The following is a 288,358-nucleotide window of genomic DNA, read 5'->3' as shown; positions in this document are numbered from 1 at the left end:
AAAGTTTTGTCATGATATCTGAGCAATAGAAATAAATATACAATATTTTGATTCCAAATATTGTGAATCCTATCAGAAGATAAAAGTTTGCAAAATAATCCTAAATTCTTCTTAAGAAGGGAAGTACAGGGGATTACTTTGAGATTTTCCAACATCTTGTCTATGTTTTTGCCCACAATAAGATAAACAACATTGTTTTTTATCTCCATTGAGACAGTTACCACAATCTGAAATCACTTGGAGCATATTTAATTATCTATATATGTTTCCTCACCTAGAATGTTAACTGCATCAGGGTAGAAATCATGTTTGATTTGTTCCCTATTTTGTCTCTAGCACTTAGCAGAGCAACTCTCTCAGAGCTAGATAATGTGAGGTGTCCTGAGATAAATGACAGTTAACAGCAAAAAATGATAGAACGGCTCTGTTTATAATCCTTCAAAAGATGGTCCAGATAATTTAACTGAGTGACTTCAAGCAAACATTCAAGGGACTAATAAATTCTATCTCAAATAAACTCAAGAGAACAGAGAAATTTGCAAAATTTTCTAACATTTTTTTAATTGTGACTTATGTGAACGTTTACAGAGCAAATTCATTTTTCATTAGTTAATACACAAATGGTTTTGTGATATTGGGTGCCACCCCTGCAATGTGTCAACACTCTCTCCTTCTCCACCCCAGGTTCCCTGTTTCCATTGGTCTGGTTTTCCTGTTCCTTCCTGCCTTCCCGTCTTTGCTTTTGGGCTGGTGTGCCCATTAGTCTCGTATACAGGATTGAACTATGAAGCACGTCCCTCAGGTGTGTTATTGTGGGTCTATAGGCCTGCCTAATATCTGGCTGAAGGGCGAACCTCAGGAGTGACTTCTGCACTGAGTTAAAAGGGTGTCCAGGATTCATACTCTCGAGGTTTCTCCAGTCGGCCAGACCAGCAAGCCCCGTGTTTTCCTTTTTATTTATTTTTTTCTTTTGCGAACTTGAATTTTGTTCTACATTTTTCTCCTGTTCTGTCTGAGACCCTCTATTGTGATCACTGCCAGAGCAGTTGGTGGTGGAGGCCAGGTACCATCTAGTTGTTTCGCGCTCAGTCTGGTAGAGATTGTGGTAGTTGTGGTCCATTAGACCTTTGGACTAATCTTTCGCTTGTATCTTCAGCCTTCTTCATTCACCTTTTCTCCAGCCAGGATGGGACCAGTAGATCTATCTTAGATGGCTGCTTGTAGGCTTTTAAGACCCCAGTTGCTACTCACCACAGTCGGATGTAAAACATTTTCTTTATAGACAATATTACGTCAATTGAGCTAGATGTCCCCCGAGACCATGGTCCCCAGCCCTCAGCCAAGCAGCTCTGTCTCTCAGGGCATTTGGATGTGCCTGCAAAGTTTCTATGACTTTGCCCTGGTCAAATTGTGCTGACTTCCCCAGTATTGTGTACTGTCTTATCCTTCACCGAAGTTACCACTTAAGCATTTTTCCCTCCCCAGTCCTCCCATTCCTCATAACCATCAAAGATTGTTGCTTTCTGTGTGGAAACATTTTCATGTGTTTTTATAACGTGGTCTCATACAGTATTTGTCCTTTTGTGATTGACTTATTTCACTCAGCACAGTGCCCTCCAGAATCATCCATGTTGTCTAACACATTTTTTGGAGTTAACATTTACTTGCTATCAAAACTAGCAAGTATCTTATGAGTAAGAAAAATTATAGGTGCATCTCACTCATGAACAAGATGCCAAATTTTTATAAACTTAATTCATAAATGTATAAAATAAAATATTAACAATATTTTAAAACACACATAAATGTGCTGTATTTTTTTTTTTTTAAGTAAGAATGCATTACGACCATGTTAAGTTTATACCAGGATTGTAAAGGTGGTTTACTATAACTTGGTGGATTATAACAATAGTCATTTATTTTCATGTGTGTGGGGTCAGCTACAGATTGGTGACCTAAGTTAGGTAGTTCTGCTGCCACCTGTGGGTCTGGTTTAACTTGACTTCTCACTGTGAAGTAGGCTCTGGTTTGCTCCAAGTACATCAATTTGGGACTGGTCCCTGTAGAAGGTCATCATGCTTGGGAAAGTAGAGGGTCAGCTCAAAAGAGGAAGACCCTCAGTGAGATGGGCTGGCACAGTAGCTGCATCAATGGGCTCAAACATAACAATGATAATAAGGATGGCGCAGGACCAGGCAGTGTTTTGTTCTGTTGTAAATGGGGTCATTATGAGTTGGAACCGACTTGACAACACCTAACAACAACAAAGTCTTATCTGGGAAAAGCAAAGTTTTAAATATGTTTATTACCTCAGGGTTCAGAAGAATTTATTGAACTAAATTAAAAAGTATAAACCATAAAGGGAAAGATTGATACCTTATCAACATTAAAATTAGGAACTTCTTTTCTATCAAGAACTGTGAAAAGTTTGAGTTTCTATTCTACTTGCAAGCTAACAATTTTATCACTTTTATAGATGCTGGCACACAACTCTTGGTCAGAGACAAAGACTTTATTATTCGTGACAAGCAGACAGCATGAGCTGTCCACATCCCCACATGCTCACATGCCCACATGCCCACAGGGGGAATGCAGGTGAATTCTGGACACACAGTGAATCTGTGTGACAGCTGAGGAAACACCCAATGTTATAGGGGGCTACTTAGCAAACTTGACCAAACTTTACCCTGGAGGGAGACATTATCTTTACTATCCTGGTCGGGAAACAAATCTGCCCTCTGACTCGGTTGTTTGCTATGCGAACATCCTTGAAAAGATAGTGCAGGATAAAAGCTATCACAAGACATGTAGAAATGCCATGGAGAATTGATTCTAGCATTTTCATTAAAAGAAATTGCAACTAAAAACTCCAAACTGGTAAGAGATATTTGCCATATATATAACTTTAAAAAAAGGATTAGAATTCAAAATAAAGAACTTCTACAAATTAACAAGATGTAGCCCAATTTTAGCAATAGTCAGACAACGTAAGTAGGCAATTCACAGGAGAGGTAACATGGATGGCTAATATGAAAACGCAAAGATAACCAGGCTCATTAATGAATCAGGAAAATGGAAGTCAAAGCCATAAAAGGATGCCACTTTATGGACATCGGATTGGCAAACTTAAAGAGCGTGGCAACATGAAATACTTTTGGAAGATTTTGAGTCACCAGGGCTCTCAAAGAATGCCCTTGGTGTGAATTGGTACTTGCATTTTAGGAAAAAATTTAGCAGATTATTACTATAAATTTAAAGATGTGTGGTAAGTATCCCAATAGTTTCTCTCCTAAATTTGTCTCTAGAGAAACCCTTGCATACATGTACCATGAAACATGTACAAGAATGCCCATGGAAGCATTAATGGAAACAACTCTAATTTTTAAAAACAACCCAGTTTTCCAATCACAAGATAATGAATAAATAAATTTAATTTCAAAAAAGAGATTTAATAAATTAAAATCCATTAGTCAATTACTAAGGAAAATGAGAATGTTTGGGGGTGTTCACAACCATTGAGGCTCTTTGGTCTACTATCTTGTACAGAATAAGAGCTTAGGAAATTGGTAAGTTACAGGCTCGGCTGCTAACTGAAAAGTTTGTAGTTCTAGTCTACCCAGGGGTTCCTTGGAAGAAAGGCCTGGCAATCTGTTCCTGAAAAATCAGCCTTTGAAAACCATATGGAGCACAGTCCTACTCTGACACACACGAGGCCGTCATGAGTCAGAATCAACTCGACGTAACTGGTTAACTGGTAGGTGTGCTTGACCTTCCAGGCAGATCTTAACACTTACATTCCTAAACCCTGTTCTAAGCAAGGAGGCCTGGTGGTGCAGTGGTTAATAGCTCAGCTGCTAACCCAATCATCAGTAGTTCAAATCCACCAGCTGTTCCTTGGAAAATCTATGGGGCAGTCCTCCTCTGTCCTATAGGGTTGCTATGAATAGGAACAGACTCGATGGCAATGACTTTGGTTTTGGGTTTTTTTTTTTTTTTTTTAGTTCTAAGTAAAACAAGGACATGGAAAATTGTATTTTCTGAAAAGATCACAAAAATATCTCCCGTCCCACATACTCTCTTACAATGGACCTTACCTAAGCCCTTTAAGAGGGGTCATCAACGTCCCTCCCCTTGAATTTGGGTAAGTCTGTGACTATACTCTATCAATACGGTACGGCAGCAGTGCCACTGTGTGACTTTTGAGGCAAGGTCATAAAAGATGAAGCAGCTTCTGGCCCAGTGCTCTAAACCTAGGTGTCCATATTTGGACCAACAGATAAGAAGTCTGACTACCACAGGCTTCCATGCTGTGAGGAAGCCACATAGAAAGATTGCATGTAGATGTGCCTCTTGGCTTTCCAACCAAGGTCTCAGCCAACAGCCAGAACCAACATCCAAGCATGAGGGAAGAAGCCACCTTTGCAAATGGATCCCATAGCCCCCAATCATCTGAGTTTCCTCAGGTGAAGAAGGCCCAGACACCACAAAGAAAATAAATGTATTCCCACTGCACCCTTACGGAATTGCCAACCCAAAATATCCATGGGCGTGATAAAATGATTGTTATTTTATACCATTAAGTTTGGCATCTCATGTGCAGCTACCAACCGTCTATCACTGGAGGTTTGTATGTTGCTTTGATGTTGAACAGGTTTCAGAAGAGCTTGCAGACTAAGACAACTAGGAAGAAAGGACTGGTGATCAGCTTTCAAAAACCAGTCAGTGAAAACCCTATGGGTCACAACAGTCTGAACCACAATGGATCATGGGGTCTCCATGAGTTGGGGCTGATTCCACTGCAGCTAACAACAGGCAGTGTTCAGTTGTATTGTACGGTGGGTCACTATCAGTGGGAAATGACTCAATGGCACCTAATAACAATAACATATTTCCAATCAGGGCCATTAATACCTTTTCAGCTGCTTTGGACTGCAAGATCAAAGGAGACTGTGGAAAAGACTACTAGGCCTGCTGCTATCTTTAAGAAATTTACATCGCCAAACTTCAGCCTGAGCCTGATTCATTCATTTCAGCCTCATTTGTGTGTTACCTAAAAGTATGCATTGCCCTGTTCAATTGTTTTTATAATTTTGTTTCTTACCAGGGGAACTGAGGAGAAAAAAAAAAAAAAAAAGGAAGAAACAGAAGGGGCGAGAGATTAAAAATACCCATTGTGTTGAATAATTAATTGCTCCTCAAAACACAATTCAGCTGACGGAAGCTGAATTGAACTCAAACCTTCTTTTGTCTTCCATTTCTCCACAATGACTACTCCTCTTGGGGCTCCAAAGCAGCATTCCTCTGGCTTTCTTCTCTGACTGTCACAGTGGGAAAAATACCCATGAGCCTCCCTGTGAAACTTCCCTCTTTCAAAGGAATTGCTTAGAATATTACCCTAGTAAATTCCAAAGATTTTCTTTAAAGTGTTATTTCCAATGTGAGTAATTCACACAACTATAAAAGCCCAGTTCTCTGTAAAAAGATGATTATATGCTAAAAAAAAAAAAGATATTATTTGATTGTAAAAATCTGAAGTTGCTCAGTCAGTTGGGGAAGGGTGCCAAAAGAATCCTTTGGGGGGAAGCGTCTACTTGTCTTTTCATGAAATTGCTTGTTTTCACTTTGGAAAGAAGATGTAAGTGCCTCGACTTCACAGTTTGAGGGACTTTACCTCCGAGACAAGAAATTTAGCTGTCAGAGTTCAGGCTAGGAACAGTAATTCAAAGTCCTCTTGTCGGGAGACATAGACACCCCCATACAAGCTAAGCGTACACTCCCCTGTGTTGCCTGCTGACAACCAAACTTGTCCCCATCTGGAATAAGAGGTCACTCTAGGTTCTCCAAGGTCTGCTTATCCCGAAAGATCAAATCCAGGTCATTTCTTTCAGTGGAAATGTTCCAGCAGCTTACAGCTTTGCTTTCAATGACTTTCAAATCTCACCAAAGGATGTTCTGAGAGGGGAGAATTATTACAGAAGGAACTACGGTACCTGGAAATTCATGTTCTATAGAGATGGTGACTCCATGAGGTTGCTAATCTCCAAAGGTGTTTCTCAGCAATTCTGCACCTCCTTGTTCGCACAGGCCACTCCTGCTTCCAGAGGTGGGACTATGCCTCCCCCTTGAATCTGTGCTTCGCTTTCAACTGTTTTGACTGATAAAACGAGGGCAAAGTGGTGTTTTGGTTCCCTGAGAAGCATTGAACTGCCATGTAAGGAGTCCAGGTTACCCTGGGGAAAGAAGAATGAGACAACAAGTGGAGAGAAAGGTCACATGGAGGAGTATTGAGGTCCCAAACATCTGCTTGCCAGCTCTGTTACTTTTATCAAATTATAAAACTTTCCTGTACCTTGATTTCCCAGTGTGTAAAATGAAAATAATACCTGTTTCACAGTGTCGTTGTGAAAATCAAATGAGATTATTCATTTAGGTTTGCCAGCACCTAATATGTGCCAGGCACTGAAAAATAAATAATAAACCTTGACTTACATGGGAGCCCTGGTGGCACAGTGGTTAAAAGCTTGCCTGCTAACCAAAAGGTCGGCAGTTCAAATCCACTACCTGCTCCTTGGAAACCCTATGGGGTAGTTCTACTCTGGCCTATAGGGTCGTGATGAATTGGAATCAACTCAACAGCAATGGGTTTGATTTTTTGGTTTTGACTTATGTGATCCCACAGTCTAGAAGGAGATATATGTAAAACCCCTGAGCTTAGTCCCAGAGAATTCTTTGAAAAAAATTAATAATACAATGACAGAAATAACAATAATGTGATCTTACAGCTGTGCAGGACACTGAGGGGTTATAAAGAACATAACACATAACTTCTGCCCCCAAAAAGCCTTTAATCTAGTTTAAAATCTAGGACAAAAATGTGAAGCTAAGAATACTGACCACATATCATTATGTTCTAACCTCTACAAATGTGGGCCCAAGAAATTGTAAAAATGGAAAATGCCATGTGGAGTAGTCTGCCAGTGCATGGTGAAAGTGAGAGTGGGCCGAGCCTTGGTAGCACCAGTAGGTTTTGCAGGGGCAGTGCTGTAGGAAGCTGATATTCCTAGAGGGCAAACAACTTAAGGAAAGCAATAAGCAGAGCAGCATCGTCAACGTGACTTCCTGCCACAACGGAAATGTCCTATACTTGTGCTATGCAAGCACTAATCCCCAGGCAAATGTAGCTATTGAACACTAGAAATATGGCCATTATGACTAAAGGACCCAATTTTTAATTGATTTAAATTTAAATAGCCACATGTGCATTGTGGCTATTATACTGGATAGTTAGCGCATGCCCAAAAGGTTTGGGAAACACCAGCCATGCTTTTTTTCTATCGCTTTCAGACATGTCATCCAAGCTCAGCTGACATTACGAGTATTTACCTGCCAATACTCTACTCCATAGATCAGACTGCCAAAAGTACAGAACAGACTGTCAAAAATGTGACATAATTTTGGGCATCTTCATTTGTTGACAAGGTTTTCACTTGCTCACCCTGGATTTATCTGAACCAATGGCTTCTTCCTTCAAAGGAGCATTCTTTCCTATAAAATCTGAAGAAGAAGGGGGAGGGAAGACAAAAGAAGAGTTAAAAAAAAAAAAAAAAAAAAACAGCCAGCAATGAAGAAGAAAATGGAAGGTACATTTCCCAGAAAGCTTTTAGTATGTATCAGTTTCCTTGGTTACAGGTAATATAGAAAAAGGAGAGGGGCAAAAACGTTTGAAGCACAAATAGCTGGAGTAAGAGACCAGACAAAGGACTGAAAGCTCAGAGTAACATTTAGGCCACCAACAAAGCAAAGTGGAAAAATGAGGCAATTACCCTGACGGTCCACGGCAAAATGAAATCATTCACCTAGAGATGGTCTGATAATTTCAAATGAAAGGATTTTTTCCATTGTCGTTTTGTGTTGAGTCGAACCGGTAATTGCTAGGGTTTTTTCCTCAGTGTACCCTTCAGCATAGTTAAAAAAAAGTGCAGGCTGGCCTATCAAGACCTGGAGTCTGCCTACAATGAATATGATGGAACTCTCATCCTAATACCAAGGCCAAACAGGAAAACCAGAAAGGAACAGAGTGCACACGAATCCAGAAGTCCTGAGGAGGAATATGAGATGAGGTAGGATTTCTCATGAGACTTCCAACCATGCTTTACACCCAGCTGTCTACACTGGGCTAAAGAAAGTGGGAGCAAGAAGAATACAAGGGGTGCAAGAAGGGGGTGTGTAATTCCTGGAGCAGAACAGAGGAGCTGTGGTCAGCTCCCATCCACACCGACAGGATGTTCTGTCATGAGTTGTCCCATTTCTCTCACTGTAGGCCTAAGAGAAAGTCTCGTCAGGGTGTAGAAAACATGCACATGGATACCCTGATTCGGAGCAATGTCTCTGAAGAAGTGTGTTTGTTAGACTACTTGATGAGGTAGAGAAATAAACCCAACCACAAGAAATAGGCTCCAGAACCAGTTTGGATGTATCACCTTGGCTTCTCTGCCAAACCCAGCAGCTCTAGAAAATCAGAGTAGGTGCTATAGTATATTAGATGACTGGGAATTCTCAAGTGCTGGCTGAACCCAAAGTCACTGGGACCAGCGTTGCTCTCCAGCACGTTAAAAGGTAGACCACGGTGGAGCAAGGCCCTCCAAGTGCACATTAGCCACAAAAGTATCCCCCCCGCTGTTCGGCACATTGTACCCTAGCAATGGGATTTCCAGAAATAGACTCACCCTAATCTCCTTTTTCTATTTCCCAGAGCTGAACCTGAACTTTCAAGGGGCTTGACTTTGCTTTTATTTTTCACTCTTCTTTTCATAGGTGATTGAATTTCCTGGTGCTGCTTTCAGAACAGATGTTATTTTGGGCGCAACTCAAAGAAAGCCATCCATATACATTCAGAAGCCGTGGGTGGCAGAAAAGCTCAGCTCCGTTCCTGATTCAGCAAAGAGACACATCAGGGGGTTGAGGAGAAACATCAGGGAGTTGAGGAGAGGGAGGGAAAAATCACTAATTCTCCAAGGTCATTGGAAAGTAAAAGCACTTGACTGCATAGGACAATACTGGCTGATGCTCAAAGTCTACTAGGTTTTAAAGAAGGATTTGTAGTTCTTATAACACCAGACCTATTGTTCACATTTGCCACCATCACAAATAAAATCTTTAATCATTACACCTTGAGATGTAAAATTTTAACAACAGTAGCTGTATAAAGTCACTTGATGGCAAAGTATCACTTATTGTAATAAAGGAATTCCTGTGGCTGAAACCTGGGTTAGCCTTCACCCAGTAATGTAGTAACTCTTTAATTCTAGTGCTTAAAAAAAAAGAAGTCCATAACCCACCCTCAAAACCTCTTCCCTCCCTTCCCCTGCTTCCCTCCTTCACATTCCCCCCTCATCTGCCAGGAAGAAAACTGGAGATATTTGTTGAGCCCCAGACCCTGTGCAAAACCGTTTTGCTAACTGTCTCTTTAATTTTCCTAATAATAACAGAATGGAAAACTGAGGCTCAGGCAGATAAGTCACTTGCCCAAGAATAGGCAGCTTATAACCTGATTTGATTACAAAGTTTACACTCAAAAGCTCTCTGTTTGACCATAAGGAGAACCCAAAACCCAGTGCCCTTGAGTTGATTGCGACTCATAGTGAGAGAGGCAATTATTTTAAATTCAGTGTTTGCAGATTTTGATGACCTGAGGAGGGAAGTCCCAGTACTTCCAATGACTTTGCCACATGAAGACACCCCAAGTCACTATTTTTCCCTTTATTGGTTCCTAAGTGTATTGGAGAAACAATATAATTTTAATTTATTCCTCAGAAACTAAATTTAAAAAATGTGTTGGCTTTTAGGACTTTCTGAAATAGGGTTGAAATTGGTTTTTTGTCTATCATCCTTTCCTTTTTTGGAAGTCTAATTCATAAGAAGCCACCCGGAATAGCACACACACATCCCAGGACCCCATCTCAGCTGAGTCCCTCTCTTCCAAGCTCCTAACTTGGATGCTAGGCCAAGAAAAAATGTGTTTATGTTTAGGAAAAAATAACAGCTGCCAAAGGAAAAAAAAAAAAAAAAACAGCAGCCCACCCAGACATCTATAGTGTGGAGCTAAAATCAAATGAGGTACATAACTAAAAACTGGCTTAATATGTTCAGAGACCTAGAGTTTTTTGGTTGTTTGTTTTTATTTTTTACTTTTCACCCACCTCATACTTTCTAACAAAAACATCTGAGACTTCATCGAAGATGTCTTAAAACAAATCAAATATGTATTTAAGCCCCCCAAATGTACCTACTTTGTTGTCATATCCTATCTTAGCTTCCAGAGAAACTTACAGAGACAAGAAACTCACACCCTACTCTTGTCTTTGGCCTTTCTTGGTAGCAGGGTCTTACACACATGATCAAAGAAGATAATTCTTTTGTTCTGAGCCATTCATAAGAAGACGAAATATGACATCAAACCACTATTATAGGGGTGGAGGAAAGGCTTGTGGATGATTTTTATCTTTATCTCTTTTACTGATCTCTATTTCCCATTTTTTTTTAATGAGTATACCTTATATTTTTAAAAAGCTGTTTTATCAAGAAAAGAAAGTTAAATCTGTATTTGAAAAATGGTCAAACAAAAAGAAATCTGAAGCGTTCTTATGATTTCAGAAATTGCTGGAAAATTTTTTTTCAAGTTTCATTGAGTCTATAGAGTTTGTAGGCTCCATTACTTTAGGAAGTCAAAGCTCCAGGCACTAAAAGAGTATAGTGCAAATTCAGCTAGAGCAGAAAGCAGAATATCTGATCATAATTCCAGCAAGTCCATCTACCTGTGGGATGACCTTGAGCAAATCATTTAATCTCTCTAATTCTTCATCCACTTGTCAAAAAAAAGGGGAAAGAGTTACTCTGGAAACACTATAAAGACCTCTTACAGCCCTCACTATGCTCAAAATGCAATGCAATATGTCATGTTTAAACTATAATGAATGTTGCTGTTTGAGGTAATTAGTTATCCTTCGGGACTGCAAGATGGTAAATGGATGCCTGTTTCTTTCAAAGGATATTATTCCCCCATCTGCCAAGTCCCTTGAGCCAAAATAATAATCATTAGTTCTTTCCTGAATTTGTTCTTGTTTCCTTTATTACACACATAGTTTGAAAATGATGTACACTCTCCTATTCCTTGCTTATAGCAAGGCACACATCATTCTTTGTCCTCTCATCATTTCTACAGTCAAATAGACCTCACCTCTCACCTGCTGGAAAACACCACAAAACCTCAAAAGGACACAAAAATGTAGTGGCAAGATGAAACACCATAAATGTTATGATAGCAAGCACCTGGGGAAGGCCATTTCTACATAGGCTGGGCAGAAAAGGCCTCTCTAAGAGAGAGAGGTTTGAGCTAAGACATGTAGGGGAAAGAATCAGATATGACAAAGACAAGGAAAGTGCTTCCCAAGAGGAGGAATGTGCAAAAGTCCTGAGATGTGAAAAAGTTTGTCATATTCCAGGAACTCAGAGAAGGCCAGTGTGATCAACTGGGGAGAAAAGTACATGAAATGGGGTTGGAGAGTTAGGAAGGCCTGGTGCGTACCATTGTAGGACGTGCTAAAGCATGAGGAGTTTATTCTAAATACAGCAGGAACCATTGCACAGGACATGACGTGATCTGATGGAAAAGTGCACTCTACAGTTCTCTTGAGATTTAAGTTCAGATCTGTAAGTTTATATCAGACCCACAAGTTCAGACAATTGTTTCAAAAAGTTTGATTGTGAAAAGGAGTTGAGAAGGAGTTGTAGCTGTAGGAGGATATGGGAGTTAACAGAGATTTCTTGTTTAGATGGCAGATCCAAAGGTGTTGAGTGGCTAATAAGAATGATTGCATTGGAGGAAAAGAAGCACAACACAGGACAGGAAAGGCTGACTGAAAGAATAAAGTCCTTGAGAATTTCAACTTTTGTCAGGTACAATAGAAACAAAGATAATGGGGCAGATATAGATATGTTTATATAGCTGTCGTCATTGTTGTTGTAAGGAGCTATGGAGTTGGTTCCAACTCATAACATCCGTGTGTACAACAGAATGAAACACTGCCTGGTCCTGAGCCATCCTCACGATCATTGCTCTGTTTGAAGCCACTGTGTCAGTCCATCTCGTTGAGGGTCTTCCTCTTTTTCCCTGACTCTATACCGATCATGATGTCCTTCTCCAGGGACTAAACCTGTTGCTGTCGAGTCAATTCCGACTCATGGTGACCCGAAAGAACAGAGTAGAACTGTGCCATATGGTTTCCAAGAAGCACCTGGCGGTTTTGAACTGCTGGCCTTCCGGTTAGCAGCCATAGCTCTTAACCTCCACACCACCAGAGTTTCCTCTCTGGGGACTAGTCCTTCCTAAAAATGCATCCAAAGTACATCAGATGAAGTACAGCATTCTGGCTGTACTTCTCCCAAGACAGATTTTTTGGCTCTTTTGGCAGTCCATGTATTACAATCAATAATTTTTGCCAACACCATAATTCAAAGTCCTCAATTCTTCTTTGGGCTTCCTTATTCATTGTCTGGCTTTCATATTCATATGAGGCGATTGAAAACACCATGGCTTGGGTCAGGCACACCTTATTCCTCAGAGTGACATCTTTGCTTTTTAACACTCCAAAGAGGTCTTTTGCAGCAGATTTGCCCAGTGCAGTACACGTACTTTGATTTCTTGACTGCTGCTTCCATGAGCACTGATTGTGAATCAAAGTAAAATAAAATCTTTGACAACTTCAATCTTTTCTCCATTTATCATGATGTTCCCTACTGGTCCAGTTGTGAGGATTTTTGTTTTCTTTATGGTGATGTGCAATCCGTACTAAAGGTTGTAGTCTTTGATCTTCATCAGTAAGTGCTTCAAGTCCTCTTGGCTTTCAGCAAGCAAGGTTGTGTCATCTGCATATGGCAGGTTATTAATGAGTCATCCCCCAATCCTGATACCACATTCTTCTTCATATAGACTAGCTTCTCAGGTTATTCGCTCAGTATACAGATTGAATAAGCATGGTGAAAGGATGCAAGCCTGACCCACACTTTCCTGACTTTAAACCAAGCAGTATCCTCTTGCTCTGTTTGAATGACTGTATCTTGGTCTATGTTGTTGTTGTTGTCGTTAGGTGCCGTCGAGTCGGTTCCAATTCATAGCGACCCCATGCACAACAGAATGAAACACTGCCCAGTGTATGTACAAGAGCACAATTAAGTGTTCGAGAATCCCCATCCTTCTCAATGTAACCCATAACTTGTTATGAACCTCACAGTTCAAAGCCTTTGCATAGTCAATAAAACACAGGCAAACATCTTTCTGGCATTCTCTGCTTTCAGCCAAGATCCATCTGCCATCAGCAATGATATCCCTGATTCCATGTCCTCTTCTGAATCTGGCTTGAATTTTGAAAGTTCCCTGTTGATGCACTACTGCAATCATTTTTAAATTATCTTCAGTAAAATTTTACTTGTGAGTGATATTAATGATATCGTTCAATAATTTCCATATTCTTTTGGATCACCTTTCGTTGGAATGAGCACAAATATGAATTTCTTCCAGTTAGTTGACCAGGTAGCTCTGTTCCACCTTTCATGGCACAGACGAGTGAGCACTTTCGGCACTGCATCCCTTTGTGAAACATCTCAATTGGTATTCCATCAATTCTTGAAGCCTTGTTTTTCGCCATGCCTTCAGTATAGCTTGGACTTCATCCCTCAGCTCCATCAGTGCTTGATCATATGCTACTTCCTGAAATGGTTCAACATCAACCAATTTTTTTTGGCACGGTAACTCTGTATATTGCTTCCCTTGATGCTTCCTGCGTGCTTCAGTATTTTGTTCATAGAATCCTTAGATATTGCATCTTGAGGCTTAAATTTTTTCTGCAGTTCTTTCAGCTTGAGAAATACCAAGTGTGTTCTTCTCTTTTGGCTTCCTAACTCTAGGTCTTTGCACATTTCATTATAATACTTTACTTTGTCTTCCCAAGCTACCCTTTGAAATCTTCTGTTCAGCTGTTTTACTTCATCATTTCATTGGCTTTAGCTACATAACATTCAAGAGCAAGTTTTAGAGTCTCTTCTAATATCCATTTTGGTTTTTCTTTCTTTCCTGTCTTTTTAATGACCTTTTACTTTTTTCATGTATGGTATCTTTAATATCATTCCACAACTCGTTATTGGTATTCAGTGCATCAAATCTATTCTTGAGATGGTCTCTAAATTCAGGTGGGATATACTCAAGGTCGTATTTTGGTTCTCATGGACTTACTCTAATTTTCTTCAGCTTCAACTTGAACTTTCGTATGAGTAATTGATGGTAATTAATTCTGCAGTCAGCCCCTGGCCTTGTTCTGACTGATGATATTGAGCTTCTCCACTGTCTCTTCGCACAGATGTAGTCAATTTGATTCCTGTGTATTCCATCTGGTGAGATCCACGTTTATGTTGTTGAAAAAAGGTATTTCCAACGAGTAGGTTGTTGGTCTTGTGAAACTCTATCATGCAAATTCCAGTGTCACTTCTACCACCAAGGCCATATTTTCCAACTACTGATCCTTCTTCTTTGTTTCTAATTTTCCCGTTCTAAGCAATAATTATCAATGCATCTTGATGACATGTTTGATCTATTTCAAACTGCAGAAGTTGGTAAAAATCTTCAATTTCATCTTTGGCATTAGTGTTTGGTGTGTAAATTCAAATCATAATCGGATTCACTAGTCTTCCTTGTAGGCATATAGATATTACCCTATCACTAACAGTGTTGTACTTCAGAATAGATCTTCAAATGTTCTTTTTGATGATGAATGTGACACCATTCCTCTTCAATTTGTCATTTCCAGCATAGTAGACCATATGATCGTCTGATTCAAAATGGTCAACATCAGTCCATTTCAGCTCACTGATGCCTAGGATATCCATCTTTATGCACTCCATTTCACTTTTGACTACATCCACTTTTCCTAGTTTCATACTTCATACATTCTATGTTCTGATTATTCATGGATGTTTGCAGCTGTTTCTTCTTATTTTGGGTCATGCCATATCAGTAAATGAAGGTGCCAAAAGCTTTGCTGTATTCACATCATTAAGGTTGACTCTACTTTGAGGAGGTTGACTCTACTTTGTGGAGGTTGACTCTATTTTGAGCACCTTCCAACTCAAGGGGCTCATCATCTGGCACTATATCAGACAATGTTTCACTGCTATTCATAATGTTTCCACTGGCCAAATTTTTTTAGAAGTAGATCGCCAGGTCTGTCTTAGTCTGAAAACTCCGCTGAAAACTGTCCACCATGGATGACCCTGCTGGTATTTGAAATACTGGTAGCATAGCTTCCAGCATCACGGTAACACACAAGCCGCCATAGTATGGCAAACAAGTGGTGGAGAATATATATATATATATACATACACACACACACATATATATAATGACATATATGGGTTTTTGGTGGGATGTATGTATAACACATATAACAAAAAAAAAGCCAAACCTCATGGTGTCAGGTCAATTCCAACTCATAGTGACCCTATAGGACATAGGAGAACTGCCGCATAGGGTTTCCAAGGAGCAGCTGGTGGATTTGAACTGCCGACCTTTTGATTAGCCGGCGAGCTCTTAACCATTGCTGCTCAGCATATCATGCTTCCAACTGTTTCTAAAATACTACAAGAATTAGAACTGTCTGTGATGATTGCTACTAAAGGAAAGATCACAAGCTACTTTTTTTTTAATAGATATTTATCATCGAATAACATTTCTAATTTCAAGTCCAGAGAAAGTAAAGGGAGCAACTTTATTAAGAAATGGAAATAATTATAAGCTACCTAATTCACTTCTGATTCAACTTCTTTAGTTTTGAGATTCAGAGAAAGAAATGTAATCATGAGCTCCCTATTTGAGAATTTGTTAAATTGAAAATTAAGGCACATACCTATTGCTCGATTTGGGGAAAATGACATCAAATGCTATGGACACAGAATTGATTCAGGTTTGGGGTTGGAGAAGGTAGAGGAGGATATTTCCAAACCTCTCTATCAAACTATGATAAGTGACAGGGACTCTTTTTCATTCTTGCCTACAACTCGCAAGTTAGTTGGTTTCACCTTTTAAAATATTTCGAATCAGCTATGAATAAATAATTGGTGTCCTTATGGTAAAACTTTTCATGGAAAGTTTTGAAGATTCTGTGAAAATAATATAATTAAAGCATCAAAACAGAAACATATAGTTACTCATAAAATCAGCCTGATTAAACTAAGTTCAAGTGCCAAATTTATAGTCAATGAGTTTCAGGGCATTTTCCCTCCTATGTTCAATAGGTTTGTTTTGGGAATGTAGATCATTTCTGTATATGATACTTGACCTTCTAAAGGACAAGTATAAAAAAGCATATTAGCTTTCTTTTGCAGATATGTTAATACTTATTTTATACTCAGTCATACACTTGTGTAGCAGACAGACCCTACAGAGGCCTCCATGATCTCTACCTCCAAATATTCATGCCTTTGAATAATCTCCTACCCTTCAGTGAGGGAAGAACCTGTAACCTGCTTTTAGCCAATAGCTATGGAATGTCATATCCATGATCAGATTACATAGGATTGTAGCCTCCATCTTGAACGGAGACTCTCTCCCTTTTTGGCTGATGATGAAGCAAGTGGCCCATGTGACAAAGAACTGAGAGTGGCCCCTAGGAACTGAGACTGACCCCCAGCTAACACCCAGCAAGAAATTGTATCCCTCTGTATTATGTCTTCAAGGAACTGAATTCTACCTACAAACACGTGAGCTTAGAAGTAGATCCTTCCTCAGACAAATCTTCAGACGAGAGCTCAGCCCTGTCCAACAACTTGATTGCATTCTTATAGAGGAATCACTTAAGCTGTGCCCAGACTCCTGGCCCACAGAAACTGGGAGATAATAAATGTGTGTTGTTTTAAACCATAGCTTTTTGGTAATATTGTTATGCAGCAATAAACTAATACAGCTTGATTTTCATAATTGGGCCAAACTTAACTCTGCCATATTTCATAAAGTAACTTCTAGCTCCAACTGTAACAAAAATTTTTTGAACTTTTTTTAAAAAACTCAATAAAATTGTGATTTCTCTCTAAATAAGCTCTGAAGTAGATGCTAATTAGAGAAGGGTGCGTATCCTTTTTTTGTTATGCTTTAATTCTCTTTTAGTGATGACTTCCGAACTTGTAGAACTTTTATTCCTCTGATTCAGAATCACAGGATGTATTTAGAAGAAGATGGGAAAAACAAAGCCAGCATTTACTCCATACATACTATCTTCCAAACCATAGCCACACTGCAAGGTAGGCAGTAACTCCACCATTTTACAGATGAAGAAACTGAGGCTCAGAGCACTGACGTTACATTCCTAAGGTATCACAGGTAGTCAATGGCAGAGTCCAGGTCCATGTCCAAAGGGTGTGGGTCTCCCAATCTCATGCTTTTACCACTCTACCACTTCTAGAGACTTGAGTGTTATAAACATGCATCTTAATATTGCTAAAATCTCTGCAAGTAACCCCAAGTCACCTTGAGGAAAACATGATAGTTATAAACTATTCCTGGTGCCATAGGTAGTTGGCATTAATGGAAAATTGCTAAGGGGAGAGAGCTGTACAAGACAATCCTGGATCTGAAGAAGGAAAGAAAAAGTACAGTGGAGCACTGACCAACAACATCAGCGTCACCTGGGAGCTTTTTGGAAATGCAGAATCGCAGGCCCACTCCAGACCTCCCGAATCAGAATCTGCTCTAGCAAGATTCCCAGGTGGTGTGTAATAATGTTGAAGAAGCACTATGGTTGAAAGGAGGTTGAGAAATTTTTCATCTCTATGGAACTGAATCACGAAAAAACAAGGGAGATAGTTTTATTTAAGTTTTAAATGGAAAAAAATACATGAACATTGATTTTTGCAGAATCTTAGGATTTTCGCATTTAGCTTTTTAAAGTTATCATTAAAAAGATAAGGGTTGGTCAAATTTTAAAACTCTATTGCTGATAGGAGGGCCCAGATGGCTGACTAGGTAGACACTACCTCGGATCCCTCTTGCAACAAAGACTCGGAAAAACAAGTGAATCGATCATATACATGACAATCTATGAACCCTGACCAACAAACACAGATTTAAAGAGTTGACCTGAGTGACAGAGACGGAGAAAGAACAACTACGGGGAAGCAGAGACTGTTTTCGGAGCCTGGAGCCAGCGTCCCAGTCAGGTAACCTTGGCGCCAGGCTTAGGACTGGGCTCAGGGGAGCTGAACACAACATCCTGTCACGGCGCAAACACGGGGTGCAGCCCTACCCCCCTGAACTGACCTCGGGAGGGGGCCCAGCCGGTCGGTGCGGGTGGTGCGGCAACACAGCTGGCAGGAGGAGAAGTCGCTGGGAGCCAGTGACTGGTTTTGGAATCGGCAGTGCAGCGTCCCAGCCAGGGAACCTTGGCGTGGGGCTTTGGACTGGGCACAGGGGAGCTGAGCAGGACATCCTGTGAAGGTGTAAACACGGGGCACAACCCTACCCCCCTGAACTGACCCCGGGAGGGGGCCCAGCTGGTCCGTGCCGGCAACGCGGCGACGTGGCTGGCGGGAGGAGAAGTCGCTGGGAGGCAGCGACTGGTTTTGTAGCCGGGAGTGCAGCATCCCAGCCGGGGAACCTTGACGTTGAGCTTTGAACTGGCAGCGAAGGAACTGACCACGGCTTCTGCGGGCCAGACCCTCGGGGGCAATCTCTACACAGCCCGCACACATAGGCAACACGCCCCTCGGGAATCTCAGGTAAAATAGTCATCCCAAGCAAGATAAGCAACTTTGTCTATATTCCGGAGTGCTACTCTCTCCTGTTTTTCTGAACCCTCCCCTCCTCTTCCCAGGCGGCTTCATTAACATTGGAATTTCCTGAGCCAGAGGGAGAACTGCTCCGCGGTTTTTCTTTTCCTTTTTTTTGGCCTTTTCCTAACACATTCTTCCTGCCTGAGAGAAGCAACCACAAAAAATCCAGGGACCAAAAATCCTTCCCTAATTGGACTAAAAACACAGAACCAGCTCCAGCCAAGCATATGTGATCCACAGTCTCCGGCTTTCAACCCTACAGGGAACAAGGTGGCTATTATAATGCAAAGGCATTCCTGATAGGGATCTGACTGCATTTTTTTTTTAGCGGATTTACTGGAAAGACAAGTTTCCCAGGTCTGATATCTCTGTGTATTCAACAGAGCCCTCACTGACCCACAACAGGGAACTGAGGGCTGAAACTCCCCCCAGACCACCTAGCCTCCTACCTTGGGGGTCTAAGGAGGGTGACACCTACCAATCTGTAGAGGTACTTGCATTGGGGGCCTAAGGTACAGCTGCAGAGCCCACCCACTAAGGTGCTTTAGGAATAGAGACATACCTACCACACTGACACTTGGGGGAAGCCTGTCAGCATCCTGTCCCCCCCCCCCGGAGTGTGAACCCAAGCTGCTACTAGAATCTGGTGCACACAACTATCACCACTACTTCTCAAGGTGGATAGGTGATAGGGTGCATCACACACTTGATGATGACCCAAAATCAGATTCTACTCAAGAATACTGAATGGACTCAGGCATATATATCTGGTAACAGCCCAAACCAGCTGGTAATAGGTCATAAGTAAGTCAAGGGCTACAACAATCAAGACAGCACAATCTAGTAGCCCATCCACGTATATTGAAAGAAAACAAAACAAGATAAGACTCAGTGAGCAAATATAGAATAAATCACTACAATATCTTAGTGATGGCTTGGAGACAGCAGTCGATATCAAACCACATAAAGAAGGAGACCATGATTGCTTCTACAACCCCCCCCCCCAAACAAAAGAATAAAAATCTTTCCCAAATGAAGATACAATCCTGGAATTATCAGATACAGAATATAAAAAACTAATGTACAGAATGCTTCAAGACATCAGGAATGACCTTAGAAATGAAATAAGGCAATCTGGAGAAAAAGCCAAGGAACACACTGATAAAACAGTTGAAGAACTCAAAAAGATTATTCAAGAACATAGTGGAAAAATTAATAAGTTGAAAGAATCCATAGAGAGACAGCATTCAGAAATCCAAAAGATTAACACTAAAATTACAGAATTAGACAACGCAATAGGAAGTCAGAGGAGCAGACTCGAGCAATTAGAATGCAGACTGGGACATCTGGAGGACCAGGGAATTAACACCAACATAGCTGAAAAAAAAATCAGATAAAAGAATTAAAAAAAATGAAGAAACCCTAAGAATCATGTGGGACTCTATCAAGAAGGATAACTTGCGTGTGATTGGAGTCCCAGAACAGGGAGGGAGGACAGAAAACACAGAGAGAATAGTTGAAGATCTGCTGACAGAAAACTTTCCTGACATCATGAAAGACGAAAGGATATCTATCCAAGATGCTCATCGAACCCCATTTAAGATTGATCCAAAAAGAAAAACACCAAGACATATTATCATCAAGCTTGCCAAAACCAAAGATAAACAGAAAATTTTAAAAGCAGCCAGGGATAAAAGAAAGGTCTCCTACAAGGGAGAATCAATAAGAATAAATTCAGACTACTCAGCAGAAACCATGCAGGCAAGAAGGCAATGGGATGACATATAAAGAGCACTGAAGGAGAAAAACTGCCAGCCAAGGATCATATATCCAGCAAAACTCTCTCTGAAATATGAAGGCGAAATTAAGATATTTACAGATAAACACAAGCTTAGAGAATTTGCAAAAACCAAACCAAAGCTACAAGAAATACTAAAGGATATTGTTTCGTCAGAAAACCAATAATATCAGATACCAGCACAACACAAGGTCACAGAACAGAACATCCTGATATCAACTCAAATAGGGAAATCACAAAAACAAATTAAGATTAATTAAAAAAAAAATGCTCAAAACAGGGAATCATTGAAGTCAATATGTAAAAGATCACAATAATCAAAAAGAGCGACTAAATACAGGTGGCATAGAACTGCCATATGGAGAGGGATACAAGGCGATATAGGACAACACAAGTTAGGTTTTTACTTAGAAAAATAGGGGTAAATATTAAGGTAACCACAAAGAGGTATAACAACTCCATAACTCAAAATAAAAACCAAGAAAAACGTAACAACTCAGCAAACATAAAGTCAAATACTATGAAAATGAGGATCTCACAATTTACAAAGAAAAACGTCTAAGCACAAAAAAGTAAGTGGAAAAATGAAATTGTCAACAACACACATAAAAAGGCATCAAAATGACAACACTAAACACATAAAGAATACTTATCTATAATTACGCTGAATGTAAATGGACTAAATACACCAATAAAGAGACAGAGAGTCTCAAACTGCATAAAGAAACACGATCCGTCTGTATGCTGCCTACAAGAGACACACCTTAGACTTAGAGACACAAACAAACTAAAACTCAAAGGATGGAAAAAAATATATCAAGCAAACAATAAGCAAAAAAGAGCAGGAGTAGCAGTATTAATTTCTGGCAAAATAGACTTTAAACTTAAATCCACCACAAAGGATAAAGAAGGACACTACATAATGATAAAAGAGACAATTGACCAGGAAGATATAACCATATTAAATATTTGTGCACCCAATGACAGGGCTGCAAGATACATAAATCAAATTTTAACAGAACTGAAAAGTGAGATAGACACCTCCACAATTATAGTAGGAGACTTCAACACACCACTTTCGGAGAAGGACAGGACATCCAGTAAGAAGCTCAATAGAGACACGGAAGTCCTAATTACAACAATCAACCAACTCTGACCTCATTGACTTATACAGAACCCTCCACCCAACCGCTGCAAAGTATACTTTTTTTCTAGCGCACAGGTAACATTCTCTAGAATAGACCACATATTAGGTCATAAAACAAACCTTTGCAGAATCCAAAACATCGAAATATTACAAAGCATCTTCTCAGACCACAAAGCCATAAAAGTGGAAATCAATAACAGAAAAATTCGGGAAAATAAATCAAATACTTGGAAACTGAACAATACCCTCCTGAGAAAAGACTGGGTTATAGAAGACATCAAGGAGGGAATAAGGAAATTCATAGAATGCAGCGAGAATGAAAATACTTCCTATCAAAACCTCTGGGACACAGCAAAAGCAGTGCTCAGAGGCCAATTTATATCGAAAAATGCACACATACAAAAAGAAGAAAGAGCCAAAATCAGAGAACTGTCCCTACAACTTGAACAAATAGAAAGTGAGCAACAAAAGAATCCATCAGGCACCAGAAGAAAACAAATAAGAAAAATTAGAGCTGAACTAAATGAATTAGAGAACGGAAAAACAATTGAAAGAATTAACAAAGCCAAAAGCTGGTTCTTTGAAAAAATTAACAAAATTGATAAATCATTGGCCAGACTGACTGAAGAAATACAGGAAAGGAAACAAATAACCCGAATAAGAAACGAGATGGGCCACATCACAACAGACCCAAATGAAATTAAAAGAATCGTATCAGATTATTACGAAAAATTGTACTCTAACAAATTTGCAAACCTAGAAGAAATGGATGAATTCCTGGAAAAACACTACCTACCTAAACTAACACAATCAGAGGTAGAACAACTAAATAGACCCATAACAAAAAAAGAGATTGAAACGGTAATCAAAAAACTCCCAACAAAAAAAAGCCCTGGCCCGGATGGCTTTACTGCAGAGTTCTACCAAACTTTCAGAGAAGAGTTAACACCACTAGTACTAAAGGTATTTCAAAGCATAGAAAATGACAGAATACTACCTAACTCATTCTACGAAGCCACCATTTCCCTGATACCAAAACCAGGTAAAGACATCACAAAAAAAGAAAATTACAGACCTATATCCCTCATGAACATAGATGCAAAAATCCTCAACAAAATTCTAGCCAATAGAATTCAACAACATATCAAAAAATTAATCCACCATGACCAAGTGGGATTTATACCAGGTATGCAAGGCTGGTTTAATATTAGAAAAACCATTAATGTAATCCACCATATAAATAAAACAAAAGACAAAAACCACATGATCTTATCAATTGATGCAGAAAAGGCATTTGACAAAGTCCAACACCCATTTATGATAAAAACTCTTACCAAAATAGGAATTGAAGGAAAATTCCTCAACATAATAAAGGGCATCTATACAAAGCCAACAGCCAACATCACTCTAAATGGAGAGAGCCTGAAAGCATTTCCTTTGAGAAGGAGAACCAGACAAGGATGCCCTTTATCACCGCTCTTATTCAACATTATGCTAGAGGTCCTAGCCAGAGCAATTAGGCTAGACAAAGAAATAAAGGGCATCCGGATTGGCAAGGAGGAAGTAAAAGTATCTCTATTTGTAGATGACATGATCTTATACACAGAAAACACTAAGGAATCCTCCAGAAAACTACTGAAACTAATAGAAGAGTTTGGCAGAGTCTCAGGTTATGAGATAAACATACAAAAATCACTTCGATTCCTCTACATCAACAAAAAGAACATCGAAAAGGAAATCACCAAATCAATACCATTCACAGTAGCCACCAAGAAGATAAAATACTTAGGAATAAATCTTACCAAAGATATAAAAGACCTATACAAAGAAAACTACAAAATACTACTACAAGAAACTAAAAAGGACCTACTTAAGTAGAAAAACATACCCTGCTCATGGATAGGAAGACTTAACATAGTAAAAATGTCTATTCTACCAAAAGCCATCTATACATACAATGCACTTCCGATCCAAATTCCAATGTCATTTTTTAATGTGATGGAAAAACAAATCACCAACTTCATATGGAAGGGAAAGAAGCCTCGGATAAGCAAAGCATTACTGAAAAAGAAGAAGAAAGTGGGAGACCTCACTCTACCTGATTTCAGAAGCTATTATACAGCCAGAATAGTCAAAACAGCCAGGTATTGGTACAACAACAGCCACATAGACCAATGGAACAGAATTGAGAACACAGATATAAATCCATCCACATAGGAGCAGCTGATATTTGACAAAGACCCAGTGTCAGTTAATTTGGGAAAAGATAGTCTTTTTAACAAATGGTGCTGGCATAACTGGATATCCATTTGCAAAAAAATGAAACAGGACCCATACCTCACACCATGCACAAAAACTAACTCCACGTGGATCAAAGACCTAAACATAAAGACTAAAATGATAAAGATCATGGAAGAAAAAATAGGGACAACGTTAGGAGCCCTAATACAAGGCATAAACAGAATACAAAACATTACCAAAAATGATGAAGAGAAATCAGATAACTGGGAGCTCCTAAAAATCAAACACCTATGCTCATCTAAAGACTTCACCAAAAGAGTAAAAAGTCCACCTACAGACTGGGAAAAATTTTTCAGCTATGACATCTCCTACCAGCGCCTGATCTCTAAAATCTATATGATTCTGTCAAAACTCAACCACAAAAAGACAAACAACCCAATCAAGAAGTGGGCAAAGGATATGAACACACACTTCACTAAAGAAGATATTCAGGCAGCTAACAGATACATGAGAAAATGCTCTCGATCATTAGCCATTACAGAAATGCAAATTAAAACTACGATGAGATTCCATCTCACTCCAACAAGGCTGGCATTAATCCAAAAAACACAAAATAATAAATGTTGGAGAGGCTGCGGAGAGATTGGAACTCTTATACACTGCTGGTGCTAATGTAAAATGGTACAACCACTTTGGAAATCTATCTGGCGTTATCCTAAACAGTTAGAAATAGAACTACCATCCTAAACAGTTAGAAATAGAACTACCATACAATCCAGAAATCCCACTCCTCGGAATATACCCTAGAGAAATAAGAGCCTTCACACAAACAGATATATGCACACCCATGTTTATTGCAGCTCTGTTTACAATAGCAAAAAGCTGGAAGCAACCAAGGTGTCCATCAACGGATCAATGGTTAAATAAATTGTGGTATATTCACACAATGGAATACTACGCATCGATAAAGAACAGTGACGAATCTGTCAAACATTTCATAACATGGAGGAACCTGGAAGGCATTATGCTGAGCGAAATTGGTCAGAGGCAAAAGGACAAATATTGTATAAGACCACTATTATAAGATCTTGAGAAATAGTATAAACTGAGAACACATACTTTTGTGGTTATGAGGGGGGGAGGGAGAGAGGGTGGGAGAGGGTTTTTTACTGATTAGTTAGTAGATAAGAACTACTTTAGGTGAAGGGAAGGACAATACTCAATACATGGAAGGTCAGCTCAACTGGACTGGACCAAGAACAAAGAAGTTTCCAAGATAAACTGAATGCTTCAAAGGTCAGTGGAGCAAGGGTCGGGGTTTGGGGACTATGGTTTAAGGGGACTTCTAAGTCAATTGCCATAATAAACTCTATTATGAAAACATTCTGCATCCCACTTTGAAATGTGGCGTCTGGGGTCTTAAATGCTAACAAGCGGCCATCTAAGATGCATCAATTGGTCTCAACCCACCTGGATCCAAGGAGAATGAAGAACACCAAGGTCACACGATAACTAAGAGCCCAAGAGACAGAAAGGGCCACATGAACCAGAGACCTACATCATCCTGAGACCAGAAGAACTAGTTGGTGCCCGGCCACAATCGATGACTGCCCTGACAAGGAGCACAACAGAGAAACCCTGAGGGAGCAGGAGATCAGTGGGATGCAGACCCCAAATTCTCATAAAAAGACCATACTTAATGGTCTGACCGAGACTAGAGGAATCCCAGCAGTCATGGTCCCCAAACCTTCTGTTGGTCCAGGACAGGAACCATTCGCGAAGACAACTCATCAGACATGAAAGGGACTGGACAGTGGGTAGGAGAGAGATGCTGATGAAGAGTGAGCTATTTGTATCAGGCGGACACTTGAGACTGTGTTGGCATCTCCTGTCTGGAGGGGGGATGGGAGGATAGAGAAAGTTGGAAGCTGGCAAAATTGTCACGAGAGACTGGAAGGGCTGACTCATTAGGGGGAGAGCAAGTGGGAGTACGGAGTAAGGTGTATATAAACTTATATGTGACAGTTTGACTTGATTTGTAAACGTTCACTTGAAGCTCAATAAAAGTTAATAAAAAAAAAAAAAGATAAGGGTTCATGCTTGCAATTCCTTAAGCAGTTGAAAACAATGAGAGTGGCAGATTAGCTCAAGCAAGGAGCATAACACTTTCTCACCAGTTATCTCTAAATGAAATCCCCTTTCTCACACACTCATACCAAATTATATCCAGTCCTGGGGTGGTGCAAACAATTAACACTAGCCAGAAGGTTGACAGTTTGACCCACCCAGGGGTACCTCCAAACACATACCTGGCGATCTGTTTCTGAAAGGTCACAGCCTTGAAAACCCTGTGGAGCAGTTCTTCTCTGCAACACACCCTATGGAGTAATTCTGCTCTGCACAAATGGGGTCTTCATGAGTTGGAACTGACTCCATAGCAAATAACAACAATGCTTGGAAAATGTTTTCTGTATTTTATTCTTCGGATTGACAGTAATAACTGTATCACTCAGAAAGCAACTTCTATATGCCTCCTAAAGTCCGTCTTTGCTCATGGATTACTACAGCAACCTGATCAAAATATTTACAGTACACTTAAGAGATCTGAAAATATTATTTCCGAAGAACCAAGAAGCATAAGCCTGTTTGCCAGTCACCTAACCAAAAAGGCTTAAAGTTTCCCCCACTTTACCTAAATTGATAGGCAAACCCAAAGCTAAATTCTATCAAATTTGAAAGGACCCTACTGGAGGACCACATTCTTCATGAAATTTTAACCTGAAGCTCTCTCTGTTAATTCCAACCCAACTCCCCATTGCCACTGAGTCAATTGTGACTCATAGCAAACCTATAAGACAGAGTAGAACTGCCCCATGGGGTTTCCAAGGAGTGGCTGGTGGATTCGAACTGCCAACCTCTTGGTTAGCAGCCAAACACTTAACCACTGTACCACCAGGGCCCCCTATTAATTACACATCTCAAAATAGACACTTGATAGCTTGAAAAAAATTGTTCCTTACTTCATATTGTGATACTCCTGGCCCTGTGGTTTCCTGTTTCATTACCAGGGGAATTTGTTTTTATCACTATTTTCTGGCAAAGACAGTTGAGATCAAAACTTGACTTTCCAAGGATTTATTTCAAACCTTTGTACAATGTTGGTGTTTCAAAAGATTTATGTACCATACTGTCACAGTAAGAATAAAGCACGAATTCCTGAGTTCCAAAGAAATCTAATAAATCTGTTTTCGCTTCTAAGTTATTTAAGCCTCTTCAGTGTAAAAGCTCCAACGTGCACATTATCTCTAACAAATGTAATGTGATTTAAGCCCCGTACTTGTCTAACCTTCTTATTTTTTCATGAAGATTCACATTTGAGTATAAATAACATGGATGAGGTGGGCTTTTACCCTTCTTGTGTTCTCTTCTGTATACGTGCAAACCCCCACAACTGAAAATGAAAGTTGTTTTTCTTTTCTCTTCCTCTTTTAAATGAATTTTAAAACTGATAAATTTTTATTGTATTTTAAGTGGAAAACAAATCTTAAAAGATTTACTAAAAACCTATCATTCAGAGAAAGTTACTTTTTGCTATATTTCTATTTAATCTTTATATATAAAGTGTTACAAAAGTAATATATATTTATTGTACAAAATTCAAAACTTTATAGGAAAACATGAGTTTGAAAGTTGAAATCTCCCATAATTCCACCCCCAGAGACAACCACCATTAATAATTTTCTCTATTATTCCATTATTCTCTTTCATATTCCAGTCATACATTCATTCATTCCATATTTATTGGATGTCTACCATGTATCACTTATCAGTGTCTGTCAGTTTGTTGTACTGTGGGGGCTTGCATGTTGCTGTGATGCTGGAACCTATGCCACCAGTATTCAAATACCAGCAGGGTCACCCATGGCAGACAGGTTTCAACTGAGTTTCTAGACTAAGACTAGGAAGAAGGAACTGGTGGTCTGCATCTGAAAATAATTAGCCAGTAAAAATGTTATGAATAGCAGTGGAACACTGATATAGGGCTGGAAGATGAGCCTCCCAGGTATAGAAGGCATTCAAAATACAACTAGGAAAGAGCTGCCTTCTCAAAGTAAAGTTGACCTTAATAACGTAGATGGAGTTAAGCTTTCAGGACCTTCATTTCCTAATGTGGCACGACTCAAAATGAGAAGAAGCATCATCCTGAGACCAGAAGAACTAGATGATGCCTGGCTACAACCGATGACTGCCCTGACAGGGAACACAACAGACAACCCCTGAGGGAGCAGGAGAGCAGTGGGATGCAGGCCCTAAATTCTCATAAGACCAGACTTAATGGTCTGACTGAGACTAGAAGGACCCCCGTGGTCATGGCCCCTAGACCTTCTGTTGCCCCAGGACAGGAAACATTCCCGAAGCCAACTCTTCAGACAGGGATTGGACTGGCCAATGGGTTGGAGAGGGATGCTGGTGAGGAGGGAGCTTCTTGAATCAGGTGGACACTTGAGACTATGTTGGCATTTCCTGCCTGGAGGGGAGATGAGAGGGTGGAGGGGGTTAGAAGCTGGCGAAATGGACACAAAAAGAGAGAGTGGAGGGAGAAAGCACACTGTTTCATTAGGGGGAGAGTAATTGGGACTGTGTAGCAAGGTGTATATGGGTTTTTGTGTGAGAGACTGACTTGATTTGTAAACTTTCACTTAAAGCACAATAAAAATTACAAAAAAAAAAAAAGAGAAGCGGCCACAAATATCCACTGATAATCAGAACATGGGATATATGAAGTATTTTTCTAGAAAAATTGGAAATTGACAAAAATGAAATTGAATGCATAAACATCGATATCCTAGACATTACTGAGCTGAAATGGACTGGTATTGGCCATTTTGAATTGGACAATCATACGGCCTACTATGCCAGGAATGACAATTTGAAGAGGAATGGCATTGCATTCATCATCAAAAAGAACATTTCAAGATCTATCCTGAAGTACAACACCGTCGGTGATAGGATAATATATCTATACAACTACAAGGAAGACCAGTTAATACGACTATTATTCAAATTTATGCACCACTAACACCAAAGATGGAGAAGTTGAAGATTTTTACCAACTTCTGCAGTCTGAAATTGATCAAACATGCAGTAGGACGCTCTGATAATTACTGGTGATTGGACTACAAAAGTTGGAAAGAAGAAGGATCCGTAGTTAGAAAACATGGTCTTGGTGATAGAAACAATGCCAGAGACAGCATGATAGAATTTTGCAAGACCAACTACTTCTTCACTGCAAATACCATTTTTTCACCAACATAAACAGCAGCTATGCACATGGACCTCGCTAGATGGAATACACAGGAATCAAATCGACTACATTTGTAGAAAGAGACAATGGAAAAGCTCAATATCATCAGTCAGAACAAGGCCAGGGACAGACTTCAGAACAGACCATCAATTGCTCACACGCAAGTTCAAGTCGAAACTGAAGAAAATTAGAACAAGTTCATGAGAGCCAAAGTACGACCTTGAATACATACCACCTGAATTTAGAGACCATCTCAAGAATAGATCTGACACATTGAACACTAATGACTGAAGACCAGGTGAGTTGTGGAATCAAAGATATGATACATGAAGAAAGCAAGAGGTCATTAAAGCGACAGGAAAGAAAGAAAAGGCCAAAATGGATGTCAGAAGAGACTCTGAAACTTGCTCCTGAAAGTCCAGTAGCTAAAGTCAACGTAAGAAATGGTGAAGTAAAAGTGCTGAACAGAAGATTTCAAAGGGCAGCTAGAGATGACAAAGTACAGTATTACAATGAAATGTGCAAAGAGCTGGAGATAAAAAACCAAAAGGGAAAAACATGCTTAACATTTCTCAAGTTGAAAGAACTGAAGAAAAAAACTCAAGCCTTGAGTTGCAACAGTGAAGGATTCTACGAGGAAAATATTGAACAACACAGGAAGCATCAAAAGAAGATGGAAAAAATTTCAGTCTTTTCTCCATTTATCATGATGCTGCTTATTGGCCAGCTGTAAGGATTTTTGTTTCTTTATTTTGAGGTGTAAATCATACTGCAGGCTCTGGTTCTTTGATCTTCATTAGTAAGTGCCTCAAGTCCTCTTCACTTTCAGCAAACAAGGTTGTATCATCAACATAACATGGGTACCAAAAAGGACTGGTCGACCTTCAACCATTTCAGGAGTAGCATATGATCAGAAACCGACAGTATTGAAGGAAGAAGTCTAAGCTGCACTGAAGGCTTTGGTGAAAAAGAAGGCTTCAGGAATTAACAGAATATCAATTGAGATGTTTCAACAAACTGATGCAGTGCTGGAGGTGCTCACTTGTCTATGCCAAGAAATTTGGAAGACAGCTACTGGACAATTGACAGGAAGAGATCCATATTTATGCCTATTCCCAAGAAAGGTGATCCAACCAAATGTGGAAATCATCAAACAATATCATTAATATCACATGCAAGTAAAATTTTGCTGAAGATCTTTCAGAAGTGGTTGCAGCAGTATATCGATGGAACTGCCAGAAATTCAAGCCAGATTCAGAAGAGGACGTGGAACCAAGAATATCATTGCTGATGTCAGATTGATCCTGGCTGAAAGCAGAGATACCAGAAAAATGTTTACCTGGGTTTTATTGACTATGCACAGGTATTCAGCTGTGTGAATCATAATAAATTATGGGTAACATTGCAAAGAATGAAAAATTCCGGAACAGTTAATTGTGCTCATGAGGAACCTGTACATACATCAAGAGGCAGTTGTTCAAACTGAACAAGGGTACACTGTGTGATTTAAAGTCAGGAAAGATGTAGGTCAGGGTTGTATCATTTCACCATACCTATTCAATCTGTATGCTGAGCAAATAATCTGACAAACTATACTTTATGAAGAAATGGGCATAAAGATTGGAGGAAGACTCATTAACAACCTGCGTTATGCAGATGACACAACCTTGCTTGCTGAAAATGAAGAGTACTTGAAGCACCTACTAATAAAGATCAAAGAACCACAGCCTTCAGTATGAATTACGTCTCAATGTAAAGAAAACAAAAACCCTCACATCTGGACCAATAAGGAACATCATGATAAACAGAGATAAGAATGAAGTTGTCAAGAATTTCATTTTACCGGATCTGCAATTGACACCTATGGAAGCAGCAGTCAAGAAAACCAAAAGACGTATCGCGTGGGGCAAATCTGCTGCAGAAGACCTCTGTAAAGTGGTGAAAAGCAAAGATGATACCTTGAAGACTAAGGTGCACGTGATCCAAGCCATATTGTTTTCAATTGCCTTATATGCATGTGAAAGCCGGAAAATGAATAAGAAAAACTGAAGAAACGACACCTTTGAATTGTGGTGTTGGGGAAGAATATTGACTATACCATGGACTGCCAAAAGAACGAACCAATCTGTCTTGGAAGAAGTACAACCAGAGGGCTCCTTAGAAACAAAGATGGTGAGACCCTGAACAATGGGCTCAAGCATAGTACCGATTGTGAGGATGGCTCAGGACTGGGCAGTGTTTTGTTCTGTTGTATAAAGGGTCGCTGTGAGTCAGAACCAACTCAATGACACCTAACACCACCACCACCATGCATCGAGCACCGTTCTACATAAAGTAAGTACTACAGCATGGAAAACTAACAAAAATCTCTGGTCCCATGGTGCTAATAATCCAATAGAAAGAAAAAATATAATAAATAAGTAAGCAGACCATATAGCAAGTTAGATGGCATTCAGTGCTACAAAGAAAAATAACCAGGAAAAGAAGGCCTGCAATTTAAATTTTTGGTATTTTGAATTTTGCTTTGTTTCCATAATTAACATTTAATTAATATAATAATTTCCACATTATTAACATCATTTAAAGGCAAACTTCATCAGGTTGAGATATCAGAGTTTACTCAACTGTTCACCATTATTAAACATTTGCATCATTTGTGACTTTTCATAGTTTTAAACAATTTGCAATTGACTTTCATTGTTTCGTGTATAAACGTCTGGTCTCCCTGAATCGTTTTTGGGTTTTTTTCTTTCTTTCTTTTATTGTTGCAAAAATATAGGTAACACAACATTTGCCAATTCAACATTTTTCACTTATATAATTCAATGAAACAATTACATCAACCATGTTGTACAACCATCACCAACATCCATTGCCGCATTTTCCATTCCGGTAAACAGAAACTCAATGCTAGCTAAACAAAGATTCCCCTTTTTCCCCTTCCTTCCCACCCCTGGTAACCACTGTTATACTCTGCTCTCTATACATTTGCCTATTCTAAATATTTCATATTAGTGAGATCATATTTTTCTTTTTGTGATTGACTTATTTCACTGAGTATGTTTTCAAGGTTCATCCATGTTGTGTCGTGTATCAGGACTTCATTTCTCTTTATGGCAGAGTAACATTCTGATTTCCCCGCATCCTTACCACCATGTGTTATTCTCCTTTTTTTTTTAATCTTAGCCGTACTAGTGGAAGTGAAGTAGTATCTCATTGTGGTTTTTATTTACATCTCCCTAATGGCAACCCTGGCATGGCTGTTTTAATGGCAACCCTGGTATGGCTGCTAACCAAAGGGTCGGCAGTTCGAATCCACCAGGCGCTCCTTGGAAACCCTATGGGGCAGTTCTACTCTGTCCCATAAGGTTGCTATGAGTCAGAATTGACTCAATGGCAATGGGTTTTCTAATGGCTATAGGGAAACCCTGGTGGCATAGTGGTTAAGAGCTACGGCTACTAACCAAAAGGTCAGCGGTTCAAATCCACCAGGCGTTTCGTGGAAAATCTATGGGGCAGTTCTACTCTGTCCTATAGGTTCTCTATAAGTCAAATTCAACTCAGCGGCAATGGGTTTGGTTTTGGGTTTAATGGCTATAGGGTCACTATGAGATGGAATCGACTTCGATAAAATTTTTTTGGAATGGCTAATGGCATTGAGCCTCTTTTTATGTGCTCTTCGGCCAGCTACTTTTTAATCAACTCAAATATAAGAATCAAGTTACCTTCAATCTTTCTGTCCCTTGTAAAAAGCTCTCTACTCATCTACTCTCAGAGAAAGCTTTCTGAATGAACACACACCCTAATGATAAATTGGAATTATAGAATTATAAATGCTCAGGGACACAGGCAACATGGAATGCAGCCAATGGACTACAATGGAATAACAAGGCTCACTGGAATGTGACCGCACCATGCTTTCATGAAACGCAGAGATGGAAAGCTTCCTGCCTTCTAGTCATTACATCAACAGTGGAAGAAGAGAGGGAGCGTGTCTGAAACCACAAAATATAATTCATGTCCCTTAATGAGAAAATAAAGGAGCTCTGTGGCGCAGCAGTTGAGCCCATAAAAACACCATTGCTTTTAAGTCGGTTCCGACTCACAGCAACCCTGTAGGACAGGGTAGAACTACCCCATAGGGTTTCCAAGGAGTGGCTGGTGGATTCGAACTGCCAACCCTTTGGTTAGCAGCAGATCTCTTAACCACTCTGTCACCAGGGCTCTGCAGTGGTTAAGCACTTGGCCGCTAACTGAAATGTTGGCTATTCAAACCTACCAGCCACTCCTCGGGAGAAAGATGTGGCAGTCTGCTTCTGTAAAGATTACAGCCCTTGAAACAATATGGGGCAGTTCTACTCTGTCCCATAGGGTCACTATGAATTGGAGTTGACTCGCCAACACACAACAACAATAAGGAAATACATACATATACATATATACACACTCATATGTCAAGTTTATTTCATGGAAAATCCTGAAAAGGTGGAGGTGGGGGAGGACAATGTGTAGAGAAGGAAGGGATAAAAGGATCTACAGACCTTTCTACTGTCTGGAAAACTTTTAAAAGCTAGATTCTCATGTATCAGAGATGGTTTGTGTGTATTGTTACCTGAAATCAATAGAGGGACCAGGTCTTGTTGAGTATCTACTGTGTGCCAGGCACTCTAGTAGGCACTGGGGCAAACTACAGTTCTTGGTGGAATTTAGAAACTGGAGATGAAGTGGAGGAGGGAGATCAGAAAGGGAGACAGACAGCCACAAAGTAAATGAACAAGTGAGTTGTTGAAAACCATAAGTGCTATGACAGAAGCAAGCAAGGTTCTGAGAGGGTTTTTTTTGATAGGGAGAGGTTAACTACTTAGACTCATAGTGACCCTACAGGACAGAGTAGAGCTGCCCCATAGGGTTTCCAAGGCTGTAATTCTTACAGAAGCATTTACATAGGTAAACACTTAGAAGGCATTTTGATGAGAAGATGTTTGACTGTGAGACCTGGTGGTTGAGAAAGAGTCAGCCATACAAAGAAAGAGGGAAAGGTGGAGAGTGGCAGGGGAAAGAAAGTTCCAGGTAGGGACCACAGCTTGTGCTTGGCTGTAAAAAAGCCAATTTAACCTCAAAATGTTTCCCACTATCCTTTTAATTTTCACAACCCAGGTGCTCCAATCTTGGCTTCCTACATCCTCCTCCCTTCAACAGCCCATTTCTCAATTAAATGTTAACTCGTGCTTCAGTGCCTTAGCATCCTGCTCTCATTTATTTTGATTTTCTCAGACTAGATTAAGTCCCATGTTATACACACTTTCTGCACACTTTAATTTTTGTCTGTAACCCTAATCACACTATGGGGTATGTACAGGTGCATGTGTAGACTTATACACAAAATAATTGTCAGCAATATTTCCAAAGCCCAGGTAGGGGTAACACTTTTGTGTTTACATTCAGCCAAGTAATACCCACGCATTTGATGACCACACAGAAACCATATGAAATCGAAATCCACTACTGTCAAGTAGATTCTGACTCATAGCAACACTGTAAGACAGAGTAGAGCTGTCCCGTAGGGTTTCCAAGCTGCAATCTTTATGGAAACAGGCTGCTACATCTTTCTCCTGTGGAATGACTGGTGGGTTTGAACCACTGACCCTTCAAGTTAGCTGCCGAGTGCTTTAACCACTGCGCCACCAGGGCTCCTCTAACTGCATGAAAACCACGTTTTAATTTACAAATGTAATTGTTTCTCAGAAAATCAAGACTCTACATGCATTTTTAAATTACACTGTTACTTATTTGCTTGTAAAGTAGAATTCAAAAGCATGAAGGTCTTCTGATATTTTCTTGTTGTAAAGAAACATCTTCACAGTTTTTTTAATAGTTGAGTTTTCTGGGCTCATTCAAGTTTACTAAATAAGATGTTAGTTAATTACCAAAGAATTGATGAGTAAAACCAAACTCCTAAGGCAAAAGTAATTTAAAAATTTAAGTGAACCAATGCAATTTTTTTCTGCCACAAACATGATAACATTCAACCTTGGTCTACAAGTCAGTCCTTGAATTATTACATTAAAATTTTCAACTTTAGGGGCCAGAGCCAACATGGCACTATAGACAGAAGCACCATGCAAAGACCCGAAAAACTAAGTAAAACAGAGACAAATGTCAATCCTGGAACCCTAAATGTCAAATGAAGAGATAAAGAGCTCAAGCAACCACCAAATGGAATAAGAAACTGACAGAGAGCAGAGAGCGAGGAGAGATACAGAGCAGAAGCCCCTTTTCAGCTAATGCAGCACAAATTTACCATCTTGGACTCCTGTTGGTGGACAGGGAACACAGGAAAGCAGCTTCGTGGAGCTCCCAGAAGGAGACAGAGCACAAAGTAACCAGCAATACAGACTTTCCCACCCCCTACCCTTCTCCCCCCTGCTCGGCCCCCACTGCTTCCCCGTGGGTTTTGGTTGCTCAGCCAGGAGGTACTAGCTCTGTGTCACTTTAATTCACCCCGCCACACCAGCTGTCTTCTTCAGTGCCATTTATTTGTTATTGATTTTGCTTTTTCCACTTTTTTTTTTTTTTTTGGTTCTTTCTCTGTCTCTGATATCCTCCCACTCTTTTCTGTAGAACACCTGACTTTGTATGCCATCTTTGCTTCTTCTTGACAGGCTGTGGAGCATCACTTGGCTGGGGAACTGCTTCCTCAGTCTCTACCACCATGCTGGTGGTATCCCTGGGAACTCTTGTTCGTTTGTTTTCTTTTTTCCTTTTTGTTTTTCTTCATCTCTCAGCTTCTCATCTCTGTCTACTTACCTTCTTTTCCTGTATCCTGAGTACCTGAACATGTGTGCCATCTCTGCCCCTTCTAGCCAGGTTGTACTGCGCAGCTTGGAAGCCACTTGCCTGGCCAATTGCGGGATCCAAGGGGGCATTTTTTCCCCCTTTTTGTTTTTGTTCATTTCTCAATTTCTCGTCTCTCTCTACTTTCCTTCTTTTCCTATCTCCTGAATACCTGGTTTGGCGTGCTGTTTCTGCCCTTTCTAGATGGGCTGTGCTGTGAGGCCTGGGAGCCACTACCCCAGTTGCTGGTGGGATCCCTGGGGGCATTTTTTTCCTTTAGTTTTTACTTATTTATTTTACTTTCTGTTTTTCTTTTTCTTTTTGTTCATTTGTCAGTTCCTCATCTCTCTCTACTTTCCTTCTTTTCCTGTCTTCTGAATACCTGGCGCTGTGTGTCATCTCTGCCCCTTCTAGATGGGCTGTACCCCAAGGCCTGGGAGTCACTTGCCTGGTGGCTGGTGGGATCCCTGGGGCAATACTTTTTTTTCCCCTTTACTTTGTATTAATTTTTTCTCTTTTTCTTTTTTCCTTTTTGTTTTTCTTCATTTATCAGATTCTCATCTCTCCACTCCAAAGACAGGCTCCCTCAGCACTTTTTTTGGGGGGGGATGCCTGTTTCTCTCTCCTCTCTCTTCTTTCCCATACCCAACTTAGCTCCACATATCAAAACCTCCTCCCACCCTCCTGCATATCTGACCATATGCTGAATATCATACCCCTGAGCAGTACAGGCACAACCTACTGGAACCTGCCCTACACTGACCCCAACCCACCCTGTTGGCCCAAGTACATACCACAAGCAACCCATCCCAGCCCCTCCCCTTCAGCTGGGCCTGCCCTGCTGCACCATAACTGAACAATTGCCCTGCCTATTGAACAAGGAGGTGAAAAATACACTGCCCACAGACAAGCAAATAACAAAGAACCACAGCCTACCTTCTCAGACGTAACCAAATAAAGCAAAAAATCAGGAGGAAACAAACAAATTTACAATCACTAAACAAAGAAAATAACTACTGAATGTCCTGAAGACAGCAGACAATGTCAAAAAATATAAAAAACAGGACAGATGGCTCCAGTAGGTGTCCAAAATAAAATACCAGATGACTGTCCGGTAGGAGAAAAAGTACTGCAACTACCTGATAGGGAATGTAAAGCTCTAATATTCAGAGCTGTCCAAGAGTTCAAGCAAAAAGCAGACAAAAATGAGAAAAAAATAGACAAATTCATGGAAAAGGCAGACAAAATCATGGAAAATGCAGACAAAACAATGAAAGGTTTTAGGAAAATAATACAGGAAAAAAATGTCAAAATAAATTCACAACTAGAAATCATACAAAAACAACAATTAGAAATTCAAAAGACAAACAAGATATCAGAAATAGACAATGACATAGAAGGTCTGAGGTGTAGTTTTGAAGCAGTTGAAGACAGCATCAGCAAAATTGAAGACAAATGCTTGGATAACACTTTGAGAAAAAATCAGAAAACAGAATGAAGAAAAATGAAGAAACCTGAGAATGACGTGGGATACAATCAAAGGCAAAAATTTCGCAGTGATTGGAGTTCCAGAACAGGAAGAGAAAATGGAAAACACAGAGTGGATCATTGAAGATTGCTGACATAAATCTTCCCTAATATCATGAATGATGAAAAGCTGACCATCCAAGATCAATGAACCCCATATAGGATAGGCCGAAAAAGAAAATTACCAAGGCATATCATAATCACACTGGCTAAAACAAAAGACAAAGGATCCTGAGAGCAGCTTGAGATAAACAAAAAGTCACATACAGAGGGGAAACAATAAGACTAAGCTCTGATTATTCGGCAGAAACCATGCAGGCAAGAAGGCAATGGGATGACATACATAAAACCTTGAAAGAAAAAAATTGCCACCAAGAATAATATATCCTGAAAAACTCTTGCTCAAATATGATGGAGAAATTAGGATATTTCCAGAAAAACAAAAATTAAGGGAATATGTAAAAACCAAACTAAACTTACAAGAATTATTAAAGGGAGTCCTTTGGTTTGAGAACAAATATCACCAGACAACAGCCTGAATTTAGGATGTGGGATTGCACCAGCCAGATACCAGCCTTGGAAATGAACTCTCAAGGACTATCCAAAAGTAAAAGATTTACAATAGGGAACCAGAGAGGTTAATCTATACGTGACAAAAATGTCAAAAAAATAAAAGAGGGAATAAATGGTATAGACATAGAACTTTCCAATAGAGAGGAAGGTAAGGCTATATCAAGTAATAAAAGACTGGTTCAACCTAGGAAGATAAGGATAAATTTCAAGGTAATCACAAAGAAAGTGAACAAACCTACTCATCAAAATAAAGAAGAAAAACATACTCTCAGTAAAAACAAATTCTACAAGAACTAAAGAAATAAAAAAAAAATCCACAAATGAATTCACCACAAGAGAGTAAAAGGAACAAAGAAAACGTCAACACCACAAAAAAAGCACTACAAAATGACAGCAATAAATGCACACATATCAATAATTATACTGAACATAAAAGGCCTAAATGCACCCATAAAGAGACAGAGAGTGGTAGAATGGATTAAAAAGAATCCATCAATATGCTGCGTACAAGAGACATACCACAGAAACAAAGATGTAAGTTTATTAAAAAATCAAAGGATGGAAAAAAATATATCAAGCAAAAGCAACCAAAAAAGAGCAGGAGTGGAAATACTAATCTCAGGTAAAATAGACTTTAAAATACAACCTACCATAAAAGACAATGAAGAGCAGTATATAATGATTAAAGGGACAACCCATCATGAAGACATAATCATAATAAATATCTATGCACCCAATGACAAGGCTCCAAAATACATAAAACAAACTCGAACAGCCCTGAAAAGAGAAACCGACAGTTCCACAACAATAGGAGGAGACTTCAATACACCACTCTTGGTAAGGGGCAGAATATCTAGCAACAAACCCAACAAAGACACAAAAGATCTAAAGGCCACAATCGGCCAAATTGCACTCATAGACATATATAGAACACTCCACCCAACAGCTGCAAAGTATACATTCTTTCCAACACACGTGGAATGTTCTTTAGAATTGACTGCATCTTAGGCCACAGAGCAACCTTCAACAAAATCCAAAACATTGACATAATACAAAATATCTCTGATCACACAGCCATCAAAGTAGAAATTAACAACAAGAAGAGAAAGGAAAAAAAAAATTAGTTACATGGAAATTGAGTAACACCCTGCTTAAAAATCACTAGGTAATAGAAGAAATCAAAGATGGAATCAAAAATGCCTGGAATCAGAAATGCCTAGAATCAATGAGAATGAACACACATCATACCAAAATCTTTTGGACAAAGAAAGTAATAGATGCACACATCAAATTTATAGTAATAGATGCACACATCAAAAAAGAAGAAAGGGACAAAATCAAAACATTAGTTACACAACTCGAACAAATAGAAAAAGAACGCAAAAGAAGCCCACAGCCACCAGAAGAAAGGATATAATAAAGATCAGAGTAGAAAAAAATGAAATAGAGAATAGAAAATCAACAAAATCAACAGACCACTTGCCAAACTGACAAAGGAAAAACAGGAGAGGATGCAAGTAAGAAACGAAATAGGGCACATTACAACAGACCCAACTGAAATGAAAAGGATCATAACAGAGTATTATGAAAAACTATACTCCAATGAATTTGAAAACCTAGAGGAAATGGACAAATTTCTAGAAAAACACTACCAACTAACAGAAAATGATGTTGAAAATCTGAACAGACCGATAACAAGAGAAGAGATTGAAAAGGTAATTAAAAAAAAAAAAAACTCCCAACAAAAAAAAAGCCCCAGCCCAGATAGCTTCACTGGAGAATTCTGCTGAACATGCAGAGAAGAGCTTACACCAGTACTATTAAAACTATTTCAGAATCTAAAAAAGGGATACTTCCAAATTCATTCTATGAAGCCAGCATAACCCCAATACCAAAACCGGGCAAAGACACCACAAAAAAAAAGAAAATTACAGACCAATATCTCTCATGAATATAGATGTAAAAATTCTCAACAAAATTCTAGCCAATAGAATTCAGCATCATACAAAAAAACAAATGATACACCACGAACAAGTAGGATTCATACCAGGTATGAATCAACGTAATCTACCACATAAATAAAAGGAAAGAAAAGAATCCCATGATCATCTCAATCAACACAGAAAAGGCATTCAACAAAGTCCAACACCCATTCCTGATAAAAACTCTAAATAGGTAAGAAGGGAAATTCCTCAACACAACAAAAGGCATTTATACAAAACCAACAACCAGTGTCATTCTGAACGGAGAGAGGGTGAAAACACTCCCCTTGAGAACAGGAAAAAGACAAGGATGCCCTTTATCACCACTCCTATTTAACTCTGTGTTAGAAGTCCTAGGTAGAGCAATAAGGCAAGAAAAAGAAATAAATGGCATCCAGATTGGTAATGAAGAAGTTAAACTGTCCCTTTTTGTGGATGATACGCTACTATACATAGAAAACTCAAAAGACTCCATGGGAAAACTACTGAAACTAATAGATTCAGCAGAGTAACAGGATTCAAGATAAACATACAAAAATCAGTTGGATTCCTATACACCAATAAAGAGAATGAAGAAAAGGAAATCAAGGAAACAATACCATTTATAATAGCCCCTAAAAATATAAAATACTTAGGAATAAATCAAACCAGGGATGTAAAAGACCTATACAAAGAAAATTACAGAACACTATTGCAAGAAACCAAAATAGATCTATGTAAATGAAAAAACATACCATGTTCATAGATAAGTAGACTCAACATTGTGAAAATGACAATTCTACCCAAAGTGATTTACAAATACAATGCAATACTGATTCAAATACCAACAACATTCCTTAAAGAGATGGAAAACCTAATCAGTAACTTTATATGGAAAGGGAAGAAGCCCCAGATAAGTAAAGCACTACTGAAGAAGAATAAAGTAGGACTTGCACTACCTGGCCTCAGAACCTACTGTACAGCTACAGTAGTCAAAACAGCCTGCTCTTGGTGCAACAACAGATACATAGACCAACGGAACGTAACTGAGAACCCACATGCAAATCCACCCACCTATGGTCACCTGATCTTCAACAAGACCCCAAAGTTCATTAAATGCAGAAAAACAGTCTCTTTAAGAAATGATGCTGGCAAAACCGGATGCCCATCCTTAAAAAAAAATGAAATAAGACTCATACCTCACACCATATGCAAAAACTAATCAAGATGTATCAAAGGCCTAAATATAAAACCCAAAACTATGAAGACCATTGAAGAAAAAACAGGATCAGTGCTAGAGGCCCTAATTCACGGCGTTAACAAGATATAAACCATAACCAACAACAAAAACTCCAGAAGATAAGCTAGATAACTGGGATCTTCTAAAAATTAAACACTTACGCTTATCAAAACACTTCACCAAAAGAGTGAAAAGAGAACCTACAGACTGGGAAAAATTTTTGGCTGTGACAAATCTGATGAAGTTCTAATCTCTAAAATCTACAGGAAAACCCAACACCTCTACAACAAAAAGACAAATAATCCAATTAAAATGGGCAAAGGAAATGAGTAGACACTTCACCAAAGAAGACATTCAAGTGACTAACAGACACATGAGGAAATGTTCGTGATCACTAGCCTTTAGAGAAATGCAAATCAAAACCACAATGAGATACAAACTCACCCCAGCATTGCCACCACAAATCAAAAAAAAAAAACCAGAAAATAACAAATGTTGGAGAGGCTGCGGGGAGATTGGAACACTTATGCACTGCTGATGGGCATGTAAAATGATACAACCATTTTTGAAAATGATATGTCGCTTTCTTAGAAAGCTAGAAATAGAAATATCATACGGTCCAGCAATCCCACTCTTAGGAATATAGCCTAGAGAAGTAAGGGTCATTACACGAATAGACATATGCACACATGTACACTGCAGCATTGTTCACAATAGCTAAAAGATGGAAACAACCTATATGCCTATTAACAGATGAATGGATAAACAAACTATGATACATACACAATGGAGTACTGCACAATGGTAAAGAACAATATCTGCAAAGCATCTCACAACATGGATGCATCTGGAGGGCATTATGCTGAGTGAAATAAGTCAATCACAAAAGGTCAAAGATTGTATGAGACCACTACTATAAAAACTCGTGAAAATGTTTACACATAAAAGAAACAATCTTTGATGGTTACAAGGGAGGGGAGGGGTGAGGATGGAAAAACACTAAATAGACAATAGATAAGAGGTAACTTTGGTGAAGGGTAAGACAGTACACAATACTGGGGAAGCCAGCACAACTTTTACAAGGCAAGGTCATGGAAGCTCCATAGACACATCCAAACTCCCTGAGGGACCGAACTGCTTGGGCTAATGGTTGTGGGGACCATGGTTTCAGGGAACATCTAGCTCAACTGGAATAACATAGTTTATAAAGAAAATGTTCTACGTTCTACTTTGGTGAGTAGTGTCGGGGTCTTAAAAGCCTGTGAATAGCCACCTAAGATACTCCATTGGTCTCACCCCTTTGGGAACAAGGGAGAATGAAGAAAACTAAAGACACAAGGGAAAGATTAGTCCGAAGGACTAATGGACCACAACTACCACGGCCTCCGCCAGACTGAGTCCAGTACAGCTAGATGGTGCCCGGCTACCACCACTGACTGCTCTGACAGGGATCACAATAGAGGGTCCTGATTGGGGCTAGAGAAAAATCTAACTTACAAAAAAATACCAGACTTACTGGCCTGACAGAGACTGGAGAACCCCGAGAGTATAGCTCCTGAACACCCTTTTAGCTCAGTAATGAAGTTATTCCTGGATTCACCCTTCAGCCAAAGATTAGACAGGCCCATAAAACAAAATGAGACTAAAGGGGCACACCAGCCCAGGGCCAAGGACTAGAAGGCAGGAGGGTACAGGAAAGCTGGTATTAGGGAACCCAGGGTCAAGAAGGGAGAGTGATGACATGTCGTGAGATTGTTAACCAATGTCCTAAAATAATACGTGTACTAACTGTTTAATGAGAGCCTAGCTTGTTCTGTAAACCCTCATCTAAAGTACAACTTTAAAAAACTTTTTTCAATTTTATTGGAAATTTGTTTGCAACCTTCAGGAAACACGTATATACAACAAAATAAATGTTTAACTTAAACTTTATGGTAGATATTATGGAAATGTGCTGTTCTTTTGGCCAATGGATTCACAACAGTAATGCTTAATCAGATACAAATCATTAAGTGCTTTACTACTATGCGAAAGGTTAGTGGTTCAAACCCACTCAGAGGCACCTCAGGAAAATGGTCTGTCAGTCTGCTTCCGAAAGGTCGCAACCTTGAAAAGCCCTCCTGCATATATGGGGTCACCATGAGTCGAAATCGACTCAACAGATACTGGTATAAAGCTTAACCATGGCCTTTAAATTCTCCAAAGCTCTAAAATTCGTAGCTTTCTCCATGTTTCTACTGCTAAAGGTTGTAACCTCTGATCTCAGTTTAATTTTTCTATTTTAATATCTTGAGTAGATACAAAGGAATAATTATAAAATACCTGTTAGGTATAAAGAATAACAATAATAAGTGCCCACCGGTACCCAGACACTTCCGCTTAACCCCTAAAGTTCTATCATAAAAAAAAAAAAAAAAAACTAGTACAGAACATCAAATGTGTCGCCAATTCTGAAATTAAAATGCTACCTATGAAAGAATTTAGTAGAACTGTTTTTTTTCAGCATTGGTTTACTTAACCAAATAAGTTTTATGCTTCTGAAACTCTAATTGTACAGTCAATACTCAAACACTTAAATATAAAAACGACTGAGTCATTTGACAAATTGTAGAAAAAAGGGGTACAGAGCATAAATAGACTAAGAGATTACTATGACTCACTATGATAAAAAAAGATGAACAAATGAATAGGAAAATATCTGGGTCAAGAATTAATAACTTAAATACAGTAAATGTTGTTTTCATGGAAGTGAGTCACTTCAATTTTCTGAGACATCAAATCTTTTATAAGAACTGCTTTATGGGACAGACACTTAAACTACAGGAGATGTGTGTGTAAAATAACAACCAAGCTGTGGTTTTTGCATCAGATGGGCACCAAGGATCATTCAGCACCCCTATTAGTCATGGAAAACTATTTGTTGGAAACCCTGGTGGCGTAGTGGTTAAGTGCTACGGCTGCTAACCAAGAGGTCGGCAGTTCGAATCCGCCAGGCGCTCCTTGGAAACTTTGTGGGGCAGTTCTAACTCTGTTCTGTAGGGTCACTATGAGTGGGAGTTGACTCGACAGCAGTGGGGTTTAATCTTTACAGAAACAGATCACTAGATCTTTCTCCTGAGGAGCCTGTGTCTCCGAACCACTAATCTTTCAGTTAGCAGCCAAGTGCTTAACTGTTTACACCACCAGGGTTCCATCCATCATATTACAATTCATAATTTATTCCATTTTAAAACAAAGGCATGTAAATCCTAATCCGTATTTTCAATTGGCTCCAGACAACTTGTCTTATCTCCTAAAATCCTAAAATACCAGCCCAAATTAAGGAGCCATGGTATTATAACAAGCCTCTATTTCCTAATCGCCAAAGAATTTCCTTTAGGCTTTTTGAAATATCGAAAATAATTCAGGGCTGCCGAGCCAGCTCCTTCCCTCAGCTCAATTTAAATTAATCTCTTTTGCTTACATGTCTGCTACAACCTTCATAATTGCCCTCAATCCTGTTCACGCAAAAGAATTAATTCCCTTCACATTTCACAAAAGACAATGAAATAAGTACTCCGTACCGCCTTCTTCTCCCCCGTGCCTCAAGTCACATACCGATGTTTCTCAAAAAACAAAAGGAATATTTCTGTCCTCTGAGCCCAGTTAAAAGGAAAATGTTACTGGTTTTAAGAGGGTGGCCTGTCTCAATGTAAGACTATTCCAAAATTCAATTTTATCCATTCTCATGAAACATTTAACTCCATTAATTTTGTTATGTGCTTCCTGGCACTGAGTGATATTTTCCTCATGATATATTTGGTGGAGGGTACCCCAGGGTATTCAATTTTTCAGAAATCGGAACTCTTCTCAGCTCTGAAGTTAGTTTATTTACAGACTGATAGAATGACTGGCCTTTCCTAAGAAACTACCTTGAAAGAGAAACAGGGAGAGAAATTAAACACTCTCTTTTAAAAAAAGGAATTTACCATTTAAAAATATGTTGAGCCTTCTATTTACTAAAGTATTTCTACACTTGAAGAGTAAAAGACATCTACTTCTTACTCTTTCAGCATTGTTTCAGATTTGGGAAGAAATAATTGCTTGAATTGCAATATCTCCTTTCTATGAATTCTTCACTTCCATTATTCGTGTTCTTCCTGGAGTCTCCCAACCACAAGAGCTTCAGTTTACTATTTTCTAAGAATTTATTCTTCACCCAGAAATTCCAGAAGAGTTAGGGAAGTTTTCCCCAGGTTGAAAGGATAGTGGGTATCTAACTCTTTAAAGTGAGCACATGAGCACCACCTCTGATGTTTTAACTGTCAATGAATTCTGGGGGGTATTCAACTGGGTATAATTACAATTTAGGCTACAATCTTTCAGAAGGCTACAGAAAGGAGATCGATGCAACAAATATAACTGACATTGCTGACATCCTGACCCCTTGCTACTCAACGAATGGAACCAGCAGCATGGGCATCACTTGGGAACTTGTTAGAAATGCAGACTTTCAGACCCCATCCCAAACCACAAAACCAAACCCGTTGCCATCAAGTTGATTTCTACTCACAGCGACCCTACTGGACAGAGCAGAACTGCCCCACAGAGTTTCCAAGGAGCACCTGCTAACCTTTTTGGTTAGCAGCCATAGCACTTAACCACTACGCCAACAAGTTTTAAATCAGATTTACATTTAAATACAATTTCAAACCAAAAAAACTAAACACATTGCTGGCAAGTCGATTCCGACTCATAGGGACCCTATAGGGCAGAAGGGAACTGCCATGCGGGGTTTCCAAAGGGAAGCAGATTGCCACATCTTTTCTCCTAAAGAGTGGCTGCAGATTCAAACCACCGACCTTAACCACTGCCACCAGGTGCCTTAAATATGATTCCAGGTGATTCCTATTCATATTATATTTTGAGAAACTCTATCCTAACCACCACCCTTAATCCATCAGAGTCAATAGCATTTAGAAACATTTAATAAATCTGCCAACAAGCAAACACCACCTCTAACTACTAAACAAAACTCATCCTGCTTGTTCGTTAGTGTTAAAAAAACAAACCTGTTACCATCTGGTTGATTCCAACACAGAGTAGAATTGCCCCATAGGATTCCCAGGGAGCACCTAGTAGATTTGAACCACCTACCTTTTGTTCGGCAGCCACAGCTTTTAATCACTAAGTCACCAGGGTTTCCTCGTTAGTGTTAGTAAATAATTATGCATATTCTTCAGACCTAGTTTTTGCATACTGTTGTAAATATTTATAATAATCTTATTCTTAGGTAAAGAGAATATTATAAACATACTTCAGAAACTGATCTTTTATAAGCTAGTATTTCTTACATATAAAATGGAATTCTAGTTTGACCAGTAGCTGGGTAAGTATATTACTTTATCTCTCTGGCATTCATTTTTCGCATCAGCAAAATGGAAATGGCAATAGATAATCTATGGGTTGTTGCGAGGATTAAATGAGATACTATAAACAGAGCACCCTGTGTCTCAAGGCTTCTCCATTCTTGACATGTTGGTCACTTCCTCTCCTACTGGAGATGATGCTCTTCACGCAGGAAGGCAAGGATGGCAGGAGGTTCACAACTCCAGCAGTTCACAACCCCTGATACCTCCAGCCGAAAACTACTAGAAAGGATGCTGACTAGTCTGAGCCTGAGGCTGAGGGAGTATTCTGAAAAGCAAATCCTGGGCCACATTCCTAACCACAGAGTGGGAGTGGGTATAGAGCAGAAGAACATGGTCCTCCCAATCTTAAGGACATGACTGAAAGACAGGGTGGGAATGTTTTGCAGAAGAATAACAAGTTACATGCACCTAGCCACCTCTAGAATTCATTGCATAGAATGGTACACAGACAGTCCCCAGGTTATGAATGTGATCCGTTGCTGTGTCTTTAAGTCAAATAGGTAGGTAAGTCAGAACAGGTGCTTTCAGTTCTTATTTAGCCTTACATCTGCTTTCAAAGCTTCACGTGCAGCAACTGAAGGTGATTGTGATAAAGAATTTGTTCTGAGTAGGGGTTGGTTAAATCCTTTAAAAGTGAAGGCAAATTTGTTGTTGTTAGGTGCTGTCAAGTCGGTTCCTAACTCATAGCGACCATATGCACAACAGAACGAAACACTGCCTGGTCCTGCGCCATCCTTACAATCATTGTTATGCTTGAGCTCATTGTTGCAGCCACTGTGTCAATTCACCTTGTTGAGGGTCTTCCTCTTTTCCGCTGACCCTGTACTCTGCCAAGCTTGATGTCCTTTCTCCAGGGACTCATCCCTCCTGACAACATGTCCAAAGTATGTAAGATGCGGTCTCACCATCCTTGCCTCTAAGGAACATTCTGGCCGCACTTCTTCCAAGACAGATCTGTTCGTTCTTTTGGCAGTCCATGGTATATTCAATATTCTTTGCCAACACCACAATTCAAAGGTGTCAACTCTTCTTCGGTCTTCCTTATTCATTGTCCAGCTTTACATGCATATGATGTGATTGAAAACACCATGGCTTGGGTCAGGCACACCTCATTCTTCAGGGTGACATGTTTGCTCTTCAACACTTTGAAGAGGTCCTTTGCAGCAGATTTGCCCAGTGCAATGCGTCTTTTGATTTCTTGACTGCTGCTTCCATGGCTGTTGATTGTAGATCCAAGTAAAATGAAATCCTTGACAACTTCAATCTTTTCTCTGTTTATCATGATGTTCCTCATTGGTCCAGTTGTGAGGATTTTTGTTTTCTTTACATAACACTAAAGGGCAAGTATGGGTTGTCTGTAAATGTGACGTTGGTTACCCAGGAATTGCCTGTACTTGGCAAGGAAGGAAGCTGAATCCAGAAGCAAGGCAGAGCAAGGTAGGTGAAAGTGGGAATCCATCATTGGCCAGGAGGACCAGCATGTGCAATGATGCCTAGAGTGTGATGCACATAGGGTAGAGGTGTTTAGATGAGTAGCTGAGTACAACAGGGAGGTATTGAAGGTTTTTAAGTGAGGAAATGACTGATTTACACATTAAGGAATTTGCTCTCCATGCTGCATGAGAAATAGAACAGTCATTCTCAACTCTGATTGCCCATTATAACCATCTGGGGATTTAAAGCCTTCATCCCCAGGCCGTGCTCCAGACCAATGAAATAATAATCTCTAGGGCTGAGACTCAAGCATCAGTACTTTGTATATTTTTCAGGTGAATTCAATGTACTACCGAGATTGAGACCCAGAGTTATGGGTTGAATTGTGTTCCCCAAAAATATGTGTCAACTTAGCTAGGCCATGATCCCCAGTATTGTGTTGTTGTTCTCCTTTTTGTGATTTGATACGATTATCCTATGCGTGGCAAATCCTAATCTCTGTGGTAAATGAGGCAAGACTAAGTTTTGTTAAAGAGGGTTAGGGTGGTATGCAACACCCTGACTCAGGTCGCAGCCCTGATTCGACGTAAGTTGAGTTTCCCTGGGGTGTGGCCTGCATCACCTTTTATTTTACAAGAGATTAAAAGAGAGAGAAATGAGTAGCGGGGGGAGGGACCTCAATACCATCAGGAAAAAAGAACCGGTAGCTGAGTGCATCATTTGGACCCGGGGTCCCTGGGCTGAGAAACTCAGACCCAGGGGAAGATTGATGACAAAAACCTTCCCCCAGAACCAAACAGAGAGAAAAAGGCTTCCCCTGGAGCTGGTGCCCTGAATTCAGACTTACAGCCTCCTGAACTGTGAGAGAATAAATTTCTGTTTGTTAAAGCCATCCACTTGTGATATTTCTGTTACAGCAACACGATAACTGTAAGTATGTATAACTATAACTAAGATACCCACTGACCACTGGATTAGGGGAGAGAGGAAGGAATCCAATTAGGAAGATGTTGCATTAGTCCACATGATAGATCACAGAAGCTTGAGTGAGGTTGATGGCAGTCAAGGTGGACAGATTCCAGATATGTTTTGGAAAGAATCTATAAGAATTGCTAGTGAAGTGGTGGTGAGCAGGAAGAGAGAGAGGGAGGAGGATTAATCAAGAATCAAGGGTGATTTCTATATATCAACATGTATGGTGGCTGGTGACATGAAGAAGAAAATTTGGAGAGAAACAGGTTGGGTGGTATGTAAAATCAAGAATTAAAGACATCTAAGATTTGAGATGTGTGCCATCTAAGCGGAAACATCGGTGTGTGATTAGAGTCAAGCAAAAGAACTGGACTGGGGGCAAATTTGGGAACCATTAGATTATAGTCAATATCTTGAGCCATGAGAACAGATAAAATATCCCAGTGATAATGTAGGAGATAAAGAAGGCAAGTATTGCATGCAAACCCAAGAAAATGTATGAAGTGTCAATGGTTACCGAAGCCAAAAGCCCATTGCCCTCAATTCTGACTCACAGTGACATTATGGGATACAGTAGACCTGCCCTATAGGGTTTGCAAGGCTGTCATCTTTATGGAAGCAGACTGCTACACACTTTCTCCCACAGAGTGGCTGGTAGGTTGGAACCACTGACCTTTCGGTTAGCAGCCGAGCGCTTAACCATTGCACCACCAGGGCTCCTTGTCAATGGTTACAGACAATGTAAATCTGTGTATTTTTAGCCTCCCAGTGATTCTGATGATGAATCTCGCTAGAAACCACAGTTTTATGGTATTTTCTCTAATAAAATCTCTGGTGAAAGTGCTTCTCTCGTGTTTCAAATGATCCCAAGAATGCTGGGAAGGAGAATGTTTCTCAAATTATCCCATGAAAATAATTACTGGGAAAATTCATAGAAAAAAGTTGTTAAGACAATAGAGAAACATATTAATAGCAAAAAATACGGTGTGTATTGTAACTAGGTTTCTTAAAGAAGGAAAGGTAAATAATGGGATAGATATCAGCAGCCTGAATATCCTGATTTCTTGGACTGGCCATTTGAAACCAGGTAATTAAATGCTTCTTTTTTTTAAGAAGTATATATAGAGAGAGATTTTTTTTTTTTTTCAGAAGCTTTTACCAACTTCTTAGATCCTGTTAATATCTGAAGAAATCATGAATGGGCAGATGGAAGCTCTAAAATGGAAGTTAATTACAATAAAGGAACATAATTACTACTTATAATTACATGCCTCTCAAGAGTTCTTCTTTCCTTCCAGTTCTTGAGGTTTGACCTCTTCTGAGGTAGAGTAATTGTAAATACTAGAGAAGATGACAGATTTATAGGTTATCTGTCAGGGGGTGGGGCATACGTTTCATAAATTTTTGTATCTTCATGAAAGGAGACTAAAAAACACTGTTGATGTCACCTGAAGAAATAGGCACTTCAAGTCAGAATGAATAAAAATAATTTACTTAAATATTAAATTTCAGAACAGCTTCTAATGGATACTAAAGTAACATAAAATAAAACTTCATTCTAAATAATCTGCTAACATCAAGGACTATTCATTGAAAATTTTGGCAGCAAAGAAGCAAAAAAGAACATTCAGAGAGTGTAGGAGTTGTAAATGCAGCGTTTTGCCATTGTAACCTTTACCAAATATGGAGGCCATCCCATGAATGACTTCTAATTTCTCTGCCTCCTCTCCCTTGACCATCTCTTTCTCTCACAACACTCATGTGTATGTAGGTGACTGCCACAACCAGATTTCTTTCCCAATCTCTAATTTCACATTGTCAATGACCTGCTGGACATTTGTACCAAGACGATCTCACATTGGTTCTCTTCCAAATTGATTGCATCCTCTTCCTTTGAAAATCTGCCCCTCCTCTTGTGTTAACTTTTCTGGTTTTGTCATGTTCATCAACCTTGTCATCTCTTGCCTGGAAATCTCAAATCCATCTTTGTCTCCTCTTCTTTACGTGTAGCCTCCAATCAGTTGCCAAGCCCTGCACTTTCATCTCAATAGAGCCTCATGTTTGTGCTTTTTCCCATTTCCCGCTACAATTTCCATGCCAAGTCTTTGTTATTGCTTGACAAGACTACTGTCTTAGCCATCCCACTTAATACCACCCATACAGGTGAGTTTTCCAGGGGACCACTGAAGCTTAAGTTTCAGGGCTCATCACTTCCATGACTCTCCTCTATGGTCTTATACCTAACTTTAAATTCATAACATTGTATTCTTTTTCTTAAAGAGCACCCCATAATTTTGTAAGCTTTAGACCTCTGAACACCAGGTTAAATTAACTACCAAAAACGAAAAACAAAACCCAGTGCCGTCGAGTCGAATGCGACTCATAGCGACCCTATAGGACAGAGTAGAACTGCCCCATAGAGTTTCCAAGGAGCGCCTGGCAGATTTGAACTGCCAGCCCTTTGGTTAGCAGCCGTAGCACTTAACCACTATGCCACTAGTGTTTCCAAAATTAACTACATAATAAATTAATTCTCCTTTGCCCTGTTTCTTGGTCTTCCTTCACACTCTATGTTCCTATTACTCTACTTAAGGTGTTCCATTCTTAAACCAAACTGAGTTCTATTACTCATTTTTAACCAGATCTGCTGTGCTTCTGCTTACATTTATTCCCCCACCGAGAGGATCCTTCCTGCCTATCCTCACCTTTTTCCCTACCATATCCACAAACCAACATTCCAACATTAAAGTTCCAACTTAAGTATCATCACCCCCATGAAGAGCTCTTAGTTTATTGCTAACCAGATGCAAGCTCTCCCACCTCTAAATTCCCATTTACTAGAACTTTTCAAAAGAAGTTACTATTTTATACTTTTCAAGCATGAGCAAACTATGGCCATGAGACAAGCCTCACCTGTTTTTGAAAATAAAATTTTATTGGAATGTAGCCACATTCGTTCACCCACAGATTTTCTATGGTTGCTTTCACGGTACAACGGCAGAGTTGAATAGTTGTAAAATAGACCATATGGCCAAGAAAGCCTAAAACATTTACTCTTTAGCCCTTCACAGGAAAAGTACCCATCCTTTCTCTAGATCATTTATACATGCATTTTACTTCCCTTATAGACAGCAACATAAGCTGCTTGAGTAAAGAGTTATTGTCTCATTTTTATTGGTAACCCCTCACAATGTCTAGTACATTTATTGAAAAACATTTGATAAATATTTAAAGGAATGAATTAATTGATTACATATACTTCCTTAAGAATCTGCATACCTGAATTTTTTTTTGATAAAATGTTTCAGGTATACAGATTTCTATTCTTATCCCAATTAGTATTAGAATCTTAGAATATTTCACCCCCCTTTCCACCATTCAAATCTATCAGTCTCGTAACTCTCATCTAGAATACATATTTTCATCTTTTTAACATCCTAAAACTAAGGGTTTTCTTATTAGTCGCTTCTTAATTAGGTGAACTGAATTATTGTACCAATTATGATGTGTGTTCTTTCTTTCATCCCAGGTAAATGGATCAGCACGTGCGACAATACTTGGATTGCAAGGAGCACAGCATAGAGATGTTAAAATGGGTGACTGCATAAACGGGAGGACATTGCGGTGGCGGTTGTTGTTGTTAGGTGCCATCAAGTTTGTACTGACTCATAGCAATCCTATGTACAGTATAATGAAACACTGCCTGGTCCTGAGCCATCCTCACAACCGTTTCTTTGTTTGAGCCCATTTTGGCATCCATTGTGTCAATCCGTCTCGTTGAGGGTCTCTTCTTTTTCATTGACCCTCTACTTTACCAAGCATGATGTCCTTCTACAGGGAATAGTACCTCCCAATACTATGTCCAAAATACATGGGACAAAGTCTCACCAATCTTGCTTCTAAGGAGCATTCTGGCTGTACTTCTCCCAAGACAGATTTGTTTGTTCTTCTGGCAGTCCATGGTATATTCAATGTTCTTCACCAACACCATATTTCAAAGGCATCAATTCTTCTTCACTCTTCCTTATTCATGCATATGAGGCAACTCAAAACACCACGGCTTGGGTCAGGGGCACCTTAGTCCTCAAAGTGACTTCTTTGCTTTTTAACGCTTTCAAGAGGTCTGTTGCAGCAGATTTGCCCAGTGAAATATGTTGTTTGATTTCTTGACTGCTGCTTCCATGGCTGTTGATTGTGGATACAAGTAAAATGAAATCCTTGACAAACTCAATCTTTTCTCCATTTGTCATGATGTTGCTCATTGGTCCAGTTGTGAGGACTTTTGTTTTCTTTATATTGAGGTGTAATCCATACTGAAGGTTGTGGTCATTGATCTTCATTAGTAAGTGCTTCAAGTCTTCTTCACTTTCAGCAAGGAAGGTTGTGCCATCTGCTTATTGCAGGCTGTTAATGAGTCTTCCTTCAATCCTGATGCCACCTTCTTCTTCATATAGTTCAGCTTCTCAGATTATTTACTCAGCATACAGATTGAATAAGTATGGTGAAAGGATACAACCCCAACACACACCTTTCCAGGCTTTAAACAATGCAGCATCTCCTTGTTCTGTTTGAACAACTGCCTCTTGATCTATGTACAGATTGCTCATGAACACAATTAAGTGTTCTGGAATTCCCATTCTTCGCAATGTTATCCATAATCTGTTACGATCCACACAATCAAATGCCTTTGCATAGTCAGTAAAACACAGGTAAACATCTTTCTGGTATTCTCTGATTTCAGCCAAAATCCATCTGACATCAGCAATGAAAGTTGACCAATTCTTTTTGGCACAATGGCTGTGTGTATTCCTTCCATCTTCTTTTGATGCTTCCTGTGTCTTTCAATATTTTGCCCACAGAATCCTTCAGTATTGCAACCCAAGGCTTAAATTTTTTTCTTCAGTTCTTTCAGCCGGGCATGTTTCTCCGTTTTGATTTTCTATTTCCAGGTCTTTTTGCATTTTATTATTTTACTTTGTCTTCTCAAGCTTCCCTTTGAAATCTTCTGTTCAGCTCTTTTACTACATGATATCTTCTGTTCACTGCGGCTACTCTATGTTCAAGAGTAAGCTTCAGAGTCTCTTCTGATATTCATTTTGGTCTTTCTTTCTTTCCTGTCTCTTTAACTACCTTTTGCTTTCTTCATGTATTATGTCTTGGTGTCGTCCCACAACTCTGGTCTTTGGTCATTGAACATTGGAGGATATTGAAAGGTTTTAAACAAGGTATGTCCTTAAAAAAAAAAAAATGTCCTTAGGTAGTATAAATGGTTAGTGCCCTCAGCTGCTAGCCAAGTTTGGAGGTTCAAGTCCACCCAGAGAGAAGTGCCTTCGAAGAAAGGCTTGGCAATCTATTGCTGAAAAGTCAGCCATTGAAAACCCTATGAAGCATTGTTTTACTTTGACACACAAGTCAGAACTGACTCAACAACAACTGTTTGTTTTTTTTTTAAATAAAGAACTGATTTGTGCATTAAGGAAACCACTCCACATAAAGACTTGTGGATCAAAAAGTTCTATATCAAAGCTGTTTTGCTGTAGTAGACAATGAGATGCTATGCTCATATATCCTTTCAAGAAAGGACTCTTTGCCCAGTTGTGAGAATGGTTAGCTGATAACATTGCCAACACAATGCACGATCAAACTTTTTGGTCTTTGCCAATATGCTTGGCAAGAAATATCATTTCAGTGCTGTTTCAACGTATACTTTCTTTCCTATGAATGGACTTGAACATCTTTTCACGTGCTTATTTTCATATGTTTAAGAGTGCTTTCCTTTATGTTAGGTGTCTGTTCATGTTCTTTGCCTTTTTTTTTGGGGGGGGCTGTTGGTCTTTTCAATATCGATTTGTAGAAACCCTTAATATATAAGGAAGTTACCCTTTTATCTGCAAGGAAAGCTATGGTTATTATTCCTAGTTGGTCATTTGTGCTTTCACTTTGTTTATGGTGGCTATGTTTTGAGAATTAATTCCTTCAGGCTTGGAATTGGCCTGAACTGTGTTGCTGAAGTACTTGTTTTTGAACAGCACTGTCAGGATATGAAATGTACTGCACAATAGTATTGCTTTGTAACCATGGCTTCCAGGTAAGTTTTGGAATAATTTATATCAGCTTGTCACCATTATTTATCAATGACAGTGAGAGTGATGATTTCCCCTGGTCTTGTTAAGCCGCATAAAAGAGCTCTGCCGTTAGAGTTGCTTACATAGCTGTAAGATACCTACATGACGAGCAAAGTCTGAGACCCTGTTCTGAGCTCCCTGATCCTGAAGAGTTCTTTGCACATAATATGGTTCCTGATAAGAGAGATAAAGTGCGTCCTGGTATGACCCTTCAGACAGAGCACCATTGGAGTTCGTGCCCAGCCCCTCATGACCCCTTGCTGCTAGGCCACCTTAGGCTGTGATGCTGTTGTATATTATATCATTTTCCTACAATAAACTTGAAAAGCATTGTCACTTGAGTCCTGTAAGTCTCCTTTGGCAATTGAATCCTGTCTAACTACCACCATTAGTGCAGCGGCTTTTGCAATAAAAATTTCCTTTGTCTTTATAAAGTCAAAATTGTCAACCTGCTTTATGACTTTGGCTTTTGTTGTGCTATTTTTTTTTAATCTGGACAAATCTTTTCATCTGATTGTTGATTTATTTTTGTCATATTTCTTAGCTTTAAATTGCTTCATTTGTTGTAGACTTATTTTCAGAATCTTCTGGAGTGGGAGTTTTGTTCTCTCTCTCTCTCTTTCTGTCTCCATTCCAAGTCAACTACACCTGGATATTCAGTCTTATATTGATATTTAAAAGTCCTTACCCAGAGTGATTCGGGGAAATATAGCAAATCCAGACCACTAACTGAGCCAGTGGGACGTTGTTCACTTCTTCTTTGTGAGAGTTTATATCCTCCCAACTCCCTGGGCTTGCAGATTTCTGTTAGTCATACAACTATAATAGCCTCTTTCTGTCTCCTTTCAGGAGCAGGATATTAAACAGTGAGCTCCCCTACAGTCCCTGCATGTATGTCTGACCAAAGCCCATCAAATTTACACTTTAAGCCCCAATCAAACTTTTGAGATGTTCTAGTTTTTGAACCATCTATATGTTTTACATTTTATCTGTCATTACAATACGTTTAGAGCAAAGTTTACAATTCTATCTTGATCAGAGTCTATAATATACAAATATTTTACTAAATTTCTCCTTCTATATGCTGAAATAAAGCTGTTATGTATTTTATGTACATATTATCTGCAGTTAGGCTTCCAAGGAGAAATGCCTTGTAAAACTATGACCAAGAGAACAAAGCCCAGCCTTCAGAAGAACTTGATAAATATCCTCTAATCACTCTCAGTCAGGACTCCAGCCAGATTTCTAGCAGTGCTGTAGATTTTAATAATCCCAGCTACTTACTAGGCAATTTTTCCATGTAATAATAGATCACTGACACACCATTCTAACCGAAGTTCTGAGTGTGCTGTTCTGATTAAAAACTAAATTGCTACACATTGTACAATGAAAATTAGGCTACTATAATTAAATTATATGTTTAAGCAGCTGAAAGCACCTGAAAGAACAGCCTCTGATCTCTTCTTTCATTGATTGAGGCAAGAGGATTAAAGCTGAAAGACCATCCAGAGTTTTTGATGACTGAAAAATACATGGATGACATGCACAATGTAAGACACTTTATGATCCAACTGGGATCCAGTTTGAGAGTATTGGAAAGCAAATTCATTACCAGCTAGCAAAGGCTCTGAGCTTCGGCTAAATCTCTAGAGAACTATTGTTCTTCCATATTAATGAAGTGGAGAAAATTGTGTTCACAAGAGTTCTTTTCAGGGACAGTGCTAGCTTTGGAAACGATTCCTTGATAAGCTGACCTAGGGTAGGTGCTGGGGTCTCTAGGGAGCCTGAAAGTGCAGGAAAGTGACCTGGAGGGAATTCTTGGTAAGGCTAGATGGGGGGGGGGGAGCGGGGGAAAGAAGAAAAAGGAGAAGAGATGGTATAGCAAGTGAGGTGACAAGAATGTGTAGTGTGTTCTGTGATCCCTTCTTACGTCCTTTCCCAAAACATAGTATAAGTTCTCAAAATCTGTAAAGATTTGGTGAGATTTTTTTATTTTAATAGAAACAATGAAGTGATGGATTTATACATCCAGGGTGTCTTGGAGCAAATTAGAAACAGCCCACATAAATAAGGAAACACAGGAGCAGAAGGAAGCACTAGCCTCAGGGTCAGTGGATTTTTTTCTGTAAAGAGACATATAGTGAATATTTTAGGTTTTGTTGACCATATAGTCTCTACCACAACTACTCAGCATGAAAGCAGCTGAGGACAGTATGCAAAACAATGGATAAGGCTCTGTTCCAACACAACTTTATTTTTGGATACTGAAATTTGAATTTCAAGCAATTTTCATGTGACAGGAAATATTCTTCTTTTGCTTTTTTAATCAACCATTTAAAAACATAAAAACCATTCTTAACTTGTAAGCCATATAAGAACAGGCAGTGGACCAGATTTGGCCCACAGGCCCTAGTTTGCCAACATTTGACCTGAGACATAAGATATAAGAAGTCAATTAAATTATAGAAAGGCCTTCAGACTGCCCCAGGTGGTGGAAAGCAGGCTGATTCTAAGGGTAGGGTTGTACCTACTGCCAGATAGGTAACTTCTATAAAGCTCCACTCAGTCTAATAAAGAGGTAGAGAACGCTAAACAGTGCCTTAATTACTTTTAGCAAACACTTTCTCCTGACCTCCCCACTCCTCTTCCTACCCAGTCCAGGTTTACATAACACTCTTGTGTGCTCTTTAAACAAAATTAGCTTTTTTAAAGAACAGTTAAAACAAGGAAGAAAGTCTCATAAGGAGTAGAATACAGAATGATCCTGTTTGAGAAAGTAATGTTTTGGTTTTTGGGAACTCAGGATGCGGTCAGATTCTACAAGTAGGCTTTCAAAGACTTCATTATATAATTGAATTACTAGCTTAGAACCTGTTATGGATTCAATTATATCCCCCCAAAATAAGTGTTGTAAGTCTTAACCTCTATGTCTGTGGTTGTAATCCCATTTGGGAATGGGTTATCTTTGTTAAATTAATGAGGCAGGATTAGTGTAGGGTGTATTTTGAGTCCATCTCTTTTGAGATGTAGAAGAGATTGAACAAGCTAGCAGAGCAGAGATGGGGAAGAAATGTGCCAAGCCACATAAAGATGGCCCCAGAGTAGAAAATCAAAGAGACAAGGACCTTCCTCCAGAGCCGACAGAGATAGAAAGATTTCCCCTAGAGCCAGCACCCTGAATTTGGATTTCTAGCCTCCTAAACTGTGAGAAAATAAATTTCTATTTGTTAAAGCCATCCACTTGTGGTATTTTCATTACAGCAGCACTGGATAACTAAGACAGAACCCTAAAGACTAAGACCCCTCTTTCTCTGACTTCCTCTGAGCCACACACTTTCCCCCTTTACTAGGGGGAAAGTGAAGAATCTAACAATTGAAGCTTCCATGGAGTTTCAAGTCAATGGTGCAGAAGGTTTCTGAGGATGGGAGAGAAATCCCACGTGTTCATGAGTTACTCCAAAAAGAAAGCAATCTAAACCAGAAAATACATGTTGAAATTGGATTAGGAAAAAAAAGGGAGTATGAGGGGAAGAAAATAAAAGAGGTTGTGGCTATACAGATGAGTGTAAGAAAAAGAAATGAAGATTAGAAAATTGACTTCATTTTAAGCTCCTCATTCACTATTTTGTTTCTTCCCCTTGGGGTTTAGACTGTCGATTATGTTTAAGATGTGAAATTGTCTTACAGTTTTCAAAAAATATGATGCTTGAAAGTTATCACTGTTAAATTTATTAGACACTCTTCAAATTCAAAGGCTTCTGAAATATGTGACTCACATCTAAATATGCCTATAATGTACTAACATGTCCAACAGATCTCAGACCTTCCTTGCCATTCCTTAAACTGTTCCCAGTCTCAGAGAAGCTCCTCTCTGCCTTGATGAAAAATTAACATTCCTCCCTCATTCAGAAACTTTAAGAAGCAGGCACTCTTCCTGTGCTGCCGAGTGCACTAAGCAAGGGGCAAGGCTGGCAAACCCCACCTTTATTAGTAACTGTTTGTGTGGTAATACTCACCATGGATCCAATTCCCATCTGGAAATGGATCTAGCCTTCACCTTCTCACATCTCCATGATCCTTATTACCAGCCACTTCTGTGGCACTTCATCTCTGATCCTAACCACCCAGAGTAAGGTCAGACCTTCATCCCTGGCCACCCTGAGCCAGTACAAAACATACCAGCTGCCTGGGGCCAGGTCATCAGGTACCAGCTACAAGCTCAGAAATCTATAACTTCCTGCGCTTCAGACCAGCTCCCCCGCACACACACCTCTAGCCCCCTGGAACTAGGTTACAAACTAGAAGAACTCTATCCTTCTTCATCGACTGCCTATGCAGGCTTTCCCTGACCACCCTAGCGTGGGTCACTACAGATAAGGCCTCTGTCCTGCCAGCCCCTGCTGCCTCATTGTCCCGCATCCCCCATGGGTTCATTAATTCTCTAAAGCAGCTCACAAAATTTACAGAGACTTTTACCTACACCTAAAGTTACCTTTTTATCATAACCAGAAAGAAAACAAGTGAAGAAATACATCAGGCAAGGTCTGGAAGAGGTCAAGACATGAGACTTCTATTGTCCCCAGGGTCCTGCCACGCCCTCCTGTTTGTAAATATCCTCACCAATCCAGGAAGCCACAAAAGAGAAAGCTTCAGGGTCCAGGATTCCTTAAGTCACTGGGGCCTAATGCAGATGCATGACTCAATGAATATGCATGATTGACTGTATTACGCCTCCCTCCCTTCCTGAGGTTAGTTGCCAAGTGATGAGCTGGGGCTTCCAAGTCATTTGCACACATTTGTGTTGTATTTTAGAAAAACAAAGACACCTTGATTGCTAAGGAATTCCAACAGCTATTTTCAGAAACTAGAACACATCTGTCAGTTTGTCTTACTGTGATGGCTTGTTTCTTGCTATGATGCTGGAAGCTATGCCACCAGTATTCAAATACCAGCAGGGTCACCCATAGTGGACAGGTTTCAGTGGAGCTTCCATACTGAGGCAGACTAAGAAGGATCTGGCAGTCTACTAAAAAAATCGGCCAGTGAAAACCTTACGAATAGCAGCAGAACATAATCTGATTTAGTGCTTGAAGATGAGCCCCTCAGATTGGAAGGCACTCAAAATATGACTGGGGAACAGCTGCCTCCTCAAATTAGAGTCAACCTTAATGGCATAGATGGAGGCAAGCTTTTGGGACCTTCACTGGCTGATGTGGCACTACTCAAAATGAGAAGAAATAACTATAAACATCCATTAATAACTGGAATGTGGAATGTATGAAGTATGATTCTAGAAAAATTGGAAATTGTCATAAATGCAATGGAACACATAAAGATCCATATCTTAGGCATTAGTGAGCTGAAATGGACTGGTACTGGCCATTTGGAATCAGACAAACATGTGGCCTTCTGTGCAGGCAATGACAAATTGAAGAGGAATGGCATTGTATTTATTGTCAACAAGAACATTTCAAGATCTACACTGAAGTACCAGATGCATTGATAATTACTAGTGATTGGAATGCAAAAGTTGGAAACAAAGAAGAAGAATCAGTAGTTGGAAAATATGGCCTTGGTGATAGAAACAATGCCAGAGATCACATGACAGAATTTTGCAAGACCACCAACTTATTCATTGCAAATACCTTTTTTCAACAATATAAATGGCAACTGTACAAGTGGGCCTCACCAGATGAAAACACAGGAATCAAATTGGTGGTATCTGTGAAAAAATATGATGGAGAAGCTCAATATTATCTGTCATAACAAGGCCAGGTCATCAATTGCTCCTACACAAGTTCAAGTTGAAGCTGAAGAAAATTAAAACAAGTCCATGAGAACCAAAACACAGCCCTGAGTGTACCCTACCTGAATTTGGAGACCATCTCAAGAATAGATTTAATGCACTGAACGCAGATGACCGGAGACCAAACAAATTGTGGGATGACATCAAGGACATAACACATAAAGAAAGCAAGAGATCATTAAAAAGACAAGAAAGAAAAGATCAAAAGGATGTCAGAAGAGACTCTGAAACTTGCTCTTGAATGTAGAGTATCTAAAATGAACAGAAGATATGATGAAGTAAAACAGCTAAACAGAAGGTTTCCAAGGGCAGCTCGAGAAGACAACGTAAAATATTATAATGAAATGTGCAAAGACCTGGGAAAGAACGTGCTTGACGTTTCTGAAGCTAAAAGAACTGAAGAAAAAATTCAAGCTTCAAGTTGCAGTTTTGAAGGATTCTATGGGCAAAATGGAAACCCTGGTGGTGTAGTGGTTAAGTGCTACAGCTGCTAACCAAACGGTTGACAGTTCGAATCTGCCAGGCACTCCTTGCAAACTCTATGGGGGCAGTTCTACTCTGTCCTATAAGGTCGCTATGAGTCGGAATCGACTCGACTGCACTGGGTTCTGGGTTCTGGGCAAAATATTGAACAATGCAGGAATCATCAAGGGAAGATGGAAGGAATGGAGAGACACTGTATCAAAAATAATGGGTTCATGTTCAAACATTTCAGAAGGTAGTATATGATCAAGCAGTGATGGTATTAAAGGAAGAAGTCCAAGCTGCACTGAGGGCATTGTTGAAAACAAGGCTCCAGGAATTGATGGAATACCAGTTGAGATGTTTCGAAAAACAGATGCAATGCTGGAGGTGGTCACTCCTCTATGCCAAGAAATTGGGAGGCCATCAAACTGGAAGAGATCTGTACTTGTACCCATTCCAAAGAAAGGTGATCCAACAGAATGTGGAAATTATCGAAAAATATCATTACTATCACACAGAAGTAAAATTTTGCTGAAGATCATTCAAATATAGTTGCTGCAGTACATCGACAGGGAACTGCCAGAAATTCAAGCCAGATCCAGAAGAGGATATAAAAAAAAAGAAAAAACTGTTACCATCAAGTTGATTCTGACTCACGGTGACCCCATAGAAGAGGACGTGAAATCAGGGATATCATTGCTGATGTCGATTGAATCTTGGCTGAAAGCTGAGAATACCAGAAAGATGTTTACCTGTGCTTTATTGGCTGTGCAAAGGCATTCAGTTGTGTGGATCATAATAAACTGTGGATAACGTTGCAAAGAATGGGAACTTCAGAACACTTAATTGTGCTCATGCAGAACCTGTACGTAGATCAAGAGGCAGTTGTTTGGACAGAACAAGTGGATACTGTAGTGTTTAAAATCAGGAAAGCTGTGTGTCAGGGTTGTATCCTTTCACCATACTTATTAAATCTGTATGCTGAGCAAATAATCCAAGAAACTGGAGTGTATGAAGAATGCAGCATCAGGATTGGAGGAAGACTCATTAACAACCTGCGATATGCAGATGGGCACAACCTTGCTTGCTGAAAGTGAAAAGGACTTGAAGTACTTACTGATGATGAGCAAAGACTACAGCCTTCAGTATGGATTACATCTCAATGTAAAGAAAACAAAAATCTCATAACTGGACCAATAAGCAACATCATGATAAACAGAGATAATATTGAAGTTGTCAAGGATTTCGTTTGGATCCACAATCAACTCCCACGGAAACAGCAGTCCAGAAATCAGATGACCCATTGCTTTTGGGAAAATCTGCTGCAAAAGATCTCTTTAAAGTGTTAAAAAGCAAAGATGTCACTTTGAGGACTACGGTGGTCCTGACTGAAGCCATGATATTTTCAATCACTTCATATGCATGCAAAAGCTGGACAATGAATAAGGAAGACTGAAGAAGAATTGACACCTTTGAATTATGGTGTTGGGGAAGAATATTGAACATACCATGGACTGCCAAAAGAACAAACAAATTTGTCTTGGAAGAAGTACAGCTAGAACGCTTCTTAGCAGAAGAATGGTGAGACTTCATCTCACATACTTTGGACATGTTATTGGGGGGCCAGCCCTTGGAGAAGGACCACATGCTTGGTAAGGTAGAGAGTCAGCGAAAAAGAGAAAGACCCTCTACGAGATGGACTGACACAGTGGCTGCAACAATGGGCTGAAGCATAATAACAAACATGATGATGGTGTGGGACAGGGCAGTGTTTCGTTCTGTTGTACGCAGGGTTACTATGAGTTGGAACCAAATTGATGGCACCTAACAACAGTAACACTTTTCAGAAACCAGATACAAAAGGCCAAATCAAGTTCTCTGTCCCTTCCACTCCCCTTTCCCTTCTTGTCCCAAAAGTCCCCTGAAGGTATTCCTTTGAATTCAGCCTCCTGGGGTTCTTCAGTTTTATTTAATTCTTTACATCTTAAAAAGATTTTGGATTGTTTACAATAAAAACACAGGCAGAATAAGATCAAAGATAATCAACACAGGATCAAGGACAGACACAAGTAAACAAGGGAATACCAAGAAGCTGTAGAACTGTTTAGAAATTTCGCTCTGAATTTCTGACAGAGAAACAAGGGAATAAGATACTTTCTATTAGTCTCGAAAGGAAACATACCAATTTATTTTAAAAATCCAACCTTTTGCTTTATCACGAGCTCTGAAAGGAATTCTATTATTCAGCAACATGGATTTATTTATCAAGAGTGCCCTATATGCCAAGTTCTATCTTAGACAATAAAAAAAACAAAACCCGTTGCCATCGAGTCAATTCTGACTCATAGTGACCTTATAGATACAGTAAAACCCAAACCCAGTGCAGTCAAGTCGATTCCGACTCATAGTGACCCCATTAGAGCAACAAAAATAAATATAATGTATTTCCTATCCCCCAGTGGTTTATAGTGTAGTGAGGGGGACAGACAAATAAATAAATAACTACTAACATGAGTCAGGAGCCCTGGTGGCACAGTGGTTAAGAGCTCAGCTGATAACCAGGAGGTCGGCAGTTCAAATCCACCAGCTGCTCCTTAGAAACCTTATGGGGCAGTTCTACTCTGTCCCGTAGGGTCTCTATAAGTCAGAATTGACTCGATGCCAGTGGGTGTGGTTTGGGTTTTTAACATGAGTGTAGGTCCCTCCTGGAACTATATACCCAACCCAGTGCCGTGGAGTCGATTCCGACTCATAGCGACCCTGTAGAACAGAGTAGAATTGCCCCATAGAGGAGCTATATACAAGATGCTATAAGAGTTTAGAAATAAAAGGCGGTTAACTTTGCCTGTGGTTGGCTGGCAATGCTTCCTAGGGCAACTGAAATTTGAAAGACAAGCATCTTATCATCAACTGCATGAAAAGGAGCAGGTATTCCACGTAGGAGGACAGTCAAATGTGCAGGGGCAAGAATGAATGGCTTATTCAGAGAAACGCAAGGAATTCAACCTTCTATAGAAAAAGAAGCATAGGGTAAGGGGTGATGACAGCACGAGCGTCCTCAGTAGGAGATTTTTAAGAAATTCAGTGGGACCTCAATTAAAGCATATTGTTTTCAAAACATCTAGAAAGGTCTAGAAGGGCACTTCTATAAGGGGTTCTGAATGATACATGTCTTGAGTATTCAGATCTCCAGACATTCTTGAAGACCTTGGCTTCTTCTAGGAAAGCTTTAATGAGTCCATTAAAGCAGGACTCCACGCTCCGAAAATCAATAGTGAGAAATTAGATTTTACTAAAATGTTTTACAGAGATAAGGAGATATTTATATTATTTCCATACTTGAAAAATTCTCATGGAAATATGAGTTCCAAAGGAATAATGGATTAAAATAACCTCCAAACTTGGAAGTCAGTGCAACTTGTCCAAGGCGAGGTCATGGAAGCTCCATCCAAAAACCAAACTCATTGCCATGGAGTCAATTCCAACTCATAGAGAACTTACAGGACACAGTAGAAAGTTTCCAAGGAGCGCCTGGTAGATTCAAACTGTTGACCTTTTAGCACTTAACTACTACACCACCAGGGTTTCCAGAAGCTCCGTAGACACATCCAAACTCCCTGAGGGACTGAATTACTAGGCTGTGGGCTGTGGGGACCATGGTCTCAGGGAATATCTAGTTCAATTGGCATAACACCGTTTATGAAGAAAATGTTCTACATTCTGCTTTGGTGAGTAGTATCTGGGATCCTAAATCTTGTGAGTGGCCATCTTAAGACACTCTATTGGTCTCACCCCATCTGCAGCAAGGGAGAATGAAGAAAACCAAAGAAACAAGTACTATAGCCTCCACCAGACTGAGTCCAGCACAACTAGATGGTGCCCTGCTACCACCAGCTACTGCTCTGACAGGGATCACAATAGACGGTTCTGGACAGAGCTGGAGAAAAATGTGGACCAAAATTCTAACTCACACACAGACTTACTGATCTGACAGAGACTGCAGAAACCCTGAGAGTATGACCCCTGGACACCCTTGTGACTTAGTAATGAAGTCACCCCTGAGGTTCACCCTTCAGCCAAAGATTAAAAAAAAAGATTAGACAGGACCATAAAGCAAAGAAAGACTAAATGGGCATACCAGCCCAGGGGCAAGGATGAGAAGGTAGGAGGGGACAGGAAAGCTGGTAATAGGGAATCCAAGATCAAGGCAGGGAGAGTGTTGACATGTTGGTGGAGTTGGCAACCAATGTCACAAAAAAATACGTGTACAAATTGTTTAATGAGAAGCTAGTTTGGTCTGTAAACCTTCATCTAAAGTACAGTAAAAAATAAATAACCTCCAAACTTTTCCTGACCAACAAGAACATAGAAATGCTACATAAAGAATAACCATCCTTTGTTGCTTTTTGTTTTTCTCTCTCTTTTTTTCCTCCTTTTTCTATTATTCCTTCCATTCTTTCCATCTTTCTTCTTCTTCTCTGTCCCCTCTCTGTCTCTCTGTTTTTAAACTCACAGGAAAGAAAGGAAAATATCCAGATACTAGAAAGGAAGCAGCAGCTAAATATTAGAGCCATAAGGACTTGATCTGATACTGGACTTCCTGAAGGGGAGGCATGGATCTTGGTAAATTAGGAAAACTTGGATTTGTTTTTGTATTTTTCTTAAATCAGCTTCATTCATTAATAATTTAAATATAATAAAATACATCCATTTTACACGTAGATTACAGTCCCATTACGCAGTCAAGCTTCCTGAACTCCTGGCCCTACATAACCACTGATCTGCTTTATGCCACTGTAGATGAGATTTTCTAGAATTCTTTATAAATAGAATTATACAGTATGTACTTGTGATAGGTAAAATGTCTTTCACCAGCATGCTACTTTTGAGAATCATCCCTGTTGTTGCATGTAGCTATAGTTAATTCTTTTTTATGACTGAGTAGTATTCCATTATATGGATATGCCACAGTTTCTTTATCCATTCATCTGCTGAATTTACTTCCTCTCTAATTTGGTGCAAATATGCATAAAATTGTTGTGAATATTTGTGTGCAAGTCTTTGTTTGGAAATAGTTTTTCTTTCTCTTGAGTAAATACCTAGAAGTAGAATTTCTGGGTCCTATTTTTTTTATGGTTAAGTATGTGTTCAATATTATAAAAAAATACCAAACTGTTTTCCAGAGAAAGTTGTACCATTTATCCTTTCAATATACCAGTAGTGTGTGTGATCCACCTCCTCTTCAGCACTTAGTATTGACAGTCTTTCATTTTAGCCATTCTAGTAGGTATGCAAATCTAATCTTATGGTGGCTTTAATTTATATTTATGTGATAACTAATGATGTTTAGCATCTTTTCATGTGCTTATTGGGGTTTGAATATCTTCTTTGTAATGTGTTTCTTCAAATATAAGTATTTTATCCATTTTTTATTAGATTGTTTAACTTATTATTGAGTTGTAAGGGTTTTTATATATATATTGGGTGGAAGTCCTCTCTGAGATATCTGTATTGTTAATATTTTCTCCAAGCTTGTGGTTTGCATTTCCATTTTCTTCAGATTAAATTTTAGACCAGGTTAAGCTAAAAGGAGCTATGGCAATGACCCGATGGCCAATAGAGGTCCATGATGTTTCTGAAACTCTCAAGGAACAGGGGTCAAAACTGGGGTATTCTGTATATGCTATAGTAAATCGAAGGTAGATTTAGTAAAGCCCTAGAGAGAGCTAGAGAAGCAGGCTTCAAAAACTTATACGTACATAGAATCATCTGGGAATATTATTAGCATACAGATTCGGATTCAACATTTGCAGAATAGAGGTCTGAGATTCTGTATTTCCAACCAGCTTCCAAGTGATACTGATGCTGCTGGTCCAGGGACCGTAGAAATGGCTCTGGTAGAGCCAGAACTGTTTCAGAAACAAAAACAAAGAAGAATCCATTCATTTACTTATGCCCAAGTATTCCAGCACCAATCATCAATTTGTTGAGTCTGTTCTATCAACACCATTATCACCACACACTCTAAATGCCCCAGCACACATAAATTCATACATAGCATGCCATACACATGGCTTGGATAGAAAAAAAAAAAATGATTGCCTCTGAAGTTGGCATGGGAGGAGAAGCAGGGGAAAGAAATGAGGAGGAGACAAGGAGAATAAAATGTTCCCTTCAAGTTGAATTGCCAGTTTAGCTAAATAGTCAACTTTTCATATTTTTCCATCTTCAAGCTAGTGTTTTCAGTTATGGTCAAGATAATTTAGTCAAAAATATAACCTAAATATCACTTTAGAAGTACCAGAGCCCTCAAAAGCATTCTATACTATCAACTGAAATTTAAGAACATTTAACACAACAGTTGAAGGGAGTAAAACAAACAGGCAAGAACACTCAATAGTAGCTTCTGTCAAAAGGTTGATTTTGAATGAGCAACACTTAATAAATTCCTATTAAATAAACTTGCACTCTAGCCTGAATGGCTCATAAAGTCAACAGTTATGTCTGCCCTCATTATAACACTTAACAAAGCAAGACTCTGTGTCTCTGCTTAGGTATTCATATCCAACTGACCAGACACACAGGCAACAGGAAAGTACTGCAGCTACGATTAATTTGTAAAAAGAGATGGAAATTGTGTTGTGTAGCTACCTCAAATTGGAATTGAGATGGATTTTTCAGAACCAGTTAAACAAATTCTTCTCGGGAAAATAAAATGCATAAACTCTCAGTCTCCCAAAAGCAGCTTAGCCACATTAAGTCATTTACTATGAAGAACCCATACCTAAAATTTTCAAGAACCCACCTAAAAACTCATCATCTGTCCTGTCAACTCCAAACCAAACCAAAAACCCATTGCCATCATGTCAATTCTGACTCATAGCGACCCTATAAGGACAGAGTAGAATTGCCCCATAGGGTTTCCAAGGAGCAACTGGTGGATTTGAACTGCCGACCTTTTGATTAGCAGCTGAACTCTTAACCATTGTACCACAGGACTCCTGTCAACTCCAGTACTGCCACTAGTAGTTGTTGTGTTGTTGTGTGCCATCAAGTCGGTTCCACTTGTTCGACTCTATGGGACAGAGTAGAACTGCCCCATAGGGTTTCCAAGACTATAATCTTTACAGAAGCAAATGGTCACATCTTTCTCCCATGGAGCAACTGGTAGTTTTGAACTACCAACATTTTGCCACCAGGGCTCCTTCCATTAATAGTCAGGCCCCTTGCTGGTGAGTTGATTCCAATTCATAGTGGCCCTACTGGACACAGCAGAACTGCCCCATAGGATTTCCAAGGCTATAATCTTTATGAGAGCAGAGTGCCAGGTCTTTTCTCCTACTGAGCCTCTGGGTGGGTTCATATTGCCAACATTTTGGGTAGCACCCAAGTGCTTAACCACTGCACCACCAGGGCTCCTTTTCCATTAGTAGGACTTGATGGCAAAGGGTTTGGGTTTTTTATAAGTTCCACCTGTACACTAACTAATCCAATAGTCTTCTGAAGATGCTGCTCAAAACTGAGCCTTACAAAATTAATCTGATAAAGCAATTCTAAACCTTCTTAAGGAAACTCTACCAACCATCCATTCGAATTTACTGTGTGTTCAATAATAAAAGAGATATATTTATGGGCAAACTAAAGAAGATTGGAGAAGTTAGCCATTTATATCACTGTTAAATCAATGTGCTTGAAATAATAACAGAGCAATATTTAAAGGCAAAACAATTTAAAAGAGATTGGGAACGATAGCCACTTATCGCTATGAGTCATTTTTATTTCCTGTTATTCAGTAAAAGATGATGTGTGATATAAAGGGAAAAAAAATTGGTATAAATTATCAAAGCCAGCTCTCTCCAAAATCAAAGTGAAAAATGACATACCCCATCCGTACTGATACACAGCTCATGCACTGGAGAGCATTTCATAGGCACATTTCCTTAGGCAGTTTCTGCTTGCATGTTCTCCTTTTTCCAGGGCCTCATGGATTAAAAAGAACAGCACAGGTTTCGCTGTAGGATGGACCTCCATTTGAACACTGGATCTAACAATTAGCTGTTCATTCACTTATATGCAAAATAATATGTAATGTTAAGCACTAGAGATACAAAGATGGATACAATTCCATCAAGGAACTTGCAGCTCAGGGTGGGAGACAGACACCTAAATAGATTACTACGTACAGAATGAGATATGCAACAGCAGAAGAAAGCAGGTGCTTCAAGGAAGGCCAAAAGAGCATCTCATCGATTTGAGAAGGTCAGGGACCTGGTCAGTGTTCTACCAACCTTGTACCCCAGCTTCCATTTAGTACATACTGATGGAACTGAAACAAATTGAATGTAGGCCTATACTGCATCTAAAGGAAGTTTGTGACCTTAAACAAGATGGTTCTTTAAGTCATAATTTCCTCTTTAGTACAATGGGGAGACTAGTATCTCATAAAGTTGTTTTGAGGATTAAATGAAATAAAATGTATACAGTACCTAGCATACGTTAAAGATGTATATTAAAGTTCCTTTTTCTTTCCTTCCCTTTCCAGTAATTGCACCACTCCTATACTTTAGCCTTGAAGCTTGAATTGTTAATGTATGTTAGATTTATTACCAGTTTTCCCACTTTCCCTAATTTCTATAAATACTCTGTCATCTTTTTGTATTGTCAGCTTATAAATCTCTTGGGGATAATACATTCAGATACTTTTTATCTGCTATAAGTAACAATATTTCTATATAATTAAATTTGTTTTTGTCAAGTGTCAAAGAGTTTACTCTTTATTTTCTCACTGGGTGATTTATTGCGTAGTTTTGCTCATATGGCCCAGACTATGATTTCATCAGCTGAGTCCAGATGCAAACAAAACACCCTATCTTCAGTGAACAAAGATCAGAAAATCTCAACCCACCAGTCCCAAGTTGCACCATAAATAAGCCACCTACTTCAAACCATGAGTGGAGACAGTGACCGGAGACTAATTAGATCTAGTACTATGCATGTGCAAGGACACAATAAGGGCCACCCGCCCATGAAGAAACTCCAAACACGGAAACCCACATGAAAAACTAATTCAAAAAAGGTTTACCCTATAGGGTCCCAGCAGAAATGAAACTGTCCTAGAGAAAAGCCACCACAACTAAAGGCATATGTAGGACAGAAAGAAACAGAGAAAATAACTCCCTTTAAAGAACTCATAAATACTATGAATACAGAAGACATTTATGTCATTATAAAATTCAGGTGCCAAAAATATGTAAGAGACTTCACTTTATGATGAAGCAACTTTTGGCAGAATAGCCTTCCCTCTTGAATATTATACCAAACACACACATACATACACACACACTCACACACAAAAATCTATTTGAAGGCATGAGAGAGCTACTGAGGCAACTAGGACTTGAGAAGTCAAGATTTGGAGAGGTAAGCAGAGCAAGCCACATTTATCTTGCAGACATTTGTAAATTCTTTGTACGGTGTTAGAATCATGGGAGAGGGCTCCAAAAGCAGAGCTTCTAGCAAATTCACAGGGGATGAAGAGACAAAAATTGAAGTTAGGGTCTCCTAAGGCAAGCAGAAATTGAAAGACCAAGTTCCTCAGAAAGGAAATCTTGAGTAGTTTTACACATGGTACTTTTCACCCAGGCTTATTTGTTGAATACATAAATTTTATAAAAGTTAAATAGAAATTTGCTGAAAAGAAAGTAGAGAGAGTGGCAGTTACAAATGCTGAGGAGACAAGAATTGGAATTCAAAACCTAAAAAGCGTAAAACCAAAAAAAAACAAAAACCCAAACCAAACCCACTGCCGTCGAGTTGATTCCAATCCATAGTGACACTATAGGACAGGATAGAGCTGTCCCATAGAGTTTCCAAGACTGTAAATCTTTATGGAAGCAGACTGCCACATCTTTCTCCTGCAGAGTGGCTGGTGGGTTCAAACCACTGACCTTTGGACTAGCAGCCCAGTGCTTTTTAACCATTGTACCACCAGGGCTGTTTGAAAGGCATAAGGGCCCTAGTAAACACCCCATCTGGACTCTCAGTTGAGACCCTAAAATGGCTATATCATAGGAGCAGAGATAAGCCAATGTTACAGAGCCTTATAAAAAGTGCAACCTGGCTTCCAGTGAGCTCAGTTCCGAGCTGAATTAGTAAAATCTTTTTTTTTTTTTTTTCACCCATTCTGCCTATCAGACAGTGGTGTGACTCTTTTTGGTAAAAGATAGCATCATCAAGAGCTTCTGTAATTTTTCATTCTTAATGCTCATCATAACTCAAAAGTGACCAGGGATATCTAGAAGAGAAAAAAAAAAAAATAGGCCAGCTGAGGACCCAGTTGTTGGAGTTAATCTAACATAGAGTTTACAATAACTATAATTGATATATTTAAGAAAATAGATTATAAGATGGAGAATCATTAAACAAGTGGAATCTATGAAAAAGAAATGGAATTCTAGAACAGAAGAATTCAGGAACTCAAATCAAAAACTCAGTATCTACCTTTAAAAACAGACTAGATAAAGCAGAAGAAAGTATTTGTGACCTGGAAGACAGGTCAGGGTAAAGCACTGAGGATAAAAAGTATAGAAATACAGAAATGAGTGTATAAGATACATATGAAACATAGTAAAAGGTCTAAACTACAAGTGATGGAAGTTCCAAAGGACAGAAAACTGAGAACATTCCTGCAGCAATATTTGAAGAGGCGATAGCTAAAACTTTTCCAAAACAGATGAAAGATATCAAGCCACAGATTGAAGAAGCATTGTGAACCTCAAACAGTATAAATATTTAAAAACTCACACCTAGGCCCATCATAGTAAAACTGCTGAAAATCAACGGTAAAGAAAAGCAAAAGAAGTCAAGACAAAAATCCCAAATTTTGCAACATGTTCTATTGATGAAGCTGTAGGGAAACGAGTACTTTCACACATTGCTAGTGAGAATTCTAAATGGTACCATCTCAGTGAAGGAAGAATTTTGCAATATGTAGCAAAATTACTTCCAGGAATCTAACTAGGTATCTAGTTGTACTTCCAGAAATCTAACCCACAGATACACTGGCAAAAATACAAACAGACATACACTTTGGGCTAGTCATGGCAGAAAATTTTGTAATAAGAAAAGACTAGGTACGACCCAAACGTCCATCTATAATGGAGTGATATATATAGCTATATTTTTTTTTATCTTTTATATGTATTAGTGTTATACATACATAATTTTTCCAGATATTGCCAAATTCTCCTCCAACAAGATGGTACCATCTGGAATTCTCACTAGCAGTGTGTGAGAGCACTTGTTTTCTCACAGCCTCATCAACAGGACACGTTGCAAAACTTTTGGATTTTTGTCTGACTTCTTTTGCTTTTCCTTACTTTTGGTTTTCAGCAGTTTTACTATGGTGGACATAGGTGTGAGCTTTGAGGCTTGTTTCATACTAAATGCTATCAGAAAAAGATATCATAAAAGAAAATTAATGATCAGAGAACAAATGTTATAGCACATTATTATATTTTATTTTTAGATAAATCTTTTGTCTCTAACATGGTATAGTTAAAATCGTTTCTTGCTATCCTCTTACAAACTCTTCAGTGATTTTGTCACAGGTAAGCTGCTGAACAATATCGACTTCCATACATGATAAGGGCAATGAATTAAGTCTTTCTTGAATCATTGTTGTTCACAGAGGGTTTTTGACTCTCTTTAGGGACGAAAATGAGCATCCTGTTGTGCAGTTTGTGATCATTAAGGTGAGGAATACAAGTAAAAAGTTCAAAATTGGAAAACACACATGGTATTTCATCTTCTATTCTAGACTCACACGTGCCTACATGAGTAAATCTGTCTGTCCTGAATCTGTAAACTTAGTTCTCATGTGAGAATGAAATTGTTGGACTTCTCCATAAAGGTGACTTGTATTTATATCATTAAGACTGCACTAAGATCCTGGGTGCCTTCATGCCATCATCATTAGGTATATCCACATTATTTAAGAAGCAAAATCTATTCAAAAGAACTTCATACACTTTCACCTTCTTTTCATGCAAGATTCAAGTGTGTCAGTGACGTTGTAGTACGTGGTTACCAGAAATTGATCTCTGGCACTCAACACTTCCGGAGCACTTCCGTCATTGTTTCTTTCTAATACCTCTGTCATGGTGAACTGCTCGATAATCAGTATTTGGCAGTACTTGTTGTGTTTTCAAAATCCTCTCTTAAAGCCTGTAAATACTTTGTCAATGACTGGTAGCAATCTGTGCATATCTTTAAATTCACTTCTGAATTTTGGAAAGGTTGACTCACCTGATGAAAATGCTGCAACGTATTATTCCACATAACCAACGTAAATACATACTCTAGGGTTTGCATTTCATCGGCAACATTTTCAGCTTCTTTTTCCATATCTCCTTTTTGTGTCTGTTTTCAGTAACATTTTCTAAGGCATCTAGAATCTGAGTGTACAATTCCAGAATTGCACTTGCTGCTACAGCACGCGCTTCCCAACATGTATAAGAAAGATATTTTCATACTGTATCATTGCCCACTGATGAGTAGATGCAGCAAAAAATATGTGGAGTAACTGAATAGTAGGAAAAAAAAAATCAGCTGCTCCTGGACAACAACCTACCGCAATACATCCTACAAAATTAAGTGAATTCACAGCACATGGTATGAAAATGGCATATTCATTAGGTTCTAAAATTTTCTGTTGCATGCCTTTATAACATCCTGACATACTGAGAGCATTGTCATAGGACTGGTCTCCTCACTTAGCAAAATCAATTTTGCAAATTTCGCATCAGTAGCGAAGTACTTGATTTGCAATTTCTTCACCTGTATGATTTTTTAAGCTAGTAAATGTGATCAATGGCTCAACGTGTTTTCCATCTGTTGGAGATACAGATCTTACAAGAATACTTAGCCGATCTGTATGAGAAATACCAGGAGTAGAAGCTACAGAAAAACTGAAGTACTGAGCTATACTTAGTTCACTGAAAACAGTTGATCGAACTTTATCACTTATTAAGTTTACTAAGTCTTTGCACATTGCTTTAGACACATACAATGGGCTCCTCTTTCCTCTGTTGCCGTATTTGGAGATGTGACCTGCTAAAAATGGATCAAATTCAGCAAAATGTTCAAGTAATCACAAAATTTTCATTTTGAGTAGACCCAAATACTTCATTTCTGCCTCAAAAATATAGCTCATGTTTAGCAATTATGAGAGCAACAATGCGTTGAGAAACAGCTTTCCAGTAATGATGTTCTTCATTAATTTGTGTTTCCAGTTCACGAGTTAAGCCAAAACATGTCTTCAGTTTAAATATGACCATACACAATCTTTGTGAATTGAACTATTTTCATGTTTATCAGTCATATTCGAGTTGCTCCAGTCACTAAGTCCACTCATACCAAATCAAGAATTAAGTGATTTTGGACTGAAGAGTTTGCAAGCAAAACAATATACAGATCCAACTGATGGAGAATACAGTAGCCATTCACTCCTAACAATTTTCACCATTAGCTTTGCACCCTAGAAATATATTCTAGTTATAGAACCTTGTTTGTTTACTGTCCAGAAATTTTCGAGACAAATTTTCAAGTGGTCCACTGTGATAACGACAATCACTCAGCCCTCTCTTGAACCAATAATTTACATCATTAGAAGAAAAACTATTTCACAAAGCAGGATCTGTATTTCTGTTATTTATAGGGTCTGCAGATGCGACAATTTCAGATTCTAAAATAGTTTCACTTTCTACACCATTATTAACTTTTTTTACTACAGCAAGGAATGGATGCAAAATTTAGAACAAATTCTGTTACATTTGTACCACTATTGTAATTATTTCAAGACTAGCTGTACTATTACAACAATTTGCACCCATTAAACTCGAACATTCAATGGAAGAAGTTTCTTCTGATTCATTACATTTTAAAAAGGAAGTTAATTTTGGGATTGTCTTTAGGGGTTCACAAATCGTTTTCTTTTTATCTTCTGAAAGCTTTTGTTTTTGTGCTCCACTTAGTTGTTTTTTCATTTTTCCTGGATGTAAAATTATGTCACCTTCTAAATTTGGTTCTACCATAGCAAACAGATTTGAATAATTGAAATAAATGAAATTTATAAAACAAAATTTACATTTGAATTTGGACATTAACACAAAAAAATTATATTTGAAAATTAGTAAAAAAAATTGATTTGGAACATGTAATTTTGTTTGTCAAGTTCTGAGATAGTCAAAAGAAATAGTACTTACAAGGCAGTCAGAAATAATTTTGTTAGCTTGTCTTGAAATAATACTTTAAAACTTCTGCACTCACTTTTCGTCCTTTGATGTTGTGTCTTCACAGTTCATTGGACTAGTGCTGATACTCAATGGGAATAAGAGCAATCACAAAGAGCATGATACAAATACAAGGGTAAGCTCAACCTGAAGGCGTGTTTTGATTCACTTTATGCAGGACAAGACCAGATACATCACGAGTCACATGATTATAGTGCCACTGGTTCAATCTTATGTGGTCAACCAGCAAGGACTGGATGTGAGGTTATACCTAATAGGTCCAAAGCAAAAAGGAAAATATAATTGTTATCGTATTCAAAATTTATAAAATGTACCTTTTCTTTCTTTGTGGAATTATTCAACTCCCATATTCAGAGATACATATATAATTGAGGTAACAATAGCACTACTTCTTGACAAATGAGTTTGTTTTGCAAGTTATAACAATATTAATCAATTTACTAAAAGAAAGTCTGTCTGAAAGGAAGTGGAAAATAAAATACATTTATATAATTTTTATTATTTAAATATTCATTTAATTTATTTCCTCAAGGAATTGTTCAATTTCCTTACACACAGAGATATGTAAATATTCTGATAAAATATAAATGTAATATTCTGATAAATGCCTTTTGTGGCTTTCTTGGAAGACAAATTAGAAACACACTCGTTGCAAAACAGGAATATATTTTGCACAATAAATACTGAATTTTGTGTCCTAATAATGTCCTTAATACTTCATTCATTTGCATATGTAGAGTAATATGAAACACTGTGTCCCATATGACATAAAAAATGAAACTCACTTGATACGTAAATTAAAACTTTTTGTTAGATAAATATTGATATTTCCAGTATTTTTTGCATGTTTGCTATGTTAGTATTATATTAAATTACCCATGTTAGTATTATACTAAATGCACTCTAGATTGCATCTGTGTGTATGGCAAACATATTTTAAAGATAAAGTTATAAATATCGCTGTTTACAAAACTTAAGACATAACCCTGTCATAAATGCTATACGGTTAAAAAGTAACTTGATTGAATTCATTGCAATGATTGACTTACTGAGTTCCCTCTCTTTTGCATGTCATATGAAACTGGAGTTTCCACTGACATGTGCAAAAGCATACCCATGTCTTTGTATTGTAGCAAAGAGCATTGCTCGCCCTTCTGGCTGGAGTTGCTGGATCAGCAGATATAGATATACAAAACATTTTTCTCAAAATGGATCACAGACCTGTTATCTATTAATATAATCTGTCCTTGCCCAGTCACTACTCATGTTGGATCCAGTTGTATTGGGTGATATTGGGTGAATGTAGCAAGAGTTAGACTCAACAGCCCACCCCTACCTCTTGGTTATTAGAAAGAAATAGTATACTCCAAAGAGACACACCAAGAAGTTTCAATTACACAGGAGGGGACTGTAAGAGACAGATGTCAAAGAAGTTGTTCAAGTGGTTGGGGCCTCACAACTTAAACAACCTTGCACATGGAAGCTCTCATGACCTCGTGTGAACTTTATTTCCAGCTGGCACATTCTCACACACTAGAGCAGGTATATTTCATTTAGTGCCCTGCCAGTTCCCTTCCACTGCAGAGCTCACTTTTCCTTGTGTCCTGTTTGCTTGGCATCTATGGGTCTTTGCTTTGGACAACTGGTGCCCCTGTTTTGTTGATGCCCTAAGCATGTGCTTACCTTGCTTACTGGTAATCCGTCCCTGCCATATAGGGTAGTACTACTCTGTCATGTAGGGTCACTGAGTTGGAATAGACTCAACAGCAATGGGTTTGGGTTTTGGATTGGATTGACAAAGAACACTGAATATACCGTAGACTGCCAGAAGAACAAACTCGTCTTGTATGAAGCACAGCCAGAATACTTCTTAAAAGCAGGTTGGTGAGACTTTGTCTCACTTACTTTGAACATGTCATCAGAAGAGACCAATTACTGGAGAAAGGGCATCATGCTTGGTAAAGTAGAGGGTCAGCAAAAAAAAAAAAAAAAAGGTAACCCTCAATGAGATAGGTTGACACAGTGGCTGCAGCAATGGGCTTAAACATAGCAACAATTGTGAGGGTGGTGCAGGATCAGGCAACATTTTGTTCTGCTATAATTAAGGTTCAGAGCTGACTCAACTGCACCTAACAACAGCAACAATTAATTATGTAATTTCTATTCATTGAGCATCAATGGTTGTTAACATCATTAAAGACCACCAGTCATTATGTAACTCCTGATGAAAGAAACCAACTCCACCTATGGACTAATGTTACCCCAAATATAAAGATTGAATCCGCATTCAATTACCATAGTACAGGAAATACAGAGAGCAAAGAAGCTGTTAACGGAAACCCAGAAATGCACTCAGCCAGTTACAGAATATGGAAAACTCTGTAAAATAAATGATCCAGGTTCTTCAAAGAACAAATGCACAGAAAGAAAGAGAAAGAAAAAAGAGAGAGGAAGGAAGGCAGATAGAAACCTATCCGTTAAGAGACTTAAAGGTATCTCAGCCAGCTCCAATAAATATACCTTATTTGTCTCCCGATTCAAAAGAAATGTTAAATATACACACACATTAAATATAAAGAATGTTGCATGTGTACATGTGTGTTTATTTCAAATATATGTATATTTGAAATTTTGAACCAGACTAGATATTTGATAAAATTAAGGAATTGTTATTTTTTAGGCATGATAATAGTATTATGTTTATGTTAAAATGAATAGCCCTTAGATTTTAGAGATACATAAATATATACATGTTAAATGATAGGTTGATGGGAATTTGCCTCATAAAAATAAGAAGGAATGAGTGGGAGTAGGGATTCAAGAAGATTAGGCACAAAGTGATGATTGTTTAAGATAAATGACAGGAAAATGGGATTCTTTATAATATTCTGTAAAATTTTATAGTTGTTTGAAAATTTTCAAAATAAAAAAAGCTTGGGATGAAAGCAACCAGGAAAAAAAGATATACTACCTTCAAAGGAGCAAATAAGACTGAAAGCCAGAACACAATAATAAAATCTTAACTGCCAACACAGAACTCTAAATCCAGTAAAACATCCTTCAAAAGTGAAGGTATTTCCAGACATCAAAAATAGAAAATCTACTGTCAGCAGATTCATACTAGAGAGTTGTATAAACAGAAAGAAAATGCTTCCAGACAGAAACATGAAAACTGAAGAATAAATGAAAGAGGAGATATATGCATAAATATAAATGAATATTGACCTAAGAAAACAATAATGATAACCTTCTTACTGAAATTAAAACATATGCACTTTTAAAATGCATGACAAGAATAATACAAAAGGCAAGAGAGAATAAATGGAGTTACAATGTTCTTAAGTCTTAACATTGTCAGTTTAATGGTAAAAAATACTAATACATATTAGACTTTAGTAAGCAAAGGATGTATCTTGCAATTTCTAGGATATCTGCTAAAAGACTAGTAAAATGAGGTTTAACTAGAGGAGGAAAAAGTAGATTATAAAAGTAAATACTAGAATATACCAAAAGAAGAAACAAAACAGGAACAAGGGGCATATAAAATAGGAAGGACAAATAAAAAATAAAATGCAAGATGGTATATAAAAACCCAAATATATCAGTACTTACATTAAATGAAAATGGACTAAATACCTTACTTAAAGGCAAAGATTGCCAAAGTGAAAGAAACAAAAAGCCTACTTCTTGTTGTTTCAAGAGACGTATCTTAAATATAGACAGAAAAAGGTTTAAATTAAAAGAGTATAAAAACACATACACTACAAAAATACTAATGAAAACAAAGCTGGAGTGACTATAAAAATATCATTCAAAGTAGGATTCCTAACAGGAAATATTATCAGAGATGAAAAGGAACACTCTATCATGATAAAGAGGTCAGTTCGCCAAAAAAAATAAAAATTCTAAAAGTATTTCCACTTAACAACAAAGCTTCAAAATACAAAAAAAAAAAAAACTAATAGAACTGAAAAGAGAAATAGATAAATCCACAATTATATTGGAGATTTCAACACTATTGTCTCAGGAATCAACAAAACAAGAAGACAAACATCAGTGATGATTAAGAAAAATGAACAGTACTATCAACCAACTTGACTTAATTGACATTGGTTGATAGTACTAACCAAACAACAACAGAACCCAACAACAGAATATATTTTTAATCATACTTGGAACATTTAACAAGATAGATCATATTCTAGCCCGTAAGACAAATATAACCTTACAAAATATCTCTGACTATAATGGAATAAAACTAGAAATCAATCACAAAAACATATCTGGGGGAAAAAGATACCTGGAAAATCCCCCAAATATCTAGATATTAAATAACAAACACCTAATAAATCCATGGGTCAAAGAAGAAGTCACAATGGAAAGCAGTAACTATTTTTTAATTGAGTGAAAATTAGAATACAAAATATCAAAATATGGGGAGTGCTGCTAAAGCAGTGTATAGAGGGAAACTTATACCATTAAATGTTCATACTGAAAACAAAAAACGGTCTCAAATCAAATGATCTAAACTTCTACCTTAAGAAACAAGGAAAAAAAAAAAAGATCTAAACTTCTACCTTAAGAAACAAGGAAAAAAAAAAAAAGAAAATTATACCCAAACCATATCAAAGAAAAAAAATAAATAAAGAGCCCAAAATCAATAAAACTGAAAACCAATAGAAAATAATCCATGAAACCGAAAACTGGTTCTCTGAAAATCCACAAAACATTAATAAACCTCTAGCCAGTTTGATCAAGAGAGAAGACACAAAAACCAATATCAGGAATAAAAGGGGGGAACATTACTAGAGATCCCATTGAAGTTAAAAACTAACAAAGGAAAAACATGCAAAACTTTTTAACCAATAAACTCAACTTCTTAGGTTAAATGGACAAATTTCTTGAATGACACAAACTAGCACTCAATCTTTATGCTGACACTGTGCAGAAGAGAGACAGAATTTTCCCATTGAGTTTTGCCCAAATTACAGATATAAGCACAAAGTAAATTGTAGTTTTAAGCCACTGAGGTTTTTGGTAATTTGTTTCACAGCAATAGTAATCAGAACAAATGCTGTATTCAAACATGAGATAAATATTTAAGTGAAATGGAATATTAATCCAAATGAACTATAGGTTATGTCATAAAACGAGTCAAGAAATATGAAAGAAGCAACATCATTTACGGTATATTCTATAAAATTAAGTTTAAATCCATAACAAAGATAAAAAAAGATACTAGAAAATTCTCAAAATATTTTCAAATTAAGCATTATTCTTCTAAATAACGCATGGGTAAAAGAAAATCCAAAGGAAATTATAAGATATGTTTAACTAAATGATAATGAAAATATGACACATCAAAGCATATGGAATGCAGCCAAAGCTGCGCTTAGAGGAATCGCTATAGTTTCAAATGTATGGCTTAGAAAAGAAGAAAAGCTAAAAATTGATTACCTAAGGATGCTTCTCAAGAAGTTAAAAAAAAAAAAAAAGAACAGCAAATTAAAATGAAAGTAAAGAAAATGATGAACAGAAATCAAGGAAATAGAAGGCATATATATAACAGAGAAAATAAAGCCAAAAGTTTGTTCTTTTAAAAGATTAATAAAATTGATCAACCTCTGGAAAGACTGATGAAGAAAAAACAGAAAAGTCACAAATTGCCATTGTCAGGAACGGAAAAGCAGACATCCCAGAGACTTTAAAATTTTAAGAGGCTATGTGGTTTTATTATGCATAAATTCAAGCAAATACATTTGAAATTTCATGAAAATGATTAAATTTCTACAAAAGTGTAATATCGAAATTGACATAGGAAGAAACAGGAAATCTGGTTAGGGTATATGTATTGTAGAAATTGAATCTATTAATAAAATTATTCCACAAAGAAATCTTCAGACCCAAGTGGCTTCACTGGTGAGTTCTTCTACACATTTAAGAAAGTAATGACAACAGTTTTATAAAACTCTCCATAGTCTAGGAAAAGGAAGAATATTTTCCAAATCATATTTTGAGGTCAGTATAACATTGATTAAAAAAAAAACTTGCCAAAGAAATTTTAAGGAAGGAAGATTACTGGCTTCCTCTCATGTAAAAATCCTAAATATTTGCAAATCAAACCCAATAATATAAAATGAATAATATATCACATCAAATTTTGCTTTATTTCAGGAATGCAAGACAGATTTAATATTTGAACATCAATCAATGTAATTAACATTAACAGAATAAAGGGGAAAATCATCTGATCATCTTACAGATGCAAAAGTCAGTGCCCATCTGGTAGACAGAATAACATCCCTGAAAGATGTTCACGCCCTAATCCTCAGACCCTATTAACATATGACTTTACGTGACAAAAGGAAGTTCGCAGGCATGATTGAATTATGAAGGGAGAGTACCCTAGAATACATAGGTGGATCCAACGTAATCACAAATGTCATTAAAATCAGAGAATCTTCCCCTGACTGTAGTCAGAGAATGGTCAGAGAGATGCAACTTTGCTGTCTTTGAAGACAGAAAAAGGGAGACCTGAAATAAGGAACGTGGATGACCTCTAGAAGCTATAAAGGGCAAGGCAATCTTGCTGACACCTTGATTTTAGTCCAGTGGGATCCATGTCTAAGTTCTAACCTACAGAACTTTAAGTTAATAAATTTGCATTGTTTTAAACCACTAAATTTGTAGTACAGGTAGTTTCTGACTTATGACAGGGTTTTGCTCTGACAACTCCATCATAAGTTGGTTCTAACGTTAAATTGGATCCCTTTTTTTTTTTTTTAGTTTTCATTATTATTGCCTTTTATTATCAGCATCTTTATAAATCCAGTATTTGAACATCTACAAGTGAATATCTCAGAATGATAGCATCATCAAATTTCAAGCTGCAACTTTGTATGTAGTATGTAGTACATATTAATAACAATAAGATATACAAAAAAAATGAAGATGTTCATGTGTTTAGTCACAACTTGAATACACTGTAAATTGGAGACTACCTGCAATTTATTACATCAATAGAAATCTAATATAACCAGTTAATGATAAGTAGAAACGAAATTCATTAATCTGAGAGACAATATTCAAAAAAAACTTTAAAAACCACAGATTTAAGGCTGAAATGCTGAGACGTTGAAAGATGGCTCCTTTAGTTTGGGAATGAGACAAGGATGCCTGCTATCATTACTTCTATCCAATGCTGTACTGGAAACCCTACTCAGTGCAATGAGGTAGAGGAAATGTATTAGAATCGAAAAGGAGGAAATAAAACTTGCCTTTTTTTTTTAAAGCAATGATATGCTGTGATTTGAAATCTGAAAAGTGATTTGAGATCAAGGGGTGGATTGTTATTTATGCTTTTGTAACATTCTCAAATACATATGACTCTATAATGCTCTTAAATCATATATGACTCTGTAATATATATAATTACATATGTTGTGATCAATATGTTGCTTCTATAATGATCTTAAGCCACAGATGCATACATTACTTACAATGTGACTTAGAAGTCAGAAATTTCTGAACTTAAGAGGTAGAAAAATGGAAGCATCTAAAGAATGTGATAAATAACATTTAAATTGACTGTGACCCAGCATACTGTGATAAAAGGAAACAGAACATAGTTAATCTTTGTAAACTAACCTTAAGATATTAATCAAAACAACCTCCCCCATCTCTAATCTTGGAGACAAAACATAACATGACTTCTTTGACGTCATGCTGGCCCTTATTGTGTGAAGCCAACGTGAGAGTTTCTGCTCATCCAGTAAAAGAAAGCAGAGATGGAACCTCCCTCTAGAGTCTGAATCTCTATCAAGACTGAGGCTCTGGACTGAGATTCTGTCCACCACTGCCGAACTCAGACTATAGCCACGAGGGACCTTGGCTGAGTTTGAACATGGTGAAGCCTACCTCCTGAGACCACTCATGAAAGATAAAACCCTAAAGTCTAAAGATTAGGACTCTAATCATTGAGCTGACATTGTAATTGCAATTGTTAATTCTGATTCTCTGGTTCTAAATGAATGTCATGAGGTCTTTCTTGAGGGCCTTACCATGACTATCTTGCAATTAACTAAATGAGTTTATGCATGACAAACCTGAGCATTTCTTTATTTACATTTCCAGTAAAATCCTACACAGCACTACTAGAATTAACAAGGTAGAAAACATCAAGAACAAGGCACGATTCATGGTGGAAGTATTTTATACCATAGAAATTAGTAAATGCAATTCAGTGTCCCTTCATCCCGTTGGAGAAAATGTCTATCAGTGCGCCACTGAATAAATGCCAGAGGTAATAAAAATCTCCAAAACACTGATAGAAAATATTCTATACCAAGTCAAATCATCATCAGAGACTGAAGAGAAAAATAAAAATATTTTCAGCCCAACTGAAACTAAAAAAGCTTTATATCCACAGACCTGGGCTGAAAGAAATATTAAAAGCTATGCTTCAGTGTCTTAATGACTGTGGTTAAATGTTTGGCTGCTAACCAAAAGGTTGGCAGTTCAAATCCACCAGCTACTCCTTGGAAACCATATGGGGCAGTTCTACTCTGACCTACAGGGTTGCTATGAGTTGGAATCAACTCGAAGGCTAAGGGGCTTTTATTTATTTATTTTTAAATGGGGTTTTATGCTTCAGTAAGAAGAAAAACCCAAAGGCAAGGAGCAAAGACATCGCAAGCTGTGTAGTTAAATACAAATAATTATTAACTGTAGAAAGTATAAGTAGTTAATTTTATATTTCACAGCAATGTGGAATCAAAATATTGGGCCTCAATAACATGGAAGAGGCAAGTGAGTGTTGGACGGATGTTAAATATGTTAAGATGTTTGGGCTGTTATGAAAGGGGATACAGAAACTGATCAATTTTAGGCCTCGCTATAAAAACATAGCTTACACCTGTTATCCTGCCACAATTATTGATAGCCTCTCCTTACACTCTCAAAAAAGGAGGCCTGGTGGCACAACAGTTAAGCACTTCACCACTAACCAAAATGTTGGCGGTTTGAACTCACCCAGTGTCTTCTCGGGAGAAAGACTTGGTTATCTGCTCCAGTAAAGATCACAGCCAAGAAAATCCTATAGGGCATTTCCATCCTGTGACAAGGGGTCACTAGAAGTCGGAATTGACTAGATGACACCCAACAACAATAATACACTCAGAAGCGTCCTGGCTTGGACAACACATTGTATGCTCACCTGCTTATAACCACACAGTTATACCTCTCCCAGATCAAGGTAGAGGAAGAAGACTAGTATTTACTGAGTGCTTACTTTGGCTAAGCACTGACCATGGGGTAGATTAACCAGTAAGCACTGACCATGGGGTATATTAACCAGTAAGCAAGGTACACATGGGCTTACTTGTGTTTACTTACTAATCTGTCATGCACGATTTCACATGGGATTCACCATGCCTTTGCTGTTGTGAAAAACAAATGAAATTGTGCATGACAGATTAGTAAGTAAACACAAGTAAGCCCATGTGTACCTTGTTTATTGGGTACTCCATCCCTGGGCTAGTCACTGAGCAAGTAATTTCAGTTACATCCCAACACAATCCTAGAAGCTAGATAATATTTATTACCACGGCCAGATGAGGAAAGTAATATTCACAGCGTACAAAGTGGGTCCAAGGTCACACAGTTTATGAGTGGCTAAGCAAGGATCAGAACCCAGACTACCCTGATGGAAAGAGACCACGTGGAGAAAGAGAGGTCAACTGGAGGAGAAGAGAAGCATCCCAGCCCACAGGGAGCACCAGGGGCCACAGCATGTGAGTAAGGCCAACTTAGACATGACAACCTTGCACCAACCCCAGATGAACACAAATGCATGTGTAAGCTCAGCCAACATCAGGCGGAGCCAAGATAAAGCCACTCCCTACTGAGCCTAGCCGAACTCCTGACCCAGAGTTGTGAGCAATACACTAGGTATTGTTGGAAGACTCTCAGTTTGGGGAGGTTTGTAATGCAGCAATAGATGGCTTGATACACCAGGCTCCTTCCCTTCTATCTCCATCATTCTAACCCTCCCCAGATCTCATCTGTCTGGGTCTTTTAACAGTTGTCATGGAGTCAGTTCCGACTCATGGTGACCCCACGTGTGTCAGAATAGAATTGTGTTCCATAGAGATTTCAATGGATGCTTTTTGGAAGTAGACTGCCAAGCCTTTCTTCCAAAGTACCTCTGGGAGGACTGAGACACCAAACTTTTTAGTTAGCAGCCTAGCATGTTAACCATTTTCACCACCCAGGGATTCCCTGGGTCTTTTGTTGTTGCCGTTAGGCACAGCCAAGTCAGTTCCAACTCATGGTGACCCTATGTACGACAGAATGAAACACTGCTGGTCCTGCGTCATCCTCACAATTGTTGTTGTGCTTGAGCCCACTGTTGTAGCCACTGTGTCAATGCATCTCATTAAGGGTCGTCCAATTTTTCACTGACCCTCTACCAAGCATGATGTCCTTCTTCAGGGACTGGTCCCTCCTGATAACATGTCCAAAGTACTCCAGACTAAGTCTTGCTATCTCCACTTCTAAGGAGCATTCTGGCTGCACTTCTTCCAAAACAGATTTTTTCATTCTTCTGGAAGTCTGTGGTATAGTCAATATTCTTCACCAACACCACAATTCAAAGGCATCAATTCTTCTTCGGTCTTCCTTATTCATTGTCCAGCTTTCACAGGCGTATGAGGTGATTGAAAATACCGGTGGTTTGGGTCAGGCACACATTAGTCCTTAAAGTGACATCTTTGCTTTTTAACACTTTAAAGAGGTCTTTTGCAGCTTTAAAGGGAGTCTTTTAGGAACCCAGTAATGATGCTCTGGTTGCGCTGTGGTTAAAGCTTTCTACTGCTAACCAAAAAGTCAGCAGTTCGAATCCAACAGCCGCTCCTTGGAAACCCTATGGGGGCAGTTCTACCGTATCCTTCCTATAGGGTCGCTATGAGTTGGAAACAACTCACCAGCAATGGGTTTGATTTGTTTTTTTAATGATACCCTGGTGGAATGACTTCCCCGAAGCCAAAACACGGAGCAGCAGGTTTGCTTCCTCCTCCTGCCAACGTTTCCCATGAGTTAGCCTTGCCCCATTTCCACTTTGTTTTGCCTCAAAACTCTAGAAATTTCCCCATTTCTGCTATATTTTATCTACACCTCTCCAAGGGCGCTAGCACATACAATTCGGGTCTTCTCCCATGCTCCCTAGAGCCACAGTTTTAATCGGCTATTTTTGAAGGTGCAGAAGATCAACAAATGTGTGTGCACGTACTTGTACTCATTTATATTGCCTGGGTCTCAACAAAGGCAAAATTACATTTAATTCTGTATGTGGTCACAGCATACAACATGTATGGATGTCTAATCTTTTTATATAAGCTCCCCAGTGACAACTAATAATATACCAATCTCTGACACCAAGCCCCTTTTAGTTGTCTATAAAAGACTCTTTAATCCAATCTGATTCATTCAGTAGTCACAATATGAATATGCTACATTGACCTGAAGAGCTTATTCAGTGTTTCTAAGAAATCTAAACTGTTTCCATTGGCAACCAGAGAATCAGCTTGACATCTCAGACTATAAAAACCTTTGAGTCTCTCCATATCATGAGCCAGCAGAGAGCTGAGAGGTTTGTGACATTTTAATCATTGATAATTTGGGTTGTGCTGATGAGAAGACTTTTTAATGTGAGGAACTTGGAGAAGGTTCCAAGAGGAGCTGCCAAGGTAATTAAAATGGCCTTGTAAATTGGTTTGAAGAATAAGCCAGGTTGTCGAAACACCCATCAGCCTCTCTGGCCCTCCCCTCTCCTGGCCACCCCCATGTATTCATCAGATGTTCTTAGTGTTAATTGAAATTGACAACACAATGATGACAAATATGTGCTATGGCTCACGCAGCACATACTACTTCACGATACCTAGAGAATGTGGCACCAAATAACAAGGTAGTTCACGTATACCTGCCAACTTCCTGAAAGTGTTTAAGGCGGTATCTTAGTTTCCTAAAGCTGCTGTAACAGAAATACTACAAGTGGGTGGCTTTCAAAAACATAAATTTATTTTCTCACAGTTTAAGAGGCTAGAAGCTGGAATTCAGGGCACCAGCTCTAGCGGAAGGCTGTCTATGGGCTCTGGGGGAACATCTTTGTCTCAGCTTCTATAGCACCTGTGTCCCTCAGCGATCCTCACCTGGGCTTCTGTCTTCCCTGGTTTGTGTTTGCTTGTCTCTGTGTCTAATCTGCCCCTTTTATATCTCAAAAGTGACTAGATTTAAGACACAATCTACAATGATATGGCCTCACTAATATAACAACAACAAAAAAAAACCCTGTTCCCACATGGGATCACATCCACAGGTGTTGGGGTTAGGATTCCAACATATATTTTGGGGGGGACACAATTCAATCTATAACAGGCAGTTTATGTTTAAAAAATGCAGGGAGTGTAGCACATTAAACTAGCACCAGGAAAAAGCCAGAGTCGACCATGCAAAAATGTATAGAGGAGCAGGAGAAGGAGTAAAAATTAAACCAAAAAAATACTAAATGAAAAAACCTAGAATACACGACTTGAACCTCTAACCTTTTGGTAAAGAGCCCAACTCCTTAACTATTTGCAGCACCCAGGGATTCCTGAATATAGATATAAATCCAAACTCACTGCTGTCAAGTTGATTTCAACTCAAAGCGACCCTATAGGACAGATTAGAAGTGCCCCACAGGGTTTCCAAGTCTATAGTTCGCTATGAGTCGGAACCGACCTCACAGCAACGGGTTTGGGTTTTAAATCTGCACAGAAGCAGACTGCTGCCTCTTTCTCATGCAGAGTGGATAGTGGGTTCAAGCCACTAACCTACCGGTTAGCAGCCAAGCACTTAACCACTGCACCACCACTGTTCCTTTTGAATGTAGAAAGAACCAAATCAAAAACCAAACCCACTTCCATTGAGTAGATTCCGACTCATGGTGACCTCATACCAAAACCAAACGTGTTGCTGTCGAGTCAGTTCCAACTCTTTAATCATTTGCACCATCCAAGAACTCCCGAATATGGATATAAAAATCCTAACCCACTGCTGTTGAGTGATTCCAACTCATAGCGACCCTATAGGACAGAGTAGAACTGTCTCATACGGTTTCCAAGGAGTGCTTGGTGGATTCAAACTGCTGACCTTTTGGTTAGCAGTGGTGGCTCTTAACCATTACACCACTAGGGTGACCTCATAAAGACCTCATAGCCTTCACTATATAGTGCAGAGTGGGAAGGTAAGCAGGAGGGGGACAGAAGAGCACGTTCATTTAGTAAGGGGTATGGGGAGATGGAGGAAAAGAAACTGGAGGGAGAGCACCATCATATAGTAGGTTGCAGTCTACACAAAATGAACCATTCTAGAACTTTCTATCATCTCAATTCACCTTCACAGTAATTGGTAAGAAAAGTGAGACTCACAGCTTGAGTAATTTACGAAGTCTCACAGCCAGAAAATGAGGAAACAATGTCTCCAACCTAAAGCTGCCTGACTCCAAAGCCAATATTTTTTCTGCCCAATCAACAAGAAATTTCTTTAAAGGCACTAAGCAGTAGAATAAATAATTGTATGCAAAGCAGTTAATTCACGAATGCAGAAGTCTTCCTTGTAGGTCATTTTCAGAAGACAAGTACTTTGTTGGGGTAAGGCATTTGTGTTATACAATGTTTCAGGGCACAAGTTTCAGAGTAGGCAAACAATGTGAATCCCAGTTGCATCATTTACTAGCCCTGTGACCTTAGGCAATCTACTGCACCTCTCTGAGCTTCAATTTCCCCAAGGGAAAAAATGAGAACAATTATGCCTACCTCTAACAACTACACTGTATGGGGAAAGGGTGACATGAAATAATACAATGCAAAGTGCTTGTCATAGAGTTCCAAACACAGTAGAACTAAGTACAGGCAATCCCCAGTTACAAATCCACTCCTAACTGTGTCTTTGAGTCAAATTTGTAGCTAAATCAGAACAGGTACATACGATTCTTATTTAGTCTGACATGTACTTCACTGCAAGAAAAGGCTCAGAGCCTTTCCAGTAATTTAAAAGGTCAGGAAAAAGCTTGAAGCCTTTTCAATGATTCAAAAGTTGCTCCTATCACAAGTGAAGGTGATCGTGATGAAGAATTTGTTGTGAGTTGGGGGAAACCCTGGCGGCATAGTGGTTAAGTGTCGTGGCTGCTAACCAAGAGGTTGGCAGTTCGGATCCACGAGGCACTCCTTGGAAACTCTATGGAGCAGTTCTACTCTGTCCTATAGGGTCACTATGAGTCAGAATCGATTCAACAGCAACGGGAGGGGTTGCTTCAATCGTTTGAAAGTGAAGGTAAATTTATATAATATTAAAGGGCAAGTGTGAGTTGTCTATAAGTTGGACATTGGTAACATGGGGACTGCCTGTAAACTTCAACTACAATAATGTATTTTATCCTCCTTCCTATTTCTGTGGTTATTAAGATGGCCATGGTTTTACTGAAGTATTTACAGATAAAATAACATGCTGTCTAGGATTTGCTTCAAAAAAGAAGGGCAGGGGGGTGTGGGAATAGATGAATAGATGAAACAAGATCAACAAATGTTGGTGCTTGAAGCTGGGTGAAGCTGGCATATGGGGTTCAGTATACTATTCCCTCTACTTTTGTGTGTATTTGAAATTTTCCACACACACACACACACAAGATCATGGTTAACCAAAAAAACCAAACCTATTGCCATTGAGTCAATTCTGACTCGTATCGACCCTATAGGACAGAATAGAACTGTCCTATAGAGTTTCCAAGGAGCTCCTGGTGGATTCGAACTACCAACCTTTTGGTTAGCAGCCATTGCTCTTAACCACTACGCTACCAGGGTTTAGAATACTCAAAAAACTCTCATATATTGGTTGAAAAATGCCAGGACTGGGGACTGAGAAGAGAAGCCTGAATTCTAAGTAAGCCTGACTTCTTCCTCAGATGATATTATGGGTCTGCTTCAGGCCTGGAAGGAGTACTCTCTTGAACCCCAGCTATTCATTTAAATATTTTAAAGAGATGATCTTGTCCTTCAAAACTTTGAAGACAGGCAGTACCAGACAATTTCCAGAACTAAAGCTAACCATTTTTACAACAACATCACCCTGGTTTCCCTTCTCCCCACTCAGATCTGTTGGTATAGTCCACCATGTTTATCTTTTCAGTGTTACTGTTCCTACTATCAGCCCCTCTCCCCAATGCACACAGGCTGCCTGTCCCTTTGAACTTCCTTCTATCTGCCTAGGGATTCCAGCTGTAATTTCTGTGGCTGACCTTCTCTGGAACTCCTGCAAATGACCCTTCCCCACCCCCAACCTGTTATCCTAAGCCTTGAATTAGCAACGCATTTCTTAAGTTAGATGAATAATCAAGTTGGATAGCTTATTATTATAATTATTTCAGAAAGGTATATACACTCTTAGAAAGGATAGTACATTGTTACCCATTTGTGTAAATTTATTGCTTGTAACTAAGTAGCATGAGATTTCAGAGTGTGGTGATTGTGGAAAAGAGAATGTATGCAGAAAAGAGATGTGGTACCAAAAAGCAAATTTCACAATTTTGCTGTTAGGTTTCCCAAAGAACAACCTCATGCCCATGTCCCTCACTCCTGCTTCTTAACAAGACTTGCCTGTCCACTGTCATAAAGCAGCCCACTCTCTGTTTTCTAAGCTAGACAATAAGATCAACTTATCCTTGATAGAAGGAGCCCTGGTGGTGCAGGCGCTAAGCGCTCAGCTGCTAACTGAAAGGCCGTTGGTTCAAACCCACCATCTGTTCTGCTGGAGAAAGATGTAGCAATCTGCTTCCATAAAGATTACAGCCTTGGAAACCCTATGGGGCAGTTCCACTTTGTCCTACAGGATCGTTATGAGTTAGAAGCTACTCGATGGCAACGGGTATCCTTGATACAGAACCCCTGGGTGGTGCAAAACTGTTAGCATGCTGGGCTGCTAACCATAAGCTTGGTGGTTCCAGTTCATCCAGGGACAACTCAGAAGAAAGGCCTAGCAACCTACTTCTGAAAAATCACCCACTGAAAACTCTGTGGAGCACAGTGCTACTTTGACACACATGGAGTCGCAATTGACTCCATGACAACTAGTTGTTTGGTTTTTGTTGTTGTTGTTTTATCCTTATTAAGATGGTGGCCTCCTAGAGTATTCAGAAAAAAACATAGACTTTAGATTCAGAGGACCTAAGATGGAAACCATTCTATTTCATTCGTAATTGCCAGGCAACTGAATGCTAGAATTTTTTTATGCTAATAAAAATCATTTGTATATTTGCTTTCTGAAGTTAGATTGGACTGGGGAGGCACAACCTCTCACCAGCTAAGTTTACCTTTTCATTCCACCATATCAAGCTGCCTTTGCATATAACCACCATGGGAATCCATTTTAAGAATATGGAATTTATTACATTCAGTTCCCTTTAGCATTTTCTCACTAGCATGAACGATGATATGACTTGTATTTCTAGGACCTGTGTACTGAGTTGTAGCCAGTAAACAATTTAATTATTTCAGTTTTTTTCAAATTCTGCAATTTACTCCGTTATCCTCTGGCTCCTTTATGTAAGTTGGTTGGGGATATGGTCTTCAGCTTATTTTACAAAACTTGAGGGCAGCTTCAGTATTGGTGATATTTTTCTCTGAGAAATCAAAAGCTAAATAACAAAGTTTTCATCTAAACATCATCTACTTACTAATTAAAACACCAAAAGGTTTGCCACATTTATTACCAACCCAGCCGACTCCATTGCCCCACCCTCCTTGAGTATAGAAGCCATAGAAAGTTGACTCAAAACACTCTATTAAGAGACGATGTAGACTCAAGGGAGCAATTAGTCCAAAGGACTAATATACCACATGAACCATGGCTTACACAACCCTGAGACTAGAAAAACTAGATGGTGCCCAGCTACCACTATCGACAACTCTGGGATCAGAGCAGAGGGTCCCAGACAAACCAGGAGAAAAACGTAGAACAAAAAATCAAATTCACAAAAAAGACCAGACTTACTGGTCTTACAGAGAGTGGAGGAACTCTCAAGACTATGGTCCTAAGACACCCTTCTGACCTTGAACTGAGGCCATTCCCAGAGACCACCTTCCAGCCAAACAAGAGACAAACCCATAAAATAAGCAATAACATCTGAGAGGAACATGTTCCTTAGAACAACCAATTATATAAGGTCAAAAGGGCAATAGCTGCCCAACAGCAAAGATGAGAAGGCAGAAAGGGGTACAAAATCAGGATGAAAGGAATGGGGAACCCAGGGTGGAATTGGGGAGAGTGCTGACACATTGTGGGGAATGAAATCAAGGCCATGAAACAATTTATGCACAAACTATTGAATGGGAATCTAATTTGCTCTGTAATGCACAATAAAAAAGAGAGACAATGTACTCTTCCCTCAAAATTCTATATAAATTCTTTGGTCCTTCCCTTCCCCTGCCCCCCCTCGCAGATATAACTGAAACATAGAGATATTTAGATCTATTCCCTTAGTCTGTGATTTCATGAGATGCTTGTGATGGAAATCTTTTCAAAAACTGTTTGGGCCTCTGTGCATCACTCCCGTGGCCACATGTTAACCTTAGTAACTAGACTGCAGCTAAAGTATGGCACACCTGTGTTCTCCCTGCAGCCAGTCTTTCATGCCCACATCGTATTAGTAAAGCAATTTAAAGACCTGTAGTCTTAAAAGAAAAAAATACATATTTGTATGATTTTTCCCCCTTCTGGATTCCTGATTTCAATTGGGTGGGGCAAGCTGACATTGGTCTTCCCTGACCAGGCTGGTTACTCCCCTCTGCTGCCCCATCTGGGTACCTGCACAGTCTGTTGTTCCACTTATTAGCTTGTGGTTGCAGTTATTCACTGACATGTCTATTGCTTCATCCAGACAAAGAGTTTCTTGAAGGCAGGGGTCATCTCTCATACACCTCTAAATCCCTAGTCATCTGACACAATGCCCGACACACAGGAAATTGCTCAAAAAGCTTGTGTTGAATGAATGCCCATCCCAAACTACATGATGTCCAGTGTCTAAAACTGTGTCTGACATACAGTATATTCATCCCATCTTTGTTACTTTTAACTGTAACTGCTAGGTGTCTAAAGTATGGATTTAACCTAAATATTTATATTGCTCCAAGGGCCCTTTTCCAATCTGCCTTCTGTTCTGGAAGATTCCTTTTATTTCTCTGAGTATATCCTTCATTTCATTTCTCATCCCAAGAGATTAGCTTTTCTCCTAGAACACCTATTAATCAAATGTCACAGCTTCTAAATCTCTTCTCTCTCTTAACTTCTTATTTATACTTTCCCTCTCTTTATCTCTTTGTGCTGTGTTCCAAGAGAAAATTTTTTAGCTTGACTCCTCAACTGTGTCCATTTGGCCTAGATCTATCTATCAAATATTTTTCTTCCAATACTCTATTTTTATTGAGTTATAATTTACAACCGCCCCCTGTCAGTTAGTCATACTATGGTGGCTTGTGCTATGATATTGGAAGCTATGCTGTTGGTATTTCAAATACCAGCAGGGCCACCTATGGTGGGCAGGTCTCAGCAGAGCCTTCAGACTAAGGCAAACCAAGAAGAAAGGCTTGACAATCTTCTAAAAATTAGCCAATGAAAACCTTATGGATCATAATGGAATATCATTCAATACAGTACTGGAAGATAAGCCCCCTAGGTTGGAAGTAACTACACAATAGTCACACCAATGGACTAAAACATACCACTGATCATGAATACGGCGCAGGACCAACCAGGAAACATTTTGTACTGTTGTACATAAGGTCACCATGAGTCAGGACCAATTCATCAGGAACTAACAACAATATAATTTACCTACAATGTAAGTATATGGTTTGATGAGTTTTGATAAATGTATATACTCACCTCTCATGCAAGAACTCAATTTATTGCCCACATACCCACTCTGAAAGAATGATGAGAAGATAAACTTCAAAATGAAGCCCAGAGGAAGAAGTAGAACTATTGGTAAAATGTATTCTTAAAACTAAATAATTGTTTTCCAAATAACCTGAAACTAAAATTCCAGTTGAAATCAACATAGAAGATGAAGAAACAGAAGGAAGCAGGAAGATATAAAAGTATGCTCTATTCTCATCTCACTTAGTGGAAGGCTACGTTTTTACTAATTACCTCTGCACATGAGAACAATACATTCAAGTGTGTGTGTTAAATTTTAAGACTAATCAGAGTAAGGAAAAAGTAGAGAACCACATTAGGTAGGGGAGTTTGAAAAGGCCACTGTGAGGAACTAAGACCCAAAGGGTGAGAAGGATCTTGCTTTGCAAAGATCTAGGGAAAGAATGTTTGAGGAACAAAATGGAAGCCATGTGAGCTAGAGTGAGAGAGAAGCAATTAGATCTGAGAAATAAAAAAGAGCCAGGGATTTATTTTTTTTTTCATTTTTGGTAAAGTAGAGGGCCAATGAAAATGAGGGAAACCCTCTGTCTTAGTCTGGGTTCTCTAGAAGAGCAAAACCAATGATGCATATATGAAAATATATAGAGAGAAATTTACTTCAGAGAAATGGCTCACACAGTTGTGGGGTCTGACAAGCTCAAAATCCACGGATCAGGTGACAGGCTGAAGACCTCTGCTGGCTCACATGGTTGCAGGGGCTGATGAACCTGAAATTTGCAGATCAGGTGGCAGGTTGAAGACGTCTGCAGGCTTATGTCTCAAGAACCAGAGATCAGATTTAAAAAACAGTGGAGGGTCAAGAAAGAGAACAAGCTTTGCTAGAACATCCATTTATATGCTGGAGGCAGGCCACAGCCCCAAGGAAACTCACCTTTCAACTGACTGGCTGCTCACATCAGAAACAAAATGGAAGGTGATTACATAGTACCTACCAAACCGTTGAGAATCATCGTCTAGCCAAGGTGACACATAACATTAACCATCAATGCTAACCATCACACCCTCAATGAGATGGATTGACAGCAATGGACTCAAACACACTAATGATCATGAAGATGGTACAGAACTGGCAGTTTTGCTCTGTTGTATATAAGGTTGCCACGAGTCAGGGCCAACTTGACAGCAGCTAACAACTACAGCAGCAAAGTGTTTGGATTTTATTCTAAGTATTTAAGACAGTCTTTGAAGCGTTTTAAACAAGGGGCTAAATTAGACTGATTTATGTTTTTGTAAGGTTATTGTGGAGAACAAGTACAGAGGAAGAAAAGTGGAGTCCGGGAGAACAGGTCAGAGATGATAAGGCTTGGATTAGGAGATGGGAACGAAGACAGAGAGAAGTGAATAGATTTGGGAAATGTTTTAAAGGTAAGACCGATAGCACCTGCTGATGAACTGGGTGTGAGGGGTGAGGGAAAGGAAAAATTAAATATGACACCTATGTTTTAGGTTTTTTTAATTGGGTGAATAGTGGTGGGCCTTAGTGAGTTGAGAAAGCACTGGAGAAGAACCCATGAGAGAGGAGGACAGGAGGTGAAATGGAGAACCACAGGCCTATTTCGAATGCAATAAGATTGAGATGCCCGTGAGATATCCAAGTACAGGTATCTGCACACCGTGGATACACAAGGCTGGTGTTCTTTAACACAAAGATTTAGTTAAACCCAGGTGAGATGACCTAGGAACACAGGATAGTTGAAGAAGAAGGTCCAGGACTGAGCCTCGAGGCACTCCTATTGTTAGTGGGTGCTATGGATTGAATTGTGTCTCTCATAAAGATACACTAAGTCCTAACCTCTGCACCAATGAATGGGACATTGTTTGGGGAAGTAGGGTTTCTTCTTGTAGATGTTATCAGTTAAGTTAATGAAGCCATACTGGTGGAAGGTTGGTCCTCATTCTAATAGCTTCTGAGTAGCATATCAGAAAAGAGAAGGACGGAAACAGAATCAAATACACAGACAGAATGTGGGGATCGGTTTACAAGACAAGGATTGCCAGCAGCCACCAGAAACTCATAGGTTGGCATGGGACAGTTTCTCTTCAAAGCCCCAGAAGGAATTGACACGACTAAGGTCCTGATTTGGACATCTAGCCTCCAAAACTGTGAGAAAATAAAACTCTGTTCTTTAATGCCACCTACTTGGTGGTGTTTTGTTATGGCAGCCCTAAGAAACTAGACAGGGGGTGAAAAGAGAAGGAGAGGCCTGCAAAGATGACTGAAAAACAACTGTCAGAAAAAGAAGGTAAAGAGCTGTCGAGGAAATCAAGTGATCATTGAACAAATAAGGTATTTCTTTCTTCTCTAATAAATATTTGAGAATTTCATTCCATCGGAAGGGGGAAAAAATCCTAATATGCTCTGGGATTTTAGTTATGTAACTCAGTTTATTCTATTGCCCTGGGTCCTGACTAAAAATTTCCCCTTGGGTATTTTCACTCAATGATGTTTAACCTCCACAATCTGCCTCTAGTGGTTACACCATCCTTAAAGCTGCTGAAAGAGTTCTAAATAATCCCCTTCACTCTTTCTTGTCATTCTCTTCTCCTCTTATAATTGATCTCACTAATGAAGACAAATGCTGTTGCCAGAGTTTGGATTTAAACCACTCTTCAGGAGTAGGTCAATCAGGGATCTAATTAATTTTTTAAAAAAAGAAGGAGAAGAACAATCTAATTCGTTTTCTGTCCACAATGATTCCAGTGGACACAAAAATTTAAGAACTACAGATTGAGTGAATGAGAACCCCTAGTAGAATTTCATAGTCCATGGTCCATCTTCACAGAATAGTTGTTGTTAGGTGCTATTGAGTCAGTTCCGGCTCATAGCAACTCTATGCACAAAAAAATAAAACACTACCTGGTCATGTGCCATCCTTAAAATCATTGCTATGTTTAAGCCCATTATTAAAGCCACTGTGTCAATCCATCTCATTAAGTGTCTTCCTCTTTTTCAATAACCCTCTACTTTACCAAGCATGATATCCTTTTCCAGGGACTGGTCCCTCCCGATATCATGTCCAAAGTATGTGAGACAAAATCTCGCCATCCTTGCTTCTAAGCAGCTTTCTGGCTATACTTCCAAGACACATTTGTTCATTATTCTGGCAGTCCACGGTATAGTCAACACTCTTTGCCAACACCCTACTTCAAAGGCATCCATTCTTCTTCAGTCTTTCTTATTCATTACCCAGCTTTCGTATGCATATGAGGCTATTGAAAAAACCCAGGCTTGGGTCAGGGGCACCTTAGTTCTCAAAGTGACATCTTTGCTTTTCAACACTTCAGTGAGGTCTTTTGCAGTAGATTTGCCCAATGCAATACATCAATTGATTACTCTACTGTTGCTTCCATGGGCATTGATTGTGGATCCAAGTAAAATGAAATCCTTCACAACCTCAATCTTTTCTCCATTTATCATGATGTTGCTTATTGGTCTAGTTGTGAGAATTTTTTGTTTTCTTTATGTTGAGGTATAACCCATACCAAAGGCTGTAGTCTTTGATCATCATCAGTAAGTGCTTAAAGTCTTCTCATAGAGAAGAGAAATAGAATGTTAGGACAGCTGACCATGAAGGTACTTTTTAACACCGATTCCTCTACACCTTGACTTTAGTTGAAGAATTGTATTTCACCCAGCAAACCACTTAGAGGGAAATAGGGAGAGTAACATCAAATAAGTCACCAAAACTTTCCAAGACTCAAATTGAAGAACCCTCATAATGGCTTTTAAACCATAACTTAAAGGGATCAGAGATATCCTCCTTCCCAGGATTTCTCTTAATCATGGTATATGGCCAACCATTGGGTCTTCTTAGAGCCAAAAGTGGGTCCAAAAATTCAAGTTCTTTCTTATGTTTTCCAAGCAAGTAATGTGCAATTTTATTCACTTTGATTTTTTGTACAGCTTAATGACAGTAGTTATTAAGATTTTATTAAAATACTGATATTCACAAATTAAAATTATCACACTAATAGGAAGTACAGACATCTCCAAATTAGCGAGAATTTCTCAAAGAAATCTGGCAGATGTGCAAAGCTCCTCTTTGCCATGTGGACATGCAGGCAGTTGGGAATTCCTATGCTTTTTCAAAGGGATGCTTTGTTACCAGCGTCAACAATGTCGTTCTGAATTAATTGTGGTACTCTGCTTTATTATATTAGTTAATCCAAATTTAGGACTACTTTAATGTTATATCTTTATGGATTATTTTGTTTTCTTTTGTTGTTTGCTGAATTGTTGACACTGATTGTTACTTTGCTTCTTTCTTTTTAGGTTTTGATATATTCTTTTATTTTATAGTTACGTTAGTTTCCTGTTGCAATCAGATGGATTGATACAGTGGCTGCAACAAGGGACTCAAGCATAACAATGAACATGAGGTTGGCGCAGGACTGGGCAGTGTTTTGTCCTGTTGTGCACAGAGTCACTATGAGTTGGAACTGACTCAATGGTACCTAAAAACAAGATTGCAACTGTAACAAATTACCACAACCTTTGTGGCTTAAACAACACCAATGTATTCCCTGTCATTTATGGAGGTCAGAAGTCTGAAATCAGTTTCACCGGGCTGAAGTCAAGTTGTCAGTAGGGCTAGTTCCATCTGGAGGTCCTGAGGGATGAATACGTTTCCTTGCCTTTTTCAACTTCTAGTAACCACCTATTTTTTGGCTTCTGTCCTCTTTCTTCACCTTCAGAGCACATAATTCTACTTTCTACTTCAGTCATCCTATGGCCTTCTTCTCTTCTGTAGTCAAATCTCCCCCCTCCTCCCTCTGAAAGGACATTTGTGATTACATTTAGGACCCACCTGAATAATCCTCAAAAGTGTCAATGTCACAAAAGACAAAAATAGACTGAGGAATTGACACAATTTGGAAAGACTAAGGAGATAAGACAACTAAAGGTCATGTGGGATCCTGGGTTGGGCGCTGGACAAGAAGAAAGACACTAGTAGGACAAATGGCAAATTCAAATAAGGTCTATAGGTTAGTTAATAGTATTGCACCAATGTTAATGTCCTGGTTTTGACAATTAACATTTCGGTCCTGCAAGATGTTAATGTTAGGGAAACCTCCGTGAAGGGTGAAGGGAGCTCTCTGAACTATTTTTGCTATAAATTTCAAATTATCTGAAAATTAAAAAATATATATATGTTAAGCAACTTAGGGCCTAGAATTTATATTCTATAAATGTTTTAAAAATAAAAAAATTGGCCAGGCCACTTCGAAGAGGAAACAAAAGCAGGAGAGTCAAATTTTCCCCCGTAGCCTAGAGCTGCCCAATGCAGATCTTCCCAGATTCGTGCCTGCCTCATCTAACAGCCTTGTGCAAAGAGGCCCAAATGTACACAGATCTTTATTACCTAGACGGGAAATTGCTTCAGCCAGAACTACGAAAGCCCACTATATGTACTAGGCCTAACTTGCATAGCAGCCTTAAGGTGAAGAAATTGGGTAGGAATGGACAGAGGTGCAACGTGTGGCTGAAAGGAGTTATACGCTTTCTTTAGCCAATACTCAGTGTCACATGTTTCTCCAATGCCATCTTCTTGTTTAAAACTCAGAATATCATCCATTAACTTTTGGCCCCATGTTGAATTTCCTACATGAAGTAGGCTAGATCTTAGTTGCTTTGTAAACTGGGAAAGTTATGCATGAATGTCAACATGAAGTAGAAAACAAAACATAAGCTTTGGAGTAAAGATGACTAGGATTCAGGTCGTGACTCTGCCTTAGTTATATTCTAGCTCTGTGACCTTGAATAAATGATCTTTCTAGAAAATCACCCATCTGTAAATTGGAGATGATACAAGCTACCTCGCAGGATAGTTATTATGCAGATCAGATATGATGTGCCTGAGACCCTAACAGAGTTGCTTAGTTCATAGTAAGCACTCAAGAAATAATTGCCTAGTTATGTGAAAAAGTCTTTCAACAGAGTTGGTACTCTGGAATTTAGTAAAAGACTATGACTTCAGGCCATTCTTCCATATTTAACCATTCATTCCTACCCCCAGCTACCACCTAAGGTTTCCTAAGGCGGTAACGTTTAACCCTCAGAAAATCTAGACTGTGCTGATTTCTGCACTAAGGATATTCTCTCTGTAGGACCTGGAATAGAGGTTTGGATCATTCAAAGTCTGGGATAGTATCTCTAGGTAATTACCTGTCAACTCAATGACATTTATTAGAACAACTAGAGAATAAGTTTCAAGTTTAGGAGATATTTGAGCAGATTATCAAATGTTAATTCAGTGATAAAATATCTTTACATAAACACTTCAATTCAGTTTAGAAATTTAGATTACAGAAATAAAGCATCACTAAAGCCAGGTATATATAGATACTTGAATACGCTGAAAGTATTTGTGGAAGGCTACGTAAGAAATCAGTCACCACGGTTGCCTCGAAGGAAGGAGACTGAGGTACAGGGGTCAGGAGCAAGATTTACTTTTTATTGGATACTCTTTTGTGCTCCGTGATTTTTTAAGCCATGTTTATGGATTACCTTGTCAAATGCATTTTTAAATAAATAATTTGGAGAAAGAAAAATGTCTCCATAAATATTTAATTGTCTTCAAAAGCAGCTGGGCAAATGGAGAGGCACTGCAGAGTAGAAAGGGAGTTATCATTTCATTCCTATTCTCTCTGAGGGGGGAATTGATACATACATAAATGCAGCTGCTGTCTTATCTAGTATAACAAGCTGGACACAGAGAACATCTGGGCTAGTACTTGGTATGCTTTTCTGAAACATCCTTCCTTCCATGTGCACATGAGAAGATGCTTCCTTAGAAACCATTTCAAGGGGCTGCTGTACAAAGAGATGGGTACATTTCATTCGAATACTGCTTTGTAAGTGGAAAGAAGTGAAAAACCTCTTGAAAATGCCACTCGAGGTGAGATTAGCAGAATAAAAATAGAGAGTTGAGCACTGATATTGGCTTCTAGGGGTGGTAAAAAAAATGTATTGGCCTTGGAGAGGCCATGAAGTGGGCAATGACTGCCTGTGTGCTGTTCTGTCTGCAGTCTCCACAGCTGAGGCTATTGTGAGGGAGGTGATTAAAGTCTAGATGGGCAAGGGACTTGAACAGACATTTCCCCAAAGAGAACATTCAAACGGCCACTACACACATGAAAAGATGCTCAGTGTCATTAGCCATCAGAAGGATGCAAATCAAAACCACAATGAGATACCATTTCACTCCCCCTAGGATGGCACAGTGGTTAAGAGATCAGCTGCTAACCAAAAGGTCAGCAGTTCAAATCTACTAGCCCCTCCTTGGAAACCCCATGGGGCAGTTCTACTTTGTCCTATAGGGTTGCTATGAGTTGGAATTGACTTGACAGCGATGGGTTTTAGAACGGCTAAGATCAAAAAAAAAAAAAAAACCAGAAAATAACAAATGCTGGTGAGGTTGTTGGAAAACCCTTACCCATTGCTGGTAAGAATGCAAAATGGTACAGCCACTACGGAAGACAGAACGGCAGTTCCTCAAAAAGCCCAAAATAGAACTATCGTATGTCTCAATATTCCCCTCCCGGATTATACCCAAAGGACTTGAAATCAGAGACTCATACAGAGACTTGCACACCGATGTTTATCGCAGCACTGTTTGCAATAGCTAAGGGTGGAACAACCTAAATACCCATCAACAGATGAAGGAATAAACAAAATGTGGTACATACAGACGACGGAATACTACTCAGCCAGTAGGAGAAACAAAGTGTTCATACATGTTACAATATGGATGGAACTGGAAGACATTATGCTGAGTGAAATAAGTTTATCACAAAAGGATAAACATTGTATGATCTCAAGTACATAAAAAGACAAGAAAAGGCAAATGTATGGAGACCAAATTTATCAGTGGTTACCAGGGGCAGGAGGGAGGAGGAGTGGGGGAGTTAACGGTGATGGAAATACCACACTGATTAAGGGTAGCGTTACACAGCCAGTTATTATATTTGCTGTCAATAAGTTATATACCTGTAAAAAGCTGAATCGGGAAAAGTTGTGTGATAGATACATTTACAATGACAAAAAAAAAAAAGTAGCTGCTGAGGCTGCTAAATGCAACCAAAAACCTCATGGGATTTGGTTTCTTAGTTTGGAGGTTTAGGGTCATGGTTTCATGGGACATCCCAGTTAATTTGGCCTAATAATATGTTTAGTGCTTCTGTTCAACCTCCTAATTCGATGTGCAGTGCCTGGAATCTTAAAAGTTTACAAGTGGCCATCAAAGGCGCAACAATTGGTCTCTACTCACCTGGAACAAAAGAGGAAGAAGGAGGGTCAGGAATAGGAGGAGATGGAAAGGGTGGCTAATTGCCTCCATGAACAATTACATTCTTTGCCATCAGACTAGTAGAACTGGATGGTGCCCGGCTACCATTACTGAATATTTTGATCAAAGATTCCATAGAAGAATCCTGATCAAAAGGGGGAAAATGCAGAGCAGAATTTCTAATTCTCATGGACTCTAGGCATCTTGGAACCTTGAAGTTTGGATGAACCCCTGAAACTATTGTCCTGAGATAATCTTTAAACCTTAAACCAAAAATTTCCCCTGAGATCTGCTTAAAACCAAATAATAATTTAGCTTAACTAGTAAAGAATGTCTGCCTTGAGCATTGTGCTCTTTTAAGAACTATCTACATGAGATCAAACTGACATGTTGTGGGGTTGTAAACCAACGTCATAAAACAATATGTGCACTAACTGTTTAATGAGAAGCTAGTTTGTTCTGTAAACCTTCACCTAAAGTACAACTTAAAAAATTGACAACAGTAACTCAAAAGATTAAATAGGAACTTTAGAGGACGGTGAATTTATGTTAATGGGGGAAGAACAACTCAGAAAAGGAAGGGAAGAATGGCTATACAACTCAAAGAATATAATGAATGGCACTAACTGGTACATGTAGAAGCTGGCGTATTGGTGTTTGCTGTGTATATTCTCAACAACAACAAAATAAATAATTTAAAAAAGTAGAATTGTACGACATGACTCGTGTCTATGCCACTCATCCGTGCTATTGCATGTATCAGTAGTTCTTTTTATGCTATACAGAATTCTGTTGTCTGAATGTATGACATTTGACTTATCTTTTCACCTGTTGGTAGACGTTTAGGTTGTTTCAAGTTTAACTAAAGCTTCTATGAGCATTCATATATATATGTACATATTTTGTGGATCTATGCACTCAATTCTCTCAGTTACATAGGACTTGAATTTCTGGGTCATAGGATAGGCATTTACTAAGCTTTAGTAGATGTTGCCAAATAAAATGAACCCTTTTTAAAAAAAAAAAGGGTCCACAGAATTTTAAAAAAATATTCACTTAGAAGGAGAAAACTCTTCTTTTCCAATAGCCTGGGTAGGTGCCAACAGCCAACACTGGTTTCAGCCTTCTTTAACTTGCTGCCTTCTCTGCCTTCCCCAACTTTCTACCTTACTTTCTCTACTTCCCTGACTCCTTCCACAGCTGCTCAGAGTGATGCAACTTTTATTCCCAGGCTTTGGTCCAGAAAGCATGGGTAATTCACACTCTTGAATTTTATCCATATGGGATCAAACTGGCAACAGCAACTCAAAAGATGAGGTAGAAACCTTAGAGAGCAGTGAGTTTATGTTAATGGGGGAGGAACAACTCAGAAAAGGAGGACAAGACTGGTTACACAACTCAAAGAATGTAATCAATGTCACTGAATTATACATGTAAAAGCTGTTGATTAGTGTTTTGGTGTGTAAATGCTCAATGAAATAAATTATAAATAATAATAATATGTCCTCTATGACAACATACATCCTCCCTGTGCCCTGAGCAATTCCTATCTGTACCTCCACCAACATAGTAAACACAAACTTTGATTTGCCTCAATATCTAACCACATTTATATACGTATTAAACACCTGGAATACAAGGTGTCTTACTCATTGAAGAGGAATTGAATTCCTCCACCTAAAGATTCTTAACCTGGGGTTGGACCACAGACTTAATAGAAAAAAAAAAAAAAAATTCACACTTTTATTTTTACTAACAGCTACATGAAATTTAGCACTTCTTTCAATTATGAATGTACACATCCAAACTCAGTAGAATCCATCATACCTGTGACCGCGTTGCCGAAGGAAAACACAGATATTTTCATCTCACATCAGAGTGGTTGCAAATATCTCAAAATATCGTTCGGCTCGTCATTATTTTGAAATAGGACAGTTATTTGATCTAACACCCAGAAAAACAAACCCAGTGCCGTCGCCAGATCTCATTATTTAATGTGTTACTAAAAATCATGAATTGTAATTTCATGATATTTTAAGATACCGATAAATTTATTTTAATACAATTGGTTTACTTTATAATCCTATGTATTTATGTTATACTTTTAAAAATGTTACATGGAGAAGAAATCCAGATACTTCACCAGATTTCTAGAGAGAGCCCAGGGGACAAAATGGTTAGAACCCCTTGCTCTACCCGTTAAATATGTCTTCTCTGGGAAAATAACAGTGGATTCCACAATTCTTCTTTGACAGGTTTTCAGGAAATCCTCTTGTACCTCCACCGTTACCATAGATATGAGCAGTGTGTTTTGCCTATCTAACAAGTTCAGTACACCCTTTAAAAACACAGAATATGACAATTAGAACCACTATAGTAATGTTGTATATCCAGAAAAAAAAAGGAAATTTCCCAGAACACATCAAAACAAACGATTGCAAAAAGATCCCCCAAACAATTGCTGAAAACCTAGTATCAACTCGTAGAAAGTCCATTAAATGACATCTATAAACCAACACTTAAATTTTAAGAAAAGGGTACCCTCACATATTGCTGGTGGAAATGGGGATTTCTAGAATATTTTTAGAAAATATTTGGACGCATCCATTTGAAGTTAAAAATTTATATAACCTGCAGTATAACAATTCCCTGCCAGGACATCTATCCCACAGAAATAAAAGCAGCAGACAAAGAAATGTATACAAAGATTTTATTGCAGCATTTTATAGGTGCAAAGAGATGAAAATGAAATGAATGTCCATCAACGGGGGAAGGTTGACTAAAATAAGGAATAGTACACAGCCATTAAAAGGAATAAATTATGGCTGTAACAGCGGACTTCTACAGAATTTCATGAAATGTTAGCAAATGAGAGAAGAAAGAGGACTAATTCTTCCCTGCTACTGGCAGTCCTTTTATGAGGGGGAGTTCACTAGCAAAATTAGCCTCTCTCTACCACTTCACTCTCTGCATCCCAGGGGAGGAAGCGAGTTTAGAAAGAGAACAAACATGGGCTGAAGTAGCCCTGCCTCCTTCTCTCCTCTCTTGAGACCTGGCTCACTGCAGAAAGTACAAGTTTGCTCTTCCAGGATTGGGCTTTGACCTTGCTTAAGTTGGACAGTTGCAGGGGACAAAATGGGAAGAGAACTGCCCCAATCTAGTTTTGAAGAGAAGGTCTGTGATTCTGGATTTAGTATTTGGAAACCCACAGGCTCACAGAAATAAACCCTAAACCATAGCCTCCAACATCCAATATCAGCTTTCTCAGTACTTTCATCAGTCTTATTTCCCAATTGCTTCAGAATCTCATTGGGGAATAGGGGTATTGTATACTAAGTCCACGTCAAACTCCAACAAGTGCTCAATTACACGAGCATGAGAAAAACAAGGAAGGAAGCAGTGGTTAGTCTCCTGCATGGATAAAAGACAGAAAGCATAGCACAGTGGTTCAGTTCACAGACACTGATGCTGGCTGCCTGGGTTTGCACCCAGCTCTGCCAGTACTAGCTATATCACCTCGGGCACATTGCTTAACTGCCTTGTGCCTCAGTTTCCATGTCTGTAATAAAGATGATGTAAGTATCTACTTCAAAGGGTAGATATGACAATTAAATGATGAGTTAAGATTTGTCAGCTGCTTAAAACAGGGTTTCAGTTAAATAAACAAAAAAAATTAAATAGGTTACTGAGAGGTAGAGTCATAGACTGGGGAGGAGGGATAATGAGGGAAGCTAATTGAAAAGAAAATGAAAAAAAAAAATTTTTCACTGAATAAAATTCCAAAGATCAAAAAATCTACTGCTGTCCAGTCAATTTCAACTGATAGCAACCCCATAGGGTTTCCAAGGCTGTAAATCTGTACAGAAACAGGATGCCACATCTTTCTCCTGCAAAGTCTTTGGTGGTTTCAAACCGCCAACCTTTCAGTTAGCAGTCGACTCATTAATATTCACATTTATATAATTTTATACTTATTTATAGAGCAAATTTTAACTTTCACATAGGTGTTGGGAGTTGCTCTTTTCTAACACTGTAGACTTTAAAGAGAAAACATTGCTAATAAGCCATAAAAGCCAGATACAAGGGCATCTACAAAAAGACCAATCACGTGAAATTCAACCACTGGGGCTGCACCTTCCCCATCTCTTATGTAGAACCTGTGCTAGTTAGCAAACTTTGGTTGAGAATAGAGTTCTCTCCTTTGTCAATTCCTACATCTTTATGCATTTCTTCCAAAAAGGAAGTGATGAACCAGGTTCTTTCTCCGTTTCCCTGGTCCATTATAAAACTAAGCATATTCAGACACTACACCAACTCCCTCAGATATAATAAAGTAACGCTTAAGGGTATAAAAATCATTTAATGTGATTTCTCAAGGTTAACATTACGTCCTAAAACCTTTACTTTCTCAAAGCTTGGAGTGAAAAGGGAGAAGTTAGTTAATACAAAGAGTCTGATTCACTGGTTTTAGGTTCTTAGAAAGTAGAGATGACCGCTACTTTCTAAAGGAAAGCAAAGGGATGTTCTAAGGCAGAGTTACAATGCTCCCAACACAGAGTAGATGATTCAGAAATCATCTAGGATAATAATAATAGTTAATACTTACTTAGGGTTTACCACATGAGGTGTATGCTACTACTGCCCCGTCAAGAAATGGGAAACCATAGCTTGGCGTGGTTTATACCCTTAAGGTCATGGACTGATAAAGTGATAGACATAAAATTTGAACCCAGTTTGCCAGTGAAGGAATGGATTTAAAAGCAGAAAATGGTGACTGGTTCCTCACGGCAGTGAAAACATATTCCATTTAAGCCTTGAAATACTTTATCCATCCATAAATGTAGGTAAGTATGACACACCCTGGAGAATGTGGCCTTGAATCAGAGCTTCTAGCTGCCTTTATAAGCTGGAAAATTTAGTCGTCAGAATTGATTAATCAGAAGTTATTTCCTTCACAGACCAAATCATTTTAAAATTGCCGGAAAAAGATAAACAGCAAATTCTAAAGTGAAGCCCCTTATTTGCTCCTTATTTGCATAGTGATTATGCACATATTCCTGCTATTTATAGCTTATTTTCTAGGCCCTTTACAATTTTTTTATTGACCAGCGCAAAGGATACATTCATTAAGGGCTGCATTGAATGGATTAATGAATGAAAAAAAAATACATGAATATCATTGGCATTCTGTCTTGGGCAACTGTTTCAGATCTGCTCTGACTGGGTATTCTGATCCTTGGCTATTTCACTTACCTTTTGCTACCTAACATATTACCCCAAAAACTTAGTTGGTTAAAAACAACAGCAATTTATTATTCTCATGATTCTGTGAGTTGACTGAACTCAGCTGAGTAATTTTTCTGCTCCACCAAGTGTTGATTTGATGTCTTTGCTAGGAGTTTGGCTGGGGTGCCTGGTGTTCCTCCACCTGGTTTCTCTTCTCCCTTGACGTACACTAGAGTTTGGCTGCTAATCAAAAGGTCAGCAGTTTAAATCCACCAGGTGCTCCTTGGGAAATGTGTGGGGCAGATCTACTCTGTCCAGTAGGGTCACTATGAGTTGGAATTGACTTGACAGCAACAGGTGTGCTTTTGTTGTTTTTTATTGCTATACCCCATTCTCCAGACACTCTCCACATGGCTTTTCTCCGCAGCAGAGTAGCCTGGACTTTCATTCAGCATGGCAGCTGGCTTCCAGGAGACAGCCTCCAAAGGAGACAGTCCCAATATACAAACACTTATAAGGGAATTGTATGGCCAAAACCAGAATTAATATGGGAGGAGACAGTACAGAGCATGAAGCAAGAAAGCATGGTTCATCTGAAGCCACCGGTATGAGTCTGCCTCATTCCCTAACTTATTTCCACTTTTATCTCTTTGAGTATGAACTGATCTGAAAGAATAAATTTGAAATCAATGAAATTCTTTTAGTTAGAAGTACCAAAAACCCAACCCCAACAAATGAAAGCAAAAACAAAATGCATTGACTCATCAAATTATAAATTCAGGCATAGTTGGATCCAGGTGCTCAAATATTGTCTTTGAGTCTTGCTCTTTCTCATCACTTGGCTCTGCAGAACTCTTGTATGAGCTTTATTTTCTGAAAGGCAATTACCGTGTGATGAAAATAAATAAATGATAACCAAAAACCCAGATTTAAATGGTCTTTATAGATGACAATCTCAGAAGGAGAGAGCCCTCTTGTGGCTTTGATTTCTCAAAAGAGATTATTTACTCAAAGCCTACAGTGAGGTTTCTTCCCACATTAGCGGGTTACTGGAAAGAGTCCTTTTAGTCTCTCTTCGCTAGAAGAACAGTTGTTCAAGTATTATTGCTGCATTAAAAATTGCTATAAAACTTAGTAGCTTAAAATAACATAAACAAACATAAAATGAAATTGTTTTATAATCTCATGGTGTCTGTGGTTCAGGAATTAAGGACTGGACCTATTGGGCAGTTCTGACTCAAAATCTCTCATGTGGATGCAGTTAGATTGTAAATGCTGCTGGAATGGGTGGGAGCATGGGAAGAGGGGGTTATGGGAACAGCTGGGAGCTGCCCAGGCATCCCTTTGTCTACTGCAGTTTGAGATATTCTTCCTCCGTGTGGTCTCTCCACAGAAGCTAGTTTGAGCTCCCTGATAGTATGGTGGCCTCAGGGAAGTTGGGCTACTTGTACGGCAGTGCAGGCCTCCAGCTTGAGTGTTCCAAGAAGCAAGATGGAGGTTACATTCCTTTTCTGATGTAGACCCAAGGGTCATGCAATATCACTTCCACTGTATTCTGTTGGTTACAGGTGAAATATAAGATTCAAGAAAAGAGAAATGTAAAAACTTCAGGTAAAGGGAAATTAGAGTCCACCTTTTTATGAAGGAGGGGTGGGTTTCTAAAAGAACATACAGACTGGGAGGTATTTGTGTGGCCATCTTTGGAATCTGCCACAGCACCCCTTAACAGGGCCCTAGCTTCATGCAGAAGGCTCACTTCCAGTGGGTACCTTGCTAAATAATCACAATAATAATAATAATAAAAGCATAATGGCAGTATGTCCGAGGGATATAGGATCCAGTAGAAAGACTTCACAGCAGCCAAAGCTGGGAAAATCTGAGCATTAAAATAAAGTAGAATGGGATTATAACCCAATGTTTAAAATAAATATCTATCATATAAATAAACCAAACCCATTGCAGTCAAGCTGATTCCAACTCTAGTGACAATATAGGACAGAGTAGGACAGCCCCATGGGATTTCCAAGGCTGTCATCTTTACAGAAGCAGCCTGCCACATCTTTCTTTCACGGAGAAGCTGAAGCTTCAAACCACTGACCTTTCAGTTAGCAGCCAAACCGCTTAACCACCTCGCCACCAGGGCTCCTATCATATAGATAAATGATTAAACAAGGAAACTAATGGGGGAGAATAGACAAGCGTTTCTTGCAGAAGAATTGCAAATAATTTATATAAACACTCCACCCTCAAGGAGGTGAAGCATAACTGCACACAGTGATGTCCTTCCAAATAGTAGGGTAGGAATGGGGGGAAGAAGAGCAGAGGGGTACGTTTACAGTGGAGGAACCTGACAAGCCCTACCTTAGCCAGGTGATCAAGATCAACATCTGCAGTGATAAGTCATGTTGATAGTGCATACTTCGCAATAAAAATGGCACTTCTGTGATCTTCCTCCCAAAGGTACACATAACCCCATGAGAAAAGCATCAGACAAATCCCAGTTGAGGCACGTTGTACAAAATATCTGACCAGTACTCATTAAAATTCTCAAGGTCATCAAAAACAAGGGAAGTCTGAAAAACTGTCTTGGCCAAGCAGAGGCTAAGGAAATATGGCAACTAAGTGTAACGTGGTATCCTAGATGGAATCCTGGAACAAGAAAAGGGACATTAGGTAAAAACTAAAGAAATCTGAATTAAGTATAGACTTTAGTTAGTAATAATGTATCAATATCGTTTCATTAGAGTCCCTAGGGGTGAAAACGGTTAATGTGCTCAGCTGCTAACCAAAAGGTTGGAAGTTCAAACCACCCCCTGGTGCCTTGGAAGAAAAGCCTGGTGATCTACTTCTGAAGAATCAGCCGTTGAACACCCTGTGGAGCACAATTCTACTTTGACACACACGCGGTTACCATGAGTTGAAGGCAACTCAATAGCTACTGCTGTTTGTTTGTTTGTTGTTTGTTTTTAACGTTAACAAATGCACCATACAAATGTAACAATTATAGTGGAAACTGGGTGTGGGAAACCATCTTTGCGATTCTTCTGTAAACCTAAAACTGTTCTAAAATAAAATGTTTAATTAAAAAAGAAAAGGGATACTACCCCCCCCCAAAAAGAGAAGAGAGAGCAGAAAGAATGAAAACAGCAAAAGAGCTGTATAAACCAGGAGAGTGGAAAATTGTGAGTTGATTTACGTAAAGCGTACTCACAGATTACCAGAAAGCGTAAAGCCTTGTTACTCAAAGTGTGATACCTAACCAGCAGCATTGTATCACCTGGAATCTTAGGCCCCACTCTGAACCTCTGCATCAAAACCTGCATTTTAACAAGATCCCCAGGTGATTTATCTGAGCATTAAATTTAAAAGCACTAGCGGGTATCAGGTGTAAATTGCTATTCATCCCCAACCTCCCAAACCTTACCTTCCTCCCATCCCCCAGCAAAATCCTCCTGACTGTAAATCTCAAGAATTCAGTCTGTCTGATAGGACATATTCATACAATACTTGATGAACTGAGCAACGGATCAAGGGTTCTTACCATGAAAATATTTCCAATAGGACCAACTACAGGCTGCACCTCTCTGGTCAGTCAACGTTCCTTGTTGCAATTTAAATTCTGTCCATTTTACTAGTTATCACCTCTCTATAGCACTTTTTGTTTTAACAACTTATAGAGTTGCTATAAAACCCAGAGTTGCTATGTGGAGTGTCATTTGAAAAATATAAGTGTATACCAATCAGTTTGAGATATCGCTATGTATCAATATCATTAGCTCAGTCCAGGAGAGAATGAGAAAGTTTGCCTTTGCCCAAGTGAAGGTGTGTTCACCTCTACAGAGTGGAAATACAGGCAGAGTAATTACAGGTAGAATAAGGACTATAAGCCCCAGATTACTCCCAGGAAACATTTCTTAGTCTAAATGCACTTTTTAATTAGCTCTTCCAATAGCATCGTGCTAATTGGCTAACTGGGAAATGATATGAGACCCCATGTCCTTTAAAGAAAATCTGTTTGTTGATATATTTATTTGCCACTGGGAAAGCCTTATTGGTGGCAGGCCAAGAACAGATAGTATTAAAACAGAATCACCTGCTTATTTTAACCAGGCAAATTGGATTAGCCCTAGAGTTTCAGGAGAAGTATTAGCATTTCGAGTGATGGGAAATTGCCACTTAGCTGGGAAATAAATGAGCTTTAAATAGATCCCATTATTTTTTACAAGGTTATTATTGTAAATGTTCCATAATAGAAGAAATGTCCTTCAAGTCTATCCTCGTCGTTGGTTTATGATTGGGGTGTTAACCTCTAACTAGCCCAGCTCTTCATGTCAAGCCACGGTGAGTTTTCGTAAGTGGTTATTACATAAAATAAAATTACCCTTTATTGGCCCACATTGTATTCCCAATACGTTTCTCGGTTTGTTAGCTATGCTGTGAACAAAATGTATTAAGTTTATTTGCCTGAAATAGACAAGTGTCTTTTTAAAGTTGTTCTAGGTTTAATATATTCTGATATTAACTAGACTATCCTGAACACTATAAAAACACGCTTTAGATGAGAACATGGTGATATATTTGGATATTTATATCTCACCTGAGTATTTCACACAGCATTCCTTTGTTTCACTAAGAGATGACACTTTAGGATCCAAACAGACTAGCTTACTCTTTAAAATGTTCCCTTCCAGCCTAATTACTGCCGCTAAATAATAGAAGAAGAAACTGCATGGAGCACCCTGGATTTCGGAAAATGCAGGAGTAAACAGTCTGTCTCTCCCAGCTCAACATCCTTTTTCTATCTGCAAGGATTCTTGCGCTGGCTGCAGCTAGCTATTCTGTGCAGTAGGCTGAGGCTCATCACTAAGTTTGGAAATGCTACGGCGCCCCCTACCGTTGACAATAGGAAAACACATTTCTTTGCCGCTGCGTTCAGAGAACAGCATTCTTCCCAAGGGATAAGTAACCGAAGCATAAAAGTTTAGCCACATGCATGCATGGATGGGTGAGTGGGTGGATGGGTGGGTGGATGGGTGGATGGGACGGAAAGATGAACAGGGTAAACAAACCAATCTGATGGATTAATTTAGAAATTGACAGTTAGAAACTAATGTTCACCTGCTCTAGAGATCCATTCATGAGAGTGGGGGTGAGGAGTATCATATTATCAAGAGTAAATGTGCATGAATTAAAACAAGGTTAATGATAGAGTGCCTGAATGATTACATTTTTCTCCATTTTGTTCCTTTTCTAATTTAATTTTTGAATAGGAAACATTTTCACATGGTTTAAAATAAAGAATAAACAGGCGTGTTTTACATTGAAAATTCTTTCTCCCAGTCTGTTCCCCGTTCACCAGTTCTCCTTGCTACAGTAATTAGTTTCATACCCGCTCTTTCAGAGCATTTTTCCTTCTTGTACAAATGGTAGTGTATTAAACACGCTATCCTGTACCTTGCTTATTTCATTTACTATCTTGGAGATGTTTTCATATGAGTACCTAAAGAAACTCCTCATTCTTTTTACCTTGTAAAATGTTCCGTTGTATAAACAAACCAGCTGCCATTGAGTCAATTCCAACTCGTGGTAGCCCCATGTGTGTCAGAGTGGAATGATGCTCCATGTGGTTTTCAATGGCTGATTTATCAAAAGTAGATTGCCAGGCCTTTCTTACAAGGTGCCTCTGGCTGGACTCAAACCTCCAGTCTTTCAGTTAGCAGGTGAGCACATCAACCATTTGCACCACGCAGGAACTCCAGTCCATCGTATAGATGAACCATAATTTACGTAACCATCCTCCCTTGGTGGACACTTGGACTGTTTCCCGTCCTTTGCTATTATGTACAAGCTGCCATTAATGAGATCCTACGTGCATCACGTCTTATACGCGCAAGTGAATCTACAGAATAAATTCCTAGAAGTAAAAAACAAAAAAAAAGTATATGTGTATGCACATTTTTGTAAAATGATGGTGTGTGGCTTTCATCAACAATTCAAGGAGATATATAACCTGGGTCACTCTCTTTGTCTCTGTTACCTTCCCTGTCATCTTTTTTTATAAAGTCAATATCCATGTAGATGATCTACTCAGCTTATGACTTCTCACTCTTTTAACTCCTCTCCTCAGTAACCCTATTCTCGACTACTTCAGCCAATCAGTCCCATGGTCACATCCTAAACTTTGTCATTACCAACAACTTTACCACACCAGAATTTCACTGAAACTCTCTGATCACCTACTCCCATTTTTCTAGTTTATTTTCCACAGTATTCCCTCCCCACAATTCTTTGGCCCACCTGGATGCCCTAACCCATTGACCCTATCGTTTTCTCACTACCATTTTGCTTCTGAACTTTCTCCTTACCCAGATTAGTTTACATAGGACATCACTAGAATTGCTTCCCTTGCATGTGCTCAGCTCCTTTGTCCCTCCCTCTCTCCATCTTATTCACCAGGTGAAATTCCGACCCTAGCTAAATCCAAATCTCTACTTACTCCAGATCCAAAGCCAAGCAGATACATATAAAGAAAACATGTTGGAGAAAAACATAAAGCCAAGTGATCGGTCATATTTTAAGTTTATAATCACAACATGCAATCTCCCCTCAACGTACGCTCCCCACCTCCACCCTCAGCTGATGACCCTCTTTGTATACACAACCTCCCTTCCTGTCTTCCTCCTATTCCAGTGAACAGGTGTTCCAGGGAAACTCTTCCACTTCTGCTCTGGATGCTGACCCCTTTCCCCAACTCAAGAATTTTGCTCCTCCAATGATCTCCTTGTGTTCCTGCATCGTGACTTTGTTCTTCTCAACTGTATGATTCCCATCAACACCAAATGCACTGTAACATCTCTCATGGTTTTAAAAGGCCTCATTTCTCTGCCCCCTTTATAGAAAACAGTCTTAAAGAGTTTTCTATACTTACTATCTCCTCTACTCCCTTCCTTTTGGGAACGTACTTTCATTAAACTATGACTTCTACCACTGGCACCAAAAGGACTCTTGTCGAGGTTACCATTGGTTTCCACACTGTCAAATTCATGTCAATTCTCAGGTCTCATCTTTATTGATCTCTGAATTGCATTGGCTGAGTGCTCCATAAATATCTTTTGAGTGAATGGCCCCAAGAAGACCTAATCCCAGATCCCAGTGAACAGATTGAAAAAAAAAAATTCTTTATTTTTTTTTAATCTAAGTGTTACACAGCTGATAGTTAGCTTAGTCAGACTTGGCACAGACGGCCCAATCTTTATTTCATTCTTATTCCAATACACTGTGACTGGTTGCAGACTACTGTCACTGTTTAATTCAGTAAGTATATTTTTCATTAATTCCCCAAATATTTATTGAGCAACTACTATATACCAGGCAATGTGGATCCAGAGATTTATTAAATTTGGATTATATCCTCAGGAAAATTACACTATAAATAAAATAGAGGAGGCATGTATATAACCAATTACCATACAAAATACAAAGTAATCATTGCCTGGTGAAGGTACAGATAGAGTTAAGAGAGTTCAGAGGAAAAGCAGATTGTTTTCAGATAGAAAATATTCAGGAAAATGTGACAAAAATACATCTTGAGCTACTCCTTAAGGCATATGTAGAAATTGGGTATGTAGAAGGTGGAATAGGGAGGGTGGAAGGACTTCTAGGAAGGGGGATTAAATGAGCTGGAGGGAGACAATCAAAGGAACACCATATGGTTCAATTGCTGCAAGAGCAAAACATAAATAAAAAGTAGTGCATGAAAAGAAGTCAGAAAGAAATATTAGGGGCAGACTATGGAAGGCCTTAAAATGCTAGTCTAAGAACATATATTTTATTCTCTAAAAAATGGGAAACTATTGTAAGTCGTAAGGCATGGTAGTGGCAAGATTGTGTAGAATGGAGCAGAAGAAGAAAGGTCTACTAATGCTTTGATTAGTAGAAAAATGAATCAAAGGGATAGGTGATGAGCTACTAAACAAGGAGAATGCTAGTGAATGGAGAAGTGGTGACAGACGGATATTACAAAAATGGGTGGGCATGATGGAGACAAGAAAAAAGAGCTGGCAGCTTGAGGCTAGAGTTAGAGCTAAGCTTAACTGATCTATAGATATGACACAATCTCAAACAAAAACCATGCAAGATTTTTTTCAGAAATTGACACAGCTTATTCTAAAATTTAAAAAAAAAAAGTAAAGAGAGACAGAAAAGAACTAAAATAGACAAAATGATTTTGAAAAAGAACAAAGTTGGACAGCTCTAACTGAGTCCAAAATTTATTCTAAAGCCATGGTAATCAAGACAGCATGATATTGTCAAATGGGCAGACAGATAAATCAATGCAATAGAATAGTCTACAAATAAAAAAACCCACGGAAATATAGTCAATTGATTTATGACCAAGATGCAAAAGCAATGAATTTAATGTAAGGATAGTCTTTTTGAAAAATAATGCTGAAACAATCCAATATCCGTAGAAAATCTTTGTGGCTTTAGATTAGGCTAACCACTCATTGAGAGGAAACCAAAAGAACAATTCATAAATGAAAATATTGATAAATTGACTTCACGAAAATTTAAAGCTTTGGCTCTTAAAAAGACACTGTTAAGAAAATAAAAAGACAAACTAAAAGGCAGGAAAAAAATATCGGCAAAACATACGTCTGATAAGGAATTTGGATCCAAAATATATCAAGAACTCTCAAAACTCATGATTAATTTCTTACAAGCCAAGAGAACAAACCATTACAAAAATAGGCAAAAAATTAGACACTTCACCAGAGAAGACATATGGATGGCCAATAAACCCGTGAAAAAATGCTCAATATCATTAGGGTTATGGTTTCATGCAACATCCCAGATAATTGGCCTAATAACATGTTTAGTGTTTCTGTTCTACCTCATAGTTCGTTGTGTAGTGCTTGGAGTCTTAGAAGCTTGAAAGCTCTCATCCTAGGCACAGTTGGTTTCTACTCACCTGAACAACAGAAGAAAAAGGAGAGTCAGGAATAGGAGGATATGGAATGTGTGGCTAATTGCCTCCATGAACAACTGCCTCCTTAGCCATGAGACCAGAAGCACTGGATGGTGCCCAGCTACCATAACTGAACATTTTGATCAAAGATTCTATAGAAGAATCCTCATCAAAAGGGGAAAAATGCAGAAGAGATTTCTAATTCTCATGGACTCCAGACTTCCTAGAGCCATTAAGGTTGGATGAATCCCTGAAACTATTGCCCTGAGATAATCTTTAAACCGTAAATCAAAAATATCCCCTGAATTTTTCTTAAAGCCAAACACTAGTTCAGCTTAACTAGTGAAAAAAAAAGTCTGCCTTGAGCATTACGCTCTTTTAAGAACTGTGTATATGGGATCAAATTGATAACAGCAACTCAAAAGATTAGATACAAACCTTAAGGAGCAGTGAATTTATGTTAATGGAGGGGGAACAACTCAGAAAAGGGGAGTGAGAATGGTTACACAACACAAAGAATGTAATCTGTCATTAAATGGTACATACAGAAACTTTTAAATTGGTATATGTTCCACTGTGAATATTCTCAACAACAAAAATATAATTTTTTTTTAGTTGCTAAGCATTATGAGGAAACCCTGGTGGCATAGTGGTTAAGAGCTATAGCTGCTAACCAAAAGGTCAGCAGTTCAAATCCACCAGGCGCTGCTTGGAAACCCTGTGGGGCAGTTCTACCCTGACCTATAGGATCGCTATGCATCAGAATCGATTCGACTGCAACAGGTTTTTTGTTTGTTTTTTTTGTTTTTTAAGTATTATGGCACTTTGCAGTCAGACTTACTAAAGCATAAGGGCCTGAAGACTGTGTCGTGGTAGATGTTACGAATCTTGCAAATGAGGAAAGCAATAGGCAATATACATCTGATGCAATATACAGTTTAAGGAAAAGTGGGTCATTACAGCAAAAAGTAGGAAAAAACCTAAATGATGAACTAGAAATCAATGAAGGCATGAAAATTGATTGAGATTCCAAAAACCTAGTGCCATCAAGTCAATTCCGACCCATACTGACCCTATAGGACAGAGTAGAACTGCCCCATAGAGTTTCCAAGGAGCACCTGGTAGACTTGGACTGCTAATCTTTTGGTTAGCAGCTGTAGCTCTTAACCACTACGCCACCAGGGTTTCCCGATTGAGATTACAGTTCTCTATTACTTTACTAAGAGCCCAAGGTCAGAAATGTAAATCACAAGATGTTCGTATTCTCGCATAAAGAAAACATCTACGATCATGCACCCTGCAGCATCCTGAGTACCATGTACCTTACAGAAGCCATGTGACCTTCATTTTGGTGGGCTATGTGGTGCAATGTAGCTGTATCTAATAGGTGGGCCATTGACTTTTTGCTGAGGCCTGGTCCAGACTGACTGCAGCTTATGGCATCTTGGTCCACAGGCTGATAGCTGTCTCGTTAGTGACAGGAGTCCATATGCAAAAGACATCAGGCAAAAGGCAGAGAAGCTGGCCTTAACTAAAGGTAAATTAGAAGAGTCCAGCTGCTCAGACATTAGGAAAGGCAAACTTTACAAAGTCATTTGGGCCTTGATGAAGCCACAAGCTGTGGAGGTGGCCTCAGTTAGAACTCTGAGCATACTCTGTGGCTGGCAGTGACCTCAGGTGACAGCAGGCCATGAGGACCCAGTAAGAACAACTGAGGCAAGGAATTCAATTACAGAAAAAAGAGTCTTTCCATGTATAGGAACCTTCGAGACATTTGGATGTGAGACAATGTATGCTGCTTTTAAACTGTAAGCCAGTTCAGATACCCTTATGCTAAAGAGTATGGTAGAGAAGCTCTAATTTTAAAGAGGACCTGCCCAGACAGAGAGCACTAAGTCCATTACTCCGAAGCTACCCTGCATTCAGGGAAGGGACGCAATTATCCATCAGTTTAAACTGGATTCATGTGGCTCAAGGATCCCCCCCACCACACGTTCCACTTTGACTCCATTTTGTCCAGCCTGCTGACTCATGGCGGATCCCATGCGTGCAGAGTAGAACTGCTCCGTAGGGTTTTCAATGGTGTGACCTTTTGGAAGCAGATCGCCAGGCCTGTAATTCAAGGCACATCTGGCGGGGTTGAACCACCAACCTTACGGTTAGCAGTTGAGCACTTAGCCATTTTTGCCACCTCGGTACTACTTTCGCTCTCTTGTTGTGTGGAGTCCAGTTGATTCTGAAAGAGTAGAACTGCCCCATAGTTTCCTGGGCTGTAATCTTCATGGGAGCAGATCACCATATCTTTTCTACTATGGAGCGGTTGAGTTGGAACCACTGACTTTTCGGTTAGCAGCTGAACACTTAACCATTTGCATCACTAGGGCTCCTTACTTTGACTCTAGATGGTTTAATTCAGAGGAGAAAGAAATCTTTGCAGGATTAGTAGGTTTCTGAAGCCTAAACAATTCCAAAACAAGAAGCAATCAATGGAAACAACTCCCAGGGCATAGAAGTGAAGGTGCCCGCTCGCCCACGAGAGAACACTGACCTTAGGCTGCTAGAAGAGCCAGCTTTCAGTCCAGTCCCTAGAGGCTGAAAGGAAAAATGGAAATCCCGGGTTTTCCTACGCGGCATAGGCAAGAAAGACACTTCATAGTAAAAAGTGGTGACCAGCTGCTATAGTGTATTTCTAAACTTTGTAAGAAGGAAATTAATGTCTCAAATGTCTCTAAAAACAGAGACAGCATGCTTAAGTGGATTTTTAGCCCAAATATATAAAGGTATATAAACCTAAAGTGGCAAAATTCATCTCATTTCTCCCCAAATCAGTTTAAGTTCATAGCTTGTGAACTCTGGTGACTCATATATACTGACCAGCATCTTGATAAGGCTGAAATGAACATTTTCTCCATCTAGCTCTTTCGCTCAGATTCCAGGGGGGTCTCTGCTATGGCTTTTGGCAACAGTACGTACTTGATTCTGGAAACGCAGTTTTTACTGGGTTAACTACTCTTGGGGACGAGGATTGTCTTATTTCCTAAATTTGGTGGAAGCTGTGAGATCTTCTATGTCAACTCTTTCACCTTCAAAAATTGAGGTCATCAGGGAATTGGAGTAAAGTGAATAGGACTTTGGGAGTCTCGAAGGAGCTACGGTCTTGCAGGCAACGGGCAGCCAAGGGCTCAGCTGCTAAAAGAACCACACCTCTCCCCAAGCCTTCAGAACCCCTTGGCTGAAGCTGCAGAAACAGAAAAGGGGAAATCAATTTCTTTGGATTTTTAACTCGCTGGACACTAGAATTTGATTTGTCTTGAATTCCTTAGATTTTAACTTGCAAGGTGATTTAACATTTGGCTTTAACTTCTCCCTGTGAATTTGACACCATCAACAACGTTGTGTGCCATTGAGTTCATTCCAACTCATAGCGACCTTATAAAACAGAGTAGAACTGCCGCACAGGATTTCCTAGGCTGTAATGTTTACAGGGAATCCTACTGGTATGGTGGTTAAGAGCTACAGCTACTAACCAAAAAGTTCGGCAGTTCGAATCCACCAGGCGCTCCTTGGAAACCCTATGGGGCAGTTCTGCTCTGTCCTATAGGGTCACTATGAGTCGGAATCGACTCAACAGCAATGGTTTTGTTTTTTTTTTTTTCCTAATCTTTACGGTAGCATATCGACAGGTTCTTTTTCTTCCACAGAATGGCTGGTGGGTTCAAACAGCTGACCTTTTGGTTAGCAGCAAAGCGCTTAATGGTTGCGCCACCAGGGCCCCTTTGAATTTTTCACTAGGAAGTTTATATTCAAATTTGGAACAGTTCAGTGTTGGAATTTTATCACCGGAGTACCTTGATGCTATCAGTTGTTCTCACTGAAGAATCCCTTTACACTATGTTGGACAAAATAACTGGACATAATTTGGGATGAGAAATAGAATAGAGAATTAACTTTCATCCGTGCAAACACAATAACCTTGAAGTTGAAAATGTACTGTCTAACCCATTTGACAGTCTGTTGTTGTTTGGTGACCATAGAGTCATTTTTCAACTCATAGAGGCCCCATGCGACAGAGTAGAACTGCCCTATAGGGTTTTCTAGACTGTAATCTTTATGGAAGCAGTTCACCAGGTCATTCTCCTGTGGAGGTGCTGGTTGGATTCAAACTAACAGCCTTTCAGTTAGCAGTGAAGCCCTTAACCGTTTGCACCACTAGGGCTCCTACAAGGGGCAAAATTCTAGATGACCTGCCAGTGATATGAGGGTAATACCCATGTCAAATGAAAAACAAATCTGGGCTTAGACAGGGAGATGTTTTATTTTGTAAGAAAACACAAAAGGGAAAGGAGCTGTTGAAATAGTGGGGAGAAGGACTATTAAATAGGAGAAATGCTATTTTCTCTTTTATAGAAAAAAAATAAACAAAGCTAAAAAACACCAGGTGTGGGGAATGTTTTACACTAAGACCACCATACAGCCCATTCTCTGGGAAGGGCCCTTAAAAGCCAAAATCCAAACCCATTGCCATCGAGTCGATTCCAACTCATAGCGACCCTATAGGACAGAGTAGAACTGCCCCATAGAGTTTCCAAGGAGCACCTGGTGGATTAGAACTGCCGACCTCTTGGTTAGCAGCCATAGCACTTAACTACCACACCACCAGGGTTTTTTTTTTTTTTTTGTATTGTTTTGTTTTTTATTAACTTTTATTGAGCTTCAAGTGAACGTTTACAAATCAAGTCAAACTGTCACATATAAGTTTATATACACCTTACTCCGTACTCCCACTTGCTCTCCCCCTAATGAGTCAGTCTTTCCAGTCTCTCCTTTCGTGACAATTTTGCCAGCTTCCAGCTCTCTCTATCCTCCCATCCCCTCTCCAGACAGGAGATGCCAACACAGTCTCAAGTGACCACTTGATATAATTAGCTCACTCTTCATCAGCATCTCTCACCTACCCACTGTCCAGTCCCTTTCATATCTGATGAGTTGTCTTCAGGGATGGTTCCTGTCCTATGCCAACAGAAGGTTTGGGGACCATGACCTCCAGGATTCCTCTAGTCTCAGTCAGACCATTAAGTATGGTCTTTTTATGCGAATTTGGGGTCTGCATCCCACTGATCTCCTGCTCCCTCAGGGGTTCTCTGTTGTGCTCCCTGTCAGGGCAGTCGTCGGTTGTGGCCGGGGACCAACTAGTTCTTCTGGTCTCAGGATGATGTAGGTCTCTGGTTCATGTGGCCCTTTCTGTCTCTTGGGCTCTTAGTTGTCGTGTGACCTTGGTGTTCTTCATTCTCCTTTGCTCCAGGCACACCACCAGGGTTTTGAAGGGCCCTTAAGGACTACATATTGGCTAAGGCTGAGGATGGGCCAAAGTTCAGGGTCCTGGGGGAAGGAGAGAAGCTTAACCAAGGTTTAGTTAACAAGCACTTTTTTTTCTGATTGATCAGGGCAACCATGACCAACTTTGCTAAGTCTGCTCCCTGGGTACCAACTTAAAGCTTCCTTGGGTGACAAAGTTGAATTTTACCTGAGCCCCACGATCCTGGTAAGCAGCAATGGTTAAACAAATCTATCCCCATCCATACTCTGTGTTCAGGAAAATGGCTGACTGCAAATAACCACATGGATAGGTGGGTAAGTGGATACATATATCTACCTGCACGCTGGAAAATGTCTAACAACTGGCTCTCTGGGGGGAAAAAATTCCTGTTTTGTAGCATTTGCTGGTTTCCTTATGTAAATACTCCCACCATGGCCAATTTCAAACTACCAACGTGAGATTGCTAAACGCACAGCTGAGAAGAGATGTCGACAATTAACTTTCATGATCCGTTAAGAGCAGGCTTCAAAACCCATCCAAAACCCATTGCCATCAAGTCAATTCCGACTCATAACGACTCTATAGGACAGAGTAGAATTGCCCCTTAATGCTTTCAAGGCTGTAAATCTTTACGGAAGCAGTATGCCACATCTTTCTCCTGTGGAGTGGCTGGTGGGTCTGAACCAACAAACTTTTGGTTAGTGGCTGTGCCACCCATAATCTGTAAGACAAATTATTTCAAAATAAAAAGTTAAAATTTTAACACAATTATTTCATATAATAAATTTATTATAAAATTTTTATTCTAGAGATTGGGTAAATAAATCAATTTTTTTTTTAAACTTAGGTCTTTTTTTTTTTTTAAGTGACGGTAGATGTCTTAGTCATCTAGTGCTGCCATAACAGAAATACCACAGGTGGATGGCTTTAACAAAGAGAATTTTATTTTCTCACAGTCTAGTAGTTTACAAGTCCAAATTCAGGTCATCGGCTCCAGGGGTAGGCTTTCTTTCTCTGTCAGCTCTGGAGGAAGGTCCTTGTCCTCAATCTTCCCCTGGTCAAGGCACTTCTCAAGCGCAGGGACTCCTTGTCTAAAGGACGTGCTCTGTTCCTGGTGCTGCTTTCTTGGTGGTATGAGGTAACTATGCTTGTTTCCCTTTCCTTTTATCTCTTGAGAAATAAAATGTGGTGTAGGCCACACCCCAGGGAAACTCACTTTACATTGGATCAGGGAAGTGACCTGACTAAGGGTGGTGTTACAATCCCAACCTAATCCTCTCAACATAAAATTACAATCACAAAATAGAGGACAACCACACAATACTGGGAATCATGACCTAACCAAGTTAATACACACATTTTTGGGGGGACATAATTCAATCCATGACAGTAGACCATAGTATAACTGCAATATCTAAGTCAAACAGTATTTTTTCATACTAATAGACAACAAGCTGTTTAAGGTCTATCATAGAAATATTGATAGAACACACGTTACTGATCATTCAATCAAGTTAGACTACTGAAGTCATGGATCCACCCCATACAGATACTCACTTGTTTTGTAGAAAGAACACAATCTCTTGAGATCACATGCCCCACCCACCACCATCCCCACTCCATCCTAGACCCAAAAACCAAAACCCATTGCTGTCAAGTTGATTCTGACTCATAGTGACCTTATAGGACAGAGTGGAGCTGTCCCATAGAGTTTCCAAGGAGCACCTGGTAGATATGAACTGCTGACCTTTTGGTTAGCAGCTATAGCGCTTAACCACTATGCCACCAGGGTTTCCAATCCTAGACAGGGTATCAAATTTGTACAACAAAGAGCCAAGGCAAGAAGAAGGCAAGACAACTTGCTATTAATAACACACTAAAGCTACATCTAATGGTGGGTTAGCTTTGTCCTCTTCAGATACATCAAGAACAACATGTTTTTTGGAGCACAGAAATATATTAAGAATTAATGGCCATTATGTAATTGCTAGAACTCAAGTTTTTGCCCTCTAAATTCTGCTTGTGATTAAGTTTGTTTTCCTCAGATGCTAATAGAGACTAAAAGCCCTCTAAATTGAAGTCTTGTCTTAGAAAAGCCTAATGAGAAAAGTTGAAGGCAAAATTTTGTGAACTTGGAATCATAAACCAGACTTTGGATTTCAGACAACCAACTAAAATGGAAAGAGTTCTTAGGCCTACTATAAACATTACCAAACCTGTCTCTCCGAATCTTTGGTGAGGCCAGAGTTTAACTCTCCAAGTGCTTGTCAAGTTCTTTGGTACTTTATAAAAGACAACAAAATACATTTTAAAATCTAAAATCTAATTTATTAGCAACACATATAGGCATATGAGTTCTACCACAGTGCAGAATTATAATATCTAAAGTCAGGATAGATTTGAATATTTTAGATGAACAACAGGTATATAAATTTAGCAATTCTTTTGTTTGAATGAATGAACTCGAAAATATCACATGGTTGTTTTACACTTGATCCGGTCTGCATGCTGTAGCTCATCTAGAACGTTTCTGATGCTCTCTACACAAACCTCTCCGCTGTGATGTTTTTTTGATGCGAGATTCCACACATTTTCAAATTCTTCATCAGAAAGCTTGACACCAATGTTACATAATATCTGTGCAATCTAGAAAAAAAATAAAACATTTAAAATCAGACCAATATTTGTATGTTCTAAAATTTGTATTTAAAAATATATATTTATAACATCTCAGATTATGGGTGTTTATCCAAAAAGGTTTTTCAAAAGGGTGTGTGTGTGTGTGTGTGTGTGTGTGTGTGTGTGTGTGTGTGTGTATGATGAGCAAATATCACAATTCCACTACTTTCTACTCAGGGATCATTTTGTTAAGATGAATATGAGGGTTTTTAACTCTCCTAGCCATTTTTTTTTAGCCAATATGTAAAATTACTTCCAAATCCAAGAATCTCTAAAGAAAGGTGGCAAGATTGAAACAGAAAGAGTTAAAGAATTAAAGATGGAAGACTTGCTGGATTTGAGTGTTGTCACTCATTGTCACTATGATCTTGGGTGTGACGCTTAAGCCCCTGAATAATAGTTTCCTCTGCTTTAAAATAGGAACTTTTACAAAATGGATCTAACTGGGCTGTTGTAAACTTTAACTGTAACTGTGGATGTGCAAATGCCAGAAAGTGTGCACACATGAGCAACTGAGCAAACCCAAACCCAGCAAATTCTGTTTACCAATAATCTCCCTGCACTCATGATTATTAAGAGAAATGAAAGGAGGGACGAATATCCATATTATATCCCAGAAAAAAAAATAATAATAAAAGATAAGAACTAGTAGTGAGAAGAAAGGTTAGAAAGAACAAAGAGAATAAAAGATGTAAAAGCAAAACAAAAGAAGAAACTAAATTTAAAAGAGGAAAAACATTTACTGTGAAACATACAGAAAAAAGCAAAGAAGGAAAGGAAAATAAAGGTCAAACAGTGAGTAGGAAAGCCAAAGTAGAAGAATAGTTGCAGAATAGTTCCATTGAACAGAACCTCAACAACAACTAAAAGGTCCCCTAGAAACGATGTGTCCTTGTGGGAAGTAGGCGAATATACCCGACATCCAGGAAAGCAGAATTGCCAGGAGCCTGTGGTTATCCAGCAAAAGCATCTCAATGCCCCTATGTATAGCTCCTATTTTTCTTCCCACCAAGACTTAGGTTTTAAAAAAAAAGCTCTGTATGGATTGAATACGGTCCTCAAAAACATGCATTGAATTCCTGGCCCTTGTACCTGTAGATGTGATCCTGTTTGGGAAAAGGGGCTTTGTTATGTTAATAAGGTATACCATCGTAGGGTAGATCCTAAGCCTAACGGTGAGTTATAAAAAGACCAGAATACACACACACACACACATACACATACGAAGACAGACACTGTGTGAGGATCATCTACAAGCCAAGGAACGCCAAGGAACCAAGAAGCACCCAGGGTCACCAACAAGGAAGGAATCAACACGGCTGAGATCCTGATTTGGACTTTTAGCCTCCAGAACTGTGAGAAAATTAATTTCTGTTCTTTAAAGCCACCCATTTGTGGTGTTTGTCTTACAGAAGCACTAGGGGACTAAGACAACACCCCTCAGAGTGAATGCATGAAGTGGTTCCAGACAGCCTTGAGCATCCCAGCCCTGCCCCCTTTCTCACTTGTCAGTAGGCATTCCTCCCCTGTCAGCATCCTGTCGGTAGTGTATTGCCAGGGGCTGATTAGCTAATACTTTTACTGAAGTCTGTCCATTCTCAAGTTAACATTATTACCCCAACCAGACTTTTGAGTTCTTAATTTTTATCTAGAACTGTGAGATAAAGGGTGACTTCCTACTTAAAGGAATGTTAGGCATCATGAAGCAAGCAGGAGAGTTTTGCTTCTTTGGCAACCCTGAAGTTCTCCTTCTTAGGCCTATTAGCATGACTGACGGAAGTGAAAACACAGTCTGGGGCTGGGGTGGGGGTCTCTTCTCTGACCCTCTGGGAATGATCCTGGGTTCCTTCTTTGGGGCCAGCCCGGAGGCACTGCCTTCTGAATTTCTGCTTCCTCTCTCCCCTGCCTTAGTGGAAATAAATTGTTGAAATGAATCTGTTATTAATTAGGTTAATGTTTAGTATGTTTTCAAGCTGTCAACACTTCATCTGAGGTCCCAGAAGGCATTGTGTATCTCTTCACATCATTTCTAGTGCTGGTTCTGACAAAGCAGTTGCTCCCTGGATCACGTTCCGCCTTCATGAATCCTTGGCCCTCAGCACACCAGTGGACATTCTGACCTAGATGGGTGCTCCCACTTTATAACCCATCTACGAACTGGATTCCTTTTTTGAGTCAAAAAGTAAAAAAAAAAAAAAACCCACATGGGCTGACATATGGTGTGACAACAGGACAGAATATTTTAAGTCAGTGTTTGTCCCAGATAACCTGAGACACCCAGTAACAGTACACGCAGAGGGTGGCAGAGCAACCCTTGTCATGCTTACCCTTTCGTTCCAGAGGCCCAAGGCCATAAGGTACTTCCCCCCAAGGAAGGGATTGATACTTTTTTCATTTTCTTAACTAAGAATGGATGTGATGGTTAATTTTACATGTCAACCTGGCTAGACCATGGTGCCCAGTTGTTTGGTCAAACATTAGTCTAGATGTTGCTGTGAAGGCATTTAGATGTGATTAACATTTATAATCATTTGACTTTAACTAAAGCAGATTACCCTCCATGGTACGGTTGAGCCTCATCCTTGAAGGCTTTAAGACAAAAAGCTAAGTTTCTTGAAGAGAGAAGGATTCTCCCTCTAGAGTGTAACACAGGTATCCTGCTGGAATTCCCAGCCTGCCTGGCCTACAGATTTTGAACTCAAGTGTGCCATAGTTTCTAGCCTGCTGCCTGGTCTTACAGATTTTGGACTTTGCAGACCTACAATCACATGAACTAATTCCTTAAAATAAATCCATATCTGTCTCTCCCCACTGCCCCATGTGTGTGTTGTGCGTGTGTGTGTGTGTGTGTATATATATATACACACACACTTATATACATATACACACACTGTTGGTTCTGATTCTCTAGAGCACCCTAATACAATAGTGTTTAGGAAAACATTTTTCTTTTTATATGTGGGCCGTAGTTAGTATATGACATGAAATATGGCGTTCTGTGACAGAGTAAATTCTACTTCAAGAACTATGCCCGAATGTCACAACCAAACAGAGGAGTGTTTACCAAGACTCCTGTATTTTGGTGGCCCTGATAACTTTTGTAATATAAGGCTCCAGTTTTGAAAAGTCTAAAATAGTAGTCATTGATAAATAAACATTTCCATCTTTGAGCATTTATATGAAGTTGACATCTCTCTCAAACCTTCTGAAATAGGATGCCGTACCTCTTCTTTTGATCTGGTCTTGAAGAAGTCCCTTTCATATACTCCTTTCTGGCTGAAGACGGTAGGATGTAGTAAAGAATAAGCATTGCCCTCTTCACCATAATTAGTTCTATCGCTGACCCGACGAATCCGGGGGGCAGGAATATCAGACCGAACGGTTGGAACACCATAGATAGGATAACCTACGTCACCAATGAGGGAAGAAAGCAGATCTTCTAAAATTGAAGTGTACAATACAGTAGCCATCAGCCACATGTGGCTACTGAGCACTTGAAATACGGCTAGTCCAAACTGAGATGTGAAATTGTAAGTGTGAAATACACATTGGACTTTGAAGACTTCATTAAAAAAAAATAGAAATAAAATATACTAACAATTTTATATTGCTTACATATTAAAATGATAGTATTTTACATATATTAGATTAGATTAGATACAATATATTATTAAAAGTAATTCCACTTGTTTCCATAATTCCTTTTTTAATATGGTTACTAGAAGATTTAAAAATACATGTGATGCCCATTATATTTGTATTGGGCAGCAACGGTCTAAAGGTGGCAGCAAGATCTTGCTACACCAGAATGTACAGCATGTCAATAAAGTCCAGTTAAGAAAAATATGTAAGTCCTTAATTGCATCCTTAGTCCTAGGAATTGTACTTTTTTTTTTTTTTTTTTTGTAAAAACATACACGCAAAACCCACTCCCATTCCACAGTTTCTAGACATATTGAAGTGGTGACATTGGTTAAATTCTTCACATTGTGTCATCATTCTCTTTATTTCTGTTCTAGTTGTTTCATTTTCATTTACTTAATTTCCCTGTCCTCCCCCTACCCCTGCCAACCTTCTCATCTATGCTTTAAAATAGCTGTTGACCCTTAAAGTAATGCAATACTCAAGGGTGACAATTTTTACTCTTTGGGCTAAACTGTTACTTTAGAATTTGTTCTTGATCAACAAAAAAAAAGCCTTTCTAAATAACCAATATCCATCATGCTTGATATTGAGACGTGGGAAATAAAGATGTAAAGAAATGTTTTGTAAGAGCTCTTCAAATAGATGAAGCCAAATGCGTGTGGAGATGAGAATCACATAATTAAAAAGCCTCCTAACACTAGGGAGATGAGTGCAATGTATGTCACTCAATTTTCTGATCCAGGATGTTTCCAATTTTATGAATATGTAAAGAATTATTTTACTTGGGTCATCATTAACAATAGCTTGGCTCAGCAAATGTTTATTGAGACCCCCTTGGTTCTTGGAATACAGAAATGAATGAAAGGTTGCAGATGTTGAGAAACTTACAGTCTAACAGAGAGAGAATTTAGGTACAACGTAGGGACAGAACAGGGACACTTTGCTTCTATCTTGACTGACACTTTTAAAACTCAGTAGAGGTCTATGTGACATACTCACAGACAGAAGGAACGGCTCCCACAACTGCGCTGATCTCAGAAGAAGACGTCTTATATTCATTAGACACCTTATCACTTGGTCTCAGAAGTGTCCGAAGTGTCTTTTCTGAGCTCCCTGGTTCTTTTAAGACCACATCATCAGGCTTTATCAGGAGAGCTGGTTCAGATTCTGGAACATTAGATTCAGTAGGTTTTGTACAATCTTGTTTACGACCTTTAAGCAAAGTGGGAAAGAGAAAAGTACAGAAAGAAATGACCAGCTGGTACCTGCTGCTTTGTGACAAGATGAGTCTTCTTAGTCTCTTCTTGTTAGTGGAAACTGAGCCAGTGTCAACTCTCTGCGGATGCCAGCACCCCACTGTGTAAGAGCAAGTTCAGGCCAATGTCACATACCAGGAAATTTGAACATGGCCTAATGTGTCTTGTTCCCACTCCGCTCACTTGACTCCAGAATAAAGTAAAGATCAAAGGTAAATATAGAACCTAAGGTGTTTTCTTGTTGTTGTTATTTTTAATCAGAGTTTATTTGCATATTTAACTTGGCGAACTATAGGACACCCGGAGTTATTCCTGAGACACTGCCCTAGGGAGAGATAGGAGAAGACATATTGGAGTTGTTGCTGAATTCCAGGGATTAATTATATAACTAGCCCCCTACACATCAGTGTATAAAAGAAAACCCTCAGGGAGACCTGAAATTGTAAGACTCTGTCCTGTTTTCAGATTTTGCTGAGTCAGTTTCTAGATTTAACAGTAAATTCCTGAGACATCTCAACAAACTGGCAACCAGGGCTTCCAACCGGTTCATTCCACCCCAGGTATACTGAATCAGAATCTACATTTTAACAAGATTCCCAGGTGATTCTTATGTATAACAGATTTTGAAAACTGCTGCTCTACTAGAGGTTCTCAGAATTGGTCCCTAACCAGCAGTGAGAAATGCAAATTCTCAGTACGGGTTCAAACTGGAACAAACCGGTTCTAAGCCTGATGGTAACTCCACAGATACCACTAGAGGGCACTATGGTATTTCACTCTCTAGAAGAAGTCTAAAGCTTCCGTGGAAGCCCAAGCAAGGGTTGCAAAGGCAAGTACCGCCAGTATCAGAGAGGGGCAGGGATTGTCACAAACCAGAAAAGGCAGGCCTCTTTCAAGTATGCACCCCTATGCAGCTCCTGCCAATTGCTGCCACCAAAGCGAGCAGGCCCTGTGTTCCAGACTCTCTAATTTCCCTCAAAAAAGGCAGAAATTGGGACAAAATATGAAAAACAGTTCTTTTAAAAACCACTACCTTAGCATATTTACTCCTTTTCCCCCAGAAGTCAAGAGTAAAATAGGATTTAAGGATGAGAAGGTAGAAGGGGACAGGAGAGCTGGAAATGGGGAACCCAAGATCGAGATGTGGAGAGTGTGGACACGTCACAGGGTTGCCAACCAACGTCACAAAACAATATGTGTATTAACTGTTTAACGAGAAACATTTGCTCTGGAAACCTTCATCTAAAGCACAATAAAAAAAAATTTTTTTTTTTTTTAGAGAGTAAAATAGAATTTGATATAAAATAATTTCTGGCAAAACATTCCTGGGCCCATTCTGGTCAAGAGCTTGCAGCCTTTAATCTAAAAGCTAATGAGATGATGAATGTCCTCTGGAACTCCACTGATGAAGTTGGCCTCGAAAACCAGGAACAATCTGAAGAGTGAACTGGCTTGAAAACGGACTTTTGCTTCCCTCCCCTACTTCACACATTGTGCCAAGAGGGAAAAAAACTCTGTGACCCCGCTTTATTTCTGAGAGGGCCAGGACAAAGTTGTTTTCTATTAAAAAAAAAAAAGATCCATTAGATAGAGACAATCCTGCTGCTTATCTAGTAGCTAGAACAGGAAGGCCATTCTAGAAACTGCGTAAGGGCTTAGGTCAACCACAAAGACCAAAATTTGGTCCTGGAATTGCAGAAAGACACAACTCTGGAAAAAAAAAAAAAAGGAAAGAGACAGTAGTATCTTCACTTTTTAGGAGAGACGTTCTAAGAGGAAATAAAAACGTAAACAAACTTTAAAAAAGAAATTAATCTTCTCTAATGATCAAGGTAAGAAAATTAAAGCAAACTTGAGGTACCATTATATACAGCTAAATGAACAAGAACGTTTGAAATATTTCTCAGTGGTGGCAAGCTGAGAGTAAAACCTCTCACATCGTGGGCTGGTAAAATTGCAAAGCGGTATAGTCATTTAGAAAGGCAAAATGAAAACAGAGAGAGGTACTTCCAGGGCAATAACAGCATTCATAAGAAATGAGATATAATTAGAAACAGAAAGCTTTATCATCACAGCATCACCCACATCACTTTAAATATATCTGGAAAAAACCTAAATTTCAAAAGGTGGGGAAATGGTTTAGTAAATCTTAATACATCAGCACGAAGGAACTGAAAATGCAGTTTACAGAAAACCATAAGGAGCCCTGGTGGCACAGTAGTTAAGCGTTCGGCTGCTAATCAAAAGGTGGGCAGTTCACAAAAGGGTCTCTTCGTTTCATAAAAATTTGAAATTTCAATTTGAAAAAGCCAAATAAAAATGGTATGTTCCCTGTGATTTTACCTATGTTTAAAGTATATACATACTTTTTTAATTAAAAAAAATATATATATACTTTATTGAATATTGCCCCACAGAGAAGTCGATCACAAAACAGAATTTGATATAAGAAAATTTGAGGGATCATTTAAATTTTCTAAGAAAAGGAATCTTTATACCAAAAAGAATTAGTCAATGTTCAACCATTTCAAGAGGTAGCATATGATCAGGAACCAATGGAACTGAAGGAAGAAGTCCAAGATGAACTGAAGGCACTGGTGAAAAACAAGGCTCCAGGAATCGATGGAATATCAATTGAGATCCTTCAACAAACCGATGCAGCGCTGGAGGTGCTCACTCGTCTATGCCAAGAAATATGGAAGACAGCTTCCTGGCCAACTGACTGGAAGAGATCCATATTTATGCCTATTCCCAAGAAAGGTGATCCAACCGAATGTGGAAATTATAGAACGATATCATTAATGTCACATGCAAGCAAAATTTTGCTGAAGATTATTCAAAAACGGCTACAGCAGTATATCAACAGGGAACTGCCAGAAATTCAGGCCTGTTTCAGAAGAGGACATGGAACCAGGGATATCATTGCTGATGTCAGATAGATCTTGGCTGAAAGCAGAGAATACCAGAAAGATGTTCACCTGTGTTTTATTGACTATGCAAAGGCATTCGACTGTGTGGACCATAACAAATTATGGATAACGTTGCGAAGAATGGGAATTCCAGAACACTTAATTGTACTCGTGAGACACTTTCACATAGATCAAGAGGCAGTTGTTCGGACAGAACAAGAGGATACTGATTGGTTTAAAGTCAGGAAGGGTGTGCATCAGGGTTGTATCCTTTCAGCATACCTATTTAATCTGTATGCTGAGCAAACAATCCAAGAAACTGGACTATATGAAGAACAACAGGGCATCAGGATTGGAAGAAGACTCATTAACAACCTGCATTATGCAGATGACACAACCTTGCTTGCTGAAAGTGAAGAGGACTTGAAGCACTTACTAATGAAGATCAAAGACCACAGCCTTCAGTATGGATTGCACCTCAACATAAAGAAAACAAAATTCCCACAATTGGACCAATAAGCAACATCATGATAAATGGAGAAAAGATTGAAGTTGTCAAGGATTTCATTTTACTTGGATCCACAATCAACAGCCATGGAAGCAGCAGTCAAGAAATCAAAAGATGCATTGCATTGGGTAAATCTGCTGCAAAGGACCTCTTTAAAGTGTTGAAAAGCAAAAGTGTCACCTTGAAGACTAAGGTGTGCCTGACCCAAGCCATGGTATTTTCAATTGCATCATATGCATGTGAAAGCTGGACAAAGAATAAGGAAGACCGAAGAAGAACTGACACCTTTGAATTGTGGTGTTGGTGAAGAATACTGAATATACCATGGACTGCCAAAAGAACGAACAGTCTGTCTTGGAAGAAATACAACCAGAATGCTCCTTAGAAGCAAGGATGGCGAGACTGCATTTTACATACTTTGGACATGTTGTCAGGAGGGATCAGTCCCTAGAGACGGACATCATGCTTGGCAAAGTACAGGGTCAGCGGAAAAGAGGAAGACCCTCAACGAGGTGGATTGATATGGTAGCTGCAACAGTGAGCTCGAGCATAACAATGATTGTAAGGACGGCACAGGACCGGGCAGTGTTTCATTCTGTTGTGCATAGGGTCGCTATGAGTCGGAACCGACTCAATGGCACCTAACAACAACAACAACAACAAAAGGAAAAACACCATAATCTTTATCTTTGATTTAAATATTTTCATGTTTACATATTATCTTCCTGTACCATTAACCATATATACATATATATTTATATGTATGTGTGTATACTTTTTCTTTTTTATATAATTAAAAAGTTGACAAAAGTTGAACTCCTAAAAAAAATTACAGTATGAAAGCCCATTTAAAAATTTGAGAAGCCTTCAGAACTTAAATACCTTTAATAATGACCCTCTCTTCATATTCTTTAAGAGGCATTTTGTCTTTCCAGTTAAGAAAATTTGCGAATTCTAAGTAGTTAATCATGCCATCTTTATCCACATCACAGTAGTCAAATAGCTGGTCCAGGAGTTTTTCATCTAAATGCAGGCTGGCCTGGTCACAAGCTTCCTCCAGCTCAGCTTTATCTATCATCCCATCTCCCTTCTGGTAGACATGAAGCAAAAAAGATGAAATGAGCATTAGTCTCCAGGAGCAAGTATATGTAACATCTATTACTTAGCTAAGAAAAAGAAATAACTTCTCTCACATAAGTTCAAAGAATTTGTCTCAATTTTCAAACAAGAGGAGTCAAATATTAAGTGAGATCAGCGCTCATTATGTAGACAGAACATGCACAGTAATTTCAAACCCGGGTTGGAATACAGTGTGGCCCAGGAACTTTGCTCGTTCTATTTTAATTTTTTTTTTTTTTTAATCATACTATTTATGCTGTCGTGGAATAGGTATGACTTGTGACTGGCACTTCATTTGATCCATCTTGCATACTTTTGATAGCTCCCTACAGCTTTCCATGCTTACAAAGTTTTTACCATCCCTGGTGTTTCAAGGGGCAATAAATAAGTGGTCCTCCAATTCCTGTTAATAAGGAGAAATTGAGGAAGCAGCTGCAAGCCAAGTTCTGGGAGGTAGATTCAATGAGAGTTCCCTGATGAAGGGCACCCTGGTTGTTGCTAATACTCCCCCAGGTGAAGGGCACTTGCTTACCAATCTGGTGGTCAGCCCTCATTGTATCAATTGGCACTAAGATTCATCCTGGGAGCGGGATGAGGCAGAAAGTTCCTACCCCTTTCAGACAACAATTAGAGACAGGAGCACCTACACTGAGCTTGAAAAGGAGGGAAATTTGTAAAAAAAAAAAAAAAAAAATTTTTTTTTTTATGGGCAAAAGGGAAACGCTGGTAGCATACTGATTAACTGCTACAGCTGCTAACCAAAAGGTCAGCAGTTCAAATTCACCAGGAGCTCCTTGGGAACTATATAGGGCAGTTCTACTCTGTTTTATAGGGTCACTATGAGTCTGAATCAACTCAATAGCAACAGGTTTGGTTTTTTGGTTTTATGGGCAGAAGGAGCCCTGGTGGCATAGTAGTTAAGAGATCAGCTGCTAACCAAAAGGTTGGCAGTTTGAATCTACTAGCTGCTCCTTGGCAGCCCTATGAGGCAGTTCTATTCTGTCCTATAGAGTCGCTATGAGTCAGAACCAACTCAACCGCACCTAACAGCTACAACATGGGCAGAAGGAGCCCTGGTGGCACAGTGGTTAAGAGTTCAGCTGCTAACCAAAAGGTCAGCAGTATGAATCCACCAGCCGCTCCTTGGAAACCCTATGAGTTCTACTCTGTCCTATAGGGTTGCTATAGGGTCACTATGAGTTGGAATCTGCTCGACAGCAATAGGCTTCTTTATTTTGGTATGGGCACTTCCGGATGGACTCAAAACTCCAGCCTTTTGGTTAGCAGCCAAACATGTTAACCATTTGCACCACCCAGGGGCTCCACAGTCAATCAAGCCAGCCTTAAATCCATTTGGAAATGACAGTGAAAAGTCTGAGTTTTCTGCAACTGGGTCTGGCTGCTGTAAGGAAGCTTTGGCTTTCTCACAGAGATTTCCCTGAGACAGGCAAACTCCCATAGCCCCATACGGTTTCCAAGGAGCGCCTGGTGGATTTGAGCTGCCGACCTTTTGGCTAGCAGCCATAGCTCTTAACCACTATGCCAGCAAGGTTTCCATCATTGACTTGTATTCACATTTTACTGCCCAGCTTTGGATTTACAATGCTAATGAAGGTGATCCACTGGAGAATGAGAAATGGTCCCAAAGAATATTAGATAACTTCTTGCAGTAGATCCTCAGCCCTGGAAAACTTCTCTAACCCTTGAAGCTAGGTGAAAATCTAAAAGATATTCTCTTGACAGAAAATGACCCGGATTAAGGGGGACTCCTTTATACAAGTCTTTGCTGCAAGCCCAAGTCAACGAAAAAACCCCACAGCCCAGCTGAAGAGCAATGTGGACTGTGGTTGTTAAATCAAGAGCTTCCTAAAACTGAACTAGATTATGACAATAATGATAACTTTGTTGCCCAATAAAGGGCTTTATGTGGACAGAAAGCATTGGTGATTTGTCTGGTTGATCAGCATACAGCTACCATACCTCTGAAACTCAAAGTAAGTATTTCTAACTGGTGCAGAGCGCCTATCTACACCTGCACCCTTGATTCCTCCCATCCTCTATATCTGACTTCAACTGCTTTAAGAGAAACAGGATTAGGCATGAGACAGGTCTCCCTGATACCAAAGGGTATCAAAGGTCACATGCATCTGTCTAAACAGGGGTAGGGAAACCAAATTTTTATGGCTTTGCTGGATATGGGGCACCAAAGGCACCATTCTACACCTCTACTTGGGATGAACTTTGCAGTTTTGGACTCATTGCCTCCCTCCAGGAACACACCTTTCCAAAAGAAACTATTAGCTCATTACTGAGCTCTTGTGAAATTGAACGCCTCACCCATGGAGGCCTTGTGACTCTTCAACCTGATAATCATTTTCAGGTGGGTCAATTTGCACTCAATGACTAGCAGGATGGAAAGGACTTAACAAGTCTCATTTTTCAAATGGAAATGGTATATTCAAGAATGCAGAGAGGCGAGATCAAGATGACAGAGTAGTCAGATGCTTCCAGTGATCCCTCTTACAACAAAGACCTGAAAAAACAAGTGCAACAATTATATTTATGACAAGCTAGGAACCCTGAACATCAAAGGCAAAGACAGAAAATGGACTGAGCAGCAGTGGGCAGAAGAGACGGTTCAGAAGTGGAGAGAAGTTGCCGGACCTGAATCACCGGAAACTCTCGGGCACGATTCCCTGAAGTGACCACAGCAGGGCTAGTGGTAGCATTCCGGACACGGTTTCCTCAGGGAGAGACAGCAAGCCACACAGCCTACTCATACCTCCAGAACCAGGGAAGAACAGCACTTTCAGCAAAAGCTAAGTACTTGTGTTTATTTTACCGCAGCCCCAGCCCCCAAGCCAGCTTCAGTAACTGTCGATTTCCCTGGGCCTGAGATAGGCTCTGCTGCGCATCCTGAGCCATTCTCCCAGCCTTGGAGAAGGAATAAATTCACAATTAGGGGAAAATATAATCTGCGCTCCACTAAGGTGGGGAGCTCAGGACAGACGCAGCTCCTGTCCAGGCACAAATGGTCCATGGACTTCGAATACCTTTCACCTCTGCATGGACCTGAGTGGGCCCATTTCAGGAGAAAAGGCCCTTGTTGGCAGACTGCAACTGTTTCAGCTGTGTGGGGGAAAGATGGGTGTTTGATGTTTGATACCACTTTGCCTATTAAACAGGGTCCTCACCTACTCACATCAGGGGCCTAAGGACTGGTGGCTCCACCCACTTCACCTAGCCACCTGCAACAGGGGTCCAAGGATAAGGGGTACCTTCCAGTCCTTACAACCAAAAGCATTGAGTGCCCATGGTCTGGCTACAGCACCCACTCACGTGTGTACTCTATGGAACAGGGATGAGCTTTCCTCATAGACACTTGGGGGATGGTTGTCACTCCCTGCCTTGTTCAGAGCATGACCCTCTGCTGCAATCAGATACCTGTACCTACACCAATTACCCCTGCCCCTCTAAGACTGTAGAACAGTACCACACACTTGACGACCAACAACCTGGACATCTGAGCTGAATTCATGCAAGAAAAGTGAATGGACTCCTAGGCTCATATACCTGGTGACAGCTTTAGCCATCTGGTAACAGGACGTTAGAGCTTCGAAGGTGAAAATAATCAAGTCAGCTCACTCAAGCAGCCTATTTGGGCATATCAAAACAAAACTAAGCAAGAAGCTAGGATACAGTAAACAAATATAAAATAAATTAAAACAACATATACATGGCTCGGAGACAACAGTCAATATCAAATCACGTGAAGAATCAGACCATGATCACTTCAATGAGCTCTCATAACAAAGAATCAATGAATCTTCCTGGAGGTCTTCCAAGGTGTCTTCCTGGAACTACCAGATGCAGAATACAAAAGATTAATATACAAAACACTTCAAGAGATCAGGAAGGAGATGAGGCAAAATGCAGAACAAGCCAAGAAACACACAGATAAAGCAGTTGAAGAAATTAAAAAGGTTATTCAAGAACATAATGAAAAATTTAATAGGCTGCAAGAATCCATAGAGAGAGAACAATCAGAAATTCAGAAGATCAACAATAAAATTACAGAATTATAGACAACTCAATACAAAGTCAAAGAAGCAGAATTGAGGAAGTAGAAGGCAGAATTAGTGAGACTGAAGATAAAATACTTGCCACCAATATATTCAAAGAAAAATCAGACAAAAGAATTTAAAAAAATGAAGAAACCCTAAAAATCATGTGGGACTCTATCAAGAGAAATAACCTATGAGTGATTGGAGTACCAGAACAGGGAGGAATAACAGAAAATACAGACAGAATTGTTGAAGATTTGCTGGCAGAAAACTTCCTTGATATCGTGAAAGATGAGAAGATATCTATCGAAGATGCTCATCAAACTCCATATAAGGTAGATCTCAAAAGAAAGTCACCAAGACTTACTATAATCAAACTTGCCAAAACCAAAGATAAAGAGAGAAAAATATTTTTTTAGGGATAAGGAAGGGGACTATATAACGATTAAAGGGACAATATACCGGAAGGATATAACCATATTAAATATTTATGTACCCAATGACAGGGCTGCAAGATACATAAAACAAACTCTAAGAGCATTAAAAAGTGAGAGCGCCACAATAATGGTAGGAGACTTCAACACACCACTTTTGGTAAAAGAACATCCAGAAATAAGCTCAATAAAGACACGGGAGCTCTAGATGCCACAATCAACCAACTTGACCTCATAGATATATACAGAGCACCCCACCCAACAGGAGGCAAGTTTACTGCCTTTTCCATTGCACTTGGAACATTCTCTAGAATAGACCACATGTTAGGTCATAAAGCAAGCCTTAATAGAATCCAAAACATAGCACTATTACAAAGCATCTTCCCTGACCCTACGGCCATAAAAGTAGAAATCAGTACCAGAAAAAGCAGGGAAAAGAAATCAAACACTTGGAAACTGAACAATACCCTGCTCAAAAACGACTGGGTTATAGAAGACATTATGGATGGAATAAATAAATTCATAGAATCCAATAAGAATGAAAACAGTGTCACCTTGAAGACTAAGGTGTGCCTGACCCAAGCCATGGTATTTACAATTGCATCATATGCATGTGAAAGCTGGACGTTACCAAAAATGACGAAGAGAAACTAGATAACTGGGAGCTCCCAAAAATCGAACACCTATGCTCATCCAAAGACTTCACCAAAAGAGTAAAAAGATCACTTACAGACCGGGAAAAAATTTTTAGCTATGACATTTCCAATCAGTGCCTGATCTCTAAAATCTACATGATACTGCAAAAACTCAACTACAAAAAGACAAATAACCCAATTAAAAACTGGGCAAAAGATGTGAACAGATACTTCACTAAAGAAGACATTCAGGTAGTTAACAGATACATGAGGAAATGCTCACAATCATTAGCCATTAGAGAAATGCAAACCAAAACTACAATGAGATTCCATCTCACTCCAACAAAGCTGGCATTAATCCAAAAAACAAAAAATAATAAATGTTGGAGAGGTTGTGGAGAGACTGGAACACTTATACACTGCTGGTGGGAATGTAAAATGGTACATCTACTTTGGAAATCCATTTGCCACTTCCTTTGGTTTTTTTTAAAAAGCTAGAAATAGAACTACCATACGATCCAGCAAACCCACTCCCTGGAGTATATCCTAGAGAAATAAGAGCCTTTACACGAACAGATATATGCACACCCATGTTCATTGCAGCACTGTTTACAATGGGAAAAAGATGGAAGCACCCAAGGTGTCCATCACCAGATGAATGGATAAATTATGGTATATTCACACAACGGAATACTACGCATAAATAAAGAACAGTGATGAATCTGTGAAACATTTCGTAACACGGAAGAATCTGGAAGGCATTATGCTAAATGAAATTAGTCAGTTGCAAAAGAGCAAATATTGTATGAGACCACTACCATAAGAACTCAAGAAATAGTTTAAACAGTGAAGAAAATATTCTTTGATAATTATGAGATTGGGGAGGGAGGGAGGGAGAGGGGTATTCGCTAATTAGATAGTCTACAAGAACTATTTTAGGTGAAGGGAAAGACAACACACAATACAGGAGAGGTCAGCACAACTGGACTAAACCAAAAGCAAAGCAGTTTCCTGAATAAACCAAATGCTTCCAAGGCCAGAGTAGCAGGGGCAGGGACTTGGGGACCATGGTTTCAGGGGACATCTAGCTCAACTGGCATAAGAAAAGCTATTAAGAAAACATTCTGCATCCCACTTTGGTGAGTGGCAGCTGGGGTCTTAAATGCTAGCAAGCAGCCATCTAAGATGCATCAGTGGGTCTTAACCCACCTGGAGCAAAGGAGAATGCAGAACACAAAAGACATAAGGTAATTATGAGCCCAAGAGAAGAAAGGGGCACATAAGCTACAGACTACATCAGCCTGAGACCAGAAGAACTAGATGGTGCCCAGCTACAACCGATGACTGCCCTGACAGGGAACACAACAGAGAATCCCTGATGGAGCAGGAGAGCAGTGGGATGCAGACCTCAAATTCTCATAAAAAGACCAAACTTAATGGTCTTACTAAGGCTAGAAGGATCCCAGAGGTCATGGTCCCCAGACCTTCTGTTAGCCCAAGACTGGAACAACTCTCAAAGCCAACTCTTCAGACTGAGATTGGACCGGAATATAAGATAGAAAATGATACTGGTGAGAACTGAGCGTCTTGGCTCCAGTGGACACATGAGACTACGTGGGCAGCTCCTGTCTGGAGAGGAGATGAGAAGGCAAAGGGGGACAGAAGCTGGCTGAATGGACATGGGGAATACAGCGTGGAGAGAAGGAGTGTGCTGTCTCACTCATTAGGGGGGGTGCAACTATGAGTACATAACAAGGTGTGTATAAATTTTCTTATGAAAGACTGACTTAATTTGTAAACTTTCCCTTAAAGCACAATAAAAAAAAATTTTTTTAATTAAAAAAAAATCAAATGATGTATTGCACTGGGCAAATCTGCTGTAAAAGACCTCTTTCAAGTGTTAAAAAGCAAAGATGTCATTTTGAGAACTAAGGTGTGCCTGACCCAAGCCATGGTATTTTCATATGCATGCAAAAGCTGGATAATGAAAAAGGTAGACCAAAGAAGAATTAACCCATTTGATTATGGTGTTGGCAAAGAATACTGAATATACCATGGACTGCCAGAAGAATGAACAAATCTGTTTTAGAAGAAGTACAGCCAGAATGCTCCTTAGAAGCGAAGATGATGAGACTTCATCTCACTTACTTTGGACATGTTATCAGGAGGGACCAATCCCTGGAGAAGGGCATTCCACTTGGTAAAGTAGAGGATCAGCAAAAAACAGAAAGACCCTCAATGAACTGCACTGACACAGTGGCTGAAACAATGGTGTCATGGATTGAACTGTGTCCTCAAAAAATATCTGTCAAAGGGAGCACAACAGAGAACCGCTGAGGGAGCAGGAGAACAGTGGGATGCAGACCTCAAATTCTCACAAAAAGACCAGACTTAATGGTCTGACTGAGACTAGGAGGATCCCGGCGGTCATGGTTCCCAAACCTTCTGTTGGCCCAGGACAGGAACCATTCCCGAAGACAACTCATCAGACATGGAAGGCACTGGACAATGGGTTGGCGAGAGATGCTGATGAAGAGTGAGCTAGTTGTATCAGGTGGACATTTGAGACTGTGTTGGCATCTCCTGTCTGGAGGGGAGATGGGAGGGTAGAGAGGGTTAGAAACTGGCAAAACAGTCATGAAAGGAGAGTCTGGAAGGAGGGAGCAGGCTGACTCATTAGGTGGAGAGTAAATGGGAGTATGAAGTAAGGTGTATATAAGTTTATATGTGGCAGGCTGACTTGATTTGTAAACTTTCACTTAAAGCACAATAAAAATTATTAAAAAAAAAAATCTGTCAACTTAGTTGGGCCATGAGTCCCAGTATTGTGTGATTGTCCACCATTTTATGTGATTTCCCAAGATGTTGTAAATCCTATCACTATGATGAAATGAGATGGATTAGTGGCAGTTATATTGATGAGATATACAAGATTAGATAGAGTCTTAAGCCAATCTCTTTGAAATATAAAAGACAGAAATGAGCAGAGAGACAGGGGACCAGGAGCAAAGTGCATCCTTTGGACCTGAGGTTCCTGCACTGAGATGCTCCCAGACCAAGGGAAGACTGATGACAAGGACCTTCCTCCAGGGCTGACAGAGAAAGAAAGCCTTCCCCTGGACCCAGTGCCCTTACTTCAGACTTCTAGCCTACCAGACTGTGACAGAATAAACTTCTCTTTGTTAAAGTCATCCACTTGTGGTATTTGTTATAGCAGCACTAGATGACTAAGACAAATGGGCTCAAACATAGCGACAATTGTGAGGATGACGCAGGACCGGGCAATGTTTCCTTCTGTTATACCTAAGGTTGTTATGAGTTGAAACCGACTCGAGAACACCTAAGAACAGCAAACTGTAAAGATAATAACCACTTGGTTGAGAACACCGTTCACCAAGTCTTCCTACAGTGGTTATATGGGTCTCTAGAACCTCTATGAAAATTCTCTTGTCCCTCTTACACCTAATGCTTCCAGATAAAAGGTCTGAGTAAGAATACAGAATAACTGGGAAAAAGGTGAAGTTATAGCTACTGGCATAAAAAATAAAGAAGCCCATTGTCATCACGTCAAGTCTGACTCAGAGCAGCCCTCTAGGACAGAGTAGAACTACCCCATAGGGTTTCCAAGGGTATAATCTTTACGGAAGTAGATTGCCGGCTCTTTTCTCCCACGGAGCCACTGGTGGGTTCGAACCACCGACCTTTTGGTAAGCAGTCAAGTGCTTAACCACTGCCACACCAGGGCTCCTTATAGCTACTGGAATAAGACACATTGATTTTGTGGTTTCAGAGGGAGAGCAACAACTTCAGCTCTTGGGGAGGAAACATCTCAGACCTTGGATATTTTTCTTCCAAGTCACCCCTGCAGGCTTCCTCATGAAAGACAATGCCCTGTTGCGGCTCTCCAAAACTGTTACCAGCACCTTACATTTAACTGACTGCCATACAGTTCTGACCATGATTTGACCGCCGTTCCCCTATACTGAGAAGCCTATTGGACACAGCACAATGACTCCAGCTCCTGCACCTACCACACAAAATACCTCTGGATGTCTTCCCCACTCAGTCATTTGATGGGGAGAGTGAATGCCATCCAGCTGGTGGCATGGGCAAACAGGATAGGTTGGACTGATTGCCCTCAGGCAGTCCCTCCAAAAACAAGGACTAGACAGACTCATTGAACTTAACTGGAAACCCTACAGCCTGCTAGCTGTCTAGGGGGCCATGTTTTAATTACTATAAACCTCTGATCCTCAGCTTATAGGTCCACCTGGGAACCTAACAATTAAAAACAATACTTTCTTTCCAAGGGCACCATACGTGGCCCTGGGACTATACCTCTTGCATGGAAACCCAGCATTAACTTGCCTCCTTTCTAAAAACACAGTGACTTCTACCTTAGCAGTGGTCATAAAAAACCTTCAAGAGCGTAATAAAACACCACCAATAGATCATATACTCTTAAGACAACTGTGGATATTTCTCTTACATAAAGGTTATCCTTAGTTACTGGGGGGAGCTTGCTGGAGGGATACTGACTCATTTATGCACATTCTGTATGCATTAATCCCTATGATGCAATTCATTCAGTTAGAAAAAGTGGTACGAAGTTTGTCCAGAACTCACCTCGACCTAGAAAGCATTCAAGTCAGCCTCACCTCACTGGTCAGGGTTGTTATAGATGATACAATTGCCCTAGACTTCCTCCTTGCAGGGTAATTTGGAGTCTGTGCAATCACTAATACATCCTGCTATGCCTGGATTAATGCCTCAGACTAAGCAGAAAGTTAAATACAGAAACCTGATGATATATGGGACTTGTTCAGCTGGTTGGATCCAGGACCCTAGAAGTCATGATGAAGATCAGTTCTATAGGTTTGACTCATACTGCTATTTGGAGCCCGACTGATCAGGAGCTTTAATTAAGTGCTCTATGAGACAAACTGGATGGATTTATCTGATTAATCAGAGTGACCAACAAAGTGGCATACTTATGGGAAAATTTGCCACATGCCAAAATCGTACAGAAACAAGGAGTGGATATTTTTGGGAAACAATTCTCCATGGGTCTCTCACATTTCTGCATGTCTGGCAAGAAAAGACACTGGCTGCCTTCATTCTGGATTATCTTTTCAAGGATGCCTGTATAGTGAAAAGTTTTGAGAGATATAGTGTCTCCCCATGAGCAAGGGGCAGGTTTGTTTACTGTCCACTATAATAAAGATAATGTCCCTCTCCAGGACAAAGGTCAGGCAGTTTAGTGTCTATTATAAATGATTCAGGTTCCCTAAACTCAAGGTTCCACTGCTATAACAGAAGTCATTATTTGCACATTTGTCAACCAGTTCTCATGGTGTCACCAGTGGTAACTGGAACTTGGGAAACGGAAACAAATGCTGATACGCTGGGTACTGCTATTGCTATGAGTCTTTTGTCTCTGGCCCAGGTATCTTGTGCCTGCTGCCGGCATTCATAAAACTGTGGCTGACTAACCACATTTGCATTTAGGGTAAAATCTCAGACCCTTCACAGTTCTTGGCATTGCTTTGCCTCACTGCTTCAAATGATGCAAAATTTATTTTAGGAGATTATTCTATATTCAAGTTAGCAATGTTTACATACTGGCAACAAATGTACTCCTTTAGCAAGTAGGAATTACTGAATTTTACACATGCTTAATTAGAAAATTAAATAAAAGATAAAATCATCAGCTATATGCACAGCTAAGAACATCTGTCATGAATTACAGTCAATGATAGATAAGGAAACCCTGGTAGCGTAGTGGTTAAGAACTATGGCTGCTAGCCAAAAGGTCAGTAGTTCAAATCCACCAAGTGCTCCTTGGAAATCCTATGGGGCAGTTCTACTCTGTCATATAGGGTTGCTATGAGTCAGAACTGATAGATAAGGGCCCAAATCAGTGGTTATGACTCTGAGCTTGTCATACCACCTGACTCTCTATTCCAGTGGTGTGCTGTAAATGTTTTAACAACTGGCTTTCTCCAGGGCTGGGGAGGACACCTGCTTTCCAGGGTATAAATACTCCCATTCTGGCCAATTTCAATGTACCACTGTGATATCAAATGGCTTGCAAATATCAAATGGCTTTAACAACAGGCTCTCTCAAGCCAGCTCCTACATGCCGCTGCTACTCTAATTTATGATCTACTCCTCCTCTAGATTGTAAGTTCCCTGAGCAGAAAGTCTACACATTATCCAACATAGTGCTTGATGTATAGTGAGTGCCCAGTAAATACAGAATTAATTTACTTAAAAGCCAAGAGGATTCATTTAGGAAATCAATAGTTTGGTTGTTTTGTTTGTCCATTTAATCTGGGCATCCAACAATATAAGATTTAAATAACTAAAAATTATCCTACAGCTGTACTAGGAAGACCCACATCATACAACCCTCAGAAAAAAAGCTCCTTAAGGACACTGAGCACTACACTGTGCATATTAAAAGTTAACTATTTAAAAGGTACATCAGCATTAAATAATTCTCAGTAATTTCCTCCCTGCTTAATTTCATTTAATCATAAGGAATTTGCCTGGTGGTTTACTAAGATAATCAGCAGCTGTTAAGACGATCATCTTGCCTATAATTACATTTAAAATGAAGAGATTTTAAAAAGCAGAGCAATATGCATTGTGGTACTTTCCCTTACCCACATTGCTACTATATAAATTTCCCCCAATATCATCTTTGTAAAATACCTGGATTCCAGTAAAATCTAAAATGTGCTTATTTTAGCTTACATATTTTCATTCCAAGAGATCATTTTGAAATTATCTGTATCTAAATAGTATCCCCCAGCTGCTCCTTAGAAACCCTATGGGGCAGTTCTACTCTGTCCTGTAGGGTCACTATGAGTTAGAATTGGCTCGATGGCAATGGTTTTGGTTTTTTGGTTAAATAACAATTGGTCTCTATTAAAAACCAGATAAACACATTTTTTGTATAAAGTCCTACACCCACAAATTGAATCCTTAAACACTTTCTTCAAGCACAACTTCGTAAGAAATGTAGTTGAGTACTGGTTTACGTGTGTTTGTCCCATGATCAGCATGAATTTAAATGAAATATTTAAACTTCTTTTTATTCATTAGTATGCAGGCCTTTAACCAAAGAATAAATAACATGACTGGGTTTAAAATGAATTAGTCAATAGCGGTCAAAGTTTGTTTTTAATAAAAAACAAAGTGTAATTTTCCTAAAACTGTACTCAACATCAGGAGATAGAAATATTCTGTTTACTTTTTGACATATACTGAAATCATTCTCCCCTTTTCCCTCTCGTATCAAGGCTGTGATGTACTGCATCATCACATGTTTATTTATAAACCTGTATTTTTTTTTTTTAGACTGATTCTAAAGTGGTTTTGCTGCCTAGAAAAATTGGTACACTTAACCAAGGCAGAACAGTGAGGAAATCAGATGTGTTTTATAGAATTGACTCTGAGCTTCCTGACAGCCAAGGCAAAAATGTATGCACAATAGGTACAAAATTTATGCTGTCCATAAGTTAAAAATAAACCAGATACTTGAATGATGCTCAGTTATTCCCTTCAGTAAAACGGTGGTTCTCAGTAAACGGACGCATTCGACAAGAAAAAAAAAAGCAGTACACTGACAAAAGCTATACCATGTTTCACGACGCAGTCAGTTACGGTGTTCTTTGGTGTAAGCTAAATGCAGTGCAACTTTGTAAAAAGCAACCCTGTGATGGAGTTAAATAATGTGAGGTATTATATAGACCTAGAACAATCTGACTTTACCAAAAGATAATATTTAGAGTAGCTTGAAAATTGAGTGATCCTTGCTCTCTCAAAGCTGAAATCACATTCTGCTCCCCAGGGTAGACACATTCTAAATTTGGCTTCGACCCGTACTAAAGGTATCGTGCGTGCACGTTCAGATTTAGGTATAGGCTCTTGGGCCTTCCCCAGGGATCCACAGTGCTTTCCCTTTGCCCTTGACTCCAGCATGCTGCAGCTTAACAGTCTACAATCAACAAAAAACCCACTGCCATTGAGTCGATGCTGACTCACAGTGACCCCATAGGGTTTCCGAGTCTGTAAATCTTTACAGAAGTGAACTGCCACATCTTTCTCCTGCAGAGTGGCTGGTGCGTTTGAACCGCTGACCTTTTGGTTAGCAGCCGGAGGCTTCAGCCACTGTACCACCAGGGCTCCTTCAAAGTCTACCACAGTGGTTCTCAAACTTGAAAGTGCATTAAAAGCACCTGGAGTGCTTGTTAAAACACAGTTGCCAGGCCCCACCGCAGAGTTCCTAATTCGGTAGGTCACAGTGGACCTTAAGCTTGGGTGGTGCAAGCAGTTTGCCATCAGCTGCTATCCTAAAGGTTGGGGGTTTGAACCCACCCAGCTGCTCCCCAGAAGAAAGGCCTGGAGAACTGCTTCTGTAAAGATTACAGTCAAGAAAACCCTGGGAATAGTTCTACTCTGTAACATATGGGGTCACTGTGAGTCAGAATTGACTCAATGGAAATGAGTTTGGTTTGGGTGGACCTTAGAATTTGCATTTCTAACAAGTTCCCAAATGATGCTGATGGTGGCACAGGAAACACATTTTGGGACTCACTGGTCTACACCAGAGGTTGGCAAACTCGTCTGTACAGGGCCAAAGGGTAAATATTTTAGCTTTGCAGGCCACAGGGTCTCTTTCAAAACTACTCAGCTCTGCCTTGTAGCGCAACATCAGCCTTAGATGGTAAGTAAAATGAATGAGTGTGGTTGTGCTCCAGTAAAACTTTATAAAACCAGGCGGCAGGCTGGATTTGCTGACCCCTGGTCTACACCAACCTGCCCGGATCCGTAATCTCATGACTACACCAAAGAGCTCTGCTCTGCTACTGGCCTTGTCATAGTGCCTGAAGGCTGCCAGCAAGGTGTCAAACTTTTGGCAGTTGACTGTCTTCAGGTGATGTCGAACCGCGGCAAGCATGGCTCTCTGTCTATCCTTGCCTCGAAGATATTCACCCGGAAGTCTATTGTGGATGAGATCACCAACTCCTATCGAAAAAAGAAAAAAAAAAAGGCTTTTTCTAGATTTAAAGTCTGTCAATATTATTTCCATTCTAAAAAGAGGGAGAGGCCTGTTAACCTCTGCGAATGAAAAAGAATTCATGTCTAACTATGTAATACCACTGTGCAGCATGACAGAAATCCTTGTGTATAAAAAACCCCATAAAAGTAATTGACTGAAATTAGTATCGGTTTTATGTCACTTCCCTGCTCAAGAAAAAAGAAATCTGAAAATACGAGTTTTGTGGGGACATCATCGGCCCCACCCAGTCCACCCCCAGACCTGGCCCTGGCTTCTACCTCCCTAATCTACAACACCAAGAAAGTATAAACACCCATACTGCCTATAAACCCCATTTCTTTTCATTCCCTTTTAGTAAACATGCCTTAGATATCAACGTTGATAGGAATCGGACTTCAGTTGACCATGTTGCTTCATGGATGGTAGTTTGGTGATGTTACTAGAGGAATCCCTCAGGCTGGATCCTGAGTCCCCTGGACTACACCCCTCTCTTTTTCTGCCAAGACCTCCTGACTTTCTCTGGGGCAGGGTCATGCTGACAGTTGGCTGTAATACCCGGAATGGATTAATTTCAATTGCAACATTGTTTCAAGGCAACTAATAGTTACATCTACTCTGTATAAGGCAAAATACATAAGGGTCTTTCAAGTGTCTGTTTTAACAGGAACTCATGACACTTCAAGTCATCACTTACTTGTTATAAAATTAGGAGATAATCATGCACATTCTGAAAAAAGTCTTGGTTCTAAGGGCAGACAGTAAGAATGGGTGAGAAGTCCACAACTGTGATGGCTAATGTTGTATCAACTTGGCTAGGCCATGATTCTCAGTGGTTTGGCAGACACCGTGTAATCAATTTCCATTTTGTGATGTTATGTGAGCAGCCAATCAGTTGAAAGAGGAGTTTCCTTGGGAGTGAGGCCTACCTCCAGCATATAAAAATATGTTCTGGCAAAGCGTGTTCTTTCGCTCTCTTGACCCTGCACTATTCTCGTCCCTGACCTCTGGTTCTTGGGATGTAAGCCTGCAGAAGTCTTCTGCCTTCCACTTGACCTGCAGATTTGAGATTTGCCGGTCTCTGCAACCCCCCATCAGCCTGCTGAATGACATGCAGATTTTGAGTTTGTCACGCCTGCAACCACACGAGCCAATAGAGGTCTTCAAACTGCTGCCTGACTACAGATTTGGGATTTGTCAGCCCCCATAACTTTGTGAGCCATTTCCTCACAATGTGTGAGCCATTTCCATGAAGTAAATCTCTCTATATATATTTATATATACACTTCACTGGTTTTCGTCTTCTAGAGAACCCAGACTAAGACAATAACTAATGCTGATTCCAGGGACAGGGTAACTGCCTCAAAACAAGAATCTGAAAGAGGGCTACTGCCAAGAGACATTCTTAAAGTGAACAAAACACAGGAAAGACTCTGGGAATGGAAATTAAGACTGTTAGGGATGTTTTGGGTTTTTTATGTAGTATTTTATTGAGTTTTTGGTGAAAGTTTACACAGCAGGTTAGGTTTCCATTTGAGAATTTCCACACAAATTGTTCAGTGACATCAGTTACATTTATCACATGTCATCATTCTCATTAATTGTATTGTTTGTTCCCTTTCTAGTACTCTAATTTCCCTGCCCCCTTATCTTCTCCTCTTTGCTTTTGAGAAGTTGTTGACCTTTTGGTCTCATACTGATGTTTTTTAAGTAGGGATCCAATCTTACAGGTAATATCCGTTATTTTGTGTGCCACTCTGTAATTTCACTAAAAGGTGATCTTGGGATAGGTTTGGTTCTAGTTTAAAGAGTGTCTCAGGGTGATAGTCTCAGGGGGTCCTCTGTTCTCTACTGTTCCAGTTCATCTGGATTTTTTTTTTTCTTCTTCTTCTTAATTAAGAATTTGAGTTCTGCTCCATATTTTTCTCCCACTCTGCCCAGGACCAACTATTTTGACCCCAGTCAGAACGGTCATTGGTGGTAGTCAGGCATCATCTAGTTCTTCTGGTCTCAGGGTGATGACGTTGTGGCTCTTGTAGACTTGTTTCTTTTTGTGCTGTAACTTTCCTACTATTTTGCTCCTGTTGAGTCAAGACCTATAGCTGTGTCTTCGATGCCTGCTCACAAGCTTTTAAGACCCTAGACGCTACTCACTTCAGTAGGAAGCAGATCACAATTTTTGTGAACTATGTATTTTTTTTTTTTTATGTTATACCAATTGACTGAGTTGTCCCATGAAACTATGGTCCTAAGCCCTCAAACACATAAAACAAATGTTGGAAGGTGTTTGGTTATATCTGAGGAGTATGCGTATTTTTGTCTTCAATGAATATATGCATGTGCACCCACATATTTCCACCAGGCATATGTCAGTTTGTTGTACTGTGGTAGCTTGTGTGTTGCTGAGATACTGGAAGCACTGCCATGGATAGTTCAAATACCAGTAGGGTCAACCATGGTGGACAGGTTTCAGCAGAGCTTCCAGACTAAGACAGAATTGGAAGAAGGGCCTGGCAGTCTACTTTTGAAAAAATTGGCCAGTGAAAACCTTATGAATAGCAGCAGAACACTGTCTGATATTGTGCCAGAAGATGAGCCCATCAGGTTGGAAGGCACTCAAAATATGACTGGGGAAATTTGCCTCTTCAAAGTAGAACCAAAAAAAAAATCCAAACCCATTGCTGTTGAGTTGATTCTGACTCATAGTGACCTCAAAGTAGAGTTGACCTTAATGACGTGGATGGAGTCATTTTGGGGGCTTTTGTTTGCTGATACGGATGACTCAAAATGAGAAGAAACAGCTGCAAACATCCATTAATAACTGGAACATGGAATGTACAAAGTATGAATCTAGGAAAATTGGAAGTCATCAAAAATGAAATGGAACTCATAAAGATCAATATCCTAGGCATTAGTGAGCTAAAATGGACTGGTATTGTCCATTACAAATCAGACAATCATATGGTCTATTATGCCGGGAATGACAAATTGAAGAGAAATGGCGTCACGTTCACTGTCAAAAAGAACACTTCAAGATCTATCCTGAAGTACAGTGCTGTCAGTGAGAGGATAATATCCATAAGCCTACAAGGAAGGTGAGTTAATACAACCATTATTCAAATTTACACACCAACCACTAATGCCAAAGAGGAAGAAACTGAAGATTTTTTACCAACTTTGCAGTCTGAAATTGATCAGACATGCAATCAAGATGCATAATTACTGGTGATTGGAAAGTGAAAGGTGGAAATGAAGAAGAAGGATTGGTAGTTGGAAAATATGGCCTTCATGACAAAAACGCTGGAAGTCTCATGACAGAATTTTGCAAAACTAACAACTTCTTCACTGCAAATACCTTTTTTCAGAAACATAAATGGTGACTATACACATGGACCTCACTGGATGGAAAACACTGAAATCAAATCGACTGCATCTGTGGAAAGAGACAATGGAAAAGCTCAATATTACCAGTCAGAACAAGGCCAGGGGATGACTGTGGAACAGACCATCAACCGCTCCTATGCAAGTTCAACTTGAAAGTGAAGAAAATTAAAACAAATCCACAAGAGCCAAAGTATGACCTTGAGTATGTCCCACCTGAATTTGGAGAACATCTCAAGAACAGATTTGATGCACTGAACACTAATGACTGAAGACCAGACAAGTTATAGGAAGACATCAAGGACATCATACATGAAGAAAGTAAAAGGTCATTAAAAAGACAGGAAAGAAAGAAAAGACCAAAATGGATGTTAGAAGAGACTCTGAAACTTGCTCTTCAATGTACAGGTGCTAAAGCAAATGAAAAAAATGATGAAATAAAAGAGCTGAATGTAAGATTTCAAAGGGTGACTTGAGAAGACAGAGTAAAGTATTTTAATGAAATGTACAAAGACCTGGAGTTAGAAAATCAAAAGGGAAGACCACACTCAGTATTTTTTAAACTGAAAGAACTGAAGAAAAAATTCAAGCCTCAAGTTGCAATTTTGAAGGATTCTATAGGCAAAATATTGAATGACACAGGAAGCAACAAAAACAGATGGAAGGAATACACAGAGTCACTGTACAAAAAAGAACTGGTTGGTGCTCAACCATTTCAGCAGGTAGCACGTGATCAAGAACTACTGGTACTGAAGGAAGAAGTCCAAGCTGCACTGAAGGCATTGGTGAAAAATAAGGCTCCGGGAATTGTCGGAATACCAATTGAGATATTTCAACATACAGATGCAGTGCTGGAGCTGCTCAGTTGTCTTATACCAAGAAATTTGAAAGACAGCTGCCTGGCCAAACGACTGAAAGAGATCCATATTTGTGCCCATTCCAAAGAACGGTGATCCAACAGAATGTGGAAATTATCAAACAATATCATTAATATCTCACACAAGTAAAATTTTGCTGAAGATCATTCAAAAGCAGTTGCAGCAGTACATCGACCAGGAACTGCCAGAAATTCAAGCCAGATTCAGAGGGGACGTGGAAGGAGGGATATCACTGCTGATGTCAGATGGACCCTGGCTGAAAGCAGAGAATAGCAGAAAGATGTTTATCTGTGTTTTAACGACTATAAAGGCATTTAACTGTGTGGACCATAACAAATTAAGGATAACATTGCAAAGATGGGAAATCTGGAACACTTAATTGCGCTCATGCAGAACCTGTACATAAACAGAGGTAGTCGTTTGAACAGAGCGAGGGGATACTGCACGGTTTAAAATCAGGAAAAGTGTTTGTCAGGGTTGTCTCCTTTCACCATACTTATTCAGTCTGTATGCTGAGCAAGTAATCTAAGAAACAGGAAAAAATGAAAAAGAATATGCCATCAGGATTGCTGGAAGACTCATTAACAATCTGCAATATGCAGATGACACAATCTTGCTTGCTGAAAGCAAGAGGACTTGAAGCACTTATAGATGAAGATCAAAGACCACAGCCTTCATTATGGATTACATCTCAACATAAAGAAAACAAAAATCTTCACAACAGGACCAATAAACAACATCATGATAAATGGAGAAAAGGTCAATGCTGTCAACGATTTCATTTTATTGGATCCACAATCAATGGCCATTGAAGCAGTAGTCAGGACAACAAACAATGTAGTTCGTTGGGGCAAATCTGCTGCAAAAGACCTTCTTTAAAGTGTTAAAAAGCAAAGGTATCACTTTGAGGACTAAGGTGTGCCTGACCCAAGCCACGATATTTTCAATCGCCTCATATGCATGTGAAAGTTGGACAATGAATAAGGAAGACAGAAGAAGAATTGGTTCCTTTGAATTACGGTGTTGGTGAAGAATACCGAATATACCGTGAACTGACAGAAGAATGAGCAAATCTGTCTTAGAAGAAATACAGCTAGAATGCTCCTTGAAAGCAGGGATGATGAGACTTCGTCTCATATACTTTGGACATATTATCAGGAGGGACTAGCTCGGTAAAGTAGAGGGTCAGTGAAAAAGAGGCAGATCCTCAACAAGATGGACTGATACAGTGGCTTCAACAATGGGCTCAAACATAACAACAATGATTGTGAGGACGGCCCAGGACTGGGCAGTGTTTTGTTCTATTGTACATAGGGTGGCTATGAGTCAGAGCCGACTTGACTGCACCTAACAACACCATCCACATATTTGTATTTAGAGGTACTATAAATATTTCCATCTGTTCTCACCTATGTGTGCATCTGTACCTACCCATATTCTAATTTGCCTATACAGATCCATATGTGCTCAAATGCTCATTATTACTTTGATTGTGCTGTGCTCAGTACATCCAAAATCAGTGCCTCTTTTCCCATCACCAAAAATAACTAGTTTCTACTCTATAAAGCATACTTTCTCCAACCCTCCCTCTTCCTGGTAACCACCAATGAACATTGGTTTCTCTATATTTATCTATTCTTGTCTTCTTATAAAAGAGGGATCATACAATATTTGTCCTTACATGCTCGACTTATTTCACTATGCATTATACCCTCTAGGCCCATGCATGTTATGTTTCAAAGACTCATCATTGTTGTTTATGGTTGCATACTATTCCATTGTATATAGGTACCACAGTTTGCTCATCCATTCATCTGCTGAAGGACATTTCAGTTGTTTCCATTTATTTGCTACTGTGAATAAAGCAGCAACGAACATTGGCGTGCATGTGTCTGTTCTTGCCATTTTTTTTTTTTTTTAGAGTATATACCTGGAGCCCTGGTGGTGTAGTAGTTAAGAGCTCAGGCTGCTAACCAAAAGGTTGGTAATTCAAATCCACCAGCTGCTCCTTGGAAATTCTATGGGTCAGTTCTACTCATAGGGTCACTATGATTTGGAATCAACTTGACAGCAACTGTTTGGTTTGGTTTTAGGGTATATATCTAGGGGTGGGATTGATGGATCATAGGGTAGTTCTATTTCTAGTTTTTTGAGAAAGTACCATATGGTTTTCCACAGTGGTTGTTACCATTTTACAGTTCCAACAGCAATGGATAAGGGTTCCAATCTCCCCACATCCTCACCAACATCTGTTGTTATCTTTTTTTTTTTAAATCAGTTCCATTTTAGCCAGGGTAGGATGGCATCTCATTGTAAGTTTTGATTTGCATCTTTGTAATGGCTAACGATTGTCAACATCTTTTCATATGTTTATTGGCTGCTGTTCAGGTCTGGGAAATTCTCTCTGATTATCTCTTGGAAAATTGTTTCTGTGGCTTTACTGTTGTCATGGTGCTCCAGGATTCCAATAATTCTAATGTTAGATTTCTTAATTGAAACCCACATTTCTTTTTTAGTTCATTTTTCTTTGTTATTTTCTCTTGAGACTTGATAAGTTCAATTATTTTGCGTTCTAGTTCACTTAGTCTATCTTCTATCTGTTGTACTATATTGTTGAGTGTTTCTCCTGCTTTTTATAATTCAGATGTTTTATTCTTCAGTTCCAATAGCTCTCTTTGAGGTTTTTTTTAATGTTTTCAATTTCTTTGTTATGTTTCTCATTTTGTTCCTCCATTTGTGTCCTGAACTCTGCTACTTTGTTTTCTGTGTGCATTTTGCTTTCTTTAAACATATTTAGCACCATAGTCTAAAAATTATCAATTCTTTGCATTACTTTGAGTTCCACAGGAGAGATTTCCTCTTCTTTGTGTTTGCTTTTGATTGTTCTTTCTTCTCTTGTGATTTTGTGTGTTTTACTAACTTTTGTTGAATTTGGGCCATTTTGTGATCTTTTTTTATTTTGTTTCAAGTTTCTTATTCTGTTTATTGTGGGTAAATTCCTCTAATTTGGCACCCTGCTGGCACAGCAGCCAAGCGCTCACCTGCCAACCAAAAAGCTGGGGCCCTATGCCCACCAGCCACTCCAAAATGACGCAGTGGCAGTAGGATTGGTACTGTCTCCTGAGAACCACTAGACTGTACTCCTTAGGTTTTTTCGGTGCTGGTTCAGGAGTTCTGTAAGTTTGGTCTCTGGAACTCAATATGCATGCACAGGAGTGGCGAAGGTTTAGTTCCTAGAAGACTCTGCCATAAGCAGTGGGGCTCAACTTCCCTGAGGCGATGGTGTGGGAATCTCTATGTCCTTCCCTTACTGACATCTGTGCACAGACAATCCCACAGTGCCCTGCTATAGGCCATTTCCTTTGTCCCTGTCAGTCTGAAGTATTCCCCTCACCCTGCTGCCCTCACAATTCCTCCTGGTCCTACTGCTGGGGCCTCAGTGAGATTCAACAGTACTGTCACACAACACAACAGTCTCCCTTTGCTCCCTCCCAATAATACAGTCTGTGAACTCCCATGGCCAATTTGTACCACCTTAAAAAAAAATTGGACCACTGCTTTCTCAGATTAGCTCCTTTTCTGTGTTCCATGTTTTCGGTGTTAGCCAGCCCCGTCCCAAAATGGCTACAATTGAGTAAGCACTTCTGATGTTAGCAAGTATGATCTTCAGCTTCTGAGCTGACTACTTTCCTCCTCTTCCCTGCTTCTACACTCTCCAATACCTCAGCTTCTGTCCAGATCATTGAGATCTCAGCCTGGGATTGTTTTTATTAGTTGTTCTGTGACTTAGTTGCTGGGTGAGTAAATAGGAGTGTCCACTCACTTCATCATCTTGCCCTGGCTCTAGCGATGCCTTCTGACAAATTAACATGACTTACTTTCCTATTCCACACCCCTTCTCTAGATATAAATCCTTTGGAGGGCTATCTTTGCAATGGAGACTCTCGTTCTATGAGATGGCTTTTGGTTGAGTATTTTTTTCTTTTCAGAGGCCTGCCCTCTCCATTAATATCCAAAGGTAATCATTTGATGGTTGTTTTTTCATCTCCACATTAGTTTTCCCACTACACTCTACCAGGGTTAACTGCCTGGTCGTTGGACCTCTATTTTAACTTCTTCTGGCCCGGCCTTGAAAGAATATTTATGAAGCTGGTGTCATATCACTTGCAATTACTCCAGAGCCATCTCTAAAGAGCTCAAATCAGGAGTGCAAGCTCTGGCCCTAAGAGAGAGACTTGTGACCTAGCTACCACACCATGTCAGTCAATAAAGCTGAGTGGGCTCCTCGCTTACACTCTGCCTACAACCAGCAACCATGATGCATGACTGTCCACCTGCCCTGGATTTCTCTTCACTTTATCTCTGTCCTGGTGCATTTTGGGAGCTAAGTACAAATGTTCACCCTTCCTGGTAGCATCTTAGCACAAGCAACAACTCCAGACCCTGTGGATGAGGCAATCTTAGTGCAGCTGCCTTTATTGCCCTATGCAAGGAGAAGGGAGAAATCCAGGCCCAATAAAGAAACTAATATGCCCCTGGAAGTATACAGTCCTTTCCACCGAATATACTATTAATTAACCCAATAACAGTCACAAAATCCAGAACGCAAAGTAGAATTAATCTGTGCCTATCCAGAGCTCCGCAAAAAGTCCAGAGAGGGCTTACAGCTCCCTTTCACAGTAGCACTATATAGCGCCAAGGCTAGGGCTAATATACTTTTAAAATTATTAGTATCAGTTTCTTTTCCTTTCATTTTATAAGACTACCTTATCACTCAATCTATGAGGATAATGTCGATCAACCACTAGAAAATCTGCCAATGTTGTCAAATTGTGAAAATGATAAACAGTGTGTTGGACTCATCACTTCATGCTATAAACATTGATGAAAGGTGCCTGAGGATCTAATAGGCAGCAAGACAGAGCACTCTCCACAGGAAGCTTGCCCACAGATAGGCAGAGTGTAGAGTGATTAAATGTTTGTTTTCCAGGTAAATTGATGTATTTCCTAAATTGCCTCTTGCTCCCTCTAAAGGCATCTATTAAAGATGCAACAGCTCAGCTTAAAGTAGAACCAAAACACAATTTCTTAATGTATTGATTAACGATGCTCCAGTATACTAAGCCCAATAAATATTTATTTCATTTGCTAGTGAGTGGACTTTAGCTAAAATATATTCAGTAATGGCTCTTAAACTCTAGTGTATATAAGAATCTACCAAATCAGAATATCTGGGCATGGGTCCCAGGAACCTGCATATTTAATAAACTCCTTGAGTGATTTTAACACAGGTGGACTGCAGATCATATTCTGAAAACCACTGATAGACAGCTTTAGCTCATTTTTCCCCCTTTTGGATATCTGTTGTTTAGAATGCTTACAAATAAAGACAAAATCCTAGCAAGTGTCTTCTGTCTCTTTCTGGATTGATTGATTGGTTCTTAATTATGTGGTTGTCCAGCGCAGTGCTTTCACAAACTTTCACGTGCATAAAACTCATCTGGGAATCTTTTTAAACAGCAGATTCTGACTCAGTACATCTGAAGCAGGCCCTGAGATTCTGCATTTCTAACGATCTCTCAGGGGACACCACTACTGCAGTCTGTGGACCACACTTTGAGATCCAAGGGCCTAGCACTATTTGAATTCATTAGAAAACTGCTGAACTTTGCTTTGGCTTGTTTAATAAAAAAACAATAATTATTTTCTAAATAAAATGCAAAACCTTAACTACACTTTGAACTATTCATTAAAAGGGCTCTAAACTGTACCTATTTCAAACATAACGTGAAATAACTTTTTTCTCTCTTGCACTACATTTTTTTCTCATTACTGTTAATGCAACATTTTGTCTTTAAAATTAGAAGCTTCGAAAGAAGGAGTTGGTGAACTTAACTACACAACTTTTTTTTTTTTTTTAAGGAGAAAACTTGTATATTTACCATACTCCTCAGGACGGAGGCAAGCTCCAAATGTGTGGTCTGGGAGAACATTCATTGTTTCTGCAATGCTATCAAAGAAAACAAACCCTTTAGTTAAAATACCCACCTCATGGCATCAATGGAATTTAAAATACATTTGCCATATGTTCTTAATAGCCTATGTTTTCTCCTACAACCAAACTATGGAGATCAAACAAAAGTTCTCTGACATATCTTCTTCCTGATATTCCACTTGCATTAGCAATGGCTGAATGCTTTTATGGGCTTTCAGTAGCCCAGGTTTAAAAAGAAAACAAAATCAGAACACATTCAAAGGAGAACCACCGAAGGATAACAGATACAAAAATATACGTGTGTGCGCATGTGTGTTGAGAGAGAGAGATAAGCACAATAAGTTAAATTTCTGATATTCCACAAACAAATCTTTACAAAACATTCACTCTCCTTCTTCTCCAAATGCCCGCTTCATCCTGGAGGACTCACCACTTTCCTGCAACCCCAAGCTCTATAAAGGCTAATCAATTTGGACTGATAAACAACAAAAGAATGACTTCCTTGTTTAATAGATGGAATCTAACAGAACACAAACCAACATTTACCAGAAGAGTACTTTTTAATTCAATGCAAAGACTATGAATTTGAAGTTAATCACCAACTTACGGGTCTAAAACTCTTCCGAGCTGATGTTGAAACTTTTCCTTGAAATCATCGACTCTCTTGGATACAACCTTAGCGCCTCTTTTGCTGTAAAATTAGAAAATTGTCAGGCACCCTTATTATCTAAAGTATTCTTGGCTGCCAAATGTACATGCGGGTGAGGAATATCTCAAGATCATTGGGGCCTTCAAAGAACAAATCCAGTGTCAAAAGTGAGTGTGTGCTGAAAAGAAAACTTGATGTGTTCATGTCTCTATCATTTATATTCTATTTTAAAAATGACTTTTGATTAAAGAATAAGGCAAGCAGACTTAAAAAAAATAGTTGCTGTAAATAAGAAAAAAGTGTTAATACTGTTATTACAGGTATAACTCCTAAAATTGCTAAAAGAAAATGAAGTCTCAAATAGATAAGTAACCAAAGGATATAAACAGTTAACTAATCTAGTAAGCAAATAAATGGAGAAATTATAATATCGTCTACCAAGAAAATAAAATAATAAAGTACCGCTTTTAACCCAGCAAACAAGCAAATTCAGGTAGGTAGGTAGGTAGGTAAATAGATAGACAGATGCATACAAACACAGATGCAAACAAGCACACATACATAGAATACCCAATATGGAAATAATTTGGCAATCTAAATACTTCTGGGAACCAACCATAAGGAGATAATCCACATTCAAAATGTGGAAAAGTTTTATGCAGGAAAGTGTTTGTGGCCTCACTGACTACAAGGGAAACAGAAAATCATCTAAATATCCAACCATGATGTTAATTAAATCAAGTCACATATAATCTGCTTATATTTTAAATGTTGGTTATGACGGATATATAAAATTAGATATATAATCTGCTTACATTTTAAATGTTGGTTATGAAGGATATATAGCAATACAAAATTATGTTAAGTGAAGGCAGAATATAAAATGGTATTGCACTCTTATTAAAGCTATGCAAAAGTATATACAGAAAACCATACTAGAAAAAAATACATTAAAATGATAATAATGGTTGAATTAAGGTGACAGGCTTATGAGTGATTTTATTTTACCAATTTTCTGTAGTATAATTTTGTTACTTCTATTGCTGTGATTAAATGAATAAAATTTCTTTTCAAAACTGTAAAATTACAACACTACTATTTAATAACATTACAATTAATAAATTCCCCATTGTTTTGCTAAGAATAAAAACAGTGAACATTAGGCTCTTAAATCCCATTTGCTTTTAAAAGTCTTTCCTGTATTATAGAAATATTACCAAGCTGAATAAATTACTGGAGAAGAGTGACACTCTGTGGAGAAACAAAAGATTAAACATAAGTAATTCATCTTTTATTTCTTCATTTCCCTCCCATTAGTTAGAAAAGAAAAAAAGGACAACCTCAAGTCAGAGTAAGGCACTAGCAGTTCACTGGCCATAGTTTCAACAAATAGAGTCAACAATCCAAAATCAGCTCCAAGGGACATAATTAAGGAACATGCAGGGACAATAAGGGTGAGGACTGTGAATCACAGAGCTGCCTCTTTTTATTCTGAAAGGGCCTGGGTTATGCTCCTGAGAGAATCAGGAAGTATCTGTGGGTAGCCATGTACGTCGGAATATTGATAACTGCAATATCACTACACAACCTCACAACATGGATTAACCAACTCCGAATAAAGTTCGTTGTGTGCCAGTGAACCCATTCATTCATTCACACACACAATACACACACGCGTTCACAAACACACAGATATGCAGATACACACACACACACTGCCATCTGAGATTCAAACTGATTCTTCAACCAAAGGGTCATGAAGAAGATGTAGTTTTACAAAGGAAATATGCCCCTTAAAAGTTAAGGGTAAACCAAATTTATGTTAAAATAGTACATATAAAACTGGAGATGGCTAAAATGCAAACAAACGAGTTTATAGTAGAAATCACACTGAAGAACGGAGTAGTGAGCTTTTTATTAAATCACACAACCAAGGAAATAAAGAATATCCCTACTGTTTTAGCTAGAACAGTCCAGTTAGGTTCCAAAATACAGAAAGTATGACCAAATAAAATACTGTTCCCTAACGATGTTCCCTTGATTGTTTTAAGCACAGCAGGAAATCTGGATTCTTATGAGTAATCTCCCAATGTTAAATGTTGGCTCAAATAGGAAATATAACATGTGAAGAAGAAGAAAAAAAACAAGCTATGAAACAGCACTTTAATTTTCTAGGGAAGCAGGCATAAATACAGTGAAGGCATAAAAAGGTCACAGTTTGCAGGAGGTAAGTGAGATGCTCAGGTACCCAAGTAAGTATTAAATAAAGCAGAATAATAAATGTTAGATAAATTCTGTGTGATGTGATAATCCTTGTGCAGATTTGAAAGCCCACTTTCTTTAAGAAACGTAAACAGAGTCAATCCCATAAATTTAAAAAGACACATATATGTCTTTGTATTTGCTTGTAAAGGCATGAAGTAACTTTAGAATGATACACACACACACACACACACACACACACAAAACCCCAATATCATGGTTATCTCTGGGAGAACTGAGTAAAATGAGGACCAGGAGGGGAAGCCAGCTCACTGTATGCCTTTTTCTAGTCATTTCTATGTTCAGTGTACATTAAAAATTAAATTAAAAAATGAACTTCTCTTTAAGTCCACATGTGAAATATCTCACACTTGTTCCAGAATGCAATGTAATTAAACTTACATTTGTAGTTCATGGAGCCAATACAAAGTTTTTGCCATGGTTCGTCCATCATTAAAATGTGGTGTTGGGACTCCATACAAGTTAAACCTATGGAAACTTGATGGGTTATACTTTCTGTTCTTTGCTTCCCCTGTGAAAAAAAAAAAAAGGAAGGTTTCCGATTGAAAGAACACAAATGACTTCGTCTTACAAGAAGCACATCGTGCTGTTGTTGACACTGAAAATGGAAGTTTGACAAAGAATGAAACTGCACCAGTGCAAGGAATCACGGATTTGGTTACTGTTGACGGAGCCGCTCCCCAGGGGAGCTGGGGAAAGTAAGCAGGGAAATGATGTCGGAGAAAAGTAGATACTAACGAGGAAAAGCACAGGCCACTGTTGCAGAAACACCAGAAGATTGGAAGAGCCACTGTAACACGTTGGAAGCCCAGCAGCCCTTCTGCTGTGCTAAGGTTGAGAGGCTGGAGTTTTGTACTTGCTCTCACTGAGATCATCGGAACACTGCAACCTTCCTATTTCAATGGAATCACTTATCTCATATCGGAAACATTCAAGGGGTGATTCAGGGCTGAGCACCCAACAGGGAGGTCTTTATATTTAAGCTCTGACCCTGGGCTTTTTTCCTTTCAAGTCATGCTGTGGTGTTAGTTTTCCATTTCTAGATAAGAGAAACGGTAGGACTGTAACTAGAGAATAGCTGAGAGAGTATGAAACAGAGAAAAGATATTCAGCCTCGCTAGCAACCCAAATACTGTAAATAAAATCAACAATGAGAAATCATAAATTACCTCTCACTTAAGCAGGAATAAAGAAGACTCGCAAAATTCAGAAGCGGGGAGGATGTGGGGAAACGGAAATTCATACACACTGTGTGTGTAAAGGCGGTGCTTGGCTGCTAACTGAAAGGTCAGCCTGTTCGAACCTACCAGCCACTCTGCAGGAGGAAGATGTGGCAGTCTGCTTCTGTGATGATTTCAGCCTTGGGAACCCTACGGGCCAGTTCTACTCTGTCTTACGGGGTCACTACGAGTCGGAATCGACTTTACGGCAATGGGTATTCAGGCCGACAGTTTGACGCTGACAGTGAAAATTTCAATGGCTCAGAAACCTAGGAATGTCTCCTAAACAAACTGCAGATCACATTCACAAAAATACATAAATAATATGTATTTTATAATAGTGAAAAACACAATATAGATACTGACATGAAGACATCAGTGTGTTCTGAGTGTGTGTGTATGTATGTGTGTGGGTGTGTTAGGTGCCGTTGAGTTGATTTCAACTCACAGCAACCCCACGTGACAGAGTAGAACTGCTCCACAGGGTCTCCTAGACTGTAATTTTTATGGAGGCAGACTGCCACTGCCAACCTTTCAATTAGCGGCAAAGTGCTTAAACTTTTGCATCACCAGGGCTCCTTGAAGAGACATCTAAGATGGAAACATAAGTCTATATAATGTGGAGCAAAGCACACACACATATATGCACATACAGGAATGTGCAAAAAAAAAAAAAGCAGTATCATCTGTGGAAGACTGGATTATGGGAGGTTTTCTTTGTGTATATTTCTATACAGCTTGCATTTTATAAAAGTATCTGTTACTTTGGTAGCAATTAAAAGTAAGTGTATTTCTAAGATGTTATAGATCTATATTTATTGTTATTCAATGAAGTCCTTGACATATTATTTTTAGTAAACCCACTCATAGCCCTCAAGCCACTTCCAACTCATAGTGACCTTATAGGAGAGAGTAAACTGCCCCACAGATTTTCCAAGGAGCAGCAGGTGGATTCGAACTGCCAATCTTCTGGTCAGCAGCTGAGCTCTTAACCACTGTACCACCAGGGCTCCACTGTACCACCAGGGCTCCACTGTGCCACCAGGTCTCTTTCTTTTCAATAAAATGATTAAAAATGAATATAACATATTCCCCCAAATCATGGAGAGTATTACCTCATTTATCTAAAGATAGATAGTTGAATGGATGGGCGTTAGAAAGATGTTCACCAATAAATCAACTATAGTTATCTTTAGCTAATGGCATTTCAAAGTGACTTTTACTCTTTCTCTAAATTTTCATATTTAAATTTTCTACAATTACGTATTTTTTTATGATATAAAAGGTACTTTCATTATGAGAAAAAAATGAGGACAATATTAAACAGATTAGGTTCTAGAACTTTTCAAGAGGCTAATTAAACTTCGTAAAAATCAGCAAAGGAAGGTAATTTCAGTTATGTTGCAGCCCATCAGGGGTCTTCAAAAAAACAAAACAAAATCTACAATAATTGTTCTCAGACTGCTAAATGCATTTAAGACACCTCATTATAAGCTGTCTCTGTATGTTTATTGATATAACCAACCAACCAAATCCAGCGCAGTCGAGTCGACTCCGACTCATAGCGACCCTATAGGACAGAGTAGAACTTCCCCATAGAGTTTCCAAGGAGCACCTGGTGGATTCGAACTGCCGATCCTTTGGTTCGCAGCCATAGCACTTAACCACTACGTCACCAGGGTTTCTGTTTATTGATGTAGTGTCTTTAAAAACAATTAAAAGGTATTAGGTTAAACTGCACAATAGAAGCTAAAATTTTTCAAAGCATGAATGAAATATTTTCACAAGAGAAAGGGGGAAGAGGAAAGAAGAAAGGGAGGGAGGCTGGGTAGATGGGACAGAGGAAGGGAAGAAGAAAGCAAGGGAGAGACGGAAGGAAAGAAAGGAGTGAAGGATGGAAGTAGAGCAGGCAGGAAGGAGTTGTGGAGGGGTGGAGATAAGGAGAGATGTCAAGGCAGTGAAGAGGAACGGGTATCCGGGTGGGAGGCGGCAGCGGCCAGCTGAGTGGGAGGGTGGAGGCTATCTCAGGACTGGGAACCAACAGAGACTGGCTAGGAGAGAAGAGAGTGGCAGATTCCGAAAGATGGAGCAATGGGGGTAAGAGACGAGCCCCAGCCACGACCAGAAAGAAGCACTGTGGTGTGAGAGCGCTATGGAGGAGAAAAAGTAAAGGAATCAGAAAGTAGAAGATAATGTAATTGATATCACTGAATTGTACATGTGAAAAACGTTGAATTGGCAAATGTTGCATTATATATATTTTTATGACAATTTTAAAAAAGAAACAGAGAGAAGGGCATTGCACTGCACTAAAGGACAGCCCTTGCTTCCAGCTGTTGAGTCTATTCCCACTTAGAGCGACTCTGTGGGACAGGGTAGAACTGCCCCATAGAGTTTCGAAGGCTGTAAATCTTTATGGAAGCAGACAGCCATATCTTTCTCCTGCAGACGGGCTGGTGGGTTCAAACCACCAACTTTCTGGTTAGCAGCTGGGTGCTTTAACCACTGCACCACCAGAGCTTCCAGGACATGTATCAGAGCCTAATTTTCAATCCTTTCTTGTATCAAGAGGAAACCCCAGTGGTGTAGTGGTTAAGAGTTATGGCTGCTAACCAAAGGTCAGCAGTTCAAATCCACCAGGTGCTCCTTGGAAATCGTATGGGGCAGTTCTACTTGTCCTATAGGGTCGCTACGAGTTGGAATCGACTTAGCAGCAACGTGTTTTGTTTTCTCGTATCAAGGCTCTACTACCATCGACAAATCGGCAGTGAAGTTGCATTTTACAGCATTATAAACATCTAATGCCTTTTCATTGTACAGAATAAGTTTAGTAAATTACTGTTAAACAAGGTCATTTAATAATAATGACTAATATTCACTTAGTTCCAGACACTATGCCAGGTACTTTGCACACACTCATTTAATCCTCACAACTCACGGCGACTCCGTGTGTGTCAGGGTAGAACTCTGCTCCACAGGGTTTTCAGTGACTGATTTTCCAGAAGTAGATCATCAGGCCTTTCGTCTGAGGTACATCTGGGTAGACTTGCACATCCATCTTTTCAGTTAGCAACTGAGCACTTTAACAACTGGCACTCCCCAGGGATTCCTAGTACTGTTATTATCCCCATTTAAGAGATCAGAACAGATGACAATCAGATAAGGAAGCTGCCCAAGGTCTAAAAGGTAGCAAAGGGCCAAGCTAGGATCCGAACCTGATCTATCTGACTCATGTGACCATTACCCAATATTCCTCATACAAAGCTAAGCACTTAGAATAAGAACTAACTTTTAAACCCTAAAACCACTGAAATAAAGACTATAACATTTAAACTTTCTTAGCTGCTTTTTTATTTTAATGATACATATATTTCCACATTTTATATATAAAATGCTTAAGTGTATATGTTCCCATCTTTCAGCATGTATGACCTTATGAATAATAATTAAAGGTATCATTTATTGAGCATCTACTATGTGCCAGGCATGAATCTGACGGTCCCATATACTCAGGCCCATTTTACACTGGAGGACACTTACCTGCACTATAGTCATTGTGAGAAACAACATACAGATCATGCCCTTCTTTTCCTTCTTTAAATACTTTTTCGTAGGATTTTGGTGGATTCACCACATCTCTAGCTGAGACTTCTGAAAGCAGAATTAATGAAAGTTACCAACGTTAAGGCAGCTTTCATCTATTTATAACTATTTAAATTGCTAGAATAAATGGCAAATGGAGTATGCTAACTGCATAAGCCACCCTGACCCCCTGGGAGATCATGAAACCAAAAACCAAACCAAACCCAGTGCCATCAAGTCGATTCTGACTCATAGCGACCCTATAGGACAGAGTAGAACTGCCCCATAGTTTCCAAGGAGCGCCTGGTGGATTCGAACTGCTGACCCTCTGGTTAGCAGCCATAGCACTTAACCACTACACCACCAGGCTTTCCAGGAGATCATGAAGCCGACATTAATAAAGATTTATCAAAAAAGACAGGACAGAGCCTAGATGACACTGTGCTAGAAACCCCCACTTCACCTGACTCACTCCCTAGCATTTTGAAGAATTTTGTTAACCATTTAGGTTCTCCTGAGCCACTGTTCCAAGCCCAGTTAAATTTGGATCCTGAGAATCTCTGGGCAAATTTGGTTTTAGTTTGCTCCGGACATCTCAAGATGACCTAAGCAGACCTGAATCACAAATCAGCTACAGAAACCCTGATGCTCTATGGAGTAGCCGCGGTGCAAATTTTTCCCAGTTATAGACTGGAACATACACCTTTAGTCTACTTTGATCTGAAGCTCCATCCTCAAAGTAGCCAAAGATGTCAGAGAAATCACTGGAATCAGGAAGAAATTCTTCATTCTATTGGCTCTGAACCTAGAGCTCTCAGATGTTTGTTCAACAGTTGCTTTTCCATGGCTAGTGGTCCCCACATTTGAGTACGTGAATTATTTTGTTTTCATTATGTGATATAATTTTAAATGTACCTTCCTTTATGATTTCATTCTTCCCTTTCAACCAACACAGTTGGCACCTAACAACATAGATTAAGATATTTTCCTTTCTTTTGGCCTTTCTCCGAAGGATTGAGCCCTATAAATGGTTAAGGATACCAGAAGATGCTCCTACTTAAAATAACTCTGTAAAGTAGTACTTCTTTTTGATACATTAATCCATTACCTGTATTCACACACACACACAGACACACACACACACACACATACACATTTTAAAGCATTCTTTCTAGTATATATTTAAAAGTATACCTAGAAAGCACTTTCCATGTTAAAATGAGCTAATCCTAGATAACGGTTATTTTAACATTTCTCAGCTGTCTTACAATTGATGGCACTATAGATCAGATACAATAAGGTGCAATTGCAGATTTCGCATTCTAAGGGAGCAGCATGATTTACCTCCAGGGTAGGTGTTAAGGAAGATAATCTAGTGGGCCTATTGTTGATAAAAAGATACGTTTCCTGGCGCAAAGTTTTAATGGGTGCAAAAATACATAGCACGAACTGCATTTCTTTCCAGGATACATAAAAATGGACTTTTGGGTCTCCTGGGGTAAGCCCCCTGGAAGAAGAGGGTAAGAGGCCTGGAAAGGATAGTAGGAGAGGAATGTGAGGTTGGTGTAGAGAAAGGTGCCCGACAACATGGTGGGTGGCTGGGGCTTCAGAAGAAAAGAATGGCCTGTGAGCAGTTCTGTTACAGACTGTTCCCTGTTCTAAGATGTGTTCTACTTCCCCTCAAAATGGCAGTGAAGTCTGCCATACACACTGCCTTGTATTTGGAGAACATGCAGGTATTATGGCTCTGCATAGATGGGGTGTAGTATGCAGCGTTTACCAAACTTACTTGTCCCATGGTCTGCTTTGTGAAACAGAGAGTTAAGAGTTATGAACACCTAAGAAGCACTGGTAGAAATAAAACACACAAATGGATGACCAGGAAAGGGGTGCATCCCTCACAGCTGGTCTCAATGTCAACTGTTCTGCCCTTACACCAGCTTTACACCAGCTCTGCTATACTCACTGAATCCCTGCTTCACAAGTCAGAGCTTTTACCACCTTGACGCATATACGCCCTAAGGATTCTGATTCTTGCTATGGTCTTTTTATTCTTGAATCATCATTTACAGTTGTCTGCACAACTCTCCAAAAACTACACCAGCAGAATATTTAATTCCATTTTCCATGAAGACGTATTTTACCACCCCCTGATCACGCCTTCTGTTTTTACTACCTCTGATGACTGCTGTCCCAAAGGTCGTATTGATCATATCCATTCCTTTAGGTAATCCTGGTGTCTGGTCATGAGATTTTCCTAATGGTGCTCGTCGATTGCTAAAATATATAGATTCTTTTTTATCTTTAATTTTTTGTTGAAATGTGGTAATAGGCTGTGGATTTATCAACAGGCTTGCCTAAAGAAATCATAAAAAGCGTACATGTAAAAGCAAAAAATTCCAAGCTGAAAACTATAACTCCAGTTAATAGCTGGGAAGAGGAGAATACATGATTGTAGGAAAATATTTCATCATTATCATTAGCTTTTCTCAACCCCAAATGAAATGTTAGAAGGGGGGCTGTGACACTTTATGCATCCATCAGCTTCAATATGTGCTTTCAATAGGGTTAAAAGGTTATGGCAGGACCAGCCAGTTACTCAAATAAATATTTCAGAAAAGCAGGAATGACAAGCACAAGAAACATGTGATTTCTGCAAGTTCACTTCAAATATATAGAGGGGGTCTCTTGAATCTAGACTTTTCATGCAATCAATACGCCATGTATATATTGCCACTCTCTATAGGCAAGAGTCTCCAGGGCTGTCTTCTTTGTTCCCTAACACAGCCTGACAGCATCTCTCTTTACTGTGAGAAAATGAAATGCAACTTGTCTTTTTTTTAATTGTGCTTTAAGTGAAAATTTACAGTTCAAGTCAGCTTCTCATACAAAAACTTAAACACACATTGTTATGTGACCCTAGTTGCTCTCCCTGCACTGTGACAGCACACTCCTTTCTCTTCATCCTGTATTTATCGTGTCCATTCAACCAGCTCCTGTCCCCCTCTATGCTCTGATCTCGCCTCTGAACAGGAGCTGCCCACCTAGGCTCATGTGTCTATTTGAGCTAAGATGTACACACCTCACCAGTATCATTTTATGTCTTATAGTCCAGTCTAATCTTTGTCTGAAGAGTTGGCTTCGAGGCTGGTTTTAGTTTTGGGCTAACAAAAGAGTCTGGGGGACATGACCTCTACAGTGCCTCCAGTCTCAGTCAGACCATTAAGTCTGGTCTTTTTACTAGAACTTGAGGTCTGTATCCCACATTTCTCCTGCTCCATCAGGGATTCTCTGTTGTGTTCCCTGTCAGGGCAGTCATTGTGGTAGGCAGGCACCATCTAGTTCTTCCGGTCTCAGGCTCATGGAGTCTCTGGTTTATGCGGCCCTTTCTCTCTCCTGAGCTCATATTTTCCTTGTGTCTTTGGTGTGAAACTTGTCTTTTATTATCTAACGGGGAGAATATATAGTTTGTGGCTTAGACCGCTGGCTTCTCTACACTGACTTGGCTGCTCCTTCTTGAATTTTTTTCATTGCTCAGGATTAACATTTTTAGAGGACAGATTGAGGATGGGCTAGTAAAAAGAAGAATGGGAAGGTGATGAATCTCACCAGTATCTCATTTGTGCATCTTCACCAGGGTAAGTGAATAATGTACAGGGGAAAAAAGAAAAAGAAGTTACCGGTATTGAGCGTATAGATTTTATGCCATGGGTCAAAGTAGGCGCAATCTGAGGATCGTTTGCTCTGCCATAAAACACTCTTTCAGCTCCAGCAGGTGGATATCTGAAGTTGAAAAACTTTTTTGCCTCAGGTGGAGTGATGAGCTACCATGAGGCAAGAAAATAGTTAGAATCGTATTTAGATCAATCTTATTTTTTTTTATTAAGATAAAGTACAGTTTTAAAAATATTAACAGGACTGATCTATAAAAAAAAAAAAAAAAACCAGTCAATAAATACCCTTAATTGCATGTTTGTAGTAAGTACATGGGGGACTACCTGCTGCCATCGAGTGGATTTCAACTTACAACAACCCTATAGGACAGAGTAGAATGGCACCATGGGGTTTCCAAGGCTGTAAATCTTTCTGGAAGCAGACTGTCGCTTCTTTCTCCCATGGTAGCAGCCAAGTGCTTTAACTATTGTGCCGCCAGGGACTATAGCTCCAAATAATAAAATTTCATAAAATGTATTTATTTGTGGAAATAAACAGCATATTTTTAAAGCTTTATATAGAAAATAACCAGGAAGTATCCAAGTTAGAAAACATACCATAAATGACTATTTCCCACTAAAATAAATTTAATCCCTTTTTTTTTTTTTTAGTTTTTGTAAAGCTGGAAAATGTTAAGTTTGGAATTTTTACTCCTTAGACAAAAGCAATAGAAGGCCTCAAAATACAGTAAATCCAAACTGATCATGTTATAAATCTATACAACTTCATAAGGAAAGCTGAAAGTTGTCATATCTTTTAATGGTCACATGCAAAGTAAAGAAAGATACAAGCCGAAATGCATAGTGAAAAGGCTCACCCTGGGAAGTTTTTCAGTCAAGCAGTTTGAAACTCTGTATCCAATCGGAGTAACTTTTCCTGCCTAAGAAAAAAAACAATAGTTGATCATTTTTAGGGTGGTGGAGGAATACGCTGAAGCATGGAATTTGTATTTATAACAGAATTTATTTCAAACTTGGCCTGTCTTTCCAATGCTACAAAATTACATTCAACTACTTAACAAAAAAATTTTTAAGTAAGTTGTTAGTTGCCAAGAAGTCCATTTGATTCCCTGTCATGGCAACCCCATGTGTGTCAGAGTGGAATTGCTCCACAGAGTTTTCAAGGCTGTGACCTTTGGGAAGATCTCCAGGCCTGCCTTCCAAGGTACCTCTGGATGGACTCAAACCACCAACCTTTCGGCTAGTAGTCGAGCGCTTAACTCTGCCACTCAGAGACTCTTTTTAAGCAAGAATAGCAAATCTAAAACAAACCTGATACATAAATATTAAATAAATCCTGATATATAACATTGAGCCCTGGTGGCACAGTGGTTAAAAGCTCAGCTGCTAACCAAAAGGTCAGCAGTTCAAATCCACCAGCTGCTCCTTAAAAACCCTATGGGGCAGTTCTACTCTGTCTTATAGGCTCGCTATGAGTCAGAATTCACTTGATGGCAATGGGTTTGGTTTTGATTCTCTGATATATAAATATTTAATAAATAATATTGTTAAATATTTTATATATGTATATATATAGAAAACAGTGCTAGCACTGCAGTGACCCATCCACTTGCAGAACCTCCATGACACACTGAAGACATTCTACTTTCAGAAACACTCTTGTCACAGTTCATGAGTTTATTATTGCTTGTTCTTCACCATCAGTAAAATGGGAGCAGGGCTCCATTCAAGGTAAGCACAAGAAAAAGTGCTAAGTAAGTCTGGATGTGTGGGGGGTGTTTGTGTGTGTGTATTTCCACCAACCCAGCACCTTTTTACATTTGTGAGCATCTCATTCCTGGCCCAGCCCCTGCAGTGACTGGACTGTAATCTCAGTTGTTTTTGTCTACTTAATTGTAACTTGGGTCTTATCTACCCTTCCTTTTCCCAAAGTAAAGATAACTCGTCATTCCCTGTCAGGCACCTCTTATCTTATTTCCCCTTTATCTATTTCATGGCAGCTGGTAGTTTTGCAATGCATAAATTTCCAACTAGAAAAAAAAAAAAAAGTAAGAGAAAGAAATTTCCCGTAAAGAGAATACTGAGTCCCCTAGAGAATGAAAGATTAATGTGGAGCATGAGTGGACAAGGTGATCAATAGATTAGATAAATGGGTGGCTACATGAATGAATAGCGAGAGTTCATAGATGATATGAATGGGTAGGTGAAAGTTTTTTTATGTCAAACGTTGGGTGTAAAATTCTTTTAAGGGGGAGATCATCAAAGTTTAGGAGAGTATCTTGATGATCTCTCTAGGATAAAAGAGGAAACCCACAAGACATGACCAGAATGGACTACTATAAGAGAGAGAACTAAATTGCTTTGTTAAAAAAAAAAAATGGAAGAAAATATGAACTCCTCATGGAACAGGCTGAGAAAGGATTAAAGATGACCGATAAATTAAGAAGATGAGAGGAAGGCAAGATCTTGGAGACCAAGGGGCGCAAGATGGGAAACTGGCCATGGAGAAATTGCCTAGCCTTAATGCCAAATCTTGAGTAAATTCTATTACACACAACTAACTTGTGTGAGAAGAACCTTGAGTAAGAAAAGGAGCTCTGTTTTATCTTGGGCTGAAGCAGGGTGGAGAGAAGAGAGGAAAGATACAAATGATATTTTTAAAAATTCAGCTGGACTTTATAAGAATTCTCAGAGATATCAAAAGAACACTGAGTCTTTCCTTATCCTTGGGATAAGAGCTCAAGCTATTCTTTTAAATATTCGATGACAAGGTGACCTCATAAAACTGGAGATCATGGGGATACCCAGGCAGCTGCCATCAGAGTGATGGATGGTTAGAAAGATAGACGGAAGAATGGATTGATAGATGGATTGATCTATCGATGGCCTAATAAACCATTTTTCTTGTCCCTGGTCTGTTTCTCATCTCAGTTGTTTGACAGTAGATGTTCTAGATTTCCATCATTACAAAATTCTATTGGACAGCAATGTCCTTGGTATTCCTCACAGAGCTGCCTACATAAAAAGCAGTTTGATTATAAATCAGTAGTGATTAGGTCTCTATGCTTTCATGTCTTTTGATTGGGTACACAAAAATGAAACCCACTGTGTTTTTTTTGTCAAGTCTTAATATGGTTGTGAAGTCTCCTGCACCCCCACCTAGTTGGCAGTTTCATGGGTCTTTCTTTTTATTGAAGTTGTTCTTAAGGATTCCTGTTCATCAATTTGAGGTGTCCCACAGGACTCCACAACCTGAGTATGCCCTATTCTACATGGCCTCTACTTTGAGTCTGGCCATCCCAAGGATACTCTCCAAGTTTGGTCAAAGTCTATCATGTCATTTTTCATGTGGTCCCGTAAGAAACAGACTGAAATTTCATTTTATTTATATAGCTGTTGACAATTAAACACAATATAAATGTGCAACAAAGAATGGGGAATTCCAGAACACCTAATTGTGCTCATGAGGAACCTTTACATAGATCAAGGGGCAGTTGTTCAGACAGAACAAGGGGATATTGCATGCTTTAAAGTCAAGAAAGGTGTGCACCAGGGCTGTATTCTTTCACCATACCTACTCAATCTGTATGCTGAGCAAATAATCCGAGAAGCTGGACTATATGAAGAAGAATGGGGCATCAGGATTGGAGGAAGACTCATTCACAACCTGTGTTATGCAGATGACACAACCTTGCTTGCTGAAAGTGAAAAGGACTTGAAGCACTTACTAATGAAGATCAAAGACCACAGCCTTCAGTATGGATTGCATTTCAACATAAAGAAAACAAAAATCCTCACAACTGGACCAATGAACAACGTCATGATAAACGGAGAAAAAATTGAAGTTGTCACGGATTTCATTTTACTTGGATCCACAATCAACAGCCATGGGAGCAGCAGTCAAGAAATCAAAGGACGCATTGCATTGGGTAAATCTGCTGCAAAGGACCTCTTCAAAGTGTTGAAGAGCAAAGATGTCACCTTGAAGACTAAGGTGTGCCCGACCCAAGCCATGGTATTTTCAATCGCATCATATGCATGTGAAAGCTGGACAATGTATAAGGAAGACCAAAGAAGAATTGATGCCTTTGAATTGTGATGTTGTCAAAGAATATTGAATATACCATGGACTGCCAGAAGAACGAACAAATCTGTCTTGGAAGAAGTACAAGCAGAATGCTCCTCAGAAGCAAGGATGGGGAGACTGCATCTTACATACTTTGGACATGTTGTCAGGAAGGATCAGTCTTGGCTAAGTACAGGGTCAGTGGAAAAGAGGAAGACCCTCAACGAGGTGGATTGACAATGGCTGCAACAATGGGCTCAAGCATAACAACGATTATAAGGATGGTGCAGGACCGGGCAGTGTTTCCTTCTGTTGTGCATAGGGTCGCTACAAGTCAGAACCGACTCGACAGCACCTAACAACAACAACAAATGTGCAACGATAAGGAAATGATAAAGTATGGTACCTTCAAACGATGTCCTATTGAGAAATCATTTAAAATGATGTGCACAAATTATTTTAAATGGAATAGAAATGCATCCATGATATGAGTTAAGAAAACAAAGATACAAATTTGTATCACAAAAATGCACAAACTTACATTTGTACACACAATACACACAGAAAAAAGTTGCTAGTTGTGATTGTTATTTCTGAGTGGTGAGATTACAAGTATCTTTTATTTTCTTCTTTGCACCATTTTTCTTCATAATGTTTTAATACTAGGTATATGAGTCGACTCAACAACAATAAGTTTGAATTCTTGTTTTTGTTTTTCATGGAGCCCTGGTGGCACAGTGTTTAAGAGCTCAGCTGCTAACCAAAAGGTTGGCAGTTCAAATCCACCAGCTGCTCCTTGGAAACCCTATAGGGCAGTTCTACTCTGTCCTGTAGCGTTGCTATGAGTCAGAATCCACTCAAAGGCAACAGCTTTATTGCTTTTCTATGCCAAAGAAAGCAATAAATCGTTATCGAAAGGTCTATAAACAACATTAAATAGAAGGGGGAAAAGAGCTGTAAGAGCACTAGAAACTAAGAACAACATTCAAGAATTTAGAAGCAGCAGCAGTGGTCACACTGACTTCTACCTCTTGAACCCACATCACCTGATCTGCTTGTAAAAGTTGGCCTCGGGCAACCTTAATAACCTCCATAACCTGACAAAGGTAGCAATGATCTTTCCTGAGACTTTCTTTTGTCTCAGGGGGCCACTAGCATTAGGAACCAACCAAGAAAAATATACTAACACTAGGTCTTACCCCTACCCCTCAACACGCCCTGTAACACACTGTTTTACACTGTGAACTCCCTACTAAATGCCTCTTACTGCACTAGCAGGTGTGAGACGGGGGCCAGGTGGCATAATACTTAATAGCTCAGGCTGCTAACGAAAAGGTCAGCAGTTTGAATCCATCAGCTGCTCCCTGGAAACTATGGAGCAGTTCTACTCTGTCCTATTGATTCAACAGCAGTGGGTTGGGTGTGAGTGGAACTCCTTAGCACCATTTCTCCAACTTTCTTGAGCACTTAAAGTTAATAGAAAAATTAAAAAAAGAATTCTGGTGGCAAAAAAAAATTGGGGAAATGCTGGAAACTTTAACATGCTAACCAAACCAAAAAAAACAAACTCATTGTCATCTAGTCGATTCCAACTCATAGCGACCTTCTAAGACAGAGTAGAACTGCCCCGTAGAGTTTCTAAGGAGTGCCTGGTGGATTTGAACTGCTGACCTTTTGGTTAGCAGTGTAGCACTTAACCACTATACTACCATAAAAATATCATTTTAAATCTCAAAGGGCAGATGCAAATAGTGATCTCCCATTAATTTGACCTTGGAGTCTTTTTTTTTTTTTTTAAGAACACTTGAGGTCAGGAAAGGTGTGCGTCAGTGTTGTATCCCTTCATCATACTTATTCAATCTGTATGCTGAGCAAATAATCCGAGACTAGACTATACGAAGAATGCAGCATCAGGATTGGTGGAAGATACATTGACAACCTGCGATATGTAGATGACACAACCTTGCCTGCTTAAAGTGAAAAGGATTTAAAGCACCTACTGATGAAGATCAAAGATTACACCTCAAGTATGGATTGCTCCTCAACATAAAGAAAACAAAAATCCTCACAATTAGATCAATAAGCAACATCATGATAAACAGAAAAAAGATTGAAGTTGTCAAGGATTTCATTTCACTTGGATCCACAACCAACACCCACAGAAGCAGCAGCTAAGAAATCAAAAGACACATGGCATTGGGCAGATCTGTCGCAAAGGCCTCTTTAAAGTGTTAAAAAGCAAAGATGTCACTTTAAAGACTAAAGTGTGCCTGACCAAGCCATGGTGTTTTCAATCACTTCATATGCATGTGAAAGCTGGACAATAAACCCAGTGTGCACTGGACAATAAATAAATAAATAGATAAATAAATAAAAATAAGGAAGACCAAAGAAGAATTGATGCCTTTGAATTGTGGTGTTGGTGAAGACTGTTGAATATACCATGAACTGGCAAAAGAACAAACAAATCTGTCTTGGAAGAAGTACAACCAGAATGTTCCTTAGACACAAGGATGACGAGACTTCATCTCAAATAATTTGGACATGTTACCGGGAGGGATCAGTCCCTGAAGAAGGACATCGTGCTTGGTAAAGTAAAAAAAAAAGCAAGGGGTCATCAAAAAAGAAGATGACCCTCAAGGAGATGAATTGACACAGTGGCTGTAACAATGGGCTCAAGTGTAATGATTGTGAGGAAGGCACAGGACTGGGCAGTGTCTTGCTCTGTTGTACACAGGGTCACTGTGGGTCAGAACTGACTCCAGGGCACCTAATAACAACAACAACAAACAGAAACTCTGTAATCATTAAGCAATAGCTCCCCATTCCCTGATTCCTCCAGCCTCTGGTAACCTCTAATCTACTTTCTGTCTCTACGAGTTTACCTATTGTAGACATTTCATATAAGTGTAATCATACAATATTTGCTCTTCTGCATCTGGATTATTTCACTTAGAATAACGTTTTCAAGCTTCATCCATGTTGCAGCATATATCAGAACTTCATTCCTTTTTATGCTTGAATAATATTCTGTTGTAGGTATATCCAACATTTTGTTTATTCATCTGTTGATGGAGACTGGGGTTGTGTCTACCTCTTGGATATTGTGAATAATGCTACCATGAACATTTACATACAAGTATCTGTTTGAGTTCCTGTTTTCAATTATTTTGGGTACATATCTAGGAATGGGATTTCTTGGGTCCTATGATAATTCTGTGTTTAACTTTCTGAAGAACCATCAAACTGTTTTGTTGTCCACAGCCACAGCACCATTTTACATTCCCACCAGCAGTGGCAGAGGGTTACAATTTCTCTACATTCTCCCCAATATTTGTTATCCCCCCTTCCTTTTTTAATTAAAAAAAAAAAATTACAGGAAAATATACATAAAACACTCACCATTTTAACCATTTGGAAGTGTACAATTCAGTAACACTAATTACATTCACCATGATGGCCAACCATCACCATTTTCCGCTTCCAAAAGTTTCTCCTCACCCTAAACACTCAGTACGCCTTAAGTAAAAACTCCCCATTTCCTCCTTTCCCTCAGCCCGTTAACCACTAATAAACTTTGATCTCCATGCATTTGTCTATTCTAGATATTTCATATAAGTGAGATCATACGTATTCGTCCTTTTGTGTCTGACTTATCTCACTCAACATAAACTTTCTAAGGTTCACTCATGTTGCAGCATGTATCAGAACTTCATTTCTCTTTATGGCTGAATAATATTCCACTGTATGGGAGCCCTGCCGATGCAGTGGTTAAGAGCTTAGCTGCTAACCAAATGTCAGCAGTTCCAATGCAACAGCCACTCCTTGGAAATCCTATGGGGCAGTTCTACTCTCATCTATAGGGTCAATATAAGTCGAAATTGACTCAATGGCAACAGGCTTTTTAACCCTGGAAGTAGATAAAGTATGTCATAAGTAATTTCCTTAAATTGAGCTGTGCACCTGCACACTGTGATAATGAAATGTAACATTAATCAAATCTCTATAAATTAACGAAACACAAATATGTCACTAAACTATTCCCAGGAGCCCTGGTGGTGTAGCGGTTGAGAGTTCGGCTACTAACCAAAAGGTCGGCAGTTCAAATTCACCATCCACTCCTTGGAAACCCAATGAGGCAGTTCTAGTCTGTACTATACAGTTGCTATGAGTCAGAACCTACTCAATGGCACCTAACAACAACAACAACAAGCAATTCCCATAATTTTTAATCAACTTGGCCTTGAAACATTTGTAGTAAAAAAAGAACATAAATATGTCATACAACAATTCCTTAGTTGGCAATAAAACATATTATAAATTACCAAAACATAAACATGTCACACAACAATGCCCTTAATTGGCAATAAAGCATACCAATTATAGTTGGACATGACAGCATATATGGTATGTAAACTCTTGGATTTCTTATTTTCAGAGAAGACGACAGAAGTAAAAGGTCCCTTTGGCTCTCTGTCTGAAGACTAACAGCCTGCTGAGATACTGCTCACCACAACAAAAGAAGTAAGACTCTAACTCTTCTGAGTTCAAGGGGTGGTCAAGTCTCCTCTCCGAGACCACTCATTAAAGATAAAAGGCTGAAGTTTAAAGATTTGGACTCTAACATTTAAACTAACATTGTAATTGTTAATTCAGATTCTCTAATGCTAAATGAGTATTTTGAGGTCTTACTTGCATGCCTTGCCATGACTACCCTGCAATAAACTAAACAAGTTTATGCATGACAAACCTCAGCATTTCTTTATTCTTACGATAAAGTCTTCCAGGACACCTTACCAGATACATTATTTTCAAATATTTTCTCCCATTCTGCAGACTGTCTTCTCTCTTCATAGTGCCCTTTGATTTACAAAAGTTTTTAATTTCAATGAAGTCCAATGTATCTGTTTTTCTTTTGTTGCCAGAGCTTTTGGTGTGTAATAGCTAAAACACCACTGTCGAATCCAAGGTCAAGAAGATTTACCCCTGTTTCCTTTTAAGAGTTTTTATAGTTTAGCTCTTAAATACAGGTATTCAATACATTTTCAGTTAATTTTTGTATATGATGTGAGGTAACAGTCCAATCTCACTCTTTTACATGTGGATATCATTTTCCCAAAATCTTTTAACATGTCTCTTTAGTCTCCTGCAGTCTCGAACCACTGATAATCTTTCCTTGTCTTTCATGACTTTGACATATTTTTTAAGAGTACAGGCCAGTTATTTTGTAAAATATCCCTTTTGGGGGGTTGGCTAATATTTTCTTATATTAGATTCATGTTACGCATTTTTTGACACTGTGATCGTTAAGGTTGGGCATCGACTTGGCTGGGCCGTGGTTCTCAGACATTTGGCACTTAGGATGTAGTTTTGCTGTCCTATGATGATGTGATCATTTCCATGATGAGATCTGATATATAATGTGATTACCTCAATAATGTGATCTGCTGTGAGTAGCCAATCAGTTGAAAGGGAGTTTCCTTGGGGCTGTGGCCTGCATCCAATATAAGTGGACTTTCTGGCAAGGCTGTCCTGCTTTTGCTCACTCTGGATCCTGCAGTTGGCTCCTGTTCATCTGTCCTCTGGTTCCTGGTACTTGAGCTAGCAGCTCACCTGCCATCTTACTTGATGATCTTGGGTTCAGCAGCCCCTGCAGCTACATGGATTGGAAGAGGCCTCCAGCCTGACCCACAGACTTGGGATGTTCCAGCCTCTGCAACCACATGAGCCATTTCCTTCACATAAATTTCTATATATACGTGTTTGTGCACTTTACTTGTTTTGCTTCTCTAGAGAACCCAGACTAAGACAGACAGTAGTAGCACAGAAACAATGCTGTATTCTTCTATCAGGTAGCATGCACTATCAATTTGTCCTATGATTGGTATGATTAACTTTGATCACTAATTAAACATGATGTCTGCTAGGTTTCTCCTGTAATTTTTTTTTCTTTGTAATTAATAATTATTCTGTGCAAATACCCAATTTCTCATCAAATTTTCATCCACTATTTTAATATCCATTGATGATTCTTGCCCAAATCATTGTTAGTATAATGACTGCCAGATGGTGACTTCTGTCATTCCTTACACATTTATTACTTGGCATTATACTAAAGGAAGCTTTCTTTTCTCTCTATTTCTTCATTCATGTATGCATTTACATCAGTATGGACTTATGTATTTCTATTTTATTCAATGCTCAAAATATACCATTTTTGGCCAGTGGGAGCTACGTCAAGCTTGTTTCTGCATCCCTCTGACCTATCTGCATTATTCTTTGAGCATCTTCTTTCTTTCTGGCACAAAGATGTTCAAGGTTCATCTTGTACATACCTGTGGCAGGCCTGGAATGTACCATTTCTCCAAGGAACCCTGATTCCTTTTAATAGAGAATGGTTTTTAGAACTCAAGACCTGGATATTAGGTATGCTCACTGCTCCCGCAGAAACATTGTTTCTAGACCCTGCTAGAGGATAGAGTTAGGAAATGTATATCCACACACACATCTGTATTAATTCTATATCATTCTGTCTAGTTAAATGTGTAGATAGAGACAGGCATGGACATGAACATGGATATAGACATCGACATAGATATACTATGAGTGTCCACCAACACCTCCAAGTACTATCCAACACAATGGTATTCATGCTATCCTTCTCCTTTTCATATTTGTAACTCTTCTTTTCATCAGTAAGAAACCTGGCTCCTACTATCCTAAATATAGGTACTTATATGTTCATTCCCTCTGTATGTAACCAAACTCCCAACTGCATCAGCCACCTTTTCATTTACCCAACTCTTTGCTGAGTTGCTAACCACACCAGAACCACCTCATTTCGCTACCTCCTCCCTCAGCCCCCAATGTTACAGCTTTTAATGACCAAGTATCTCTTTACTTACCATATGCTTGGTTCCCATGGTTCAAGTCACCTCAGGAAGATTGAGACAAGGCCATTTTCATGTACAATAGATCCACAGACACATAATCATCACACTACCTTCTACTCTCCAAACTCAGTGAGAGCCACCATAATGATAATGATCCCATGGGTCTGTGACCATACTGGGCCTCAGTCAAGACTACTGTTTTACCCATAGGTATCCCTACTTTGTGGTTAAGTGCTACAGCTGCTACCCAAGAGGTCAGCAGTTTGAATCCGCCAGGCGCTCCTTGGAAACTCTATGGGGCAGTTCTACTCTGTCCTGTAGGGTCACTACGAGTCGGAATCGACTCGACGGCAGTGGGTTTGGTTTGGATTTTGGTTTTATCCCTACTTTGTAGTATCTCAGAGAAAGAGTTAAGCAGGATGATATCAATTCCTTTCTGCCCAAAAGTCTCTGGACCCATCATGCAAATGAATAACCCACTTCCCAGAATTCTGCAAAGATTGGCTTTACAAATTCAGCAAAGTGAATCTTTGCACTTTTTCTCTAGTACCAGTACCTACATAACTAGAAAGTTTCTAGAAGATTTACACATGGGTACCTATTTCCATCTACCCATTCCCACAATGGCTATCATGTTTTCTTAGTGTGAAACAGGAAAAAATAATAATAATCTCGTCAGGCACCAGTCTGCATGACATTTACCGTATTATAAAATGATAAAGTCTACTGGTCCCAAGTGTCTAAACTCTAAGCTCCTTGAAAGTAATTTTTTTCATTTCTCATTTTTGTATTATTTTTCATTTTTGTAGCCTCAGTGTCTACATACTGTCCAGTCATTGTAGAAATCTTGTCTTTTATTTTTTTTAACATTCCGTTGAACTTTTCTTCCTTCTTCATCTTTCTTCTCCAGGGCTCAATACCATTTGCCAATGCAGTTTGTATTGTTCAATGGTTTCGTCCTAATAACCCTTGGGTTTTTGCCACAGTCAGGGATTATGGCAGATCAAAGGATAGCCTGAGAATGTCTTGAGGGAATGACCACCACAGAGATCTTTATCTCTACCAGGCTGCCTTCCAGGAGCTCTTTTAAGGGCAAACAGGCCTCCACAGAGAGAGGACCTTTTTTTTTCCAGTCTTTTTGATTGTTCAAGGTTAGGAGCCCTAGTTGCACAGTAGTTAAGAGCTTGGCTACTAACCAAAAGGTTTGCAGTTTGAATCTACAAGCTGCTCCTTAGAAACGCTATGGGACAGTTTTACTCTGTCCTACAGGGTTGCTATGAGTCAGAATCCACTCAATGGCAATGGGTTTGAACTTTTTTACTAGAAGGACTCACCTACTGGGGTCTCAAAAACTCCTAAGAGCAGACCTTCATGTGTAACTCAACACCAACTTTGGGCAGCAACTTCAAACCGCAGGATAAATGTCCCTACAATGAGATTTTTCTACTCCCTACCCCTTGTAAGAGCTCTGGTGGTACAATGGTTAAGAGATCGTCAGTTAACCAAAAGGTCAGCAGTTTGAATTCACCAGCTGCTCCTTCTACTCTCTCCTGTGGGTTACTATGAGTCGGAATTGACTCAGCCACAGGTTACCCCTACTGCCACCTACCTCTTTCCCCACCCACTGGAAAGACTTCACACTGAGATGAGCTTACCCAATTTTGTGCATGTACTCTGATGCAAAGATATTGTCTTCGGTGATTGATCTTTGCAGGCTGCTCACAACAGGGACTTCCATCTAAACTCTTCTTGTAGCTAGGCTTGAAACTGGGTATAAACCTCACCAAAATCCACTCCCTTCCTCCCCTGAGACTGGATGAATTCAGGGGCATTAAATACTCTGGAATCCCATTCTTTGGCCAGGATGTTGGGGGATCCCCTGTCCTTCCCCTTTCAGCTGTGTGAGTTCTACCAAGCCTGCACTAGATAGTACACATAATATAAAAACTCTTTTGAGCATAAAGAAAATTGGAAAGATGGAAGGCCTTCCAATTCTTATATACTAACATTACCTTTATACTAAAATCAGAAAAAGATAGCACAAAAAGGAAAACTACAGTCCAACATAGGATCATAATACAAAAATACAATATTGACAAACCAAATCTAGGAATTTATTATAAAAATAATATATCACAACCAAATACAGCTTAGCCCAGGAATATAAATATGATTCTTCGTTAGAAAATCAATTGTTGTAATTGCAGGGGGGACCACATACGCATGTAAAAGCTGGACAATGAATAAAGAAGACCAAAGAAGAATTGATGCCTTTGATTACGGTGTTGGCGAAGAACACTGAATATGCCATAAACTGCCTGAAGAACAAATAAATCTGTCTTGGAAGAAGTACAGTCAGAATGTTCCTTAGAAGGGAGGATGGTGAGGCCTCATCTCACTTAATTTGGGCATGTTATCAGGAGGAACCAATCCCTGGAGGACATCATGCTTGGTAGAGAAAAGAGAGGAAGACCTTTAATGAGATAGACTGACACAGTGGCTATAACAATGGGCTCAAACACAGCAACGATTGTGAGAATGTTGCAGGACCAGGCAGTGTTTTGTTCTGTTACGTACATATGGTCACTATGAGTCAGAACTGACTCGACAGCACCGAACAACAACAAAGATATCTCAATAAATGCGAGCAAAGCAAGATCTATTCAGATTTTATTAAAAATATTTTTTGTGGAGACAGGGCCAAGACGGCAGAGTAGTCAGATGCTTCCTGTGGTCCCTCTTACAACAAAGACCTGAAAAAACAAGTTAACCAATTACATATGACAATCTAGGAGCCCTGAACATCAAAGGCAAAGTTAAGGAATCAAACTGAGCAGCAGCATGAGGGAGAGATGGTTCACAAGCAGCGAAGAGTTCCCAGACCTGACACAGCAGGAACCAGCATCCTGCAGGGCAAGCAGTGACACTTGGGACACATTTTCCATACCAGGAGAGGCTGAGCGGCGGAGAGTCTACTGAAGCCTCCAGAACAAGAGAAAAGTGGTGCTCAATTGGGAAAAGAGAAGCATATGTGTCCAACCTACTACGGATCGAAAAACACCCCTTTGGGGAAAAACCTCTCTCCCATTTACCTGCCCCCTCCCCACTCTCTAATGGGCTCCGGGCCAGTTTCAGAGATTGCTGTGTCCCCTGGGCTGGAAGTAGGACCCATCATGCGCCTGAGCCATTCTCCTGGCCTTGAAGAGGGAACAAATTAACAAATAGGAAAAAACAATTTGCCAGCTCCCCTAAGCCAGGAACTCAGGCAGGCACAGCTCCTTTGCTTAGGCACAGACATAAGGGATCCATGGACTCTGAATGCCTTTCACCCCTGCGTAGACCTGTGTGGCCCATTTCAACAGCTATGGCAAGCTCGTGACATTTGACATTGCTCTGCGTATTAAGCAGGGTCCTCACCTACCCACAACAGGGGCCTGAGGGCTGGTGGCTCCACCCATACCACCTAGCCACCCGAGACAGGGGTCCAAGAATAAGTAGTGCCTCTCAGTCCTTACAGCCAACAGCTCTGGGTGCCCATAGTCTGGCTGCAAAACCCACCCACCTAGGTGCTCTAGGGAACAGAGATATATTTTCCTCCCAGACACTCAGAGGAAGCTGTCAGCCCCTTGTCTTCCTCAATGCGTGACCCCCTACTGTAACCAGACACCTGTGGCTACACGAATCACCCCTCCCTGTCTAGGACTGTAGATGAGAGCCTACATCAGACACTTGGTGACTGACTACCTGGACACCTGGGCTGCATCCATATAAGGAAAGTAAATGGACTCCTGAACTCACATACCTAGTAATACTTCTAACCACCTGGTGACAGTACATTAGACCTTCAAAGGCACCAATAATCAAACTAGCTCACACGAGCAGCCTATTTGGACATATCAAAACAAAACAAACCAAGAAGCTAGGACACTGTAAGCAAACATAAAATAAATAAATATAATAACTTATTGATGGCTCAGGGACAATAAAAAAAAAAAAAAACAGGGACAATAGTCAATATCAAATCACATAAAGAGGTAAACCATGATGGCTTTAGCAAGCTCCCAAAACAAAGAATCAAGAAATCTCCAGAGGAAGATAACTTCCTGGAAATATCAGAAGTAGAATAAAAAAAAAAAAAAACCACTGCCATCAAGTCAATTCCAATTCATAGAGACCTTATAGGACAGAGTAGAACTGCCCGATAGAGTTTCCAAGGAGCTTCTGGCGGATTTGAACTGCCGACCACTTGGTTAGCAGCCATGACACTTAACCACTATGCCACCAGGGTTTCCAGGAAGTAGAATACAAAAGTTTAATATACAGAACTCTTCAAGAGATCCGGAAGGATATCAAGCAAAATACAGAACAAGCCAAGGAACACACAGACAAAGCAATAGAGGAACTTAAGAAGATTATAGAAGAGCATAATGACAAATTTAACAGGCTGCAAGAATCCACAGAGAAACAGCAAACAGAAATCCAGAAGATTAACAATAAAATTTCAGAATTAGACAACTCAATAGAAAGTCATAGGAGAAGAATTAAGGCAATAGAAGTCAGAAATAATGAGATTGAAGATAAAGCACTTGACACTAACTTATTTGCAGAAAAATCAGATAAAAGAATTTTTAAAAATGAAGAAACCCTAAGAATTATGTTGGACTCTATCAAGACGAATAACCTACAAGTGATTGAAGTACTAGAACAGCAAGGTAACACAGAAAATACAGAGAGAGTTGTTGAAGATTTGTCGACAGAAAACTTCCCTGATATTGTAAAAGGTGAGAAGATAGCCATCCAAGATGCTAATCAAACCCCACACAAGTTAGACCCCAAAAGAAAGTCACCAAGACATATTATATTCAAACTTGCCGAAACCAAAGATAAAGAGAGGATTTTAAGAGCAGCTAGGGATAAACGCAAAGTCATCTACAAAGAAGAGTCAATAAGACTAAACTCAGACTACTCAGCCCAAACCATGCAGGCAAGAAGGCAATGGGATGACATACATAAAGCCTTGAAGGAAAAAAAATTGCCAGCTAAGAATTATATATCCAGGAAAACTGTCTCTCAAATATGATGGCAAAATTAGGGCATTTCCATATAAACAGAAGTTTAGCGAATTTGCAAAAACCGAAAATACTTTTTTGCAAATGGGAAATGGATAGAGAGAACTTTAACTCAAAAATCAGAAACCTTGATCAAAAATAATAATTGATGGTGAAACATTAGAATCTTTTCCATTAAAATCAATGTGAGACCTTATTTTCAATATTGTATTAATTATCACAGCTAATACAATGAGATAGGAAACAGAAATGAGAGGTATACATATTAAGGAGGGAGAGACAAAAGTGTCAATATAACTGCCTACCTAGAAAACAGAAAAGAAATAACGATGGGTAACTAAGACAAACAGTTCAGCAAAGTGACCAGATACAAGGACAACAAAAGCAATTAAGAAAACACATGGACAAAACCAGAAAAAGACATTACAAGAAAGGAAAACTATAGGCCAGTATCTCTCATGAACATAGATGCAAAAATTCTCAATACTAGCAAATCAAATCCAACAATGTATAAAAAAAATTATGCACCACAACCAAGTGGGATTTATTTCAAGTATGCAAGGCTGGTTCAACACTAAAAATTCAACTAATGTAATTCATATCAACAGGCTAAAGAAGAAAATATTATATGATCAAATTAACAGATGTAAAAAAAGTACCTAACAAACTCCAGCACTCATTCATGCTAAAAACTAAATATTCTGTATGCCTAGAACTGCTCTAAATAGTCTATTAATTAAAAAACAATAATAATAATCACCTCTCCACTTGAAAAAGAAAAAACATATGGAGTAATTTCTAATCTCATTATAAATCAAAAAGATTCAAACTAAAACAATGTCTAACAAATCATCATCAATTTTAAAATTCATTGGTAGAATCTTTTAGGAAGGGATTTCTAAGCAGGAACCAGAAAATGACTCATACCTTTGGCTTCTACTGAAACTAACCTAATGAAATATTCCAAGACATATAAAAAAGCCATATGAATAAAGATGTTAAGGACACATTATTTTTATAGATAAACCAGGACACAATCTAAATGCCCAAGATAGAATAAATGGGTTAAGTAAACAATTAATCATATATTTGCTTAAAGGAATATTATTTTTTGTCATTAAAGGATTGTTTAAGTCCTTGTAATAACACCGCAATGCTACTAAGTGATAAATCAAGATAAACAATTATTATGATTGATATAAGAACTGTGTACAAATAAGAGTAGTCAAGAACTCAGACTCTGAAGTAAAAAGGCATGACTTCAAATCCTGGTGCTACCATTTTCTAGCTGTATGACATTGGCCAAATTATAGAATTTGTCTCAGTTTCCTCATCTGTAAAGTACGATTTAGTAATAGTTATCTGCCTCATCGGGTAGTTAGAAGAGTAAATGCCTTAATACCTACGAAGCCCCAGGAATAGCAATGTTGGTATAGTAAGCTGCCAGGCAGTGTTTAAATTGGTTCCACCGGCAGTGGGTTTGGTTTGGGGTTTTTGGTTATTGTGAATACAGAAAGGTGCTAACAGTCATTGTGTTAGGGTGATGAGATTATGGGTATTTTAATTCCTGTTTTCTAAACTTTCTACAGTAAAACCTACAAAAGCTAGAACCTCTGGAAGGCAGAAACCTGTCAGAGAAGGAAAGCTCAAATATTTTCGACTAAAACAAGTGATAGAAAAGTGGTAAAACTGTACCCTGTCAAAGAAAACTTGAGAAATCCAGAAAAACAAGACAATCCCATTGAGTTACAGCTTTCACAGGTTTCACTGTACTTGAATATTAAAAATTATTTTAAAAGGAAGCTTTGTTTCTAGCCAAGGCTAATCCCTCTCTTGCCTCTCACACTGGTTCCATTCCCTTCTGCTTATCCAGGATCTACTGCCATCCATTATCTCTTTGTGTTCTCTCAAACTCCTTTACTGATGCACTAAATAAATAAAAAGATTCCTATATGCCATCTTCTCTCTCTTCTCTTCATTGTCATTCTCCTTAAGGAAAAAAAAAAATTCATAATAGCTTTCTCCAACTGTAATTTCCCACTCACTCTTGAGCATTTTATAAAGTGAATTCTTCCTCCACTATGTCATTTAAACAAAAAAAAAAAAAAAAAATTTTTTTTTTTTTTTTAAACGAATGTTGCTAATTTCCTTCATGTCCAAAGCTAATCAATCTTCATCCTATTAGCCCTATCAGAGATGTTTTAACACTGCTGGCCATTCTCCTTGAAACTCTCTTCCCCACAGTATCACATTTAGAAAGGAGGGTGTTGGAGGTAGGAGGAAGCAGAGTTTTTAGAATGCCTATGATGGAAACCAGAAGCTGGTTTCTGCAAGAGTGTGAAAGCAGGTCAGAATCCATAGTCTACAGAACCAATACAGAAACAGGAAGCGAGCATAGTCAAGTGAGAAGCCAGTGATCACAGTGGCGGGAGAAATCCAATAAGGGAACCAGAAAGTAAAGTGTGTCACAGATAAAGTCTGTAGACCCAAGCAAAATTCTGCAGAATCCCTAGGACTGCGTCATCTGAGTTTTATTCTTGAATCTCTGTGTGTGGAATATTCTGTTTCCAGGATGCCTTAAGGGTGCTTCCTTTATGTTCCTTAAGACCACCCTCCCATATTCGCCTCTTTCTCCTTTGATTGTTCTTTCTCCCATTAAATCACCCATATTTCCTTTCACTTATCAAACATATATTTACTGAATACTTGCTATATCGCAGGCGTTGTGATATGCCATGAATATACACAATAAGTAAGATATGATCTTTGCTGTCGAGAACTCGCCTCATTGACGTCTCTTTCTCTGACCACCTTATAAATGTTACTGTTTCCCAAGGTCCTTGCCTAGACATTTTTCTCCCATTCCCACCCATGGCTCCAACTCCCAATTAAAGGTGGCCTCTCAAAACTTTACCTACAGTTCTTACCTCCCTCTGACTTCAGTCTCACATTACCAATTAGCTCTCTGGCTCTTTCACTTGATGTCCTGTAGATATCTCAAGCTCAGCGTGATCAACACTGGATATTCATTTGTCACCAAACCCAAAGAGATCAACCCAGAAACTTCTAAGTAACTTATCAACATCCCTTTGTCTCACCACACGGGTACACAACTAGATGCCAATTCTTGTCAACTTCATCTCCTACAAAGCTCTCAAAGCCGTATTCTCCTCTCCATTCTTTCTAATTCTACATTAATTTCAGGCATTATCACTTTGGAATAGCCTTCTAGCTTTCTACCTGCCACTCAATACCCTTCCAGTCCATCATTACTACTGATATCAGAATTATTTTTCTAAAAGGCAAATTTGAATTATTTCTTCCCTCATTAAGATCCACCGACTGACTCTGTATCCATGTGCTTTACCCCTGCATTTGGAAGCTTTAGATTTCTTCCATGTATTTCCTCTCTACCTTTATCTCTCAATACCATACTAGTTACACAGAATTGCTTATGTCTCCCAAACACAAGCAGCTTTGGTCACGCTCTATGCCTTTCTGTGCCCAAGATACTCTAATCTCATTTTTCCATCTAACAGTGATACCTTTTAACATTAGCTCAAATATTACTTTCTCCGTAAAGCCTTGCCCATCTCCTCCAAGCGGTATTATTCAGTCTTTCTACTGAGTTCTATGTTGTGTGTGCACTTGTATGAAGAAAGAATCACATTTGTTTTATATCCATTTAGGCATCTATATAATATCTACTTAGTTGTCTGTCTCCATCACTGGAGTGAAAACCTAAACCTAGAGGGTAGAGATCATGTGCTATTTATTTTATATTGCCCTTTTTTTTTTCTACTTAGCACCATTGCTGATGTGAGATGGATGCTGGCTGAAAGCAGAGAATACCAGAAACATGTTTATCTGTGTTTTATTGACTATGTAGAGGCAGTTGACTGTGTGGATCATAACAAATAATGGATAACATTATAAAGAACGGGAATTCCAGAACGCTTAATTGTGCTCTTCCCGAATCTGTACACAGACCAAGAGGCCGTCATTCAAACAGAGCAAGGGGATGCTGCATGGTTTAAAGTCAAGAAAGGTGTGCATCAGGGTTGTCACCTTTCACCATACTTATCCAGTCTGTATGCTGGGCAAATAATCCAAGAAGCTGGACTATATGAACAAGAATGGGGCATCAGGATTGGAGGAAAACTAATTAACAACCAGCGATATGCAGATGACACAACCTTGACTGCTAAAAGTGAAGAGGACTTAAAGCACTTACTGATCCAGATCAAAGAACACAGCCTTCAGTATGGATTGCACCTCAACATAAAGAAAACAAAAATCCTCGTAACTAGACCAATAAGCAACATCATGATAAACAGAGAAAATACCGTAGTTGTCAAGAATTTCATTCTACTTGGAACCATAATCAACTTCTACGGAAGCAGAAGTCAAGAAATCAAATGACACATTGCATGGGCAAATCTGCTGCAAAAGACTTTTTCAAGTGTTAAAAAGCAAAGATATCACGTTAAGGTCTAAGGCATGCCTGATCCAAGCCACAGTGTTTTCAATTGTCTGATATGCATGCAAAAGCTGGACAATGAATAAAGAAGACCAAAGAGGAACTGATGCCTTTGAATTATGGCATTGACGAAGAACACTGAATATACCGTGGACTGCCAGAAGAATGAACAAATCTGTCTTGGAAGAAATACAGTCAGAATGCTCCTTAAAAGCAAGGATGGCAAGACTTTGTTTCACATGCTTTGGACGTGATATCCGGAGGGATCAGTCCATGAAGAAGGACATCATGCTTAGAGAAGTAGGGGGTCAGCGAAAAAGAGGAAGACCCTCAGCAAGATGGACTGACACAGTGGCTGCAACAACGGGCTCAAGCATAATAACAATAGTGAGGATGACACAGGACCAGGCAGTGTTTCCGTCTGTTGTACACAGGTTCACCATGAGTCGGAACTGACTCAACGGCACCTAACAACATTCCTAGCACAATGACCGCCACAAATCTTTATTGAAGGAACTAATAACTCTCAGAATAAATAATGAATAGAAAAAAAAATTTTTTCCCCATTCATTATAGGAATGTTACGACACAACATGAATCTTGGTGAAAGGGTTGAGAAAATTAAGATTGAGGAAGGAAATGATGGTCAAAGGAGAAAGGAAGAAGAAATCAGGAAGAACTACTGGTGTAAACAGCAAACAATGTAGACATTTAGAAAGGCAGTCAGAAAATTAGAGGAGATCAATATGTGGAATGAGTCCAATGGGGCAACAGATATCAGAACCCAATGGAATCTTCGCAATTTCACTCCACAAGCTCAAACAGGTCTAATAACTTTATCATCACAATAAATACCTAACAACACATAGTTCCCAAAGAAAATACTGGAAAAAATACTTACACTTGGCCAGTGAGGCGTTCGATCAAAAAATTTTCCAGAGTATATGGGTCTGATGCAATGTGGAGGTTCCACCCCTAGTTCAGTGTTCTCAACCTCCTCCTTTTTCTCTTCAGGTTGCTGGGCAAACTGGCATACAGGGGGTTCTATCACTAAGCCCATCTGGGGCTCTGGCTCCTCTGGTTGGGGTAGCCCAGTGTCCACATCCACTGGACGCATCATCTCTGCACTGGGCTTCATCAAAACACAGGCAGAGTCTTTCTCCAGTTCCTGTCTAGGTTCAATACCCAAAGCAGGCTGCTTTCCCACTGACGCCTCTGTCCCTTCAAGGGCACTAGCCACAGGCCCTCTCCTGCTCTCTAGAACCTGTGGACTTCCGCACTCCATATGCAAGGGAGGCTGTATTATCCTTCCATGGGGACATCCTGCCAGAAGACACTTATTTTCTAACCCCATTCTTCCTGGCAACATTCCCAGAGAAGGTTTTGTTTCCTGAGAGACTGAGACCTTGTTCACTCCTAAATGATCCCACTTCGTGGGGATTTTCAACTCTAGCCCAGAAATATTCTGTTTTTCTAATCCTATTTCAAGGCCCTTGCTCAGTGGAGATTTTGTTTCTTGCGGCTCCATCCTCTTCTCATACTTAGTATTAACCATGGGGCTCTCTCCCCATCGGGATTCTTCTTTTCCTAACCCTACTCCAAGCCCCAACTCCGTGGGATATTGTGTTCCCATGAGAACCCTCCTGTTTCCTAAATCATCCTTGCCTGGGTGGGTGAGCCCGACCTCCGCGCTCAGAGATGTCCCGCCAGGCACCTTCATTCCACCAAAGGGGCTCATCTCTAGTGGGAAAGCTGCGCCTGGCTCAAGGGAAGTTCTCATTTCCCTGGGGGACTTCATTCCCTTAGGGGACCCCACTCTCACAAAAGAGCACATCCCCACTCGGACTCCCTGCCCACTGTTTCTGCCCACCACTTAACATCTAGCTGAGTTCACAGGGAAAAGTAGACGGAGGACTGTTTACCCAGTTACCTAGGAAACAGGGGCGGGGCTTGGCGCGCAATTCTTGCTCCTGCTGGTCCCCACTCTGCAACTCTTTACCTCTCCGCTTGCTTTTTTCCCCGTTTTTTTTTTTTTTTTTGTGTGTGTGTGTGTGTGTGTGTGTGTGTGTGTGCTCGTGCGCCGACTATGGATTTGCTTCTCTGGGTGTAGGATGAGATTGAGTGGAACAATCTTCACCGGGTGTGTGGGGCGGCTTCTATCCTTTCAGAGGCAGAAATGGGCTAATTTGGCAAGAACACTTGAATAATATGGCCTTGGGCAAGAGACCAAATGCTCACCAACTTCTCACTGATTTCCTAAGCAACGCAATCCCTTAGGATGGTTTCAGCCACGAGCTTTTTCCTGGTCACTGACCTCCTGGTTTTGTGGTTCATCAGGGAATAAATAACTTTTTTTCTGGTGGTGACCACTTTTAGGACTTCCCTAGTGCAAGCACACCCTCAGTACATGTAGTTCTTCTAGCACTAAAGAACTACTTTAAATTCTGGAAAGTTATAACTTGGCAGCTGTGCTACAGAAACCTATTAAAGTCCTTAACAACACTTAAACTTTAAAAAAAAAAAAAACTTTAATAGCTAGGCTTTAAAAAGTAAAGATATTAAACTGTGAGATAACTGTTACACAATAATACATAGTTTGCTTTTTTTTTTTAAATACTCTGACAAACTCAAAACTTGTTTTTAAGAATAGGATTTTTTTTTTTTTTTTTAAGTTGGAGTTACTTTGTCAAATTTTAGTGAAAGTGTATTTGGATAGTTACGTCTCATGGTCTACACGCATAGGGGATATACAACACCTATTAGGGAATTTGAATGTAATTTACAAGATTCTACACTCTTTATGGAAACCCTGGTGCCATAGTGGTGAAAAGCTACGGCTATGAACCAAAAGGTCGACAGTTCCAAACCACCAGGCGCTCCTTGGAAACCCCGTGGCAGTTCTACTCTGTGCTACAAGGTCGCTATGAGTCGGAAACAACTCGATGGCAATGGAAATGGACAGTATTTACAAAAAACTATGAAAACTTTGTTAAATCCAGAGGGACTAGAGAATACTATTTCACATTTTTTTTAAATAGTTAAAATAGAATTTACTAGGTAGTTAATATAAATATCCTTCTTCCTCTAAGTGCTTTAAATGACTTGTTGTTAGGTGCTGTCAAGTTGGTTCCGACTCATAGCGACCCAATGCACAAAGGAATGAAACACTGCCCGGCCCTGCGCCATCTTCACAAACATTGTTATGCTTGAGCCCATTGTTGCAGCCCCTGTATCAATCCATCTCTTTTTTCACTAACCCTATACCAAGCATGATGTCCTTCTCCAGAGACTGGTCTCCCTGATAACAAGTCCATGAGACAAAGTCTTGCCATCCTCGCTTCTAAGGCACATTCTGGCCGTACTTCTTCCAAGACAGATTTGTTCATTCTTCTGGCAGTCCATGGTATATTAAACACTCTTCGCCAACACCGTAATTCAAGGGTATCAATTCTTCTTTGATCTTCCTTATTCACTGTCCAACTTTCTTTAAATACCACGGCTTGGGTCAGGCACACCATAGTCCTTCAAGCCTCATCATTGCTTTTCAACACTTGAAAGAGGTCTCTTGTAACAGATTTGCCCAATGCAATACGTCATTTGATTTCCCGACTGCTACTTCATGGGAGTTGATTGTGGATCCAAGTAAAATGAAATCCTTGACAACTTCAATCTTTTCTCCGTTTATCATGATGTGGCTTACTGGTCCAGTTGTGAGGATTTTTATTTTCTTTATGATGAGGTGCAATCCATACTAAAGACTGTAGTCTTTGATTTTCATCAGTAAGTGCTTCAAATTCTCTTCACTTTCAGCAAGCAAAGTTGTGTCATCTGCGTACTGCAGGTTGTTAATGAGTCTTTCACCAATCCTGATGCAGCATTCTTCTACATACAATTCAGGTTCTCAGGTTATTTGCTCAGCATACAGATTGAATAAGTATGGCAAAAGGATACAACACTGACGCACACCTTTCCTGACTTTAAGCCACGCAGCATTCCCTAGCTCTCTTTGAACAACTGCCTCTTGGTCTATGTATGGGTTCTGCGTGAGTACAATTAAACATTCTAGAATTCCCATTCTTCACAGTGTTATCCATAATTTGTTATGATCCATACAGTCGAATGCCTTTGCATAGTCAACAAAACACAGGTAAACAGCTTTCTGGTATTCTCTCCTTTCAGTCAAGATCCACCTGACACCAGCAATGACACCCTGCGTTCCATGCCCTCTTCAGAATCCGGCTTGAACTTCTGACAGTTCCCTGTCGATGTACTGTTGCGATTGCTTTTGAAAGATCTTCAGCAAAATTTTACTTCTGTGTGATATTATTCCCCGCCCCCCCATCTCCACCCTGCTGTTGAGTCGATTCTGACTCGTAGCAATTCCATAAGGTTTCCAAGGCTGTAAATCTCTACGAAAGCAGACTGCCACATCTTTCTCCTGCAGAGCTGCTGGTGGTTTCTAACCGTTGACTTGTCGGTTTGCAGAGATAATCACTTTAACCCCTGTGCCACCCAAGTTCCCTGGTGGCGCAGTCGTTAAGCTTTCAGCTGCTAACCAAAAGGTCAGTAGTTTGAATCCACCAGCTGCTCTTTGGAAACCCTATGGGACAGTTCTACTCTGTCCTATAGGGTCACTATGAGTTGTAATCGACTCGACAGCAACAGGTTTTTGTTTTTCTTGTGTGTGTGTGATATTAATGATATTGTTTGATAATTTCCGCCTTCTATTGGAGCACCTTTTTTTGTAATGGGCACAAATATGGATCTCTTCCAGTTAGTTGACCAGGAAGCTGTCTTCCAAATTTCTTGATACAAATGAGTGAGTACCTCCAGTGTTGCAACCATTTGTTGAAACATCTTACTTGGTAGTCTGTCAATTCCTGGACCGTTGTTTTTTTCTCATTCCCTTCAATGCAGCTTGGACTTCCTCCTTCAGTACCATCAGCTCTTGAGCATATGCTACCTCTGGAAATTTTCCCCACAGAATCCTTCATTATTGCAACTCCAAGCTCAAATTTTTTTCTTCAGTTCTTTCAGCTTAAAAAATGCCAAGCATGTTCTTCCTTTTTGGTTTTCTAACTCCAGGTCTTTGCAGATTTCACTATAATACTTTACTTCATCTTCTTGAGAAGTCCTTTGAAATCTTCTGTTCAGCTCTTTTACTTTATCATTTCTTCAGTTCGCTTTAAAAAAAAAAAGCTACTCAATATCCAACAGCAAGTTAGGAGTAACCTCCTGTTGTGCAATTATTCATTCAACCAATGTTTGTTGAAAACCTGCAACATGAAAGGAACTAATTTGGATCCAGGGAACATGAATACCTGGAACAGCTCCTCAGTGATTCAAGCAGTTTGCAAAGCAATTGTGTTTAAGAGTTCCACTGCTAACCAATAGGTCGGCAGCTCGAATCTACCAGGTGCTCCCTGGAAACCCTATGGGGCAGTTCTACTCTGTCCTATAGGGTCGCTATGAGTCAGAATTGACTCAACAGCAACATGTGTAACCCAAGGGTAAGGAGCCATGGTGGCACAATGATTAAGAGCTTGGCTGTTAATTGAATGGTTGATGGTTCAAACTCACCCATCACTCTGTGGGAGACAGATGTGGCACTCTGGTTTTGTAAAGATTCCAAAAACCAAACTCACTGTCACTCAGTCAATTCTAACTCATATCGACCCTACAGGGCAGAGTAGAACTGCCCCACAGGGTTTCTAAGACTGTAAATCTTTACAGAAGCAGACTGCCAAATCTTTCTCCCACAGAGTGGCTACTGGGTTCAAATCGCTGACCTTCTGGTTAGCAGCCAAGCGCTTTAACCACTGCACCACCAGGGTTCCTTCTGTAATGATTAAAAAAACAGCCTTGGAAATCTCATGGGGCAGTTCTATTCCATCCTATAGGGTGGCTATGAATCGGAATCTATTTGGCAGCAATGAGTTTGGGTTTGGGTATCATAGTGAAGATCCTCTTAAGCTCTGTGAGAAACTGAACTTTGTAATCCTAAGAAGACTGAAGGGCTGAGGAGAAAAGTCTAGGAACTTTCTGAGGCAGGATGTTAGAAGAACCATTATAGAGAGTAAAGCAAAGTACTGGGAAACCACAGAGGAAAGAAAACGATAATTAAATCTGGGAGAAGTATACATAGACGCTGTCTAGAAGTTGGCATCCCAACTGAGGTGAGCCTGGCAACGATGGGCCAGGTAATGGTGTTCAGGTGGAGAGAACAAAGTAAGATGCCAAGATGGGAACATGTAGGTATGACGCATCATGCTTTTCCGGTTAGCATGGAGGAGCATAGGGTGGTTAGGGGATGTAAGAAGGTGAGTTGGGACTAGAGCTAAAGAATTTTGGACTCTATTAAGCAATGAGATATCATTGAACATTTTTGAAGAGGAGAGTGGCTAAAGTGTGAAGAGTAGATTAAAAAGGCAAGCTGTTTCTGCCATCTAGTTGATTCTGACTCAGAGTGACTCTATATGGCAGAACACAACTGCTCCATAGGGCTTCCTACACTGTAATCCTCACGGGAGCAGACAGCCAGGTCTTTTCTCCTGCTGAGCGGCTGGTGGGGTCAAAGCACCAACCTTTCAGTTAGCAGCCGAGCATTTAACCATTGTGCCACCAGGGCTCCTTCAAAAGGCAAGAACGTGCATTAATTCTAGCTTTTATGAATACTACCATGGCCCAGGCTTTGGGATTAAAAAAACACAAACCGTTGCCCATCGAGTCAATTCCTATTCATAGCAACCCTACAGGAGAACTGCCCCGATAGGGCTTCCAAGGAGTGGCTAGTGGATTTGAACTGCTGACCTTTTGGCTGGCAGCCGAGCTTTTAAGCCACTGCACTGCCAGGGCTCTGGCTTTGGGATTATAGCTCAAATTTTGAGACTAGAGAATTTTTAGCAACAGAGTGGACAATGGTTTATGAAGAAGAGAAGGAAGAATTGATGATTCTTTAGTTTCAAGAGAGGGGGGGACTGAGAACCTGTTAACACCAGTCACAAAGCAGAAGCAGGTTTGAGCAGAATAGCTTTGGTTGTCTGTTCTGGGGTTTTTTTTTTTTTTGGACGTGCTATTTACGTGCCAAAACTAATGTGAGGTATCCTCTTTCCTTATTCTTCCTGGGATTGTCCAAGAGGTATTACCATGACTAATATTATATTGGAACAACCCCTCGAGGATAAAGTGCCACAGATACCATTTAGGTATGACACGTTACGCTCTTCTGGTTAGTTATTGGGCAGTTGATCTGAATGAATGCGTGCTTAAGGGTTCAGATCATTTCTACTGCATTATGTTGGCAGAGTACCCACAGGATGCCTTGCTCTGATATACTTCAAAGACAATATCATGTCCCTTCAACAGGCTATAAATTGTAAACTGAAAAATGGTCCTCATTCTGAGGGAAAATCAATTTAACATTCTTCCTCTGAATTGCTAAAAGGATTTTGTTTGGATACAGGTGTCTTGCAGAGACTATCTATTGTGTGGGATTTTACTGAAGAAGTATGCCTTCAGTAGGTCTGCTGTAGAGGGTAATCAAAGTCTTGAGCTGGCTTTCAGTGGAATGTCTGTTTAAGAACTCGGGTCCTGGAGCCAGCTAGTAAAAAAAAAAAAAAAGTAGGTTAGAAAAACAATTTCATCACTAACTAGGCAGTTACTTTGGACAAGTTACTCAATCTCTATGCCTCAAATTCTTTACCTGTAAAGCAGGCACGCCTCATTCATTCATTCCATAACCATGACTGAAGATAAGTGGGTTCCAGGCACTGGGCTAGACACCAGGTTTACAGCGTTGAGGGCCACTCTGGGGGTTACTATTTTAATGTAGGAAGCCAAAGGAGAAACACGTTAGTTTCAAAATGAATACCTAGGAGTTTAAGAAATGGGATAATTCCTGGAAAGCACGTGACATGGGGGGCAGTAGAGCAAAAAGCCCCTTAGCCTAGTTGCCCAAGATTGAGGTGTTCCGGTGTGGGGAGAGGGGGGCTGTGAGCTAATATTCCCAGAGGGAACCTCGCCGCCCAAAAGGGCTCGGAGTAACAAATTTAGCTCTTCAGGTCTTACCCCCAAACCAGGCAGTAGCGAGTATGCTCCGCCCACGCCGGGAGCCCCAGGGCCCCGGGCTCTGATAACAAAGGCGCCAGCGAGGGCGGGGCCGCGCGCGCCTGTGATGGGGCAGGGCAGCAGGCAGCCCGACCCGACCCGGCCGCTCGCGGGCATCACGTGACACGCCCATCCCGCGAACGTGCTCCCGGGGTGGGCGGGGCCTGAGAGGGGGCGGGGAAGTGGATAGAGCGGTCGGACTGGCTACGACAGGAAGTGACGAAAGGGCGTAGTTCGCTACGTGCAGCGACGTGGCGGCGGGGTTGGCGGAAGTGGCTCCCGCGCTGGGACTTGAGTGTTTGTGTTTTGGTTTGTGAAGAAGCCGGCGGCCGGCCTAAGGGGAGGAGGCGGAGGAGGGAGGAGGAGGAAGAAGTGGTCGGACCCAGAGCGCCGGCGGCGACGGAGGAGGAGAAAGGAAAGAGGAAGGCGGAGCGGGGAGAGGCGGAGACGGAGTCCGACGGGGGCGGCACCAGCGGCACGAGCCCAGCACCGTCCAGTCTGAGGGGAGCGGCGCAAGGAGGAGACGCTGCCGCCGCCTAAGCCACAGCCTCAGCCTCAGTTTCATCCTTCGGGCTTGGGATCTGCTGCCGGGAAGCTTTGGCCCCGCAACCCCGCGCGCTGCGGTCGCAGGTAACCCAACCGGCCCCTCCCCCTGCCAGATGGGGCCCAGACCCCAGGTTACCCGCGGCCCCCAGCCTGCCTGCACCCCTGCCGGCAGCGAGCCCCCGCCCTTACTCCTCACGCGTGCCGTTGCTGTGGGCCAGAGCGTCGTCGAACCCGGTGGCCGGTCCAGTCGGCCCTGGTGACTCATCCGTCAGGGGGCTTTACTGACCGGGATTTGGGGACTGGCTGTGGGAGGGACGGGTGTCACCCTCTCCCTTCTCAAGATGGCGACGTGGGAAGAGTACTGGAGGCCGCGGCTCCGCCTGGCGCCTGCCGTGGCCGTCTTGGGGGTCCCGGGCAAAGCCAGGCTGGGTTCTCGGGAGGAAGCTGCGAAAGATTGCCAAGGGGCCTTGCTGGTCTTGCGTATCCCGGCGATCTGGAGTTGGCCAGCAACTACTGGGGTACACTACTAGGAGGAGCCGGGGCCTACGGCAGGTGTGAACTGGGGGGAGCTCCGCCTACCTTCTACTTCCAAAGACGGGTGATCGTGGAGGTGGGGTGGGGAGGCTTTTCAAAATAGGCTGTCTAGAGAGTCGTGTGTCATCCATGGAGGATGGTAATCCACAGTTTTAAAGAAACTCAAGATAACCAGACCTCTGGACCCCCTCGGCAAATAGAGACCGTGAAGTCTGCTCGGGTGTTTTTTTCCCTGGAAACTCGTTACCCCTCCACCTCCCCCCGCCCGTGACTTTTAGACTCGTTAAGCTGAGAACATCATAATCCATCTATTTGGCTTTTGTGTTTTGCTTAAGTGGAGCCTAAGTGTTGAGTTAGTTGCTTTTCTCGTAATAAAGAAAAAAACACTTATGGGAATATTCAGGACGGTTCAGAAACTTTAAAATGGGGATAAATAATATGAGCTCATCGGGTTGTCGTGGTTAAAGTACATAGAACAGTGCCTGGACAAAAGAAGTGCCCAGTATGTTAGCTGTTATTAGTAAAAATTTGATCAAAGAGCACCTAGAAGGACTTTAGTTATAGAGTACTGGTTATTTTCAAAAGGTTTAAAAATACGTTATTATGCAAAATCCTTGTTTTGCCGTACAGACGAAAGTTCCAGCAAGTAGTGAATACAAATGAATGCACATAAAGTATTTTTTAACCTTAATGTTATGCGAACTGTGTGTTGGCAATTCGATTTAGTTTGCTATTTCCTGTTTGAGACCCTTGGAGAAATATAACCCAGTAACTTTAACCCTTGCAAGGCAAAGCTAGATCAGATTCTCGGTTTTCACGGGAATCTGATGTTTTCCCCGAAATTTTAGAAATACCATCAAAATCCTAGCATGTTGTCCTTGATAACTAATTGTTTGCTGTTTTGTAGATAACATGTAACAAACAATTGGAGAATGTTTCAGCTGCTGTTGTGTGTAATATTATTTCAAGGTGTGTTGGTTCATTTTCAGTCTGAAGGACATTTAATCTTCTCTTCAGATGGCCACTTGAATTGCCAGTTTTCAGGCCCTACTGTGTTTTGGGCATTGTGTTAGAGATTCATTTCATGTGTCGTCTCATTTAATTTTCACAACAGCTCTACACATTACGTTTTACAGAAATTAAAGAACCTAGGCAGGAGTCGGTATAACCGAGATTTGACCCTCAGTCTAATGTGTTTAAGGTAGAACATTTTTTTTTTTAATTATGAAAAATTTTTAAAATATTCAAAAGTAGGGAGAATAGTATAATGAACCCATCACCAGCCTCAGTTGTGTTATGGCCAACTTGGTTTATTTATGCCCCCATTGTTTGAAAGCAACTCTCAGACAGCATATCATTTCATCTGTAAATATTTTAGTGCTGGTTAAAGAAAAAGATACAGTATTGATAAAGGTAAGAGCTCTTCAGAGCTGTTGGATAGGTGATTTTATTGTCTTGATCCTCCTGGCTATGTTTATTAATGATTTCATTATCAAAAATGTTCCTTATATAAACACAAGTTTTATGGAAAAGCAAATTTTCTATATGGGGTGACTAAATAAAATAGAAAAGAACTTTTTAGGGAGAGATTCATCTTCAGGTTTCGTATATTTTATTGGCAAGCACGCAGTCAGATCTTGATTAAAGATGGGAGAAAACTGTTACGATAGCTTTCTGATTAGATTGAAAAAATGGAATGGATTCTTCAAATATTTACTTATTCTTTTTGAGATCGAAAGTTGACATTAGATAATGATAAGAGAAGACGTGGAAACTTACCACCCAGGTTAATTTTTTCAAATGTGTTGTTTAATAGAAAATAATGAGATTTATCGTTAATGACACTGTAGAAAAGTATAGTAAATAAAACACTAATCCCACCACAAAGAGAACCACTGTTAACGTTTTTTTCGTATGATGTTCTTGAGCAGATGAGAAAACAGTTTTAAGTCTCTTAGCCACTAGACACACAAACCTGGGGCCTTAAAATATGTTACTCCAAATTAATGAAAAACATGCACCATTTAACAGAGGCTTTCAAAATTAACATATTTTGAGCTCTTTTGGAGTGCCAGGATCTGTTTTCAGAGATTTCCAAGCTAGTTCTCAAAACTATTTTAACTCAAGTCCTCTAGCTCTACAATGTGAACCCCGAGCCACCTCTGGAGTTGCCTGGGTTTGAAACTCAGCTTTGTCACAGCTCTGTCACAGCAACTGTCTGATCTCAATCAAGATACTTAACCCTTCTGTGCCTCTGCATCCTCATATGTAAGGATTGTACTATCCAACTTTATAGGATTGTTCAACAGCTGTGTTAAGTACTTAGGACAGTGCTTGGCACAAAGTTGAAGCTTCCATAAATGTTAGTGTTTAAAAAAAAAGAAAGCCCTTAAAATTACAAAGTGATTATAGGCTCAAATCTCATGCCCTTAAATTATTTCATTCAAAACGTAGTTAATCGCTACAACTAAATGACGTTAAATATTCAGAAGAGCTTATAGTTGTCATATAATAATATGTTATGGATAAAATTTACTGAAGTGATTAATGTTAGATTTGCCTTGTTTCAGCAATTTTTATATTTAATTACATGGTGTTTGTTTCTTTACAGGTTACTACCTCCAGAAAGAAAAATTGACACCTTGCATCCTGGAAGTTTACTTAAGCATCTGAAATTAGGGACTTCTTTCAAATTTGGACATGGCTAATCGAGGAGCAACAAGACCCAACGGGCCAAATACTGGAAATAAAATATGCCAGTTCAAACTAGTGCTTCTGGGAGAGTCTGCTGTTGGCAAATCAAGCCTAGTGCTTCGTTTTGTGAAGGGCCAATTTCATGAATTTCAAGAGAGTACCATTGGGGGTGAGTTTTTTTTTTTCCCCCCTGCTTCATTTAATTGAATCATATGTTGACAAAAATATATTGCTCTTCCAGTTGTGTGATGATGAATACTTAAATAGGTCTCATAGTGAAGAAAAGATCTCAGGCAGACCTCAGGCTTTAAAACTTACCTTGTTTTTTGTTAAGCTGACATCTTTTTGTTTTTACACTTTGGTTTCCTGGTTAATCCCCAACATGATTGTATTAAATCTAGAATACTGATAGAAACATCAGTTAAAATCAATCTCCCAAATACTAAGATTTGGTTTGGTATCTATTTCTTGGTAGTGATTAGAAGTTTCTTCAAATTCAGTTTGTGCTGAATTGTGTTGACTTTAGAGTGAACAGTAAAAGAGTTAACCATAAAATCCTAATTTTGAATAACTGGGCCACTTGTGTAAACCCTGGTGGCATAGTGGTTAAGTGCTATGGCTGTTAACCAAAAGGGTCGGTAGTTCAAATCTGCCAGGCGCTCCTTGGAAACTCTATGGAGCAGTTCTACTCTGTCCTATAGGGTCGCTATGAGTCGGAATCGACTCGACGGCAGTGAGTTTTTGGTATGGGCTACTTGTAAATTAATTTACACCAATTTGTAAAATTAATTTAATTAAATACTTTTTTTTTTTTTGGTATAAGAATGTTCCTAGAGTAAAGAAAGAAAGGAGTAATTGATGTAAAGGGACATGAAAGGATAAGGAGACCTGGAGAGAAAGATGAAATGAGAGGGTTAAGAGATTGAGTGAATTGAAGAGTAAGGCACTTTGTACAGTGATTGTGGCAGGAGAGAAAAGAGGGAAAGATAAGATGTAAGACAAAAGATTAGAAACTAATAGTATAGTGTTGTGGATAGAAGAGTGGAATCCAGAAATTAATCAAAGCTGAACAGCTGTACAGTAACAGGGCGAGACACTTCACCTCTTTGGGCCTTAGTGTCTTTATCTGTCAAGTGAAGCTTTTGAATTAGATGATATCAGAGGAACCACACAACTTTACGATTCAGTGTTTTGCAAGGGGTATGTAATTAAGCAGTATTATATTTTTTCAGGTATTTATGAGTAAATCTTGACCCAATACTTCTAAAAAATAAAACTTCTGATATACGTAAGACACATACCCGCTGGCATGTAGAAACTTCTTAGAATCCGTCTTCCAGAAGCCTAATTTTGTATTACTGTGCATGTAAGTGTATGTTCTCAAGCTAATACTTTTGGGGATTTTATTAATATCAGATGCTTCCAGCAAATAAATTACAGCATTCTACCACCTCCTGACTTTTTCTGATACATAGGAAACATACTAGATAAGTGGTGTTTCCGCTTTAGTAGGCTCAGCAGAATAATTATGACTGTTGACCTCCTACCTTTGTGTATTATTTTACAGTGTGTTTGTGTTTTATCTTCTTTCGTGATTGGTGAGTATCCAAAAAAAGAAAAAAGACTTAGATCATGAACCTTCTACTTTGAATCAGAAATTTTGGTACTTTAAAAAATTTTACTGTACAGTATGTTATACTTCCTTTATAGTTTTTTTGTTAATATATTTAGATATATCTGGTTTAATAATGAAAAATTACCTCTTGTGGAGGTTTAGCCCCCAGAAAGGAAACTGAGCCAAAGATAACCAGCCCATGTGATTGGAAGAATTTTAAAGACTGCGAAGTCATATGCACCCATGTTAAAGTGGTGTAGAAAGCAAAAATTATTCTGTTTCTTGGCAACTGATTGTCAGTGCCAGTATTTCCCAAAGAATATGTGTATTCTGGGTCAAATACCTGGGCCAGATAAGTTTGGGACTTGCAATATGCCGCTCTCCCCCTTTTCACAGTACTTATTAAAACAATGAAAGCTGTGTAATACAGAATTTAATTCCTGGGGAGCTTTCTAGGAGCCTAAGACCAGAATTTTTATTTATTTATTTTTGTCTTGGATAGTCCAGTCATCTCTAAGTTTATTTTTTCCTGATGACATCTCAAGAAGGACTTTTTTTTTTTTAATCGCACATCATAAATATGCGTATCTTCTGATTGTGTGTGTGTATGGCTATATAATCTCCATTTTTCTTAACAGGAATTTGGTTCTCTACTTTGTTCCTGTATATAAAGCTTCCTTAATATTTTCTTTTGAACTGATCAAGTCTACCTATTTAAAAACAACTTTAAAAGTAACTTACACCCAAATTTCTGTGCTAATGGTTATTGGGAACTCTTTTGCTATGCTGACCATATTAATTTCTTCAGGAAGTATGACAACACCGCTATGATTACAGCTGTCGGCACTGTTCTTTTATGCTCTTTGCTGATAGTCTCCTCATTCCGAGGGACTAAACGAGATCCTAAGTACGTAAAAATATCGAGATTTGAGCTATTTAATGCATAACTGCAAAGGTCCATGACTTGGAAGTAATATGTATTTTTGTTTTGGTTGATGAATGAAAGAAGTTATCTAACAAATGAACCTGGCCAGTTATTTTGTATCCCAATTATATTTTTTACTTGGCTCCTATATCCAGGAACGTTAGAGTTCTGAAGAGCTCACTTCAGACTTTCATTTCTATTTGATTGTGTTCTAAGGTAAAAATTATATGCTGTATACTCTTGAAAAATTGTGAATTCTAGAACCTTATTGCAGGCATCAGGAATGTCCATGGTCTCTTTTGTAGTGTGTACGATTCTTCCTAAATATAGCTTGATTGAAGAATCCTTGTTGTCTTATAATACCCCACAGCCCTGCCCCTGGCCCTGCACTCTTGATGAGGTTAGGCAGCCAGCTTAGCGATTTGGAAAGTTGCTATCGTTCCTTTCATGCTAGGCAGAGGTTAACTAGAAGCATTAGACTCAGTGAGTTGCATCCCTCCTTCACTTGGCTGCCTTACCTTTAGGTTCCTCAGTTAAATACTCATCGGAAGGTAGGGTGGACCATCTTTCACATAGCACCTTGAATACTTTAAAGAGTTCTAGAAACCCTGGTGGCGTAGTGGTTAAAGTGCCACAGCTGCTAACCCAAGGGTTGGCCGTTCGAATCCACCAGGCGTTCCTTGGAAACTTTATGGGGCAGTTCTCCTCTGTCCTGTAGGGTCGCTATGAGTTGGAATTGACTTGACGGCACTGGGTTTGGTTTGGTTTGGTTTTTTAGTGAGCTCATCAAAAGATAATGTTTATTTTTTTTTTTTAATTATTTGCAGAATTATACACAAATTGATTCTTAGATTAAGTCACAATAAGGTTAGAATATACGGTGAAATAGCATGCCATCCGGCAATCTTTTTTTTTTTGAGAGAGAGTACAGTGCTTCGTACCACAGTTTTAATTTTGTGTTTTGTATGCACTAATCAGCAAAGAGGACTCTAAAGTTTGGGTAACGAAACTCTGCATGAGCAGATATTGACAGCATTCCTGTCTGGTGCATTGTGATTTTTGGGCTTTAGTTTAGAGCAGTGGTCTTCTCAGGATGGTCCCTAGTCCAGAAGCATCTGCAGTACCTGCAGCTTGTTAAAAATGCAAAGTCCCGCATTGAATCAAAACACTGGGGCAGGAGCCAGGGGTCTGAGATCTAGGTTTTAACAAATCCTCCAGGTGATTCTGGTGCGTGTTAAAGATTGAGGACTACTGCTTTGTGTGTTCTGAGTCGTCGATTTTACATCCTTTGTAGTAAAGTTGATTCTCCCACAAATGGAATTGCTTTTCTTTCTTTTTTTTTTTTGAACTATGGTTTTTGCAAGATTTTTCATTCAGCTACTTCAATTTGAGAAGATATTACTAGTATTGTGTACTGCTCACATCATCTGTATCTCTTTGTATGGGAACCCTTTTCCGCTAACCTGTTAAACTTCCCCTAGGCCTCTTTGGCGCAGAAGAGTATGGCCCTGTTCTCTGTCCCATAGAGAATATTCTGCCTTTTTTCTACTATGGAAGTTAGAGTATCCATAGTTTTCAGTTATCTGCACAAGTTTACCAATAATACACAAAATTAAGGAAACTAAGTGCCTTCTTTTTGAGCTGTTTTAGCAACTATTAACCCTGAGTGGAGTACTTAAAGTAACTATTTCAGAATTCAGAATAGTCTTACCAGTTGTTGTGACCCCACGTATGTCAGAATAGAACTGTGCTCCATCTTTCAATGGCTGATTTTTTAGAAGTAGATTGCCAAGCCTTTGTTCTGAAGTGCCTCTTGGTGGACTCTAACCTCTAACCTTTTGGTTAAGGGCTGAGTGTGTTTTTGCACCACCCAGGGACTAACTTCTCAGAGTTGTCTATTTGACAGTTTTTCCTGAAAGAAGCAAGTTCATTCTACTTCCACATAGAATATCCATGCAGTTTCCTCTGAGGGGCTTGCAGGCTTGTTTTGTCTTTTCAGACTCAAAAACAACATCTAAAGAGAAAAAATATTATTAAAATTAAGTTATTATTGACATATTATTTTACTTTATTAATTTATGGCCAGGTCTTTCAGAATAAAGAATTGTAGTTATGAGAGGGGACCCTGGATACAGATTGTTTTCTAGTCTAGCCCCAGCTCATACCAGCTGCATGATTTTAGGCAAGTCAGACTAAGCTTTATTTTCCTTGTAGGGTCGCTATGAGTTGGAATCGACTCGACGACGGCACTAGGTATGAAATGGAAATAATAGTACCTAATTCATTTAACTCATAAGAATTAGAAGAAATAACGAATATAAATTTCTTAGCACAATGCCGGGAACAGAGTAAAATGCTTATGAAATGTTAGTTATTACCATTATCGTACTGCCATTACTTTTTGCTGAGTCATTTTTGTCACCGTTGGTATTTTTGTGGCATTGTCATGATGTGGAATTACTTTGGAATGGTGATTATTACCCCTAATGAGTGATGTTTGGTTTTGGATTTAGAAATTTTGATTTAGAATTTGGAAAATGTAAACAACTTTAGGCCCAGGTTTTCTTTCCCTTGGAAGAAGTTCTTAAAAATTAGGGTAAGAAATAAGGTAGAAAAACTTCATAAGCAAGTACTTAATAAATTTGAACATTCCTAAATACGAAGTTTTACAAGTTCATTTAAGTAGATGGCATAAGCGTTTACAACCAAGTTTCTTAAAATTCTGTGTGACAGATTCCTAATTCCCCACCCCCAACTGTTGGTTTCCACAGAGGTGACTTGTCATGTCTGTTACATTAAATGCATGCCACCCACATCAACTAAGTTATTTATGGACATTTTCTGAACGGGAGGGACAGTTACACAGTTAAATAGTACACGTATGCAGATATTAAAGAAGACTATTTCATAAACAGAAATAAAAGCCAGCCAGAAAATTTAAATACTAATAATACCTCCTCGTTTTCCCTGTAGTAGACAGTTTCCTACTACACTATTGCCCTTCACATGTTACCTTTCAGGAAGACATGTTTGTGTAGTTACAGTCTGTGTGTGTATCTTATTTAATGTGACCTTTTTATATCTGCGTATTGTTTTAAATTAAAATACTTTTTGAGAAAGAACAGAAGACCCAGAGAACAAACCATCAGCATATGATTTTTGATTCATAAGACAAATGGTTTTTGAAATACCCGGTATACTCTAACGAACTGTCTCTATTGAGTGGCTAATTTGCTGCTTTTATTCTGTTATGTACTGGGAAACAAGATTGTCAGGATTGTTTAAAATTTATTTACTCAGCAAATTTACCAAGTTCCTGACACTATACTATGTACTAGAAATCAAACATATTCTCATGGTTTAGTGTAGGAGACAGTAAATATTACAGTATTATCTGATATTGTATTTATTAGTGGTATGTAAAACTGATATTATGTATCACTTTTTAAAATATACCTAAATCTCCAGCTGATCTTCATGTCTTTGTTAATTGTTTATGTCCCCACAAGAGGATATATATAAGAAGGAAATGTATTATCAGTGATATTCTGAAGGAATCTAAAAATTTACGAAAATACCCCTCAAAGTGTTTTTCTAAGTGCACTATGCTAATTTTTTTTCATGTTTTTTGTTAAAAAAAAAAAAAAGTTACCTCGCAGGGCAGAGGGCACGGTTGGCCAAAAAAAACTCGTAAAAATATGGTAATTACTAAGTTCCTCAAGATGAGAGTGAGTGTAATTGAAGTTGTATATTAAACTTTGAAAAGAAGTAATCCTTAGTGCTTTACCAATGTGGCAAAACAGAATATTTGAAGTAAGCGTTACCGAATGGCATTTACCCTTTTTCAGGATAATATAGACGGGGAAGGGTAAAGCCAGTCGCTCACGGTTCTTTAGCCTCCATTTCCGTGATTGAAGATGACAGCAAATGCTCATTGGAGTCCAAAAAAAGCAGGAGGTAATCTGATGCGTGACCATTGTTGTTACTCGTTGCCATCGAGTGTATTCCGACTCTTGGCGACCCCACATATGCAGAGGAGAACTAACTGCTCCATAGAATTTTCAAGGCACCTTTCGGAAGCAGATTGCAAGGCCTGTCTTCCAAGGCGCCTCTGGGTGATTTTGAACTGCTAACCTTTCAGCTAGTAGCCAAGCGCTTAACCGTTTGTGCCCCCAGGGACTCCTTCAGCTTTTCTCCGGTAAAGAGAAAAAGGCCCATGACATCCTAGTCTCAGAGGTAAACATAAATAGCTTTGCTAAATACCCAAACTGTCAACTTTGACAAGCTGCCATTGTGAATAAAAGCTTTTTTCCTCATAAGCTTCACTAAATTAGCTTCAAAAGTAGACCTTTTTTTTTTTAAGATTTCATTTGCATAGGATGAAATACCCTGGTACCCTCTCTGCCCTCCCCAGATGGTTCCCCGCCCCAGCAGAGCTCTTCATTTGGCACAGTTCATTATCTTTGCATAAAACTTGGAGCCAGAAGGTGTTCCACTTAGTTGCTATCGAGTCTGTTTAAGGTGTAACGTGAATATATCTTTACACATAAGTTACTTTAATATTTGAAGACTTGAGTTTTGAGAATTCTAACTTTCTTATCTGTTGCATTCATAAATTGTAAACTTCAGATAAATGTGACTTCTAGGAAATATAGGGTAATTTTAAGATATTACTGTTGGCTGTTTCCAACTCACAGCAGCCCCATATTCAGTGGGATCAGACCATTGTGATCCACAGGGTTTTCATTGACTGGTTTTTTTTATAGTAGGTTGCCAGGCCTTTCCTCGTCTGTCTTAGTGTGGTAACTCCACTGAAACCTGTTGTAACATCATAGCAGCATGCAAGTCAGACAGGTGGTGGCTGTGCTTGAGGTGCGTTGGCTGGGAATTGAGCCCAGGTCTCCTGCATTTGTTGTTGTTAGGTGCCATTGATTCGGTTCTGACTTCATACCTGCATAAAAATCAAAACCAAACCCACTGCCGTTGAGTGGATTCCGACTCATAGCGACCCCATAGGACAGAGTAGAACTGTCCCGTGGAGTTTCCAAGGAACGCCTGGTGGATTCGAATTGCCGACCTCTTGGTTAGCAGCCGTAGCACTTCACCCCCAGGCCACCAGGGTTTCAGGTGAGAATTCAACCACTGAACCACCATGGCCCTAAAATGGTTACGTGTTATGTGATGAATTCATAGCATTTTCACAAGTCTCATTTGGACCTTACCATGACCATATGTGGAAATACTAATTTTATAGATGAAACCAAGACAAGAAAGCTTAAGTAATTTGCTTGAGGTTTTGCAACTAAATAACAACTGGGGTTTAAGACATCTTTCTTCAGTGCCACCTGGAATTGGAAATTATGTGTATGTATGTATGTGTTTTGTTTTTTCCTTTTTCCCCAAATTTGGCCTTGTTTTCCTCACAGCATGATAACTGGGTCCAAGAGCAAGGGTTCCAAGAGTACATTGGGAAGCTGGATTGTCTTTTATGACCTAGCCCTAGAAGTCACACAGATTGATTGACTCAGTGCTGTTCTAGTCACAGTCCTACACAGATTCTTGTTGAGAGGAGTGTCAGTGTCACGTTGTAAGAAGAAGGTGCTATGGCAAATCTTATTGCACTCCAGCTTGGAAAATAGACTGTCTGCCATAAGCTCAATCTATCCGTATTTCATGAACAGCTTCCTCATTTTTTTTTTTTTTTAATTTTTATTGTGCAGTAAGTGAAAGTTTACAAATCAAGTCAGTCTCTTATACAAAAATTTGTATACACCTTGCTATATACTCCTAGTTGCTCTCCTCCTGATGAGCCAGCACACTCCCCTCCACCCTGTATTTCTGTGTCCACTCAGCCAGCTTCTGTCCCCCTCTGCCCTCTCATCTCCCCTCTAAACAGGAGCTGCCCACGTAGTCTCATGTGTCTACTTGAGCCAAGAAGCTCACTCCTCACCAGTATCATTTTCTCTCTCATAGTCCAGTCCAATCCCTGTCTGAAGAGTTAGCTTTGGGAATGGTTCCTGTCTTGGGCTAACAGGAGAACTGGGGACCATGACCTCCGGGGTCTTTCCAGTCTCAATCAGATCATTAAGTCTGGTCTTTTTACAGGCATTTGAGAGCTTCCTCATTTTACTTGCTGGTAACAGTATTCCATTGCAAAGATCATATTATTTAATCAGTCCTTTATTTTGTATGTGCACATTGTATATCTGTAGTATAAACTCCTAGAAATCAATTGCTATGTCAAGTTACATACATCTGTAATTCGGATAAATTCTTTCAAATTGCCCTCCGATCAGCAATGCAGAGTGCTTATTACCCGCTTTTACCAACACAGGGCACTATTGTACTTTGCTGTTCTCTGTTGTGATCCCTATCAGAGCAGTCGAGGTGATAGTCGGACACTTATCTAGTTGTACTGGACTCAGTCTGGTGGAGGCGGTCGTGGTTGTGGTCCATTAGTCCTTTGGATTAATCTTAACCTTCTATCTTTGATTTTCTTCATTCTGCCTTGCTCCAGATGGGGTGAGACCAGTGGAGTATCTTAGATGGCCATTTACAAGCTTTTCACACCCAGACGCTACTCACCAAAATAGGATGTGGAACATTTGTTTATAAACTCTGTTATGCCAGCTGAGCTAGATGTTCCCCAAGACCATGGTCCCCAGCCCTCAGCCCAGTAATTTGGTCCTGATCCCTGCATTTTTCTCTTAGGAACAAGGGCAAGTGTCTTTTCATATTTCTAGAGCTCATCGTGTTTTCTTTTTCTGTGAACTATTTATAACCTCATTATATTTTTACATAGGTTCCGTTATTTATGGTATGTAAACTACGTGTTACATGTCATTTATTACTAGTAACTGTTTTAATCAGCTGATAGTGGATATCTTGGTGACATGTAACTACCTTATATTGTGGTTAATGGATTCTCTTAGGAGAGTTGGGTGTCCTGAAAGGGTAGCTGTAAAACCATGATAGTAAAACACATTGACTTTCCTTACTCTTGCATTATTTTTTGGAAAAAAAAAAAAATTACATCAATCAGTCTTTTTAAAATACTGTTCTTACTCCTAGACAGTGTTGAAGAAATACTGATTCTCACTTTACCTACCTATTTTCTCTTGTCTTCATGCAGTCTCTGTGTGTATGTTAATCTTTTCAAAGATGGTGATTCCTTTGGCAACAATTACCTTTAGAAGCTGTTGCTCATTGAATTTTTTTTGCTGATGGAGTTTTAAGAATGAGTCCTATGTGATCAGTACTTACAGATCACTTTTTAAAATAGATTACTTTGGGGAAGATTGCCGTCTTTTTATATGTTATATATAGTTTTTTACTTTGTTGCCAAGCTTTGGACTATTTATGTTCTGTCTGGGTTCAGTCACAGTATGAATGCTTTTTCCTCTAGATGTTTTTCCTCTTTCTTTTTTTCCTTGCTGTCATAGTCATCTAGCACTACTGTAACAGAAATACCACAAGTGATGGCTTTAACAAAAGAGAAGCTTTTTCTCTCACAGTCCAGTAGGCTAGAAGTCCCAATTGAAGGCTCTCTCTCTTTGTCAGCTCTGGAGGAAGGTCCTTGTGATGCAGCAGTCTTCGCTTGGTCTGGGAGCATCTTAGCGCAGGAACCTCAGGTCCAAAGGACGCGCTCTGCTCCCACCCTGCTTTCGTGGTGGTATGAGGTCCCTGTGTTTCTCTGCTGGCTTCTCTTATATCTCAAGAGATTGCCTCAAGACACAGTCCAGTCTTGTAGATTGAGTCCTGCCTCACTAACACGACTGCTGCCCATCCTCCCGCATTAACATCATAGAGGCAGGATTTACAACATATAGGAAAATCACACAATACCAGGAATCATGGCCCAGCCAGATAGATATACATATTTTGGGGGACATAATTCAGTCCATGACACTTGAATTAATTGAAGTATACTCTTCTGTGAATACATAATCTTTTCTCCTGCTGTAATCTGCTAGGTACTTCCCTCTATACACACACGTACAGTTTTAATGAAAGATGAACAATGGCCTCAGTTTTCGTTTTGCCTGTTAGCTGCTCTGGACCATGCATATGTTCTTCATTTATAACTCTACCATCTGAAGGGCTCATCTCTCTGGAAAAAAAAGCTATTACATTACTGTAATTGCTTCTACTTGGTCCAGTTCTAGCCATCCTTCTCTCTGATTCCATGTTCACTTTGCAGATCGATCCAGATGCTAGGTAAACCCATTCATTGAATTCCTTGGTTCGAAAAGCCTTTGCTTCCCCTGTACATCACTTCTGAACAATCTCTGACTTTTATTTTATGATCACAAGCCCCTCGTCTACTTCTGGGATCTTGAGCAAGTCCTTTTCCTTCTCTAGTCACTACATCTTTACCTTTCAGTTTTAACAAGGCCCCAGATTGACAGCTTCAGAAGGTGTTACAAAAGGAGAGCATTCAGCCATCCTACTGTGGGAAGGGACACTGCTGGTATTTAGTTTCTTCTATTTTTTTATACCTTCTACTCATGTTGCCGCATAGATGTATCCTACCCCTACTAAGAATTGTATTTATTTGATTAAACAAGTACTTTCATAACAATTTTTAATTTAATTGCTACTTAAAAATCAAGCCACCAGTGCTTCTTCGTTTATGCATTTAGAGTGCTTGTAACTGTTAAATATTACAGAAATTTTTTGAGCGTGGTTTGTTCTCCCTGCCCTCTTGCCTCCCGCTGTTTTTCTGGAATTCCATGAGATTATTACAAATTGCTTTCCAAAAGAGTTGTACAGTACCACCAGCAGTGCATGAGTGTCCTCCCCCCCCTTTTTTGTGCTAAGTTAGCAGATTTTGTCATGAGAATTTTTGCTGATTACTAGTGAGATTGACTATTTTTCTGTTACATTCCTTTTGTAAATTGTCTTTGCACATTTATCCTTGAGGTTTTTAGAGTTTTTCTTAAGTTTTATATGGACTTTGTATATATAGTAAAAATATTAATCCTTTGTTATCTGCTTAGAAATTTTCCTCAGCATGTTCACCACCCACCCCCCCCACCCCACCCCCCCGTTTTGGGTGTATGATACATGTTTTGCAAACCAGAAGTCTCTAATTTCTATGTAATATCCTATTTGATAATCTTATGTAGGATTTTTTGTTGTTGTTGTTGTTTTTTTGTCAATTCTAATAAAGTAATTCTTTCCTACCAAATTTGATAAATGAGTTGGGGGTTGAGATGGTGTTAGTTCCTTGGTTTTTCTATTTTTTCCCCTTCTGTTTAATCCATATAGAATTATTTTAGTTGTAGGGGTTTGAACTTCTTTCCTGAGTTACTAAACTTGATTTAATGCCATCGATTTGGGTATTCTTTCCTTTGTCCAATGTATTACAGTATCTCCTTCTTGCTTATTAAGGCCTCATACATTATAGGCCTTTGGTATTTGTAGGTTTAACATTTACAGTTGCAGCTATTCTCAGTTGATCCCAAGGTCTATGCTACAGTAATTTGTAGTTTTGCTGTGGCTGGAATGTTGCTTGCTGCCAGGCTAGCAAATGGGAGCTGATCAGGTAGCTCAAAGAGAGCCTATCAGACAGGCCAGCACCCGCATCTCAACACAGCTTTGTTTTTCTCTACTTGTCGTCGCGTACACAGTAACTCTCGAAGTGATAAAAGCTGTTTCTTTGTGAAATATGGGCCCGAAAAGAAAACCAACCACTAGTGCTGGTGATGGAAGTGAAGAGAAAATGAAGAGGTCTAAGAAAGTGATGGTTCTTAGCCAGAAAATAGACGTTTTGGATAAATTAAAGTGGTTTTGCAGACTCAGGTAAGTTTGTGGTTGGTTAATGTTGCTACAGTATTGATGTAGTTTATATTTTGAGTGGCAGAATTTATTTTTACACTTTGTAAATTACTAGTAACGGGAGGATTTTAAGATGTCACTTAAATGTCAGTTACATGTCACTGAATTTTATGGGGGAAATTAAATACTGTAGTAGTATTTGAAAACGAGATCTTTGGAGAGTCAAAGGTCTTGGGATATATCATTTACAACCAGGGTTGATTATAATACTGGATTATTTTATTCCGGTAATATTTCTGACCTCATGGCATTGGTACACTTTTAATGGTTTTGATATATTTTAAGGATCATTGTCCTAGGCCTATAATATGGGTCTTTTTTTCCTCCTCCAAATTTTGCTGTTTATCCTACCACATGAGTAATGGTACAGTGTTACCAAGTTATTAAGGTAAAAAGATCTTGATGGTATTTTGTTTGAGATTGTGTTAGTTATACTTTTGAAATATGTATTTTTCCCATTTGGAAACTGTCTCTCCATTCTAATGTTATCTAAAATAGCTCAGAAGTTGTTCAGCGTACCGTTTATGAACTTCATTCTTTTAAGCAAACATTTTTGAACATGTGCTCTATGAATTGGGATTTGTATTAGATGCTGGGTATGGACAAGAATAGCTAATGTAATCACGTTTCAAGAAACTTGCAGTCTAGAAGAAAAAGATAATGTTGACTTGTGATTATAAAATGTGTAAAACATGTTCTGTTAAGAGACTACACAGGGAATTCTGGGAGCACATAGGTAGGATCGGATGCCTGAGAGTTTCTAAGAGGAGTTGCTGTTCAGGAGTGAAGTGATCGTTCATGTTCATTGTGAATGTAATTGGGATTTGATCCCTCCCGGTGTTATTTTCACTTGATTATTGCCAGGCTGTTGACCTTGGTCTGTTGCAGCCATTTCAAAGAACTCATTGTTATAATATCTGTTTTATTCTAGCTAATGCATTTGGATTTTCATCACTCTTACCTCTTCCAAAAAATACATTGACTTTTACCAGTAACTTACTACATTTATTATTGTCATTATTATTATAAGGATATCTGAAACAATATTAAATAATAATGGTGGTAGCAGACATTCTTGCTTTGTTTCTCAGTTTAGGGGGAAGGCATCCTGAGAATTTTGCTGTTAAACATAATGCCTACTTCAGGTTTAAGGATGGGTTGCTTGTTACATTTTAAGGAAGTATTCTGTGAGTTTATTAGGAATGGATATTGAATCAAACTCCCTATTGTAATTTGTTTAAATAATACTAGACATGATTTTTCTTTTTTAGTCTCTTGGTATAGTAGCTTTGTATTTCTGAATCTCTCCGTGGTCATGGGCTTTTATTCTTTTAATGTATTTTGTTGGAATTTGCCTGTATTTCATTTGGCATTTTTGTACATATTTTTATAAAACCGATCAAAGGCCTTTTGTGATATCTTCTAGCTGGTTTGAGAATCAGATTATGTTTCTTTTAAGGTGGTTTAGTTAGTAGTTATTTCTCTGAGCATACTCACTGCCATCAAGTTGTTTTCGACTCACAGTGACCCTGTAGGACAGAGTAGAACTTCCTCATAGGGCTTCCAAGGCTGTAAAACTAGGGTGGCCAACTGCTACATCTTCCTCCCATGAAGTGGCTGGTGGGTTCAAGCCACCGACCTTTCAGTTAGCAGCCAAGCACTTAACCACTGCACAACCAGGGCTCCTTTGTCCAAGCATAGAGTTGATTTATACAAGTATAAATGAATGTTTTTAGTACCAGGATACTTGATGGTTATAAAAAAACCCATTGTTGTGGAGTCAGTTTCAACTCATAGCAACCCTATAGGACAGAGTGGACCTACCCCCATAGGCTCTCTAAGAGCGGCTGGTAGATTTGAACTGCCGACCTCTTGGTTAGCTGCCATAGCTTTTAACCACTGTGTCACCAGGGCCCCACTTTGTGGTTGTAGTGTGTCTAAAAGAGAAAATCTGAATGTAAATTTTAATCCAAATTTTGTAAGTTTTTTTTTTTGCAAACTATACTTGAGAAAAGGCTTATATTTTGTGACTCATTACTACTAAAATGGCATTCCTTTCGTCTTTTCCCTTTTTTTGAAAAAGTAGTACTGTCTTGGAGATTTAATTTTAGGTGTTTAAAATATGTTTTCATTCAACAGGAGATCCTTTCATGACAGTTAAAAAGTGTTAGTGCTTTCTGAATATGGGACTCTGCTGTCGAGTCCGTTCCGACTCATGGCAACCCCGTGTGTGTCAGAGTAGAACTGTGCTCTATAGAATTTTCAGTGGCTGATTTTTGGGACGTAGGTCATCAGGCCTTTCTTCCGAGATACTTCTGGGTAGACCTGAACCTTGTGGTTAACAGCTGAGCATGTTAACTCTTTGCACCGCTCAGGAACTCTGTTTCTGGGTATATTTATCTTAAATACAGGATTTTCGAAAACAGATACTTCTGTTAATTTTATGTTGTAAAAAGTGTAAACTGAATTAGAATATTTTTAAAAATATGATTAGCCTTGTGAGAATTCACAGAATTATTCTTAATTAGAATCTTTTTTTTAGAATCTAGTTTATCATAAAGATGTATGTTTCCAGTTATTATATTTGCAAAAATCAGATTATAGTTGCTGTTACCAAAGCCAGCAATCAGTTGACCTTTTAAAAATAGCATGAAAAATAGATGTTATATCTAATATAAAAGGTGTAATATCTAATTAGACTTGAATTATTCAGCGTATTTGATGCTACCCACTTCTAAGTATTTTATGAAAGATTGACATCACTACATAAACTGGTGTAATTTAGAGAAGTAGACCATACTTTTCTTGCCTGATGTGACGGATTACGGAAATTTTTGTATTCAGGCCCATGCCAATTTAGGAAAAGGGTTTCAGTATCAAACTTGAGCTGACAGTGAAAGGCAGGAGCATACAACTTATGATGAGTGATAGGGTAGCGGCAGGGGGTTGATGCCCAAAGTTGGTGGAGGAGGAAAACTGTACAGTGTGGTGGCTGTCAGCCAGCTGGCTGCTGACCAAAAGGTCAGCAGTTGGAATGCACCAGGTGCTTCTTGGAAACTCTAGGGGCAGTTCTACTCTGTCCTGTAGGGTCACTATGAGTCAGAATTGGCTCGATGGCAACGGGTAGGCATTTTACATAGATATCTTCAATGTAGCCAGCTATACTTAGAAACTTTCTCAGGTAGTTGAAGTTCAGTTCACTTGATTGTAAACTACCTTTTTAAAATTGATTTATTTTTAAGTACCCATTGCATTGTCTTCTTAGACGAAAAGAATTGTTTGTATAGGCTTTTTTTTTTTTACCTTACACTGTTCTCATGAAACAAATTTAAATAAGTGATACAGTAATTCTTTGCAAGATTTGGCCGCAACCTTTTTAATTTTAAAGGCAAAAACATTATAAAATGATATATTGTTAATGTAAAAAAAGTGAGAAAATCATAGAGCAAAGAGTGAGTACAAATCCAAAAATGCTTATGGTGAGGAATAAAAGAGCTGGAAGTGAATATTGTATCTATACTTAACAAATGAAGTCTCAGCTGAGGTAATAATGATTACAAAGTTAAGGTGTCATAACGTTTTGAAAGAATATCATAACAAAAAATACTAATTTAGTGATGATGGATTGGGACTAAATCCCCAGAGTATGCCAATCAAAACCAGTAGAATGGAACAGGAGCAGGGCATGGTGCTGGCAATGTAGATGCTAGTTACAGGTATGCTGATGTTTTTTCCCCCCAAGAGTAACAAACAATATACATATGTTCCTTAAATGGTTACAAATTAAACAGTTAGGAATATGGGTTTAAACTTATTTGATATTATAACAGACTTTTTCAAAAAGTGGAAACTTTTTCAGTCCATGATTTCCCTGCAAAGGTCTTGTATATGGTGTTTCCTCTCAAGTTTGAAGTACAATTCTTAAAGCCGTTATCAACTGTGGGCATGCAGTGTATCAAGTCTTCCAGTTCTTGGCTATATTATAAAAATCTTAGAGGGAAAAATGATGAACTTATTGCAGACATTTTTTTCTTTCAGCTGCTTTTCTAACCCAGACTGTGTGTCTTGATGACACAACAGTAAAGTTTGAAATATGGGATACAGCTGGTCAAGAGCGATACCACAGCCTAGCACCAATGTACTACAGAGGAGCACAAGCAGCCATCGTTGTATATGATATCACAAATGAGGTAAGTACAGTGAAACGTGCTTGAGTATCCATTTCTAATACTCAGAATTCAGATTAGAGAAAAGATGTTGAGAAGTCTTTAATTTTTAATAGCCAAACATGGCTTTCGTGAGTTAGAAAAGCTGATTAAAAAAAAAAAATACAGTATAAGATGAAAGTATCTCAGTAATACAGTAGTCCTAAGAATTTCTTTCTCACCCAGCAACAATGGACAGTCTTTTAACCTTGCCTCACAAAGATGCTCCCTAACCATTTTTTGAGCCCTTGTCAAATTGCTGTTTGTTTGTATTAACAGGAATCCTTTGCAAGAGCAAAAAACTGGGTAAAAGAGCTTCAGAGGCAAGCAAGTCCTAACATTGTAATAGCTTTATCAGGAAACAAGGCTGACCTAGCAAATAAAAGAGCTGTAGATTTCCAGGTATGTTGAATTTTAACTTCTGCTTGAAGGCACATAGTCATTGTAAGTTTTTCTTCTGCATATGCACATGAATTACAGTTATACTTTAAAAACCAGGCAAATAATAGAAAGTACAGATTTTTGAAAACATATCATTTACCATGTGAAATAAAATGTTTCTGCTGATAAACTTGAATTTTTAAATCTTTACATTATTGTAATGTACACATTGATTCAAAGATTTTGTTCATCTGAACAGTTGCAAAAGAAATAATGATTTGCAAGTACTATAGAAATATATATAAAGCAAAAAAAGAATGACCCCATCCTACCCCTTTCCCCCACACACATACATTAACTAGTGTCCTTTCTAACCTTTTTTTATTCATCTACCAATAATGCATACCAACACACACACACACACACACACACATATATACACACATACCCTCGTAACCATGTGGTTGTTCTTAAAAAGGCATTCAAAAACAAAGAACCAGAAAGTCCAGTTTGTGTCTGTGTTATCTGATATAGCAAATGCATAATGTTCCCTGCGGCAACACAGAGAAGATACCATATTTAAAAATAAACCACAAAAAACAAGAAAAAGCAAACAACCCTACTTAGTTCTTTTAAAACTGCTCCTGTTACCTCTTGTCAGCTTTTGTATCCGAAGTCTGGGTGTAGCCATTACATATGTAATACCAGTAAAGGAGTAACTCTCTCTTCTGACGACGATGGCAAAGCAGGAAGATGGAGTACACGTGCTCTGGGAAGGGAGCTGCTGTTGTCTCTTGCAGCATTACATTTCAAGCCAAGCACAAGTGTGACTTTTTACGTTGTACACACTGCTTGATGAAATGGTGGACATGGTTTTTCAGCATGTTCTGCACATAGGTCGTGTATGCCGAAGTCACTTACGTGAACCACTCTGTAAAGTATGGTCTATTAGTCTTCCCGAGACAGTTACTTCCCCAGCGTAGACTGGTGGATAGACCGCTTAATTGCCGTGAAAAATGGCCCTTTGTCTTCATTGCAGATATGAGCATAAGTAAAAATTACCGTTAGACCAAATACAGTTTTATATAGAGAATAGGGTAATTTTCTCCCCCTCTGGAACTTGTCATTTGAAAACAGGTTTAATGAAAGACCAGATTAATCAAGGTGGGATAATGCAGAAAGAAATTAAAGCAAAATAGGGCAAAAGGAAGATATTATAAAAGTGTGAAAATTATCTCTCACAGTGCTCTTACCTTTGTTTTTAAGATGCTTTTAACCTGTTACCACCAGTTTACCAGTTGCTGTCAAGTTGATTTGGGCTCGTGATGACCCCATGTGTGCAGAGTTGAAGTGCGCTCCGTAGGGTTTTCAAGGCTGGAACCTTTCCCAAGTAGATCGCCAGACCTTTCTCCACAGGCATCTCTGGGTGGAGTCAGACTGCCCACCTTTCAGCTGATAGTTAAGCGTTTCACCATTTCTGCCACTGAGGGACTCAGTTTTAACTAGTAATTGCTTATTATACAGTTATTGATTATGGATAATCAAATTGGAGTAGTAATAGGGAAGCTTCCTTTTTTGTATAACAAAAAAAAGCAGGTGTAGTGTGTTCAATGAATATCTCTATTTATTTTTGGTTCTTTAAACAGGAAGCACAGTCCTATGCCGATGATAATAGTTTATTATTCATGGAAACATCAGCTAAGACATCAATGAATGTAAATGAAATATTCATGGCAATAGGTAAGAGCAACTTTTTTTGTTCCAAATGATAAGTACACATAAAACAAGTTACACTGGAACATATTTGCTTTGACCTTTTTATTGTGGTAAAATATATACAATAAAACATTTGTCAGTTTAACCATTTTTAAGTGCAATTCACTGGCATTAATTACATTCACCATGTTGTGCAACCCTCACTGCTATTTTCAAATGTTTTTCATCACCCTAAACAAAAACTCAGTATCGCTGAAGTAGTAATACCCCATTTCCCTCTCCCCTCATAGCCCCAGTAACAACCAGGAAACTGTTGACCTCATGCAGTTACCTATTCTAAGTATTTCATATAAGAAGGTTCATACAGAATTTGTCCTTTTGTCACTCATTTTGCTCAGCATACAGTTTTCAAGGCTCATCCGTGGTGTAGTGTGTATTAGAATTTTTTTTAAGGCTGAGTAATAGTCCATTGTATGGATATACCATAATTTGTTTATCCATTTATCTGCTCATGGACATTTGAGTGACTGTCCCTTTTTATTCCTTGGACTTTTATGATTAAACTGGTATTCTAGGTCCTTCTACCTGGCAATACTTTGTTAGTAATATTGGTAAATTTTTACCAATTAGGTTGTGATACTTTGTTTCTTCTGTGTGAGTTGGAAACCTGGGCTTTGAACTAATAGTTCAGCAGATAGGTTTTCTAGAAGTTTAGTAGAGAAATTTGGATAATTTTTTTTCTGCCAAGTTATACTTCATATATAAAAGGAAGATAAAACCCAAAGCAATATTTTTTAATGCAGCATGTAGGTATAATGAGATTTCTTTGTCCCTGGTCAGTAACTGTTTTCATCTCCTCTTTGACCTGAACAGAGTTGTTATTTTTTGTTTGTTTTGTTTTTTCTTCCAAGTTCTTGAAACAGTGCTGATTTTTGAGAAACATTAACAGAGAAAAAAGTATACAGATTGACAAATTATTTTAATGCAAACCTTGTAATAGAGAAAGTTTCAAACTTCAAGGCACAGAGAGGAAGTGGGAGACCAAAACAACATCCAGCTTTATGTTACCCCGATGATCCTTTGATCCTACACAGTGCTCTTACCTTCGTGTTACCAAAAAACCGAAGTTGGGACGGGTGCATACGGCTCTTATTTAGCCTTACTTTAGTGCAAGAAAAGCCTCAAAGCCTTTTCAATGATTTAAAAGCGAGTGAAGGTGATTGTGAGGAGTTTGTAAAGGAGAGGGGTTGTCTCAGTTGTCTCAAAGTGAGGTCAGATTTACATAACTTTAAAGGGTTAGTTTGAGTTGTCCCGAGGATTTTGTCACCTGGGGACTGCCTTACTTAGTTCAAATCAAAACCTGTTGCCCTTGCGTCAATTCCAACTCATAGCAACCCTATGGGACAGAGTAGAACTGTCCTGTAGAGTTTCTAAGGAGCACCTGGTAGATTCGAACTGCTGGGACCTGTTGGTTAGCAGCTGGAGCTCTTAACCACTGCACCACCAGGACTCCTCTTAACTGATGACAGTTGCTATTCCAGTTGTTCGTGATAGGTAATCAGGGCGGAGTAGTAATAAGGAAGCCGCCTTCTTTCTGTAACCAAAATAAAACTATTTCTTTTGACTCTGATCTCCCCTCAGTGATTTCAAGGTGCTAATTCTACCTGCAGAGCCTGCTTTGGTGCCTCTCAAGTAGTTTACTGCCTCCTCAGTTTCACGTGCCGAGTACTCTTCTCATCCCATAACATCTTTTATTGTACAGCAGTCATTCTTAACCAGGTGTCCACATTCCTGCCCCCACATACTCTCTAATCCTGAAGTCATACAGATGAACCAATCAACAGCTGGATCAAAGGCTAAAGAAAACTCCTGGGTTATTTTTCACTAGGTTCAAGAGTTTAATGGTGGTTTATCTGGGAAAAATCTGCCTGTTGATTGTGTAAAATGCTTTCCTGAGAAACTTGGGCTTGTAGTTTGCTAGGGAAATACTAGCACAGTTGTGAAGGATTGTGCTACAGTTTGCTCTTTTTACAAATTCCGATGCACTGATAGGAACATTTTTCCAACCAGAAAGTAGCCTCCGTATTAGAGTTTTCAGTTATTTTCCTTGGCTTAGAATGTTTCTTTTCCTGAAAGAAATCCCAGGTATAAATGAAACTATGACCTTTTCATGTCCCTCACCAGATTCATAACTTAATCACACAAATGCACTCATATTTTTATTTTTGATAACTTCTTCAAATGAGCATGCTTATTTTGTGGGGGACATCCTACAGTAAATTTATGGTCTGCTTTAAATTTGGTGAGGTCTTGAGTAATTTCTTTCATTGCACATCTTCATTACCTTGGTCTAGAATTTTTAGCTTCTTAACAATCCTAATCAGTTCAGAGACTGCCTTAGTTTCTTAGTGCTGCTATAACAGAAATTTATTTTCTCACAGTTGATGGGGCTAGACGTCCAAATTCAGGGTGCTGGCTTTAGGGAAAGGTACTCTCTGTTCGCTCTGGGGAAAGACCCCCCCCATCTCAGCTTCTCTGGCCTTCCTTGGAGATCTCTGTCTTTTCCCCATTTGTGCTTGCTTGCTTCTGTGCCTAATTCACTCTTTTTGTGTCCCAAAAGTAACTAACTTAAGACACACTCTACACTGATACGGCCTCACTAACATAACAAAACCCTACTCCTAACACATACTTTGAGGGGACCCAGTTCAACCCAGGGACTAAAATTTGTGAATTGCAATTATCCTTATTCAGAACAGATAGATAGCAGGAGATTTTTTTTTTTTTTTTTGTCTCAGTTGATCCCAATAGTAAAAATAAAAACAATATGGTTAAAAGCTCCTCTTTACAGTTTATGTCCTTGGAGAGGTATGCCAAAGGGAGAAATGATCACTTTGTACTCACTCCAGAAGCTAACTTGGTATAATGCAGTTTATAATGCTAAGCTACTCTTTGTCCCAGGTACCAGTATTCAGCGCCTACTGGGGTTGCTTGTAAATACATTTGACTGGAAATTTATCATTACATTACCATTTATACTACCATTCCTAGAGCAATTTCCTAGAAAAGGGAGTGGCCCAAGGTGAAAGCTTTTTTCCTAATCTTCAGTGCTTCTAGCTCTCAGACCCATTGTCCCACACCCACAATTCTAAAGGTGATTATTGCTGATGTGGGATATATAGAACAAATAAAGAATAAAAGATCCAAAATGCAAGTAGGCGTTCGGATTTTGAAGTAAAGCACGTTCAACTTGTGAGTATCCTGAATCGAGGCTATGGTAAAGCTAGGGTCTAACCATAATAGCCCATCTCCAAGGTTGAGAGACAGACCAGGTTGGCCAGCTACCTTGACTATCAGTGCTCTTAGAGATAATCAGTATTATCGTTACCCTCAAAAAATAAATCCAACACATTGAGCGTATTTAGGATCAAAGCAGACAACATCTAGCAGGTAAATGTAATGAAGGAGAGGCATACTCCAAAGAACAGAGGAGAGGCATACTCCAGAGAACAGCTGGTAGCTTTGTAGAGTTTTGCAGAGCTGAAACCATAACTACTGGTTAAAGGACCTTGTCTGAATCTGGCAAGCCAAGCTCATGTGATTCGGAATTGGGACCCTTCAGGATCAAGCCCATGAACATTAGGCACAGCTACTGGTGAATCAGATAAAGGTCTTAATCAGTCCTAAGAGAGTAAAATGGTAGATGTTTGAAAGGCGGAAGGCAGGGGAAGCCAGGAAGGACATAGATGTCATCTGTCAGAATTGTGAGTGGTAATTAGTTTGCACAGCAGAGGATGAGTTCTGCGGCGATGATGGTACTTGTTTGTGTCCTGACTTGCCCTGAGAAGTGTTGGTGGCAGACCAGGGTACATTGGTCTGAGCTAAGCTTCTTTATAAACGTTATTTACTAACCATCACCTTTTTGAGCTTCCAATCATTAAAAGAGCATAATGCTCTTTTAAGAACTATCCATATGGGATCAAATTGACCACAGCAACTTGAAAGATTAGATAGGAAAATTAGGGGCCAGTGAATTTATGTTAGTGGGGGCAGGCCAACTCAGAAAAGGAGGGTGAGAATGGTTGCACAACTCAGTGTAATCAGTGTCACTAAGTGGTACATGAAGAAACTGTTGAATTGGTGTATGTTTTGCTGTGTATATTCTCAACAACAAAATAAAATTAAAAAAAAGTTAATAGAGGAACTGGGTGAACAGATTTAAACTGATGTTCATTTTCAGAATGAAAGATACTTGTTTACAGATACTGAAAAAATGTTTATTAACTTAGATTTTCTTAGAATAATAGAAGTATTAATGATTATCAAATAAAGCACAACTTTTCTGGTAGTATGAAATAAAACCAAACCAAAACGAAACCCATAGCCATCAAGTCAATCCCTACTCATAGCAACCCTATAGTGTGTCTATATAAAGAATTAATTCTAGCTCTAACCACGTAAATGACTAATTCACATTTGATGATGTGTCTGCAACTGGTCCCTGCCCACCTCCCCCTGTTAACACACACCCAAAAATCAAACTCCATGCAGGCAGCATCCAGTGTTTTGGCATTTAAAGACACTCAAGTAAACATGTAAAAGGATGACTATAACGTTAAATGATACTTTGAGGTAACCTAATTAGAAATAAAAGTTGTCTTAATTAAATACACAGATGGAAGTAATTTTAATACGAACATTCTAATTCTGTTTACTTTTGGTACTTTATCTGTCAGCTAAAAAGTTGCCAAAGAACGAGCCACAGAATCCAGGAGCCAATTCTACCAGAGGAAGAGGAGTAGACCTTACGGAACCCACACAGCCAACCAGGAGTCAGTGTTGTAGTAACTAAACTCTAGTTTGAACTAGCTGGAATATTCTTCTGCTTCCTAAATGTTAACAGTGGAATTGGAGCATTTAACCAGCCCAGTATGACTTCCAAAAAGAAGAGACTTATGATAGAGTCAAGTTTCTAATACAGAATTATTTTAAGTGTTTTGAACTTAATTTTTAATAACATGCATGTGTCCCTCTGACTAATGTTTCAGCAGTAGAAGGGAGAAGTAAGAGCTGTGTGTACACTGGTTTCGTTGGAAGGTTAGGGGAATCATTTCTCATCAGCAGGGATGTAGAGAAATGACTGTCTGGACCCACAGTTAACCAGCCAGTTCCTTCGAACTGGTACAGTGGTCTATGAGAAAGATCTGGAATTTACTCATTTGGGCCTTTGAAAAACATTGTCTTTTTAGGAGACTTTGAGATATTTATGTTTAGCTGCAACATTTGGGCAAATGGTAATTTCTCCTGGTATCTGTATTTGAAGTATACATTCCACGTTTTAATAAACTAGCCACAAGAACACAGCCCCACATCTTCAGGAGAAAAATGAACACTGGTGGCAAGCTGTATCTAAATTATAGCCAGTCCTGTTATTTCTTAAATGGTGGCAAAAATCAGATGTAACCCATCTTGTTTTAGAAATATGAAAACTGATAAACGCATTTGATGGGTAGTGTTCCCTTCAAACATGAGCTCTTCAATAAAAATGAAACAGACCGGGTGTCTGTGATTTCGGTTTAATCACTGCTGGCCATTTGCATAGGGTGGTTTTGTTGTTTGGGGGCAGGGAGGGAGCTTGTTCCCTTGGGACATAACACAGTCAATGCACTAACAATTATGTACATTCAAACTTGATTACTTTAAATTCGATCTTCAGATGTACTGTAAATAGGGTACTGCATTGTAGCCTCCATATATGTTTAATACTTTTCTGTAATATTTAAGAGTTGCTTATAAGTGTACAAAATGTACAGTTATTAAAACAGCTAAGTATTTCTCTCCCCCTTTCAGAGGAAGGGGCTTCAGTTGTTCCTACATTGCTAGACCCATAATAAACAATGTATCTGTAATTCGTAACCTGAGTATTGCGATGTTAACAAGGATCTTTCAGCCAGCTTTGTTTCCCAAAGTTCGTGTTACTTGGATCGGTTCAGTATATTGCACTAATTCTTTTAGTTCTTTTCATTGTATGAAATCTACCATGTGTCAGAGATGATTTAATCTATTTAAGTGATAAACTGCTAGCAGAACTTGTATATTTACAGTAATTCAGAATTAGTAAGGAAAACCGTTTCCCAGTGTTTAGTTTTATATTGAGGTGCTCAGGTTTGAATAAAGTGGTATAAACAGCAAATACTGGACCTTTTCTCTTTCTTGGCAAGAAACAATGAGCATGTATCAACAGTGTTATGTAACCTGAAATCTGCTTTTGTATTTTCTTTCTTATGCTCTTAAAAACGACATATAATATTGATGGATCCTAATATCTGGTTTATTCAAGAGCTACAGTTATGGTGTTGTATCTTTGTCTTCTGGGTAATCAGCACATTATCTTTTATATCAGAAACTGATACTCACATCCGCTGAGCAGTATCACCGCAACTGTAATGTTGTCCCTGGAGCCAGCCGTTAAGGCGGCTTTTACCAGTTGCCGGCTAACGTACGCAGCCGCGCCTTCGTAGAAGCTCTTAGCTGACGGCTCCTTCGCTTTCTCGTTCGGATCTGTTGGCACATCGTCTGCGCTGACCTGTCTGTCAGTTGGTTTCCTGCCGTGATGTTGGCGAATAGTCGGTCTCGGTGGGAATGTTTCTGAATTTTCAAGGTCACCAATGGAATGATCAGAATATTTTGAATCATATAAGTTTTCTTTTGAATTTATAGCTGACAGATGTTCTTTCGATAAAGGTTTACACTGATAAAATATGTGGATATCATTACTTTCCGGTTTCCTAACACTTGGTTCACTAAGTTTGGACGATGAAGATTCGTTCTCTGCCATGAAGCATTTTTCTTTATATGTGTGAAACATGGTCATTGCCAATGCGATGACTTCATTTTTATCTAGAACTTCCCAAAGTCCATTAGTAGCTAGGATGAGGAATTGACATAAGTCATCTATAGGGACCGAGATAGTTTGAGGTGCTGGAATAATGAATTTTTTCAGTTTGAGATTTCCGTGAAATCCAAGTCCTCGTGTGGTTTTTGTTTGCACTTCGAGGAACCCATTTGGTTCATTTGAATTAATTATTGCTCCATTATGAAGTACTCGCCTCCTTTCCATTGCATTTTGGATAGTGTGTTCTTTGGTTAGGCAAAAACCTTTACCATTTCTGCATAAGACTGCATGCACGTTACCTAAAGGATTATGTTTAAAACAAAAATTTGATCCTAAAGATCTAATGGCCAATTGTATCAAAGAATACTAATAATTTTACTAATTCTGTTTTTCAATGTATAATCAGAAAACTGGTCATTTAAAGGTATTTTTTAAATATGTGATGTTAGGATGATTTACAGTAATTCAGATTTCAAACTGAGAGGCAAGTTTCTCCCTTATTTTTAAGCACCTAGTTGGAAACCCTGGTGGCGTAGTGGTCAAGTGCTACGACTGCTAACCAAGAGGTCGGCAGTTTGAATCCACCAGGCGCTCCTTGGAAACTCTACGGGGCAGTTCTACTCTGTTCTCTAGGGTCGCTGTGAGTCGGAATTGACTTGATTGCAATGCGTTTTTAGTGTTTAAAATACTGCTTTTAGTATTAATTAAATTACAAAAATTGAAATCACTTTCTTTTATGAAACAGCTTCAGAATATATCTGTTTTGGATAGCCAGTATGTTAAACTTTTATAACCAACATATATATTCCATAAGTAGATACTTATAAGTGTTTGGAGAAATGTTTCTGCAATTAAAAACACAAAATCATACTTCAAAACGGAGTTTGACACTTTTGGAACTGGTAAAAGTTAAAATCTGAACATGTTTAGGTCATGAGTGATGAAAACATTAGAATATTGCTGTTAATGTCAGCTATGCCAGAAACCCATAAAACCTGTAATGTGTGATTAAAAAGAAAAAATTCAGTCAGCCTTCATTTGAATTAATTATTGAAGAAAATATGTATTGTTTATGTATGACATGAGTAATAACGAGCCAACATGAAATTGAACCCTTTGGTTGAAAACTGAAATCTTAAAATCTGGTTCAAATGAACTTGTGGTGTGTGCTCCAATGAAATTTTTTAAGAAAATCTAAATAATGCTTTTAACAGATTGAGGAGTGATTGTATTGCTGAAACTATCTTTGGATTACTGGGAGAAAGGTTCACAGAATTTCTTCAGTTTGTTAGGAAGTATTTTCCCCAAGTTTTTAGGAATATAATTGTGTATTCAATCTCAGGCCATAGTTTTTCATGGTAAAGAATCATTTTTCTAAAAGGTTATCTGACTTATTCTAAGATGGCGTTAGTGACGTTTGGATAGTATATCTTTGAGAATTAAAATTCACAGAACAGTGTGTAAGACTTACTTTAGATATTTAGAATATTCTGGCTTGAAACATGGTTCCATACCAAAAATCAATTTTGTTGCTGCAAAGGCTCAATTAAAATCTCTAAATTTTTTAGGTAAAGGAATTTAGGCTTAGAAAGGCTGAGGTCTACACAGCTACTGTGGATGTACAGAAACCATAAATTGGTAAAGCATTGCTCAGCCATACATGTGCCTATTAGCTCATATACATAATGGGAATTATGAAATCTGGATTACTGGGTTGTGACAAAACACTGATGATGTATATTGGGGGGGTGGGGAGAGGTTTTGGGAACCTGAGAACTACATAAACGGTAGTCCTAGAAACTACATGACTTGTTCGGCTAATATTTTGTACTGATTTGTCTATTCTGCTGTAAAACATTCTTGACTTTTGCTGGGTTGCAAATTATTACAGTATTAGCCAAGCTGCATGGAGTGCAACAGGCCAACTAGGTAAATTGTGAATTGTTCTACTAGAAGGACATATGATTCAAACCTCTTTTAAATTAGAAAATTTCTTTCTGTGTGCATATATGCATATGAATAGCACAACCATAGCTCTGAAAACACAGGGGACATAATTTGGCTCAGAGAATAATCAAATCCATTGACTTCCTAAACATACTTGCATGTGGAAAGCCAAAGCCCATTCAGGGCAAAGAAAGCATTGTTTCCCTGCTGTGTGGTTTGAAAAGAATCTCATACAATTATGAAGTTTTAATGGAAGGATGGTAAACTGGTATTTTGATTTAGTTGTCTCTGCAAAGAACTTAGTAAATGGATCCTTAACACGCTACGAGAGTAGAAAATGCTATTTTGGTTCATTTTACTACTTGTGAGCACCCTTGGGTTCAATAAAATTTCTTAGTAGAAGGGACATTAAGTCCTGGTTGAGTTCTTGCTCTACCATTGGCTTGTTGCCTGACTTTAGAACTGGTAAAAGTTAATTTTTTTTTCTTTTTTGTTATTTCATATCATTGATTTTACCTTTTTTAAAAAACAGAGATGGCTGCCCAGATGGCTGAAATCTTTACGTTTGTGAATGAATGGTGCATGGGGTAAAGAGAAAGTGGAGGAGTAGCTACACTTTCTCAACTATTTATGCATATAGCCCTGGAAGTAGAGGATAAAGAAGATTGAGGCCCTGAAAGAGCACTCCTAATAGTAGCAGTCATGGGGGAAAAAAAAAAAAATGTGTAGAGTCAATAGTTATACTTCCTAATGTTGGGGTTGCTGAAAACGGGATTATTGCATACAGGGTTGCCGAAGGTAAATGACTCCATTAAGCTGGAAGCTACAGTAGGATGATTGTAGGCACCAAGGGAGATGGGAAATGATGGAGGAAGATAAAAAAAATCACTGTAAAGTCCGCGTAGTTTGGAGGACTGAAGGAAGAGAAAGGAGGAAATCTTTTACAGTTTTAAGAGGAAGAACTGAATAGCATTAAAGAAAGGTTCCTTTCACCTCTGCTTGGACAAAATGAGAACAGCTAACCAAGCAGTAAATTCTGTGATGAAGACCTTTACTCAAAAATACGAATGAATTTGAGCATAAATGAAAATTCAGATTCCTAGAAGTTACGAGCTTCGCTTAACTGGTGAGATTGTACTCCTCAGAAAGTGTCAGCAGACAAAAAAGGAATAGGGTTACTGGGAGATGGGCATGGTTAGGGATGGTGATCATACACAGGGATGAAAAAGAGCTGCTCTCAGGTGCTGCTGGAGCCTTTTTATAATGGCATGAATAGTCAGGCAGTGTTTCTTATGCAGAGGGTAACAATGTAACTGCCTCCTGCAATTAAAGTTATTGCCAACTTTTGTGAAAAGAAAAATAAGATTTTTCTTAAATATAACCAGGAAGGTCGCTTACTGTTGAAGAGAATGGGAAAGGTCTAAGTGAGACTTATGAAAGATCTGGAGAAAAGAGGAGAAATTCATGCAATGGTAAGAAAAAAAAAATGATACCAAGGATGCGCAAGAGTGCCCTAGGGTAAGAAAGACAACTTGTGTTAGAAGAAACAGCGAGAATATGTGGAAAAACAGAAGCACCACACATGCGGACTTCAGTCCAAACTTAGTGTCTTTGTGACTTCCATTAAGTCACTTTATTTCTTCACCTGCAATGTTATTCTTACCTATCAAGGTTCTTGTGAGGATTCAAGAAGGTATAAGTTTGTCATAGGTAGACACTTGATAAAGGTTTTCTTCCTTTGTGTTCCATGAAGAGAAAAATGGGAAGAGAGGCTATCCAGAAGAAATTGAAGGGAGATGAGAAATGTTTAATTTTTTACTCATTATAAAGAGTTGTAAGAAAATCTTTATGAAGTAGACTTACAGGCTTACAAAGTTAGGAAGAAATAACTACTGAGGAAAGGAAAAGGAGGATAAACAATCTGGAAATTCAAACATGGTTGACCAAACCAAACCCATTGCCATCGAGTGAATTCCGACGCATAGTGACCCTATATATAGGACAGAATAAAACTGTCCCCTAGGGTTTCCAAGGCTGTAACCTTTGCAGAAGCAGACCACCACATCTTTCTCCTGTGGAGTGGCTGGTGGGTTCTAACCGCCTACTTTTTGGTTAGCAGCCAGTTGCTGAACCACTGTGCCACCAGGGCTCAAGTATGCTTAAACTGGGAGCACAACAGAAGTGCCTAAGCATGTAGATGATGTTAGAGAAACAATGTATATCCAGGTTTTCTTTAGGACTCTATAATTCTTGAAAAATAAGCAGAATTTAATTACATGCCATGAGCACCAGATGTATGTCTTCCCACTGAGGGTGCACTTAAAAGAGTTTTCTGGATGGACTGGTTTTCGTTGGATTTTTTAAAGATTTGTTTTGCAAGATACATGATAATGGAAATAATATTCACCATTGTACCCCTGGAGCCTAACAATACTTTGCACGTGGGTCTCAAATATTTGTGCAATATTAGTTGAATGTGTCCTCAGAATCGGGTTTGTATGTGAGTCCACAACTACCATCAAAAAAAAAAAAAAGGAGTGTGTGTATACGTAAAAGATCAGTATTATTTAAGAATATGGTTTCTTTTCAGCATGAAATAAAGGAGATTCTGGAGTTAAATTATGATTTAGGGGGAAAAGAATAAGGCTGGAAATAATTTTAAAAACAACTTATTCAACCAATACGAATAAACAGATACATCTCTAGAAACAATCATACCTAGACAGGATAATCAAGAAAATTAAATGAGGTCTTCAGATGCAGCATCAGTCATGACTGAAGAAAGAAAAGGCCATGTAGAAATGAAAATACACCCTAAAAACAGCAGGCAGCTGATGTTTAGTTGAAGTACTGAGATTTGGAGTCAAAAGGACTTGTTCTGACTCACTGGTTATATGTGAGCCCTGTGGCAAACTGGATAAGACCTATGGCTGCTAGCCAAAAGGCTGGCAGTTCGAATCCACCAGCTGCTCCTTTGAAACCCTATGGGGTAGTTCTACTCTGCTCTATAGGCTTGCTATGAGTTGGAATAGACTTGATGGCAATGGGCTTGTTTGTTTGTTTTGGGTTTGGTTATATGTAACCTTACATAAAACTCAGAAGAAAAGGAAAGGGTCTTGAGGTGGGCACAAATGGTGGTTGTTAGGTGCCTTCGAGTCGGTTCCGACTCATAGCGACCCTATGAGTCGGTTCTGACTCATAGCGACACTGCCCAGTCCTGCGCCATCCTCACAATTGTTGTTATGCTTGAGCCCATTGTTGCAGCCACTGTGTCAATCCACCTCGTTGAGGGATTTCCTCTTTTCCGCTGGCCCTGTACTTGGCCAAGCATGATGTCCTCCAGAGACTGATCCCTCCTGACAATATGTCCAAAATATGTGAGACACAGTCTTGCCATCCTTGCTTCTAAGGAGCATTCTGGTTGTACTTCTTCTGGCAGTCCATGATACATTCATTATTCTTTGCCAACACCACAATTCAAAGGCATCAGTTCTTTGGTCTTCCTTATTGATTGTCCAGCCTTCACATGCATATGATGCAATTGAAAATACCATGGCTGGGGTCAGGCGCACCTTAGTCTTCAAAGTGACATCTTTGCTCTTCAACACTTTCAAGAGGTCCTTTGCAGCAGATTTACCCAATGCAATGCGTCCTTTGATTTCTTGACTGCTGCTTCCATGGCTCTTGATTGTGGATCCAAGTAAAATGAAATGCTTGACAACTTCAATCTTTTCTCCATTTATCATGATGTTGCTCACTGGTCCGGTTGTGAGGATTTTTGGTTTCCTTATGTTGAGATGCAATCCATACTGAAGGCTGTGGTCTTTGATCTTCATTAGTAAGTGCTTCAAGTCCTCTTCACTTTCAGCAAGCAAGGTTGTGTCATCTGCATAATGCAGGTTGTTAATGAGTCTTTCTATCCTGATACCCCGTTCTTCTTCATATAGTCCAGCTTCTTGGATTATTTCCTCAGCATCCAGATTAAATAGGTATGGTGAAAGAATACAATCCTGATGCATACCTTTCCTGACTTTAAACCAACCAGTATCCCCTTGTTCTGTCCGAACAACCACTTCTTGATCTATGTAAAGGTTCCTCATGAACACAATTAAGTGTTCTGGAATTCCCATTCTTAGCAGTGTTATCCATAGTTTGTTATGATCCACACAGTCAAATGCCTTTACGTAGCCAATAAAACACAGGTAAACATCCTTCTGGTATTCTCTGCTTTCAGCCAGGATCCATCTGACATCAGCAATGATATCTCTGGTTCCACGTCCTCTTCTGAAACCGGCCTGAATTCCTGGCAGTTCCCTATCGATATACTGCTGCAGCCATTTTTGAATGATCTTCAGCAAAATTTTGCTTGCATGTGATATTAATGATATTGCCCTATAATTTCCACATTTGGTTGGATCACCTTTCTTGGGAATAGGCATAAATATGGATCTCTTCCAGTCAGTTGGCCAGGAAGCTGCCTTCCATATTTCTTGGCATAGACGAGTGAGCACCTCCAGCGCTGCATCTGTTTGTTGAAACATCTCAATTGATATTCCATCGATTCCTGGAGCTTTGTTTTTCACCAATGCCTTCAGAGCACCTTGGACTTCTTCCTTCAGTACCACCGGTTCCTGATCATATGCCACCTCTTGAAATGGTTGAACATTGATGAATTCTTTTTGGTAAATGACTCTGTGTATTCCTTCCATCTCTCTTTTGATGCTTCCTGTGTCATTTAATATTTTCCCCATGGAATCCTTCACTATTGCAACTCGAGGCTTGAAAATTTTCTTCAGTTCTTTCAGCTTGAGAAACACCGAGCATGTTCTTCCCTTTTGGTTTTCCATTCCCAGCTCTGTGCACATGTCATTATAATACTTTGCTTTGTCTTCTCAAGCCGCCCTTTGAAAATCTACTGTTCAGTTTTTTACTTCCTCAAATTCTTCTTTTTGCTTTAGCTGCTCGAGGCTCAAGAGCAAGTTTCAGAGTCTCCTCCAACATCCGTCTTGGTCTTTTCTTTCCTTCCTGTCTTTTCAGTAACATCTTGCTTTCTTCAAGTATGATGTCCTTGATGTCATTCCACAACTCGTCTGGTCTTCGGTCACTAGTGTTCAATGTGTCATTCCCAACATAGTAGACTATATATGATTGTCTGATTCAAAATGGCCAATACCAGTCCATTTCAGCTCACTAATGCCTAGGACATTGATGTTTATGCATTCCATTTCATTTTTGATGATTTCCAATTTTCCTAGATGCATACTTCATACATTCCAGGTTCTGATTATTAATGGATTTTTGCAGCTGTTTCTTCTCATTTTGAGTCATGCAACATCAGCAAATGAAGGTCCCAAAAGCTTTACTCCATCCATGTCATTAAGGTCGACTCTACTTTGAGGAGGCAGCTCTTCCCCAGTCATTTTTCTGAGTGCCTTCCAACCTGGAGGGCTCATCTTACAGCACTATACCAGACAATGTTTCGCTGCTATTCATAAGGTTTTCACTGGCTAATGCTTTCCAGAAGTAGACTGCTGGGTCTTTCTTCCGAGTCTGTCTTAGTCTGGAAGCTCAGCTGAAACCTGTCCTCCATGGGTGACCCTGCTGGTGTCTGAATACTGGTGGCATAGCTTCCAGCATCACAGCAACACGAGAGCCCCTACAGTACGACAAACTGACAGATATGTGTAGCCTTGTTTATTTATATTCTGTCTGCCCTGCATTTTTAGTACTAGGCGTCAAGTTTTTACTAGAAGAAAGGGGCACTTCCATGTAGCAGAAAGGGGACTGTGAGAGAAGCTGTTTTGGTAGATAGGTTGGTGTCTTAGTCATGTAGTATTGCTGTAACAGAAATGCCACCAGTACATGGCTTTAACAAACAGAAATTTGTTCTCTCACAGTTTTGGAGGCTAGAAGTCCAAATTCATGATGCTAGCCCGAGGGGAGGCTTTTTCTCTGTGTCAGGTCTGAGGGAAGGTCCTTGTCATCAGTATTCCAATCCTAGGAGCTTCTCAGTGCAGGGGCCTTGGTCCAAAGGAAGTGCTCCCCTCCTGGTTCTGCGTTCTTGGTGGTAGGAGGTCCCCATGTCTCTGTACTCACTTCTCTCTTTTATATCTTGAAAGAGATTGATTTAAAATACAAACTAATTTTGTAGATTGAGTCCTCCCTCATTAATGTAACTGCCACTAATCCCACCTCGTTAACATCATAGAGGTAGGATTTACAACACATAGGAAATTACATCAAATGACGAAGGGGTGGACAGTCATACAATACTGGGAATCATGGCCTAGCCAAGTTGACAGACATTTTGGGGGGGACACAATTCAATCCATGACAGTTGGTGTCTGAATAGTTGAAGTTTTTATTCTAGTGCTACTCAGAGTATGGTCCTAGCAGCATCAGTATTACCTAGGAACTTGTTAAAGATGTAAATAATTGGGGCTCAACCCATACCTGCTGAATCAGAAACTTGGGGTTGGAGCTCAATAATCTGTGTTTTAACAAGCCCCCCGCCCCCCAGTGATTCTAATGTGTGCTAAAATTTGAGAAGTACTTCTCTAGTGATGCGTGATATGGTGAAATATTATGAATTGTGTCTTTGTGTGTATGGAGGGGCAAGGGTTAAGAAAGTATTTTATCAGGTAGTCAGAAGATAAGTAAGATTGTCTTGTGATATACTCTGGGATCCTTTTCCCAGTCCATGGTCTAAGCCTTTAACTATGTTGTCCAGTACAATAGCCACAAGCCACATGTGGCTATTTATACTTAAACTAATTACAATTAAAACATTCTGTTATTCAGCTGAACTACCCACATTTCAAGTGCTTAGTAGCCACATGTGCTCAGTGCTGCCTTATTGGAGAGCACAGATGCAGAGCATGTTCATCACCACAGGAAGTTCTATTGGCCAGCACTGTTTCAGCCTGTAATGACCCTTATTTGACCCATACAGGTTGGAGACCCTCACTTGTAGTAATGGTGTGTCCTAGTTAAGTCAAGACATCAACCATTTAAAAAAGAATTGAGTTTTGAACTTCTCTACCCTGGGGAGACTTTCAGTCTGTAGCTGTACGCTGGTGCACTTTTTACCTTGTGGAGGCATCTTCCTGGTATAGAAAGTGCCATGGGTCTGTCTCCCACATAACTGAGTGCGCTGCCTCTAAAATATTTGCTCTTTAATCTAAGGCTGGAAACCCTGGTGGCGTAGTGGTTAAGTGTTACAGCTGCTAACCAAAAGGTCAGCAGTTCGAACCCACCAGGTGTTCCTTCGAAATTCTATGGGGCAGTTCTACTCTGTCCTATAGGGTCGCTATGAGTTGGAATCGACTAGACAGCAATGGATTTGGTTTTTTTGGTTTGGAATCTAAGGCTGCTGAGCTTTCTTTTTCCATTTGGTCTCCCCATGCCCTGACCATCAGTGGTAAAGCTCGTTTGTGCAGGATGTCTCTTTCAATACTGCCTAGAGCTTTATAAGGAGTCTGGAAGAGGTGGCAAGAGAATTTCACCTCTTCTCTTTCCCCAGCATGACTCAAAACACTGTTTCATAAAAAAAAAAAAATTAGAGGATATTAATTCATAAACTTAATCTGTGAGGAGTTATCCTCTGAAGAATTAATCTCTAAAGCAAAATTTCAACAGACATATTACACCACCTCCAGCACCACATCTGTTTGTTGAAACATCTCAATTGATATTCCATCAATTCCTGAAGCCTTGTTTTTCGCCAATGCCTTCAGAGCACCTTGGACTTCTTCCTTCAGTACCATCGGTTCCTGATCATATGCCACTTCTTGAAATGGTTGAACATCGACTAATTCTTTTTGGTATAATGACTCTGTGTATTCCTTCCATCTTCTTTTGATGCTTCCTGTGTCATTTAATATTTTCCCCATGGAATCCTTCACTATTGCAACTCGAGGCTTGAATTTTTTCTTCAGTTCTTTCAGCTTGAGAAACACCGACCACTAGGGCCAAAGATGAAGAAATAGAAGATTTTTATCAGCTGCTGCAGTCTGAAAGATCAAACATGCAATCAGGATGCATTGATAATTACTGGTAATTTTAATGTGAAAGTTGGGAACAAAGAAGAAGGATTCGTAGTTGGAAAATATGGCCTTGGTGATAGAAACAATGCTGGAGATTGAATGATAGAATTTTGGAAGACCAACGACTTCTTCATTGCAAATACCTTCTTTCACCAACATAAACGGTGACCAGACACATGGACCTTGCCAGATGGAGCACACAGAAATCAAATTGCCTATATCTGTGGAAAGAGACGATGGAAAAGCTCAATATCATCAGTCAGAACAAGGCCAGGGGCCGACTGTGGAACAGACCATCAGTTGCTCATATGCAAGTTCAGGCTGAAGCTGAAGAAAATCAGAGCAAGTCCACGAGAGCCAAAAAATGACCTTGAGTATATCCCACCTGAATTTAGAAACCATCTGAAGAACAGATTTGACGCACTGAACACTAGTGACCAAAGACCGGAAGAGTTGTGGTATGACATCAAGGACAACATACATGAAGAAAGCAAGACGTTATTGAAAAGACAGGAAAGAAAGAAAAGACCAAGATGGATGTTGGAGGAGACTCTGAAACTTGTTCTCGAACGTCAAGCAGCTAAAGCAAAAGGAAGAATTGATGAAGTAAAAGAACTGAACAGAAGATTTCAAAGGGCAGCTCAAGAAGACCAAGTATTATAATGACACGTGCAAAGAGCTGAGCACCAACTAAGGAGCTACTAATAAAAAGTCTGGATCCAGTGTGAGCTCATGAGACAGAAAGAAAACTAGGGAACTGGGAGACAGAAGTAGTTTATAGGGGAACTCATTAAAAGGAATTATGAAGAACAGACACATACAACATAGACAAAGATTATTGGGATAGCATATACAGTAAATTCTCATTATTCATGATTGTTATCTTCCTTAAGGATGCCACAAACACTGAATTAGCAAATACTAAACCATTTTTTCTAAGGAACTACACGGTTAGGTTCCTGCTAGCTTCTGGTCACAAATTTTTGTCAGCCAATCAATATCTAACATTGTCACATGTGTTTATGTTTAAAGACAACTTATTTAATATATTTTGCTGATTCATTAACATTGAACTGATGGCTAACAGCACTATAACTTATGCCTGAATGAAGTTTATCTGACTTTTTTTTTTCTAAAAGGCACATCAGTCTCTTTGCACTTAGGAACACTATTATATGTATGTGTGTGTGTATATATATGTATATATATATATATATAGTGCTTCTGCAGTATGGGGGTCATTTTGAACAGCAAAATCAACAAAAATGCAAAAAATAGAGGACTAAATACACCACAAAGTAAATATTTGTTTACGTTAGAGAGCTGAAACAAAAAAGAGCACTGCTTTGTTTGACTGGGAACATGCACATCTTGGGCAACTCAAATTTTCCACCACTTTGTGCATGGATGTCTGCAAATAACCACAGAAGTGCCACAAGTGCTAATTCTACAGTTACAAATAAATTTTAGTAAGTAGGGAAATTTGCAAATATGGAATCCACAAATAATGAATACTGTACCCTAAAACACTTAAATATTAACAAGTCAAGATCACTAATGGGGCAGTCTAGGTCCTGGATTGACACTCCCACTGAGAACAAGAAAATACCTTTGATAATAGATATATTTTTAAGTCATGTGCATTGATGAGCTAACAAGAAAGTAAAGAATTTTCAGGTTAAAAAAATAATGGCTGAATCCCAAAGTATGCCAACCCTGAAAGTCAGCTTTTACCTAGGAGCATTTTTTGAACTGAACAAATGAGCTTTGAATTTTCACACAGTTGTGAAAAAGACAAAACCCAGGGTCTGTCCAAAGTGGCGAAGACTAATGGCTCTTCCCAACAAAACTAGGGCCTCAAAGGATCATGGAAACCCTCGTGGCATAGTGGTTAAGAGCTATGGCTGCTAACCAAAGAGGAGGCAGTTCGAATCTACCAGGTGCTCCTTGGAAACCCTATGGGGCAGTTCTACTCTGTCTTACAGAATCACTATAAGTCAGAATCGACTTGATGGCAATGGGTTATGGATTTAGTCTGAAAAACCTCAAGTTGAAAGTTTAATTCATGTTAGTAGTGACAATAGGTAGGCATTTACCAGCAGCAAATGCAGTACTCTCTGGATGACACAGATCTCATTCTCAAAAATGTATATTCTAAGGAACTTCTTCTGCTTCTGGCTGGATTTACACTTCCACCTGCATTGAGGAGATGGAGCTGAGAGTGTGGAGAGATCAACATAGCTAGCATTCCCTCTAGGACAGAGTACCAGAGAGAAGAGAACTGTACAGAGAATCCCAGAGATCTGCAGAAGATCCTTCTCAAGTATTCAGAGTAATATCGGTACGTGTGTGTGGGAGGAAACTCCCCAATGCCGGGGAAAGAAAAGATTAGAGGAAACTTTACCCAGTGCTGAGACAGGACGAGAAATAGTACCTGTTCCCCACCAACCAGACTGAAAAAAACATGTAATTCATGGGTCATTGGGTAGCATACTCAAGAAGGTCTTGCCTCAATAGTGAGGAACAATTAGCCCAAATTGAGCACTGCTCCAGACTTACCTGACAAATCATAAAAGTAATATCTGAGAGGATCAAACTGTTTCCAAGTAAGTTCATCCCTGAACAAAGCTCAAGATTTATAGGAATACAAAAATAATCAGCATCCAACAAGGTGACATCCACAGTGTTTGATATCCAATCTTATATATTACCAGGTATAGTGGGTTAGATAGCCTCCAAAAAGATACGTCCATGTCCTAACCCTGAAGCCTATGAATGTGACATTATTTGGCAAAAAGATTCCTGCAAATATAATTAAGTTACATATCAAGATAAGATTTTCCTGATTTAACCAGGTGGACCCTAAATCCAATGAGAAGCATCCTCATAAGGAGATAGAAGAGAGACACACAGTGAGAAGAGCAAAAGGCTATGTGAAGATGGAGGCAGAGATTGGAGTCATGCAGCCATGAGTCATGGAATGTCTGGACTCACAAAAACTGGAAGAGGCAAGGAATGATTTTCCCCTAGAGTCTTTGGAGGGAGCAAGACCCTGCCAACACTTTAACTTCAGACTTTTGGCCTCCAGAACTAAGAGAATACATTCCTGTTGTTTTAAGCCACCAGGTTTTTTGTAATTTGTTATGGCAGTGCTAAAAAATTAGTATATAAGCGGGAAAACGAAGCATACAAATAAGGAGGAAAATATATCCCATGATAAAGTAATAGTAAAACTACTTAAACCAGCCCAGAACTGATACAGATGTTCCCATTAGCAGACAAGAACATTAAAAGCTATTGTAACTGCATTCCATTTGTTCAAAATGTTAGAAGATGGGGGGGGAAAAAAGACCCAAATTTCTACAGATAAAAACTATAATGTCAGGAATTAAAAATACAGTGGATGTGACTAATAGCATATTAGACATTGTGGACACAAATAAAAACTAAAAAAGCATACAGAGAAAAAAGAATGAAAAGAGCACTAGGGAGTTATGGGACAATTTTAAGTGGCCTAAATAATAAATTGGAGTGCCTTCAGGGGAGGAGAGAGATGAGAGGAAAAAAATTGAGGCAAATCACAATCAAATTGCTTAAAACTAGTGATAAAGAGAAAAAACTTCAAAGCAGTGGAAGCAGGAAGGAGTGCATTACGTACATAGGAACAAAGATAAGGATGACAGAAGATTTCTCGTTATAAACCACTCAGGAAGACAGTGGAGCAACATTTTTAATGCACTGAAAGGAAAAAAAAAAAAATCTGTCAACCTAGAATTCTATGCCAAATAAAACTATCTTTCAAAAACAAAGGCGTAAATAAAGTCTTAAGAATCTGTCAACAACAGCTGTGCACTGCAAGAACAGTTACATACTTTTTCAGGCAGAAGAAAATGATAAGAGACAAATGTAGATCTAAGGAATAAAGACCACCAGGAATGGTAACTACGTGGAAAAATATATAACATTCTTTCTCATTAAAATCTCTTTACCCCCAAGAAGATAAAATACTTAGGAATAGATCTTACCAAAGATGTAAAAGACCTATACAAAGAAAACTACAAAGTACTACTACAAGAAATTAAAAAGGACATAACCTAAGTGGAAAACATACCTTGCTCATGGATAGGAAGACTTAACATAGTAAAAATGTCTATTCTACCAAAAGCCATCTATACATACAATGCACTTGCGATCCAAAGTCCAATGTCATTTTTTAATGTGATAGAGAAACAAATCACCAACTTCATATGGAAGGGAAAGAAGCCTCGGATAAGCAAAGCATTACTGAAAAAGAAGAAGAAAGTGGGAGGCCTCGCTCTACCTGATTTCAGAACCTATTATACAGCCACAGTAGTCAAAACAGCCTGGTATTGGTACAACAACAGGCACATAGACCAGTGGAACAGAACTGAGAACACAGATATAAATCCATCCACATATGAGCAGCTAATATTTGACAAAGGCCCAGCGTCAGTTAACTGGGGAAAGATAGTCTTTTTAACAAAAAGTGCTGGCATAACTGGATATCCATTTGCAAAAAAATGAAACAGGACCCATACCTCACACCATGCACAAAAACTAACTCCAAGTGGATCAAAGACCTAAACATGAAGACTAAAACGATAAAGATCATGGAAGAAAAAATAGGGACAACCCTAGGAGCCCTAATACAAGGCATAAACAGAATACAAAACATTACCAAAAATGACGAAGAGAAACCAGATAACTGGGAGCTCCTAAAAATCAAACACCTATGCTCATCTAAAGACTTCACCAAAAGAGTAAAAAGTCCACCTACAGACTGGGAAAGAATTTTCAGCTATGACATCTCCGATCAGCGCCTGATCTCTAAAATCTATGTGATTGTGTTAAAACTCAACCACAAAAAGACAAACAACCCAATCAAGAAGTGGGCAAAGGATATGAACACACACTTCACTAAAGAAGTTATTCAGGCAGCTAACAGATACATGAGAAAATGCTCTCGATCATTAGCCATTAGAGAAATGCAAATTAAAACTACGATGAGATTCCATCTCACTCCAACAAGGCTGGCATTAATCAAAAAAACACAAAATAATAAATGTTGGAGAGGCTGTGGAGAGATTGGAACTCTCATACACTGCTGGTGGGAATCTAAGATGGTACAACCACTTTGGAAATCTATCTGGCGGTATCTTAAACAGTTAGAAATAGAACTACCATACAACCCAGAAATCCCACTCCTAGGAATATACCCTAGAGAAATAAGAGCCTTCACACGAACAGATATATGCACACCCATGTTTATTGCAGCTCTGTTTACAATAGCAAAAAGCTGGAAGCAACCAAGGTGTCCATCAACGGATGAATGGGTAAATAAATTGTGATATATTCACACAATGGAATACTACGCATCGATAAAGAATAGTGACGAATCTGTGAAACATTTCACAACATGAAGGAACCTGGAAGGCATTATGCTGAGCGAAATTAGTCAGAGACAAAAGGACAAATATTGTATAAGACCACTATTATAAGATCTTGAGAAATAGTATAAACTGAGAAGAACACATACTTTTGTGGTTACGAGGCGGGGAGGGAGGGAGGGTGGGAGAGGGTTTTTTACTGATTAATTAGTAGATAAGAACTGCTTTAGGTGAAGGGAAGGACAATACTCAATACATGGAAGGTCAGCTCAACTGGACTGGACCAAAAGCAAAGAAGTTTCCGGGATAAACTGAATGCTTCAAAGGTCAGCGGAGCAAGGGCAGGGGTTTGGGGACCATGGTTTAAGGGGACTTCTAAGTCAATTGGCAAAATAATTCTATTATGAAAACATTCTGCATCCCACTTTGAAATGTAGTGTCTGGGGTCTTAAATGCTAACAAGCAGCCATCTAAGATGCATGAATTGGTCTCAACCCACCTGGATCAAAGGAGAAAGAAGAACACCAAGGTCACACGATAACTCTGAGCCCAAGAGACAGAAAGGGCCACATGAGCCAGAGACTTACATCATCCTGAGACCAGAAGAACTAGTTGGTGCCTGGCCACCATTGATGACTGCCCTGACAGGGAGCAAAACAGAGAACCCCTGAGGGAGCAGGAGATCAGTGGGATGCAGACCCCAAATTCTCACAAAAAGACCAGACTTAATGGTCTGACTGAGACTAGAGGAATCCTAGTGGTCATGGTCCCCAAACCTTCTGTTGGCCCAGGACAGGAACCATTCCCAAAGACAACTCATCAGACATGAAAGGGACTGGACAGTGGGTACGAGATAGATGCTGATGAAGAGTGAGCTAATTATATCAGGTGGACACTTGAGACTGTGTTGGCATCTCCTGTCTGGAGGGGGGATGGGAGGATAGAGAGAGTTGGAAGCTGGCAAAATTGTCACGAAAGGAGAGACTGGAAGAGCTGACTCATTAGGGGGAGAGCAAGTGGGAGTACGGAGTAAGGTGTATATAAACTTATATGTGACAGTCTGACTTGATTTGTAAACGTTCACTTGAAGCTCAATAAAAGTTAATAAAAATAAAAAAAAATCTCTTTAACAGATAACTGAATGCTTAAACAAAAAATATTAACAGTGAATTGTGGGTTTTATAATATGCATATGTACTAGTAAAATGTGTGATCAAAATAGCATAAAGTCTGGAAGGGAGAAATGGAAGTGCACTGTTGTAAGATTTTTATTCTAATGTAAAATGATATAACATGGCTTAATGGTAGATTGACAAGTTAAAGATGTATACTATAAGCCCCAAAGCAACTACCAACACAACAAAGAATTATAGTTAATAAGTCAACAAAAGGCATAAAATTGAGTCATAAAAAACTAACAAATTCAAAGGAAAGCAGTAAAAGAAAAAAGGGGAAACAAAGAACAGGTGGAACAAATAGAAAACAAAAAGCAAGATAGTAGATGTCCAATAGCCATACCAATGATTACATTAAGTATAAATGGGATAAACACCCCAATTAAAAGGCAAAGACTGTCAGATTGAATAAAAAAGCAAGATCCAGAAATATGCTGCCTACAATAAGTGTATTTTAAACATAGAGACACAGCTAGGTTAAAAGTAAAGGAATGGAAAAAATGTGCAGGTAGTCCCTGACTTGTGATGGGATTTCATTCTGAGGACATAAGTCGAACATCTTTTTTTTTTTTTTTAATAGATTTAGAGTTAAAAAAAATTTTTTTTTGTTTATATAGCCTGCTATATGGCAGTGTTTTGAATAGTAAATCATAATATTGAACATCTGTAAGTGAACATCTGAGAATGGCAAAATCAGCAAATTATACATTTCAACACTTTATGTAGTGCATATTACAATAAGATGTAAAGAAAAAAAGTCTTAAGTGCAATTTGCCATAATTCGAATACATTGTTAGTCAAGGACTACTTGTACCATGAAAACACTGATCAAGAGCTGAAATGGCTATAGTAATATCAGATAAAGGGGACTTCACAACAAGGAACATAACCAGGGATAAAGAAAGTTATTTCACCAAACAATAATTTACCTTAACCAGTAAAAAAAAAAAATACCTTGAGCATTATGCTCTTTTAAGAACTATCTACATGGGCTCAAACTGACAACAGCAACTCAAAAGATTAGATAGAAAACTTAGTGGGCATTGGATGCATGTTAATAGTGGAGGAACAACTCAGAAAAGGAAAGTGAAAATGGCTACACAACTCGAAGAATGTAATCAGTATCACTAACTGGTACATGTAGAAACTGTTGAATTGGTGTGTGTTTTGCCGTGTATATTCTCAACAACAACAACAAAATAAAATTTTTTAAAAAATAGAAAGTTATTTCATAACAATAAAGTGATCAATTCAACAAGTGGACATAATGTATTTCATCAACGCATCTCTTCAAAACTGGCATACATAGACAATTTAATCATAACAGAGATTTCTGTACCCCGCTTTCAATGACAGATAGAATAACTAAGCAGAAGATCAACAAGGAAATAGAAGAATTGAACATTATAAACCAACAAGACCTAACACATCTTTAGAACACTCTACTCATCAACAACAAAATATATATTCTCCTCAAGTACACATGAAACATTCTCTAGGACTGACCCTATAGTATGCCATAAAAAAACTTCAGTGAGTGTAATAGAAATAATGTTCTCTGACTACAATGGAATGATATTAGAAATTAATAACAGCAACAACAAATACGAAAAACATTGAGACATTCATAAATATATAGAAATTACGAACACTCCTAAATAGCCAATGGGTCAAGGAACAAATCACAGAAAAAATCAACAAATAATTTAAGATGAATGGAAATGAAGACAACATACTAAAATTTACGCGATGCCACCAAAGCAGTGCCTAGAAAGAAATTTATAGCTGTAAATACCTGTATTAAGAAAGAAGCAAGATATCAAATCAGTAAACTAACCTCCCACCTTAAGACATGGAAAAAAAAAAAAGAGAGCAAGAGAGAGAAGTAAACCTAGAACAAACATAAGGAAGCAAATAATAAAGATTAGAGGGAAAATTCATGAAATACAGGATAGCAAAGACAATAGACAGAAATCACTGAAACCAAAATCTGATTCTGTAAAGTGACCAACAAAATTGACAAATCTTTAACTATGTTCACCAAGAAAAAAGTAAGAAAACTCAAATTATTAGAGTCAGAAATAGTACAGGGGATATTATAATTCAACTTACAGAAATAACAAAAAACCAACTACTGCCGTTGAGTCGATTGGATTATAAATACTATGAACAATTGTAGGCTAATAAAATAGATATTAGATGAAATGCACAAATTCCTAGACAAACTACCATACATAACTAACTCAAGTAGAAAGACACTATCTGAATAGACCTATAACAAGAGAAGAGAATGAATTAATATTCTTTTAAAAACTATCCACAAAGAAAAGCCAAGGCTTAGATGGCTTCACTAGTGAAATTTATGAAGTATTTTAAGAAGAATTAATGCCCGGCAATTCTACCCTGTCCTATAGGGTCGCTATGAGTCAGAATTGACTTGACGGCACTGGGTTTTGTTTTTTTTTTCCACAAATTATTTAAAAAACTGAAGAACAGATATTTACCAACTCATTTTATGAGGCTAGTACTAACGTCATGCCAAAACCAGACAATGGCATCACAAGTAATGAAAACTATAGATTGATATCTTTTATGAAAACAGACGCAAAAATCCTCTACAAAATACTAGCAGACTAAATCCAGCAACACACAAAAACAATTATATACAGTGACCAAATGGGATTTATCCCACAATGCAAGGTTGGTTTAACATCTGAAAATCAGTTATGTAATATATTGTATCAGAATAATAAACAAAAATTGTGTCATTTCAATAGACGCAGAAAAAGCATTGGACAAAATCCAACACTCTTTGATGACAAAAACACTCAACAAACTAAGAATACAAGAGAACTTCCTTAGCCTGAAAAAGTATTTATGGAATACTCACAGCTATATCATTAAATCATATTTGATGATGAAAGGTGGGATGCTTTTCCCCTAGGGTCAGGAACAAGGCAAGCATGTCTGCTATTATCAGTTCTATTCAACATTGTACTAGAGGATCTGACTAGGGTAGTAAGTCAAGAAAAAAAGTACAGGTAGCCCCCGACTTACAACTTACTTGAGTTACGACGACCCGCCCTTTCGACTGTCTAGTTTTATTTAATTAATTAATTATTTTTGTGGCATAGTGGTTAAGAGCTACAGCTGCTAACCAAAGGTCAGCAGTTTGAATCCACCAGGTGCTCCTTGGAAACCCTATTGGGCAGTTCTACCCTGTCCTTTGGGGTCACAATGCGTCGGAATCAATTCAGTGGCAACGGGTTTGGTTTTTTGGTTATCGTTAGTAATACGTACTACATACAGTGTTGCAGTGAGTAGTTTGCTGTTATCATCCTCAGATGTTCACTTGCAGGTGTTCAGTGTTATGATTTCCTGTTCAAAACACTGCCATATAGCAGGCTATGGCCTGGTCTACAATGAAGTTGTCTTGGTGTCAGGAGTCGTAACAGATAGAAAGTTGGGCAGTGTTCAACTCTAATGATACATGACAATTGTACTGTGCATGTGCCCAGCAGCCACTACTTGATAATGCCCAGGGACATTCTCCTCACATAATCAAAGCCAAACCAAATCTGCTGCTGTCAAGTTGATTCCAACTCACAGCAACCCTGTAGGACAGAGAAGAACTGCCCCGTAGGGTTCCCAAGGAGAGGCTGGTGGACTCAAATGCCAAACTTTTGGTTAGCAGCCGAACTCTTAACCACTGCGCCACCAGAGCTTCTCCTCTTCATATCAAAAACACCTAAAACCAAACCTGCTGCCATCGAGTCGGTCCCAACTCATAGCGACCCTCTAAGACAGAGTAGAACTGCCCACAGGGTTTCCAAGGAGTGGCTGGTGGATTCAAACTGCGGACCTTTTGGTTAGCAGCCATAGCTCTTCACTATGCCACCAGGGCTTCCCCTCCTCATATAGATCATCTAAGTCAAGATGTGAAAATGGTACACCTACCTCCCAGTATGACAGCTGTGATTCAGCCTGTGGATCAAGGTGCGGTCATCACCGTAAGGGCATACTACCTACAGAGTGCATTTTCTCAGGCAATAGCTGCAATAGATGAAGGTATGGTAGCATTATGAGATTTCTGGAAGAATTATAATATCTGGAACATTGCATCTTACTGGGAGGAAGATACAGGAAAATGCATCCAAGGAATATGGGGAAAAAGTGCTGAATTATGTGAACACGCTCCAAGCATTTGATCAGGATAATACAATGGAAGTAATATGTAGAAAAATCATCCATATGGCAAGAACACTAAATTTAGAACTTGATATTGCCAATGTGGAATAGCTCATACATCATGAAGAAGGGAAACTGATAGATCAGGACTTAATGGATTTTGAAGAGGAAAGAAATACTGAAGAAAAAAGAAACAATGAGGAAGAGGAAGGAGAGAAGTTATCAAAAAAATTCTACAGTGAAAATATTACCAGAAGGTTTTTCTAAACTAAATCAGGAGCTTCAGTTGCTTGAAAACATGGACCCAAACACTGATCACTTTGCTAAAATCAATAGATTCAGGAAACAGTGAGATGGTACCATGAAATATATGAAGGAAAAGGACCATAAAGACAACTCTAATTTTCTGGCTAGAAAACCATCCCCATTCCCAGGGATAGTCTAGATAATCCAAAACCTTCTGCAAGTGGAGTTATTACTGCAACTGACAAATGGCAACGCCGTCCAACTTCATCTTTGGAGTAATTTTTATGACTTGTGTACTTTTTTAGGTGTGTACGTATTAAAATATATCTATAAGTTTATATGTAATGTTTCCAACCCCCAAAGACAAATAAAGATTGGATATACAAACATAGCAACAATGTTGTTGTTGCTAGGTGCCTTCAAGTCAGTTCTGGCTCATAGTAGCCCTGTTTACAACTGAATGAAATACCGTCTGGTCCTGTGGCATCCTCACAATTGTTGTTATGCTTGAGCCCATCGTTGTAGCCACTGTGTCAACCCATCTCATCGAGGGTCTTTCTCTTTTTCAATGACCCTCTACCAAGCATGATGTCCTTCTCCAGGGACTGTCCCTCCCTCCTGATAACATATCCAAAGTACATAAGGTGAATTTCGCCATCCTTGCTTCTAAGGAACATTGTGGCTGTACTTCCAAGACAGATTTGTTCATTCTTCTACAGTCCGTGGTATATTCAATATTCTTCACCAACACCATAATTCAAAGGCATTAATTCTTCTTTGGTCTTCTTTATTCATTGTCTGGTTTTTGCATGTATATGAGGCAATTGAAAAATACCATGGCTTGAGTCAGGAGCACCTTAGTTCTCAAAGTCATGTCTTTGCTTTTTAACACTTTAAAGAGGTCTTTTGCAGCAGATTTGCCCAATGCAACACATCGTTTGATTTCTTGACCATTGCTCCCATGGGCATTGATTGTGGATCCAAGTAAAATGAAACCCTTGCCAATGTCAGTATCTTCTCCATTTATCATAATGTCGCTTATTGGTACAGTTGTGAGGATTTTTGTTTTCTTTATGTTGAGGTGCAGTCCATACTGAAGGCTGTGGTCTTTGATCTTCATCAATAAGTACTTTAAGTTCTCTCCACTTTCAGCAAGCAAGGTTGTGTCATCTGCATGTTGGAGGCTGTTAATGAGTCTCCCTCCAATCCTGATACCATGTTCTTCTTCCTCAGATTTAGCAAAGGATTTTTAGATACAATATCAAAAGTAAAAGCAACAAAAGAAAAATAGATAATTTGAACTTCAAATTAAAAACTTTCGTGCTTCAGAGGACACCATCAAGAAAGTGAAAAGAGTCAGAGCCAACATGGTGGTACAGACGGAAGCATCATGCTGTCCCTGCACAGCAAAGAGCCATAAAACAGATACAGACATCAGTCCTGGAACACTAAGCATCAAACAAATGGATAAAGAACTCAATCAAGCAAGTGGAGTAAGAAACTGACAGAGAACACAGAATGAGGAAAGCTACAGAGTGGAGGTCTCCCACCAGCTAAAGTGATATGGATTTGCCATCTTGGACCTCAGCCATCAAGGACCACAGACAGGGAGTACAGGAAGGCAACTTCATGGAACTCCCAACAGGAGACAGGGCACCTGGTAACTAGGGATGTACACTTTCCCACCCCCCACCCTTCTTTCCTCTATGTGGCCTCTGCCAGTTTTCAGCAGGCTACAGTTGCTCAGCCAGAGACACACCAGCTCACTGCTGCCCAGGTCCACCCCACCACCAACAGCTGGTTTCTCCAGCACCACGGTGGCTGCAGCAGTGAGCTCAAGGATAACAATACTCATGAGAGGATGGCATAGGATCAGGCAGTGTTTCATTCTGTTGTACATAGGGTTGCTATGAGCCAGAAGTGACTCAATGGTACCTAACAACAACAACATTATTTTTGTGGTTTCTTCTCTCTCTCCCCCTTCCTTCCTTTCCTTTCTCCTGCCTGGCTAGCCCCTGTGCCATCCCCTCCCCTTCTTGGTGGACTGTGCTACACTGCTCATCTATAGAGCCACTGGCACACAGCCTCCCCAGTTCCATGATGCGCCTACTGGCTGGCTCCCTCAGTGCCATTTTTTCTTTTTTCTTCTCTCTTTCCCTTCCTTCCTTTCCTTTCTCCTGCCTACCTAGCCCCATGTGCCATCCTCACCCCCTTTAACAGGCTGTGTCACACTGCTTGGCTAAAAAGTCCCCCATACACGGCCTCCCTGGGTCTGCGCCACCCACACCAACCGGCTCCTTCAATACCATTTTTTAAAGTTTGCTTTGTTTCTTCTGTCTTTCTCCCTTCTTTTCCTTTCTCCTGCCCACCTGGCCCTATCTGATGCCCCCACCCCTTCTTGATGGGCCACGCTGCACTGCTTGGCTAGAGAGCCACCAGCACACAGCCACCCTGTATCCATGCGCCCCCACCTGCCAGCTCCTTCAGCATCATTTTATTTTATTGTTGTTTATTTTTGGTTTTTTGTTGTTGTTTCTTCTCTTTCCCTTCCTTCCTTTCCTTCATCCCACCCACCTAGCTCCATGTGTGCTCCTGCCTCTTCTTGACAGGCTATGTTGCATTGTTCAGCTAGAAAGCCACTGGCACGTGGCCTTCCTGGGTCCATGCTGCCCCCACCGGCTGGCTTCCTCAGTGCCATATTATTCCACCAATGCCCCTTCTTGAAAGACTGTGCCACACAGTTCAACTAGAAAGCCAGGTACATGGCCTCTGGGGTCTGCCCCACACCTACACACCAAAAGCCACCATATTACTTTTTCCTCTCTATTTTTCTTCTTTTTTGTGCCTTTTTTTTTTTTTTTTGCTTCTGTTCCTGTCTCTTCTTTCTCTCATCCACTGAGCTGTGCACATCACATTGTCTCCCTTCCCTCCTGTCTATCTGCACCATGAACTGAGTACTACACACCCCCCAAAAATCAAATACATGGAAACTGAATAACACCTAGGTAATAGAAGAAATCAAAGATGGAATAAAAAAAATTCCTAGAATCAAACAGGAATGAAAATGCATCATACCAAAACCTTTGGGACACAGCATCGGCAGTGCTCAGAGGTCAATTTATAGCAATAGATACACTCATCAAAAAAGAAGAGACAGAGTCAAAATTTTAGCTATACAACTCTAACAAATAGAGAACAGCAAAAGAAGCCCACAGCCACCAGAAGAAATGAAATAATAAAAATCAAAACAGAAATAAATGAAATAGAGAATAGAAAAACAGAATCAACAAAAACAAAAGTTGGTTCTTTGAAAGGATCAACAAAATCGACAAACCATTGGCCATGTCAACAAAATAAAAACAGAAGAGGAAGCAAATAACCCAAATAAGAAATGAAATGGGGGACATTACAACAGACCCAAATGAAATAAAAAGGATCATAGCAGAGTACTATGAAAACCTGTACTCCAATAGATTTGAAAACCTGGAGGAAATGGGCAAATTTCTAGAAACACACTACCTACCTAAACTAACAGACTGAGGTCAAAAATCTCAACAGACCCATAACAAGAAAAGAGATTGAAAAGATAATAAAAAAGACTCCAAACAAAAAAAAGCCCTGGCCCAGACGGCTTCACTGGAGAATTCTATCAAACATTCAGAGAACAGCTCACTCTAGTACTAGAACATAGAAAAGGATGGGATACTTCTGAATTCATTCAATAGAGCCAGCATAACCCTGATACCAAAACAAGGCAAAGACACCACAAAAAAAGAAAATTACAGACCCATATCTCTCATGAATATAGATGCAAAAATTCTCAATAAAATACTAACCAATAGAATTCAGAATGATATCAAAAAAATAATACATCCCAACCAAGTGGGATTCATACCAGGCATGCAAGGATGTTTCAACTTTAGAAAATCAACATAAATAAAGCAACAGAAAAGAATCACATGATCATCTCCATTGATGCAGAAAATCATTTGATAAATTTTAATACACAATCCTGATAAAAACTCTCAATAAAATAGGAATAGAAGGGAAATTTCTCCATATAGTAAAGGGCATCTATACAAAACCAACAGCCACATCATTCTCAACGGAGAGAGGCTGAAAACATAAAGAAAATGTTCTACATCCAACCTTGGTGAGTAGAGTCTGGGGTCTTAAATCTTGTGAGTGGCCATCTAAGATACTCCACTGATCCCACCCCACCTAGAGAAAGGGAGAATGAAGAAAACCAAAGATACAAGGGAAAGATTAGCCCAACGGACTAATGGACCAAAACTACCACACCCCAGACCAGACTGAGTCCAGTACAACTAGATGGTGCCCGGCTACCACCACTGACTGGTTTGACAGGAATCACAATAGAGTGTTCTGGACAGAGCTGGAGAAAAATGTAGAACAAAATTTAAACTTACAAAAAAAGAACAGACTTACTGGTCTGACAGAGACTGGAAAAACCCCGAGGGTATCGTCCCGGACACCCTTTAACTCAGTACTGAAGTCATTCCTGAGGTTTGCTCTTCAGCCAAAGATTAGACAGGCCCATAAAACAAACAATAATACACGTAGCTCAACCAGGTGTGTGAAACTAAGTGGGCACAGCAGCCCAGGGGCAAAGACAAGAAGGCAGGAGGTCACAAGAAAGCTGGACAAATGGAAATGTGGAACCCAAGGCCTAGAAGGGGACAGTGTTGTTATGTCATGGGGTTGGCAAACAATGTCACAAAACAATATGTATATTGTTTAATGAGAAACTAATTTGCTTTGTAAACCTTTATCTAAAGCACAGTAAAAAAAAAAAAAAAAAGACAACACAGAAAATGGGGGAGACATATGCCAACTATTTACCTGATAAAGGACTTGTACCTAGAATATATATATAAAAAAATTCTTAAAATTCAACAATAAAAGACAAATAACACCATTAAAAACGGGCAAAGGCTCTAAATAGACATTTCTCCAAGAAAGATACACAAATAGACTATGAGCACATTAAAAATGCTTGACATCGTTAGTCATCGGGGAAATGCAAACTAAATCCACAATGAGACACCATCTCGCACCCACTTTAATGAAAAAGACAACAAGAAGTGTTGGCAGAAATGTGGAGAAATGGGAAGCCTAACCCTTATACATTGCCAGTGGAAATGTAAAATGGTGCAGCCACTTCAGAAAAAGTATGCCAGTTCCTCAAGCAGCTAAATGAAGAGTTACCACGTGACCCAGCAAGTTTACTCGTAGGAATACACCCAAATGAAAACAAATATTATTGCGAAAACCTGTACATGAATGTCTACGTCAGCATATTCATAATAGCCAAAAGAGGTAAGCAACCCAAACGTCTATCATCTGCTGAATGGATAAACAAATATGGTGTATGTATACAATGTGGAATATTACTTGGCCATAAAAAGGAAGGCAGGACTGATACATGCTACAACTTGGATTAACCTTGAAAACATACTAAAAGGAAGAAGACAATAAAAAAGACCATGTGTTATATGACTCCATTTATATTAAATGTCCAGAATTGGCAAATCTATAAGAGACAGAAAGTCGGTTATTGGTTGCCTAGGGCTGGAAGACATGCGTGGCTACAGTGACAATAGCTGAATGGTACAGAGTTTTAATCTGAGGTGAGGAAAATGTTCGAAAACTGACCTTGGTGATGGTTGCACACATATGTAAATGCACAAAAACCAAAAACCAAACCTGTTGCTGTTGAGTTGATTCTGACTTGTGGTGACTGCACGTACTGCAGAGTACAACTGCTCAGTACAGTTTGTTTGACTGTAATCTTGACAGAAGCATATCACCAGGCCTTTCTTCCATAGCATAGCTGGGTGGGTTCGAACTACCAACCTTTAGGTTAGTAGTCAAGCACAAACATTTTGCACCACCCAGAGACCTATAAATATACTAAGTATACTAAAAAAAAAAAAAAAGTATACTAGAAACCATTAAATTGTGTGCTTTAAATGGATAAATTATATGCTGTGTTAATTATATCTCAATAAAGCTATTTTTAAAAAGACAGGTGAAAAAATGACCTATGTTTATAAGGAACCAATGTGGTTAATGAGAAATGTAAAATTTGTGCTTTATTTGGTATTAGGAAAAATGTACAGTAAGGTATGCTCCCTAAATACATTTTTAGTGTTTTAATCCAATAAAGACTAATTTAAGTAAAACCAGAGAGCACCAAGAATATTATAAAATGCAATATAACTGCAAAATGCTAACAACAAAAAATCAAAAATGTCAATTTTAAAATGCCTTTTTCCATGTATAAACATTCAACTTTTGTTCAATGGTTTCATCATTAAATTCTTTGCTTTTTTTTTTTTTTTTTTAAATTACAGAGCTGACACTGGGATTTTACTCATTTTAAACAAAACAAAAAAATAATTATTTTGCTATAATTGGATCTTGTTTTGTAAAACAGAAAATATCTCCTTGTTAAACTTGTGAAAATTTGTTTTTTATAACTTAAGTCATTTAAGTTCCTTCTTTCATGTGCACTTCTGTAGCAGAAATCAGAGTCAGATTCTCTCCTTTATAAGGTGTATTTTTTCCCATCTATTTGCTTCTATTAAAATGAAGGATGCCTAAATGAGAACAATTGAACACAATTTTGTATGACCTAGGAATTAGATTCAACAAATGTTGGATCTGGACATTACGACCAACCAAACAGCGATGAGTCTGAAATTAGTGAATTATGGCAAATTAGGTATTTATTAGTAGTGTCCACTTGTTGAAAGAAAGAAAAGTCCAAAATGGATGTCAGGAGAGACTCTGAAACTTGCTCTTGAACCCTGAGTAGCTAAAGCTAATGGGAGAAAAGATGAAGTAAAGGAGCTGTACAGGCTTCAACGGGCAGCTCGAGAAGACGAGGTAAGGAAATGTGTAAATACCCGGAGTTAGAAAACCAAAAAGGAGGACAAGGCTTCGCATTTCTCTAGCTGAAAAAATTCAGACCTCAAGTTGCAATATTGGTGGATTCTATGGGCAAAAAAAATTGAAAAACACAGGAAGCACCAAAAGAAGACAGAAGGAATACAGAGCCACTGTACCAAAAAGAATTGGTCAACATTCGCCCATTTCAAGAGGTTGCATGTGATCAAAAACTGACAGGACTCAAGGAAAAAGTCCAAGCTGCACTGAAGGCATTAGCAAAAAACAAGTCTCCAGGAAATGACAGAATACCAATTAAGATGCTTCAACAAGTGGATGCAGTGCCGGAAATGCTCATTTGTCTGTGCCAAGAAATTTGGAAGACAGCTGCCTGGCTAACTGACTGGAAGATATCCATATCTGTGCCCACTCCAGAGAAAGGTGATCCAACAGAATGTAGAAATTATCAAACAATATCATTAATACCACATGAAAGCAAAATTTTGCTGAAGATAATTTAAAAACAGCTGCAGCCATACATCAACAGAGAACTGCCAGAAATTCAAGCTGGATTCAGAAAATGATGTGGAATGAGGGATATCATTGCTGATGTCAGATGGATCTTGGCTAAAAGCAGAGAATATTTGCTTTGTTTATTATGCAAAGCCACTTGACTGTGTGGATCATAACAAATTGTGAATAACATTGGGAAGAACTGGAATTCCAGAACCCTTAATTGTGCTCATGAGGAACCTGTACATAGACCAAAAGGCAGTTGTTCAAACAGAGCAAGGGGATACTGCATGGTTTAAAGTCAGGAAAGGTGTGCAACAGGATTGTATCCTTTCAACATACTTATTCAATCTGCATGCTGAGCAAATAATCCAAGAAGCTGGACTGTATGAAGAAGAACCCAGCGTTAGGAAGACTCATTAACAACCTGCGATACGCAGATGACACAACCTTGCTTGCTGAAAGTGAAGACAACTTGAAGCACTTACTGATGAAGGTCAAAGACTACACCTCAACATAAAGAAAACAAAAAATCCTCACAGGTGGACCAATAAGCAACATCATGATAAACGGAGAAAAGATTGAAGTTGTTGAGGATTTCACTTTTCTTGTATCAATAACCAATACCCATGGAAGCAGCTGTCAAGAAATCAAATGACGTATTACACTGGGCAAATCTATTGCAAAAGACCTCTTCAAAGTGTTAGAAAGCAATGATATTTTCAATCACCCCATATGCATACAAAAGCTGGACAATGAAAAAGGAAGACAAAGAAGAATTGACATATTTGACTTATGGTGTTGGAGAAGAATATTGAATACACCATGGACCACCAGAAGAATGAACAAAGCTGTGTCGGAAGAAGTACAGTCAGAATGCTCCTTAGAAGCGAGGACAGTGAGACTTCTTCTGATGTACTTTGGGTGTGTTATCAGAAGGACCAGTCCCTGGAGAAGGACATTAGGCTTGGTAAAGTAGCAGGTCAGTACAAAAGAGGAACACCCTCAATGAGGTGGACTGACACAGTGGCTGCAACAATGGGCTCAAACATCGCAAGGATTGTGAGGATGGAGCAGGACTGGGCAATGTATAGAATTGCTATGAGTCAGCTGACTCGATGGCACCTAACATACAACTTACTGAATCTTGAACACCGAGTCATTTCTCATTTAATCTTTCAAAAAACCTGCATATTATTAACCCATTTTCTAATGAGTTCCGACTCCAACATTATGGTTTAGTTCCCAGGTTGGCCTAAAATCTAGAAACTCAGTTCCTGACGTAGGCCTGCTCTGAACCCTGTGGAACCTCAGTGTAGCCTGAGAAATGATAAAAACACTGAGAAATTAGCACTGGGTTTGGCCTTGTGGTACTGCTCAGTCTAGACTCCTTCTTATTTTGTCTCAGAACCAGAGCCGGATCCGAAGGGACCTATCTTCTAGGGATCTTGACCTTGTAATGATCTTCATGATGAGCTAAACTTCACAACACCATTTCTGTCACAAGACCGATCCCCTGAGTCCCAGCCTCCTTGGGTTTTTGAAATGATCCTCTTGGGAGGCTGCATGAGGTAGTTGGGCTTGCTTTCCAGCTCCAACTCCTATTACCTCTAAGATCTTGAACAAATTACCTCACTTCTCCAAGTTTCCGTTTTTTTCATCTGGTAAATTATGTTAACGCTACTTAGTTACCATTAGATACCAAGGTTCTTGCAAGACTAAATGAGAAATTACTCTGTATTCAATATTCAGTAAGAGGACACTATCATCAATAATTATTCTTTCCATGAAAGGCGTGGTAGAGCCCTAATTTAGCATCTCATCTGACTTAACTTTACTGCTAATCCTGTTTTCCTTTAGGCTTTTCATTTTGGCAAGCTACTAAGCCAAAATTTCAGCGCTGAAGTTCAGAATTGCTGCCTTAAATAAACTGACAAGAATACAGCCACCTTTTGGGAGAAGAAAATACACACCCATAAAACTGAGGTGTGAACAGTTGTTCTCTCTGAGATGATATTGATGCTATGCGGCCAGTGAGCAAGAGAATGACATATTGAAAATGTATTAGTTATCAGAATAACTGACCAGTTTGAACAATTTATGCGAACAATACCCAAAGAACTTTTCATTCCTCTGAAAAAGGAGGCATGGTCAATGTTTTTTGCTTCTTTCAGACGTAGCTGTAAGTGATATACTTGCTTCTTGCCTTTACTAACAGCTGTATTGATACCCCACTGGGAATAGTTAATGTTTTTGTCCCATTATTTTATATTTCTGCCTCCTTGAGAAATAATTACGTTTATTGTTGGACCTGAAATCTGCAGATAAACTATGATTATCTATTATTTCTTAAATCGGTGTATGCAGTTTCTAGACATTGATAAGTCACTAAATAACAGGTCATGAAATAATTCTGTTGGCCTGAAGGGTTGTGCTGTCAGGAATCAAAAAGGTAAAGGTGTTATCTGGCACTATCAATGTACATACCCACGTTTGCAACATGTAATACTCCAGAAATTATCTGTGGCATCTTTCCAGAATGGGCACTCTCCATCAAATGCCCATGGCCATGTTTTCTTCTCCAATGGTTATGAGCATGGAGACTTTTAATGTTGCCTTCCAGTATACAAGTAACTGCAGAACAGCCACTCCATTGAACTCTGGACACTTCTTTCCTTCCAAGACGTAAAAGCCTATCCATTCTCCAGAATGCTTTTGCAAAGCCTTTATGTATGGCCTCAAACTCACCGTGCAATGCTTTTGTCTTTTGGGGAATGAAAGAGAAGCGGTCTTCTATTTTCCTGTATTCTTCCTTAAACACCGTGTGAAAAGTATCGATTAGTTTTTGCTGTTCAGGGGTCATTTGGTAGGAGGGATCAAATCTGGAAATTTGATGGAGAAGTAAAACTGGGAGTTCCATTGATGCCAAGTCTGCTGCTGAGACACCATGATGCCCATCAAACAAACCAAAAAAGCACACGTTGGATTTATTGCCAAAATTATTCACTATGGCGAATTTATCTTCCATGGTAGCTCTCCATGTAGAATTCCTGTCTTCACAAATGGCTACTCCTTTAATCAATAAATGGCAAACTTTCTGAGAATATACGGAACTATTGTCAATGTTTTCAATAATCTTATAATATGCTGGTACTTGTTTCTTCCAAATTAGTTCAAAAGCATTATTAATGGTCTGTAGGGTTTTTTCACTGAAGATATGAGATGACAATAGTTTAGTAATTAAAAGCTGCCTCTGAGCAACAATCTCTGATCGCAGTGGTATCTTCTCACCCATCCAGTGAAAACCCAATGAGGTCAGGGCTATATGTTGCTTTTTATGGAAGAAAAAGCCAGGTAGATCAATTTCGTGCTTGCATACGGAACAGGGAAAGGTGATCGCTTGCTCAGAGGTCTCCTGCTGTTTATGGTCGTCAATGTTTTCCAATGGCCTCTTCTTCCTCTTTTTCTTTCTAAAATATTTCCTTTTGTATGAAGTTGAGATTTCCTCATCTGAATCAAATGTTCTCATTTTCCATTCTCTTGATTTCCAGAACACCCTACAAAGAGGATGAAAGATACTTACATGTCAGGAATAATGCAAGAAAACTTTCTTCAAGCAGACCCTTCCCATTGCAATTTGCTTTGGCTCCTCCTGGTTTTACATAGACCTAGAGTTAAATATTTTGCTCTAGCTGTCCATAACTCCCTCAAAACACATACTAAGTACTAAATAATTTAATGATTGCTCTGTGTGTGCCTGAATGAAATTAGGCCAATCCCCCACAAAGTGAGCTAGACATCTAAGAACAAATACTCAGAGAAATTTGTAGAATATTTCATCCTAAACTCGTGAAGTTATATGCTTGAAACTGAAGGTTTTGATTTAAAGCATGAGAATAATTACTTTTGCTCTCCATTTTGTCTGGCTTAAAACAATTTTGTCCTAATTAAAGAGTTGGCGAGGAAGTGAATGGGCCATGTCAAAACCAAGTATAATAACAAAAAGAATCAATAGTAAGCACAGAATTTTTTAAAGACTACAATAGGGAAGAGGTGTGGACTGAGGAAAAGACAGAAAATTTGTGGAGTTGGATGATAAATTTCTAGAGGGCAGACACCCTTTCTTATACTCCCTTTCAGAAGCATCTAGCACAGTGCTTAGCACATGGGGCCCTTTTTATCCATTTTATGCTACAGGCACAATTTGTAGGGCAGGAGCTCTTTCCAGGGCCCTCTGGAAACGTTAAGGAGCCCCGGTGGTGTAATGGTTAACAGCTAGGCTGCTAACTGAAAGGTTGGGGATCTAAACTCACCAGTTGCTCCAAGGGAGAAAAGACCTGCAGGTCTACTGCTAAGATTACAGCCTAGGAAACCTTATGGGGCAGTTCTACTCTGCCTACAGGATTGCTATGAACCCAACAGCACATAACAACATGGAACTGTTGGAGACCTGAAAAAAAAATTTGGTTATAAGATATTTTAAAATCTGAAAAATCAAAGTAACTTTTAATGTTTATGATTTGGGATATTTTGGAAACTAGTCAACTTTAATTCCCCTCGTATATAAATTGTATTCAACATGAGTACATTTCAATATATTAGATATAATGAGGGGTGGGACACTCTAAAATAAAAGTGCCTAGAGCCCACAAGGACTTAAAATATTCCAGGCATATAATAGATACATTGCTGGTTGTTGAGATGAGAAATAAGTCCACTTAATAAGAACAATGATATAATAATAATAATAAGATCTTTTAGCATAAAAGTAATAATCTTTTTTTAAGATCTGTACAAAAGGATACAAAGTAGAAAATGAAAGAATGTCCTTGTTTCCTCACCCCACCCCCAACTCTCAAATTCACTCCCAAGTCATTAGAAGTTTGATTATCTTTCTAGATATTTTAATGAATATATGTATTTTTTCTGAAATGTAAGTTGTATCATATTTTACATAACATTCTAGAATCTGCCATTTTCACTGAATACTAAGTCATGAACAATAAGTTTGAATATGGAGAGACAAAGCAATATATTGTGAATAATGTGGACTTCTGGTTAAAAAAAAATCAAATCTTCACTTACCAATTTACTAATTAACCTTAGTCAAATTATTTAATCTCTCTGAGCATCTTTTTTTTATTATTTTTAAGCCTGTAAAGTGCTTAGGATTGTTTTTAGCATCAAATGAAGTAAAAGGTAAAGAACTGGACACATAGGGACACCCAAAAAATGCCTGCTCCTAGAGAATAAAACCTTGAAATAAACTTAACCAGGGACATGAAGGACTTAAAATTATAAAGCACTACTGGAAAAGATTAAAGAAGACTTAAATAAATGGAAAGATGTTCTGTGTTCTTGGGTTAGAAGAATTGACATTGTTAAGATGTCAAGACTGCCCAAAGTGATCTGTAGATTCAACGCAATCCCAGTCAAAACTCTAACAGCCTTCTTTACAGAAATGGAAAAACCAACCCTTAACTTTATGTGGAATGGCAAGAAGCCCTGAATAGCTAAAGCAATGTTGAAAGAGAAGAACAAAACAGGAGGCCTCACACTTCCTGATTTTAAAACACTTTATACATCTACAGTAATCAAAACAGCCTGGTACTGGTATAACAATGAACACATTAAAAAAAAAAAAAAAACAGTTGCTGTCAAGTCGATCCCAACTCATAGCGACCTTATAGGACAGAGTAGAACTGCCCCATAGGGTTTCTAAGGAGCACCTACTGGATTAAAACTGCCAACCTCCTGGTTAGCAGCTGTAGCTCTTCACCGCTACACCACCAGGGTTTCTAATGAACACATAGACCAATGGAATAGAACAGAGAGTCCAGAAATAACCCCACACATGTATATTCAACTGACTTTTGACAAGAGTGCTAAGTCCATTCGATGGGGAAACAAGAGTCTCTTCAATAAATGGTGCTGGGAAAATTGGATTTCCACATGCAGAAAAATGAAACAGGATCCATGCCTCACACCATATACAAAAACAAATTCAAAATGAATTAAGAACCTACATGTGAAAACTAAAACCATAAAATTCTTAGAAGAAAATACAAGGCCAATGCTGTCAGGCCTAGCTTTTAACAATGGATTATCTAATATAATAACAAAAACACAAACAGCAAAAGACAAAATAAATAAATGGGACCTCATAAAGTTAAAAACTTTTGTTCATCAAAAGACTTTACCAAGAAGCTGAAAAGACAAGCTACTGACTGGGAAAATATCTTCAGAAACCATATATCTGATAAGAATCTAATGGCCAAAATACATGTAAAACTTTGACAACTTAACAAAAATAGACAAATAACCCAATCATAAAATGGGTGAAGGACTTGAATAGACATTTCCCCAAAGAGGACATTCAAATGTCCACCAAACACATAAAAAGATGATAAATGTCATTAGCCATCAGAGAGATGCAAATCAAAACCATAATGAGATACCATTTCACTCCCACTAGGATGGCTAATATTAAAAAAAAAAAATACATAACAAATGTTGGTGAAGATGTGAGGAAATTAGAACCCTTAACCATTGCTGGTGGGATTGTAAAATGCCACAGCCAAAGTGAAAAACAGTGTGGCAGTTCCTAAAAAAATTAAAAATAGAGCTACTATACGACCCAGCAATTCCACTGCTAAATGTATTCCCAAAAGACTTGACAACAGAGGCTTAAACAGACTCGTACAACAATGTTCACTGCAGCACTATTCACGATAGCCAAAAGGAAGAAACAACCTAAATGCCCATCAACAGATGAATGGATAAACAAGATGTGGTAATACAACAATGGAGTGCTACTCAGCCAGTGGAAGAAACGAAGTCTGGATACATGCTACAATATGGATGAAGCTCGAAGACATTATGCAGTGTGAAATAAGTCAATCACAAAAGGACAGATATCGCACGACTTCACTCATATAAAAAGACAAGAAAAGGCAACTACATAGAGACCAAAGTTTATTAATGATTCCCAGGGGTAGGACAGAGGGGACAAGGGGGGTATTTAATGGAGATGGAAAAATTGCATTGATTAAGGGTCGGGTTGCACAGCTGATTGTTGTAATTGCTGTCAACAAGTTGCACACCTGTAGAAAGTTGAATTAGCGAAAGTTGCGCGGTAGGTATATTTTCAACAGCAGCAACCAAAAAAAGAGTAGCTACTGAGGCTGCTTATGTACAAGCAAAAACCTCAGGTGATTTGGTTCCTTGGTTTGGAGGTTTAGGGTCATGGTTTCAAGAGACATCTCAGTTAATTGGCCTAACAACATGTTTAGTGCTTCTGTTTTATCTCTTAGTTCATTGCATAGTGTCTGAGGTCTTAAAAGCTTGCAAGCTATCATCCAAGGCATGACAATTGGTCTCTATTTGCCTAGAGCAACAGGGGATCAGGAATAGGAGAGGATATGGAATGTGGGGCTAACGGAGTCCATGAACAATTGCCTTCTTTGCCATGAGACCAGAAGAACTGGAGGATGCCCCGTTACCATTATTGAACATTTTGATCAAAGAATCAATAGAAGAATCCTGATCAAAAGGGGGAAAGTGTAGCACAGAATTTCAAATTTTCATGGATTCCAGACTTTCTGGAGCCATGGGGGCTAGATGAACCTCTGAAATTAAATGAGGAAGAAATTAATAAATTTTGTAATAAAGGTGTTGAGACAACTGGTCAAACATTTGCAAAAATAAAATTAAGTTCCTTTTTACAGTCTGTATTCCAGATGGCTTAGATATTTAAACATACCAAAATTTTAAAGTTATAATTAAAGTACCTGAAAAAAAACTGCAGATGGCTAGATATTTATATAGCTTTTGAGGGGGGAGCATGAAACCAAGGGAAAAATCATTGCATCATATATGTAACTATATATTTTGTAAAAACTGTGCATCAAACAATACCAAAAATAAAGAAGAAACACATATACACAAAAGCATGCATTGTATAGGACTGAATCTTCTTAATATATACAGTGTTAACGACTAAACAAAAGTCAATTACCCATAATTAGATAAATGTAAAAGAACCAATATGAGATTAGGTCCCCACATAAAAAGATATTCCTCGGTACTGTCTAGGGTAGGGTGAGAAAAAAACACTCTCAGACATTGCAAAAGGGAGCGAACTTGGAGTACTTTTTCTAGGAAGCATATTTACAGTAAATATCAAAAGTTTTCAAAACATCTTTGCTTTTTGACTCAACCATTCCATTTCTAGGAATTCAGTTGGAGACTATAACCAGATGTACTTAACTGTGTACATAAGAACACTCATCACCGTGATGTCTGGAAAGTTGAAACGGATATAAATGTCCAACAGGAAGGGATTCATAAAATAAAACAATGGGCTATCATGAAGTCATTACAAATGATACTGAGAAAATCATTGTTTTTTAGAATAGGTAAAGCTAGCTATGTTAAACATTCATGTAGTACAAAAGGATATACAGTGAAATGTAAGTCTCCATCCTACTCCTTTTCCCCCCAGTAAGCCCCTTTCCCAGTTACACAACAGAGGCAAACCGTACTGCTATTTTCTGGTGAATCCTTTGACTTAATTTATGTGTCTGTGCCCGTATGCGAACGTGCGTAGGTATATGACCTCCTCCCCTTTTAACTACCTGTATTATTTACAGCTCTGTACTTTATTTCTTTTCCATTATTGTGTTGTTGTGTGCTGCTGAGTTGATTCCAACTCATAGTGACCCTATATGACAAAATAGAACTACCCCACAGGGTTTCCTAGGATGTAAACTTTCTGCAAGCAAATCACCAGGTCTTCTCTCTGGTAGAGTGGCTGGTTGGGTTGTGACCACCAACCTCTCGGTTGTGCCACCAGGGTTCCCTTCGTTTAACATAAAAATATATTAGCAAGTGGAAAAACGTGTACCATGCTGGATGGATTTTGTGATGCCATTAAAAAAAAATACCTATCTACCTAGAAGGCTGTATGCCAAGGAAGCAACAGTTTGGCTCAGATGACAGACCTGTGTCTCCATTTAAAAGCAGATGACCCTAAACCCAGGAAGATACAACAATTTGCTCCAAGTTACACAATTGACGAGCAGCACACTTGATGTTACAACTGGGAAGCATAATCCAGGTATGGTCCAGCCAGCACTGACTACAGCAAAACTTTGCTCTAGATTCTCTACTGTGTAAAGATGTTTAAACTCCACACTGAATACGTCTCATTATAGAGATATGAATGACTCTCTAATCATTATAGAGATATTAGAAAATAAACATAACCCCCCTCAAAACAATCTAAGAATGATTCATAATCACACAAGTCAGAGAACTCTAATTAGTGTTTACAGAGTTTATGACACGCAGATGCAATTTTTTAAAATAAAAATTGGATTAAGTTTTGAGTGATAATGTAAATCTGTGGATACAAACTGAACTGCTAGTAAACAAAAGGCCTTAAATCCTTTCCTGTCCCCCACCCACCTGTCCCCCACATACCTGTCCCCCACCCACCTGTCCCCCCCACCCCGACTAACTTCAGGAAGTACAGGAAAAAGAAAGAGGCTGGATTGGATAATTTCTAAAGTCTCAAATTGCTCTGTTCTGTGAAGCCAGGTTTCTTGCCTGAAATTTCTGTCCTGTTAGATACTTAATTGAATGTCTGCTGTGTGCCAGGCACTATTTTATTTATACAACAGTGAACAAAGCAGGCATAGTCCCTGGTGAAGCTTATATTCTGGTAGAAGTGACAGACAAGAAGCAAAGAAAACAAACAATATCAGATACAGATAAGTGTTATCATGAAAAATACAGCAGAATAAGAGCATATGCCCCTCTTCTGGAGAAGGTGGTTATAGGCATGTATCACTCTTCCATGTGCACAGACAGTCCAACGGAAAACCAAGATTTCATTAGGTAGTTACTAAGAAAGAAGGGCAAAAAAAGAATACTGCAGACACAATTGTTTCCTGTCTTAACCGGTTATCTAACAAAAGCAAGAAAGTTTACCTGAAAGCCTTATTAATTTCCATGTTCTTTTGAAATTGGTCCTTTTCTTTGCCATCCTGTTCCCCTCCTTTCCCCAAGTTCTGTTCCTCCAGCTTGGGTGGTGGTGGTCGAGGTGATGCTGATGATGTTGGTGGGGGTGGCGGTGATGGCGGTGGCTGAGATGGTGGCGACGGTGGTGGTGGGGGTGGCGGTGATGGCGGTGGCTGAGATGGTGGCGACGGTGGTGGTGGGGGTGGCGGTGATGGCGGTGGCTGAGATGGTGGCGACGGTGGTGGTGGAGGTGGTGGTGATGGAGGTGGTGGAAGTGGGGCTGATGGCAGTGGTGGAGGTGGCGGTGATGGCAGAGGTGGTGGCGGGACCACTGGCTTGATGGTAGAATTCTTTGTGTGGAATGTTTACTACATCACCTGAGCCTGAGTCAGAACTCCCTTTGTGAGTCTGAAAGACTGTGAAGCAATAATGTAACAACTTGTATTAAGTAACAAACTTCACAAACTTACCTTTGGAATTTCTGAAAGAAGGCTAAAAAAAAAAAAGCATTGCCATCAAGTCGGTTACAACTCATACCGACACTATAGGACAGAGTAGAGCTGTCCCATAGGGTTTCCAAGGAAGGGCTGGTGGATGTGAACCACCGACCTTTTGGTTAGCAGCTGTCGCTCTTAACCACTGAGCCACCAGGGCTCCGAAAGAAGGCTAAATCATTAAATATGCTGTCTTATACCTGTTCCTGTAAAGATTACAGCCTGGAAAACCCTATAGGGCTGTCATAAGGGGTCACTATGAGTCAAAATTGACTTGATGGTATCTAATGACACAATAATATACCTCCACAATAGGAAAAAATATGAGTAGTAATAATAAAGTCATTTTTTTTTTCTAATAAGTTGTGATACTTTCAAAACAGTGATTCCAGGAGGCTATGCCCTTATTGTAGAGTTTCTGGGTGGTGCAAATGGTTTACATGTTTGGCTACTAACTGAAAGGATGGAGGTTCAAGTACACCCGGAGATGCCTCAGATGAAAGACCTGGAGATCTAATTCCCAAAAATCAGCCATTGAAAACCCTATGGAGTACAACTCTGCTCTAACACAGGGTCACCATGAGTCAGAACTGACTCAACAATAACAGGTTGTATCCTTACTGTACAGATCAGTTGACTCCCACCTAGCACAGGGCACTTCAAGTGACTGCTCTAGGGCACCTTCTCCTATCTGCCTCATGGATCCTGCCCACTCTATCTTGCTGTTCCAAGACACTGCCTGAAGGTTATAGATCTTATTTGGACTGTCTTTTTGATTCTTGACCCTGGCTTCACTCCTGACCAATATGTTTAGTTCCATAGCTGCATAACACTCCCTTGACGCAGACTAGGCTAGAACAAGAGTCTTAGAGCAACTTGCTTGCCCACTGAAGAAGTTTAGACAAGCCCCACTGCCTCCTGGACACTTCCATGGGGATGTATCACAGTCAGCTCAAAGTCAATGTGTCTAAAATGGAACTCGCCATCTTTCCTCCAGAGTCTTCTCTTCCTACCATCAACTTGTTTAGGCTGGAAACCATACTGCCCAGAATTCCCCTTCCTGTGTGGTTCCAGGTAAGAGCTGGCCAAGAAAATAGTTGTATGAGACTTGGGGGAATGTAGGAATGACTCAGGGGCCACTACACTCTGAATGTTGTCCTGGTTCAATGAGATGACCCACAGAAACAGAGATGCCCAGCAGGCTCCAGCTTGTCCTTGTTCTTCTCTATTCTGCCTCCAGTTCTTTCTCCAGATTGCTGGCCCTGTAACCAACAGTAGCCCAAGGCCCATCACCAGACACCTGCCTGTGGACCCACAAAGCAACTGCCTTTTCTAGACTTCTCAACAGCCTCACCTTTGTGGTCCCACTTCAGCAGCTAGACGTGCTTTGTTTCTCACACTGACTGGTTGATGACTTCTCTGATCTCCCAATTCCCCTACCCAGACTTTTACTTGCCCAGCTCCTCCCACAAATTGAATAAGGCTTAATTTCAACAGTAAATCCTTTATTCCATAAATCCTAAATTCTGCTTTACTGATTGAGCCCTAGCTGATATGGGCGCCATCACCATCCAGTCTTTCCTTTCAGGATATCAGAACTTGTCCTACCTCTCTCTTAAATATCCCTCTGCTCATCTACTTCTCTCCAACCCCATGCTGTTCCACGGTACCAACATCTCTTGCCTGGAGTACTGCACTGGTCTGCTAACTGGTCTACCCTCTTCCCACATTGTTCTCTCTCAATGGATTCTCCTTAGAAAAACCAGAGGCCATTGTCTGCCTGAGGCCATTGTCTGCCTGAGGCCCTTTCCTGGCTTCCCTTGTTTTGGGGATAAACTTTTAAATGTGTTTGACAAAGCTCTGTCTCTTGGCTTCTGCTACCTTCTCTAGCCCATGTCTCATCATTGTCCCCTCACTCCATGCCAGTATTCTGTAGAGCTACTGAACAAATATTTGCCAGTTTGGTAGGAAATGGTATTTAATTACCTTAATCCTCATTTCTTCTTACTCACTGCTTTCTAAATCTTGGATTGGAAACCTCAATATTGCACAGATGTCACGGTTAAAAGGGAGAGAAGCAAACCACCCACAGAGAGAAGATATTTACAACACATGTAACTGACAAAGTATTCGACACAGAATATGTCAAACTAAAATAACTCAATAATAAAAAGTCAAACATAGTCTCCTCCCTCAAAAAGGCAGAAGACTTGCAAGACTTTTCACAATATAATTAATCAAAAAACAAATGAAAAAATACTTCACCACTACAAAAAACAGGAAAATGTAGATGAAAACCATAATACAGTAGAATTTCATGCCCATCATATTGGCACAAAGCATTAAAATCTGACCATTTCAAATGCTGGTGAGGATGTGGAGTGATGAGAACTCTTAAACACTTCTGGTTGGAGGAAAACTCAGTACAATGAGTCACTTCAGAAAACAAGACTGTCCTATCTCACAAGTTGAAGATGCACACAAAAAAACCAAACCCGTTGCCGTCAAGTCAATTTCCAACTTTTAGTGAGTCTATAGGACAGAGGAGAACTGCTCACATAGAGTTTCCAAAGAGCACTTAGTGAATTTGAACTGCTGACCTTTTGGTTAGCAACTGTAGCTCTTAACCACTATGCCACCAGGATTTCTGCACCTATCCCAAAGATCGGCAAATTATGGCCCATGGGCCAACCTGGCTCACTACCTATTTTTGTATAACCCATGAGCTAATAATGGTTTTTTACACTTTTAAATAGTTGAACAAATCAGAAGAAGATTTCAAGACATGTGAAAATTATATGAAATTCTAATTTCAGTATCCATAAATAAAGTTTTATTGAAACACAACCATGCTCATTCATTTACATATTGCCTATGGCTGCTTTTGCACTAAAATGACAGAGTCAAATAGTTGCAGCAGGGACATAGGCCTGCAGAGCCTAAAATATTTACTATTTGTTCCTTTACAGAAAAAGTTTCATAAGCTCTGATATACTCTATGACTTAGCAAATCCATTTCTAGTTATTTATCCTATAGAAACTATTGTGTGTACATTAGAAGACGTGCGTAAGAATGGTTATATTAGTACAGTTGGCAATCGCAAAAAACTAGAAACAATGCAAGTATCCAATAATAAGTTATCTATTATCTACAAACTTTGTAGCTTAAAAGAACACACATTTATTATCTCACCATATCTATGGGTCAGGAGTCCAGTCATTACTCAGCTGGATCCTTTGCAAGGCTGCAATCAATTGTCTGCCAGGGCTAGGGTCTCCTTTGGAGGCTCAACTGGGAAGGATTCACTTCCAAACTCACTTAGGTTGTTCACAGAACTCACTTCCTTATGGTTATTGAACTGAGGACCTTGTCTTCTTGCTTGCTGGCTGTGGGCTGGAGGTCACTGTCAGTTTCTACAGGCTAACCTTGGCTCTTTGCCACATGGGCCTCCAAAGATGGACTTACTTCTTCGAAGCCAGCAAGGGAGAGACGCTGCAAGCAAGATGGAGCCCGTATACAGTATAATATAATCAAGGGAGAGACGTCCTCTCACTTTTGCCATATTCCAACAGGTCCTACTCACACTCAAGGGCATGGCATTATACAAGGTGTGTGAATACCAGAAGGTGGCAATCATTGGGGCCACTTTAGAGGGACCACCAGAAGAAGAACGAATAAATAAGTGGCAGTGTATCATACCTCAGCGGATAGAAGAAGCTCCAGTTACACAGAGCTTGGAAGAATACCAGGACGTGTATACTGACGCAAAGAACTGCCAGTCACAAGAAGTCTATAGAGGGAAATTCCATTTGTGTAAAGTTCATAAATTTGCAAACTAAACAATATGTTGTTTAGAGATGTAAACATATGTGATAAAACTATAAATAAAAGCAAGGTAATGATAAACAAATATTCAAAATAGCAATTACCTCAGAGAGGACAGGAAAAGAAATTGAATTGGGACCTTCAAAGTAACACTGATAAGATAATGAGTACATGATTATTCATAGAATTGCTTTTATATCTTACACATGTTTAAACTGTTACTTTGTGCCTATTCATTACTTAAAAATTAATGAGACAGCATTGTTCACAGTGTCCAAAAAGTATCCAAAAATAAGTTGTTGTTGTTTTTGCTAAGTGCAGTTGAGTCGGTTCCAGCTCACAGCCACCCTATGTACAACAGAACTGAACACTGCCTGTACCATCCTCACAATCATTGCTATGTTTGAGCCCATTGATACGGCTACTGTGTCAATCCATCTTGTTAAGGGTCTTCCTCTTTTTCACCGACCTTACCAAGCATGATGTCCTTCTCCAGGGACTGGTCCCTCCTGTCCAAAAATAAGTTGTTAGTTTATACTAAAATTAGTCATAAATACAACAGCATGCTATCCAGCTTATGCCAACAATCTGTATTTAGTTGTTTAGAAAGAAGTCCACTGAATATTGTTTGATGAAATAAAAAAAGACTATAGAGCAACATAAATAGGATAGGCCTATTTATGTAATTGCATAGATTCATAAAAAAATAGCTAGAAAGATGGTTGATAAATCACTAATATTAGTTTTATCTCTGTAAGAGATTTTCTTTTTTTTTGCCCTTCTACATAGTATTTTTGGTGAGAAAGTACCATTTTCCCCAAATACTTGTATGCAAATAGATAAATCTATGCCTTTTTTATATTTTTACATAAATATATCTGTACCATAAATATCTTCATACAATTTTGTTTTTTAAAAAATAAACCATAAAATTGTAAGTGCTTCTTATTAAAGTGGAAAAAAGGAAGCAAGTAGGCTCTGAATTGAAACTGTCCTTTTTCCCCTTCTCAATCCATTGTCCAAAGATAGACTCACTGACATGAATCCTCCCTACAAATGTCAGTAGGCGAATTGATCATATTTTACATATTATCATATAATATATATTATTCTGCAACTTATGTTTTCACTTAGCAATAATATTGTGGACATTGTTCCAGGTCAGGATAGAGAGACAGACAGAAAGATAGATAGGTAGATGGCTGCCAATGATTGGCTCCAACTCATGGCAACCTTACATACGACACAATGGTCCTGTGTCATCCTCATCATCGCCCGCATGTTCAAGTCCATCTTGTGGCTATTGTGCCAATCTATCTCAACGAAGGTCTCCCACACCCTCAATGGTCCTCAACTTCACCAAACACGAGGTACTTTTCTAGCTATTGACCTCTCCTCATGACATCTCCAAAGCAAGCAATTTAGACAACATTCTGTTGATATCAATAAAGTTTTTGTTGGCTAATTTTTGGAACTAGATCATCAGGTCTTTCTTCCTAGTCTCTCATAGTCTGGAAGCACTGCTGAAACCTGTCCACCATGGTGACCGTGATGGTGTTGTGAAATATCGGTGGCCTGGCCCCAAAATCACAGCAACATGCAACTACCCCAGTAGAGCAAACTGACAGATGGGTGGTGGTGAATGTATATATGTCTACCGGGTTTCTTTTTAATAGCTGTATAACATCCAATTGTATAGGTACACAAAAAGTTATCTACATTTTTTTTTTTTGTTGATGGACATTTAGCCTGTTAATATTATTTGCCTTTTACAAATAATACTGCAACAAAAAAATCCTTGCACACATATCCATAAGGTAAATTCCTAGCACTAAAATTCTCTGCCAATGACGAAGTGCATTTTGAATTTTAAAAATTTATTCAACCACCCTTTACTGAGAACATAGTATGGGTCAGGTGCTGTTTTTAGCATGGGGAATTCCGGGACAAAGAAAACAAAATTCTTCCTGTAAAGAGTGTATATTCCAAATACTGTCAAATAGCCAGCTATATTTTATACCAATAACAACTGTTATTGAGAGTTTTATTTCTTCTTTCTGGATTGATAGTAAGTATAAAAGTAAACAGTAGAAGCTTATTGATTTTTCTTTCGTGTTTTAAATTAAGAGAGCGGTTAACATTTTCACAAATATTAGTAGGCAATTAGACTTTCATTTTCTGTGAACTGATAGTTCACATACTTTTTCTTTCTTTTCTTCTGTTGGGTTGTTACTCCTTTCCTCAGTGCTTGGCAACTGGTCTTCTATAATAGAGAAAATAAACTTTTAACATATGTGTTACTTTTATGTATTTTTAAAAATAAATCTGAATTATTTTTCTGAAGACAATAAAATTACTTAAAGCTATCTAAGTAAATGCAAATATTCTAGGGAAATAACTTTCTGGAAATGTGTCCAATAAACTCATGTCCAAAGCAATGTCAATAAACATCGAAGGTTGTAGGAAATCTGAAGATCAACTATCTTGGGAAGACTGACAACTCAACGGAAGAATGCTTTCACTTTGAGATGGTTGTATCCATTATTTGTTTTATGTATTGAGCACTTACCAGTAGCGAGTCTCCAAGTGTGAGATGCTCAGTGTCTTAGGGAAGACAGGCACATAGATGGATTTCTAGACAATGCAGTAAAACCTGCAAAAGCCGGAACCTGTGTAAGGAGGAAACCTGTTAGAGAAGGAAGCTCAAATATTTTCCACTAAAACGAGCAATAAGAAAGTGGTAAGACTGCACCCTGTCAAAAGTGGAAAACTTGCGAAACCTGGAAAAACAAGGCAGTCCCATCGAGTTCTGGCTTTCACGGGTTTCACTGTAACAATATGAGAGCTTACCAGGTGCTGGAGCCATTTCTAAGCATTCCACCCACATTATTTCACATCCATACAATAACTCTGCAAATAACCATCATTAACCCATTTTACAGACAAGGACACTGAGGATCCAGAAGGTAAGTTAACTTGCAGAGTTGAGACTCACGCTCAGTCGGGTTGACCAGCAAAGCCGGTGACTTTTCTATGACACCAGGGACAGAAATAAAAATCAGTGCATTTTGGATGAAAAGGACAATCAGCAATTCATTTGCTGAAGGAAGGCGGATTTCTCTGAGCCCTTTGAAGTTCAAATTCAAATACATTCACAAATCTTAATTTCTCATTTTCACTCCTCTTTTTTTTTTTTTGCCTTTCTGTTCTGGAATAAATTCTTGACTTGCCATCCCAAATGCAAGTTAATCAAATACATGTGGCTCAGTGGAAACCTGGCCAAATGAGAAAATACTGAAAACCATCCTCTCCAGTAAGCTGTCCTTGCTTGACTTAAAACTGCTCATCAATTTCAAGTTTCCTACATGTTCTACAATTATGATCGTAAACGTTGAGGCAGCAGGCACCAGCCTGTGTGGAAGAGAGTTATTTTTAGTGTTTTTTTTTTTCTTTGGAGATGTCTTTTTGGATATCACAGAGATTCTAGTACAGGGCTGTTGCTGTTTGAGGGCTTCTGGGCCTGTGACAGAGAAAATGGAGTGGGTGGTTTGCTGACAGTTCTTATAAATACCCCAGTATTTATTTAATGGCAGAAACACACAAAGAGAATACACAGGGCATTAGTGGAAAGAACACAGCTTAGCTCCATTCATCCTCTGGGCCCAGGACCAAGTACTTCTAGTCTGTTCTGAGGAACAGCCTCTGGGGCCAGCTGCAGGCCTGTGTCTGGGGAAGTCACCTGCCTGCCTGCTAGAAGAGGAAGGAAGGAAGGAACAGGGAACAATGAGGCCCTTGTAAAAAGCCAAGTTTTGTTTTGTTTTTTTTTAAGTTTATTTTCTAATCATGTCACTCCCCTGCTTAAAACCTTTCAGCAGCTTGCCACTGCTTTGAGGAGAAAGGCCAAAAGCCCTAAAACAATGTGCAAGTCTCCACAGGGCCTGGCCAAAGCTTGCCTCTTCAACCTCATCTCTCTTCACTTTCCTTTACACGTGTCCACGCTCTGTACCTCAGGACTCTGTCCTGCTGTTCCCTCCACCTGTCACCCAGTTAATCTGAACTTGTTCTTCATGTCTCCATCAAAACATCACATCATCAGGAAGTCTTTCCCGATTCCTTACGTGAGTTCTCAACTCCTTTGTCAAATGCCTTCACAACTCCTTATACTTTTCACTTACTTAAATTTGTGATGATGTATTTCTGTGATTATTTAATGGATGCCTGTCTCACCAGCCCTGTCTTGTTTGCTATTTTAGCCCACAGCCAGCACACAGCCTTATGGTAGATATTCCTGGCCTGTAGTAAGAGTTGCATAAATACTCGTTGAAAAGATGAATGAACAAATGAAATGAGTGCTTGAGCACTTAGAGATTTAATTTTTAATAAAGAGAATAAGAAAGATGTCAATTCTTTTCCCTCATTCTCACTCTCATAGGGCCTAAGTTTGGAGATTCATGGCCCAGAAGCTGGCCAAACATAGAACTAGAAGAAAGGACAGTGGAGTATCAGACACTCCCAGACTCTGGTGGGAACTTGGCTGCCAAGTAGTCTTATTCCCTAAAACGGTGCTGTCCAACATGGTAGCCACTAAGCTCATTGCTGTCGAGTCAATTCCGACTCATAGCGACCCTATAGGACAGAGTAGAACTGCCCTATAGGGTTTCCAAGGAGCAGCTGGTGGATTCAAACTGCCAATCTTTTGGTTACCAGCTCTAGCTTTTAACCACTGAGCCGCTAGGGCTCCATGGTAGCCACCAGTCACATGTTATTTAAATGTAAACTAGTCAAAATGAAATTCAATTAGAACTTAGTTCCTCAGTCTCACTTGCCACATTTTGAGGGCTCAATAGGCAGACGTGGCTAGTGGCTACCCTATTGAACAGGTAGATATAGAACACTTCCATCATAGTAGAAAGTTCCATTGAACAGTGCTGTTCTAGAATGAAAAAATATCCTCTCTCCTGGGTTGTGCAAACAGTTTAAGTGTTGGGCTACTACCCAAAAGGTTGGCAGTTTGAACCCACCCAGAGGGGCCTCTGAAGAAAGGCCTGGCAATCTGCTTCGAAAAGGTCACAACCTTGAAAACCATATAGAGTTCAGTTCTACTCTGCAGCACATGGGGTTGCCATGAGTTCTCATTGACTGGTTTTGTTTTGTTACTCCGTCCTCACGATCAAGGGGTTTTTAGTATGTAGCATGTTATCTGAGGGATGGAATCTCCTGTTGTTATTGTCGTTTCCAGCTGCCGTGGAGTCAATTCTGACTCATGGCAACTGCATGTGTGCAGGGTAGAACTGCTCCATAGGGTTTTCAAGGCTGTGGGCTTTCAGAAGCAGGTCACCAGTCCCGCCTTCCCAGGTGCCTCTGGACAGGTTGGAACTGCCAAACTTTCAGCTTCACTGCTGGGGTTTAATTATTACACCACCTCCCCCCACCCACTGCGGTCAAGTTGATTCCGCCTCATAGCAACCCTATAGGACAGAGTAGGACTGTGCCATAGGGTTTCCAAGGCTGTAATCTCTACAGAAGCAGACTGCTACATCTTTCTCCCAAAGAGCCTCTGGTGGGTTCAAACCACTGACCTTTCAGTGAGCAGTCAAGCCACCAGGGTTCCTCACACAGTACGAAGCACACAGTAAATACCCAATAACTCTTAGTTATCATCCTGTTATTGGTGACAAATTTAAATTTGTCATGAATTGCTGCAGAAATTGGATTACAGCTGTTAAAACATTACAGGTGAGGATGTGCGGACGTGACCAGTGTAGTGCTAACTTCCGGAAGTTTTAATTTGGTTTTGCTGAGAGCTGGCAGCTCAACCTGTAAGTCATATTGTACATTCCTTTGATCACAACCACATTTCCGAGATGCCCACGACTTCTCAGTAGGCCAAGAAATGCATGGCCAATACCACATGTCGGAATTCTACTTGAAGTATTGGTTATCTTAAGCAATTGAATTTTTCATCTAGTTTTTCTGCTTGGCCCCTGGTGGTTTCCTCTAATGCCTCTTGTCAATTCTGCTGGCTCTGTTTTCTTCCAAATTTGAGGCCTGTTTCCAAAAGGCAAACAAATTTCAAACAGGATGTGTATGTTTGTATTTGGAGTGTGGAGACTTGAGGAAGAAGGAGGGAGGGAAATGATGGTTAATCTGATGTCAAGTTAAAACCAGAGAGAGAAAGTGGGAGTGGGAGTGGCAGAGGGGAACCTTGATATTCACTGAATGCTCACCATTTGCCAGAAACTGCTCTAACCCCTTTGTTTTTTCTTATTATCTCAGGCTGTGTTCTCTAGAAAAGCAAAACCCGTAAAGTGTATAAATATATATACAAGGAGATTTATATTAAGAAAATGGCTCACATGGTTGTAGAGGCTGGAACATCCCAGGTCAGTGGATCAGGCTGGAGGCTTCTCCTGATTCATGTAGCCACAGGGGCTAGAGAACCCAAGATAGGCAAGTCAGATGGCAGGGCTCTGGCCCACAGGCTGCAAAGACCGACAAATCCCAAGATCAGCAGGCAAGACAGCAGGTAAGCTGCAAGCTCAAGTCCCAAGATCCGGAAGTCAGATGAACAGGAGCTAGATGCAGGATCCAGAGCAAGCAAAAGCCCACGAGCCTTGCCAGAAAGTCCACCTATATTGGATGCAGGCCACATCCCCAGTGAAATTCCCTTCCAACTGGTTGGCTACTCACAGCAGATCCCGTCATGGAGGTAACCACATTATCTCAAATCTCATCATGAAGGTGACCACATGATTATACAACCGCCAAACTACATCATAACTGCCAAGCCACAGAGAATCATGGTCCAGCCAAATTGACACACAATCTTAACGATTACATTTATGGACTTTCTTCTTTGTTTAATTATTTTCGTTCAGAGTGATACATGGTTTAAAATGTTATTACAGTCAACAACAAACAAACAAACAAACCCATTGCAGCTGAGTCAATTCAGACTCATAATGGCCCTAGAGGACAGAGTAGGGCCGCCCCATAGGATTTCCAAGGAGCTGCTGGTGGATTCAAACTGCTGACCTTTTGGTTAGCAGCCGTGCTCTTAAGCTCTGCACTACCAGGGTTCCTTTTTTACATGTATGGTTTAAAATGTAATCCTAACTTAATGTATACAAACTTTGAATGTATATTCATCCAAAAAAGTGAATTAAGTTAATGTAGAAAATAAAATTGAACAATAAAAATCATTTTTCACACTTTTAAAAAATGTTATTTTTCCTAAATTATTCAAAAGAATCTATCAAAACTAAAAGGCAAAATGAAATTATAATTAATCATTATCAAATTTTTGGTCCTATTTAAATAAAGCTGGAAGTTCTTGTCAAATCTTTCGACAATTTACTCTTCTTAAGTATTCTTTAAAACTATTCACAGACCTTGCATTCAACATTCATCTATTTACCAATGAAAGAATCGTGTGTTGGGCTTCACATATGTAAAGTTTAGATCTACATACACATAAATTTAAGAGTAAAATAAATTGTTTAATATTACAAAATATTCCACCGCCACTCTGTGCAACGTTAGTGAATAGCACGCTCATTTATGAGGATCTTCAGAACCATGAATTGGAACACAAAGAGAAGCAAGGAAAAGGCTGCTTGGCGGTCTGAGAAACAATGCTTTGTTATGCAAGAATCTTTTGCTTCCATGCTAAGAAGGAAGATTTGACAAGTTAATTAATTTGTCTTTTCTCTTACCTAAGCACTTCTGCCACTCAAATCCTTCCTGCACTCCAAAGCTTCTCTCTCTCACACTCAAACCTCTCAGCTTTCCCAGGCTGGCATCTTTTGTTTTCAGGATCTAGGACAAGCAATGTGAGGAAGTGTGTCTCCCCAGGGCTGGAATAGAGTTAGGCAGAAAAGCAAATGTCTAGGTTTACAGAGTTGCCTTGTTCAAAGTTTATCCCAAATGACAGAGACTCCCTGTTTGTTTTTGAGTATTTATGATTTGAGGAACTCTCTCAGCTACGGGTCCCAGAGCAGGGACTCTTGTCTGAGTCTAAGGGTGGTACTCCTTTAAAAATTAAAGAACATGCAATCTTTAATGGGGTAAAAGACTATTCTTTAAAAGCACTGTAGTAAGCTTTGAGGTCCTCCCTTTGCTCCAAACATTTAACAATGAGACTTAACAAATAAAATATGAAGAGAAAATTCTTAAGACATGGTGGCCCCCTACTTGGCAATTGCTCGAGATGGAACAGAGACCTAAAGGTGAAAGGTAAGAACAATAAAACTCAAAGAAGAATACAGAGCAGAATATTCTTCACCACCATGGATTAGGTAACGAATTTTAAAACAGGACACAAAAGCACTAAACATAAAAGAAAATATTGATAACTCAGGCTTCAATAAAACTAAGTGCTTCTGTTGATCCAAGGCACCATTAAGAGAGTGAAAAAAGCAAGCCACAGACTAGAAGAAGATATTTGCAATATATATATCTGTGAAGGGACTCAAATCGAAAAATACCGTATTAAAAAAACTACTAAAAATCAATAAGAAAAAGACAGGCAACCTAATTTTAAAATGGGCAAAAGATGAACAAAAGAGGGTATGCAAATTGCTGATAAGCAAATGAAAGGTGCTCAACATATTAAGCGTTTGGCAAATGCTTGTTAACACTACAAAGAGATACCACTACACAACCGCCAAAAGGGTAAAAATTAAAGAGTCTGACAATATAAAAGTTGGATAAGGATATGCAGGCCTGTCATTCTCATATACTCCAGATAAGAGTATAACCTATACAATCACTTGGGAAACCTATTCAGCAGAATCCATTAAAGCCAAACATACATCTTCCCTATGATCCAGCAACTATAGGTATATGCCCTGGAGAAATAAGTGCATATGACAACAAAAAGGCATGATAAGAATATTCATAGCAACTTTATTGATAATAGTGAAAAACTGGACATGTCCATCAACAAGAAAATGGATAACTAAACTGAGGTTGAGTCAAACAACAGAACACTACACAGCAATAAAAAAGTGTGACTACATGGTGACATGCAACAAAATAATGACTGTCGTAAACAGAATGATGTACAAGAGTTCAACCAGAAAGGATTCCAGCAACAAATGTGATTATATTTACATGAAATCCAAAAATAAGCACAATTTAAAAAATAGGCAAAACTAGTCTATGATGGATGATAAGTCCGAATAGTGATTGCCTTATGATACTGACTAGAAAGGGGCGAGAGGAAACCCTCTTGGGTGTTGGGACCTTTCTAAATAATGATCTCGGTGGTGAGTGCCCAACTATATGCATATATAAATATTCATTGAGCTGGACAATTAAGTGCACTTAATTAAACGCATGTCATACCTTAAAAAAAAAAAAAAGCATACTAGAAAAATAGGATAAATATTCCAGGACAGAAAGGCAAAGGGGTAAAAGCAGCTGAAGATACAAATACACTGGGCTCTGATTCTTTTTCTTTTTTTGGTGTGAAAAAAAACATAAATGTTTATTTAAAAAATCCAGTGCCATTTCAATGTAGACAATATCTTTTGTAACAGGCTAATAAAAAAATATTAAACTCAACTATATATAGTACATTTGATGCAAGTATTTCACCTCTCCCTAAATAGACTTCTTGTTAGGTGCCGATTTCTACACAAAATGACCCCATGTGACAGAGTAAAACTGTCTCAAAGGATTTTCTAGCACTGGTGGCATAGTGGTTAAGTGCTACAGCTGCTAGCCAGAAGGTCTGCTGTTCGAATCCTCCAGGTGGTCCTTGGAAACTCTATGGGGCAGTTCTACTCTGTCCTATAGGGTCGCTATGAGTCGGAATCGACTCTACGGCAGTGGGTTTGGTTTTGATTTTTTAATCTTTATAGGAAGGAGCTCCGGTGGTGTAGTGGTTAAATGCGAGGCTGCTAACAGGTTGATGGTTTGAACCCACCAGCCACTCTGCTGGAGAAAAATGTGGCAGTCTGCTTCCATAAAGATTTACAGCCTTGGAAAGCCTATGGGGTACGTTCTACCCTACCCTATAGGGTCGCTGAGTCAGAATCGCTTGGTGGAAAGGGGTTTGGTTTTGGGTGGTTAATCTTTATGGGAGCAGAATGCCTGGTCTTTCTCCCTCAGAGCTACTGAGTGGATTTGAACCACCAACCTTTCAGTTAACAGCTGAGCGCTTAACCGTTGTGCCACCAGGGCTTGTAGATGAGTAAAATAGTGAATTAGATCCTCTCTGCAAGAACTATTAAAGAATATATTCAGCAAGAAAAAAACCAAAAAACCCAGAGTGAAGTGTACAGTGCAAGAAACAATTAGCATGAGAATTGATAAAATCTGTTGGCAAAGTTAATTAACTATTTATTATAATAAAATAATAAGTTGGTTTGTGCTATTAAAAAAATGTGGAAATAACCTTTTAGACAACAATAAGAAGAAAGATGGGAGTGTTTGACGAGTAGTTAAAATATGCTATTATCCTGCTTGATTGCCAATTATGTAAGAAAAACATTTGTGTGTGTTACTGGTACACAATAGCATCTAATTGACATGGGGATAGATATAAGAGATAGTTTTAAACAATAAAAATTTAAAATAAAGAATATTTAAACATTTAATATTTTAAAGTCATAAGAAAACATTACACACAAAATTATGCTAACAAATCTGGTAAACCACTGCCCCCAGTCCAGCCAGGCTCCTGTTTTGTACGGCCTCCAAAGTTTTTACATTTTTTAATAGTTGAGAAAAAAATTGAAAGAAGACGATTTTATGACATGTAAGAATTATATGAAATTCAAATTTCGATGTCTATAAATAAAGTGTTTTGGGGACAGCTTCGCTCATTTATTTACGTATTGCTTATTACTCTTTTCAAGAAGTGTTGCGTAGTTGTGACAGAGACCATATGACCAAAAAAAGCTTAACATATTTCTCTCTGGCCCTTTATAGAAAAAGTGCACCGAACCCTTCTCTACAGAGTTTATTTTGTAAGTGTTAAAAAACACGAACAAGAAAGACACACATGATCTCTAAAGCGCGTTTACTTTTAAGGTAGGCGGGCACTTGGGAAATGAGATAAAAAGGGCTACAAAAGGGGATTTCTTAAACATGCATATTTTTGTCAAATGAAAATGTTTAAAAAAATCTGTTGGTAAAGACACAGGTAATATATCATTTACTGTATTTTTCTATATGTTTGAAAATATTTTACCACTTAATAATATAAACTTTTTTGTGTGTGTGGTTTGGGAGGGATATCATGATGCTGTACTGAATACATTCCACTTTTTCTTTCTTTTTTTTTTTTAATTTTTATTAAGCTTCAAGTGAACATTTACAATTCCAATCAGTCTGTCACATGTAGGTTTACATACATCTTACTCCCTTCTCCCACTTGCTCTCCCCCTATTGAGTCAGCCCTTACAGTTTCTCGTTTCGTGCCAATTTTGCCATCTTCCCTCTCTCTCTATCTTCCCATCCCCCCTCCAGTCAGGAGTTGCCAACACACTCTCCAGTGTCCACCTGATTTAATTAGCTCACTCTTCATCAGCATCTCTCTCCCCCCCACTGACCAGTCCTTTTCATGCCTGATGATTTGTCTTCGGGGATGGTTCCTGTCCTGTGCCATCAGAAGTTCTGGGGAGCATTGTCTCTGGGATTCCTCTAGTCACAATCATACCATTAGGTATGGTCTTTTCATGAGAATTTGGGGTCTGTATCCCATTGGTCTCCTGCTCCCTCAGGAGTTGTCTGTTGTGCTCCCTGACAGGGCAGACATCGATTGTGGCCGGGCACCAACTAGTTCTTCTGGTCTCAGGATAATGTAGGTCTCTGGTTCATGTGGCCCTTTCTGTCTCTTGGGTTCTTAGTTGTCGTGTGACCTTGGTGTTCTTCCTTTGCCTTTGCTCCAGGTGGGTTGAGACCAATTGATGTATCTTAGATGGCCGCTTCTTGGCATTTAGGACCCCAGGCGCCACAATTCAAAGTGGGATGCAGAGTGTTTTCATAATAGAATTATTTTGCCCATTGACTTTTTTTTTTTTTATTGACTTAGAAGTCCCCTCAAACCAAGTTCCCCAGACCCCAGCCCCTGCTCCGCTGACCTTTGAAGCTTTCATTTTATCCTGGAAACCTCTTTGCTTTTAATCCAGTCTAATTAGGCTGACCTTCCTTGTATTGAGTGTTGTCTTTCCCTTCACCCAAAGCAGTTCTTATCTACAGATTGATCAATAAAAAGCCCTCTCCCTCCCTCCCTCCCTCCCCCCTTTGTAACCACATAAGTATGTGTTCTCCGTTTTTTCTGTTTCTCAAGATCTTATAATAGTGGTCTTATACAATATTTGTCCTTTTGCAACTGACTCATTTCGCTCAGCATAATGCCTTCCAGATTCCTCCACGTTATGAAATGTTTCAGAGATCCGTCACTGTTCTTTATCGTTGCGTAGTATTCCATTGTGTGAATATACCACAATTTATTTACCCATTCATCCGTTGACGGACATCTTGGTTGCTTCCAGCTTTTTGCTATTGTAAACAGAGCTGCAATAAACATGGGTGTGCATATATCTGTTTGTGTGATTCTTTTTTTTTTATATCCAAAGCAGTTGCTGACATGTTAGCGTAAACTGGAACATAAGGATGTGAGCTTTGATTTTAGACTCGATGGTCAACAGTGCTGTGCTCAGGCAATCAGGAGTTAAGATTAAGGAATTGTGGAAGCCAGTTGTCCTAGATAAACAAAACAAAACAAAAACCAAACCTGTTGCCTTCCAGTCCATTCCAACTTGTAGCAACCATATAGGACAGAGCAGAGTTGCATCATAGGGTTTCTAAGGCAGTAGTCTTCACAGAAGTGGACTGCCACATCTTTTTTCAGCAGAGTGGTGGGTGGGTTTGAACCACCCACCTTCTGGTTAGTGGCCCAGCACTTAACCACTGTGCCACCAGGGCTCCTTCCATCTAATACATCAAAAAAAAAAAAAAAAAAAAACCTGTTGCAGTCAATTAGATTCCGACTCATGGTGACCCTATAAAACCCTATAAGGAGACCCTAAACTAGAAAACCTGTCCTGACAAAGACTTTTTTTCTAGTTTGCGAAATCATGTGTATTTGTACACAGGGAATTAGAATCCCTCTGAGGTTTATTTTAAACAATTAGCTGGCACTTACAAGAATAATACATGATATTAGGAGCCTTCCAGAAAATCTAGGTCATACCAAAGTTTGGTTCTTTGCAAATCTGATTTCTTATATAACTTTTGAGTTGCTTAAAGCGATACTCACCAGCTGCTTTAGAAAAGCAGCGATGTGTTTAGCCTGAGTTCAGAAGAAAGCAGACTATATTTCTTTCACTTACATCGTACCTTTATTGTAAATGGTAGGTAGGCTGGTAAAACAAATTTATGTGTGTCGGTATTGTATCCCTTGTGGTGCAGTGGTTAAGAGCTTAGGCTGCTAACCAAAAGATCCACAGTTCAAATCTGCCAGCCATTCCTTGAAAACCCTGTGGAGTAGTTCTACTCTGCCTATGGGGTTGATGGGTTGGGCTTTTTTGGGGGTGGGTGGGAGTGGGCGTTGAGTATTTAAAACAAAAACAGTGGGGAATGAAACCCTCTCTATTTACAAGGGCAATGCTCAGCCAAACACATTTAGGCCTATTCTTATAAAATGGAACTAATAAACCAATTGCTGTTGGGTCATGGCAACCCCCATGTGTCAGAGCAGAACTGTGTTCCATAGGGTTTACAATGGCTGGTAGATTGCCAGGCCTTTCTTCTGAGGCACTTTTCGGTGGACTTTAACTTCCAACCTTTCGGTTAGCAGTTGAGCATATTAACAGGTTGTACAACCCAGGGAGGGACTCCATATAAAACATAGAAGATCATTATTGAGAACAAAGTGGGAATTGACTTGATGACAATGGGTTTTTTAAAATGGTATTTGGGACTTGGTTAAGACTCAGACTGGAAATGACAATTTAATGGCATAAATAGTTGAAAACTGGAGTTGGAGATTTTATGTCTCCCCATGCTAGGATTTGTTTTAAAATTGTTTTCTGTAATTTTTCCTTAAAAGGATAGATTTAATTTTAGAAGTTGTGAAAATAAAGGTCCACTAATTCACAGCCACTTTCTTAGTGGGAAGTTGGCTCAAGGGCCTCCATATGTAGGCACCCACCTCACATCTCTTTATTCCATGCTCATGTCCAGCGGCTGTCACTAAAGGCAGCTGACTGTGCCGGGAAGGACACCAGTCCTCAGCCTTGGCCTGGGCCAACCTGCCCTTATACCACCAAGTCCAGTCTCAGCCCTTGGAGTCTGGGCCCTCTTTTCAACCCATCTGTGGGGTTCAGTGTGATTGGAACATTCCAGAAGCTGTACAGCCTTGGTCAGAAGGAAAAATGAAAAGTTGCTTACTGCTGCAGAAATAGATGGTCACAAAATGTGCCGTTCCTAGGTGGGCCAAGGAGATTAGTCAGATAAGAGCCAGCCATGCCATGTGGGGGAAAGTGTCCATGAAACATAGCATATGCAAAGGCCCTGAGGTAGGAAAGAGCCTCCTGAGTGTGGCTGGAGTAAACAGTACACGGAGAAGAAAGACCAGGAGAGGTGGGCCTTGTCAATCATGTTACAGACTTGAGCTTGTATTATAAATGCTATGAGAAGCCATTGGAAGCTTTCAAGCAGGGAGTCATCGCGTGATGAGATTTGCATTTACAACTTTGAAACTCATTCTGAACTGCGGAGAACAGAATGTGGTAGAACAAAAATAAAAGCAGAGAAACGAGTTAGGAAGTTATTAATGGTCTGGGCAAGAGATGATGGCCACGGAGGCAGACATGAAGAGATCCAAGGTAGATTTTTCAGGCTGAAACGACCAGCATTTATTGAGAAGCTATATGTAGGTGAGGTACTAGGATCAGAAAAATAAAAATAAGGTTTCAGTTTTGAGGGTGCCCACCGAAAGGTAGGACATGCAGTTAATTTCAAAACAAATGTGTAACTGCTTTTAAGGATCAGGCTGCAGAACGCCTCACCCAGAGGCATTGCTCAGGAGTGGTCTTTTATACAGATTTCAAGGAAAACTCAGGTTTGCTGGGTGTATAGTCCTGAAGGTGGGTACTTTCAGGCAGAGAAAAGAGTATGCTAAGACTGAAGGAGGTAGGCAGGCAGTGTGGGGCATTGTGGAAGTTTACAAATCTAATATTTTGGGATTGAAAGAGTGAGGGAGAAGTAGGAGAGCGATGAGGTGGGCAGATAGGCCAGGGCTAGAGAAAAGACACTATAAAGAATGTAGAAATAATAGATATATAGGTCAGGGCAGATAAGTTCATCTAGGCAAATAGGCCAGGGCTGCTTCTACATAAAAATAATAATAAAAAAAAAAAACCCAACTTACAGCAACCCTAAAGGACGGAGTAGAACTGCACCTGGGAGATTCGAACTGCTGACCTTTTGGTTAGTAGCCATAGCTTGTAACCACTACACCACCAGGGTTTCGGAGCTATGAAAATTTGGTTGGTCTACTGTGGGTCAGGCATTGTGGCAATAACTTTACTTAAACAATGATTTTCACATATTTGGCCTCTTCAAAAGGTCAGTGTCACAGAAAATAAAGATGGGAGAACCATTAGACTAAAGTGAGACTAAAGGGATTTACCAATTAAATGCAATGTGCCAACTTGATTAGATATTGGTTCAAAACCAAAATAAAACAAAAGAGCCTCACAAAGACATTTGGGGAACGGTTGAGGAAATGTCAATGTGGAATGAACATCAGATAATATTAGGGAATTATGTTTAATATTCTTATGCATCTTAAGAGACGTATTCTCAAGTATTTAGGGATGAAATATCATGATCCCTGAAACTTTCTCTCAAAATAGTTCAACCACAACAACAGCAAAAACACCTTTACACACACAACTACCCCCCCCCCACACACACACTCAGAAAGCAAATACAGGTAGTCCCGACGCACAGCATATTCGAGTTATGATGAATCACACTTAACGACTGTGTTTTTTTTTTTTTTTTTTACATCTTACCGTTAGTAATATATACTACATACAGTGTTGCAGTGTGTAATTTGCTGATGCTGTCATTCTCAGAGGAAACCCTGGTGGTGTAGTGGTTAAGTGCTACAGCTGCTAACCAAAGGGCTGGCAGTTCGAATCCGCCAGGCGCTCCTTGGAAATTCTATGGGGCACTTCTACTCTGTCCTACAGGGTTGCTATGAGTTAGAATCGACTCGACAGCACTGGGGTTGGGTCATTCTCAAATGTTCACTTATAGATGCTCAATGTTATGATTTACTGTTCAAAGCAGCACTGTACATTATGCTATGGCAATAATAATGGGGAAAAAAGAGGTATTCGACTTATGGCAGAACTGACTTACAACAGAGTCGTGGGAACGGAACCCCATTGTAAATTGGGGACTACCTGTTTAGTAAAATGTTGATTGTTGAATCCATTGTTGTTAGGTGTTGTCGAGTCAATTTTGATTCACAGTGACCCATGTGACAGAGTATAGAACTGCCCCATAGGATTTTCTACACTGTAATCTTAATGGAATAGATCACCAGGTCTCTCTCCTGTGGAACAGCTGAGCAGAATAAAGAAGACCAAAGACACGAGGGAAAGATTAATCCCAAGGACTAATAGACTACAACTACCGCAACCTCCACCAGACTGAGTCCAGAAGAACTAGACAGTGCCTGTTTACCACCATGGACTGCTCTGGCAGGAATCACAATAGAGGGTCCCAGACAGAGCAGGAGAAAAAGGTAGAGCAAAAT

At 39.3% G+C, this 288,358-nt stretch overlaps 3 protein-coding genes and 1 long non-coding RNA gene across 6 annotated transcripts; 1 reads left to right on the top strand and 3 right to left on the bottom strand.

Moving 5' to 3' along the window:
- Positions 1-125,274: 125,274 nt before the first annotated feature.
- On the bottom strand, positions 125,275-193,186 carry EFHB (EF-hand domain family member B). Its single transcript, XM_049871107.1, has 13 exons — positions 192,237-193,186; positions 171,685-171,747; positions 170,834-170,977; positions 169,330-169,510; positions 167,112-167,222; positions 162,733-162,862; positions 160,027-160,110; positions 159,367-159,434; positions 148,980-149,134; positions 134,729-134,936; positions 130,173-130,385; positions 128,753-128,934; positions 125,275-125,495 (listed from the first exon to the last, which is right to left on the bottom strand). The coding sequence occupies exons 1-13, from the start codon at positions 193,167-193,169 to the stop codon at positions 125,322-125,324; spliced, it is 2,646 nt and encodes an 881-aa protein (XP_049727064.1). The 5' UTR covers positions 193,170-193,186; the 3' UTR covers positions 125,275-125,321.
- Positions 193,187-197,404: 4,218 nt separating this feature from the next.
- LOC126068500 (uncharacterized) lies at positions 197,405-200,520 on the bottom strand. 2 transcript variants are annotated; one of them, XR_007515719.1, is made up of 3 exons: positions 200,177-200,520; positions 199,038-199,152; positions 197,405-198,935 (listed from the first exon to the last, which is right to left on the bottom strand). It is a non-coding gene; the product is annotated as an uncharacterized LOC126068500 (long non-coding RNA). The 2 variants fall into 2 exon arrangements; XR_007515720.1 differs by lacking the exon at positions 200,177-200,520 and adding an exon at positions 199,403-199,491.
- RAB5A (RAB5A, member RAS oncogene family) lies at positions 199,718-229,102 on the top strand. 2 transcript variants are annotated; one of them, XM_049871110.1, is made up of 6 exons: positions 199,721-200,071; positions 203,133-203,384; positions 219,634-219,785; positions 220,080-220,202; positions 221,828-221,921; positions 226,634-229,098. In XM_049871110.1, exons 2-6 carry the CDS (start codon positions 203,222-203,224, stop codon positions 226,747-226,749), a joined length of 648 nt encoding a protein of 215 aa, XP_049727067.1. In that variant the 5' UTR covers positions 199,721-200,071; positions 203,133-203,221; the 3' UTR covers positions 226,750-229,098. The 2 variants fall into 2 exon arrangements, with proteins under 2 accessions (XP_049727068.1, XP_049727067.1); XM_049871111.1 differs by lacking the exon at positions 220,080-220,202 and having other exon boundaries at positions 199,718-200,071; positions 226,634-229,102.
- Positions 228,292-267,242, bottom strand: PP2D1 (protein phosphatase 2C like domain containing 1). Its single transcript, XM_049870692.1, has 3 exons — positions 267,220-267,242; positions 259,714-260,783; positions 228,292-229,091 (listed from the first exon to the last, which is right to left on the bottom strand). The coding sequence occupies exons 1-3, from the start codon at positions 267,240-267,242 to the stop codon at positions 228,292-228,294; spliced, it is 1,893 nt and encodes a 630-aa protein (XP_049726649.1).
- Positions 267,243-288,358: the final 21,116 nt, after the last annotated feature.

Source organism: Elephas maximus, chromosome 27 (assembly GCF_024166365.1).
Source record: "Elephas maximus indicus isolate mEleMax1 chromosome 27, mEleMax1 primary haplotype, whole genome shotgun sequence".
Lineage (NCBI taxonomy): Eukaryota > Metazoa > Chordata > Mammalia > Proboscidea > Elephantidae > Elephas > Elephas maximus.
This window is presented reverse-complemented; position numbering and strand designations above follow the sequence as displayed.

What these genes read in the sequence shown, in the direction of transcription:
- RAB5A (XM_049871110.1), top strand. Translation starts at nt 203,222, where the DNA reads ATGGCTAATCGAGGAGCAACAAGACCCAACGGGCCAAATACTGGAAAT. An exon ending in TATATGATATCACAAATGAG is followed by an intron (nt 219,786 to 220,079) that starts GTAAGTACAGTG and finishes TTGTATTAACAG; the next exon opens with GAATCCTTTGCAAGAGCAAA. An exon ending in AAAGAGCTGTAGATTTCCAG is followed by an intron (nt 220,203 to 221,827) that starts GTATGTTGAATT and finishes TTCTTTAAACAG; the next exon opens with GAAGCACAGTCCTATGCCGA.
- PP2D1 (XM_049870692.1), bottom strand. Translation starts at nt 267,242, where the DNA reads ATGGAAATTAATAAGGCTTTCAG. An exon ending in GAAATTAATAAGGCTTTCAG is followed by an intron (nt 260,784 to 267,219) that starts GTAAACTTTCTT and finishes TCCTCTTTGTAG; the next exon opens with GGTGTTCTGGAAATCAAGAG. An exon ending in ATTACATGTTGCAAACGTGG is followed by an intron (nt 229,092 to 259,713) that starts GTATGTACATTG and finishes ATAATCCTTTAG; the next exon opens with GTAACGTGCATGCAGTCTTA.
- EFHB (XM_049871107.1), bottom strand. Translation starts at nt 193,169, where the DNA reads ATGTGCTCTTTTGTGAGAGTGGGGTCCCCTAAGGGAATGAAGTCCCCC. An exon ending in GAACGCCTCACTGGCCAAGT is followed by an intron (nt 171,748 to 192,236) that starts GTAAGTATTTTT and finishes TTTTTTTCTTAG; the next exon opens with GCAGGAAAAGTTACTCCGAT. An exon ending in CCTTCAGGCACTATGACAAG is followed by an intron (nt 134,937 to 148,979) that starts GCCAGTAGCAGA and finishes CATGTCTACCAG; the next exon opens with AAGGGAGATGGGATGATAGA.